The 271223-nt window shown below is 35.7% G+C and overlaps 6 protein-coding genes across 10 annotated transcripts; 3 read left to right on the forward strand and 3 right to left on the reverse strand.

The window, feature by feature from the left end:
• The first annotated feature begins 3519 nt into the window (after positions 1-3519).
• On the forward strand, positions 3520-24825 carry zgc:194930 (uncharacterized protein LOC557813 homolog). The gene is made up of 3 exons (XM_051114657.1): positions 3520-3908; positions 14749-14801; positions 22550-24825. The coding sequence occupies exons 2-3, from the start codon at positions 14770-14772 to the stop codon at positions 23280-23282; spliced, it is 765 nt and encodes a 254-aa protein (XP_050970614.1). The 5' UTR covers positions 3520-3908; positions 14749-14769; the 3' UTR covers positions 23283-24825.
• A 2799-nt stretch (positions 24826-27624) lies between these two features.
• On the reverse strand, positions 27625-52372 carry rell1 (RELT like 1). 4 transcript variants are annotated; one of them, XM_051114655.1, is made up of 8 exons: positions 52007-52372; positions 43095-43286; positions 39774-39848; positions 38449-38500; positions 31332-31577; positions 29194-29329; positions 29028-29074; positions 27625-27924 (listed from the first exon to the last, which is right to left on the reverse strand). In XM_051114655.1, the coding sequence occupies exons 1-7, from the start codon at positions 52038-52040 to the stop codon at positions 29051-29053; spliced, it is 759 nt and encodes a 252-aa protein (XP_050970612.1). In that variant the 5' UTR covers positions 52041-52372; the 3' UTR covers positions 27625-27924; positions 29028-29050. The 4 variants fall into 4 exon arrangements, with proteins under 4 accessions (XP_050970612.1, XP_050970610.1, XP_050970611.1 ...); XM_051114653.1 differs by having other exon boundaries at positions 29188-29329; XM_051114654.1 differs by having other exon boundaries at positions 27625-29074.
• Positions 52373-54906: 2534 nt separating this feature from the next.
• On the reverse strand, positions 54907-57961 carry rwdd (RWD domain containing 4). The gene is made up of 7 exons (XM_051115842.1): positions 57758-57961; positions 57331-57411; positions 56720-56829; positions 56016-56166; positions 55666-55777; positions 55523-55572; positions 54907-54939 (listed from the first exon to the last, which is right to left on the reverse strand). Exons 1-7 carry the CDS (start codon positions 57779-57781, stop codon positions 54907-54909), a joined length of 561 nt encoding a protein of 186 aa, XP_050971799.1. The 5' UTR covers positions 57782-57961.
• Positions 57962-63180: 5219 nt separating this feature from the next.
• On the forward strand, positions 63181-171981 carry adam19a (ADAM metallopeptidase domain 19a). Its single transcript, XM_051114651.1, has 24 exons — positions 63181-63541; positions 66512-66568; positions 74870-74949; positions 95935-96011; positions 126374-126449; positions 131848-131924; positions 138161-138344; positions 139918-139983; positions 140634-140705; positions 140870-141036; positions 142721-142805; positions 145967-146109; positions 148187-148364; positions 149691-149780; positions 150312-150507; positions 154873-154981; positions 155441-155645; positions 157095-157172; positions 158594-158702; positions 161463-161604; positions 166706-166802; positions 167928-168179; positions 168387-168568; positions 171877-171981. Exons 1-24 carry the CDS (start codon positions 63418-63420, stop codon positions 171926-171928), a joined length of 2898 nt encoding a protein of 965 aa, XP_050970608.1. The 5' UTR covers positions 63181-63417; the 3' UTR covers positions 171929-171981.
• A 17296-nt stretch (positions 171982-189277) lies between these two features.
• Positions 189278-239657, reverse strand: lrch4 (leucine-rich repeats and calponin homology (CH) domain containing 4). Of its 2 annotated transcripts, none has more exons than XM_051114377.1 (18): positions 239267-239656; positions 219494-219638; positions 217957-218086; positions 216217-216322; positions 214947-215193; positions 214745-214838; positions 214526-214634; positions 213706-213800; positions 211296-211354; positions 207860-207994; positions 207357-207443; positions 206989-207040; positions 206793-206856; positions 202018-202113; positions 201824-201921; positions 201271-201408; positions 200994-201071; positions 189278-189624 (listed from the first exon to the last, which is right to left on the reverse strand). In XM_051114377.1, the coding sequence occupies exons 1-18, from the start codon at positions 239436-239438 to the stop codon at positions 189457-189459; spliced, it is 2073 nt and encodes a 690-aa protein (XP_050970334.1). In that variant the 5' UTR covers positions 239439-239656; the 3' UTR covers positions 189278-189456. The 2 variants fall into 2 exon arrangements, with proteins under 2 accessions (XP_050970334.1, XP_050970333.1); XM_051114376.1 differs by lacking the exon at positions 189278-189624 and adding an exon at positions 195557-197735 and having other exon boundaries at positions 239267-239657.
• Positions 239658-242195: 2538 nt separating this feature from the next.
• On the forward strand, positions 242196-263808 carry acox3 (acyl-CoA oxidase 3, pristanoyl). Its single transcript, XM_051115458.1, has 18 exons — positions 242196-242252; positions 242849-243042; positions 244534-244767; positions 245035-245109; positions 245592-245681; positions 246187-246330; positions 246420-246508; positions 246736-246832; positions 249006-249188; positions 250426-250548; positions 250678-250798; positions 250925-251047; positions 252750-252863; positions 255574-255689; positions 258539-258713; positions 259681-259748; positions 259853-259939; positions 262995-263808. The coding sequence occupies exons 2-18, from the start codon at positions 242875-242877 to the stop codon at positions 263112-263114; spliced, it is 2127 nt and encodes a 708-aa protein (XP_050971415.1). The 5' UTR covers positions 242196-242252; positions 242849-242874; the 3' UTR covers positions 263115-263808.
• The last annotated feature ends 7415 nt before the right edge of the window (positions 263809-271223 follow it).

The raw sequence follows: 271223 nt of genomic DNA on the forward strand, positions 1-271223 counted from the left end.
CCTGTGCAGTGTGCAAACAAGTGTGTTAAATATTTTCCAAACAGTGGGCAGGTGCTATACCATATCAATATTTCAATTACTGCTTGCACACACCTGGATTCTTTCACACACAGTCTGCAGCAGTGCAGGTACCAACACACAAACACCACGGTAAACAAATAGTAGCTCAGGGCAGAAATGCTGGTGTGTGGTCTCTATGGAAACTGAACCCTCAGTGGAATCAGCCCCCTGTTGTGATGACTATGGAACTGGCATATCAACATTATGTATTGGGGAAAAACAAATTTATTTATTTTTTTTTTTTTTTACATAAATTCATCACTGCATAGACGCTCTTAGTCATCTCTCCCTGGGAAGTCACTGTGTCGTAACTGAACAATTGTCATCAAACAGTCAATATTTGTACTGCTAAATATATCACATTTATTCTAATCTTCCTCCAGTTTCTAATTTCATTTCCTGGTGCGAGGAGCTTTCCTACTACAAGTGCAAACAGCAGTGAAGTCTTTTTTGTACCATGAGTCATTTTCTACCATGAAGTACAATATAGTCTGATATACACACTGCTATTCAAAAGCTTAGGGTGAGTCATTTTTTTTAAAGTCTTTTATATGCTCACCAAGGCTAGGATATATACATTTTTTTTAATTAATTTATTAATTAAATTATGATTTATTTAATTTTCATTTTATTAATTCTTGTAATGGAAAAGCTGAATTTTAAGCAGCCACTCCAGTCACATGATCATTTTTAATTTTATAATTCTTCATGAAGTCATGACCAATTGACATTTTAATGAGAAAAAAAATATCTAATAACATTGCCATGAACTCTTTTATTAATTAGAATGCCTCAACTGAGATCATATCACAACTTTCCAGTATTTTCAGGATTGGGATCAGGATGTGACACAAACTTAGCAGTTCTAAAATACACCATTCATATCACATCAAACAGATGGCCACTATATTGCACTTATTTTTACATTTTACAGTTACACTTTTAAAAATAAAGGTGCTTCACAACGCCATAGAAGCCTTTTTTGTCTGAATGGTCCCATAAATAACCTGTGATGTCTAAAGAACCTTTCTGTTTCACAAAATGTTCTTTGTGACAAAAGAAGGTTCTTCAGATTATAAAAAGGTAAGAGATGGTTCTTTAAAGAACTTTTGACTGAATGGTTCTTTGTGGAACCAAAAATGGTTCTTCTATGGCATCGCTGTAAGAACCTTTCAAAGCACCTTTATTTTTAAAAGTGTTTGCAAACTTTATTTTTCTAAATTATGACTTGTCTCAGTGTGGATTGGAATATAACTCAAAAACCATTGCAAAATCTATCATAAGAGCATTTAAACAGAAAGCTTGAAAAAGGTGTGGAGCATTTACTTACGGCGTACACCAATTGCTTTCATGTTGTATTACTGTAAAAGTTATTCTACAGTACAGTTCATTATCAAAGGATATCTTGCAGCTGAGATCATCTGTGAAAGGTCATGACCTTATAAATAAAAAATATGTAACTCGATCTAGTAAGTAAATAAATGGAAAAACTAACAGACCATTAGGTAGAGGAGACAAAACAATAAACACACCCATGTAAGAAAGTGAAAACGTGTGTCCTGTTGTCATCCTCACTAAGCAACATGGTCACATGGACATTATTTTGAATGATAATCAAACCTGTGTTTTGATTTATTATTTTAAGTACACCCAGAAGTGTTCAGTTGTATACTGAAATTAAAACTGCTGAATAAATTCTGACATATTAAATTTCCCACAAATGGAAAACAAGGCCTTCAGATATTATTTGTAATTTGTAATATGTGACCCTGGACCACAAAACCAATCATAAGAATCTTTTTTTTAAATTGAGATTTATATATCATATATCATCATCTGAAAGCTGAATAAATAAGCTTTCTATTGACTCCACTGATGTATGGTTTGTTGCGATGGAACAACAGTTGGTCGAGATACAACTATTTGAAAATCTGGAATTTGAGGGTGCAAAAAAATCTGAGAAAATCTGAGAAAATATTGAGAAAATCGCCTTTAAAGTGGTCCAAAACAAGTTCTTAGCAATGCATATTACTAATCAAAAATTAAGTTTTGATATATTTACAAAATATCTTCATGGAACATGACCATTACTTAATATCCTAGTAATATATGATCATTTTGACACATACAATGTATTGTTGGCTATTGCTACAAATCTACCCGTGCTACTTATGACTGCTTTTGTGGTCCATGTTCACATATGTATCTTTTTTTAAAAAACAATACCTTACAAGCTAATAAAGACACTACTAGTCTAAGCCAGAACATTATAACATAGTAAATACATATAAAGACAGAAAGAAAGAAAGAAAGACAGAAAGGGGGCACCAAGAATACATATACACATGTACATATAGTTTGTTTTCTACCAAAGTGAGGACTTGCCATTGACTTTTGTTGTTTTTATACTGAGCAGGTAATATTTTCTATCTCCTAAACCTGAAATGAACCCTCAGAAAAACCGTTTGAGAACACTAGATGTAATGTAAAAATAATTTTGCTGATTTATATGAACTCAAATAGTGAGCACCATTTAAATATTCTCACAAGTTATTTGTTTTACATATTTCACTATATTTGTGAGGACAAACTTTGGCCCTCACAAGTATAACCTGTTAGCGTTCCACTGTATTGCTTGCGGTACCCTGCGTGTTTAGTTAAATTTGACAGGAATGCTAAGGATATACCTAAACCTGCACATTGGCATACACAAACACATTTACTAATCTGACTAATTCCATAACCCACAGCCTAAAAATAATAAAAATGTATATTAAAAAATGACTTTATTTTATGCTATTTTTTATATATATACTATTTTTACAAACAAGGATGTCCAAAAAGGAGCCTTGTCAGATTCAGTTCAGTTTAAATACAAACACAACCACCTGAGAAGAAACAGGAAGGATGTTTTGACTTGACATAGATACTCAGAAATGAACTTGTCACTACTTTACATGAAGCTTACATTGACAGTTACAAAGGCACAAAGGCATCCTACTCTTACCTTCAGCTGCCATTTAAAGTCGAGAAGGACACTTATCACAACAATTAAAACTGTAGTCGATCAGATTATTGCTTACCCCATGGCTTCACACACTTCCTGACTACTGATTAATTTTAAACAAACACTGTGAGCAAAAGTATCCAATAATGAAGTGAATGCTGCGATAAAGCCAGTGGTATCTTGCTGTTCAAGTGATCATAACATGGTGGCCCCCATGAGGTGACCAGCTCCATAAAATAAAACTTTTAGCAGGTCATATTGATATGACATACAGTGATAACTCTTTAAATACGTTGCAATAAACTATTACGTGCATAGTAGTTTTGTTTTTGTTGATTTACTTTGTTCACATGCACTTGAATGCACCTGCCCAGTCTGTCTAACACCTGCTTAGACTGCATGACGGTCATTTGTGCTGCTGTAATTATTTGCCTGCGTGTCAAACTGTGTTTCCCAGTCCGCTGAGTTTTCCTGATCCCTCGTCACATGGTTTGTCATTACCGTGCCGAGCACAGGCCCTTCCTTGGACTGCCATCTGAAATTCAAATGGACGTGTGGAGGAGGCACGGCAGAGCGGAGTCACGGGGGACCTTCCTTTACTCGGAAGCAGTAGCACAAGAGGGAAAATAAACATAAGGAAGGAGGAGGAAGCGGCTGCGATGTACGCGCGACGTCTTCTGGTCATGGAAGAAGTTTTTTGGGACACTTCGCTTCTTGGGATCGCTTTTGTTTTAACACAATAGGAGATACGAATTGGGAAAATAAATGAACGCCGGAGTTATCCGTGAAATTGTAGCCCCTCCGGCAAAGAACTGCCACACCTTCATCATCAGTCTAACAGGTAAAGGTTTTCTCTTAAGGCGATACATCATATAAGAGCTAAAGTTTTTCCGCGCACCTGTTGCGCAGAGCTCAGTGTAGTCGGCTTGAATATTTGTACAATATGAGGACAGATCTTTAAAAGACAAACAGTAAATAAAGTCTATTTTATTGTCACTAAAACTACTCTTTTGGCAATTTGAGGGAGTTAAACAACAATAACTGAGTCGGAACGATTACCTGGAGTTTAGTTATTATTTGTTGTTATGGTTGAATCCTGTACTTCTACTGTGACGGCAGAAGAAACACGTTTTTACCTTGTCAGATGAAGGTGTTGCAGTGAACAGGGTGTAGTTTTTCTGCGCTTTCATAGTTAAAAAGAAAGCTCACCTTAAAATAAAAATTATGTCGTTTTCTCACCCTCATGTCAAACCCACATGACTTTTTCTTCCGTGGAACACAAGTGGAAGAGGTTACTTAACGTTTCCCATGCAATTACAGTGAAGGGTGACTAAAGATGTAAGCTTAAAAAGAAGCAGAAGCATGATTTAAGTTGTCCATGAGATTTGTCTGCTGTATTTTAGGTCTTCTATAGCCGTGTGATAGCTTTGTGTGAAGAACAGATTGGAATTTAATGTTATTTACTGAAAATATTACTGTTCAGTGAGCTATTAATGACTGTAACAAATTAAGTCATCGGTATGGCTTCTTTTTTGAATTACCATTTATTCATTTAACAAACAACATATAATTTCTCTTTTAAAGGTTCAAGGAAAGAAAGAAAAACCAACATGAGATTTTGCTTAAGTCTTTCCTTCTGGTAATATCTCTGCTTAGTTTTAGGAAGTTGAACAACACAAGTGATTCAGACGAGCTGGAGTTTGGTTATTATTTGTATAATTTTAAATGCGGTCAAAAGCCATTACTTTTACTTTGAAGCAATGAATCAACTGGTACGTGACTTTCACCTTGTATGTGAAGGTGTGTAGTTTGCAAAAGGTGTAGTTTTTCTGCCCTTGGACAGTTAAGGTTTGAACTAATTAAAAATATATGAGCTCTAGACATGCTGCTTCTATGTAGTGTTTTCTGAAGAAAGCAGCTGTTGAGATGAGGAAGAAGGAACCTAAAATGTTTGGAAATTTGATGCTTTTTGCAATTTCAGAAAGATTTTAAAGAATGTTTTGTCAGGTAACTTAAGTGCTTCATTTGCTAACACCTACTGTATATTAGCTGTTTTTTAATTAAACCATGATAACACATGGTATACACTACAGTTTAAAAGTGTGGGGTCAGTAGGATTTTTTTTTATATACTTGTATTTAACATTGATCAAAAGTGAAAGTACAAAATTTGACATGCTGTTGTTTTGAACTTTCTGTCAATCAGGTAATTATAAATTCTTCTAATTATAAATTTCATAATATTACTGATTTTACTGTGTTTTTGATCAAATAAATGCAGCCTTGGTGAGCGTAGGACAATTTCAAAAACATAAAAATATTGAATAACATCATATGAAACACGTTTAATGTTAAAGTAAAAGCTCCTAAGCGTGTTTTGTTATTTTTATGTAGTTTTCACATTGTAAAGTCCAAACTAGACTTAGACTATAGGCTAGGTAAGCTTGTATTACTGTTTACAGTAGCTGTGAGGGGGGGCTGAGCAGGTTTATGCAGTTTGTCTAGGTGTTTACAGTCAAACACATTGTTTACTTTTGAGCAAGGTCTGCTGTGCTGAGTAAGGTGTGGTTTGAAGTGCCCTACAAAGGGCCACTAGGCCTCTTGCTCTGTCAGGCTCCGGGATTTTACCTTGATATTTACTCTACTAGTGTGTACACAGACTAGCCTATATTGTACATCTGAGTGTGACGTTATGTAGCACAAAGCAGTACCTTTTTCTGTGGTTCACTGTTCACTGTGTTTTAATCTCTCTATCTCTTTCCCTTTAGCCATTTCCCACTTTGTAAGCATGACTCTGTTTGAAGGGCAGTGCATTTAACAGCGATAAGAGTTTTTTTAGTTAACAAAACATGTCGTGATACACCGTGGGCCTGTGTCGTCCATCTTATGTGATCTTATGACTGTTGATCTCAGATTGTGATCGCCAGTGTTGCATAGACTTCATTTGTAGTCCATGTAATGATGCATTAACTGATTAATGTCACTATATGACATGTTTGTAGCTTTAATATTAACTGTAATTGTAATCAAGCGGAACTGTATGTTACGTTTCTATGTAGAAACACTTACAGCAACTTATTTTTTGTAGCAAACTGTCTTTTATACTCAATTTAAAGCATCCTTGCTGAATAAAAGTAATACATACGCACACACACATATATATAATTTTTAATCAATCAGTCTTACTAACTCCAAACCATTTAACTTTAGTGTATGTATTAGCTAATTATTCATCAGACGTGCCATATTATATATAATCTGAAAGAAGGAATCCTTTGGGTGAAGCTATTTACATATATTTGTATTCCTGTATCACAGTATAACTATGTAGTAGCTCATTTACTTATTCAAACTTGTTTTTCTTAGTGCGTATAAAGTGCACATTTTATGTGGATATATAAAATTTCAGGTTTGAAGTGTGCAAGCAATCAAAAACATGCTCAGTATAGCCTATAATTTATTCATTACGCTCTAACCATAACCTCTCTTTTTTAATATGATCAAAAAAAAAAAAAAAAAAAAAAAAACCGCACTGTCAGAGAAATTTACTATATTGTTCTCTCACTGTAGAAATTGCTTTATGTGGTAACATATAAATGAACTTGTTTTATTCAAATCAGAAATATTATTTATTATGCATCAACCTAACTACAATAACAAAAGTAATTTTCAAGGTTCAGATAAGGTAGAAATTACTCCTTAAGGTAATGACTACACAGTTTCTATTCTTACAGCTCTTGGTAGTTAACTAGATTTATGTAGCAGCATGATTGCGATGATCAGATATTTTTTATCAGATATATATTCAAGACGATAGGCATTTGTGTAAAAGAAAGTGCCATTTAAGGGCTAGTTGTGAGAATTTTAGCCCTGCAAACAACTAAATACTCCACAAAGAATGACTCTCTTGTCAGTGTGACTCGCAGCTTTTATAAACAAACACTACAACCTGCATCATAAAATGAAACTGAATAATTGCTGCCAGCGACTCTTGAGTGTTCAGAAGTGCCTCACACAGGATGTAAGGTGGATCCTTGTTTTGTATATTTAGCGCTGTATTAAGTGATGATATGGGCATTCTCAAGAGGGCTGATACTGTACGCACTGGTCTTCTGGTAATGAGGCCATGGCAACAGTGTCCAGGGCAACACGCCCATATTTGGCCACATTTCAAGTCATATTTAAAAGGAGCTTTGAATGCATTTATATTTTATGGATGTGATGTTTACCTGGTCCAAAAATATGGAGAAGAGAAAAGAGTTTGTCATTAGATAGTCAGCTTTAAAAAGCTAAAAAAAAGATACAGACATGCAAATATTAACTCACATTGCACTTTTAAATGTTTCCAGCATGGATTTGTGATGGATTTTTCATGTTTCTTCTTTTTAATGACCCTTGTCGATTTCAAGCCATCTGGCTGTTTCCATATGGCATAAATAAAAATGAAGAGGAGCATAACACATGCTGAGAGAATGAGAAATGCTAAACCAGTTTTCCCACTTGTTTAAACCACACCTTCATGAATCTGATCCCTCTGTGTAGTAACCCTCCACCTGTACAAGACCTACACATCATCCAATACTCATTTACACACACGCACAGTATACTGGTAGATAACCTAATATCCTTTACCATCTCTTTCTCTCTCTTTCCCTCTGTGTATTAGTCAATGCACTCTGTAAAACATTGACACTATCATTAAGGTAAAAAATAGTGTTTAAGAGTAAGCCATTACCCTAGAGGAGTATATCTAAATTTAAGTCCTTGTAAATGACCCAGAACAGTGTGTGCTTTTGATTTGTTGAAGTATAAGTTCATCTCTTTCCTGTCTTTGCATATAGAGGGTTGTGTAATGTTTGGACTCATAACATAAACCTGGATTTTGGACTAATAAACGTAACTGATTTGCTGCCACAACAGAGATCCACTTCCTGGTACAGTGGTACATTAAATATATCTACACTTTAACTAAAACTAATTACTTTTGTGTAAAACTATGATGATCTAAATGAAACGAGTGAAAATGTTGTATGAAAATGGTTTTATTTAATTTGTTTGGTCACATTTCAAGGTTCGATCCCAAATGCGGTTGTAAATGATCCCAGCTGAGGAAGAAGGGTCTTATCTAGTGGTTATCTTGGTTATTTTCATAAAAATAATTCCAATTTTATTCTCAAATGCTCGTCTTGCCTTGCAGTCCTTGAACTCTGTGTATTCTGGCTCAAGACAGTTAGGGGATGTCGAAAAACTCTGAACGTATTTTCTCCCTCAACTTCAAAAATCATTTCAAAATCATCCTACGTTGCTGCAGAAGTACCGACACAGTCTTTGCAAAGTGAACATGCAAAGAAGATCAAACACCCTTAACAAAAAAGGTAAAACAGCGATATAGGGCGATTTTGAAGTTGAGGGAGAACATGAGATGGGAGTTTTTCGACATACCCTAACTGTCATGAACAGGAACAAAAAAAGTCCAGGCAGAGTAAGACGAGACGAGCGTTTGGCATTAAAAAGTATATGAATTGTATTATTTTGATTAAAATAACCGATCATTATGCTAGATAAGACCCTTCCTTCTAGACTGTTATCGTTTGAAGCCGCATTTAAACTGCATTTTGGAAATTCAAAATCGGGCACCATATCAGTCCATTATATCAGGAAAAATGCTGAAATGTTTTCCTCAAAAAACATAGTTTCTGTACGACTGAAGAAAGAAAGACATGAACATTGTGGGTGACAAGGGGGTGAGTAAATTATTTGTAAATTGTTGTTCTGGAAGGGGAGTTCTCCTTTAAAATAAAGTGTTACCATTTTTTTATACATTATGTTTCCTGACTGTCATTTCCATCAGGACCAACAATTTTGCTCCAATAATGCTTTGTCATAGTGTGCTTGGTTATCGAGGAGTCAACAGTGACAGTAAAATATGAGATGTGAATAAAAATAAAAATCAGTCATGCATCATTTACAATCAAGCTGTCAAATTATGCAAACAATGTGGAAATATTTTTTCATTATGTTCATGCAGAAATCATGAAATGTTAGCTATTAACTTAACCTTAGCAAGACAGAGGAGTTGGTCATTTTATTCCAAAAATGTTTGAAATGTCATTTCCACCACAGAATACCATTAAACAATATATAATTTAATATGGAAATGCACTAGATAGAAAATTATTGATTTTGGTTTTGCGTATGTACACATTTTTTTTTATTATTTGCTGATTTTTATGAAGCAGCAATAAAAAGAAAAGTGGAAGTATCTTAAAAAGATTTGAAAAGATTTCAGTGTGTCAGAGCAGTGTGTAAGTGAAATCAGCTGGTCATTGATAGCTCTAATTATCTCTTGACACTGGTCTATCTGGCTGTTTGTTTCACTTTGTTCTCAACAAATTGAAAGGAAATGAACCGTTAGTTGCTTGTGCGTTTGTTTATCTTGGCTGTAGAAGGCCAGTGCATGTGTGTAGGTTTGTGTTGGCACACACACCGCAGCTGAACCAGTTAAGGGGATTTAAACGTTGGAGTAATGCTCAGAGCGGAGCACCATCTAAAAAGTGTGTGTGTGTGTGTTGATCAGTAATACTGTGTGACTGCCTTTGAGCTTAAATACGTAAGTCTGTGATTTAATGCTGTTGCCTTGTGTGTGTGGATGCCTACCTGTTTGTGTGTGTGTGTGGGTCTTGAGTAGGTTAAGGGCTGAGGAATGGAAAAGCCCCCTCATTTTGTTGCAGGAGATTAAGCATTTGTCACTTTCAAAGCGCAGGCCAGAAAGCTGAGCTGGAGGGCATGCATTCTACAGTGATGAGAAATTCCCTTCTCCAATTTATTCCAATGGCGAAATGTCTGCCAATGGCATATAGCTCAGATTTCAATCTGCCTTGGTTTCAGCCCGCAATCTCCAGTAATCTCTCCAGGAATCACCTTTCTCCAAATGGAACATTTCATTTCTTTGGATATAGAGTCTTGGATATGCCATTCATCTTAGCTTCGTATCAAATTCTCTTGCAGTCTGTTAATCTTCAGGTCATCTTTGCTGAGACTGTTTAGTAAAAAAAACTGTAATGTGTTTCATAAAGAGCATAATTAGGGATGGAATTCATGATGGATTACAAGAATAGGCCTAAGTTCAGCACTTTTCATCCAGCTTTTGTTACAAATGTCAAATTTTGTTGCAAATTGCCTTTGTGTCTAAGCTGACCTGAAAAAAGTTTAATTTGAAATACTAGTATATAACTAAAACTGAAATAAAAATAAATTAAAACCTAAAACTAAAAACATAAAAAATTAAATAAACAATAAGTAATGTAAAAGTTAATAAGAATGACAAAAACATAAGCAAAATACTAAGTGCAAATTAAAATGAAAAAGTATTATTATTGACTGTTTTTTTACCCAAAATGTTAGAACAAAATTTTCCAGTGAAAACAACCGACTTTTCCAATCATTTAGTCTGGGGTTTAAGTGGACAAAATTAGTGGTTCTCAATATTCCTGTAGCCTGATTTAGGTCATCAGGTTATTAGTAGAGAGTCTAAGACCTGAAATGGGTGTGTCAGATAAAAGAGACATGCAAAAAATATGCGCTTTTAAGTACATTCTTGTATTCTCATACCGCATTATCATCATCAACCATCAAAGCTTAATTCCAGCACTCAAGAACGCAAGTACAGCAGATGCGTGGAAGTGCCCAGATGTGTTCTTGATGTCGAGGATGCATCGAATGCAGACTTAAGAGAATCAAACCATTAGAAATTCCCAAACACAATAGGCGGCCGTTGGTACAGAAGCCTTTAAAGATTTCGTTCTCGCTCAAGGGATTCCCCTTGCAAAATTGGAAATACAGTTGAGATCATACAAAATGCATGTTATTTTTTATTTAGTAAGATAAGATATTTCACATAAAGGACATTTACATATAGTCCACAAGAGAAAATAATAGTTGAATTTATAAAAATGACCTTGTTCAAAAGTTTGCATACCCTTGATTCTTAATACTGTGTCGTTACCTGAATGATCCACAGCTGTTTTTTTAGTTGTTTGTTTGTTTTAGTGATAGTTGTTTATAAATCCCTTGTTTGTCCTGAACAGTTAAACTGCCTGCTCTTCTTCAAAAAAATCCTTCAGGTCCCTCAGATTTTTTTTTTGGTTTTTGAGCATTTTTCTGTAGTTAAATCCTTTCCAACAGTGACAGTATGATTTTGAGATCCATCTTTTCACATTGAGGACAACTGAGAGACTCATATTCAACTATTACAGAAGGTTCAAACGTTCACTGATGCTCCGGAAGGAAAAACAATGCATTAAGAGCCACGGGTGTACATTTTTTTTTTATATTGCTTATATATCATATGCCCTTCAGAAGTTACAGAAGAAACGTATGTGTTTCCCAAAAGACAAAATAAGTTAAATTTACCTTAATCTTCAAATTCAAAAAGTTTTCACCCCCCCAGCTCCTGGGGGTCTGGAGCATCAGTGAGCATTTGAACCTTCTGTAATAGTTACATATGAGTCCCTCAGTTGTACTCAGTATGAAAAGATGGATCTAAAAATCATACAGTCATTGCTGGAAATGGTTCAATTAATTAATTAAGTAACAACACAGTATTAAGAAGTGTATGTATCATTTTTATGAATTCAACCATTATTTCTCTTGTGGAAAATATGTAAATGCCTTTTATGTAAAATATCTTATTCAGGTCAGTACTAAATAAAAAATAACATCTCTTATTTTTGTAAAATATTTAACATTTTGCAGATTCTGCAAGGTGTATGTAAACTTTTGACCTTAACTGTACAATATGTAATCGATTGTTAAAGTAAACATAAAGTAAACAGTTCTTACTGTATGAAGTAAACATAATTTCTTTTATTCTGATAATAATTGTGTTTTTATTCTGATAGTAACTGTTACAATATAGAATAGCCACACAAGAAACTGCTTTGTCATTGTATTTGGAAAGGAAGACTGTCTGCTATGTTGACTGCTGTAAGATGCAATAATCTCTAGCAGCTGACAAAGAGGTTGCCAGGTGCCCGTGTCATACTCCTGCTGTCAAACAGGTGTCTGCTGCGTACCACATCTGGCTGCTAATCACCTAGCAAAACTCAATCCGTTTTCTTGTGTCCATGGCAATGCCCTGAAAGCTGTTTTATGATCGTTTTTGTATAAACATATTCCAAATTTTGTAAATAGGACAGCTTGGTAATACAGTAAATACAATAACAGTCCATTTTAAATTGAATTCATGTCACATATACATCAAACCAGCATGTAAGTTAGTGGTAGAAGGCTTCTGTTCTCAATCTTTTTTTTTTCTTTTTTTTTTTTACTCACAATACAGACATCATATATAGACAGAAAAAAAACAAAACAACTCTGTTCACAGTGAAGTGTTGTATGTCAACGTCTAGTCTACGTGCAGTGTTTTGAATTTTTCCACTTGTTAAACCATTTGCCTTTCTGTCACAGTGACTGGCTCATCTGTAAACCTGTACAACAAATATTGCCCAACTTGATATACCTGTTAAATTTTTCTTATTTGTTTTGGTTTCTGTGTGATGCCACGACTGAATGACGTGGGTCTTGCTTTAATACAAAACTATAAACATTTAATTGCATTCAATTCTGGTTCAGACTATTGCTGTTACCCTTTATTGTAACTTAATTAAATGGAAATGTTGCGTAAATCAGTGTTGTTACCAAAACTTATACAAAAACTTTACAAAACATGGCTAATTGAAATTAAATAAAATATAAATATTACATAAAAAACTAAACAAAAATGAGAAATGTTGCCTTGGCAAATAACTGAAACAAGTTTAAATACTGAAATTTCTAAAACTAAAATAAAAGTAAATTCACACTGAATACACTACCAGTCAAACGTTTTTGAACAGTAAGATGTTTAATGTTTTTTAAAGAAGTCTCTTCTGCTCACTAAGCCTACATTTATTTGATCCAAAGTACAACAAAAACAGTACAATTTTGATTTTTTTTTATTATTTTTTTTATTATTTAAAATAATGTTTTTCTATTTGAATATATTTTAAAATGTAATTTATGCCTGTGATTTCAAAAGTGATTTTTTTTACATCATTACTCCAGTCACATTGAAAGAAAATCATTCAGAAATCATTCTAATATTCTGATTTGCTGCTAATAAATAAATAAATAAATAAATAAATAAAACATTTATTGTTATGTTAAAAATAGCATTTATCAGAAATAGAAATACAGTATACTGACTGACTTTTGAATGGTATAGTGTATAATGTTATAAAAGCTTTTCATTTCACATCTTTCTATTCATCAAAGAATCCTCAAAAAAATGTACTCAGCTGTTAATAAAAATGTTTCTTGAACAGCAAATAAGCATATTAGAATGATTTCTGAAGGATCATGTGACACACTGAAGACCGGAGTATAATGATACTGAAAATTTAGCTTTGATCACAGGAATAAATTACATTTTAAAATATATTCAAACACAAAGCAGTTATTTTAAATAGTAAAAACATTTAATAAAATTACTGCTTTTGCTGTATTTTGGATTAACTAAATGCAGGCTTGGTGAGCAGAAGAGAATTCTTTAAAAAACATTAAAAATCTTACTGTTTAAAAACTTTTGAATGATAGTGTATTAAAAAAAAAATAATAATAATAATAAATCGCCAAAAACACAAAATCACACATAAAACCTTCATGAAATAATATCAAAACACTAATGTACATGATCTTCACAATATGATTATATTGGTCTCTTCTGCATTACTCTCTAACTTTAAATGTTTGTTGGTCTCTAACACATTGGGACACGTGAGGTGACTGTTTTCCATGCTGGTTTCCGTCTCAGGAGAAAGAGAGGGAGTCTGGGAGTGTCTTTGTCCTAATAGACGGATCTTTTCCCAGACTGAACTATCAATTATTTACAAGGTTACTTGCTCATATAAAGAGCACAAGAAATGCCAAAGCCTGAAGTGGTGCGACAGGCCGTGGAAAGGTCAATCCATCTTTGTTGCTTTTCACAAAATGAGGATGTATTAATAACATTTTATTTGACCAGCCACTGTGAGTAGTAATCCAGAATGTCACGAACACATGTGTGACTGTCCTTGTGTCCTGAAGCCACATACCTGACAATACCATATGTCAGGTTGACTCCATATGTCACGTCAATATGAAACCATAAAATGTCTCTATGGCCTGGCAGATATCACTGATATAGCTGTTCTGATAGAACTGTGTAAACAGCACAACAGTATCTGAACACATTAGCCAATCTGTTTAACACTGGATGGTGAAACGTATCTGGGTCCGCTTGTAAGAATGGTCTGCAGTGGTTCGCAGTTGTTGGCAAACAGGGTTTATCCTTAAGTGTAAGATTTCTTTGAGTTTCTCAGTTCCCGTGTCAGCAGATCTATTTACACAAATAAAACCGTGATCACGTCCTTATGTTCCAACAGCCGAGGTGAAGAATTAGCACAGTTACTGAATGGCCCTTTGTTGAAATCATGTTCACTCTCCTAAGCACTGATTCAGCAGCCCAGCTCTGGATTCTTCAGATACCTTTTTAACAAATGTAACCTGCGTATTTCAATTCACACAATAGTGGTATATCTAATTCACTTTATTCAATTACATTTATACATAAACACACACTAAAACTGTTTTGCCTTTCCACAGGTTGTCTACACAACTGTCCAGATGGGTTGCAGTTGCTGTAGGATGATAAAAAGGTAAGATGGATGGTATAAATACAGTAGCAGAGATCCTTTACTCTCAAGCATTCTGTCTTGAAGTGCCTAGATATTTCTCACATAACTGCTGCTCAGTCAGACTGTAGTCTCTCTAAAGTTGACCTTGGATCAGTTTTTGGTTAAAGCTGTGATTCAGTCTGCCAGCACTGCTCTGTCCTCTGTCAATAGACATATTATTTTAGTTTGTATCTTTCACTTCAACATTTGTGTGGGTTGTTTTGATGCAGGAAGTTTATTTCACGGTAAATACACACAGATATTCACACTCTTTCAAACCGCCCTTTAATTGCTCAGAATGTCACATTTCTGGGCTTAGTTTGAGCTGCAAGAATTGCCTCATAACAGAAATACATGCTTTCTGTTGGCATTTAACATTAGTGTGTAGTCTGATTGGCTTTGTGTCAAATCTGTTGAGCAACACCCACACATTTTAACTTGATTTATGTGCACAAAGTACATCAATCTAAGTATTTAGTAAGATAGCCCCCCTTTTACCTACTGCGAGTGTGTCCAGTCCTGTTCTCAACCATAATCAAACACACCTGAACCAGATAATCAAAGTTTACACAATCACAAGAAACATTTTTAGGCCGATTTTTGGACTAGAGTAGATATAGAAAGGTGGCCCTCCAGGAGCAGAAATAGAAACCCTTGACGTAATGTTCACACATCACAAAACCTCAGTTTTACATTGCGCAAATAGTTGTGGGAAATATTCGCTGATTTTTGAACACATTTCCCCGGGGAAAGTATATAATCCGGGCAACTGTTTAGGGTGAATAGAATGTGAGTTCCCAGGCTTTTCTTGGATTATGTCAGATCCTGCTTCTGATAAACATTATTCTATTCTGTTGCAACTTTTACCTGGCAAAAATGCTTTGCATTGCAAGGCAGTGTGTGATGTTTAAATGGGGGTAATGTTTACTAAGGGTAAAATTTCTCATCCTGCCAGGTAGAGTGGAAAATTCCACTTTATCCACCTTGAAACTGTTAAGGATACTGAAATGGATTGCAACTGAGGTGCTTAAACGTGGAGAATGTATAATGAAGCTGTATAGGCCTATTAAAAATCATCTCATGTAGTACATTGTATGAAATACACTAAATGTATGGAATATGATAGAGGAGATGTACAAAGGACGGACAGATAAAAACATGAACACCTGAGGTTGACATTGGCCGGATAACCTGCCTATCTCTTTCCATGTGGATTTTCGGCGGACAAGGGAAGTGAAAAACAGAAGGATCTCAGCAGGAAGTGTCTGACACAAACACACCAGGCTCACTTGGCACACACACAAGTTGGGATTCGTGCCTTTCATTCTTATGCTGGATTCACACTTTTTCCTCTTTCCCTATTTAATACCTGTTTGTTACGTAATGTGGTGTAAATATAGAAATGTAAATATTGTTATGTAATAGTTAAATTAAAAAAAAAAAAGAGGAAAGAGGAAACAATATGATGACATCACTCATAAACTTGTCTTTTCAAATGTTTCGCTTCACTGGCTGTGCTTTTGTCAGTAAGGCCCTTTGCCTGTACTATGCAAATTATGAGTGCATTCAAATGTCCTGCACATATCAGGTTGCAGAACATCCCAAAAGAGGAACAGCATTTTGTATATTATGATAAAAGTGACAACAAGAGGGAATTCATATAGATAAACATTTGGAAGGATGGTCAAGATTGGGGGCTGGATAAATAGAAACAACTGGGTTTGTTTGTCAACAAACTTTTGATTATTATACAGAAGACTTTTGTCAAAAAAAGTCCAACCACATTTTGTTTTTACATGTTATTTAGAGGTGACTGTATCTGAAGTAAATCATACTACAAAAATATGCTGTCAGAAAAACGTATTATTCAAAATAATGTACATTTAAAAAAAAATAATAATGTAGCCAAAAGACCACCAACAAAATGTGTCAAGACTGTCATTGGAATCTAACTGAATTACTTATTATTTCACAGTCAGAAAATAAAGTGAATATGAATGGGTAGAATTGTAGCATAATTTCAAATAAATAGATTATGATCCACAAATAAATCTTAAAGTCCCCATGAAATCAAAATTAAAGTTTTTTTTGGCTTTTAGTATGAATGCGTGCTCCAAAACAACGGCAAAATTCACGTTTACAAGATATAAGCATTCAAAACTTACAGTATCTCGCTTCCACCAAAATGAATCAATGTCTTTGATGACATCACGCTGCACTTCAGCTTTTAATCACAACTTTCTGTCCAATCAAATGCTCTCTAGAAAGTGTCCCACCCCCCTACACCAGGGGTCAACAAACTTGTTCCTGGAGGGCCAGTGTCCTGCACAGTTTACCTCCAACTTTTCTCAACACACCTGCCTGGAAGTTTCAAGTATACCTAGTAAGACCTTGATTAGCTGGTTCAGGTATGTTTGATTAGGGTGGAGCTAAACTCTGCAGGGACACCGGCTGTCCAGGACCGAGTCTGGTGACCCCTGCCCTACACTATAAATAGATGCTAAAGCTGTGGCTAAGATCGGTCACTTGTTCACAGTGTTAGTATTTTCTGTTCGGTGAATAGCATGTAGTGCACAATGGAGGTGATAAGAAACAAGCAGATATAAATGAAACACTATTTGCTGTTTTAAAAAGGGGGTGGGGCTGCTCGATATGTCCCACCCTGTTTTCCTGTTTCAGTTGAAATTACATCACATAGAATAACGCTGGGTGTTTCAAGACACTTCAGTGGACCTTTGAGGTGTGCGCACACCGGAACGATTATCGTGTGCGATTATCGTCGACGTTTAATGCCTCGTGATGAAACAAAGGGTGCTAATGGCTCATTTTTTTTGGTTTGACGCACCGTGTAAAAACCGACCAATGAGATTGGCACTTTTGTTCATGTGCCTGGAGCTGCTGAAGTCACAGTAAATGACGACTTGGTGGCGCTCAAGCACAAGCCCAAGCTTGGTGTTGCCAAGCACACACTGATACCTAACGACGAAGAGTTAGTAAGCAGACAAAGATGATGCATCGAGGCAAGATGAATGTAGAGCTTTATGACAAACGTGACAGCCACTTAAAAAATCTTGATAAGAGGGAGTTGTTATGGAGAGGAATTTTAGATCGAATAGGATTTGATGGTGAGTTTCATTTCACTCCATTTCACCTTGTGCACCGGGGTATTTCTGTTTTTCATTAAGCACCATCTAATGTCAGGGAGTGAATTTGCGTTGAAAAATGTCTTGAAAGACATCCCGGTGTCCATGAGGCTTTAGAGCAGGGGTGCCCAACCCTGTTCCTGGAGATTGGCTTTCCTGCAGAGTTTAGTTCCGACCCTAATCAAACCCACCTGTCTGTAATTATCAAGCGCTCCTTGAGATCCTAATTAGCTAGTTCAGGTGTGTTTGGTCAGGGTTGGAGCTGAACTCTGCAGGAAAGTCGATCTCCAGGACCAGGATTGAGCACCCCTGCTTTAGAGTTTCACAAACATGAATTGAATTCATGAAGGTGCTGTTATTGGTCAGCGAAGTGAGGCTGTTATCTGATTGGCTTGAGTAGACAGTGGGTGGAGTCCACGCATTTGTGGATCATCAGAATGCACAAATGTTTCAAAATGCACAAATGCACAGCGACCAATCCACAAATACTTGCAGCAATGTTCAGATGCACAGGATGCGATTCACAAATGAATGCCAGGCAAAGTTGTGTTTGCCACATAAAAAGATATTTGTGAATGTTTTTTTTTTTTTTATTTGCAAATCTCATTTTATTTTTATTTTTTTGTGAATTTAATTCATTTTTGTGAACTCCCAGATTTATTTGTGGATCTCATTCTATTTATTTGTCAGTATGTTTATTTTTTGTTAATCGCTTAACATTTATTTGAGGATCATAATCTATTTAGTAATGCATTTAAAATAATAGATAATACCATCACTTAAGTGTGTTTTCTGCTGATTTGATTTGAAGTTTATCGTGAAGCTCTTTAATGAGTTATATATCAAAGAGTTTCCTACAAAAAAAAAAAAAAAAGATATACTATAAATAAATATGTAAAATAAATAAATGAGTCACTGTATTTATTTACTTTGATCAATTACATCTGGCCAGAGAATTTCATCTACATCACATAATATATATTCTCACAAGTTTGTTGAATCCATCTATGACAAGATTCTGCCACGACATTTCCACTGGCCTCTTTCATTGCTTAAAGAACACTTACTTAGTTGTTACTTAGTTGTGATGATAAACTTTCCATTTTCACAAGGAAAAGAACTCCTTAGCTAGCATGAAGAGAGAATATGGTGGAAGGAACATCAACCTGAAATGTGAATGATGTTTAAACCACTCTCGTACCAGCGCTGAATGATGAAATTGTGGGACAGTGTGGGTCATTGTCCCAAAAAACTACAAAATTTTGCTCCATTTGCTCCTGATTTTGCTGGCCTGTGGTAAGAGGAGTTTAAAAAATGTAGGAGCCTTTTAGTGTTGTATGGGCTCAAGACAACATTGTGTGCCACAACATCAGTGGTTGAAAATGTGGCACACATAGTGATGTAACCTCCTTGTTGTCCAGGGACATTGACTGTGGCATGATGGTCAATCACATTCCTTCCTCATCTCCTTTTTTGTTGAGATAAAAGCCAGCTTCATTAACGTACAGCTACTTATGATAGGTTGCAATGCTGTCCAGCTCCAAACCCCTTTTTAGAACAGAAGGTACAGTATTGTAGTGGTTTGACAGCAGTGGTATTGATTGTAAACTTGACACTGTAACTGTTGCCGAACTTTGAGTTCCCACTTTGACACAGCCACTAGGCTTAGAGACGCCTGTGTTTTTCCAGAGTGTAATAGTATATGGGTACATAATGCCTATGAAATGCATATCTTTGTATTTACAGTAAAAGTGCAGTAATTGTGTAGCATGCATTTACCTGAACAAACTGGAATCACAGCTAATTTAGTCTATCAGAGTTCTTCACTTTGTTTACTTGCTTCATCCAGATTGAATTTCTTCTTAGAGCTTGATCAGTTGTGATAAGACTACATTAATAAATATTATGAAATAGTTGATTGTCCTGTATTATTCTTCAATTAATTTGTTTGAGGCATTGTTGGTGTTGTTCTGGACCACTGTGTTAACACTGGCAAGTTCTGTTCAATTCAGAATAGTTTTGTTTGTCCACCTGAATGTTCTCGAACTTCAGTTCTGAAAAAAATTTGGACAAGTAGCAAAATTACATTTCCTTTGTTGTTTATTACTCACTCAGCAGATTTGGGGCTAACTGAAAACATACCAAGTGCAACTGAGAATTTTAACAAATAAGAGAATTTCTGCCGGTCCAGAAGCACCTCCTACTGGCAGGGAATGAATTGGCATGTTCAAGTAGTACGTCTGATGTTTCCTTTCAGACCAATGCAAAAACCGACCCATATTTTTATGCAGCAAACAAGTAGAGTTGCAAATGTGAAACACTAGATCAACAAGAAGCTAATGTGGCTTTAAAAATCTGAACAGTTAAGACATAATTCTATTTATATGTTTGACCCGAGGAGGCAGACCACATTCACAAGAAGCAAGGCTTTAAATTTGGCATACAGCACCCACCCCAGCTTAAAACTGGGACAACAATCATTTTAACCGACTTTCCATTAACATTCCAAAACCTGCATCCCAGTTGCAAATGTGAAACACTAGATCAACAAGAAGCTAATGTGGCTTTAAAAATCTGAACAGTTAAGACATAATTCTATTTATATGTTTGACTCTTTTTTTTTTTTTCTTAAAAAAGGTTTAAAGACTTAAATGGGACGTTTATCATTTTATTAGACTTTCTGTTTTTGTGAAAACCTGCATCTGAACTGTAAATCGTGTCACTTTAATATTTTAATATGTTACCATAGACATTGCCCTACCTTGCTCATATGGTATTAATTTTTTTTTATCATTAAATCATAAAAAGCCTTGATTGTAAAAATTGATTGCCTAAATAGCGAAATAAAATTTCTTCCTTGAAATATAGTTTTTAAAATGTTTTTTATTGATGTTTCAACTCATATCTATTTTTTTTTATCATTAAATAATAGTCTTTTTTACTTTGATTGCCTGCCCAAAGGGCTACTACTTAAAACACTACTTGTGATTTTTAAGAAAAAGGTGATTGCTAACAAATGGTTAAACGAGACTACAGAGGTTGTCATCATGCCACACAGGAAAACTCGTCTACTCAAACTCTATTCCACTATTGCTACTACTCTTTGTGTTTATAATCATACTAAAAATATTCCAACTATAAATAAATTTAAAAGATTAAAATAAGTTGTCATTCATTTATAGCCTATCTTTTTCATCTGACTACTGTATTTAGACTTAAAAATTCATAATTATTCATTTGATTTTTTACAGAATGTGTAATAATCATATGTTGGTCATAGAGCTTATTTCTGCAGTAACCCAAAAGCCAGTGGAAAAAGGAAACCGGGGTAATACTAACGTGGGTTGGCCTACAAAATTATGTTAGTGTGTTTAGTGATTGAATGATTAGTGGTTGAAGTATATGCATTTTTTAATGGCCAATGCTGGTATCATTAGAGAGCAGGGTGGCCAATGGACAATATAATATCCATCCATTCTCTTCTGCAAGCTTGTGGGATACTGGATGTATGATGATATCACACATATGAGACACTAATTTAAAGGGATAGTTCATCTAATAGTGAAAATTCTGTCATTAATTATTCACCCTCATGTTGTTCCAAACCCATAAGACCTTTGTTCATCTTCGGAACACATTAAGATATTTTTTTGAAGAAATCAGAGAGCTTTCTGACCCTGACTGAGGAGATCAAGGCTCAGGTAGTAAGGTAGTAAGGACAATAAATAGTCCATGTGACATCAGTGTTTCAACCATAAGCTTTTGAAGCTACAAAAATATTTGTGTGCACAGAAAACAAAAATAACTTTATTCAAAAATTCCTCTTGTTCATATCAGTCTTCAACACTGGCGTTCCAATGTAGAATGTCCATCTCTATTAGTTCATAGTCTGTATATTCTGGTTTAAATAAGCAAGCGTGGAAAAAAATTGCAAGTCATCCTCCCTGTTGAAATCTTCATACATTATGGTTTAATTACGGTTAAACCGTTGATGTCACATGAGCTATTTTAACAATGTCCTTACTACCTTTCTGGGCCTTGAACGTTGTAGTTGTGTTGCTGTCTATACAAGGTCAGAAAGCTCTCAGATTTGTATCAAAAATACCTTAATTTGTGTTCGAAAGATGAAAGAAGAGCTTACGGCTTTGGAACAACATAAGAGTGAGTAATTAATCACAGAATTTTAATTCTTGGGTGAAGTATTTCTTTAATGATGGATACATTCGAAAATGAAAAAAAAAAAAAAAGTACTTGTTAAAAATATGCTAAATAAACCCAGTAATATTTTACAGTGCAACTTTTTGATTCTGTAATCCTATTATAGTATTTTTCACAGTAAATTAATGAAGAATGGGAGCTCCTGTGCATCTGCGCTAAGGAACAGGCATTCTTAGTCCTGTTCTGAGACTCATCAGCCAAAACCTTGTGATAATTAAAAAATGCAAATATAGTTATGACCAATGTATTGGTCGACCACAAGGTCATTTGACTTTATTTGGGGTGTTTGACCTTTATTTTAATCTTTCTCAACCAAAAAGGCCATCAAAAGTTAATTTCATTAAACCCTTAACCCCTTCTCTGTTTCAGTTACATCTATGACCCCTCAGTCCCTGTGGAAGTTCCTGGTCGGAAGCGGGACCCCACCAGCAGCTCTCTGTATCAATCTCACAGATTCCCCGAGGAGGCAGACCACATTCACAAGAAGCAAGGCTTCCACAATTTGGCATACAGCACCCACCCCAGCTCGACCAAACTCGACATAGACAACAACCACATCAACCGGCTCCATGCTAACATTCCAGGCGAGCAGATCCGATCGAACCCAGCGGACGGCGACCCGAGTCGTTACATCCTCCAGCCCGAGGGTCAGGGGTCACCCATAAAATCAGCCCCTGCCTTACACCCCAACCCACCCATACAGAACGAGTCATTGTTGGGAACGGAAGCGGGCAAGCGAGAGGAGAGATTCCGAGACTCTGGACTGGGCGGCGGAGGGATAACAGATGGGACAGAAGGATTGGATGGATATCCCTATGGACAGGAAGATGAAGACGAGGACAGGAAGAGCAGGCTGGCCGGTACTCCGGACACGGCCGATGAGGAGAGTGTGCTGTCTGTGGACATACACACCAGCAGTACGAGCCTCTCTTCAGCAGACACAAAGCTCATATTAGAGAATGGAGAAAAGGAAGAGCCCTCGATTGTGAGAGAAGAGAAAGAGAGAGTGAAAGAGGTGGACTGTGTGAGCGTCACAGACTCAATGGTGGCAGAGGCCTTGGCCGCTCTGGATGCGGCGACTGCGGGAGAGGATTCTGAGTGACGCACTAGTTAATGGTGATTTCCATACTCACTCTCTCGCTCACCCTACATATTTGAATACAGCCAAATATTAGCGCTCCTTAGATGACGCTTTCCTGCAGCCTGCCTGTAGGTACTTTTATTTTGAATGGAAAAAAATCAAATGAAGACTTGATAACAGGAACTGCTGCTTGTTTACACAACAAAAACTGACCATTTATGAGACTTGCTTTAGCAAATGAAGGTCGCCTGTGCAATTCAGAGGCATGGACAAACTCAATTCTCAGACCAAACAGCAAAGACTGTTGCATGATTTTTCTCAGTGCTGTTGTGTACACAATCGTACATCATAATGAAATAAGCTGTTTATCGTTAACTATTATTTTTTCTGCACCATAACATAATGCAAGTACTCTTCTTCTGTAGCGACTGTTTGGAGGTGGGGCTAAATTAATCTAAGCACTACATAACAATTATTTTCATACATTTTCTATACAAAGAGGTGGTGAAAAACAAATAAGCCAGTGTCCTGGTGTGGGCTTATTTCTGTGCTTATTGCACTTTTAGAGATGTTTTATGATATATATGATCAAACTGCTTAATACAGTAAAATCAAGCTCGTTCAGTCTCAACAGATCGATATGCTATTTCTTGCTTGTTACACTGTGAATACATCAGTACCCTCATAGAGCTGTAGGATGACGCTTTATTTTTACACATAAATGTACAGCAAGAATTGTGTTGAATCTCATGAGAACAAATTTCAACCTAAAACAAAAAGGGAAATAATATTTTGCATAAAATGCATGTTTATTCTGTATTTTTTATTATGTTTTAAATACATTATATAATATATCTTATAAATATATATAAATAAATAATATATCTTTTTTACATTACAGGAAACACAATGGTACAGTGGTGGCTTTATGCAAAATATAATTTCTTTTTTTTCTTTAGATTTTGAAATGTGATCCAATCATAGTAGATTTCATGAGACTTGTATATTTATGTTACGTACTGTTTAAAAACAGTAGCATGTCGAGGAATCAGGCCAGTGATGGTAGTTGATGCTGTACACTCAGACTCTTAACTAGTCCTGGTTAACTATCAGAGGCCTGATTAAAAGAGCCCTACTAATTTAACTGTATCATATGACTCTCATGTCTCATGCAGACATTTCTATACATTAGTTTATAAATGTTTTTATGAAAAGATCTTTTAAAAAAATATATGTAACCCCCGTATACAAGATATACAAGAAATTATTTTATTTTATTTTATTTTATTTTATTTTTTTAATCTTTATGAAGGTCATTGAGTATTTCCAAATATTTTACGAAGTATGCATTGGTTGAACTTTATGTGTTGGTCAGAATCATTTCTTTTAAACCTGTTAATGAGTAAATGTTATTGACAGGAACTGATTTTCCAATGATATGACATTATGACTGCATTGAATAATTTGAATCCAGTGCACATTCACAGTGAATATGCTGTTTCTGTCTTTACCAGAGGACAGAATTGTCACATGAACCAGGGCAAAATAAAAACAATGTGCTTGATCATAAGACTTACGATGTAATCTCTTGACATTACTGTTTTGTGGATAACGATGCCATAGGGCCTTTTATATAACTTAATGATATCTCCCTCCAGCCCTCACTGGCCAGTACGACGTGTCCTAAAGTGTGTATGACTACTATACTGTGCTGAAATCACAGTTTGTACAATTCTGCGAATGTCTCATGACAAAGTACGATGATTAAGATGCAAATGTTATGTGGCACTTTTTATGACGATGATACTTCTGGAGTGTGAGGGTGAAAATAAGCCAACTTTGACTGGGTATAATGTCATATACAACTATTAAATGATTTGTATTATGAACGGTTTCAAAAGATTTTAGTCCTGTAGTTCTGTTTCAGACTCCATCAGTTTGTCTTCTTCATTGTCAGTGGTTTTGATACAGCAAAAAACATTTTTTTTTAATGATTTGCTTTTCAAATTCAACATGAAACAGTACAAGAAGGCATATACTGACACTAGTATTTAGGATAAAAGAGATTCGTATCTGGTTTGATGAGTAGGAGCAAGTCATATCATTTGTATCTGCCGTTTACAGAGCCCTGACTGTTTCACACCCATAGACAACAGAAGCCAAAAAGATCAAACAAATGAAAGGAAGACAGACTTTTATGCCAATGCAAATATGGTTATTAAAATTCAAAATAATGAAGATTTTTACTTTTTTACAAGAGGTTTTACAAGTGTCTTTTATAAATTACACACTGCTAGAGTTAAGATGTATTATTATTATTTTTTAATTCTTTTCAAATAAGTCTCTAATCCACAAGGCTGCAATTATTTGGTCAAATACAGTAAAACAGTAATATTGTGAAATTGTTTATTTAAAATAATTATTTTATATTTTAATGTACTAAAATGTATAATTAAAATTTTATTTTACTCATAATTATTTATTATGTAATGACAGCTTTTTCAGAAGCCATTACTCCAGTCTTTAGTGTCACACGGTCCTTCAGAAATCATTTGTATAATCCTGAGTTGGTGCTCAAGAAACATTTCTTTTCAACAACAAACCATTTGTGTTGAAATTATGATACACTGCTTTTTTTAATGAACAGAAAGTTCAAGAAAACAGAATTTACTTGAAATTAATTCAATTCACTTGCGACTGCAATTATATTTAGTGTCACTTTTGATCAATTCAATGCATCCTTACAGAATAAAAGTATTAATTTCTTATAAATTATAGAAAAAATAGAAATGATACCAAGTATTTTAAGCTACACTACCAGCCAAAAGTTTTTGAACAGTACTGGGTTCGATTTAATGTTTTTTTTTAGAAGTCTCTTCTGCTCACCAAGCCTGCATTTATTTGATCCAAAGTACAGCAAAAACAGTAAATTGTAGTTTATTCCTGTGATTTCAAAGCTGAATTTAAAGCATCATTACTCCAGTCACATGATCCTTAAGAAATCATTCTAATATTCTGATTTGCTATTCAAAAAAAACGTTTTTATGTTGAAAACAGCAGAGTAGAATTTTTTCAGGGTTTTTTTTTTTTTTTTGATGAATAGAAAGTTCAGACGAACAGCATTTATTTGAAATAGAAATCTTTTGTGACATTATAAATGTCTTAATCATCAATTTAAAGTTTTGATCAGTTTAAAGCATCCTTGCTAAATAAAAGTATTAATTACTATTATTTTTTATTTTTATATTCATCAAAGAATCCTGACAAAAATGTACTTAGCTGTTTCAAATATTGATAATAATAATAAAAAAATGGTTCTTGAACAGCAAATCAGCATATTAATGATTTCTGAAAGATCATGTGACATCGTAGACTGGAGTAATAATGCTGAAAATTCTGCTTTCAAAACATTAATACATTTTAAAATATATTCAAATAGAAAGCTTATTTAAAAGCTATTTTAAATAGTACAAATATTTCACATTACTGCTTCATTGCATTGCTTGGTGAGTAGAAAAGATTCTCCCCCCCCAAAAAAAACTTAAAAATATTACTGTTCAAAAACGTTTGACTGATAAATGTAAATACACCATTTGTCCAATAACTAAAAACTTGAATTCAGTTTCATTTATAGCTAAACAAGTGATCAATACCAAAGGTCCAGTTGTTTCTACATACAGCACAGGCAACATGAAACTACCTGAATAAATCTGCTGCTGCATGGCTGAACATTCACATCTCTTTAAAGTCTGTGTGGGCTTGAGTTAATGATTCACAAATCCCAAAACATATCCAGACTAATAATACTCTACAGCAAGTTAACCATTTATATGCTCCAGACTCATACTGCACATTTTTTGTTTAATGATTCTTCCTTCCTAGAAAAATCCTGATGCATAAAGTACAAAAATAGTCCTCAACTCACAAAAACAATGTATATAATACACAAGGTCACATACTTTCCAGTAGGTCATGGATAAGTAGGCAGCAGTCACAGAGAGATGAGAAAGATAGGCCTTAAGGCAAGCGTTTGAGTTTTGGAAAAGCTACAGACCTGAAGGTCTTTAGTGCTGCACCAGTCACCTATTAACAGACTCTTACTGATCTTTAACCTCAGTCCGGCTCTAGAAAACGTACTACAGATTTAAGGGCCTCTCACGCCTCACTACGGATGAAGGTTCTCAGAGTTTGTTGTGCTGAGAACGTTGGAAGGACATACAGAAGTTAAAGTTTCGTAAAGCCATTACCTTTGAGCTACACTGACCTCAGAGCATTCAGTGTAGCAAAAAGTACAAAGTGTGTGGGAAAAGCTGTCCTGATGGTGGCTTGTGGATAAAGCAGAATCAAAACAACCAGTCCAATGTCTGTTTAATCTTTTTAATGTATAAATTCTGGGTACAAAACTTTCAGTAAAATAAAACAGCACATTCTGCCATTCTTCTGTTTACACATCTTCTACATGTCTTTAATTCTTGTCAATTTCAGAAATAACGGTACTTGAGGTGACCATTTCTGTACACGTTAAGACATAAGGTTCATATTATTTCAGTATGAATACCTTTAACTAAAATTTGAAGAGGAAGGCTATGAGCAACTAACTCGTTCCAGCACTTTGAGCTCATGTGCAATGAGCTAGAAAGCCTATAGGTATCTTAAGGTCCACCTGCATGGTGTTTGAGCAAAATAAAAAAACAAAAAACAAAAACAAAAAAAAACACATCAATGGCACAATAATGACAATATTAATAAAAGGCAAAATGCATAAAAAAACAACAACTGTATATTTATTGAAAGTCTGTTTTGGTTAAAATACTCAGGAATTCTTAAAAGTTCTATATTTCGGTCCTTTTTGCCTAAGCTTGGCACTAAAGCAAGGACACTTTAACTTTTTTTGAGGTACCATACATTGCTTTTTTGTTTTTTTTTCAGATAACAATAATATTAAATATAGTGAAGGATACAGTCTTATCTATTGTATACGCCAGACATTGTATTAATATATAAGCTATAGACTAGACAGAGTTTCTGACCTTTGTGGACACATGCAAGCTATACCAAATCATGAAACTAAGAATGTTTAACATTTCTAAACCGTTGAGACTGGTGAATTGATCGCAGTGCTCTGTTCCAGACCAATCCAGAGTAAACTTCTAGTCGGTTGAGGTGTGCTAGGTTGATAAATTAATCTATTAAACATGCAATTTCACTGCTTTCCAGTTAAGTCTTTAAAAAAACCTAAGGTGAAAAGGTGTATTTAGTGAAGAGATCAAGCCCAGTCCATTTTAAGATGAAAACAGGTTAAGAAAAACATTTAGTCTGGATTGTAACCAGAAATTTCATGGCTCTGTTTTTCCATGTTTATCACAGCTTGCAATAAAAAAAGAAAAAAGAAAATTAACCAAACTTCCCACTTCCTGGAAGTAGCCCCAAGAGGCACATGGCGAAGATCTCAGACCACGACGCCAGGTCGGATTAAACATTGACACGCTCATAGACATTAACGAACACAAATGAAGCCATCCGCCACTGATAATGACGCAAGGATGTTTGAAAAAGGTGGGTTGGCATGGTGACAGGTTAATGTATGTAAAATGGCTTCTGCTGCTTTTCCACAACTGACGTGTCATGTGAAAAGAGGGTTCGCACCCATCATCCTCTTTTCTTCCTCCATTATCACATCTCTCATCATATTTTAAAGTGTTTTCCCTCTCTTAAGTCCTATTTGGAAGTGTGACTTCCAGATTAAAATCTTTTTTAAAATGTCACCTGAGAAGCTGCTGAAACAGATGTCACTTTGCAACGTCTCCTTTCTCCTAAACACAAACAACACAAAACAAGGATTAAAATACTGCTTGATAAACTCTTTGGAGAGTTTGCTTAACCTGCATTGGGAATGAGAGTTTTCTTGCACACTAAAGCCACTCACCTGCACCTGTGACTTTGGGCCTGGGCTGCGTTCAGTTGGGCCAGCGGTAGCAGGTGAAGGGGGGACACTACCATTGGGCTCAGTGATCAACAACGTCCGCCTATCCCGGGCCGTTTTGGGGTCACACTTTGTCACCCGGAATCTAGAGAAAGAAAAAGAGCGCAAAGCTCAGAACTCTTATCATAATAATAATAATAATAATACTAATAGTAATAGTAATATTTGTATCATTCAATACCAATATTAATCTCAACATTCATTTCTCTGTTTGGGAATAAAATGCATTTTACATGTTTGTTAGGCCTCAAAAATGAATGTAAAATTTACACTGACCAAAATTATAAATGCAACACTTTGTTTTTGCCCCCATTTTTCATGAGCTGAACTCAAAGATCCAAGACTTTTTCTAATGAAACAAAAGGCCTATTTCTTTCAAATATTGTTCATTCTTAGTTCATGTTAACTAATGTAGTTAGCTAATGTCAATTAATGAACCTTATTGTAAAGTGTTACCATTATTTGAAAGGTACATTTTACTGTGCAAAATAAAACTGTAGTAGTAATATTTCATATTCACAATTTCTACAAGTTACACCAAGCTTTTATTTTAGAGGTTTGTTGCGAAGAGCTTCTGAATTTCAATGAAATGGGTTTTATCAAATAAAACCATGAAATGCTTAAAACATGAAGCTGTGGATAAAGTTCATGTGAAGTTTCTTTATATAATGAGACACCAGACACTGAAAGCACCATGAGCTTGAGTATGTGTAGTACATCCAGATGTTTTTGCAACATGTCTAATCATGTAAATATAAGCTTTATTTCTTCTATTTTTTCGGATAAATATCAATATCAATTTACGCTACCTGATCTCATGACGAAAACATACCTATGGGAACTTTTTCGCAAGAAGCTAAAATATGTACCAATAAGTACATATCACTGCAGTTTCCAACAGAATTAACACTAGAGATGGTAAAACAGCGAGCACTTGTAATCGTTTTTGTACACAGTTATGATTACGGCTTCATATGTTTCACTTTCCAGACGTAACAAGCTTGCTCGGTAGCTCAGCTGGCACAGAATTGGACTTAGGATGTGGAATCCTTGAGAAGGAATCCCGTGAAAAGCATGACTCAGGATGAAAAAGCTTAAACCGTTGATTTCCGTAAGAAGAACTCTGTACCTTTGCAGCCTGTTGCCATTAAGGGACATCAGATAGAAGTGGTTAAGGAGTACAAAAATTTAGGCACCGTGTTGGATGATAAATTACAAATTGAGGCAAACACTGATATGATTAGAGGGAAAGCTCTTAAACGTATGTATTTTTTGAGGAAACTTTTCATTCGGGACTGATTTAAGGACTAGCACACAAATTTATGAACACAAGGTGACTAAGAACGGCCAGTTAGTCCTTTCTGATGTCACCCATCCATTATGTAATGAATTTCAATTGATTCCGTCTGGCCGGAGATTTAAACTCCCTTTGTGTAAATCAAATAGATACAAGAACTCCTCTGTACCTGGTGTTGTGTTGTGCTGCTGCATGTGTATGTATACTGCTGTCTACATGAAGAATTGCCTTTTTAAGGACAATAAAGATAAGTAAGTAAAGATGAGAGATCGAAAAACAAGCTAAAACAGCATGCTTGCAATTGCGCTTTTACATCACATTCGCTTTTGTTCATACTATCGGGTAGGTTTAGGTGTAATGCAGATGGTACGTTATTTTAAAACGTCACAGAGCATTAGAGCTATAGTGCCACTCAACGGACATTTCAAGTTAGAACTGTGGTGACACGTACAAAACCAACATAACAAAAAAAAATGCACCATATGTACGTTCATCTGTTCCGGTGAAAAAAAAACAAAACAAACAAACTCTCTTTTAGTGCCACTCAGAGGGCATTTCACATTGATTATGTCACTAAACGAACATGGCGGTACGTATTACATGTCTTGTGAAAAAGTTCCTGAAGTACATTTTGTCATGAGAGCTCTAACCTCATTGACAGCTTAGGGCCAAATACCATAAGCTGTAGCCAGCCCAGTTCTTTTCCACCAGGTTTGTCTCCTTCACCTTGATCCTGACTGATCCTTCACATGTAATTCTGCATATGTAAAGTACTGTATGTTATACATACCTGCCTACAGACAGCACTGTGACCTCTCCTATGTGACTGCGTCGGTCCAGTTTCTTGCTGGATGAGCGTCTCATTAGAGGCCATTTTTTCTGGTTGCAGCGGTTGCAGATGTTCTTATGTCCTCCGACCCCTCCGATGGTGTGCAGGTGGTTGCAGGTGTGTTTGGCTTCGCTGGGTGGCAACCCTGGCAGCACAGGGCTCTCTGGGCTGGTGGGTGTGTTTGGAGAGGTGGGCGTCATAGGGCCACTGTAGGACATTGAACAGAAATATCATCTTAACTGCATGAAATACCCAGACGACCTAGTTGCATTTGCCAAAATTTGGTATATGGGCCATTCTACAGAATGGGGAAAAAAAAAAAAAAAAAAAAAGTTAAAAAAAAAATATTTTATATATTATTTTTTTGTAAATTATGGAACCTCCGGTAAAAATGTATCCCGCATTTTCATGTCACTACCGAAACAGTGTTTTAGTCCACTGGCTGAGACTGATTTTAACTACACCCCTACATTTATGATCAGTAAATATTTATGCTTCACTCTCTCTCTCATAGCTACAAGGTGTGAGTAGATAGGCCCCATCATTTTGAGGTAAATGTGTTTGAAAGCATAAAAAATCTGTGCGTAACTTCAAAGAATGTCACTACCAACCACTATTTTTCTATAATTAAACACTTTCTTGGGAATTATACCACAACATTTAGTTTTTAGATGTACAACTTTTCAGAACTGTGCTAGCTACCCATGTGCTAACAGTCAAGACCAAAACATGTCATCATTGTTTTAGTAGTGACAATAGGGAACACATAATCCTTTATTCAGGGGAAATTTTTGTAATTATGCAAATTTTTTGTATTTTACTATGTTTTAGTAGTGTTTAAGTATGTGGGTTAAAATTCTGTAATGTGCTGTGTGGTCATGGCTGAAACATGGGATGTTGTATCAAAAATAAAGTAAAGTATACTAAATTATTAGCGAAGATGTTATGATAGTTTTTGGTTCAGTGTATATTCAAATTACTGAATCCTTAACTTTAAAATCAGTATGATCAACCTTTTGCCTTTTACAAATAAAAATTGGATTGAAATCCACCGAATATTGAAATATTGTTAAAATAGTAACTGTTATTGATTTACCTCTGAAACCTTTTTAATGAAATAGAAAAAAAATATTTACAAGATGCAAGCAAAATCTTAATGGGTCAATATATCCCATCTTATTAATTATATATTTTTCGGTAGTGACAAATTTAGGGAAAGGACAAATATTCTGAAAACACAGTATGGGAATTAGCTGGACAATTACTAGAAATGTGTACTATGTATATTATACAATTTACATACATACAAATTTGTGCAAATGTCTGCATTTCAGACATATATAAGTTCTATACACTGAAAAAAGCTTCACCTTTCACATGTACTATATTTTAGCTGAAATACAGCACAATTGGAGCAGTTACTTTAAAAGACAGACCAGCTCTCTCCCCTGCTGCTTTATCTGTCTTCTCCTCTCTCCTTCTCCCTCTATTTATTTTGTCCTTCCACTCTGCCAACTTAAAAAAAAAAAAAAAAAAAAAAAAAAAAAGAGGGAAATGCAGTGGTCCTTCTCTTATCTGTCTTCATTACACTGCGGGATGTTGTTCTGCTCTGTGTGCATATGCATGTGTGCCTCACTTGAGAGGCAGAGGAAAAGCAGGACAGAAATACTTAAATTGCTACCTGGAAGAGGGACTATGAGGAACAAAAAGGAGCAGGAGACACATGCAAACACACGCAATAGACAAGGAGTGTATTCAGGGTGTTCTGTAATGGAAAGCCACAACTAAAATCAGTTATTGAAATTAGTTAGTTTGACCATTTACTGTATAAACACTGTATTAAAAATATATTGACACTTTAATGCAGTCATTAGGGGATCAAGGTTCTGCTGGTTGCCATGGTCTCATTAGCCCCTAGTGGTAGATGTTGCAACTACACCTTTTAGCTGCCAGTGTTGAGTTGAGTTGAGTACTACATGGTGTTAGCTGAACTACATTTTTCAGTCGCTTGACAGTAACGAGTCTACTTCTAAAACAGTGCAGCATTTTTAGTAGCAAGCTATTTTTTAACCAAGTAGCAGTGTAGCAACATAAAACATGATGTCACTATGCTTAAAATATGAAATGAAATGGCCAGCTGGCAAAAGATTATTCTTCTGAGTCAGTTCTTTTCAAGGAATGCGTCAAACTGATGATTTGAGATTCAGTCTGATTCATTCAGCCTATTTGGGGTAAAACAGTACAGCGTTGTATTTATAATGCATAAAACTAAAAGAACGCTGGTCTTTTTTTAATAAAATGTTCAAACGTCAAATAACTTGCACGCCCCCAATATTAAACATGTTAAATGAATGAAATTTAAATTAAATGAATTAATTTTTTCCAAACTAATACTAAATATCTGATATATATCACACGTCAAATACAGGTACGTTGATGAACTGAAAAATAAAATTATGATAATATTATAATAAATTATAGTAACGCTGCATTTTATTGTCAGCAACAGTAAAAGGCGTTGTAATGGGGGAACCAGAAATTCGTTTGATTACTCCTTACTGAAAAAAATAACGCCGTTAGTAACGCTGTTTATTTATAATGCCGTTATTCCCATTAGGGTTGGGTATCGTTAGAATATTATCAATTCCAATTCTGCTTATCTAATCCGAATCATTTTTTCAATTCCCAGTTTCGATTCCAATGTGAATAAAAGATGACATCAAGCGTATTTATTCTGTTTCTTTTTTTTTTTTGCCAAACATTTAGTTGCAGCTAAATACCATGAACAAAAGCAACAGGCTACATAAAAACATGATTCACTTAAGAGCTGTTTGCAAAATAGAGCTGTGTGATTCTGGATAATTTGGGCTGTTGTTGTTTTAAATGGAAGTTGTGGTTCTCTTGCGATTCTGAAGAAAAAAACATTAGACAGCTAAACAAAAATCACATGTAGGCCCAATTTATAAGTAAATGATTTAGTGATTCTCTCAAGATTTACTTGGTTCATTACTGGTTGAATCAGTGTTTTTGAATGAAAGACAAATACATTATTAACAGCCCCCTTTCGCCACCTACTGGCATAATAACATAATCGATAATTAACTTTCAAAAGGATGATTTACTCTGTTTTGATCTCTACCGTACATATCAGAGTTTATATCCAGACTGTGAACTTTTATCCCAGTACTTCTCTGACTATTTGAATGTTTGTAACAGAAATAATGAACTGTGTGGCTGAAAAGACTCTGAAACTTCATCCATAAACATGACAATGGCTCTCTTTAGGTCAGCGGCAGCACAAACGCAGATTTGAATGTTCAAATCACACTGGTCGTATTCTGCACGGAAGAAAGGTTGAGGAATCAAACAGATGAATCATTGTAATTTAGAAACAGAATCGCATTGGTTTTTGAATCGTGTTTGTGATCTTTAATGATCCGTTCAATTAAAATGCATTGTCATATTGGTGGTTACACATCTATCGCAACATGTTTAGCTTATCACATTTATTATAGGCTACTTTGCTTTATCAACTTCTGTTCGTATTAGCAAACAAGGTCCTGGCAGATCGCTAGGTCGGGCCCTCACATATGAAAAAAAAAAGAACCGCTTATAGGAATCCATAGGCGGAATCTAAATTTTAATTTGACAAGTAGTATCCGATTCCTGACCTTAAGTATGCGATTCTAGAATCGATTTTCGATACCCAACCCTAATTCCCCTCACTGTAAGCTCCACCGCCAAGCTCATTTCCCCATAGATTCTCTGTGTGCTCAGTAAGTGTCTGGAGAATGGACAGCACAACATGTCCTCTGCAGAACACCCAATCACCCTTCATTCTGAGCACCACTCCTAATTTTCTTCTTCATCCCTCGAGTTCCTAATCACTCCATCCTGAGCTCCTTTCGTCACAGCATCTGATTGCTCTAAACCTTTCACCTTCCCTATGCTCTGCTCTTCTTCTCAGCCTCTCTATTTTGGTCTCGTTCTTGTGCTCAAGACAGTAGGAATCAGATTCACTCTGCTGCTTATACAGTGTGTCAAGCTGAGTGACCTCATTGTTCAACCCAAATCTGTTATTCACATGAATGCTCAGACCAACTGAAAAACATACACAACACACACACAACGTCAGAGGAGGACATTTGGGGAAAGGAAGGATTAAAGGAATTCCCTGAACTGAAACGAGAATTCTTGTAATTGTTTACTCACATTCCTGTTGTACCAAACCCATGACTTTTTTTCTTCCGTGGAACACAAAGGGAAACATTTTGAATTCTTCTGTATCCTTCATTAAAAGTCACCATAAAGGCATCACAAAATATTTTATTTCTATATATTTTTAATATTTTAATATTAGGCATTATACTTTTTTTTTTATTTAAAATATGGAATATTCAAAAAAAACATACATATAGCTGCAAGCAGCGATTCCTTGGGTTCAAGCATTTAAGGCATTTAAATCACATATGAAAAATGACAATACATATTATTTATCAAGACTTTAATCAATGATTTAAAAAGCATTTTTGGCAAATCCAGGTCATTTACCATAGAAATATGATGTTTTTTAACGTTTATGACTGTTGCACCAGCTGTGGTCCGATCTCCCTAAAACTTTGCATGCTTGTTTAGAATGACCCGTCACATGTGCACACAAGGTTTCGTGAAGTTTTGATTTTTCCTTTAGACTTTATAGGCTTTTGGGTATATTTGGACAGGCCAATTTTCTAAACGACCCAGTTATAGCTTCCCAAATGGTAAATTTCATCATTTTTGTGATAATTATTGACCTAGAGAGTTTAGAGAATTGTACTGCTGTGATTTTTTTTTCCAGATTGAGTGAAAACTTTGAACTTGTTCGCAAAAGTAGGGATTTTATTTTTTTTATTTTCTCAATCATTTAACAAATGGTTTGTTTGACAGCAGTGGATCTAGAGGCAAAGTTGATTGGAATGAGTAGTTCTATCATACGATATGAATATCATGCGTATGTGTGCATATACAAGCGTTTACACCCTTGAAAAATCAACGCCCAGTGGCCAATTTATTTAAAATTTATTTATTTAAATTAATTTACCTTTAGGGCCGTGAGTCAAACAGGCCCACTGAGTGTCGTTCTGATCGACCTTCATGAAGCTTGTCTAATAGGCGCTCAAATTTCATTGGCCTGTGGCAGCCATGTTTTTGAGATATTTAGAAGTTATGTGCGATTTCGTACTTTTGATCGCTGTAGCACCCCCGTCAGGCCGGTTGGGGGACATCACGCCTACAGACCGCTGGCTGAACGTCTGATGCACAGCACACTTAGCTGGAAACACTTCAGGAGTTTTGTTTGGTTAGATTAATCAAGATTTCCAGGAGACGTGTGTGTCACATTCTTTAATGTTCTGCCTAGAAACGAAAATTCCGTGGCGCTAAACCCCCTCACGAAAGAAGAAAGCCGTCATGTTTACAACTGTGACAGCGAGTGCTTATCATGACCAATTAAACGCTAGACTTTTAAAAGTTTGCGGCATAGAATCTTTAAAATATGTGTGAGAGTTTTACACACCGGCCTTTCCAACATTTCCGCACCCCTAAAGGAAATGTGACTGTTTGCTTTACCTGTCAATCATATGGCCTCTTGGGCGGACCTTGGCCATTCAAAGCGGACAAGGCTCCCAGACCTTCTGCCATCAGCCTGAAGGTCTGGCTACGCAAGTACTACTAGTATTACCATTCCTCCAAGTTTCAATTTTGGTTTGTTCAGCCTGATCAGTTTTACGTGGAGTTTGCTGATCCTTGGCCATTCTAACAATCACAATCGGGTTTTAGCACCACACGCTTGAACCCCTAAAAATCATTATTTCAAGGGTAACGTTTTTAGTGAATTCATTTATTGGTGATGATTTATTCAGGTTCTCTCACTGATTTGATCTGATCCCAACAGTTTTCTTGAGTTAAAACCTCACTGGAGGGGAAGATAATCAGTGAATAATGGTTATCATAAGAATTTAGAAGAATTTAGCCTTTTTGAATTCTAGTTGAAGCTTGAAAGCAACCAGTACATTTATCTCCTTTTTGTTCCACTGCAGAAATAAAACAACACAGATCTGGAATGACATGAGAGTGAGTAAATGATGACAGAACGTTCATTTTTTCCAAGTGAACTATCCCTTTCATCTAGTGACTGATGTGTAAGACTGCGAATTACATAAGCTGAATAAAACAGAGATAATATATAACATTACAGGACGAATAGTCATTCAAAGTCATTCACAGTATTTCAAAATGTTTTAGGAAGTGAAGATTCCCTGATAAAATTAAAAAGAATTATAACATCAGTACCAGGTATTGAACAATGAACTGTCACCACCTAGAAACTGATATCATAAAGCTGATAAAATAGAGCACGATAACATTTGTATATATATATCTTAAGGTGAGACCAATGCTCCACCCAAACTCATATTCTGTGACTTCTCTGTATATGTGGTTTCGAAAGTCTTCCTGGATCTAATTCTGGCTTGCAGCAGTGTCAGTGATTGATGCTTTTGTGCTTCATGGTGATTTCCCCCACGATGTGTCATATGAGACAGACAGAACCACCTCTATACCTCAACAATACCCTGCCCTCTTGTGCTGCTTATTTGAGAACAGCGCCGTCTTGTGGAGGGATAAGGCACTGTTATACAAAACAACTATTGTTACATAAGCTAACAATACATTCATGTCTAGTGAAATATTCATGCTTGTTTTTACGGTGTTACAATTCCTGGAGGGACGCAGCTCTGCAGAGTTTAGCTCCAACCAGCTCCAACTCACCTTCTTGGAAGTTTCTACTAATCCTGAAGATCTTGATTAGCTGGATCAGGTGTGTTTGATTAGGGTTGGAGCTAAACTGTGCAGAGCTGTGGCCCTCCAGGAATTGAGTTTGAGACCAACTGAAAACTTACTGAATTACCACCATAACAAAACTAATTTAAATGAATGATGAAAATGAATTTGTTAGGTTTTTTAATAAATATGCCAGTTCGGGACACCATTACAGATAGCGCAAAAAACAAATATAGCAAAGACATAAACAAGGTCTTACCCCTCCGATTCTATACTGTCCTGAACCATGGCTTTGAGTGCATCGGAGTTGGCTGGTGATAAAGAATGAAAGAGAGAGAGAGAGAGAGAGAGAGAGAGAGAGAGAGCGAGTTCATTAAATGTCGTCTTAAAATTGCACAGAAAAGAGTCTGCAGCCTCAGATGCAGAACCATTAAGCAAACTAAAGTCTTCTGACTAATGAAAGCAGCTGACTGCCTTCTGATGCGACTACTACTGCAGCACATATCTGCAATTACAGTGGACAGAGGGTAGTTTCAGGCCATCATTTAGTGTCATTTTGAAATGACATCAGGGTAGTTTCAATTTAAAATGCCTTCAAAAAGCCAGTCAACTTTAAAATGTTAATATTTTTACACAGTGACACACACATTGTGCAACCACTGCCAAGGAAAGTGACAAGCAATTCAGAAAACTTTCAGTTCCTTCCGTTTACACAGAAGAACATCTCACCCATTTTAAGAAGTTGACTGCTATATACCTTATTAAACACATCCACTAGATATGCATGCTGTTTCTGAAACCATAATGGTTAAGTAGTGGAAAGATGCACACACAAATATATAAGACATACGCAGCAGTAATATGACTTCCCGCCCACAGCTCATGTAATACTAATAGGGAAGAAACAGTTTAAATGCTGTTGATCAGATGGTGTCACCATGGAGTGACTATGGATGTTTTTCTAAACAGTGTCTAACAGAACAAAACCATAGTTCTGCTTTTTTTTATATCTTTATTTTTCCTTCTCAGATCAGTTTTCCCTTTTCATGTACAGTTATACTTTTCTTGGACACTTTGAAGTTGTTAAGATGCAGTTTTACACATTCACCTGAAGTGAACCAAGCAACACCATCTACAGGTGCCAACAAGAAATGAAGAAAAACACATTCATGACTCGTTCACAAACTCTTTTTAACAAGCTTGATCAGCATTGCAAGTGTCAGTTATAATAAAATGAATAGAATATAATCATTGGAGATGTTCGAATCAAACTGGGGAAACACTTTGTAACTGAGGGAACATGTTGTCTGGTGTGACCTCATGATGATTCACTGCTCTGAGGTCAGCTGAGGATGATGCTGTCACAATCAATTTGCATTACAATCAATGTGACTGACTGGTCACCACACCTCATATTTCCCTCAGTAAATAAAAAACCCACAAAGACGTCATCAGCTCTGAGAGGCCTTATGTCCTGGACTAATCTTACCCAGGGTCTGTCAAACTGGTAATATGACCCTTAAATGCAATAATTATTTAATGCAGTGACAAACTCATCTTCATCCACACATTCATTTAGCTTACCTTCATTTTTCATGATGTAGTGAACAATTTGGCCCACTGTGTCAGTGTTGCCTTCACTGAAGGTGTCATTCAGATCTGAGACAGAGAGAAAAAGATTGACTGAGTAAAAAAATGAAAAATATAATACTATGAGCTACTAAACACTAGTCAACAGACAAATAAAATTATTAAGTGACATCTGTTTTTGAAAAACAAAAAGCCCCACTCTGTTTGTTTAGTGTTTTATGTCATACAAGCAGAACCAAAGCAGAAACGCAACACAAAACATCCAAAAACGACTGCGGGTTTAACAACCTTTGTCTTAAACTGTCATCACAAACCAGCTGTTATTAGGGTTTGTTATTTCATGACACTCAATACGCAGGTGGTACGAAATATTATATTTGCTGACACAGTAGTACTAAAAGGACTTGCTTATGATAGCAGAAAACACTAACATTTACAATACTAACAATAAATATGGACTGTTAACTTCAGTGAAAGGTTTCATAAAGGCATGTGGAGATGGAAGGGCATTTCTGAAAATCTTCAGCTCAGAGGGAGCCGCTTAGAGAAAACACACACACCACCCATGTCCTTCCTGAAGCCATGGACCCCTGTTGGAAAGGCCAGACTTCCTGTGTTGGATTTGTTCTCACAGCTGGGGATCAGACAAAGAAATGTGTAGTTCTGGAGTCATATAAAGTTTATGATCCTGTTTTTGTTATTTTTTTATTGCATGTATTAATCTTCAGCTAAATAGTCTTCATACACAACATCATTATCGGTACAGTCTTTTAACAACAACAACAAAAAAGACAAATTACACCCACAATTACCACCCTGAATCCACATTTCAATTTCTCTCTAATCAGAGCCACATTCATTGTAAATCCATCCACTGAGCTTTTTTTCCTCATAATTCTATGATACGAACTCACAATTCTGACTTTTTTCTCAGAATTGTGAGATATAAACTTGCAACTGCAAGTTATAAAGTCAGAATTGCAAAATATAAACCCACAATTTTGACTTTTATTCTCACAATTATGATATAAACTCTCAACTGCAAGAAAGTTTTTTTCCCCTCACAAATGCGAGTTTCTATCTTGAAATTCTGGCTTTTTTCATGCAATTCTGACTTTTTTCTCAAAATTGTGAGATATAAACTCGCAAGAGTGAGAAAAAAGACATTTTTTCATTGAAATGCAACTTTATTTTTTTTCACAATTTCAAATGTATATCTTGCAATTCTGACTTTAGAACTCGCAATTGCAAGTGTATATCACGCAATTCAGAGGAAAAAAAGTCAGAATTGCGAAATATAAACTCAGAATTCTGAGAAAAGTCAGAATTGTGAGTTTATATGTTAATTTTGACTTTATTTCTCAGAATTTAAAAGTATATCTCACAATTCAAAACTCGCAATTGCGAGTTTATATCACAGTTCTGAGAAAAAAATTGTCATAAGTGTGAGATATCAACTCACAATTCTGAGAAAAAGTCAGAATTATGACATTATATCACAATTCTGACTTTATTTCTCAGAATTGCGACTTTATTTTTCAGAATTCCAGAATGTCTCACAATTCTGACTTTACAACTCGCAATTGCGAGTTTATATCATGCAATCCTGAGAGGAAAAAAAAAATCTCACAACTGTGAAATGTAAACTCGCAATTGCAAGAAAAAAAAAGTCAGAATTGTGAGATAAAGTCGCAATTACCTTTATTAATTTTTTATTCAGTGCCTGGAAATGGCTTCCATAGACTATACATTTAGAGCATTGTTAACAGCACTTGACTGGGGCACTGTTGTTATTGTTAACTACAGTTAAAACTACTAAAATCACTTTTGTTAACTGTAATAAAGCCAATATAAAATAAAAGATAGATATTGGATGAAAAAAATTGCTGAAAAGTTTTAAATAAATGTTGCCTTGTCTATATAGAGCTATAGAGAAATTAAAAAAAATAAAATAAAAAAAGCAGAGACAAAAGCAGATAAAATTACTCATTAAAATTTCATGTAAAATAATACTAATATAGCACTGCTCATCCAGATGGCTTTGTATAAATAAATAAATTTGATTCATGGGGAAAAATATAAATAACTAGTGCTGAATCATGTGCAACAAGATATGGGTGGGTCCAAAGATTTGAAAACAAACAAAAAGAGGTGTAGAGAGAGCGCAAGAAAGAAAGAGGGATGTGTCAGGTTAAACAAGTCCACACACACACACACACACACACACACACACGTTTAAGGTTCCTAGAACTCAGACAATGCCACGTGAACATTCCTAGAAAAACATGCTAACTACCATATAGACTTGCATTTGAAAAAAACCAAACAAATATAATGTGAAAAAAAATGACATAGTAGATCCTTTAGCTTAAATGAAGATGGTAAGATGATAAGAACGTGGGACATTTTCCTGGAGCTCAAATGCCTCCTAGACACAACATAGCAGCAGCACACATAAACAAATACAGAGTTTTAAATGACGCAAAGACAAATACGGCTAGAAAAAAAGAATGCGTAAGCAAGGTGAACACTGAAAAAAAATTACAATACAATATGCACTGCTGTGGCCAGCTCAGTTCTTAACCACAAGGTGTGTCAAGTTGAACTTCTCTTCCTATAGCTGTTAAAACTGTAACCTTGTATCTTAAGCATATGTGATGCGTCTTTGGCAGGGCCATATATGCTATAACCAACACCCAAAACATCCCTAAAACAGCGATAGGACGGATAATGAAGAAACACGACTCACCAGCGGAGTATAATGTACTGTCTGTTATCCAATCTAAAAATGATAATACTACAACTGAATACTTGAGATACAAATCACAGACATGTCAAAGTAACCAGAAGATGAGCAACTTTAATGAGATAAAAAGAGTATGATAGCGAGCATGTCAGAAGAGACAGTCAGAACAGAAGTGGCTTCCTTTTCCATGACATTTCTTCACCTCTCTTCCTTGAAAACAAGGAAAAACTAAACTGCTTCCAAGTGGTCTGAATATAAATCTCAGCTTAAATCCGCCATCCCACAAGCACTTGAAACACCATTGAATGAGGTCACGCATCCACTTTTAACCTTCAGTGGCCCTTCAACTGATTGCTAAGAGGAAAGGGGTTGAAAAATATTCTTTGCTTTCATTTTAATCCCCTGCCTTTATACCACACAGCTTTAAGAGCATTTCCATATACAAACCATCAAACTCCGGAAAGCAATGAAGAGGAATCACAGGAACTCCAAGGTGAAGTTTGTGTTTGTCTGGAAGGAAGTTCAATCTAAAAATCTAATGTTACCTAATTTCAACTAAACACACTCACCTCCTTTTTCTGGATCTTTCTCCTCTTCATCCTCCTCTTTCTGCAGCTCCGCATCCTCCTCTGCCTCGGTTGTACAGCGGTAGCCCTTCCTCTTCAGGATGTGGCAGATAAGGACTCCCAGAAGCCCCAGCAAGAAGAAGACAGGCACCAGAACAAAGGCAATATACTCTGGGTTCCCATCACCCTTGTTAGCTGAAGAGAAGAGACATCAATCAATTAAAAATAGCTCTATATGGACAGTACAAAATGATAGGTCAATTAGATGGATTTTATAGCTTGAGATCCAAGACAGTTTGACCCACTGCAACACAAAACTCAAACAGTTCTGAGTTCTGTTGGCTTTTACATATACTCATCTTGCACTCTGGAGTGTATACAAATGTTTGTCCAATAAAATCCTGCCAAGAATTAAAACATCCACCCCTCCTCTTTCTCTGGCTACATCTGAAATCTCATACTTCCCTACTATAAAAGTAAGTAATGTGTCCAAATTTACAGCATTTATAAAAGAATTGACAGCATTTATAAAACAGTAAGCAAAAAGTACTCGGATGACTTAGTTCTTCTGGCGAGATTCTGAAATGTGTATACGACGGACACTTACTATCCCATGAGGCCACGGAAGAGGATTTGTGAATGACAGTGAATCAATGCAACTGACGCTGGTAGGTCAAGCCAAAGACAACTTGATGGAACTAGCATGTCTGGATAACATTTATACCATATAGAACATTCTTTTTTTAAACAGTTGTGAAGTATTTACACTGTAAAAATAAATAAATAAATAGCGAAAAGTTTTTCTAACAAAAGTAAAAAAAAAAAAAAAAAAAAAAGCAGCCTGAGGAAACCATTTTTAGTAGGACCAGTCAGTTTATTATTTTGTGTTAACTGTATGAGAATACTCTAAACATATTACTAGTAAAAAGTACTAGTTAATTTGTTTACCTTACTTAAGTATTTGTTCACAACAGGTCCAAATGTTTTTCTAACTTTCCATATTGAGTCACCTGAACAACCAATTTTAGGTTCCCACTTCCCAGCATACATTGCAGCTTGAAAACATTTTGTGTGGAAATTATTGTTAAAATATTATCATTGTTTTACATTTTGCTGCTGCTGCTGTTGCTGTCAGTTAGCTGTTATATAGATCACAGTTCATATTTTTACCAAATTAACATTTGCTGATCATTTTTGAGAATTATGTATTGAGGTATATGTGCATCTTATTGCAACTTCTGGATTTAATACATTTGTCTGTCCACATAAATGTTTACCTTTTATTTTAAGAGGAAGATTCTGCCTATATTATGTAATGGGTTAATAAAATTAAACAAAGATAAAAAAATAATAATAATAATGGGTTGCTAAATAATCTTTAGTTGATGTGACAGATGTTTTAAAATTCAGTAGACTGCTTTTTATTCATTAGATGAACTAAAGTTATTAAGTTGTCAGTTGCAAGTTGAGTTAGCAAGTTGACTGCGATAGATTGCCTTATTTTTGGGTGGTTAGGTCAACTTTTGGAGTGTACTTACTCAAAAGAAGTGCCAACTCAGAGAGCATGCGATTTAGGACGCAGCTTCTGACTAGCAATAGCAAGCTAACGGCCTTGCTTCGAGACATACTTTTCCAACAGTTTTCCAATAGCCATAAAAGGTACAACACTCAAAAACAAAAAAAAAAAATTTTTTTAATGATTATGATTATGTATATAAAACCAAAGGTCTTGAGGGAAACTGAGATCCCCATGGGTAAACAAGCAAATAAATCATACAGAATGTACTTTGAGAACGTAAAAATGCAGAAACTTTTCTGTGAGAGGTAGGTTTAGGTGTAGGGAAATATAATATGCCGTTTGAACAGTAGAAAATCCATTACGCCTATGCAGAGTCTACACAATGTGTGTGTGTATAAGCAGTTTGAGCATGTAGGGAGACTGACTATACCTCATTTGCAGTGCTTCATGGGTGTGGGTTAGCGCTAAAGTATTCTGATGGTGCGATCTGATTGCTTGTTGGAAATTTCTTTCCACAATCATATGTAATGTAGTTTTTCTTCAAGAATTCCACTGTTAAACAATTATTTTACAAAAATAGTTCAAATAATGCTGGTTTATGTGTAACTAATGAAGATACGATCAATTAACAACTTTGTAGTTCACAGTAGGTCTGTCTTTAAAGGTTTATTTATGAGTTATTGTTAAAAATCAATTCTTCTACACAGAAAATGAACAGAATGTTTACTGTTGTTGAAAGGGGAAAATCCATTTGATAAGGAACAAGGAAAGCAACTGAGTTTGTCAAGTTATTGGAATGTTTAAGCAAATGTTATGCGCCATTGCTAAACTTTGATGAACTAGCCGACTTTACTAATAGACAATTTAGTTCGTGTATCTTTGGATTAAACCATAACTTCATTGAATTACTATACTTTGCTGTTAGCTCTCTTCTGTGGCTAAAGTTTCAGAGTTAGCAGAGCTTATTCAATAAGTGCTGAGAGCTAGTGTCTGCACAGACAGAGAAACACATTACACAGCCCAAAATGTGACAGGCCAAGTGTTTGGTCAGTCAGATACATACGGAATGACAGAAAGGGCAAGACTGAGTGAAAGCAAGGGCTGCGGATGGAAAGAGTGACCTCGGAGAACAGCACAGAGGACAAACACTGGCATGGTACCCTGCAGTGAATGACTCAGGGGATACAATAATCCCTGCAAATTTCCACTGTACAGTAGCTCTCTCTCATTTCATCACTCTCTACATCTTTCACTCTTAACCCTTCATGTGTGAGGTACTAAAATGATTCCACAATACTAAATCATTTTCATGCACCATGGAATTTACTTGTTTCTCGTGGGTACTTTAAGATAACAAACAAACTATCAAACCATGTGGTAAAACCACTCAGAACGCTCACATAAACACTTCGGCCACCACCAATGCCATCACACTACTGCATCATATCATTTAAAATTTCTTCCCAGATTTCCTGTTATTCCTTCCATCCTAAAAGATCACATCAGTTTCTGAAACTAGTATGTTTTAAATCACAAGCGTCTGGGAAAAAGTGTTTGTTTCTCTCGGTATGACGTTCTTGAGTGGAGTATCAATAGTGATAGCTGAAATGTATTCATTGATTCCATTCAAAATTCATCCATCTCAAAAGATTTCCCTCAGTTTCTGAGGATCCATGAACATGTTCTCTCTCTTTCTCACCAACACCTGTCTTTCACCCAACAATCTCTCTAAATCAAATGTCTATTGGAGAATTCTAAAAATGTCTTGAGAACGCCACAGGTCAAAGGGTTGTTCAGACTGTGAATAAAATGTATATTGGGCATTCCTGCTCAGTCTTTGAGCTCTGGGATTGAACTTTGACCCCCAATAAGTTATGAGCCAAGCACACATGCAGACAAAGAGCCAATTGTGATGTCTGTTACGGCATGTCTGTATATCACATGCACTGATGCTTGGACTAGTTGCATTTACAGAACACAAAAGAAAACACCAGAATACAGTGTACTAAGAAAGGGACGTACACTAATAATTGACCAAATGACTGGAGCCTTTGTCTGCTGAGGATGTCAATGAAATATACTCATCCAAATCCCACCATTACAACTGAATAGACTGGGTGGACCTGTGAATATGTCACATCATATCTACAGGTAATGAGAGGTGTGCCTCAAGGTACAAGTGTGGCAATATTTTGATTCTTATTGATACATTTGGTTCTTATTACAGTTATGCAACCCAACGAATGATAATCCATGTTAAAAGTAAAGAGAAAATTCAAAATGCTATAACAAACTCTGTTCCTTATTAGACTCAAATGTGTGTCCTTGTATCACAGAGTACATTTTCTCCACAGCAGGGCCTTTTTTTTTAACAGGCTAAAGGCCTGTTTACACCAGTGATGATAACTATGATGATAACTATGAAATTTGAATAATTGTTCTAATTATTTGAGAATAGAGACGACAACTAAAGATAATAACACCACAACTATGAAGATAATAACACAGAACGCTTTTGTTGGAATCACGTTTTAAGGTAATACGAAAGTATTACCTTAAACCCTCGACTGAAAGTCCATTCTGACAAAACTTTGATGCTTCAGGAAGTTCATAAACACATCATAAAAGCAATCCATATAAACCAAACATGTCAAGCAAGCATTTGAGCTTCTGTTGACCATATTTGAGCTCTATGTACTCACATTGATCAGTGTTTACTATATACAGTGGTATGCGAAAGTTTAGGAACCCCATGCAGAATCTGTGAAAACGTGAATAATTTTAACAAAATAAGAGAGATCATACAAAATGCTTGTTATGTTTTATTTAGTTCTGTCCTGAGTAAGACATTTTACATGAAAGGGACTCAAACACAGCTATTGAAAAAGGTTCAAACATTCACTGATGCTCCAGAAGGAAAAACAATGCATTAAAAGCCGATGGGTGAAAACCTTTTGAATTTGAAGATCAAAGTAAACTGTACTTAATTTGTCTTCCGGGAAACATGCAGGTATCTTCTGTTGCTTCCGAAGGATAGTACTAAATGGAAAAAAAATTATATTTTTAAACAAAATAATAAAAATTTGGACATCTTCATTCTGCTCAAAAGTTTTCACCCCCAGCTCTTACTGCATTATATTTCCTTCTGGAGCATCAGTGAACGTTTGAACCTTTTTTAATAGTTGTGTTTGAGTCCCTCAGTTGTCCTCAGTGTGAAAAGATGGATCTCAAAATCATACAGTCACTGCTGGAAAGGGTTCAAATGTGCAAGACACTGGAAAACTAAAGAATCTGCAGGATTTTTTTGAAGAAGTGCTCAGTTAAACTGTTTAAGACAAACAAGGGACTCATGAACAACAATCACAAAACAAAAAAACAGGCGCAGATTTTCCACGTAACCACACACAGTATTAAGAACCAAGGTTTCACAAACTTTTGAAGGGGGTTATTTTATAATTTTATAATTTCATATATATATATTTTTTTTTTTTTTAACATTTTTTAAACATATTTTACGTAACATATCTACATATCTTACTCAGGACAGTACTAAATAAAAAAATAACATGCATTTTGTATGACCTCTCTTATTTTGTTCAAATTATTCACATTTTCACAGATTCTGCAAGGTGTTCCCAAACTTTCGCAGACCACTGTATATGCATAAACATCTGTTGATCATATAAAGGAATTTTGTCTCTTGTGTAGACTCAGATTAAACCACTTAATTCAAAAGGATTTTACAATTTTACAATTTCTTGATGAACTTTAAGCATCAAAGTTTCGATTTTGTGGAACAGAAGAACAGAAGTCTCTCAAGAGTCCATAAAAATATCTTCATTTGAGTTTCAAAGCGGAACAAAAGTCTTACAGGTTTGGAATGACATGAGGATGAGTAACCGATGACAACTTTCATTTTTGTTTAAACTAACCCTTTAACTTGCATTTTCATCTTCAAATATTTGAAAATTACTTTGTTATACAAATATAGTCATTTTGACTTGAGATGACCATCTCTATACTTAGGTCTAGTAAGTCTACACACATAATAATATAGTGAGTTTGGGTGCGTAGGAAATGACCATTCATCTTGATGAACTTGATGAGCAGTTCCGAACAGACAGGATAACTAGCAAGACAGGGATCTAACATATACATGAACAATAAACACTTCAAGCTACGTACTACAGTTACCGCCCACTTCTGCAACCAAGCCTAACAACCAAATGGAATATAATCTCAGTTATCTTAGTTTACAACAAGTGCAGTCATAAAAATGAACTTGACTCACGCGGGGGAACAAAATGACAGCGTTAGCTAAATGGATGTTGTTCAGTTTAAATACGAGTAATCTGTGCAATGTGTAGGACAGCGTTCCAGTTAAACAATTCTCCTTTTCCATTCCGCTTGCTTAACTAAACGCAAAAACAGCACAGAAGACATTATGACATGTGAGCACACAGCAAATGACATTCGGGCAGAATACAGTTTAAATGAAAGATTTCAGACTGGTAGTTTCCCATTAGACATCCAAAGAGTTTCTTTCTAGCCATGTGACTTGTTTATCCATAATATCATAATCCAGGGATGTTGTCCTTTTAGACAACAGCTGCTGCTTGTGGCACCCAGAAATAGGTGTGAAGAGAAATTTATATAGCTTCTATTGTATTTGATCCAAACAGATCTTTGCTTAATAAAATCTAAAGGAAAAAACTGCATACCACACTCCTGGCTCTGGTATTATTTAACTTAGATTAGCAATCAGAATGCAAGTTAGAACAATGTTGACAACACATGCTTTAGGATACTTAAGACTCATGTTTTATAATCTGAAAGACTTCCTTAATCTCACAATTGTATTACCACATTACGTTTTTCTGGTGAAAAACAACTCTACAGATCATATGACGTGACAGTCTCCCTTATGCTCGCTTACTTTATTTGTAACACAATCAACATTTTTAAATCAGCAATATTGTATGTAACTGTAATTTTGGAATTTACCTTTTTCAAATGTAACTTTTAAGCTATTAAGGCCAGGACACACCAAGCCGACAGTCGGCCGACACTCAGCGTCTGTCTGGCTAATTTGTCTGGTGTGTTCTACATGTTGGCTCTCGTCTGGCTCATGTCGGTGGGAGTTTGTCTGATCCAACATATTTAAATTAAAGATTTTAATGCTGTGATTCACCTAGTAAGGGACTGGTTCGAGTCTTTGACACTCAAGATGTGTTCACATTTGACACGCAGTGAAAAAAGCAACAGTCCCATTCATTTCAATAGAGAGCTGGCGATTTCCGGCAACACAAGCGACAGTGACCACTGGCAACAGGACAAACCTTTTGAGTTTCCAACATTATTTGGATTAGTTATGTTGACATAGCAATGTTGATCATTACATCAACTTAACATCATGTGTAAAGTAAACTCAAATTTCTGCATAACTTTAATTTTTTTAAAAAATAAGTTGTAGCAACTCAATAAAATTGTCTTGTTAACTTTGGTAACGGATTCATAGATCCCAGCATGCTTTGCATAGGACTGGACAAGGAGTGTTAATTAGGATTGGGTATCGAAAATCGATTCCGATTCCCGAATCGGATACTTAAGGTCAGGAATCAGATACTTCTTGTGAAATTACAATTTCGATTCCACCTATTGATTCCTACGTGCAGTTTTTTTTTTTTTCTCACCTGTGAGGACCCGACCTAGTGATCTGCCAGGACCTTGCTTGCTAATCTAAATACAAAGGGCTCCAAAGAATGGGTACACTTGCGATCAGAAGTCGAAAAAGCAAAGTATAATATTTGTGATAAAACATGTTGCTAAACATGTTGCAATAGATGCATCACCACCAATATGACAAAGCATTTTAATTGAACAGATCATTAAAGGTCACAAACACGATTCAAATACCAACGTGATTCTAATCCTAAATTACAATGATTCATCTGTTTGATTTCTCAACCTGGGGCTGTTAATATTGTATTTGTCCGTGATCATTCATTCAAAATCACTGATTCATACAGTAATGAACCAAGTAAATCTTACGTGAATCACTGAATCATTTACCTATAAAAAAAGAATAAAAAAGAAACAGAATAAATATGCTTGATATCATCTTTTATTCACATTGGAATCGAAACTGGGAATCGAAAAGAATCGGAATCGATAATCAGAAATGGAATTGATAAAATTCTAACGACACCCAACCCTGGCATTAATGTTAAAATTAAGTGTTATTTTAGTAAAGGTAAGTTTTAGTAAGGTAAAGACCTGTTAGTGTTTAATGTGTAATGTTACGTTCGATATTTTAATAAGTTTCTGTTATGTTGAGGTTTTTGTGGTTACTACTGTGCTGGAGAGTACACCACATTTATCAAGTGCTATTATAGCTGTGGATTTGAACTGAAAAAATTGAAGAAACTTTTTTTTTGGGTAATCAAATTATTCAGTTCTTCTAACTAGTTTGTTGGTTAAACATAATTTCATTGTAATTTGTCATAACTGCAACCTGATTGATGCAAACTGTTGCTTTTTTGTTTGTTTGGTTGTTGGTTGGTTAAGCCAACACACTATTTTTAGAGTGTAGGTGAACTAGCCACTGGCAACGTGCACCAACAGCCAAAGGTAGTGTGAACACAGCTGCACAAGGAAAAAATTACTATGGAAAAAAATTACTTTGGACTGGAGCAGAGTGATAATGAACCCTTAAATCACTATCACTCCACTCATATACTGTGTTCCAGTCCAGGCAAAAAGTTTGATGTTTTGGCCTCTTTTGGAACTATTTTCACTGGCAAAGAAGAAATACTGTAGATGTGCTAACTGGAAAAATTCAAGTTACTCCATATTAACAACTTTACATAAATATAGAGTTTATAGAACCAATGTATTAAAGCAGCATCAAGACTTGCTTGTGTGATACTATGCGTGAATAATTGTCTGAGTCCATATTCCTTAAAACGAATTTAAGGTGTTGACACTTAAATGATACATAATTAAGAACTCATTTAAGTCTCCTGAGGAATTAGCAAGCTAAGCAATGCTATCTCTGAGTAATCATAAATCAATGTTGTGAGCTTTATAACTGATGAGTTCCAGATTAATGGTAATGTAGGAGTAAACACATCTGTTTGCACGACCATTAACTAATAAAATCACAAATATCGGACATATGGCAGCATCAGGGCATGCTGGGTCCCAGGTCATCCACAAATAACTTTATGATTGACAACCGCATCTTGCGCAAAAGACCCCCTGTATTCACCCAAGTGCGCCACGAACAGTAATAAGATACAGGCGAGTATGGATCCGAGAATCTCGTTTTGCCAGAGAAGGTCTTCATCAATCGAGCTGCCCTTGCACATGTCTTAATACGCGGGTATGTACTTACCTGGCGTGGGGTTTGCTGCTACGGAATCTGCCATCGGCCCACCCGTGTGACCGGCTATCGTCGACCACGGATGAACTCGGACACGGACTGGAGTGTCCAGAGACTTTAGAGCTTTGAGCTGTGCTTACATTCACAGCTACTAGTGTTTCCTCATTCTTATCTCTGCTACGAGGAACATCCCACTCTTAAAGTTGTAACCTACTTTACAGCATCGCAACGCACGGTCAAGTGCGACTCGGATTCAAAAAGCAGCAGAAAAATACTCAGGACAAAAAGCGTTTGTAAAGAGACACGTACATAGAAAATTGTCCTGAATTTGCAATGGGTGTCAGTTTTCATGCATGCAGCTAGAGCGTCTCCAGTCCTGCTGGGGGCCCCACCCTTCTACATGTGTACAAGCAGCAAAAAAACAGAGGAAGAGGGAACCCGGAAAAAAATCTAGACGGTGGCATTTGCGCATTTAGTCACACAGCAAAATAGCACACAGAAGATGATGGAGAATGGTGCGCTATTCCGTGTTTTGTGTGGCGAATACTGCATTTACAAACAAACATTTTCAAACTGTAGTTATATAAATAAATAGGTGAAACGTCTGACATTCCCTAAAGAGATCATTGCTTTAGATGTGTTGTATGTTTATAAACAACACATATGATTTTTTTTCACGGAGGGATCATACAAACTGCATGTTATATTTTGAGTACTGACCTGAACAAGATATTTCACATAAAGGACGTTTACATGTAGTCCACAAGAGAGAATAATAGTTGAATTTATAGAAATTACCCTGTTCAAAAGTTTACATACACTTGATTATTAATAATGTGTTCTTACCTGAATAATCCACAGCTGTTTTTATTTATGTATTTTTGTTTGTTTGTTTTTAATGAGAGTTGTTTATGAGTCCTTTGTTTGTCCTGAACAGTTAAACTGCCCGCTGTTCTTCAGAAAAATCCTTCAGGTCCCACAAATTCTTTGGTTTTTCAGCATATTTGTGTATTTGAACCCTTTCCAACAATGACTGTATGATTTTGAGATCCATAGTTTCACACTGAGGACAACTGAGGGAATCATATGCAACTATTACAGAAGGTTCAAATGCTCACTGATGCTTCAGAAGGAAACACAATGCAAAGAACCAGGGGTGTAAACTTTTGAACAGAATGAAGATGTGTACATTTTTCTTATTTTGTCTAAATATCATGTTTTGTTTTTCATGTAGTACTGCCCTTCAAAAGCTACAGAAGATACATGTTTCCCAGAAGACAAAATAAGTTAAATTTACCTTGATCTTCAAATTCAAAAAGTTTTCACCCTCTGGCTCTTAATGCATTGTTTTTCCTTCTGGAGCATCAGCGAGCATTTGAACCTTCTGTAATAGTTGCATATGAGTCTCTCTCTTGTCATCAAAAGATGGATCTCAAAATCATAAAGTCATTGTTGGAAAGGGTTCAAATACTTGAGAATGCTGAAAAACCTAGTTCAGAGCATTTAGAACCTCAGACTGGCCAGAAAGTTCACCTTCCAACGGGACAATGGCCCTAAACACACAGAAAGAGTTGCTTATAGACAGCTTTGGAATGTCCTCAAATGGCCCAGCCACAGCCTAGGCTTGAACACAATTTCTGGTGAAACCTGAAAATGTCTGCCAGCCCCCATCCAATCTCACAGAGCTTCAACGGTGAAGAAGTGCGGAGAAGAATGGCAGATAATTGGCAAATGCTGGTGCATAAAGCTTGTCGCATCATACTAAAAAAAAAGACCAGACTGTAGGTGCTTCAAAGCACAGCATTAAGGGTATGAATACTTATGCAATGTACTTATTTCAGTGTTTTATATTTAAAAAAATTTGCAAAGTTGTCACAAATCTGGTTTTTGCTTTGTTATTATGGTGTATGGAGTGTAGACTGATGTGGGAAAAAGTTATTTAAAGCAGTTTAACATAAGGCTGTAAACTAAAACGTGAAAAAAGTAAATGGTATGAAGGCACTGTATTTCACTGATAACTCACTAATAACACTGTAACTCAGATATTTTTGTAATTACGTAATTAAAAAATAATGTGATTACGTAACTCGCATTCCTTGTAATGTGTCACCCCCGACAGTGAAGGTGACTAATGCTAGTCAAAACCTGAACCTTCAACAACCTTATTACACTATGTTGACCTTATTACACTATCTCTAAAGTCCTTACACACAATGTTTTTACATTCAACAAGAGTGGCACTGTTTTATCTACAAAGCACTGTGGTTTAAAACACTTTATTTCTTTAAAAACAGCCATAAAATATCTTTCACGTATAATATCAAAATGTAAAACTTGAAAGTACACCTTTTCCCCTATTTATTTATTTAATATGCCTAAAAAGATGGTTAGTATTTATTTAGCTGTTTCAATTTGACATGGAGCGGGAGGCCTAATGAGGGTTGCCATGCTGAAATCACATGACCATACGCATTTTATTTCAGTAACCCCTGACAGCAATTAGCTAACTGCACTTTTAAACTACCTATGATCCAATTTTTAAAAGGAAATTACACTAGATGAAACATCACACTGATGTTATGTTTATTAAGTCATGCCCAACTGTTCTACCAGATCCAAAAATACAAGCATTTAAACCTGTGTTTGTTTTCTTATTACACACCTCATGATGTTCATGCGTGGCTCGGCTAATTTAGCACACGCTAGTGTGGCTCTGAGGACGCACGTCTTTGTGACAGCAGAGCTCCCTGCACTCAGTGTCAAATCGGCTCTGTGGCAGCTCCAGGTGAATTGAAATCATGGCTGGAGAGAATTCATGTTCAGCTTTCATTAAAAAAAACAAGTGCACAGAGACACATTTCATCCATTTCATTCACACTACATCAATCCATCGTTTCTTCTCAAGCATCTCTTTAATCTTCATCTTTTCCTCCAGTTTTGCTCAGCTATAAAAAAAAAAAAAGAAAGAAAGAAAGAAAGAAAACAAGAAATATGTAAAAAGATTATAAGGGTGCACTACCAAGGTTTGGGGTTTGTAAGAACTTTTATGTTGCTTATGCTCACCAAGGGTGCATTTGTTTAATTAAAAATACAGTTAATGTAATATTGTGAAGAATCATTACAATTTAAAACAACTGTATATTTATTCCAATTTAATGCATCCATGCTTAATAACAGTATTCATTTCTTTAAAAAAATATTCAAATTTCTGTAAAATGCTTGTGCTGTTTTCTTTAAAATAATCACTACTTGTTTTCTTTTAATTAATATAACAATTTTGTTTAAATATGTCCTTAGACTGCAAATACTTCTTGGGGCCACTGTATATTATATCTTGTATATGACGTGTAAATTATATACATATAAACTGCTTACATGCTGTTTGTTGGTCAGAAAAGGTGGCAATGTATGGATGAGATCCCCATGTGGAAGAGGAAAAAAGACAGACATTATAAATTAAGCCTCAGAATGAACGCTTTTATTTTATGTCAAATGGCATTTGTAGTAAATCTTTTCATTTTAACTTACCTTAATAACATCTACCCAGTTCCAACCTCTTGGCAGTTCACCTTTATTATCTGTTCAGTGCAAAGAGCAGTTTCACATCAATGTGCATTCATACAACAAAGCCAAACTTATTTCATTTTTTTTTTTTTGCCAACAATACAAACCTGTTCTTCCAATCAGTTTCCTCTTCTGTGCTTTGGTTAGTTGCTCTTTCTTCTCCTTCTTCTTACTAACAGAGGTGGAATTATTCACGACATCGCTGTTGGATATCAGGGTCTGAGAAACAACAGAGTCGTTACATTATTTACAGGAGCCGTGACAAAGTCATTCTGAACAATCTGAATGCAGCAAAGCAGTTTCCATAGCTAGCAAAGACCTTCAGCTGTTACAATGGTATGCTGCTGTATTCTTTGAGGTGAAGTAATTGTGTAAATACAAGTCAAATACATCAGAAAGCACTAGTTTAGTGACTGCACAATACATTTAGAGAGCCCAACACTTCAAGAATACAGACCACAGCGGACGTCACAGGCTGGTGGTTTTCCATGAGTGTTTCCTGGTTCTCTTTGGCCCACTCAAAGAGTGTGTACATCATGGCAGTACCCAGGTTAGCCTCTACCTGTTCACTCAACTTTGAGAGAATGTACTGTTTTGTCTCCAGGGATCTAAAAATAGATTGATTTTTAAACCTGTTAAACTTAATGATATATTACATTGAGTATAAATCTAATACAATGGGCACTACTATTCAAAAGTTTGGGGTTAGTAATTTAGGTTTTTTCCTTAAAAAAAATGAATACTTTTATTGAGCAAAGGGTGCATTAAATTGATAAAAAGTGACAGTAAAAAAATTGTCAGTGTTACAAAAAAATCTATTTCAGATAAATGCTGTTCTTTTCTGAACATTCTATTCATCAAAGTTTATCACAATATTTTTTTTATTAATTAATTGGCGCACCAGACCAACATATCAAAATGATTTCTGAAGGATCACGTGGCAGTGAAGACTGGAGTAATGGCTGTTAATTCCAACAGTATTTAACAATATTTTGGTTTACTGTATTACTGATACACTAAACAAGAGCATAAGAGATGTCTCCAAAAACATAGAATAACTGTATATATTAAAAATATAACAATCTATGAACTTAGGTTACAACATTTCAGCCAAGAAAGCCACAATTAAAAGCTAACATAATCACACTGAGAACAACTTACATTCTGTTGTTGAAAAAAGCATCTAATGATATGTGTGGGGCAGTTTCAGGATAGTTCTCTGGCCATGACACTTCTAGAAGGAAGGATTTGGAGTCCTCAAGATCTCCTATCTACAAATAAAAAAGGAAAAACAGCATTCAGACACGAGCCATGGCATTACCACAAGCTTTTGGAGATGGCGCAACATTAGCACTAAAGGGTTTTAGAATTGTATTAACACAGAATCATTGTATTATGCAATAAAGGACCATAATATTACCACATCATACCATCACCATTGCTTTTTAGATATTCTTACACTAAAGTATGGAAATAAACCATAGTACTCCTATTTATTTATCTAAAAGAATTATATCCTTTTCTGCATTTAATGTCTGCTCTAACTTTTTTTTACTAAACCAGTTGTCTTACTATGCAACCAGTGGAATCTATGACAAATCACTTCCTATTTGTAATTCGCTTAGAATAGGAGTGCCTGTTAATGAATAAATTTAAATAATCCTAGTTATCTGTATGCCAGAAAACATCTGCTCTGTAAGACAAAGTAAACAATGTTTGGTGTTTTACTACATTATATCACTTAAGTATTTGTGCTGAAAAGCAGTTCTTACCCTGAACTGAAAGGAAACAGGGCTGAGCTCTTTAAAGCAGTCATCTCCTTCATAGATGGAGCGCAGAGCCTCCAACTCCATCTGCACATAAACAGATTGTCAGAACACTACCATGCTTGTCAGATGGTCAGAATATTACCATGTTTTGGACATGTACCGTGGTATTTTTCCAGTATAATAAAAATTGGTACACATACAGTAATAACATCACTGTACCATGGTAAAACCACTGGAATTTTTGTATAGTGTTAAATATTACATTTCAGACCCAAATATAAAAACATGACATGGGTGAAACAAGGGTAAAACATGACGTTCATTAACTTTGTGATTAGGTTAGAATACACAGCCTTCAAAACCCTCCACACTGTATCTAAATGAGCATCTTTTAGCTCATGTGCGTTAGCTTTAGCTCTATCTCTCTCACCTCCTGGTCTTCATTGGCAGTCATGTTTTTCGCTAATCAAACACTTTGAACCAGTCATAAACAACGCTGCTGTACCAGCGGACTGAGGCCAAAATAACGTTTAGACATTTAAGAATATCAACATGCTTTAAAAATCCCTAGTACAACTCTGCTGTGTTTCTACAGAGTCACCAGTCTACACAACACAGAATAATGTCATTTTACAGGTTACAGTCACATTACTGCCGCCTGCAGGACTGGAGAATAGAAAGAAATACATTTGAAACTGCAACGACGCTTAATATACCCCAGATGGAGGCAAAACACTGTATGTCTTCGTATGGCATTAAGTATTGTGGCATATTACAAGTATCAAAACATGGTGGATAACGGCGAATGAGTGTACACAACGAAAAGAAAAGGGGGGGAAATTTTAAATTTCTAAGAAAAATATACATCTATTCTTTAAAGGAAAAGTCCACTTCCAGAACAAAGATTCACATATAATGTACTCACCCCCTTGTCATCCAAGATGTTCATGTCTTTCTTTCTTCAGTCGTAAAGAGATTATGTTTCTTGAGGAAAAAAATTCTGCATTTTCCTCCATATAATGGGCTGGTATGGTGCCCCAATTTTGAACTTCCAAAATGTAGTTTAAATGCGGCTTCAAACGATCCCAGACAAGGAAGAAGGGTCTTATCTAGCGAAACGATCGGTTATTTTAATTAAAAAAAAAATACAATTTAAATACTTTTTAATCTCAAACGCTGGTCTTGCCTTTCCCGCCCTAAACTCTGTGTATTCTGGCTCAAGACACTTAGGGGATGTCGAAAAACTCCAATTGTATTTTCTCCCTCAACTTCAAAAATCATTTTAAAATCATCCTACATCGCAGAAGTACTTACACAGTCTTAGCAAAGTGAACATGCAAAGAAGATCAAACACCATTAACAAAAAAAGGTAAAACAGCGATATAGGGCGATTTTGAAGTTGACGGAGAACATGAGATCTGAATTTTTTGACATACCCTAACTGTCATGAACAAAAACAGTCCCGGTGGAGTAAGACAAGACCAGCATTTGGCATTAACAAGTATATAAATTGTATTATTTTTATTAAAATAACGACCCTTCTTTCTCGGCTGGGATCGTTTACAACAGCATTTGGGATCGTTTGAAGCCGCATTTAAACTGCATTTTGGAAGTTAAAAATCGGGGCACCATAGCAGTCCATTATATGGAGAAAAGACCTTTCACTAGACAGATAAATAGCATTACATTGCCAAATTTAATAAGCCTTACATACCCATATAGCCTATAACTATTACGTTTTTGAGGCCAAATGCTTGTTTTGTGTTACAATTTTCCAGTAGTCCTTTTGTATGTTGATTCAAAACCCATTTAAATAACTGTACTGTTGTGAATTTAATCATCCTAGATTTTATTTTCCTATCTAATATATATATATATATATATATATATATATATGAAGAGTTCAGATGCAAAACCAGCTAAAAGCCATCTCCGTCAAAAATGAGATAATGATACTGAGTGAATGCTTTCAACACATATTATACGTTCATCAAATACTTTTTCTTCAAACTTGCTAAAATACCAGCTTCAGCCCAATCAGAGGTACCGGCACTTACATAGAAATCTATACTTCTGAGCCTGATAAAAATGTGTTTTTTAAAGAAAGACATCAGATGGATTTAGCTGGTTTTGCATCTGAACTCTTCATATATATATATATATATGTGTGTGTGTATATATATATGTATGTATATATAAATATATATATATATATATATATATATAATCATATTTAGGCTACTCCAAAAATTGGACTGCTTAAGAATATTTCATGAATGTCAGACTGGACAAGTCAGCATAAATGTTTAAAATGTTATGCCTTTATTTATTAATAACAATATTTGTTGGCCGATGTTGACATTTTTCTTCTACATTCTTTTTTGTTTTTCATGACTTTGTGTGTGTGTGTGTGTGTGTGTGTGTGTGTGTGTGTGTGTGAGAGAGAGAGAGAGAGAGAGAGAGAGGCTATGATAGGCTGTTTAAAGAAACATCAATATTTTGTGATCATTCACTTAACCTCTATCCAAAACCTGTATGATTTTTTGTTCTTCTGTGAAACATAAAAGAAAATATTATGAAAAATGTCTCAGTCTGTTGTTGTTGTTTTGTCCATACAATGGAAGTCGACTGTAAACAAAACTGTATAATTACAAACATTTTTCAAAATATTTTCTTTTGTGTTCTGCATTAGACAGAACAGGTTTGGGACAACATGAAGGTGAGTAAATGATGACTTTTTTTCTTTTTCTGCCTTTTTTTTGTTTGTTTTTTGAGACAACATTATGACATCTTAAAATTGAAGTAATCTGCTAAGTATCTACTTGGAAGACTCAGATCATGTTTTATTCAAAATTTTACATTATGCATTATTTGAAGCTCATCATTTCCCATTTGCATTCTAATTAATGTGGCTTCGCTACTCACATAATCTAATCAGAACAAAACAAAATAATTTAACACCTTTTACTTAATAGTTGACATTTACATAGTAATCACGAAACAGCACGACGCACTTGCACGACTTTCTGTGCAAGCACCTTCACGGCGACATGAATGTTGATTATTTGCACTCATTTACATGTGGAACTCCTCTGGTTTACGGGTCAACAAGATGCCCTCATTGAGTCCTGATTAAAGCCCTCTCTGATCATTGAGAAAACCCACCTGCCTTTTAAGACTGAGCTGAGGTGCAGCAGAGAGTCAGGGGCAGAAGATTATATCCTAGCTCACATCTGACAGCCCGATAGCCAAATTACCTGTTGGGAAGATTTACTGTTCTAATTTCAGATCTATTTCACCAGACCTCTACAAGCTCTTCCATTAAATAAGCCATCCAAAAACGAGTTTATGAAAGACACAATTCAGGGTCAAAAATAAATCATTTATCATCTGTCTGCAAATGCAATATTTATCATAGCTTAATTTGGCTAAAATATCTTGTGTACAGTGGCATGACCCAAGAAGATGGGATATTGCTCAAAGCTGATCTGTGTCCACTGAACCAGCTTATATATAATATAATATAAAAAACAATTTTCTTCCAAAATTATAACAAGTCTTGTTTACTGACAGATGGGGCAAGAAAAATATGATATATCGAATATTATTATTTTATTTTTATATAATGTAATACAGTGTATATATATAGCACTATGATCAAAAGAAAGGTCTTTTTGATGGGGAAGCAACAAGCCATTTCATGGCACACCACCCTCCACAAGCGTTCTGTTATGTGCATTAACTTGTGAGCACTCTGAACGCTTGCTTCAGTTCTGTGGCTTGTTTTGTATTCCCAAAGCTTACGTGGCAGAGCATATGGCACCGCAGAGCCAAAAGTATATATTACACTATTGTATGTTTCTTTAGGCAAAGAACTGCAGGCAGCTGGCCAAAGCTTTAACTCCCACAATTTGAATTACATGACTGGTTGGCTCCACACAATCTCTTTTATGGCTTGGATGTACAAAGTTGCAGGAGGCCTATTGTGTGTGTGTTGTAAACCGTGTGTATGCTTTGTTTTAATGGTATTGCAGTGTTTCAAATCTGAATGGATATAACATTTCCTGACGACTGAGTAATTATAAAGTCACAGAAACCACACCATTGTTTCATTGTGGGGCTTTTTCTTCCCAGGCCCACAGACGTTCTGCCAGCATTACATCTTGGATCACAGTGCTGTTTATGCGCCTGCTGGAACGAAAGAAAAAAATTGTTTATGCAGAATAGTGGAAACATTTTCAACAGAATGAATTTATTTTATTTATATGTTATGTTATGTTATGTTATGTTATATTGAGTTACATATATACAGTTTTATGCAAAAGTTTGGGAACCCCTTGTAGAATCTGTGAAAATGTGAATAATTTTATCAAAATAAGAGAGATCATACAAAAAGCATGCTATTTTTTATTTAGTGCTGTCCTGAGTAAGATATTTTACATAAAAGATGTTTACATATAGTCCACAAGACAAAAAAATAGCTGAAACTATTAAAATAACCCCCTGCAAAAGTTTGGGAACCTTTGGTTCTTAATACTGTGTGTGGTTACCTGGATGATCTATGACTGTTTTTTTTGTTGTTGTTTGTTTTTTTGTTTGTTTGTTTGTTTGTTTTTTGTGATGGTTGTTCATGAGTCCCCTGTTTGTTCTGAACAGTTAAACTAAGCACTGTTCTTCAGAAAAATCCTCCAAGTCCTGCAGATTCTTCAGTTTGGTATGATCTCTCTTATTTTGTTAAAATTATTCACATTTTCACAGATTCTGCAAGGTTACCAAACTTCTGCATATAACTGTATATTAAGATGTTATATTTAATACTATAGTACAAAATATAGTAAAATATAATATATAATTTTTAAACAAAGCATTACTTTTAAGGTAAAATGTTGTTGGAAAATATGTTTTAAAAAGAGATTCTGAATCATTCCCAGAATTTAAGAACAGTCAGCTTAGTTTGGAAGCCTGTTTTACTATGGAAGCCTAACAAAAATGTCATCTGGGTCAAAACAGGCATTCTAAATCATAATTATGACATAACATTATGACATGTTAAGTCATAATTCTGACATTTAACAGTCAAAAGAGCAACTCATAAATTTGACTTTTTATCTCAAATATGACATATTCTCCCCCCACTCCCCACCCCCCAAAAAAATAAATAATAATAAATAAAGTTTTGGAAATGTCAAATGTCATGTCACTACAACGTTTAGAGCATAAGAAGAAAATAGAAAATAACAAAAATGATATTTAATTTATTTGCTATGCGATGTCCTCTGTAGAGGACACCGGGACTCGATTTAAATAAATAAATAAATAGGCAAAAGCCTAAGGAGTAATAACTGGCAAGATTTTAATAATAATATCTAATATTTTATAGGAATATTGAAATGTATCTTTTTCCCCCCTATTTATTTGTCTGAGACCCAAAACCAAAAAATCACTCAAATATAATGTCCACTACAGAGGAGAAAGGTCTAGGGCTATTCCTGCGTCAGAATCGGACTTTTTTTTTTTAACTTATAATTATGACTTTTCTCTCACAATTTTTATTTTTTAATATCACAGACTTTTTATCTTGTTTTTACTAGGACTTACTATCTCATAATTGATGTCATAATTATGACTTTTTATGTCATAATTGTGATTTACCAAAGCCTTTTTCTTCTTATGTGGTGAAAATGGGCTTCGATATCAGTCATATAAACCAAGCGTCTAAAACGAGCCTATCTTGACTGAGAGACCGTTTCAGAGCAGCTTAGGTTGTTTTAAGCTGTTTTACTCAGCAGGGGGTCTGCTGAATACAGTGATCAATGAGTCATAAATTCACTATGCCCGGAGGAAAGCTTGGCGCTTGCTTTCAAGTGCCCGCAAGGCTTCACAGTTCTTACCCTTCCTTTCCTTGGTTGTGTTCTCCGTCTGCTCTTACTAGGACAGTTTAACGAACGCATAATGGTTCGTGTAGCTCACGCAAATCGAGAGGGCAGAGCTTAGCTGACTCAATTACATCTATTTCTTCTTGTTTCCTCTCACGCTGGCGAGTGAATACAGCGAGAGGCGAGACGGAGAACAGCACCGACCGCCACAGGGATGTATACCAAACACAGACAGAAAAACGGACACATTTCATCGACACGATATGTGCTTGTAATGCTATCGTTTTTTCTCTTTAACGGTTTACTGGAAATTGTAGGCGGAAATCCTCGGGAGGAAGGTAAGGCACAGCTTTGTTACCCAGAACCTACTTGGAAAGTTGTTCTCCTTTATCAACCAGTTGCGCGTATCCGTGAAGAAGTTTTCTTGGGGGCAAAACGCATTTAAATAACTTTGGAAAGTGTCGATTTGATGCATAAATACATTGTTTGCTAAGATTATTGTGTAAACAAATTCTTCTGAGCAATAATTCATCAGTGATTTTCTTTCCATATAAGGATGGCGATGTTGCCCACGTTGACTAATGCAAGACCACTACATTCTCAGCTGATTGTTTAGTGTTGCTGATACGCGCTTCAGGACATAATCCAATGTGAAAGCAGCTGTATATTGATCTCAACTGAAATTGCAAAGCGAGGGAGAAAATGTGACATATAGCTAAGCTTGCAGCATAATGATTCTATCTAACAGTTAAAGCTGAACGACTGTTACTGAGACATTTAAGAACGGGAACTGGTTCTTTTTCACAACCGACTGCATTTTTTTAAAGCACAGGAACCGAATGATTTGCATTCTGTTAAGGGTTCTGAAACATGCATCCGAAGTTCGGAAATAAAATATTCTGCGAGTATATTCACTAACTGTTACTATTATCCACATCGTGAAACAGCAGCGCAGCGCGCCGCCCAGTGTAGTAAGATTCCCAAACGAATGACTCTTATCAGTCGATTCTTTTTGGTGAATCAGAAACAATCAAGTGAGACCAGTGTAATCAGATTCCCAAATGAGTGAGTCCGAGCCGGTTCGTTTTATTGAATCAAATCATACGGCGCGACCGGCAGTCTGACTTCCAAATCACTGACTTACATAGTCGGTTATTTTTATTGAATCAAAAACATACATGGTGAATCAAAGCGATTTTTAGTGGATAAAAGAAATACATCTCGTACGACAAAAATAGCGTGACGATTCCCGATCGAATGAGTCTTATGAGCCGATTCTTCTGGAGTGGTTACTTATTTAATTTAGAAACACTTTCTGGGATATGTCGCAGCAATAACAACAAAACAAAGTAGACTTAAGTCACAGTATAGCCTACTGAAGCAGTTTACTACAAGGATTAGTTGATGATATTTTTTGTTGTTGTTGTAATCAGATTTATTATTTTTTCTTTTAATTAGTGAATGCATTAAATGTGTTGCCATGTTCTTTGACTGTTGTAATTTTTTATCTAATATCTTATTTATTTAATTATTTTTAAGATACACTTTTAAGAGAACTGGATGAAATATATTTCAGATTTTTTAATGGCCTATATGTTACACTGGACCGCAAACAAGTCATAAGGTAAATTTTTTGAAATTGAGATTTATACATCAGCTGAAAGGTGAATAAATAAGCTTTCCACTGATGTATGGTTTGTTAGGATAGACAAATATTTGGCAACTATTTGAAAATCTGCAATCTGAGGCTGCCAAAAAATCTAAATATTGAGAAAATCGCCTTTAAAGTTATCTAAATGAAGTTCTTAGCAATACATATTACTAATCAGAAGTTTTTATATATTTACAGGAGGAAATTTACAAAATATCTTCATGGAATATGATCTTTACTAAATGATTTTTGGTATAAAAGAAAAATCAATAATTTTGACCCGTACAACGTATTTTTGGCTATTGCTACAAATATGCTCGTGTTACTTAAGACTGGTTTTGTGCTCCAGGGTCACATATGTTCTTTTTGTCCTTAGCTATTTCTTGTTCAAAAGTACTTAAAGAATCGTTAAAGCATAAGTGGTAAATAACAGGAACGTTTAGAGGACCACAACCAGAATCCATATTTAAAAGTTACACATTTCTGCCAAACCACTAAAAACACAAAACAAATGGTTTATTTTGATACAGATTATTAGACGTTAGACATTCTTTCAGTTGTGTATGACACAATGATGTGATGTCAGTCTTAATGACAGAGGTCAATTAAAACCAAACTTTTACTGATGCTGCAAATCCATTACTGTCAATATTAGAAACCACAACATGATCAGGTTACTTTACCCAGCTTTCAAAAAATTTACATTATCAACACCCCAGATTCTCACTGAGCAACCAATGAAAAAGAAAAAGGAAGACCACTGACCATTTTTTCTTCCATCAGAATATTTAATCACTATGGTGTCATTTAAACAATGTGTGGTTTAAAGAAGCTCAAACAAGCTGTTGGTCTCAGGATAACAGGTTCAGTCCTGTTCCAATAGAAACTACACAAGCTCTCAGTGTGTTCTGCGTGTTTGGAGAAGTTGCTACATCTCTCTGAGATTTGACCGGGGACTCTGGGACCTGCGCTGAGCTTCGGTCTCCATATTGCGTGACAGACTTTTAATGCATTTATAACAAGGCTAGTGATATTATCTACGACAGGCAAGAGCTATTAGCAAGAGCAAATATTCTGCTGAGCTGAGAAGTTGATGCTAAAATATACTTATGGCTTGTTATACCTACATGTGGATTTTAAATGATGCACAAAGCTAGCCTTTTGTTACTTCTATTTAAACTGGAAGAAAGCCATGTGACATAATAATAATAATTATACACACACACACACACACACACACACATATACATATGCAGGTTCTGTGCTTCATTTGCATATGTAATGAGGAAAAGACCAATAGCAATTCTGGATGCAAATAAATCCAAGAAATTAAATCCTATTTAGAATGCAGATGTTAAAATGACTTCACTGTCTTTTCAGTTTTCAGTAGCGAAAAACATTCTTATGCTGGGACAAAAAAAAGAGAACAAAAAATAATTTTAGTGTCAATTTTAGATTATTACACACAGCTTCCTAAAATACTTGAAGTCAAAAATTTTTGTGCAATGACTGTTATCTGTGATAAGTGACCGCTCATCTGGACAATCGATTTCCTACGTAATAGTGTCTATTGTATCTTTGCAGTTTCTCTTTCTCTCTCTCTTTCTCTTTTCATACAATGCAAGTTGTTAATTGATGCCATCTTTCATCAAAACAGATATCGACCACAGCAAAGCTGGCTTTGGAGGACTTCAGGATTACTTTTATGCTGAACGTAAGACTTTATTCATCTATGTTTAAGTGCAATCTCTGGGTTATTCAGTTTGTTCACAAAATGTGCTTTTCCTTATCTGTCATTCAGATACACATGGTGTGTAAGCACTGACCAGTCTAGCATTCACACAGATGAATGAATTTACTTTCAATTATGTACAGTTATTAAAAAATAAATAAATAAATAAATAAATAAAATGTTTACTCAGATTGCAAGCAATTTTCACAAATAATTACAAAAACTGGCAAGTAACACAAGGAATTAAATGTGAATTTTTGAAATCGAAAGACTTTCTTATATAACACTTCGATAATCTGTTTAATTTACTTCAAGTTTTTTTTACAACTTTTTTACGGTGTAGTTTGAAAGGAGCCTGTACTTTAAGCAGTTCATGCTGAATTAATTGCAGAAAATTGTAGAGAAAGAGAATATGAAGAGGAATATCAATAGTGTTGTAATTAAATAGTAAATAGTCTGCAAACAGTCCTATTGTGGGATTTTCGACTGGGGACCAGTCTGTGTTTTCTATATACTCTGCTATTTGTTGCAAAATGATTTGAAAGTTTGAAAAACTGAAAAAAGACAAATGCTGGAAGATAATAATGCTCACATCAGAATTAAGTACAAACCACCCTACAGTACAAAATTTGAAAGAGCTCTTCTCTTCAAGGAAGGCCCGGGTTCATGCGTTGTAGACTTATTTGAAATATGCACATAATAGCACAGGAGGTATAAATAAGGCAGGCTTTTTGCAGTGGTCTACTCACAGCGCTTTGTGCTTGCCACAGCTGCATGGGTTAGTTATATCACCATTATTCATTTATACGCCTTATGTTTATGCGATGAGAAGAAAGATGGATGACTTTGGGTTTCATCAGTATGTCTAAAAAGCCCCTTGTTCCTGGAATGTTCCATTAGTCCCTGGACTACAGTTTTTCTATCAAGATAATGACTTTCATAAATTGGCTCACACAATAGATAATGGTTGTTTTTCCTTGTGAAAGCGACTTTTGTGGCAAGGAATCTTATTATAACACCATCTTTTCTCAAGCTGTAGTCCCACTGTACGTCATTATAAATCCTCCCTGTATTTTTAATGCAGCATATATGTGACCCTGGACCACAACACCAGTCATAAGTAGCACGGGTGTTTTTGTAGCAATAGCCAAAAATACATTGCATGGGTCAAAATTATCGATTTTTCTTTTATGCCAAAATCATTAGGATATTAAGTAAAGAAATCATGTTCCATGAAGATATTTTGTAAATTTCCTACTGTAAATATATCAAAACTTAACTTTTGATTAGTAATATGCATGAGAACTTCATTTGGACAACTTTTCTCAGTATTTAGATTTTTTTTCAACCACTTTGATTCCAGATTTTCAAACAGTTGTATCTTGGCCAAATATTGTTCTATCCTAACAAACCATACATCTGTGGAAAGCTTACTTATACAGTTTTCTTAAATGTATAGATGTATAAATCTATTCAAATAATTTTATGTATTCTTGTGAAAAAGAAGTCCACTTAATTGTATTGAATGCGCCCTTGTAGTGTACTTCAGATTTTTAAAAAGTATGTTTAAAAACAGCACTTGCAGATAATAGTGTAGTTAAATTACAGTTTCATGACTGTTTCTTAAACTGCTCCTTAATTTGACATTCAAAGTAATAGAAGTAATTCTGAAATTACATGTAAAGATGCATGTAAGTGCTTAAGTGGGTCAAATAATATAAATTTAAACTATAATACATTTTTATTTAGTTGTAAATAGCATGCAATGGTATATTTTGTGTCTGAAAACATAAATTTTAGTTCGCACTTATTGTAAAGTATAATATTTCTGAAAAACTACCCTTTTTAAAAGGTTTGGTGCTTTGTGTGTCCATTGTGCATCAACTAGAGCAGCATAAACTTTCTTTGATAAAGACTTAATATAAATCAGTGTATCTCAGAACAGTTTGAAGTGCGAGGATACTTTAGTGCACTCCTACACAAGCAACGCTCATGGCATTTGAACAAAAAAAATATTGAAGGCTGTATGAGTCAGATTGCATTATAAATTGACATTCTTAGGTGCTATATAATGAGCGAGAGAGACAAAGTGTGTGTTAGAGAGAAAGAAAGAGAGATACAGAGAGACGAAGGTAATCAGAGAGTGAATCAGAGAGACAAAAAGCTGAAGAGAGAAATGGGGAGCGTGGCGGAGCTGTTAGTTGGAAGGTATGGGAGGAGTTTGCCTGTGTTGTTTAGAGCTGTCACTGAAGACGCCCGGTCCCTGCAGCGCTTTGTGATTGCATTTGGTTTAAAACGGCACCCTGGAAACAGTGATAGAAACAGTTCCATTCAAACCACTCTATCTCTCTTTCTTTCTGTCTCCTCTCTCACACACGCACCAGGCACAATTCAGAGAAGAGATCCCCCACACAGAAGCAACATTCAATCTTGTGCCAGCTTATCTCACGCGCACACACACACAATCGTAGTCTGTCATCTGCAGCATGCAGCATCTTTTAGAGTGTTTTGGACTTACTAAATTGCAGATGCTTCCTGTCAATCTCATATTGACATGTTTTTTTTTCCCTGTCTCTCAGCAATGGTCTATAGATTGGTCAATCACACAGCTGATGTGTGGAATTCCTCACACAGTCCGGCAGTTGCCGTGATAGACTGATTTATTGGCCAGGCCAGTTAATCATTTGATTTTAGACCATTTTAAACGTTAAGTTTTTTACTTTCCAGATTTTACACAGTTTTACACTGTCTTTATGCACACATTCTCAAATGTCTGTATCGTAGGATGCAGACACTATTTAATGGTTAAATAATCTTCTCTTGTGCGCATCCCTGCCAATAAACAATTTTCACAATTTATTGCAATTAAAGTTGAAGCACATAATTTATAGCAGTATCATTTCTGAAGTCACCGAATGGAACCGATAGTCACGTCCCAAACGCATGTCATTAGTTGCGCTAACGTTTCTCTGTAAAGCTGACTTTTTTGCACCACAATACTGCAGTGTTTACACTTTTCTGAGGAGTCAACTTACAAGTGACATATTTATAAAACATTAAGCTGATAGCTGGGATAGGAAAAATTGCAACAATAAAAAAAGAAATAGCTTAAGTAATTATTTTGATTTAAAATCAATTTTTCAGCAAATGGTGTATTATGCACAATACATTGGCATTGCATTCCAACACTTTATTTCATTTGTGTTTCGTTTACAGTCATTAAATTGCATATACAGTGCACAGCATAAATGAGTACACCCCCTCTAAAACTTAAAGGGGTCATCGGATGCAAAGTTCACTTTTTCATGTTGTTTGAACATTAATGTGTGTTGGCAGTGTATGTACAAATCTACCCTATAATGATAAAAATCCATGCAGTGGTTTTTAATTAATATGTAAAAATGATATATCCCCTTTTTTAAATCAAGACATTCTCAGATGCCTGTTGGTGTGGCGTCACACCGACAAAGGCCGCTCCCACGATAGTTGATTGACATGAGCGTCTTACCTCAGATCAGCTGTGACAGTCCAACCTCCATTGTTTCGATGCTGAAGCAGGGATGTAAGTTAGACAAGAATATTTCAGATTGAACGATTGAGGTGTTGTGTTGCTGGATGTAATAATGAACATAGTGGTCATCATTTACCCCCGACATCTGAGCCCGTGAAGATGCAGTGGATTAAGTTTGTTTGGGAAGGGAATGCGCCTTCCGATCTACATATATCCGTCTATGTTCACGCAAATCATTTGTGATCCAGCTTCACCTACAGCAGAAGTGAGTAAATGGGGTTTTTTTAATGAATCTCTGCAATCACCTTTCCTAATAACGTGCTAGTTAGCAAGTTTAGCGGCTAAACACGGCTAAATGTGGCTAAAGTAAACAGGCTCGTCACTCCACAGAGAGAAGAGAGGGGCGGGGCGAGCAGAGCTCATTAACATTTAAAGCAGCCTCTACCAGCACAGGATGGTTTTTGCAGAGCTGATTTTGACAAGATAAAAAGTGTGTTGTTTTACACAACCATTGAGAATTTTTAACCAAAGTATATTATAGACTTTTAATTAAAACCCTAAAGAATCATATCAACTTGTGGAAAATGGGCATCCGATGACCCCTTTAACAAATTCAGCAAATACTCTTTACTTGGAAGACATGTTAGGGTTTTTTTGGAGATATAATGTTCCAACAAACCTGCTTGATCAGTTGCCAAAGAAGAATGTCAAAATTACTCAGCAAAATAAGATTTTCTCATCAAAGTGATAAAATGTTGCAAAAATGAGTACATCCTCCCAATAGTTACTAAATAAAACTAAAAAAAAAAAAAAAGTGTAGGTTTAAGGCTATTTTTTGATCAACAGGTAAGTGAACCAAAACTTTTAAAGCCAGTAATTACCTGACAGTTAAATGTGTTTTATAGCCTACTGAATCATACTTACACTTAATGCTGTCAACAATGAGACCAGAGAACTTGGGAGAGAACTGCCAGGTGGCTTATTCATAAAAGAGGACAATGGTACAAGAGGAATACCAAATTATTGTTTTAAGTGTGAAAATAGCTGAAGTAGCACCGACATTCAAAAACAATGGACTTGTGACAAGACTATTTTGCCATCTTTCCATGAATTATATTAGTGATCATTAAGAAAATACATAAGCATACTGTCCATTTAGCCACTCTCTTGAAGGTCGCAAATTTTAAATAGCCTTTTCGTCTCTCTTTCCCCTTGTAACTCCCTCAGTAGTGACAGGAAATCATAATCATCTTGTCTGTTTTTCTCTCTATTTGTATTCTGTCCTCACTGGGTGATCGATATGTAATCCTAACAGCGATGTTGCTTTATGGATCTCATGTGCTTTCTTACATCTGTGCTGGATGTCTGGATAAACTCATTGGGCCTCATACTGTCTGGGTGTAACCTGCTTTTGTAACATCTGGTGCAATATTTCATTTGTGACATTTGAAAGCTGACATTAGGTCAGATCTGTCAGTTATACTCAACCTATCCCATCCTCAGGTCTGACCCCAATATTGTTCATCCCCGTAATGAGGCATGAGATTCAGGAAATCAAAGATTTTACACACATTCCTGTGTGGAGGTGTTAAAACATGAGGAAATCACAGTTTTTTTTAACATTCCTTTCTTTTTTAAGGTGTACATAAATTGAGAAAAAATATGTAAGTACATTTTTGTTGTAATTATAAACATAAAATGCTACATTTCATTTTTTTTCTTTGTGTTAATGAGACTCCAAGGGAAGACATGACGTGAGCAGATAGCAAAAAGAGGAAGAATGCTAATCCTCTTCTCCTTCAGACTTCTACTTTTCTCCTGAGGTCTGTTCCTAAAACGCCTGGTAAGAGAGGAAGTGAAAAAGTAAGGCTCTTTGGGACCCCCATGGCAGTTGAGTGACTTGACGGGCAGATAATTGTCAACCAGAGGAAGGTCAATTTCGCTGTGTTTGAAGAGCAAGTGCCCTCAAGCCAGCTCTGGCCTTCTTAGATCATTCTTTGGGAACAATGTCTTAGGCTGGCTTGCAGCTAATGCCTTCTCTAAACCTATTAGTTTTGGAAAATGGTTTTCTCTAGAGGGCCATAGTCTGTGTTGATGGATTCTCTGGATTTATGTTGTGCAGGCGACAGGCTGATTATTTTACGTCCCCAGAACTCAAACTTGGCCTTTGATGATGTTTATTGTGGAAAAGAAGTGCGGTTACGACCAGAATAGACTTTACGAAACATTGCGTTGTGATTGACAAGCCCTAGTGATTTAGATTGTGCTGATTTTGGGCGAGTTAGATATTTTAGCATTAGAAGAGATGAGACCATTACAATTTGGAAATAGAAAAGCAAATTGGAAAAAGGATGGCCTTGTGAGGAGCATGCCGACACACTCCCCTCCCGATCAATTCTATTGCTTCCTTTTACCGCGTGTCATATTTTATAAACTCAAGCCATAAATGGATATGGCGAGGTCAGTAATGATCTTATTTTTTCACATTTGTGTGCATGACAGCTCTGTGTGAGACCCCAAATGTCTGGGATCAAGCTGAGAGGGGATGCTTATTTGTTTCTCTCCACAAAGAAAAGTGCTATCGTTGAGCAAAAGAGAGGGAGGTAAGAGAAAAATCCACAACTCTCATTACCTCTCCCCTCTTGTCTCCTCTTTATCAGGGAGAATGAATAGCCAGTTTTGCTGTGCTGATAATCAACTTGTAAAAGCTTGTAATTTTGGTGTCTAATTTTGGATCCCTCGAGAGGTTTAAATCAAGTGCATGAAAGCTGAGACGTAGAAAATGATTTATGAGGATGATTATTCCTCTTAATCATGAGTGATTGAGGGAGATTAATAGTCTGACCTACTGCCCACTTTCTGCTGCCTCTCTAGAGTTGATTAACTTAATACCAGGCCCAGATTGCCAAACTATATTGTACTCTCATAAGTAACACATCCATGTTCAACTTTTACAAGGTTTCAGGCTTGATGAAAGCACAAACATTAGTAGTCTGGGGCGCCTGCAAGATTTCAACTCAGGGTACACTGAAACCAGACCATGCCCCTAATTCATTTTAAGTCTCAGATCATTTGGCTTTTTTATTGTGAGACAACACAAGGTCAGGAAAAATGTCATATGATGTAACCACTCAAAAGGTTATCGGAATAAATTAATTCAAGATATTTGCTAAACTTTCTATTAAAAAACACACTACCGTTCAAATGGTTGGGATCAGTAATAATGTTTTATTGTTTTTAAGTCTGTTATGCTTTCCAAGGCTTCATTTATTTTGTGTAATATTGTGGATTATTATTGAAACAACTCTTTTCTATGTATTTTTGCCAACTAAATACTAATTTATTCCTGCTAAAGTTTTACTACAGTATAAACCCTCAGAAGTATGTAAACCTGCTTCCGCCACTGAATAAAAAACGTTTAAAATGTTATTGCGATTACTTATCTCACAATTCTGCCTTTTTTCTCAAAACTGCGTGATATAATCTCGCCACTACAAGTCATAAAGTCAGAATTGCATGATATAAACTCGCAATTGCAAGTTGTAAAGTTAGAATTGCGAGATATAGTCACAATTTTGACTTTTTTTAGAACTGTGTGATATAAAATCACAAATGCGAGAAATAGTCAGAATTGTGAGATAAAAACTTTTTTCTCACAAATGTGAGTTTGTATCTAGCAGTTCAAATTTTTTTCTCATAATTGCAAGTTTATATCTCGCAATTATGACTTTTTTTTCTGTGAGATATAAAGTCCAAATGAGGACAACTGCAAAAAATTATTCATTAAAAAAAAAAAAAGGCAATTCTGACTTATTTATCAGAATTGTGACTTTTTTCTCGCAATTCTGACTTTATAACTCACAATTGTGATTTTATATCACGCAATTCTGAGAAAAAAAGTCCGAATAGTGAGAAATAAATTAGCAATTCTGGTAAAAAAAAGTCAGAATTTGTGAGTTTATATCACAATTCTGACTCTATTTCTCAGAATTTTTAGTTTATTTCTCAGAATTTAAAGTTAATTTCTTTTGCAAGTTTATATCAAGCAATTCTGAGTTCATTTCTCAGAATTGCAATTTTATATCTCACAGTTCTGACTTTATAACTCGCAATTGCAAGTTTATATCTCACAATTCTTAGGGGAAAAAGTCAGAATTGCGAGATGTAAACTCGCAATTACCTTTTGTATTTTTTATTCAGTGGCGGAAACAGGCTTCCAGACAGAAGTGATTCTGATTAGATATGATATTAGATATTAGATATTTCTTATTAATTTCAATGTCAAAACAGTTGACATATTTCACAATATTTAATGATTTTATGCAAACTGCTTTACATATTTTATTCAGGATTTTTTGATGGGTAAAATTTCAAATGTCTAAATGACTTTTGAAAACAGCAGTGTAAACAAAAACTTTAGCGTAAATTTCAAACTTTTTGAAAGTAATGATCACATGTAGGCTCACATGTATTCAAGATGTAAGGAAAATGTTTTCCTTGTACTTTTTTCTTGATGGTTATACCACATTTTAGAGTCATTCAAATTTAACTTTTATTGAAAGCAAGATGAAATCAAGATGAATACAAAAAGTACATTTCTAACAACTTCTAAAAACAAAAAAAATCAGATGTGTGTTATACTAGATTTTGAAAAGATTTTTCCTTTTCTTTATCATGGACACTCTTATATGTCATTGATCCTAAAAGTGAGGCTTAAATGTCAGTAAACATTTATTCCCTCCCATCATCTCAGTGTATCTCTCTCTTTTTAGTGGAAGACAGAGGACAGAGAGTGACAGCACACTGGATCTCTCACAAAACAGCACAGCAAGAAACTGAAACAGCATTTAAGGTAAGACTAGGTAGCAATAATAAAAAATGAAATATTCACCACATACATATTTTGATATAGAACATTAAATATTCATCAGTTTTATTCATGCAAACTGTCAGGACATTCCACACTAGGGTGACGTTTAGTTCAATGGTGTAATGAAAACACATTGTACATTGTTGTCTTGGACTCGGCAGTAAGTTTCCAAACAATGTGGTATGTTGTGCAATAATGGATGTTCGTGGAATTCAGCACTGTGGCAAAGGTTTCTCGTGATCAGTAATCTGATGGACAACACAGTGATTTTTTCTTCATGAAGATGGTCAAGCCAGTGTCTTACAAGCCAGTCCATTGGGTACTTAGAAGGTAGTTGTTGCCTCCTGCAGCTGGCGGTGGCAGCGTGACTGCCAGAAAGCAGCTCCTGATAAGCACCCTAGGGTTCTGGTTCTTGTTATCTGAGTTACGAAAGCCTGTAGAGAAACTCTGCTGGTGTATATTATAGACTCTTCCATTATGAGGAAGGCCTGGAATCCAGACAGACCCTTGCGGTTGGTCGCTGCAGGTGTTCTAACATTCAGAGTTTCTAACAAGCAACTAAAAAGGTTTTCCCTTTATGTTCTTTTGGTAGAGCTTGATGATTTTGTGCAGTCTAGGAGACCGCCTGCCTTCTAAAGCATCTAAAAGAGGCTCCTCTTTAGTTTAAATCAATGACAACAATGTAGTAAGGTTTCAGGCAGCTGCTCTAATCACAGCTCCTGGTTCTGTGTCCAGTTGTCGCATGACGAGCATTCAGTGGTGACAGTTCTGGAATATAGCTTGGAGTAATATTCCTCACATTTCTCCAATTTACCCATCTATTCACCATTTGGATAGTTTTTAAAAAACATATGAATATTATATACCATATATATCAGCCACCCACTCTCCAGTTGTCTGTGTTAGCCACTGAAAACCTCATATAAATATTGCATAGCATATAAATAATCTATAAAGTTCACTAGTGAATGAGTTTGACCTGACCAAAAGAATCAATTCCCAGTGGCTGATTTAAAGTCCCAGCTCTCTACTAAAGTTTTCCACTCTAATAGATCTTTCCTACCCTTGAATAGTGTAGCTGCATTTCATGTGCTGTAATACAGGGCCACACACATCTGATGCGCACACATCCTTCTGGAGCATCCACTCTCTGTTATATTGACATCTGTGCTCCGTCTGCCCTTCGGATGCATCTAACCTTCTTGGCTTGTTGTGAAACCCTGAGACAGCCTGGAAATGTCAAGCTAAATGCCCCAAAACAAGTCCATTTGAACCTACATGAGAACAATAATAAACATACAGAAATAAACATTAACGTGACTATGCACAGAGATCCTGTAATAAGGTTTGTGATATTCTTTGCTCATAATATATTTCGTAATACTAAATGGTCAATCTATGGACATCTGGTCCTGTGTGTGTGGTTCGTCATGGGAAGTTTGTCAGTCTTGTCAGTATTTCTGTTTGGTTTAGCATGGAGGTAGTATCTGTCTTACAGGCCTTAGACGTGGCATGGCTCAGTAGAGGCATCATGAACCTATTTTTTTTGAGGGGGCATTAGTGCCAGTCCTGGCTCACTTGATGCCCTAGGCTAGATAAGACATAACCAAAACATTTTAACTATTTATAAGTTCTTTGTAGATGTAAGACAGGATATTCTAGTAGTAAGGTTCGTTCAACACTTTGATCCATGAGGTAGATGTCATACAAGCAAATGTTTGAAGTTCATCTGATTGGTTGATTCCTGATTTATTATGCATATATATATATATATATATATATATATATATATATATATATATATATTACAATTAGATCATCTGTGCATATATATATATATATATATATACTCTTTACTTAGAAGACATTTTGAGGTTATTTGGAGATATAATGCTCCAACAAGCCTGCTTGATCAATTACCAAAGAAGAATGTCAAAATTTTTCAGGAAAACAAAATGTTGTGTTGCAAAAATGAACCAAAAAAAAACATTTTTTTAAAAAATCTAGTGTAGGTTTAAGGTAATTTTTTATCAATATGTAAGTATATTAAACCAAAACTTTTAAAGACAAGTACTTTCCTGACAATTAAAAGCGTTATATAGCCTACTGAATCATACTCAAACTTATTGCTGACAACAGTGGAGCCACCTGGGAGAGAACTGCCAGGTGACTTGTTTCTTAGCACAAAAGAGGACAATGGTACAAGAGGAATACCAAATTGTTGTTTTGTGTGAAAACATAGCAGGAAGTAACACTGACATTCGAAAACAATGGACTTGTGACAAGGCTTCTGAAATGATCAGAGCTTCACTTTAAGTTTTCATCTAGTGATGAATGAATTTTTGCTAGAACAAGAGCAGGAAAAATACCATGCAAGTGTCTCAGAGCGGGCAAAAGCTATGAAAAGAGTGACTGTTTATCTCACAGAGAAATATGCAGCCTGCAGAAGTGACATGCATGGTTGTTGTCACCACTGGAATTACCTACTGTACCCAAACCACAATAAACTATATTAACCTCTTCCAAGGCCCATGTTAAAAAAATATAGACTTCTGGGAATCCATACTCTGGTCTGAAGAGACCAAGTCAATCATTTTGGATCCAAAAGCATCCAAAATGTTATGGTGTTGCTAGAGGAGGAGTACAGTGAGAAGCACCTGGTTCCCACAGTGATGTTCAGTGGTAGTAAAGTTCTTATTTAGGGATGTATAAGGTGTGAGGGAGTTGTGCTTTATCAATGCTGTCATCAATTCACACACTACTATGTGATGTAATACAAAAACTTGAAACAGAAGATGCTACCCTCTCCTCATTACCTGAGTTTCTGGCCATTTTTTTCAAAATGACATTGAAGATATTCATTCTCCCAAGGTGAAATCCTTCAGTGGATCAGTGGACATGTATTTCATTTAGTGTTACCACTCTTGAGCAGCTGTGGGGGATTCTGTAGAGACAAGCTGAGCAACACTCCCCATTAAAGACCAGGGCATTTAAGGAGGCCGTTCTCCAGGAGTTAAAACAGGACAGATGTGACAATTTGTCATGCACTTGTACACTCAGTGCCAAGAAGGGTCAGAGCAGTATACTTAAAGTTATGGAGGAGATACTAAGCATATTATACATTTGTTGAATTAAATCCAGGGTGTATTCATTTCTGCAATCCTTAATTTAAACAAAATTGGCTAATTTACGTATTTCACAGAAAATATTGGCATATATGTATTTTTTTGTTTTTATTAAGTATATGTTTAAAGGGGTCATCAGATGCCCATTTTCCACACATTGATATGATTCTGTAGGGTCTTAATGAAAAGTCTATAATATACTTTGGTTAAAAATTCTCAATGGTTGTGTAAAGCAACACCCTTTTTACCTTGACAAAATCAGCTCTGCAAAAATCATCTCATTCTGGTCGAGCCTGCTTTAAATGCAAATGAGCCCTGCTTGCCCCGCCCCTCTCTTCTCTCTGTGGAGGGACGAGCCTGTTTACTTTTACTTACTGATCGGGAGGCACATTCCCTTCACAAACAAACTTAATCTACTACATCTTCAGCGGCTCAGATGTCAGGAGTAAATGACGACCACTATGTTCATTATTACATCCAGCAACACAACCTGCTCTGGCATCGAAACAAAGAGGGCGGACTGTTACAACTGATCTGAGGTAAAGCGCTCATGTCAATCAACTATCGTGGGAGCGGCCTCTGTCGGTGTGACGCCACAACGACAGGCATCTGAGAATGGCTCGATTTGAAAAAGGGAATATTATTTTTACAGATTAATTAAAAACCACTGCATGTATTTTTATCATTATAGGGTAGATTTGTACATACACTGCCAACACACATTAATGTTCAAACAACATGTAAAAGTGAACTTAGCATCCGATGACCCCTTTAATACATTTAAATTAAACATTTAAATATAATTAATCTTTCCATGAATTATGTTAGTGATCATTAAGAAAATACATCTTTATTTATTCAGGGGATGTACTCATTTAAGCTGTACTGCACTGTATATATATATATATAATGTATATTTATAATATGTAATGTAATATGGAATATTTTATTCCTGATTTAAATTTAATGAATTTTCATTTCATTTCATTTCATTTCATTTTACATTCACTATATAAAATCCACAGATTTAAAAATCCAGTAGCTGAAATCCACAAAAATTTGAGGGAAGCATTTCAGTTTGACTACACATAGCGCTTTTGACTCCAGTATCTGGGAGCCCAACACATTCTGTCAGCTGTTGTTTTGCCACTGGTGCTGACTATTGATGTGGTGGCAACTTCTTGACATTTAGGTCCAGCCTGTGAATATGTCACCATCTGTAGAGAGGAATAACCAATCACATTGCCATCTTTCATGGACATGGTAAGATTAGTCATTTTACTGGAACATGAATTATTTCATACGGTGCAACAAAACAATCAGATGTTCATTTTCTGTAAGAGTTGGTGATTTCCTGCAACACTGGCTACAGCGACTGTTGCCAGTGCAGCAAGAACAGAGCTCAGCTTTATGCAGATGAGGACCAAAGCGACAACTACCAGTGTGAGCGAGGAGATTCCTACTAGAAACCAACAGCTCCTAGCCTCTGTGATCTCAAGCGATTTAATAGCTGTCAGTGTGAATGCAACTTTGTCACTTCACCATCACTGCTGGTGTCTCTCACAGGCTCTCATGTTCACTTAATAGTTGACTTCACAATTTGACAGAAAAACACATGTTTGTGCAGTCACTCACAGGCCATGAGAATCAGGACGTTTGATTGAACTTCTGGCTCTTCTGGTGATGATGTAATGAGTCACTGTGTTGTTTGGAGCTTGGCTGAATGCATGTCAGGCGGATGTAATTTTATACGCTGAAACAAAGACACACACACAGACACTCTTCCCTAAGGATGGGGGCAGGGGAACAGGCCGCCTGCCAGAACACTGAGTGTATGAAGGAAAAATGTTAGCTACTTATAGCAAAAGAAAATCTCTCTCTGGCTCTTTGTGTGTCACCAAGCATTGAGCATATGGTTTAGTTTTTCCATTTAGTTTTCCAAATTCCCCACACAGATATGTGTCTGTCACAGGTTATCCTTTTGCTGATAAGAAGACAGCTGTAACGCAGTGGCAGTTTAGTATGTAGCAGACATTTGATATGTATCAGGTATAAATGTAGTATAGCAAAAACAGTAAAATTTAGGTGTTTTTTTTACTATTTAAAGTAACTTTTCTTTTTGAAAATATTTTAAAATGTAATTTATTCCTGTGATTTCAATGCTGAATTTTTTATCATCATTACTGCAGTCACATGATTCTTCAGAAATGATTGTAAATATTCTGATTTTCTGCTCAAAAAACATTTATTATTATGTTAAAAACAGCTGAGTAGATTTTTTTCAGGTTTCTTTAATGAATAGAAAGGTCAGAAGAACAGCACTGACTTTTGTAACATTATAAATGTGTTTATCATAACTTTTGATCAATTTAAAGTATCCTTGCTAAATAAAAGTATTGATTTCTATAATGTATTTTTTCTTTTTTCTTTTTTTTGTAATTTCTATAATAAATAAATAAATAACAACAAATTCTGCATAAGATATACAGTATGTTGTACATATGCACACACATAACTGATAAAGGCATAAACAAACAAACAATATAATAAATAAATATTATAGAAACTGTTACATTACAACCATGCTGAGCATATAGAGTTTAAAAGTTTATATTTAAAAACATATTTATAAAAACATTCATTAAAAAAAAAGTTTCACAGAAAGAGGTTTGTTGAATTTGAGGGGAAATGATTTACATACATCCACAAAAATCTTTGCAACACCAGATGGTTAAAAGTAATTGCAGAAAATGGCTCAGATTGTTTTTTTTTTTTTGAAAATTTGTTTGCAGATGGCACTTGGTATCATATTTTATATCAGATGTAATGACATTCAGAAATTTTAGTGTGGCTTAAGTGTCCAAAAGGGTCTTTCAGTGTCCCGATACTTTTTCTGCTATTCCTGTAAGTCATAATTTTTTTAAAAAAAACTAAGATGTTTAAAATATTTTTCAGGCACTATGTTGAGCTATTTATAATGAGCATACCAACATGAGCCAAGGCTAATGAGTTATGTTTGATATCTGAGATAATTGCAAGGTTTGTTTTGGCTAACACTTAGCATTTACCACATTCATGATGAGTGTAATATATATAACAGCTTTGGTTTTGACTCATACAGAAATGATTTCAGAATACTAACCATTTTATTAAATTCCTCACGGTTTATGTTTTTTGCTTTGTGAGAAAATATTCCCATGGAACTGCCAGTTAGGCTTCAGCCATGCTGCCCTTGATGACAACAAAATTTTCCACTCCCTCCTGCTGAAAGCAACACAGAGCATGATGGTGCCACCAGCATGCGTGACAGTAGGAATGATGTCCCTGGGTGTTGAGCTGTCTGATTTTTGACTAACTTTCCCAGTGGCCGCTCCAAATAGAGAAAAAAATATGAAGATTTCTTGAAAATCATGTGATTTGAGTTATTAAAACCCATATATAAAGCTCAAATATAACTTTTGCAGCACAGCAGAATGAGAAATAATCAATGTGTTTGAATACCTGCTGAAGCCACTGAAGTTTATGCCATTTTAGCTTAAGTTTAATGTTTCATTTTAGGATTTGCGTATACCTGAAAATAAAGCTCTGAATAAGGCAGAATTTATTGGAATAGCTAGAAATTACAGCAAATGTGCTTTTACAGATTATAACAATCAATGATAATATAATATGTATACATATCTGTGAGTTTCGTAATAAGAAATGCACAAGTCGGTATTATTTTTTCCTCCTCCCAGAAACCTTGAAAATGCAATGTGCTAATAGTGTCACAACTCCTTAGATCTTTCTAGATATCTGATCTGAAAAATAAACATTATCCCCTGAAAACTGGAATACGGATGAGCAAAGGAAGGAATGAGAGACTAAAGGAGGACTTTGAAAAGACTGACCTACCCTAAACCATTGCACCTTGCAAATTATGATAAATTATGCAAATTTATGTATAAATTAATTGTATGCCTAAATTAATTACATTTTATCATTCATTTTTATGATTTAATTTTATTAAAGTATGATTGTTATGCCTAATGTTTGGTGTTTTACATCCTACAGAAGGAAAAGAAGTCCACTTTCAGAACAACAATTTACAGATAATGTGCTCACCCCCTTGTCATTCACGATGTTCATGTCTTTCTTTCTTCAGTCGTAAAGAAATTATGTTTTTTGAGGAAAACATTTCAGCATTTTTCCCCATACACTGTGTGCAGAATTATTAGGCATGTTGATATTCTGGTCATATTTTTTTTCCAAACACATTTTACCAATTCCAAACCACATCAGTCTTAGTAACTACTGTTAATTTTGTATTTAATCATTTATATGTGATGTATAATTGTCCGTGAAGGCTGGAAGTGAAAAACTCCTTATATTCAGATGTGCAGGATTATTAGGCATGTTTTCGTTTACAGCTAAAATGAGCCAAAAAAGATATTTAACCCAGACTGAAAAGTCCAAATTATTAAATGCCCATGAGAAGAATGCAATACTAATGCATTACAAGAATTTGCAAAGTTAAGGCTTGACCATTGGACAGAGAAATGCTTGTTGAGTCTGCATGGTCAGAAAAAACAGGTGGAGAAGAAAAGATGCATGTTAACTGCAAAAGAATTAGGAATTAAGGTGAAGAATTAGGTGTGACACCATCAGGAACCGTTTAGTCTCCAGTGCCACCATTTTCCAGAACTGCAACCTACCTGGAGTCTTCAGAAGTGCAATGTGTCAGGTTCTCAGAGACTTTGCTTGGTAAAAAATCTAAAAAATGCCCCTTACTTAATAAGAATAACAAGCTGACGTGTTGTGAAATACATGAAGACAGTTTTTTTATGCTTTAGAGACAGATAAGTTGAGAGTGACTCTTGAAGGACAAGCATCACATCCTCTTGTGCCTCTGATTCAAGAATTTATCTTCCAAAATCTGGCAGTAAGTTTTGGGAGTTCATGTTTAGTCTCTTATCCTGAAAAGTCTGACTTGCAGAGATGGACTAAAATGAACTCCCAAAACTTACTGCCAGATTTTGGAAGATAAATTCTTGAATCAGAGGTACAAGAGGATGTGATGCTTGTCCTTCAAGAGTCACTCTCAACTTATCTGTCTCTAAAGCATATAAAAAAACTGTCTTCATGTATTTCACAAGACGTCAGCTTGTTATTCTTATTAAGTCAGGGGCATTTTTTAGGATTTTTTACCAAGCAAAGTCTCTGAGAACCTGACACATTGTACTTCTGAAGACTCCAGGTAGGTTGCAGTTCTGGAAAATGGTGGCGCTGGAGAACTGGAAACGGTTCCTGATGGTGTCACACCTAATTCTTCACCTTAATTCCTAATTCTTTTGCAGTTAACATGCATCTTTTCTTCTCCACCTGTTTTTTCTGACCATGCAGACTCAACAAGCATTTCTCTGTCCAATGGTCAAGCCTTAACTTTGCAAATTCTTGTAATGCATTAGTATTGCATTCTTCTCATGGGCATTTAATAATTTGGACTTTTCAGTCTGGGTTAAATCTCTTTTTTGGCTCATTTTAGCTGTAAACGAAAACATGCCTAATAATTCTGCACACCTGAATATAAGGAGTTTTTCACTTCCAGCCTTCACGGACAATTATATATCACATATAAATGATTAAACACAAAATTAACAGTAGTTATTAAGACTGATGTGGTTTGGAATTGGTAAAATGTGTTTGGAAAAAAAATATGACCAGAACATCAACATGCCTAATAATTTTGCACACAGTGTATAATGGTGCCCCCGATTTTGAACTTCCAAAATGCAGTTTAAAAGTGGCTTCAAACGATCCCAAATGCGGTTGTAAACAATCCCAGTCGAGGAAGAAGGGTCTTCTTATCTAACGAAACGATCGGTTATTTTAAATTTAAAAAATACAATTTAAATACTTTTTAATCTCAAATGCTCGTCTTTCCTTTCTCACCCTGAACTCTGTGTATTCTGGCTCAAGACAGTTAGGGTGTCGAAAAACTCCAATTGTATTTTCTCCCTCAACTTCAATAATCATTTCAAAATCATCCTACATCGCTGCAGAAGTTCCAACCCAGTCTTTGTAAAGTGAACATGCAAAAAATATCAAACACCCTTAACAAAAGGTAAAACAGTGATATAGGACGATTTTGAAGTTGAGGGAGAACATGAGATGGGAGTTTTTCGACATACCCTAACTGTCATGAACCAGAACAAAAACAGTTCAGGCAGAGTCAGACAAGATGAGCATTTGGCATTAAAAAGTATATAAATTGTATTATTCGATCGTTTTGCTAGATAAGACCCTTCTTCCTCGGCTGGGATCATTTACAACCGCATTTGGGATCGTTTGAAGCCGCATTTAAACTACATTTTGGAAGTTCAAAATCGGGGCACCATAGCAGTCCGTTATATGGGGAAAAATGCTGAAATGTTTTCCTCAAAAAACACAATTTCTTTACGACTGAAGAAAGAAAGACATGAATGTCGTAGATGTCAAGGGGGTGAGTAAATTATTTCTAAATTGTTGTTCTGGAAGTGGGCTTCTCCTTTAAGAGCCAGGGGATAAAAACTTTGTGAATTTGAAGATCAGGGTAAATTTAACTTATTTTGTCTTCTGGGAAACATGTAAGTATCTTCCATTGCTTCTAAAGGGCAGTACTAAATAAAAAAAATATGATATTTAGGCAAAATAAGAAAAATGTAGTAGTTGCATATGAGTCCCTCTATTATCTTCAGTGTGAACAGATGGATCTCAGAATCATACAGTCATTGTTGGAAAGAGTTCAAATTCACAAAACTGCTGGAAACCCAAAGAATTTGTGGGACCTAAAGGATTTTTCTGAAGAACAGCAGGCAGTTTATCTGGACAAACAAGGGACTCATGAACAACTATCACTAACAAAAAAAAAAAAAAAAAAAAAACATACAGCTGTGGATCATTCAGGTAACAACAGTTTTAAGAATATGTAAAATTTTGAACTGGGTCATTTTTTTAACCAATTCAACTATTATTTTCTCTTGTGGACTATATGTAAACATCTATGTAAAAATGCCTTATTCAGGTCAGTACTAAATAAACAATAACATGCATTTTGTATGATCCCTCTTATTTTGGTAAAATAATTAACATTTTGCAGATTCTGCAAGGTGTATGTAAACTTCTGACTTTAATTGTATGTAGAATAGAATTTAGTAGAAATACAACATTTGACAGAGAGAATATTTTCAGAGTTCAGTCAGAGAGCAATAGCCAAAAGAGCGAGAGTGGAAAGTTACATGGGAGGACGCCCATGAAACAAAAATAAGCACGTTTGACACCAGCAATCCTTCGAGGAATTAGATTTGTTTTCCTCCACCTTACGTTCCTCTTTCTTCTCTCCTCTATCTCTCTCTGGCTTTCACTCTCAATCATTCTCTCCTCCCTTTCATTCGCCGCTCCATCACAGTCACTCTCCGTATAGCTCTATATTTTTTATTCTATCCTTCTTACTCACTCACCCCCTGTCCTTTCTCTGCCTCCAAAGGCATTTTTCTGTTTTTTTCCTCTCTTGTTTCCAGTTTTGCACTGAAAGTGTTGTACTTTTTGACCTCCAGAAGTAAAACCAACATTTGAATGGAACTGAATTGAGTCTGAAGTTCCAATTTAAGTGAAGTAGGTGAAGTTGCTGCTGAAGTTGCAGCTCAATGCTCGTTTGTCTTAGGACGTGGGTCCCCAAGATGAACCTGCCTGGCATTTGGGTCATGCTCACAAGTAGGTGAATACGTGTTCCTCGTATAAAGAACATGTGATTACGAACTTCTATTAACTGGTTGAATAGGATTTTTATGTGAGTGTTTGTTTGTGGGTGTATTCTAGTCCGAAGGTAGGTCGATGTGTTAAAGAATTGATAAGCCACATAATAAGACAGCCTGGCACAGTCCTCATACTCCAACTGAAAGTCGCCTTTTGTACGGTTCAGCAGTTCCTATAAAAAATGATGTAGGGAGTTTAGAAAAGCAGCACTGAATGCTCAGACATCCACACACCCAAACACTGGCACACAAAGCAGCATACAAAAACTAGCTCAGACATGGCAATTTTTATTATTTAATAGTGTTTCTTTATTCAGTGCTGTTTTGCTGGACAGATGAGTCACTTTTGGTGAGAGGTGGATGTGCGTGAGGACGCCTGGCCAAAAATATATTCATTTTAATGATTCTTTTGGAGGACATCAGAGTTGTTATTCAAGTAATGGCAGGTTATTATGTTGTGACTCATGTTTTCATTCCAAAATGGTCTGGACATATGCTTAAAAAGATGGACATTCAGAGATTTTGTAGGTCTTTGTGAGGGGAATGTGAAAAATGTGTGTAATTAAGTCGTAGTACGCATTTTGTGCCAATGTTAAATTTAAGTAAGTGTATGTGCATGATTGTGTGTGTTTGTTTGTGTGTCCTCCCTACTGAGAACTGTTTTGGGCTGAATTATAAGTCTTTGAATGTATTTCCAGCAGGTACTTCAGCGCCATTATTTTCAATGACATTGAAATGGGTAAAAACAGCTGTAAAGAACTATCTCCATGTCCAAGAAGATGATTTTATTGTATGCGCAGCATAAAGGCCACTGAACACTAGAAATATAATGAAGATTGAAGGCCATTTTATTTTCTAACTAAAGAATACATTTAAGAATGTTTTGTATTGCCAGAAACATTTCTTAAGAATGTACTTTTTTTTTCATCTTTTTTCTTAAAGGGGTCATCGGATGCCCATTTTCCACAAGTTGATATGATTCTTTAGGGTCTTAATGAAAAGTCTCTAATATACTTTGATTAAAAATTCTCAATGGTTTTGTAAAACAACACCCTTTTTACCTTGCCAAAATGAGCTCTGCAAAAATCATCTCATTCTAAGGGGTTGTTCCTTTAAATGCAAATGAGCTCTTCTCACCCCACCCCTCTCTTCTCTCTGTGGAATGACGATTTTGTTTACTTTAGCTGCATTTAGCCGCGTTTAACCGCTAAACTTCCTAACTACCACGTTATTAGGAAAGGCGATCGCAGAGATTCATAAAAAAACCGCTTATACACACTTCTGCTGTAAGTGAAGCTGGATCATGAATGATTTGCACGAACATAGATGGATATATGTAGATCGGGAGGTGCATTCCCTTCACAAACAAACGTAATCTACTACATCTTCAGTGCCTCAGATGTCGGGAGTAAATGATGACCACTATGTTCATTATTACATCCAGCAACAGAACACCTCAATCGCTCAATCGGAGATATCTTGTCTAACTTACATACATGCTTCGTTACTGTTACTGGACTGTGACAGCTGGTCTGAGGTAAGAGCTCATGTCAATCAACTATCGTGGGAGTGGCCTCTGTCGGTGTGATGCCACATTACAACAGAACACTAGTTAATACATATTTCTATTACTAGGGATGTGCACGAGGACTCTGAATTGACATCAATGACTAGTCATGATTATGCCTGACATGACTTTTTTGCCAAATTCAAAAAACAACTTTACATATATTTGAGAACTTCACTGGACATGCTTACAAACTTTCATTGTTAGAAATGTCTGATTATGTGCATTATGTGAATGCACATAATGATTTTGTAAATCTTCATTATTTTTATTGGAAAAACATAACCTTTTACAGTTTTACACACAGTGATGGGAATAAAGGCGTTGTAAATAAACGGCGTTGCTAACGGCGTTATTTTTTCAGTAATGAGTAATCAAACAAATTACTGTTTCCCTGTTACAACGCCGTTACCGTTACTGACAATAAAATGCGGCGTTAGTATAACTTATTATAATATTATTATCATTTTATTTTCAGTTCATCTAGATACCTGTATTTGACGAACCGTAAATGCTAGTGTGAAGGGACATGACTAGCCGTCACTTTGTTTCACACACACGCAAAGAAAGATACAGAGCGAGAGAGTATTATATATCACGCAAAATTGACGCGCTACATGTAAACTACGTTCTTCGCTGTATTTTCCTGTCAAAATAACGGAGTTCCTTTGGAATTCTTCCGCTTTTAAGAACTGCCGGTTTCTCCGGTAGTAGGCTGAACTAATGTGCAAACGGCAATCTCATTGGCTGGTGCTCACCTATTATCGGCCCTGTTCTGATTTTAGCAAATCAGTTTGAGTGAACAAAGCCAATGTGATTAATATTCATGAACTCAGCAGCTCATTAATCTTTAGTGAGTTTTATATTGTTATTAGTAGTAGAATTCCCCCCTCTTTTTTATAAAAACAATAATTTTTATACAAACAATATCTTAAGCACCACCACCATGCATTCATGCATGGTTATTTTAAAGTTGTAATTACTAAAGTTTTAATGCTTAATTATCATATGTCATCAATTTTCATAAATGTCATATTAAAATGACATTGTATATGACTGATGCCAAGTACATTCAGATATTTAAAACTGTGCCATTAAGCTTTATTATTTAATATTGGGGGCATCCAAGTTATTTGAACTTTTTTTTTTTTTTTTTTTTTTTTTTTTAAGCAAAACAATAGTTATTTTCCCTGGTAATAAGTTACTTTTATAATGATGTATCTCAGTTACTATTTGTGTGAAGTAACTAGTAACTATTGCTAATTACTTGTTTAAAGTATCATGCCCAACACTGATTACGCATTTGAAATTCACTCTGGATGAAAGCATCTGCTAAATAAGAAAGTCTAAATGTAATCTCAGAATCCAAAATATAGAAAGCACTTTCTCGATCTGGCAAACTCTAATCTGATTGGCTAGTTTTACATCATTTCTGGGAGTTAGGATGCTTGAGTCTATCTCAAAATCAAGTGGTGTTTACAACATACAAAGTTAAAAAAAAGAACTAATTACGGATTTGCCATGGCATCAAATTAGTTAGATATTCATGAGTAGTAAACAACTTGCTTGTATGTCTGTTTAATTACCAGCACATATTACTTTAGATGGAAAAAAAAATGATTGCAAATTCTAATTTACACAGGCTTTTTTCTTTAAAGGCTTTTTTATACAGACCTTCAGACATTTCCGATAAACCTTCCTCAGAATGTAAAACCAAACAAATTGTGAGTCGCTGAAATGTTAGTCAGACAGTCTCTTCCTGTCTAAGCAGACAGTTCTTGGCCAGAACAAACTAAGCAAGATCTGAGAGTCTGAGACTGAGGTCTTAGATAAATATAGAAGAGTAACCTCGATCAAACTCCCATATTTGATGACCAGGAGGCGTTGGTTTGAACCATCGGGATGTGGCTAGCTGTCTTTAGCCCCAGTTAATTTCCCCCAAATCATCTTTTCTGCGTCTCTTGTGTGACTCCTCTTCGACATAGTCACATGTGAAGAATGAGCGATGATGAGTCCGCCAGGATGGAATGTCATGAGGAGACTGTGGTAAATTTGATCTGGTGCACACAACTCCCTTAATGGCAGACAGGTTATATTAAAAAGATTGTCCTCATAGCTGATTCCACATCTCTAAAAGCTGTCTGTCTACAAAAGCTGATAACTGCACTATAAAAGGTCTCATATGTGTAGTGGCTGGAAGCTCAATAATTTCTTACCCCCATTAGTCAAAATGTGTCCAGCCAGTTCAAAGGAAAATGTATGCACAAAGAAATACAGTTACCGAAAATTAGCTTCCTTACCGAGTGAATATGAAACTAGGACAATTTGTCACATAGAGAAGTGAGTGGATTTATTATGAAATCATATTTCCTTTGATTCCCTCGGCTGATGTAAACACACTTTCATGAGGTTCCTCTGTGGTCCCAGTCTACTATTATGTGCTATCATGGACTCATCTCTGCAAAAGGATGTCATGTTTCTAAACCTATCTGAATACTTACCGAAGCAAAGCACAAGTTGCTGTTCTGTGAAAAAGAGAGTGTGAAAGTGTTTAAAATCTGAATGCATCTCTATACTTTGTGTTTTCAAACCAGCTCACATGGCAATACATTATTTTTTAGTCCCTCCAGCTCTCGTTGCAGGCATCCAGAATTTATTATATCATTGTGGGATTGCCTAGCCTAAAATGCATTGATACAAATCATTACATCATTTGGGTGAGTAGTAGCAAACACAAGGAGAGTTTGAAAGTCAACACTGTTTAATTTTTAAAGGGATACAGTATTTCACACTTAGTTTACCCATTTGACTGACTTTCTTCCATGAAACACAAAAGAAAAGTTTAGCAAAATATCACAGGTGCTCTTTTCCGTACAATGAAAGTGAATGAGAATGGATTCTTTCAAGCTCCGAAAGTGACAATATACAGCTATAAATGACACATATCGACGCGCTATTTTTCTGTTAATACTGTAAAGCTGCTTTGACACAATCTGTAAAAAAATAAGTAGCAGTAAATAGCAGTAAACAAATAAAGGTGACAAAAGAATAATAAAAGTGAACTATATGAACTATATTCAAAGCCATCTGAAGCCATTTGATATCACTGTGATAAACAAGCTGAAATGTATTTATGTTTTTATTCCCTGAAAATCTTCTGTGCTACAGCCTTCACATTTTATTTAGATTTATTTACACATTAGGCCACGTAATGAACACATTAGGCCAAATGTTTTTAATTGAAAACTTCAGAAGTTATGACTGGGGAAGAATATATAGAGTTGAAGTCAAAAGTTCACATACACCTTGCAGAATCTGCAAAATGTTAATTATTTTACCAAAATAAGAGGGATCCTACAAAAATGCATGTTATTTTTTATTTAGTACTGACCTGGATAAGATATTTCACATAAAAGATGTTTACATATAGTCCATAAGAGAAAATAATGGTTGAATTTATAAAATTACTTATAAAAAAATTACTCCGTTCAAAAGTTCTTAATACAGTGTTGTTACCGGAATGATCCACAACTGTTATTATTGTTATTATTATTGTTATTATTAATATTATTATTTAAAAATCTTTCAGGTCCCACAAATTCTTTGGTTTCTCAGCATTTTTGTGTATTTGAAACCTTTCCAACAATGTCTGTATGATTTTGAGATCCATTTTTTTTTACACAGAGGACAACTGAGGGACTCATATGCAACTATTACAGAAGGTTCAAACGCTCACTGATGCTCCAGAAGGAAAAACCATGAATTAAGAACCGGGGGGTATAAACTTTTGAACAGAATTAAGATGTGTACATTTTTCTTATTTTGCCGAAATATGGTATATTTTTTTATGTAGTATTTCCCTTCGGAAGCTATAGAAGATACTTACATGTTTCCCAGAAGACAAAATAAGTTAAATTTACCCTGATCTTCAAATTCTAAAAGTTTTCACCCCTCAGCTCTGAGCATTTGCGCCTTCTGTAATAGTTGCATATGAGTCCCTCGCTTGTCCTCAGTGTGAAATGATGGATCTCAAAATCATAGATTGTTGGAAAGGGTTAAAATACACAAAAATGCTGAAAAACCAAATAATTTGTGGGACCTGAAGGATTTTTCTGAAGAACAGCGAGCAGTTTAACTGTTCAGGACAAACATGGGACTCATGAACAACTATCACTAAAAAAACAAACAAAAAAAAACACAGCTGTGGATCATTCAGGTAACAACACGGTATTAAGAATCAACTGTTTTTAAACTTTTGAACAGGGTCATTTTTATAAATTCAACTATTATTTTCTCTTGTGGACTATATGTAAACATCTTTTATGTGAAATATCTTATTCAGGTCAGTACTAAATAAAAACTAACATGCAGTTTGTATAAACCGTACTATGTTGGTAAAATAATTAACATTTTTCAGATTCTGCAAGGTGTATGTAAACTTTTGACCTCGACTGTATATATATGTTTCATGAAAATGGTTAGGCTATTATGCTAAATTACTCCTTTTGTATTCCACAAAAAGAAAAAAAAGGTTTGAAAGCATGAAGATGAACAGCTATTCCTTTACATTTTTCTTTTCAATACGTTGTATTATGTATGAAAGTGTTCACCTGATATGCATGCTTGGGCACAAATGCAAAGTCCCAGTATAGTGCAGTCTTTCACAAGACTACAAGCTTGCAGCCCAGCTTGAGCTCTGGGATTGCAGATACCACGCGCCTGAGTGCCCACCTCCCTGGCTTTGTGTTGCTCCTTCATTTATCATTCAGATGTAATCATGTCAACAGAGGAACAACTGATTCCCCTCATATAAATATTTAAACTGAGGTGACGAAGAGCCTGGAGAGGTGTCCGAAAGGGTTTGCTTAATCTAAACTTTTTTTAAAGGTAAGAGATTGTCATTAGAGGATGGTGTCTGGGGAAATAAGTTAATTTTATTTCTAGCAACTATTCAGGAGATTTTTTTTTGTTTTTGTCCAGAGTGACCTAAACTAAATTGGCTGTGCCTGTGACACAGAGTGCAAATAAAATCAACACAAATCAAGCATTTGACAAGAATGAAATGTTAAACGATAACAGATTTAGGGTGTGCCGACATGTTTTGACTGCTAAATCTGAGGATCTGAATTCCAACAGCATTACTTACGAGACTTAACGCTAAACATTACGACAACATGTGTCATCTCCACTTCTAAACCGTCTGTCTTTGTGTCTCCATCTTTCATCTTTCTATCTCCCCTTTTATACCATCCATTTCTCCCATTGTCCTTTGACATCTTCTCTCGTCCCTTCACCTGTCATTTTGACAGCAGCATGAAACTCTTGGGGTTGGTAAGTGATTGCATGTTCAAGAAAAGTGACCCCCACCGCAACTCCTCATTTCTTCCATCTCAACCTTTCCCCATTTGATTTGTGAGATGTGAACTTGTCTCAAACCTCCTCATCTCCTCCTGCTTTATCCCATGGAGCGAAACTCCCCCTCAACCTAGAGCATTCTGACAGATGTCTGTATGTGTAGTCCTGCGGTTTCTAATGCATTTCCTTTCTTCACATAGAAAATACGTCTTTATGTTCCAATAATTTCTTCACAGTTGCATCAGAAACTATCTTTTTACTTGTGAAGAAAATGTGAGTGGTTCTTGCCCATGCAAAAGTTGCAGGGGTCTTAGACAGGGTTGCCAGGGTGTTTCTCTGGGTGCTGTGTGATTCCTACATTTCTGGGGGAAAATACAGTGTAAGTGGCACTTGCTTGTTGTGTTGTGGTCTCCATAGTCATTGTTATGCAGGCGGTCTGGTCTCTTAATACATACTCCTGTCCCTGAAATATCTTGAATCCGTTTTTTACCGGTTTTATCATCTGCCCAGTGAAAAATGTATGATTACCAAAAAAGTAAGCACACATCTCTCCATCAAGCCGCTTAATTTTAGGTATCATGTTTGTCCGTAGCATTAATACTGTTTGGAAAAAAACCTCAAACCTTAAGTATGAGTAATAGCAAGCAGGGTAATAATAATTCACAAACGCTGCCACCTTTGAATTACTTTCTCAGAATGTGCTAGCAGCAAGATGTTTCACATTTGGAATCATTCTTTTTCACTGCTGCTCCAGTCATTTCATGTGTGGTCCCTATAGGGTACTGTTTATACAACATTCTCCCCAAGGTCTGTAGAACATCTTACTGACTTTAGTTGCCGCTGGACTAAGAGATTTTCCATTTGTATCACAGGACTTTTGATGGCTGGAGGGAGGAGTTTGTGTCTACTGATGTCTGACTTCTTGGAAAGGGCTTACATGGAGGATCAAAGTCCTCAGCCTCCTACCCGTTTTATCTGCTAGCACAGCTAACCACAAGCAATGCATGCAGAGCAAACACATGCTAGATGCAAACTCTGGCCTGTTGGCTTCAACACTGTTTTTTTTTTTTTCTTTCTCTTAATGGCAGGGTTTATGTGTGCAGCTGAATTTTTTGTAGAGAGTTCTTTACTGAGGATTTGACTTCTATATTTTTGAAGTTAAAAAAAACAAACAACAATCAATAACACTTCAGCTTAGAGGGTTTGAAGTCAACATTAGATCAAAATTTAATATATTTATTTAAATATACTGTACTGTTCGAAAGTTTGGGGTCTGTGAGATTTTTTTTTTTCTCTTTAAAAAAACACTAATGTTGCATTAATTTAATCAAAAATACAGCAAAAATATTAATATTGTGAAATGTTATTACATAAATGGAATTACACAATTATTGTTACTGAATTTTCAGCAGCCGTTACTCCAAACAAATCACTCTAATCTGCTGATTTGGTGTTCAAAGAAATACTTATTATTATTACTGTTGAAAACAGTTGTGCTGCTTCATATTTTTGTGAAAACCATGTAAAAATCTTACTAAATCTTTGAATTGTTGACTGTCTTGTTGTGCAGGATTCATCAGTGCACATTATTCCAGAGACAAATTGTCTCCTGAATCTTTTATTAAATTGCTTAATCTATGAAAATGTTTTTCTGTTGATCATCAAATTTATTAGACAATATTAGGTCTTTTTAAAGAACAGGTCACATGGTATTTTAAAGTGCCTTGTGTTGGAATCTACAACAGGTTTAAATGCATTAGAAGGTTAGAAAACATTGTAATCTTTTCAGAATACCATTTATGCATAGAGTCAGAGTCAATGATTTTGAAATGGTTAGTTTAAATCAGTTTAAGCATGTCTGTAAATCCCTCCCTTCCATAAGCCTACTCTGCTCTGATTGGTCAGCTGGCCAAGCATGTTATGATTTGGTACAGGGAAAAGTACTTGAGCAAGTTAGCAAGCGTTACCATCTGTGTTGCCAAGTCTGTGGGTAATGTCTGATTTAGCCCCTGGGATGCGAATTGACCAGGGGAACCCGACAAAAAAAGGAACCCTGGAATGTGATTTTTAATGGGGAACCCCCCTCAAAACGCAATTGAGCTAGTTATGAGTAGCAATTGGATGGGTTTTTTTAATGAAAACCTGGCAACCCTGCACATTTACTTAAAACAAGAATATAGCGCTTCAATCCAGTCTTAAAATAATGACATAAAAACATTTTGTTTAACACTCTGTTAAGCAAATCATGCCCACAGCTTAAATTAAGCTGCTAAACTGTAAACACAAACGATAATGGTGAATACGTTAGCCAATGTGCTAACGTGACTAAGTGATGAAAAAGTACAGTTTGTAAACCAAAATATGTCTAAGTTATATTCTTTACTATTAAACGGAGTAATTAGAACAACAACAGTCTACATTAATCAACACATTCTTAGGAAAGAGTGGTTTCACAGTGAAATATCAGAATTATTTCAGTAAGACAGTAATACCTGGAAACCTAAAGCTGCACTAGGTATACATCACATATTAGCGCAAAAAAAAAAAAAAGATATTTTGAGCACTTGAAAATGTACACATAACGTATCAATCGTACTTACGGGTTGTGGTTCGGAGATGCTTGTTGGTCCAAATAATGAAGATTACAAGCCAAAGAACATAAAAGGCAATATTAGAGAAGAAACCCTCTGTAAAATGACGAGCACACAACAAAGGGATCTAATTGAATTGCTGTGGAATCGTGGAAAAAAAGGTCATCTTTCGGCAATGAAAACAAAACAAACTTGCTTTCACAGTACAGAACACAGCATCTTTTCGACATGATGTAAACAAACTAACTAGCAAAAGTGTTTTGGGGCAGGTCAGACTGTTCGTATTTCACGGGCAGGCAGGGATTTTGCTAAAATGTTACCTAGTGACATATATCAGTAACAGGCAGAAGATTCAAAAATAGGACAACTCGTTAAGGCGATTCTGTTTTGTCACTTTACAGAGGTAGAATTGGTTGTGTTGTCATTTCTTAATGATTTCAAAGTAATAATGTCAACTTACCTAATTGTCTTATGCCACCAGTTCTTTTGAGAGAAATGAAATGGACAGCTCTGGTTTTTAAATTGAACAGTTATATTTCAATTTTCTCTTTCATCAGGAGCAGTTCCCAGAGAGAGGAGAGATTCTAGTCTCAGCCCAAGACTTGAAATTGGTTCTTCAAGTTGAAAGAAATCAGTAAGTAACCTCTTTAAATGACTAACTCGTACACATAATTGAAGAAAAATGTATCTGATTACAAGGCACTGCCGGACTGACATTTGTAAAACACCCTCACGCAATCTTTGAAAATGACTCTTATTTTGTTTCTTTCACACTTCTGACTGAGTAACTGGAGGGTTTTATAATTCCTGTTTCAGCAATCAAGAGTGGACTACTCTGAGTAAATAAAAGGCCGTTATTAAAGATTTTAGCATAAGTGCATACTATGCAAGAGAAACATTCTTAAACAAATCTTAATGTACTGCTGACAGTTTTTTTTATTGCAAACTGTTTTTTCAAATTGCTGTGCAATTAGTTGTGGAATACATATCCATTGAAATATATAAAAAAGCTGAATCTAGATCCAGCTAATAAGGTGGAGATTTGGGAGTGGTGCTGAATTTATCTGTGACTGGTAAAGCTGTCCAGGAAGTGTGCTGGAGTTCAGACAGTTGAATAATGACTTGAGCCGCAGATCTTCTGAGAAAAGGGAGCAGGTATCTTCATCACCTTCTGATTGTTCTGCCAAAAGCTGAGATGAACCAGTGCAACGGATTCGCAGTCTGAGTCTGACTGTACTGGAAGCCTTTGGGGACAGATTGCCTTTTCCTCCTCAGAAATTGCAGGACCACATTAATGTTACTTGGCAGACTTAATGTTTATTTTAACCATATATGAACCTTGCATTCCCTTGCAGTCTTGGCCAGTCTGGTTTTCCAAATGTAGGTCAGAAGAAAGGACACACACGCCGACACACATAAACACCGAGCAGCCTGACTTCCTGAGTATTGCCGAGGCTCGAAGGAACCCTCAAAGCAGTCCGGCAGTCTTTTTTCGAGTTTTTACAAGACAAAGTACTCTCCAAGCAGGTCGAAGTGAAGAAAATGAGGAGAGTTGGGGCACTGAGGACTGGCATAGAATCTAGATCACAGCCGCATTGTAATGGGCCCAGGAAATGGAGGAGAGCTTGAGGACTTTTTAATGAAAACACTCAATCTATAGACTAAGCTTTTCTTGAAATAGATAAAAGAAGGTGCATTACTTGAGTGTATATGCCATTTGTCTAATTGCTTCTTTACATTACAGTAAAGTGCTTTCAACACACAACAGGAAGCAGAGCGTACAGAAGCTGAAAGGTTATTCTCATAAGGAAGGGCAGAAGGTGTTTGGTTTGTGAAAAAGGGCCATTTCTAAAGAAGCACACCTGTTTTTCAGTGCACCATAGGGCAGAATAATAATTATAGAATTTCTGTATTATAAAGCACTTATTTTGTATGTAGAAACTAAATGTCAAAGCAAGCAGAGATCTGTGCTTCTCTGAATCATTTTATTGCCGTTTATGCTTCAGCAATCAAGACAACCTTTCATTGGCTCTTTCAGTAGTATGAAAAACAACACTAAGCTCACTGACCCATCAAGCTCACCATGTTATGAATTCTCACAAAGGTTGCCATTATAATCAGTGTAATGTAAATAGTGCAATGAATCCCCTGTTTACATAAGCGGTCACATTAGCAAATCTTTGCTGAAATTTTGCAGAAAAAAGGTCAATTGCATTGCCAATAGTATGAAGCACTACAGCTTTATATTGGTCAGCGCAGCAACGTCACTTACTACTAATAAGAGAACTGATAATACTGTAGACTAATTTAAATGCCTACATTCATGAATTCAGCAGAAAAAAAGAAAGAAAACACACTACAACAGTGAATTTGAATGAAATTCTGTAACAACACTTTTTCATCATAGATGCAATTATGTATTGTGCAGCTCTAATATACTATCCATTTCAATAAAATGTTGAGGAAACAGAACGAAAGTATTGGCATAGGCAATTTTGATGGTTTAACCCTGAACTCATTTTAAAACATCAGTAAAGGCCAACTTTAGACTGCCATTCTGACCTCTGTGAGCTGGGGTTAAAGTTCACCAGTCTTATGGCTGTTTGGCATTACATGTGCTCCATAACATGGCCATAAAAACCTCTAGAAAACCTCCAGGCATATTTTTCCCTTATATGGGAGTGCTTAGAAATGTTTTTCTAAGTGAATATGTAGGCATATTTTAAATTGTTCTTGAATAGCTCCATTGTGAATTGCATACAGCAAACTCCTCTATCCCACATTTTTTGTCTCCATGAGCATTAAGTAAGAGCCTCTCATTCTGCAAATGACAATAACACACAACACACACACACAGTTTCTGACAAGTGCAAGGTTTTGGCATTTTATTCGTAGCCAAGCTGTTTGTGATGTAAATGAGCATGTTTGTGTGTGTTTGCATCTGAGCTGGTATTTAATTGAAAGGCTGAGAGACAGTTTATAAAGAGAGTGAATGAGCAGATACAGGCGGATGACAGGCATGCTTCAGGCAGTGTTTATAACCTGGAGTAATGAGTTTTAATCTCTTCGGGGGAGGATCTTACCACATATTTTAATTAAATTTTACACTGAATTATGCAGAAGTTTGTCCTTTAACATTTGATATTTTAAGGTACTGCAGTGATTATGTCAGTCATCTCATTTTTAGCCATGGCATTGTGGAGTGGTCTGTGGGTTTCTTTTAAGGTCAAGTGGTTCGTGAAAAGGTTGCTTTACGTCACCTAAAGAGCATTTTAGAGGGAGACTAGAGGAGATCATGGTGTATCGGGGGTGAAAGAGATTAATAGAGTTTATATTGCTTAATATGAGAGAGAGAAACTGGAAGGAAAGAATGATTGGAGAGAGTGTGAGCAGAAATGTATTTGAGGAGTATAAACTGATGGTCTGAAGGAGAAAGGATAAAGAAGCATGGAGGACGAGAGGGGTTTAGGGCATGGAGAGCGGTGATAAGGAGACAGAGGATAGAGAGCTGAAAAGAACATGAAAAGGGAGATGAGGAGTCCAAACAGGTGGTTGTGGTTCAGATCCAGCGGTAGTTGAACTCCCAAGAGCCGATCCTCATATCCCATCAGAGCTGAAGTGATTGACCTACATATTTTATTATGAATATTTTAATGTATTCATCCCAGAGGATATGATATTTAAAATATTTTTTTCTAGAATTGCAGCACATGTTCGGGATTAAGCCAACAGCTGTCTGTATAATTCAACGCAGTCATATCTAATGAACTTTTAAAACCTTGCCAGAGGTATCATGGTATCTCTAATAATTAGGGTGGTCAATCAAATGAAATTTTTAATCAAATGAATCACATGTATGACTAATTGTGAAAAGTTTCCAAATTAATCAAGTTTTTAACATTGTTTACATGTCTGTCTGGTGTTTTTAATATGCTCAAAGCCAAACCATGTGCAAATTCCTCTGTCAACACAGTTGCTGAGCATTTTCTCCCTAAAGGATTAGCTCACTTCCAGAATAACAATTTCCTCGTGATATACTCACCCCATGTCCTCCAAGATGTTCATGTCATTCTTTCTTCAGTTGAAAAGAAATGAAAGTTTTTGAGGAAAACATTCCAGGATTTTTCTCCATATGGTGGACTTCATAATGGCCAACGGGTTAAAGGTCCAAATTGCAGTTTCAATGCAGCTCTGCACAATCCCAGCCAAGGAATAAGGGTCTTATCTAATGAAACAAATGTCATTTTCTAAAAAAAAAACATTGTATACTTTTTAACCACAAATGCTCGTCTTTCATCTTGCACTAGCTCTGCAATGCGCATACGCGTCACATTGGAAAAATCACACGCAGGCAGTTCTTCATCTGTGTACTTCGGATCCAAAAGTTAGGGTAGGGTGAAAAACTTCATCTCATTGTCTCCCCCAACTGCAAAATCGTCCAACAACATTATTTTGCCTTTTTTTTGTAAATGGGCGTTTGACTTTCTTTGGACGTTCACTTTATAAACACTGGGTCGGTATTTCCGCCTGGAATGTTTTCCTCAAAAACCTTAACTTTTTTTTTCAACTGGAGAAAGAAAGACGTGAACATCTTGAATGATATGGGGTGAGTAAATTATCAGGAAATTTTTATTCTGGAAGTGAACTAAACCCTTTAAAATCAGCCCTTGTGTCTTACGGTCACAGCCGTGTAACCAATCCCATTGACTTGCGGGATGGGGCTTTTCATATCATTAGCTGTCTGAGAAGATGAACGGGAACATTATTAGCTGTTTGATAATGTAGTAAAGCCAAAGGCTAATGATATCAGTTATCGTCACGTGTCTGATTTTGTAGAGAGCGATACATAAAATGCAATACCATTCTGATACATTGACTTGCAGATGATCCTGCATAATTCGCTCTTCCTCTTCTTTGGAATCAGTCTCTGGTGCAAACATATATAACTGAATTAATCCACCATTCCCATTTGGCGTTGTGTAGCATTAAAACTGCTTAACTGAGTGAAAATGGAGGGAGTTCGAGTTGGTGTGATTAAGTAAAGGCAAGGACAGATTTGCATATTCATGGCTCTGCGTATACCAAATGAAGGAAGGGGGTTGAGATATATTCATGCCATTTCAATGCATGAAGAAATCATTTTCATGGGAAATGTTTAAATATGTCATTTTGATTATCAAAGATGAGTTTCAAGCTATAAAATTAGTGACTTCAGGGGACTTTAAGACTATATTTTATTAAGACGATATATTGTTTGTTTTATATTCACATCATTGAACATAAACCCATCACTAGCCCACAGTCCACAGCAATATATTCAATTTGTCAATTTGTCAGAGGCAGATTATGGTCCATTAACACAGGACACTTTCTTGCGCTCAGTCTGTGCTGTTTTTTGTTTTATTATTATTTTTATTTTTATTATTGTTTGTCTTTGTATTTTAGTGTTTTCACAGCCCCACACCATAAGTGCTACACTTTTAAGATGGAAAAAATAACATAAAACAGCTCAAATATAAAAAAAATTCCTGAAGAAAATATTAGTGCTTGTAATGCAGCAGAAGAAGAGTGTTAAGGTTCAGGTAATTTTCTTTTTCCATTTCCCTTTAATAATCAGGGTTTTACAGCAAACCCAAAAGGAAAATTTGAGGAATATTAATAAAGCGCTGTCCAAACTTTAATAATCAATGTACAAAGGCACTTTATTGTCTTCCTGCTTCATACACTCATCATATGAAATAAAATAAAAACATTAAAAGTTAATAGTGCCACTTACTGTACGTGCTTTATTCATTTATGTATTTATTTTGTAGAGATCCATTTTGATTAACCTATCATGAAGCCCCTCCCTTCACTGTAAAAAAAAAATAAAAAATCCGTAAAATGTACGGTAAAAAAACAGCAGCGGTGTAGGTTTTTAGGGTTTTAAGGTTTCATCTTAAATTTACATTTAAATACCATAATTTCAATAACTGATATAATGTTAATATACCAACCTACTAAAGTACTGAAATCTGTTTTGAACCTTTGTAATACACTGATAACCACCAAAAGAAGGTGGTGATGAGAAAGTCACATGATGAACCAAAGCTAGGGCTGTGAATCTTTGGGTTAACAGCAAATTGATTCGATTCACGATTCATAGAGTTTCGATTTGATGCTAGAACGATTTTTTCTAATTCAGAACGATTCGATCTGAGACGATTCACCAAAAAATTCGATGCGATTTGATTAATGATTCGATTCTGCATTCTTTAAGTGTATACACAGGATTGTTTAAATGCTTCCTCTAAATTCTTTATATGCATCGTCAGGTTTTGTAATCGTTACACCGCTAACTAAAGCCCATCACAAGCACAAGCTTTAACATATATAGATCAGTGTCATTCACACAAACACTAAACACCATCATGGATCTAACACAAATGAAACTGAAAGAATGCAATAAACATTCATTTAAAAACATTAGATGTAACATACAACCCTAATGTACAAAAATGATAAGAAAGACTAAAGACTAAACATAGTTATTTTAACAATAACAGCAACAACAACAACAAAAAATACATCAAATTTGAAATGTAACACAGAGAATTCTGTGAATGTCGAATTACAGTTACTCACTGTAAATTTTATGTTCTTTTTCATTTCCGAAAATGGTATAATATAATAAATTTATATAGTAGGGGAACTTACCTTTAACCAATTAACAGGTTTTTACTGTAGCATTTTTACAGTCTTTTACCATTAAATTCACGGTCATTTTTTAATGCAGATGAGCCAATGGTAGTTGTATCAGTTGCACGAGGACCGTAACTCGGGCATCTTTAGTTTTCAGCACCATAGAGAAATATTGGAAGATGTAAAGTTCTCATCGGTTTGACAGTGTTGATGTTATACGGGGGCTGGGTGTCATGTCATGTAGCTACAGTGTCAAAAACACATAAACGAAGGTCTACATTTCAGTGCCTCTCCATATTAAACTAGTTAAATGTAAATTAATTTAATCTTACACTGTGGTATACATGAACAGTGTTGATATATAAACTCTTGCTTCTAAATGAATCTAGTTAACCACCATATTTATTTTTTAAATCTTTTATATACCCCCCCCAGCATATTTAAGTCCCACTTGAATGTTCCTCGACAAGAAATGGACCTTCTGTGTCCAATTTTGTATTATTTTTTAAGACATCTTGGGACAAGGTTTTCACTCTGACAGCTGTCATTGTAAGACGGTTGGCAGCTCTGTTTGTTTGTCCAAAGGAGCAACAGTAACTAAGGGGGAAGGGGCTTACCACTAGGTCAGTTGTTTATATTGACAGCAATGTAAACATTTAATGTAAATGCTCTGCTATCAATGTGCCAGGTTTCTTGAATTGGGGTGTAAATTGGGCCCCAAGAGTTAGTAACAAGTTTAACCCTCTGGTTGTGTTCGGATTCCTGTCACACTTGTGGTGTTCCCGGTCAAAAATGACTGGACTCCAAACAATTGCTTATAAATCTCTCATTATGCTATATTTTCACCAAATAATGGATTCATTCTTTTTATCAACTTGTTTTCTTTTATTTAGGACTGGTTTTGTGTTTCTATTTGCATCTGATTAATCGTAGGCCTCTACGATTTATCTGAGAGTAGGAATCTCGTTTGGAGTCCGGTCATATTTGACCGGGAACACAACAAGTGTGACTTTGTGCAATTTTGTACTTTCAGAAAAATGAGGCCTACAATTAATCAGATGCAAATAGAAACACAAAACCAGTCCTAAATGAAAGAAAACAAGTTGACAAAAAGATTGAATCCAATATTTGTTGATAATATAGCATAATGACAGATTTATAAGCAATTGTTTGGAGTCCGGTCATTTTTGACCGGGAACACTACAAGTGTGACTAGGTGAAATAAAACCCACTAGAAATTACGAACATTCCAAAAAAATTTCAGAGAAGTATTTATACCCAGTGTGAACAAAGTCAGTAAGTTTGAGTCCAATGTGATAACATTAACTAGTATTTTCGGGAAAAAGAAAATCTTTTCCGGGTCATTTTGACCCGAACACAACCGGAGAGTTAACACCATACAGCAAGTCTAACCTTTACCAGATAAGCTATGCATCGAAAGAAGGATGTCACAGCTTTTGCTTGCATAGGTGCTAACCAGAACTGCATATAGCAGCTGACTTCTTGGAAAAACAACTTCTCGCAAGAACATTCTTTCACAATTAGACACAGAGCTAAATTGTGCATGATGTTATTATGCATTTATGAACGCCATCTGCAGCCGTGAGAATAGTCGCATGCTGCCTAACACAACTGTGATTCACCCTGATGCATTTCTCGGACTCTCTGCCCTGCAGTCCCATCTGCAGAAGGCTTGTTTTGTTCTCTTCCTGACAAGCAGCCAGTGTTTGTGTAATCTGCTCTCTCATGCATCCCCAAGATTAAGTAAGCCTTCCCTCTTCAGTCTGCTCTGAAAATATCACTGAGAGTGATGATTCCATATTTGCGTTTAGTTCAGAGATGAGCGCCCGTAATGCTCACTGATTACAGTGGAAATATTGCTGTTCTTGCCGTATTTAATGTGACTGTGATATGTAGCAGGAACAAGCTGGAGGAAATAGCAGTTTGATATTGAGAGCAACTCAGATGTTAAAACGGAATGAGATGGAGGGATGACAACTGTAAACATCTGCATTGCATTAAAGGCTTTTTCCTGCCAATATTTAGACATGATATAGTGTCAGAATGTAGTGATTCCAAACTCATAGTGGTCTTGCTGTTGAACTTTCCAGTCAAATTATTGCTTTTTGTTGAAATGTTTTTGATGCAAAACACTTATATTAGATGGCCTTAACTATTATGTACCTACATTTAAATTAATCATTTAATACAATGCACTTATTGTGTACATACATTGTACTTATATTTAAAAAATATACATATATATATATATATACCTGCATGTAATTACATTTATAATTACACTGTTGACCCATCCCTTACACCTTAACCCACCCTTAAACCTACCCATGCCACTAAACCTGTCCCTAACCTTACCCTTATCCCACCTCAATAACAGCAAAAGTGTTTTGCAATACAATATGAACACAATAAGTACACTATACTTATTTTTTTTATGCAAGTACAGTAGTTAAGGCCACCTAATATAAAGTTGGACCTGTTTATCTTTATATTTTCTTTTATTTTTATTTTTATTTTATTTTTTATAAATGTTTGTATTTTGCTTTATTTTTATTTCAGTTTTAGTTTTAGTTTAAGTAACTTAAACTCTTAGTTAGTTGCAAGTATGACATTTTTAATTTTCATGTAACTTTTTTTAAGTTATTCATATGTCATTTATATTTCATTTAATTTAAGTTTTAATTAAGTTACAAAAAGTAATAACTACTAAGAGTTAACAATAAACACACTGCTGTAATGTCAGAAAACAATCTTGTTCCAAGCTTTCATGACATTCTTTCATCTGAATTTTTATTAGTTTTCAATATTATTGTGCTAAATCTTTTTCGTATGTAATAAAAGTGAATATGAGCTGAAGATATCATGCTTCAAACTGACTATAAAGCATTTTATATACCAACTCTCTGACACCATACAATGAGAAAAAGACCAGAATTTAAGTGATAATTTTGAGTGAGTGATGAGAGTAATTTTGAGAGTGAACTGTCTCTTTAATTATGTACAGTGGGGTTGTGCATTGAAGAATTTCCATTTGCAGTTCTATACATTTAAATGAGTGTGTTTCTGACCTAAATGCCATCAGTGCGAGCGCTACTGAAGCTTAATTTCCTGAAACTTTGGCAAATATTTTTAGAGTGTAAGCTGTGCAGTGTTGAAGTACAGTCCTTTTAGGGGAACACTGAGTAAGTTTGTATTAGCAAGAAGCCAACAGGCATACAGTTGAATGTCTGTCGTTTATTGTTAGCACTGAAATATTTAGAACCCCCGATTTCCCCCAAAATATCTTGCCACGCCTTGAGTCACTTAGCCCCAGACAAATGTACACAGTGGAGGATATATTCTTTCTTTCACTTCCCTCACTGCATCTTGTCTTCTGTCTCTCTCTCTCTCTCTCCCTCTCGCTTACACATTCTCAGATCATCTTTGTTGCCTCCCCTCTGCACCCATCCCCCCCATTTCCTTTGTTTTCCTTCTCTCTCAGCCTAGTGTACAGTACTGCTGGTTTAGATGAGGTGATTGGTAACAGATGGTGCCGCTTTAAAAGGGCAAGGAATTTAGTGCCCTTAGTAGGTCACTGGGCCACAGTCTCTCTCTCTCTGGCTCTCATCCACACACACAGCTGACTTTTGTGTACACCGTCCCTAAAAACCTTCAATCGAGAGTAATATTTTAACAAGTAAGGACCGTCACAGCCTAGGTATGAGTGTGCATGTCAGGGATACTTGTACATTTTCAAGCTGGGCAACAACAATACTTTGTAAGAAATGCTTAGTCAAAAGAGACTGTAAAACATTGCAATTGTTATCTTAGAAAGTTATTTCAGTTACCATTAGTTATTGCATTTTCTGATAATTTTAGTTTATACGAAATACAACTGGTAGTCTGTGTTAGCTCAGTCCCATTAAATAATATTAAAGGTATCCATCTTTTTTTTTAGGGGTTTAAGCGCGTAACCCTGTTGTAACTGTCAGAATGGTCACGGATCAGCAATCTCCACGTAAAACTGTGCAGACCAAAACTTGACCAAGACTTGAAACTTTGAGGGATGGTAGTACTCAAACCACCCACAATGTGACCAAGGCCGCCCCAATCAGCCTGACGGGGGTGCTACAGTGGTCAAAATTATGAAATCGCTCATAACTCCTAAACCGTAAGTCGCAGGCTCAAGTGTCGTACAAATTCCACGCTTCAGAATAGATCGTGAAAAACATACTTTTGTGAAGTAGTCCTAGGTTTTTCACCCGATCGGAACCAAACTGGTGCAGAAACATTCTCTGGACAGTGAATATCAATAATTATAAAAAAAAATAAAAATAAAAATTTGAACTTTTGATCGCAAAGGGGCACCAGAACAGGCCCACTTTTAGTAAAATGCCTATAACTCCTGAACGCAATGAGATATCTCTTGCAGAGCTTGGCCACTTGGTGGTGCCATAAGAGGGAAAAAAACATAAAAAATGGTTACAACTGTGCAACAATTTGTCCTATCAACATCAGTCTGCTCCGTCTTGGTCTGAACTGCTACAAGCATCTACAAGGACATTTGCGTATCTCAAAAAACAACGATTGTACATTGCGCAGGTTTTCGCACATATGCGCGATATTCATATACAATAGAACTCCTCGTTCTGGACAACTTTGCCTCTAGAACCACTGCTGTCAGTTAAATAGTTTGTTAAATGATTGAGATGTGGGGAAAAAAAAAAACTACTTTTGGGAACTAGTCTGGAAAAAAACACTGAAGTACAACTCTCTGGACTCTCTAGGCCAATAATTATCAATAAAATGTTGAAATTTACCTTTTGGGAAGCTATAACTGGGTCGTTTAGAAAAGGGGCCTGTCCAAATTTACCCAAAATCCTATAAAGCTTAAAGGAAAACTCAAAACTTCACAAAACCAACTGAGCACATGCGACAGGTGATTTTAAACAAGCATGCAATGTTTTAAGGGGATCAGACCACAGTTGGTGCTATAACAGTCATAAATTACCTGAATTTGCCAAAAATGCTTTCTTAATCATCAATTTAGGTGGGTACAGCCTTGCTAAATAATATGTAATCTCATTTTCCTAATATGCTTAAATGCCTTAAGCACTTGAACCCTGGTAATAAACTGCACAACTTTGTCCCAAATTACAGTCTGGGTAAGTTGACTCTAGTTTCTAAAAGTCAAAGCCAGTTGAAGACAGATTTTACAAAATATCTTGTAAATTGATGGCACAAGCGCCAATATTTTAGCGGAGGATATCAAGCATGTTGAATATTTTGAGGCGATTTTTAAAACACACACCTGTTAACCAGTGTAGGGAGCTCATGTTAACAAACAGAACCTTATTGTAAAGTGTTAGTATTATTTCTAATGGGTAACTTTGTACTTCATAGGAAATCCATTAGTATTAAAGTTTTATCTTCATGGAGCAAAGCACACAAAGCAAAACACATTTTAAAATATGAAAATCTAATACTTTTATACACCTAAAACAAATTTATTCAAGTCAGATGGAAGAAAAAGAAGTGGCTTAGCAGGCAAGTCTATTCATTATAATTGGACTGATCTAGTTTTGTCGAGTCGCAACACGGTGCTTACTTCCAGTATAGACATTGTGCCAGAGGTGGCTCTCTGTTGTCATGACAATCAGCGAGTCTCTTGTTTTCTGTCTGCAGTATATGTTTATTTTTAATTATACTAATTTATGAGAAATGTTTTGAACCGCAGTCTGCTAATTTTTAACCCCTGCTCTAGACTGTTCACTACCTGATTACCTTTGCATTGTTTGTAAAGTCTCATTCCCCTCAGATGAACAATAAAACACAAAGCGGTCATCTCCCCTGTGTTGTGACCTTAGCTGTTCTTACTGCTGCACTTTCACTCCAGGATTTTCAAAACTGTAAACACCTTCGGGTTTTTCAGACAGGGAGAAAATAGAAGCAGTTGCAGACTGCAGAATACATACAGCTGAAATCCGGTATGTCGCACCGTCTTGACCTTGAGCGCAATTATGGCATGCTTTGATAGTCTGGCGCTATCAGATGGTAGTTGTGAATCTCTTTGACAATTTATAGTCTTTTGGATCAATAAGAACCAGAAGGAAATGTGATTCTGTGATACAGCAGAACAGCTGTTATGAGAGATGCTGGTGGTTAATCTTCTGCGCTCAGAATGAAAAAAATGTTATTTATGAGCAGCTCTTTGAGTGTTTAAAATGTTAAACAGAAGCTTGTCGCATGTTCCTGTCTTAAAGTCTTACTGTAAAAGCCCATACTTGTTATGAAAGTAAAATCAGCTCAGTGATAGCTGCTTTGTCAGTGAACTTTATTGAAAATAAACTAGATTTTTTTTGTTTTTTAAATCCATCACCATTTAGTGGGTGTTGCTCTGTGGTTCCAGTGATGTTCTAACTGTTACTGTTTGTTAATTTGTGGCTATTAGGGTGTTCTGGGGTGTTAGGCGTTTGTCAGGTGGTTAATAGGGTGTTCTAGCCAAACCAGCCCACTCCCATTCTTTAGTATATTCTGCTTTCTAGATATGACTCAAATCCAACCTTCAGTGTAAATGTATTTTTTTCTCCCTGTGAAAATTGTCATAACAGTAGTAAACACCCTTATTCAACAAAACACAATTTGAGGTATCATTCATGTCAAATTGTATGGGATGAGTTATATGTTTAACACTTATGTCTAGCAGTTTGTTTGTACAGTAAATATGCTACATTTAAGGGAATAATAGTGATGCTGCTTGAAGATTTTACACTTTACTGACTGAGAGTCACACTTTAAACTGCATAAACCGCTCAGAGTCGGTTACACATCCTGGGTTGTGGTAAATCTTTAGTGGCAGATAAGGTTTCATGTTCTTCTAACCAAGTTTCACACGTACTCACATTCAAACAAACATCCTGCAAGCACCTGTTACTACCCACCAAAACCAAGCAAATCTATAATACGTGATTCGAACAAAGGCAGGAAATGAACAAATAAGTGTTATAAACACATATCTGTCTATCTATCTGTTTGTACATTAAGCTGGTAGTTATCGCCACCCAAACAGGTGGATTGAATCAGAGCTTATTACACTGTAAAAAATAATAAACACAATTTGTTGAGTCAGCTTAAAATAATTTGTTACCCTGCTGCCTTAAATCAAATATCTAAGTTGTCACTTAGTATAATTTAACATTTCAAGTTGAATAAACTTTTTTTGAGCTAACTGAACTGACAGGTTACAAATTAATTTTAGTTGACTCAACAAATTGTTTTTTTACGGTGTAGACAGATAATTGCTGATAGTCAGTAAATAATTACACATGAAATATTGATTTGAGTTAAAATATTTTATTAGCTCTTTAAACACAAAGCTTCCGCAAAGAAAAGCACTACATAAATAAAGACGCTTTTCACTATATAAATAAAGTCAACAACATAAATTGTTACTTGAGGAGAAAGTGTTTGAAATCTTATCTGTTTATTACTTTAAACCCATTGAGTACACAGCGTACAAAACATTTTTTTTTCTGGCAAGAAGACAAACATTCAGAAATATTACTGCAGCAGGGTCAGAAATTAACGAGGGCTTGTAGCAAAAATGCCACCAAAATAAACAAAAATGCCCCATAAATTCAAGACAAAAAAACGAAAATTGCCCTGCACAATTAAACAACGTATTACGCCTGTCACGATTAAAATGAAATGTGAATATGAATGAAAATTGTCAATTCATAGAATTACATTTAGATTTGCTCACACTGCATCAGATTGCTTTTTATGCACTTATAACCAATCAAACACGTTTCTGTTGACCGTAAGTATGCATTGGCCAGTAAGAAAATGCTGAAAACGCTGGAATTGTTGTTGAGTAATACAATATGATGTAAATAAAAGATTAAATTCAAAGCTTCACTGATTATAGCATCACGTTTTGCACTTGTGCTAGACTTGGCTAACGTCATGGACAGACATGTTTGACCCTTTACCGCAGGCCTACTAAAGTCCTCAGTTTTTGTTTTACAGTAAATAGTCGATAACTAAGGTGCAAGAAGATAATAGTTGCATTTAAATTAAATGAGAGAGAGCATTGGGGAATAACACACCTCAGAATGTCACAACTGACCAATCAGAATCAAGTATTCCAAAGAGCTGTGTAATAATTTTTAATTATTTATATATATATATTTTTTTTTGTTAATAGAATAGTTTTTAATAGTTAATATATACTTGTTAATAGAAATGTGATATTGTAAACATTGGCTAAACCCATTTCTGTTCATGAAGTGTGATGCATATGTGTGAACAGATAAAGAAGTGAATGGTTGTGCGCTTGTGTGGTTATAATTTGGTTTTTGCCCCCTGCGATGGCCTCTTTTTTTCAGGTAAGCCTTTCAACTAAGAGCTATGAGTAATTTCTTTCTACTGCTGATTGCTGATTTGCGCCTGTTTTTCCTCAGAGAAAAATACACACACATACACACAGTAAGACAAGTCCAATTCTTTTTGTTCCTCCAACCCAGCTGTGCATAAAACAAGCACATTAATCTAAGGCGAAGTCTGCTGGACAGTTAACCCAGACTCTGGTGGTTGAAAATAGAAGTGTAATGAGACACAACACTCACACTCACTTATCTCCGCCTGTGCTCAGTGCCCTCTCCATCGCAAACCCTCACAGTTGTTTCTTTATAAGCTGTACTGTGTGGTTTTTCTCTATCTAATGTCCAGAAGAAGAATTGGAACAGATCAGCTTCCTTTGACTTTTTTCTCTTTAATTTGTCTGCTATTATTTGGGATTGAGCATTTTCATTAAAGGCAGGAAAGGACAGGAGAACACATGCACTAGAATACTGACAATCATCACGCTTTGATGCTTGAAGAAAAATACTAGATTGAAGTGAAAATCAACAATGCTCTTTTTATATACAGTATATTTATATTTACATTTTACACAATACTGACAATTGCTTTGTCTATTTTCACCCTGCTAAAAAAAATAATCACAGCAGCAATAGTCAACCATCCTGCATTCCCATGCAATAAAAAGCAGTGTTTTGTTTATGAATGATTAAGTGTTTGAATGAATCAGTTGAGTAAATGATTCACTCATTTAAGCAGTCACTTTTTTATTCCTGAATGAATCAGTGTTTTGAACAAATTCATTGAGTGATTAATTCAATGATTCACTCATTTCAAGAGCTGTACCCTCCAGAAATTGCATTTGCCTGCTGCATGTATCACAAAGCCTTTCTCATATTAGAAAAGCAACTATTACATTCCAAAGAAAGAAAGAAATTACAGTGCTTACACACAACGAATAATAGTCTGTTTTATAGGGGTTGCTTTCTAAAATGTGACAGCCTCGACTGCATATGTGGCTGATAAATGCCACCAATGAGACTGCAATATAGACCAGGGGTGTTCAATTAAAGTCTGTATTTTTCATCCCAGAAAAGGTCCAGCAAATGTTTTTTTCTTTTTTTTTTTTTTTTTTTTGTTTTTTTGTTTTAATAATAGTTTTAAATTTTCATGTGGACAACATACTTTGTACAAGAAAAGAAATCCTCAATATAGTCACCAAGGATGAAGGTAATGGGACCAAAGCAGTGGTCTTTTGTTTTATTTATTTATTTATTTTTGATCAGTTGAGCCAAAGGTATAATCAGCTAGGTACAATAGCCTTGTTTGTTTTTTACAATTACATACCAGTCAAAAGTTTTTGAACAGCAAGATTTGTAATGTTTTTAAAGAAGTCTCTTCTGCTTACCAAGCCTGCATTTATTTGATCCAAAGTACAACAAAACTACAATTTTAAAATATTTGTACTATTTAAAATAACTGTTTTCTATTTTAATGTATTTTAAAATGTAATTTATTCCTGTGATTTCAAAGCTGAATTTTTAGCATCATTACTCCAGTCACATGATCCTTCAGAAATAATTCTAATATTCTGATTTGCTGTTCAAAAAACATTTATAATTATTATTACTACGTTGAAAACAGCTGAGTACAATTTTTTCAGGTTTCTTTGATGAATAGAACGTTCAGAAGAACAGCATTTATCTGAAATAGAAATCTTTTGTAACATTAAAAATGACTTTATCATCACTTTTGATCAATTTTAAGCATGCTCGCTCAATAAGAGTATTAATTTTTATCATTTCTTTGGCGTAGTGCAGGGGTAGAGAGCCACAGCCCTGGAGAGTTTTGCTTCAACCTAAATCAAACGCATCTGAACAACCTAATCATGGTCTGAAGGGTTACTTGAAAGCTACAGGTAGGTGAGTTTTAATTTAGGGTTGGAGCTGAACTCTGCAGGGCTGTGGCTCTCCAGGACCGGAGTTCGCCACCCCTGGTATAGTGTATAATGTTACAAAAGCTTTTTATTTCATGATTGATCTTTCTAATCATCAAAGAATCCTGAAAAAATGTACTCAGCTGTTTCAAATAATAGTAATAATAATAATAAATGTTTCTTGAGCAGCGAATCAGCATATTAGAATGATTTCTGAAGGATCATGTGAAACTGAAGACTGGAGTAATGATGCTGAAAATATAGATCTGATCACAGGAATAAATTACATTTTAAAATATATTCAAATAAAAAGCAGTTTTGACTGGCAGTGTACCTACAGTATGTATAGCTTACCAAAAAAAAGATATATGGGTTCAGGGTTGTCCTCTTAATACTGAAAATGTAAATGTGAGATGACCATTTTAATGTTGTTAATATTGTTTAAAAATGAAAATCTACTAACAGTAATCTAACAATCAAAACAATTTCATCACATGCACAATACAAAGTTACTAGAATGACTAGTAATTTCATAGTGTCTTTTCTTGCCCATCCATGCCAGAAATTATGACAAATCTAAATAATTTTTCCCAATTAGAACACTGTTTATTATGAAATGCTCTTAACATGCTAAAATAATCATTGTAAATGTAGGTGAAAAGGAAAAAATTAGTCACAAACTTTGTTTAGTCAACCCTGAGCATTTATGGTGTGTATGTTGTTTTGATGCGCTGCTCACTTAAACTGTAGAAAAAGTAAAAATGTGTAACTGTTGTCTCATATATCATCCCTGATATAGACAGTCTGTGATATTGAAAAAATCAGTTGAGTGAATGATTCAGTGACTCACACATAAAAATGGCTAATTCTGAACCGCATACTACCACACTACTCTTTTTTTTTATTTTATGGGTGAAATAGTAAGAGTAGTATACTAGCATGTGGTTATTACATAACAGTCTCTTAATTAATTCCTGTTTGAATCTGTTTGAAGGAAATAGTTAAGAGGTTGATTTTGTAGTTGACTCATATAAGCAGTCACTTATTTCATTTTGTAAGAAATCTGTGTTTTTTGAACACCTCAGCTGAGTGAATGATCACTCGCTTATTATAGACAGTTATTTGTTTAGGTCAAGAATAAAAAGAACAAACTGGCTGAGTGAATGATTCGATGATTCACTCAAATAGACAGCCATTTGTTTTGTAGGACTTTTGGAATGTTACAAATACATGTCCCTCCCTAATCTAATATACTATTGGCAAAGCCAGAAATTGATAGTGTTTACACTCTTCTGAAGGTTAACTGACTTCACGCTTATGTTGTTAATTCTGCATGGTAAGCTAGTATAGTGATGGTAAAGTGTCGTAACAAAAAAAAGACACACTTTATCTTCAAAAGGAATTGCATAATCTTAGCGACACTTGATTCCTAAACAGTTTCATCAGTGGGAGCAAAAGGATGGATGTGCTACATTAGTTGGAGGAAGCAGATGGATGTGCCCTTGCTTACATTTGGCAGCCAACCTTTGCACAATATAATGTAGAAGCTGGAACTCAGATTGCATGTGCACCACATAAATATGCAGTGAATTTAACATTTAAGCACATTTTTGCACTTTCACTGATTTTGAGCATATCAGTTATAGCAGATGTATGCATTGTTTACTGGGAGGAAGGTTAAAACGGGCTCTTTTTTCTGTCTTTTGTGTAAATAGAGAACTCATGCTGGTGAATGACTGTTTTCTGCAACGCTTGAGACGCCAGAATCTCTAGCCTGTGTACCTCCTATAGCTCCTGCCAGGAGCCCGTCTGTCTCAAATCATGCTCCCGTCCTCTCCCCTATCTTTTGCCTACTGGGGCTCCACCTTAGAAATGAATCGCCGGTCAGCCTTCGCTTGATTGAACTGCACAGACCACTGTGTACGCTGCTGCTCGAGTTTACCTGCTCAAAACTGCTAACGGTTGATTTAGCTTCCATTCGGAGAAAAAGAATAAGTGTTTTTAGTTCAGTGGTTCTGTGACCACGGGGACCTTGTGAAATTAATTAAAAGAAACTTATAATTTTCATATTATTGTGCCCAATTGTAAAGGTGGTTCTTCAGGATGGATTAATTTCATTTCTCTTCTCTCCTTTTTAAATGTTTTCGGCCTTGGTTAAACAAGTAGAATAAATTTGCCACCAAAAATGCCTGTTTGCTGAGACCATTTCACTGCTTTATAAATCACCAAAATACATCTGTTCATGTGTGTATTGATTTGTACAAATCAAACAGCAAAAGAAAGTTGGTCTTTTTTATAAACTGTACATTTCAGAACTCAAACCTTTATACCCAGCCCACAAAGACTGTTTATTGAAACTAAGCTGCAATAACCGCTTTTTAAATAATGACTTTTTTTGCTGCAAAATACTTGACTTTCATTTTAAGTGGACCTTTGGGGGTGAGGGAAATTAAATGGTCAAAAAATATGACCCCTTAACAGTTTCTTCTCACTGTAGGAGTAAATTAACTGAATCCCACTGGTTTTGTCCCTTTCTTAGCCATTACCAAGATTTTTTGGCAGTGTCTGCTTGCTTTGTTTTTGCTCATTTAGGCAGAGTACACATTTTTGTGAGATTTCAGAGAGCTATGGATACACATTGCCCACAGTGCTCCTTATCAATATTAGGAGTATACAAAAACTGAAGTTTGTAGGTCTGAAATGCTTATAGAGTAGGTCATATGGTATTTTAAAGTGTCCTAATAATGTGTTGGAGACCCCTCCAACAGTTTTAAATGCGTTTAAGGTCAGAAAACTAATTTTCTCAGAATATACATTTAATATTAGAGTCATTTCTCAATGATTTCATAAGCCTACTCTGCTTCAGTTGGTCAGCTGGTCAAGTCTGTTGTGATTGGTCTTTCTGTATACAGTGCAGGCAAATCGTGCCCACAGCTAAAATTTAGCTGCTAAACTGTAAACACTTCACAAAACAATAACGGTGGATATACGTTAGCCGAGTGCTAACGTGACTAACTGATGAAACAATACAGTTTGTAAACCAAAATATGTCTACTGTAATGTCTGAAGAACGACAGACAAAAGACTCCATGTCGTAACTTTTAATTAGAACACAGAACAGCTGTATCACAGGCACACCAGCGTAACTAACTGACTCGTCTCTCTCTCCAGGGTCTTTAACTCCCTGCATTAACCCTGTAACTGCCGGTGCAGCAAAACAAACAGCAATTTCACAATGATTATAAAGTCTGTGCACTACACTACAGTCTTTATTATGAAATGAAGTAATTAGAACACCGAAAGTCTACATTCTACAGTCCACAAATTCTTTGGAAATTGTGGGTTCACATCGAATTATCAGAGCTGTTTCAGTAAAACAGTAATATTGTGCTTTACCTGGAAAGCTGCACTCTTTATATAACGTATCAATCGTACTTACAGGTTGTGGTTCGGAGATGCTTGTTGGTCCAAACCCTTACGAAAATTAACCTTGGTTTTATTTTAGTAAAAGTGTAGGAACCACGTTTTTTTTGGTGTATTGATTACTACAAATACCATGGTTAAACTATGGTTAGAATACCAAAACCATGGTTAATTTGTAGTTACCATGGTTTAAGTAGGGTAACCATGTTTTTTGTTTTTATTTGTAGTAAAACCAAGGTTAATTTTCGTAAGGGAATAAAGAAGGTACAGACTTATCTTTCATGGACAAACGTTTAGTGAATCCAGCATTGAACTTGCTTTCACAGCACAGAACTCAGCATATTCTCGACATGATGAAAACACACTAACTAGCGGAAGTATTTGTGGGTCAGACTGTTCGTATTTCGCGGGCAGGCAGGGATTATGCAAATATGTTATAAAACACATTTTTTGTATATTAATTAAGATGGCGCCAGTGTACATGGTATGCTGTCTCTCTGCCCTATCTTCTTTGCTTTTTATGGCTGCTTTATTAGCAACATTGTTTATACATGATGCTGCCTCCGCACTGATTTATGATCGTCATACACTTTTAAATATTCAAAATATTTTAAAAAAGGAAGAGACAAGCTTCAGTTCCCAATTACTAAGCCGCCGCTGATTATTCCCATCTGGCTGAATTGTGAGCCCTGGTTGCCTCTGGAAAAAAAACTGGGCTGTCGTGGAAAGCAGGGAGGAAATTTGGTGAAACTAAAAGCTTGCCTGGTTTCTCTTTCGAGAACACCTCATCCAGTGGATGCACTGCTATAGGAATGGTGTGGCAGTCAAGAGTTGTATTGGCGTTCGGAGAGCGCGATGCCATGGTGGGTTCAGCCGGTTGAACCGGCAGGACCTGTGATGACCTGTCTTCGATGTACCCTGCATCTCTTGGCCCGCAGTGGTCTCATGATCAGGTTGGTGCTGATAAATGTCTGTTCAGTGAGAAACAAGACCTTCATTTTGAACGAGTTCATTAAAACTCGAAATTTATATTTAAAAAAGTTTGTGCCACAAAGACATTGGTTCGTTTGATAAAGCCAACTACACATGTAGACTTGAATGAATGAAACTTTTATGGACTCTTTGCAGAACATATGTGTACATATGTGCCTTTGAATGCACCAGAAACCTCTGCTATGCTATCTGAATTTGATCTCTATATAAACTTTTAACGAAACATTGTTTCTAAGCTAAAGCTTACATCTGCTCCTCAAGACATTGTTCCGACACCTCTGTTAAGACAAATCATCGAATCGGTCGGTCCATATATAGTTTCTATAATAAGTAAAATTTTACTTTTATAAATCGTTCCTGAGTATTGTAAGCATGTTGAAGTTCAGCCCTTGTTGAAAAAAGAAAATCTGGATAAGAGCATTCTTTGCAACTATAGACCAATCTCAAAACTTCCATTTCTAGCCAAGATTTTACAGAAAAGTGTTCTTATTCAACTGGAGTCATTTACTGATGAAAATGATGTTGGTGAGGTATTTCAGTCAGGTTTTAAGAAGCACCATAGCAGAGAAACAGTATTATTAAAGGTTTTCAATGACATCTTTTTGAAAACCAGTCAAGGGAATGTGACTGTACTTTTGCTTTTAGATCTCACGGCAGCATTTGACACAATTGACCATCATATTTTCATTTCCTGATTTGAAACGTTTTCCGGCATTTCTGGAAATGCCTTAAATTGATTTAAGTCCTATAGAAGTTTCTCTGTTTGTATGGGTGAGTGCACATCAGTTTCATCACCTTTATCATGTGGTATTCCTCAAGGGTCTGTTTTAGCACCGCTTCTCTTTTCTCTTTGTGTCATTTCACCGCAACGCAGGCGATACACAATCGTATGTACCATTTAAGTCAAATGACTCCATTGCCATGGAAAGATTGCTGGCCTGTCTTATTGAAGTCAAGGCATAGATATCTAAAAAAAAATTTGAGCCTAAATTAATCGAAAATGGAATTGATTCTCTTCGGTCCCTCTGAACTTGATAACACAGTTCAAATTAAGCTGGGTCCCCTGAGCACCTTTAAGAAACATTATGTAAAAATGTGGGGATGATTTGCAATAGCGCACTTAAATTTGACAAGGAGATAAATGAAATTGTCAGAAAGAGCTTTTTCAAACTGAGCGTGGTATTTTGAGTTATTTTTTTAAAGGTTTCTTTTATATTTCTTATTTAGATATACGAATATGATTTCCTTTTTAAATGTTTGATTTTCTTTTTGAATGTCTTCTTCTGTTCATTGTTATACTATTTACAGCACTATGGTTAACATTGTTTTATTCAGTGATTTAGAAATAATTTTGAACTTTGATGTTACCTAGTGACGTAGATCAGTAACAGGCAGAAGATTCGACAATATGATGACTCGTTGAGGTGATATCGAATCGACTTTTTATCATGCACATTTTTGATTAACAACTTTGCAGACTGTTTACATTTAAGAATAGCTATGTTACAAACTGCAAAACGTATATTTTTTGAAAACCCATATGACCTGCTCTTTAAGGAATTAGGGCTACTTTAGGTTCTACAAGCACAGCAATTAGATGTGTGTAATGGAAATATGGATGCTAAGTGCAGCATTTCAGCTGACTCATATAAATAAATACATTGATTTTGAATAGTCATGGGATCAGATGACTTGAATACCATTACAATCAGATTAGCCTGGAGTCACTGTTTGTACAGAGTGATGATTGCTTTTTAAGACGGGTCAACATCGCTGACATTTAAGCATGTCATCACTGTGTAATCTTGCAAGTATTTTATTCAGCAAGGCCCTTTGCAACTTTGTTGAAATTCAAAGCAACACAAATGTCATTGTTCATCCCTACTTCTCTGGAAAATAAATAAATAAAAAATTATTATGCATTATTATGCACATCAGTTCTCACATCCTGATGGGATCTCTGAGGACAAATCTACTGAAACGTATTGTCTAATAATACTTAAGTGTTTGAACTTCAACGTTATATATAACCTGCAATATTGTAATGCGCATTTATGTAAAAGCTAAAATTGCCAAATATGTTGAAGCATTATTTGAGCTATCAAAATTTTATTTTTTGCAACGCTCTTAGGAATGTTTTGGGTTCAGTGGAGGACAGCATCTGTGGCTTAACCCTCTGGTTGTGTTCGGATTGTCACACTTGTGGTGTTCCCGGTCAAAAATGACAGGACTCCAAACAATTGCTTATAAATCTGTCATTATGCTATATTATCACCAAATATTGGATTCATTCTTTTTGTCAACTTGTTTTCTTTCATTTAGGATTGGTTTTGTGTTTCTATTTGCATCTGATTAATCGTAGGCCTCATTTATCTGAGAGTAGGTACCTTGTTTGGAGTCCGGTCACAAGTGTGACTTTGTGCAATTTTGTACAGTTTTGCCTACTTTCAGATAAATGAGGCCTACGATTAATCAGATTCAAACAGAAACACAAAACCAGTCCTAAATGAAAAAAAAAAACAAGTTGACAAAAACATTGAATCCAAGATTTGGTGATAATATAGCATAATAACAGATTTATGAGCAGTTGTTTTCGAGTGTGACTTTTTTTTTTTTTTTGCAATTTTGTACAAAATAAAAGCATTTAAAAGCAAACTTCCTTATTAAACATTAAAACACTCTAGTGTGATACACAGTGCAAATTTTCATAATTTTTTTATCTCATATTGTGACAATTATTCGTAAAAAATGATTACTTAAAAAACGGGGTACATTCTCTCAGAAAAAGGAGGATTAATCAGATGCAAATAGAAACACAAAACCAGTCCTAAATTAAAGAAAACAAGTTGACAAAAAGAATAAATCTAGTCTTTAGTGATAATATAGCATAATAAGAGATTTCTAAGCAGTTGTTTGGAGTCTGGTCATTTTTGACCGGGAACACCACAAGTGTGACTAAAAAACAATTTGTTGAGTCAACTTAAAATAATTTGTAACCTGGCTGCCTTAAAATTTTAAGTTCATTCAAAAAAAGTTTATTCAACCTGAAATGTTAAATTATACTAAGTGACAACTTAGATATTTGAGTTTAATCAACTTATTTTAAGGCAGCTGGGTTACTTACCCATCTGTTAAGTTTAGCAAACACAAATATCTAAGTTGTTACTTAGTACAACTTAACATTTCAAGTTGACTAAACTTATTTTAGTTGCCTGAACTTAAAATTTTAAGGCAGCAGGGTAACAAATTATTTTAAGCTGACTCAACAAATTGTGTTTTTTATTTTTTACAGTGTAGGTGAAATAAAATCCACGAAGAATTATGAAAATTCGAAAAGAAAATTCAGAGAAGTACTTATACCCTGTGTGAACAAAGTCAGTAAGTTTGAGTCCAATGTGATAAAATTAACTAGTATTTTCGGGGAGAAAAAATGTTTTCCGGATCAATTTGACCCAAACACAACCAGAGGGTTAATGTAAATTATCACAGAAAAAAGCCACAAAACATTATGACATTATGTTGAGACAAGTTAAAAAAAGATTTGCCTACTGACTTTGTGTAAAATGATATCTAATCTTTCAATTTTGTGACGTACTGTGACTAATTGTAAAGCAATTAGTCAGTTTACACAGAGCAAACTTCACTGACAGGATTTATGTTGGAAATGCGTGACAAGAAAAGTATTCCCAGTTTAAGAAATCATGATGTAAACACTATTACATTTGATCACCTCCAGTGCTTAAGTTGTTTTAAACCCAGAACATTCCTTGAACTCAGATATACAAACATTACTGACTATTGACTTTCATGCTAAACTGATTACACGTCTGGCAAACACAGATATTGGTGCTTATTGGCCATAATGCTCAGAGTAACAAAGCTTACCTATCTAAGAGGAGCAACATAATTTTATTCTGGGGATGTAAGACATCAAAGTAAGTAAATCTGACCATGAAAGTTATTTGGACGCAACTGCACAAAAAACACGGACGTATTGACTTACAAGGCCTAAGTGAGCTATAAATGTCACAGGGTTTTAGCCTGCAGGTTCTTTTAACAGTTAAGATCAGCATTTGGCCAGTTAAAATAGGTGGTAGATCAAAACATATGTTGTAATTCCCAGCATAAACTAAAACAATGACTCATGCCTTGTTGATCACATTAACTTTGTGTTTTTTCTCCCCCCACAACCCACAAATGTTTGCCACTGTGTCAGTGAGGCTGAGCGTGGAAGAGGTAATGAGTGTGTAGCTCAGAGGAGTGATTTGCTCGAGTGGTTAGTGTTTATGTGTGGATGTGAGTTTTGCTAATAGGAAGGCTTGTTTTGTTTGTTGATTGTAATACAGAAAGAGAGTGCATTTCTCACTATGCTGTAAAAAGTGTTTACCTTTTAAATGGTGGTAATTCTCACTACAGGGTGATGGACTTAAGGAGAAGTTCAGTACAGTGATGGTTTGTGGCATTTTTGAAGCACTTTTCAATCCTTGTAGAGTTATTATGGCTGGAGTTTGGGGAATTGGGGGCTCATAAACTGCGAAAATCATAGAGGTAATTTATGAATGCGCAGATAATGGTGTTCTCTCAGTAATAATACACAAATCAAACTGCCAGCTGTGTTCTCTCATTGAAATGTTATGGACGCACACACCGGTTTCCTCCATCTCAGCAGCGGTCTCCACACCAACTTTAGATTGAAAATGTGCCATCATTTCATTCTTGTCGGATGCGAAAGGTCATAACTCTGATTCGCTGCATGTTTTGAGATTTTTTTCATTTCCTAGCCTATTCCTCGCTCCTCAGCAGCTCTTTCCAAAATGGTGGTCCTTATGACTCACCTCTTATGTTTTGCTGCTATTGCAATGTTAGAGCTTCACTTATTTTAAAAGCACCAAACCCAAAAAGCAATATCATTCACAAGGAAATGGAATTCAGATCAGCTGAGAAAAAAAGAATGTCCTTCTCACAGATTTTTCTCCAAGATCAGTCAGTGTGCTCTCGCTACAGCTTCTATAGGTGCCATTTAAGTGGCCTGAAATGTATCACTTACTTCTATTAGAACAGTAATTCAAAAGGGGAAAAAGGGAGGACATTAAACACTGGAATTGTTTAGTCTCTGAAGTGAGTTGTTTGTCAGTGTTTTTCATTTCAGCATCCAGGGACTTTCTTCGTTTATGCAGTGATAATTTACTGCAAGCTGTACATGCCATTTAACTCATTCAAGTGTAAATACATTGCACTGTGGTGCTTTCAAAATGTTGTTCAGTTTGAGCAGTTTGACATGTCTATTTATGGCTCAGTGAAGTGGGACAATATAGCTATTTCTCGAAAGGATAGTTCGCCAAATGTGGTGTCAATACCAGCATAGATCCACGAGTTGTTTCCTGAATCTATAGTTCTAATAAACATTGCAAACAGCATTGAAAACTGTGATTGGAATTACAGCTCTCGACCATAGTTTCTTGTTAGTATGGCATATGGCTGGGCAGCTTTGGCCCTCGAGGGCCACTGTCCTGCAGAGTTTAACTCCAACACTAATCAGACACTTCAAGATCAAGTCTTTAAGATCACTAGAAAGCTACAGACAGGTGTGTTTGATTAGGGTTGGAGCTAAATTCTGCAGGACAGTGGGTCTCCAGGACCGAAACAGATCATGCACTGGAGCAACATAAGCAGGCTAACACATACTACAATCTACAGTGGAGATTAAAATTAGAGAACAATCAGTCACACTTTATTTTAAGGTCCAATTCTCATATTAACAAACCATTAACTACGATTTTTGCCTCAATAAACTTCTAATTTGTTGCTTATTAATAGTTAGCTGTTAAACTTAAGTATTGGGTAGGATTAGGGATGCAGAATATGGTCATGCAGAATATGTGCTTTATAAATACTAATAAACAATATGTTAATAATAGGCATGCTAATAAGTAATTAGTTAACAGTGAGAATTGGTCCCTATGCTAATGTATTACCAAACCATCTATAAATACTTGATTTTTTCTAAAATTATTGTTAATCTTCATCACTCAGAATTTGAAGGAATATTAGCTGTAGGTACAACACTGTTCTACTAACATGTTTGACAAAATATCCGAGGCATTTCAACAAAAAAACTTTAGTTTGTGTAAAACACAGTGATCAAAATTAGAAAACAGTAACCACTGTAGCAAGAAAGAAGATTACAACTAAAATTTTTGGGGGTGAGAGCTGTCAGAAATTAGTAGGAAGTATAGAGTCCCTTGTTTTGAATGACTTCAGCACATCTGCAGCCACAGGACATCACTGGTTTCTCACACTCGGTGTGATCTTTGTCCAATTTTTGTTTTTAATCTCTTCCATAGTTCGGTAACTGTAGTGGGTTTCTTAGTAACTTTGTCACCAAGGATTTTCCAGTCAGGCTTAGATCAGGACTTTGGCCTGGCCATTTCATTATTTCACTGTTCTTAGCTTCAAGGTTTTGCTTTACCCATTTTGCAGTGTGACGGGGCATTGTCTCGCATGAAAATTGCAAGCTGATTGGGAGATGCTTGCAGGGAAGGAACTGCATGTTGCTAAAGGAGGTTCTGATAAGCATTTGCATTCACCCTGCCTTATATCTGTATAAGAGAACCTGCTGCAAAAAAAAAAAAAAAAAATTTGGGCCAGTTCTTCTCTTTCTGCACAACATGCTTCTCAGTAAAGGTGAGCTTAACCTTTTGATTCTTTCTGCTGATGACAGCTTGGTCAGTGCAGAGTGTGCTTCCAGTCTAAACCGAGATCTTACCCTGCACAGCACTGAACTGGCAAGCAATTCCAGCTGCAGGGCTGAACCCATTCCCTATTAAGAGTCTCTGCATTATTCTGTCTCCTAGTACACTTGTCTTATGTGGATGACTTTTGTGGGGACTTGAATGAATTAGTGTCATTGTAAATCTTCAGTATTCGAGAAATCACAGATTTGGAATGACCAACTTCTCTTGCAATGGCTGAAAGGGTCATGCCTTCATCTGGACAACCTTCTGTCGCAGGATTTAAGTCACCTTAGAGCAGCCCGCCATCTTGCAAAAATTGGAGGAATGCTCCCAGTTAAATAGGGTTTGTCAATGTTAAATGCATTACTGTTTCACCAATCATTATTACATATTCAGGCGACCCGGACCTATATATTCAGCACGGATGGATCTCTAACTGCTGCGATAGCATTAACTCTCTTGATATTTTAAGAACAATTACAGAAGAATAAAATAATGCATATTTCGTTACCTTTTGAAACTTAGAAGGGTTCAATTTGAGCAGATGATTTTGGCATCGCCATCATCGTCAGAGTGCACTTCCACAGTACATTCAGCATCTGGCTCATATTTGCTACCTCAACCATATTCGCGAAACTATCGTTTTCAGTGACTTAAAAATCATTATTTTGATCGCTGGCAGCTTATTCACCACATCCACCATCAAATGACAGTGACATGTATGTTTTACTGCATATAGTAATTGCTCTGCAGTTAAGCCATTCAAACCAATTCAAATTTTGCTGATGATATTCTTTTGTTTTATGTCTGCAATAATTAGGAGTGAAACATCACGTCATTATTGTCTATCAAACAGTGCCACCTCGAGGACTAAAGGTGAATTGCTTTGTGAAAGCTTAACCCTTGTGCAACCTTTTGGACATTTTTGTCATTTTCAGTCTTGTTTTTTGTGATCATTTCGCCCGTGTAATTGCCAGCTGCATACATTTTGGCACAGGTTCGTATTTTTATAGGAATTTTACTATTTCACACTTTTTTGGAGATATCAACCTCAAACTTGGAACACAGCTTGTTTAGATTTATGGCTTTGTCCACTATGGACCAAAGTTTTTTTTTTACTGATGCACAAGTGTTAAAAAAATGAAGGAGGGAGAGGATAGTAAATAATGTCCTGGGTCACTAATGACCCGAGGTATGCATTTAAAGGTTAAGGAAATTAGCCCTTAAGATTATGCTATATTAACACCAATAACTTCAAGGTATCTGTAAGTGATCTCTAATTTTGGTCAGAGTTCTTAAGTTTTTATACCGTTCTTTAGAATACAATTAATTTATGAAATGTGCTTTAAAAACTGACTTTCTACTCCTGTAAGTATAACTTCAAATTAAACAGCAGTGACCTTAAAAAATAGGGAATTGTTCTCTAATTTTGATCTCCGTCTTTCATTCCAAAAATATACACATTTCATTCTATTTCTTTTAGGTAAGATAAAATAATCTTTTAGTTAGTTAAGGGATCGTGTTATAGAAAGTATGCTTTAAAAAGGTCATTATTTCTGCCATTCTGTTTCAGTAACTCTACTGGCTCTGAAATTACACACTTCACCTTTAAGTATCATATCTCATCGTTCGATTGAGGAAATGCAGCATGTGCTGTGGACTGCAGTCATGCTCCATAATCACAGAGCCAGTGGCACACAAAATGTAACAACTTGACTTCATGGTTATAAATGTGGTAGTGTCTCTCTGCATGTGTGTTTGTGTGAGTGTTGTTATGTGTGCATGCCTTGATGGATAGACTAGATTGCAGAGTCGGTCCTCACATCCTGCACGCCCCTCGCTCTAATCATAGCCTCCCTCTCTGACAAAATCGCAGCTCTGACCATCAGCCCTTTGCAAAGCCACACAATAACACTCCAGCTAAAGCCTGGCCTCTTATCAACCTGGTATTTTCCGATAGAGGACAGCGTGATGAAGAAAGATTCACTTCTTGAAGGAATGATGGGATAGAGCAGGATTGATGGCTGGCTGAGATCACATGTTTTTATTTTCTCTCATTGAGCCAGTGCATTGAAGCATGTGAGGCTTTTACAGGAAAATGACATTTGCTGTCTGAATGGGAGCATCAGAGGGTCTGTGATTAAAATGATGTTTATGTGAACACACGTATGTAATATAGGTTTATGATTTATCAATACCATATTGGCTACTGTAGACACCAAAACTTATTGGTGTGTATACTGTATATATTGCTGATTTGGTGCTCAACAAAAACAAAAACAAATCTTGAGCTGCTTCATAATTAAATTTCAGTTGTGCTGCTTCATGTTTTTGTTGAAACCATGTTTCAGGATTTTTTGTTAAAACCATTTTTCTTTTAGAAAGAACAGCATTGATTTTAAACAGAAACCCAACAACATAAAAGCACTGTCACTTTTGATTAATTTAATTTTGTCCTTGCTTGAATAAAAGTATTCATTTCTTTCAGAAAAAAAATCCCACTGAACTTAAACTTTTGAACAGTAGTGCATCATCCAGTATTGAATATTACATTTTGCATTTTTCTATTTAGATTACCTTTTTTGTTTTTTAATGCTCACTTACAGTAAAAACTTATTTGAAACACAGTTAAATAAATTATTTATCAAATTCAAAATTAAAATCCATTTTTCATCCTGTGTATTATAATTGTGCATTTGCTCAACTGCATAATATGTATGCAAACATCTTTTCTCTGTCTCAGTGTGCAAAGCATTGCTTGAAAAGACAAAGAAATTGCTGTTGAAATGGCATAAACCTCCACCAAATGTGTATATGTGTGCAGCGATATCACACTGACAGCTTGTTTTTTCATTTTGTCTCTCTTAGGGAGCTCCTGGGTCACGACTTCACTGAAACTCACTATGAGAATGGCCTCCCTGTCACCCAAACCAGCAATCACACTGTAAGCAGGACTGAGCCCTCTGTGTGTGTGTGTGTGTGTGTGTGTGTGTGTGTGTGTCCATGTTCCTCTCTATCTCTGCTTTTCTCAGTTGTTGTATTTCAGATTCAGTGTGTTTTATTTACTTGACATGTAAAGTTTGATTTATATTTTAATGTTAAAAATCGAAATGTTACATTAGCGGTGTCAATTAAACATAGTGTTAATTGTGATTAATTATATTTAAAAAGCAGTACAAAAATTACCTCAGGCAAACATGATTGTAAAATAGATTGCTGTCAACTGTGGGCCAGTAATGGGCTCAATGATATTGATATAAAAATAACATTGTAATGTCCATTCAGTGTGTTCTTCTGCCGCAATAATTTAATATCTTAGAATTAGCACTTTTTTCAAGTATTGGTGTGTTTATGGTCACACTTTATTTTACGGTCTAATTCTCACCATTAACAAACCATTAACTACCAATTTTGTCCCAATAAACTGCTGCTTGTTAATAGTTAGTAAGGTAGTTGTTAAGTTCAGGTATTGGGCAGGATTAGGGATACAGAATATAGTCATTCAGAATATGTGCTTTATAAGTACTAATAAACAGCCAATATGTTAATAATATGCATGCTAATAAGCAACTAGTTAATAGTGAGGATTGGTGTTACCGTAATTATTTGCAGTTTTAATCAGTACAGTATATCATGTAAATAGACATGTGCGTGTAATGAGCGGTGTATCTCACAAAACAAATCTCAGACATATTTTATCCCAAAATAAAAAGGTAAATTAACAATTAGTCTCCGCACACCTGACAGCAATCTGTAGGTGTGTAGGAATCACAGACCAAAAAAAAAGGTCAAAACTAAACAACAAAAACAAATCCCACACACTACAGAAATATGCATATTTTGGATTTTTATTCTTCAAATGTTATCATCTATGGGTATGAACAATGAAGCTTTATTTAATGTGAAGCTGTAATGCATTTGAGTTGGTATGTATATTATATATGTTATATGTTGTGTATCTATTTTTCCTGATGATGTAGTGTTGTTACTAATCTATGTTCCTCTGTAGCGATTGGTTATGATGTATTTTTAAAATGTGGTTAGTAATAAGAAGTCTAAAAATTCCTGATGAAGGTCATGCGACCAAAACGTTGGAAATAAATTTTTTTTGATACGTTTTGCATATTTCTGTAGTGTGCGGGATTTGTTTTTGTTATCCCAAAATAAAAAAAAAAGAAATTTTACATACCATAAATCAATGATGACTGATTCAACACATCAGTGACTGTGATTCGACACATTTCCCCTCATACGTTTTACTACTGTAATGCATTTTATTTTTCTAATGTAAAACATTATTCTCCTTGGACTCTTATACTTTTAGTATATTCTACTTACTGTAACTGTTATTTCTATTGCATAAAATACTCTAATATAACTGCAATTTTTTTGTTTAGTAAGCCATTGCTGTTGTGCTATAGTAAATGTCATAAGTCAAACTGTCTCTGTCTTTCATGAGCATGAGCAGGTCTATTAATGTACTTGAACCCTCAAATCACAAATAAACAGCCTTGTACAGTGTAGCCAGCAAACAGTCTAATGTTGCTGGCAGGGAATATTTCTTGTTATGAATAATTCTTTCCTTATTTTCCATTCCTGCAAAACATCCAGTTAACAGGCAAAGAAGACTCTGGAGGTTCCATTATGATATATTTTAGCTGCAGAAGGCAGATTTTACACAGATAATTTATTGCTAACTCTTGCAGAAAGTTGTGAAAACTTGTCACTTATGTGCTTCCGTTGAATGTGGTTGAGGTGTGAAGTGCCAGGTTCAATCAAGGACGAGAGCGACTTGATATCAAAAAGTGTGACTCGGAATATAAGACAAAATTGCTCGATTTTTCACGCTGTCTGTTCGTTGCAAAACAGTCTTGTTTTGCTCCACGCATCCCCAAAATCCGACTTATTGATCAGCCAGAAAAGGATACAAAACCACAAGCGAATTTCTTCAGCCGTAAACTGCCTTTCCTGACTGTTATGAAGGATCCCAAATCCACTTGCAGTCCCTGCGCAAGCTCTGAGCTTTGTAATTGCGTTTCCATCACTTGACAAGGGTTGATGGGAGTGAAGTCACACCCCTGATTATTTTTGAGCCCTTTTAACAGCTTCCAGCTGCCCTCTTGAGTGAGCAGCACAGGATGGGCGTACAGCTCACCATTGGGCGCTAACACACAAAGAGCTTTTGAAGGGAATGAGCAGTTCGCTTTAGTTACCGCAGAGATCACAGCACCCCTCTCTGCTCCCTGTTGTGATGGACAGGGTAATTCAATCTAGGGAAAATCACAGAGGATTTTTCCCTCTTTCTGTCTTTCTTTTGACTACCAGCATCTGAAAAGGAAAATATAACAGAGGGGACTGATCCCTGAGCCTGCCGGTTAACCGCACATTACGATCAGGTTGGAATCTTTCCCCTTTAGCAGCCACACACACACTCACAGAGGTTTAATTAGTGTTGTATTTATAACTTCATAAAAAAAGTCATTAAGCAAACCTTAGTCCTATCAAATCAAAGAAAATCAAATATTCATGAGTCGTACAGCGGGAAGATTAAACTGTCAGTGTGCCGGCTTCACATTATAGCAAATCAGTTTTATGTCTTAGTTCCAGTTATTAGAAATGAAAATATTCCCTGTGATGGCATGAAATGATGGCATGGAATGGACGTGGAATAAATGGTGCGCAATTTTGATCTACTGACAACAACAGAGACAAATGGGAAGCGCTGACAGGAAGAAGAGGAAGTATAGCTGCAGATTTCAATAATAACACCCACACACATTTAATTTTGTTTTATCTAAAATTATTAAAATAAAACTAATATATACTGTATATGTATAGGTATAGAGAATGCCTTGCAAAAAAACCCATACCCCTTCATTTTTGTCACGTATTGTAATGTTGCTGCCTTATGTTAAACTGCTTTAAATGACCATTTTTTTCAACATTGAATATTTTCGAACACTTTTACAAGGCACTGTATTTAGCATATACATATATATATATATAGAGTTCTTTATGCAATACAGATTGTGTTAAAGCAGCTTTATAGCTTTATATATTTATAAAAGCTGCAGTGTTATTCGATTTTTTTCTTTATTTTTGAGCCAAATGTCAAAATTGTTCTATAGTGTGAGTGTCTCAAGCATGGTTCAATAATTTTTTTTTAAACAAAAAAAGCATAAAAAGGTTAATAAATACCTCCGGCATAATTGTATAAGTGTCTATTTTAGAAAAATGGCAATCATTTTTTTCATCCATATATTTCTGCAAGTGTAGGAACATGATACATTTTGTCTCTGAAAACCATGTCCTATGGTGTGACACCATATCCTGATTTTAAATTGGCCAGTTCCAGAAAAAAACATTTATTAGTTGAAGGACCTCATTCGTGGTCATGTTACTGAAGCTCTTTGTCAAGCCCATGACACGTGCACATGGTCAATTTTTGTCTCCGAATTGTTCAAATATTTAACTTTTTTGGAACCACTACAAAAGTTAAGTTTTGTTGTCCTTTAGTGTGACAGCCCTAAATTATATTTTTTATTAAAAACTGTATGTTAAAACTACATATTCATGGAAAATTATGCAAATGTGTCTTGACAGGTTATCTTAGAATAGCAAGGTCATTAACTGACACAAAAGGCTGAAACGTCCTATGGTGTGACAGAAAATGTCCTACGGTGTGACATTTTGTTTGTATCTAAATTCAACTTTCTTTCTCATTTGACATGTTTACAATTAAATAGAAATACTGTAATAACTCTCATTTCTGCCCTTTAGTGTGACAAAATGTCCTATGGTGTGACACACATAAAAGAACCACAGATTTGTTTTTTATCTCAAAATATCTTAAAAACAGTTTGCAATAGGAGAGGCAGAAATATCACTCATATTAAAATGGTTTGATTTTCAGCAGTTTTGAACAGCAACGTTTGTCTTGTTGTCAAAGTTTGTCTTGAAATTGCCCAACGAGTCATGAAGAAAAAATTGTTAATTATAATTTTAAATTAAATAAATAACACTATATGAAAATAAGTGTCTAACACTGAGAATAAATCTCTCTCATATTTATATATTATTAAGAGTTTTTTTTCTTTCTTAATTTTTGCTATGTCACACCATAGAACAAATTTATAGTATTGATGAAGTTATGGGATCAGACTTCACACTACATAAATATATGCATTTCTTTTTCTAAATTGGTCTTTTACAAAAAAATAAATAAATAAAATATTTATTTAAATAATTTTGTAAATTTTGGTGGAAATACATTAATAAATATATAATATCGTATCAGAGGACTGCATTGTGGGATAATTGTGGGCAGTCCATGATGACAATAGTAGTTTTAGATAAAACAAAATTAAACACATTTAGAAAAAGAAAATAAAATGATGAAATTACAACAATATTATCTAAAATCATCTAAGAATCAGCTAAAAAAAAAAAAAACAGAAATAGTAAAAACTGCATAATTAATTGCAAAAATCATGCAACTCCTACTGTGTAAATCACAGTGAATGTACAACATCTGTTAGCCAATAATATGCTATAATATACAATAAAATATTACACTGAAGTGTGGTCCTGGAAAGATTAGATTTGGTACATTTGAAATCACATACTGTCTGAGTAGGTCCTACATAGGAATGTGTGTAATATGAATGAAAACTGGATGAAATCATTCACAAGTCATCTCCCATGGCATCACTGGATATATGCACACTTTGGAAGTACTAGGTAATCTACCGTACTAGGTACTTTTTACCTACTGTTTGATAAATACTGTGAGTTTGCACATACCTCTCATTTCACACACTGTTTTTCACCTACTTTATAGCAAGGAAGTAGGTATATTTTGAAGCAGGGATTGTCAAGCGTTGTCTTCAGAGACTGTTGATTTGTGACCATCCCTCGTTTGCTTCCTGTCTGTTCAAATAAATGAACTAATTTCACGGTCTGACCGTTCATACAGGCCTTTTGAATAGCTGAAAGAATATCAGTTATACGTAGTTTGGATCTGTTTCAGTAGAGTTAAATGGAGCGATTATTTTCCAAATGTTAGCGGTAAACTCCTGAGGGAAGTTTTTCGGTGCGGCAATCAAAAAGAGGCAGACTAATTAAGTCCAATAAACCTGAAAGCCAAAAATGTAACAAATGTAATTGTGATTTACAGATGTAGTCTCTTTACTACTAATTAGATAGATGTTCCATTAACTCGGTTTTGCCCACTTTATGAACAACATTAACTCCGCAGCCTGTCTCTTGAGCAAACTGCTCTCTCTTATCTCGTTTTTCTCTGCCTTGCCTCCAGTAATCTCTTTCTCTCCTTCCATCTCCAGGATCATTGCTTCTATCACGGGAGGGTCAGAGGTCACGCTGACTCTTGGGTCGCTCTGAGCACATGTTTGGGAATGAGGTATGTCATGTCTTGCATAATTGGATTCTCTTCAGACACAATGCGCTCAATTCATTCGGTCACATGTCTTAGAAAGGCTAAAATGCCACACAGCGTAGTGTGATAAGGATGTACACTGCTTGATTGTACGAGCATCCTGTGAGTGTTATATTGTTGACTGTTTTTGCTTTTTCCACTTAGTTGTGTAAATAAGACTTTGTGAGCAAGTATTTGCATTTATGGGTTTGCAAGGAAGTATACAAAATGTTCCATAGAGAGAAAAAAATCTAGATGATGCTCTTCATTCGTGCTTGCAAAAAGTCGGCCATCTTTAATTTAGCATATGCAGCACAATTCTGTGTGCTTAATTTTGTGAAGAGGCTAAATGTTTTGGCCAGGTTAGTGAATATAGGCACTGATGACTAATGCTGTGGCCCTACCAGAATGTTAATAGTTTGTTGTGCTTAGTCCTCATTCTGCACTGAAAGCTTCCTCTCTGCATATAAACAATATCCACAAACAGCCTTCAAACTGCATCTGCCCCTGTTCTGACTGTCTGATCCTGTTGAATTTAAACCTTATGCCTAAAGATACAAACCAAACGTTTGTGTCTTTGAAACAAAATATTTTACTAAATAATAACTAATTACTAAATAAAGGACTATTAAAATTTTAAAGGTCATGGTTAACATAAATAGGCTTAATAGATTTTCGCAACACACTCTCACTCCCAACTCGTCACACATTGACACTTGGTCAGGACCCTTTGGTGCCACTTTCTGACGCACAGGGTACCCCTTTAGTGCCATTTTTTAACATGCAGGGTCCTTCATTGCTTTAAATGAGAAACCTTTGGTGACAATATGAAGGCACGAAAGACATTAGGAATTTTATTGACATGATTAAATTATATATATATTGCATAATAGTTTTGCCATTATTGCACTCCTACCCCTAAACCTAATCATTTGTCAATATGAAACACAGGATAACAGGCAGAAACAACTGTAGCAAATTATTTCAAAAGGGAAATGTATATAAATAATTACAATTAATTATGATTAATTACAATTATTTGTATCAGCTGCCAGTAGTAACTGTAGCAGAACTGAATTTCCGTCAACTAATCTGTTCATCCAGCAAACATTCTGTATAATTTCATATCAACTCTAAGAAATGACATTTTCTTGGCCACAGAAAATATCTTTCCTATACAGTACTATAACATTAGCGCATGTAGCTTGAATCGGAATCATAAAAGAGATATTAAATTTACAAGCTGTGACAGAATCAAAATTAATGTAATCTGTGCACCAAAAGTTTTATTAACTAAGCTCTAACACGTAACTAATCTAAACAAACAAACATACAATCACTCATACATGGCGGAAGGGCAAGTAAGAATGGATAAACGAAGCCATTAGAGAAATAGGGAATGAGGCTATGAAAAGAGTCAGTTATCCACCTGAGTGAAACCATCAGTGCCGTTTTACAGCGGGGTCTACAGCTTATACTAAAGCTCTGTTTTGTTTAGTTAAATGTACGGTAGAGTTGCCTTGGTCGGTGACGAGTGTCCAGATGCAGTCTCGGCTGAAAGTCTGGACGGTTTTAAGGTTTGGACTTGCGATCACGTTCTTCCGAGTTCTTCCAAGAGTGATGAACTCCAAAGCTGTTCTGACTCAGTGGTGATTGGGAGTTTCTTCCCAGGTGGAAAGTAAAGAAGAGCAAAGAGCTGAGAGAGAGATGCTCACCTGAAATCCAAAAGTCTTGCCTGGCGCAAACCTAGGAGTCCCAAAGAGTTCTAGCTCATCCTCCTCATCTTCTTAGGATCTAAAAGGACCGCAGACTAGCTTCTGAGGCCTGCCAGACGTGGCTGCGCTGGCTCTGGGACTTAGCAACCAGCAAACGGGAAAGTTATGAGAGACGAGTGAAGAGATTAAAAAAAAGCGTATTGCGGGTTACTGGTGTGAGGCCTTTATCTCCTATTGAGGACACACTTCTGGGAGGTCACAGAGCCAGTGGTGTCTTCAACTTTTGGAGGGAAAGTTTACCATGCTCTGAGACTCTTTGTTGTTGGTGCAAAAACTACTAAAGATTCTTAAAACACTAATATGTTGCATAGGTATCAACATATAATATACACCATCTTTTAGATCATCAAAATACAAATTCAAACAGACCAAACATGGTATATGTGGGGTTATACTAACTAGTGATCTATCTTAACGCATGCATAAAACAGTATACAATACAAAAGACAATATACAAGAAAAGTAATAATATACGCAATGACCTGAGGATATGTGTGTTCGTTCACAGAAAGGTTTGTCTAAGAATTATTAAAGAAGTCATTTCCTATAGCAGTATGTGTCTGTTTTAGACAGAATTAAGTAGGGAGAGATTCTCTCTACGTACTTTTAGGTCATAAAAGGTCGTAAAGTCTGGCAGAGGTGTCCTGGTTGCCATTGTAACCAGGGGTCTGGTGGGCCATCGGAGATGTCCTGGCACTTAAAATCTACTCTGTTCTTCTCATAAAGATATCAAATGGCTTCATAAAACTTAGAATGCAACATGACTTGTTTGTAATACTTTTATACTGCTTTTTTACGGTCAGTTTTTGTAATATATACTTGTGACTGTACTTTTATTTGTTTGTTACATGGTAGGGGTGGAGTTAGGTGCTCCAAAATATTTATTAAATTTAAATTTATACAAAATGATTTCTGTTTTTACAAATGCATGCAAACCATCAAATATGTCTTGATCTGATGCATAAGGCAAACAACAAGCACATCGAAAATATGTGATGAGTTGTGAGTGAGAGCATGTTGATATTCTTTATTATGGTTATGTCATGAATAGTCATTACTACATTATGTAACCATTCGTTTTTGCACATTCCATTAATCAAAAAATCATGAAACAAAAATATGAAGCAGCACATATCTTTTCACCTTTTGAAAAAATATAGAGTGAAGACTGGAGGCTGTTGAAAACTGAGCTTTGCTATCTCAGGAGTACAAAAATACAATAAATTGTTACAATATTACTGTTTTCACTGTATTTTTGATGAAATGCAGCATTGGTGAGCAAAAAAAACTTTTTTGAAATCATTAAAAAATCTTACAGAGTTCAAACAACTGAACAGTAGTGTATATTCATTTTTAATTGTACATGAACTACTGATCATCAGATAATATTTTTAGTGACTTGATAATGAAAGTTATTATGAAGTAGTATCAGGGCAAAAAAATAAAGAAATAACAACAGTCTAAATCATTTCTAACACCAAAGATGTGTTGCCTACAAAATTGGTTAAATGTGGCTAGATGAAACTGCCATTTACTCTGGAAAACTGTGTAATCAGAGAGCAGCAGTCAAGATAGTTGTGGGATGAATCAGCATTCCCTTCACACAGACTCTCTGGAAGCAGTCACTCTTTTGACATACAGAGTCTGTTGTAATATATATATATATTGAGTCCACGAGCCAGTTACTATATGAAAATAACAGCGTTTTTAAGAACAAAGCCCTGGAGAGTCTGTCTCTAGATATTGCCAAAGGTCTTGAATTTCTTATGAAGACAGATCAAGTCATTGAACAGCTGTTGCAAGATTTTGCAAGAGCAAATGTAATTAGCACTGTATGTTTTCATATGGTTTTTCTCAAGGCGACTGTTGCGTTTCTTTACCCTCAGATCATTGGAGGTCACACGCTGACGTGTGCCATAGCCAGTTTGACAGTAATGTAGTTGATTGTTATATATTTATTATGAAATGTTTATTTTATTATTTATTATTTCATGAATATCATTACGTTCATGCCAAGACAAATCAAATCATGGCCAATTTTGCCTACAGTTTTAGTGTCAGGAACCATTATAAAGCCATACCCTGAGTCATTTCTGCATGCCTGTTGTCAACTTGGGGAAAATGACAATCCTCATTTTGAAGATAATAGTTGGACGCCCTGGGGCGTAAACAAATGGTTTTGTGACTAAATGGATTTGGACCAGTTGTGAAAAAAATTGAAGACAAAACACATTTCCAATAACCATAAATCTCTTTTGTAAACAAGAATAAAACATATTTATAATGAAACAAATTAAAACAAATTCAACACTGGAATTACTGTGGAATGGTAGTTTATTTTATCTCTACATTTAGTAAAAAGTTTGGTTGAAACATTTTGTTTATATTAGCATATGTACTTCTGCCTTGCTGTAGATGAAAGCTTGTGTTTTTAAATTGATAAATACACTGCCACTCAATGTTTTTGAACGTCTCTTACGCTCACTAAGACTGCATTGCTTTGATCACATCGTTGCGCTTCACAATAAATGTTTTCTATTTTATTATATTTGAAATGTATTCTTGTAATGGCAAAGTTTTCAGCAGCCATTACTCCAGTCTTCAGTGTCACATGAATCTAATCATTCTAATATGCTGATTTGGTGCTCAAGAAACATTTCTTATTGTATCAATGTTTTTGTAGAAGCCAAGATATGCTTTTTTCAGGATTATCTGATAAATAAAAAGTTCAAAAGAACAGAATTTATTCGAATAGAAACATCTGTAACATTATAAAAGTCTTTACTGTCATAAAACAAACAAACAAACAAACAAATAAATAAAACCTTATTGACCCCAAACCTTCAAACGATAGTGTATGGATGTAAATCAAACTCTAAGGACCTTAACCCAAATTCAACTTGCCATACTGCAATAGACTGTTGAAAAGTGCTTCACTGTGAAACCCACACTATTGCAGATTCAACAAAAATGCATATTGAGGACACATTGTAGGCACAAAGGGGGCGACTCGAGAACACCAGTCTGAAATCTGAAATGGCAAATGGGTCACCCTGCAGTTTCATCGACTTTATTTTTAACATATTTTTCAAACATACTGTTTGAAAACTTTTTACTGAGGTCAAATTTAGAGTGGTTCTGTAGAGGTGCTCTGGGAGACCTCAAATCCAGCAGCGTTTCAGCGGCCCCTCTGATCTCTGATTAGTTAATGCGTAACTATTTTATGCCGTTAACTATACTGAGGCTAAAAGCAGGATCAAGAGGCATTAAAAATTCCACTCCATGTGGCTATATATGTTTGTAAAAGAAAGATCAAATGAAAATGACTCATAGACATGCACATCTCTTTTAATGGCATTCTTAAATAGTACTAGTAAGGGCAAAACCTTAAAGCGGTCATCGGATGCAAACTTCATTTTTACATGTTGTTTGAACATTAATGTGTGTTGGCAGTGTATGTACAAATCTACCCTATAATGATACAAATCCATGCAGTGGTTTTTAATTAATCTGTAAAAATAATATCCCCTTTTTCAAATTGAGCCGCTCCCATGATAGTTGATTGACATGAGCGTCTTACCTCAGATGAGCTGTAACAGTCCGACCTCCATTGTTTCGATGCCGGAGCAGGGATGTAAGTTAGACAAGAATATCTCCGATTGAGCGATTAAGGTGTTCTGTTGCTGGATGTAATAGTGAACATAGTGGTCGTCATTTACTACCGACATCTGAGCCGCTGAAGATGCAGTAGATTACGTTTGTTTGTGAAAGGAATGCGCCTCCTGATCTACATAAATGCGTCTATATTCGAGCAAAATCATTTGTGATCCAGCTTCACCTACAGCAGAAGTGAGTATAAGGTTTTTTTTATCTCTGCAATCACCCTTCCTAATAACTTGCCAGTTGGCAAGTTTCGCGGCTAAACGCGCTAAATGCGGCTACAGTAAACAATCTCTTAGAGCAGCTTGTCACTCCACAGAGAGAAGAGAGGGGCGGGGTGAGCAGAGCTCATTTGCATTTAAAGGAACAATCCCTTAGAATGAGATGATTTTTGCAGAGCTCATTTTGACAAGGTAAAAAGGGTGTTGTTTTACACAACCATTGAGAATTTTTAACCAAAGTATATTATAGACTTTTCTTTAAAACCCTAAAGAGTCATATCAACTTGTGGAATATGGGCTTCCGATGACTCCTTTACAAAAAAACTTCATTAGTTCACAAAAAATTCTGCCATCATTTACTAACCCTTATGTTGTTCCAAACCTGTATGCCTTTTTGCATTTTTTTTTTTTTGAAAGAATATCTTCCAGAATATTTGTCCAGAATATCTTTATTTATTAAGAAATAACTGGTTTGAAACCACATAAGGGTGAGTAAATGATTGACAATTAAGGGATTTTGACAAGAGAGTATTTGAACTGACGTAACTCCTCTTTCTTTTTGCAGAGGTTTGATTATCTTGAATTCAAATGATACATACTACCTGGAGCCAGTCGGAGGCCAGGAGGTTCTCCACCACACCTTCTATCGCACTGAAGACCTGCCAATCAAAACCGGCACCTGTGGACACAGCCATCAGACTGGACACATCAGCCTGTTCAGTAGTCACCTTAAACCTTTGCATCAAAGGGTCAGTCAGAAATGACATCATTTTGATCTATGGTGTCTTCCATATCATATCTGATAAAATGAAGAGACCTGGTAATATACAGTATGTTGATCTTTACAGTATATTTCACTGAAGAAGAAAAAGAGTATTTAATCTATCCTTTCCACAGGTAACAAAAAGTCTCATTTTATAAAGTAGCTCTCGCTAGTTTGTAAGCATAATACTCATTAGGGAAATAACAGTGAGTCATTACCATCATTATTCAGCATGTAAAGTCTCTATTTCTGATCTCATGAGTGGATTGTGTGTGACGTCAGAGAAAAAATTTCACTCTCACAATAGCAAAGATGTTCTGTTCCCTCCAATCTATAATGACTAGATAGTCCACTCACGGAAGAGAGCATTTCAGTCTGACGCAAAGCTGTTGTGTTGCATTTTGCGTCAGTAATTTCATTTGTACCCGTAATGCGCTGCAGAAAGAAAAATGTGTTTTGGCTCATTACAGTACAGAAATAAAGCCATCTTAAGCCCAGGTTAAGTGTTCAGACTGATGAAGTGCATAATGTGGGCTTATTATAAAACTCTTGAGGATCATTAGCAGGAGTTGGGAGCCCTCCTACTGCTATTGTTCTGCTTGCACTTGCTTTCTCATTAAAGCCTAGCAGTAGAGACTTCTAACTGGCCTGCTGTTTACAAATGAGTATGAGGGTCCATAAATTAATAAACAGTGTGGACTAATGTGCTCCCTCTTCAGTTATGATGTATTCCTGGTACAATTGGATTACAACATTCCTGAATCTTGAGATTCATATATGCTGTAGTACAGAATGTCCCTGTTTTAGTCTTCAAATATCACAGATCCCATCTGTGTACAGAATCATATCAGCACTATTTTGGAATTTGACTTCTCAAATGACTCAACTTTGAAAAATGGCATTTCGTACATAGAAAAAAAAAGAGTCTCTTTCCAACAGAATAATTAAATTTCCAATGATTTCTATGCCTATAGCTAATAGGCATACAAACGAGTTCCTGACGAGGCTCATTTTGGAATGCAGAGCTCTGGTTTTTATTGCTTATGAACATTTATCAACTAGCACTTTTATTTTCCTCTGGTTGCCAAGGAAGATGACTTATATGCACATTCTGTTCTTCCGGTTATTTTACTGTTTCACTCACATTTTATTTACTGCTTGGTTACTGTAAAGTGCTAGCTGACACTTTGCGGCGACTGAACACTTTTGTGCCAGAGCAGTCTGTCAAGTGAATTAGACGCATCAATTAAAATGCAAATAAATCAGAACACGAAGAACAGCAGTGATAGCAAGCAGTGAAAAATAAAACATTTCTACAATATTGTTGCATACAGTTTTTTTAAACTTTTGCAGTTCTTTCTGTGCACAAGTTAGCAGTTAGCATTTTCATGTTTGATTTAATACAACTGTCACTTTGTTATTTGTGAAGTTTTGCAGACATTTATTGCATCTATGTAAAAGCAAGCACCTAGAGAAACAAATCCATAAATCCTGCCCTCCAGCAATTAACGTTTTATTTTGCCTGCCATTTGTTTATCTGTATTTATTCCCACCCCTAGGTTAGACGAAATGCCTGGGGTACTACAAAGTACATGGAACTGTATATAGTAGCTGACAACACACTGGTAAGCTGATGATGTCTGTGTTACGCTCACTTCCACTAATTAGACACTTCCACACAGTAAAGTTCACCATAGGAATTAAGGCTTTAAAGCTTCAAATACAGGCAGAGTTATATAAACTGTACTTTAGAACCGGTACTTTGAGCCTAGTGTTACTTTTTCATTCAAATGTGGCCACTGAGCAATTCCTACCTAAATATAGAGCTTCGGAAGTGGCTTTTTGCAATCTCCCTCTCTTTTCTATCACTCCCATTGCTGATGTCTTACATGTATGAGGAGTTATCGAGAAGTTATCAGTGAATTTAATAGTTTAATTTTTAGTCCTCGGGTATGAGGGATGCATTTCGTGAGGGGCATGCAGACAATCTCTCAGTGTTACATTCTGTTGAGTTTTCTGATTGAGTTCTTTCATACATTTACATCAAATCTGTATAATATCCACCAAAAGCCAAAAGAGGCAGGAGGTTATGCAAGATTTCATTATGGGTGGATTTAGTTAATCAAATTTCTCAGTAACGGGGGTTTTGCAATTTCTCAAGCAGAGTCTATGCATTTGTATGTTCGTCTTGATCGGTTTGCCTCTTGGCGTTTCTTTGCATTTGTATGTTCGTCTTGATCAGTTTGCCTCTTGGCATTTCTTTGTGTCTCTACAGTACAGAAAGCAAAACAAGGACCTTGACAAAACTAAAATGAGGATAATGGAAATTGCTAATTATGTAGATAAGGTATGTCAAGCCTGGGTGCATTTCTTTGGTTCAAAGGTTTTGTTGACTGTTTAGACTGCATATTTATTCTGTGAGTGCAAAATTCCTAGATGTCTGTATTGTAATTATATTTAACAAAATAATCACTTTGCCATGTCCTTAATTGTTTGTTTTGGTCTGATCAGTTCTACAGAGACTTGAACATCCGTGTACCTCTGATTGGTCTAGAGGTTTGGACTGAACACGATCAGTGCATTATCAATGAGGAGCCAAATTCAACTCTTTGGTCCTTCCTTCAGTGGAGACAGAAACTCAAATCCCGCAAGAAACATGACAATGCCCAGCTACTCACGTTAGTCACACCACCAATATGTACATATTGACAACCCAGGCTCATTGGAAATACGTGCCTCTACATACATTTCTGCAACACTCTAATTACGTACCTTACTGCGTGTTTCGTGGCAGTTTGAAAGTGAAATGTCCAGGGAGTGACGCTAAAACACACGTTCAATACGTGACTGTGGCACGTTTCTATTACATTGGTACAAGCACATATTGCAGCATTTTTATTATGCTGCTTGAGGCATTTATTACAGCTGCTCAGAATTCAAATATCCAGGTAGTGTCGCTAAAAGATAATGCTTTATCGTGTTGGAAATATCCCTTACACCAAACCCAACCCTAAACCTAACCAACAGTTTTGCAACAAATGCAAAAGTGATATTAAAATGCATCTGTTGAGGCAGCCATGCCATTTTAACTTCCTTATACAGATTTGAGCTGTTTTGTCGAACTGTAGTTTCACGGGGTTAGTACCAGAACTTTTCATCACTCAAGTGCAACGCCATATCGTGTGAGTTAGCGAGCAAACCTACTGAATTAGAAAAATCATACATATGAAGCTGTATATGTGACGACAACGTTCAGAAGTTTCAGTTTTCAAATCACGTAGGATTGTTTTGAAGCCACCCTCATGTCGTCCCAAACCTGTAAGACTTTTGTTCATCTTCGGAATACGAATCAAGATATTTTTGATGAATTCTGAGAGCTTTCTGACCCTCCATAGACAGCAGCGCAACTACCACGTTCGAGGCCCAGAAAGGTAGTAAAAATATCGATAAAATAGTCTATGTGAGATCTGTGGTTCAACCTGAATTTCATGAAGCTACAAGAATACTTTTTGTGCGCAAAGAAAAAAAAAGTAATGACTTTGTTCAACAATTTATTCTCTTCCGTATCAGTCTCCGCCGCACGTTCATGAGAGTATCACAACACATGCATGTGATGCAGGAGCCCAGATGTGCCGCACCTTGTTTACATGCAGAAGAAGACGCAAGCTGTACATAAGACAGTCTTCGGAAATGTGTCTGAAGATTTCAACCGACAATGACTTGCGATTTTTTTTTTTTCCCAGTCTTACTTAGTTCTCGGATTTCATCAAAAATATCTTGATTTGTGTTCCGAAGATGAACAAAGGGCTTGCGGGTTAAGAATAACATAAGGGGGGGTATTTTTTGACAGAATTTTCATTTTTGGGTGGACTAAGCCTATCCCTAATATTTCACCTGAAATCTGAAATTGTTTCATCATTTACTCAACTTTTAGCTCAGGGATTTTCAGCTCTGGCCCGCGAGATCCATTTTCTTGCTTCAACCCTAATCAAACTCACCTGAACAAGTTAACCAAGGTCTTTAGGGTCACTAGAAAGTTACAGACAGATGAGTTTGATCAAGGTTGGAGCTAAAGTCTGCATAAACATGGATCTCGTTGAGAATCCCTGTTCTGGTTGTTCCAAACCTGTATGAAAAAACATGTATATAAAGAGAAATTGAAGTCAGTGGTCAGCAAAACAGTTTGGTTACTAACATATCTTATTTTGTGTTTTGCAGTAGAAGAGAAAATGACATAAACATGTCTAAGATGATTAAATTATGGCAGAAATTTCACTATCCACTATCCACTACATGGCATAAAGAATGGCTCATACATTTAACTGATTTCATAGCTGAAAATATGTATTGTTTTCTCCGCAGTGGTGTGATTTTCAAGGGCACCACCATTGGGATGGCTCCGCTGGAGGGCATGTGCAGTCACGAGAATTCGGGCGGCATCAACGTGGTAAGAAAGCACACAGGCTTGCATCTGGAGCAGGCTGTAAACACTGTGTATATAGAGTGTGTGTTTGTGTACAGCTCATGTGGGGATTTGATAAATTGATCAATAGCTCCCACACACCTGATTAGCCTCTTATTGGTTCTATTACTTTGTGTGGTGGAAGAGGAGCACTTTGCAGAATACTAATGTGTGGTAAAGCATTTCTTCTGAATATTACACATGGGGTTCATTCTACATCACATCAATATATCCTACTTAGTCCTACTGAGATGAGTGTGGTACATGGAAAACATTCCTCTTTGATGGCTGACCCACCAGACGCAGATCAAGTCTAGTTGAGTATTCAGTTCAGTGTTGTACTTTTACACCACATCATAGTTTCTACAATCGTATTCTATAATGTAGTTTATTTAGAGGGATGGTTCACCCAAAAATGAAAATTACCCATTGATTTATTCACCCTCAAGCCATCCCAGGTGTATATGACTTTCTTCTTTCAGACAAATACAATCGGAGTAATATTAAAAAATGTCCTGCCTTCTAAGCCTTGTAATAGCAGTAAATGAGGTTTAAGATTTTGAAGTCCAATAAATGTGCATCCATCCATCATAAAAGTGCTCCACACGGCTCCGGGGGCTTAATAAAGGCCTACTAAAGTGAATCAATGCGTTTTTGTTAGTAAAATATCCATATTTAAAACTTTATAAATTCTCTTTATAAGAGGAGACTGGGTTTTCTTTGCTGTAAACAAAACTTGTTTCTTGTCATACTAGACACCGAAGCTTATGCTACACCTACATCCTACGTCATCCGTTGGAACGCCACTCTCTCGTGAATGCATGTACGACAGTAAGTCGAAGCTAGAGATTACGGTTTATAACATTTTAAATGTGGATAGTCTTACAAACACGCATCGATTCACTTCAGAAGGCCTATATTAACCCGCCTGGAGCTGTGTGGAACACTTGGATGAACACTTGGATCATGGATGGATGCACTTTTATTGGACTTCAAAATCTTAAACCCCATTCACTGCCATTATAAAGCTTGGGAAAGCCAGGACATTGTTTAATATAACTCAGATTGTATCCATCTGAAAGAAGAAAGTCATATACACCTACAGTGGGATGGCTTGAGGGTAATTTTCATTTTTGGGTGAACTATCCCTGTGGGCTTTTCAGAAGTCACAATCAAATTTGGAGAGTGAATTTGTTTGATATGTGCTATGTTGTTGTAACACGTTCTCACTCCCAACTCGTCACATATTGACGCTTGGTCAGGACCCTTTGGCTTTTTGACGCTCAAGATACCCTTTTAGCGTCACTTTTGAACATGCAGGTTCCTCCATTGATTTCAGTTGTTTGCCTTAATTTAATGGTTTGCATGAATTTGTAAAAAATCTAAATAATTTAATATACATTTATAGTTTCATTGGAGCACATAAACTCACCCTTACTCTAAACTTACCCACTTCTGAACAATATATGTGCAGTCACAGGTATTTATTGCAGAAACTGACCAAAAACAAGCAGTATAAGAGCATTACAAACGAGTCGTGTTAAAGCCATACAATATTTTTTTGCAAAGAAGAGAGTACAACATAAGGTTTTAATCGCTGAAAATGATCCTGCTCTGTTAACACGCTCACATCTCATTCAAAAAGATACTCCCAAACATTAGCATGACGCAATCGCTCACGAGACACACAAGAGCCAATGGCATTTCACAACCAAGGCTGACGTAATGTGTAATGTTTATTTACACACAGACTGAGCTTTACAGCGGACGGAGACGGATCGCGTCTATTCCTCTCACAAATTAATCCATTTTGCCTTGGAAGACTTGGAATATTAATACTTTTTTCGAATAAATTATGACTATAGCTGTATCTGCCAGTTGCATATTGTGTTTTATTGACAAATGGTAGGTTTAGGGGCAGGGGTTGGGTTACGTGCTCGTAAATGTGTAAATAATGAAATGTAAATAAATCTTGTGACTGTTTACACTGAAAAATCACACCCCAACATATATGCAATAATGGCAATATTATTACCCAATATATAATTTAATAATGACGATAAAATTCCCAGTGCCTTTTGCGTCAGCATTATGACGCCAAGAGTTTCTTAGTTAAAGCAGTGAAAGATCCTGCATGTCGAAAGATGATGCTAAAGGGGTACCCTGTGCATTAAAAAAATGACACCAAAGGGTCCTGACAAAGCATCAATATGTGATGAGATATATTCTGAGTTTTTTAATATATAAATCCTCTCATGTTAGGGTTGATAGTAGCAATATTGTGTGCTCATAAAGTGATTTTTGTAAGTAGGAAAAATTTGATTTCAGTATTTTCACCGTATATGGTAAAATAATAGCTTTTTTCTGTAAAGATTACAAACATTTTTACAGTGAGTCAGTATAGGCTCACTATTGGACGTGTGCAGTCTTGTCCTGGACTGTGGTTTGAGAAAGCTTTCCTTATCATAAATGGGCTCCAACACATTCCTCAAATGTTTTAGAACCAGTTTTTGACAAGGACAATGTGGTTCCTAGGGAGAAATGTAAGAGATAGAAAATCCATAAAGAGAAATCATTTGTAATACAATTGCATGTCATATTTCAACATTGTTGTTATGGTGGAGATATTATCAGTGGCTTCTGTAAAAATCAACACTGCGTGCCCTTTGCAGAGATATTCGTTTGCGCTCCTTTCTCTGGAAATAAGTGTGAGCATGTGCGCCTTTATGTTTGTGTCACGGTATGAAGATAAAAGAAAGGCTGTTCTGTTTGCCCCAGCCAAGGTACTTGAATTACCACCTTCGGGTCAAAAAAACAACATCCTTTACAATTTATGGCATCATTGTAACATAACAAAGATGCCTTTGGAGATCAGAGGTGTCCTCTGGGCTTCTATTGCCATTTACCTGCTGTGGCAATGTGGCATAGCAACGACAGAAGCCTGTGGGCTACAAATAGCCTTTATGTCCAATCTAAAGCATAAAATACAATTAATTTATTGCATGGCAGTGAGAGAGCAGCAAATACTATAATCCTGTATATTGAATTCATCATTTTAGACAGAGTCTTAAAGCAGTGCTTGAGGTTCTGTTTTATTTATTGTGATGTTTGTTATGGCTGGTAGATTAAATGATCTTTTCTTTCAGGACCATTCTGAATTGCCCATTGGGGCGGCTGCCACCATGGCACATGAGATCGGCCATAACATTGGCATGAGCCATGACCATGAGGGCTGTTGTGTGGAGGCCACTGCGGAGCAGGGTGGATGTGTCATGGCGGCCGCTACAGGGTAAACACTTCTACATTTGCACTGCATTGATGCCTTTAGCAGACGCTTCCTTTTATAAATAACCAACAATGCAGAACATAAATCACGGTAATTACAAAAGCATGCTAATTATACAAAAAACCCTGGAGCACTTCCAAATAATTTTAACTTCTAATTGTGTCACTACTATAATACATAGGCAGGATGCTACTGTACAAGCACACACTTGCTAATGATATGTCCCTAAGGACGAGTCAAGTACTATTGGTCTCCTCGCCTACAGACCATTCACTGTCTGGTGTAGACTATCATTCAAATGTTTGGGGTCAGTAAGATTGATATATTTTTTCTTGAATGAAATAAATACTTCTATTCATCAAAGACACATTAAAATTGATCTAAAGTGACATATTTAAATGTTTCAAAAATATTTCTATTTCAGTTAAATGCTGTTCTTTTCACCTCAAAGAATACGTAAAAATATTAAGCACCACAACTGTTTTCAACACTGATAATAAGAAATGTTTGTTTGGCACCAAATCAGCATATTAAAATGATTTCCAAATGATCATGTGACATTAAAGACTAGAGTAACGGCTGCTGGTTCATCTTTTAAAAAAAAAAAATTTTGGTTAACTTTTAAAAAAATTATTAAAATAGAAAACTTTAAAACTTAAAATATAAATTGTTTTGTTGTAAAAATGTTTTAAAAGTGAATTTTTATTGTATTTTTTATCAAATGCACACTATTATACACTACCAGTCAAAAGTTTTTGAACTGTGAGATTTTTAATATTTTTTAAAAGTCTCTTCTGCTCACCAAGCCTGCAGTTTTTTTATCTGAAGTACAGCAAAACAGTAACATTTTGAAATATTTTTACTGTCCTATCCAGTATATATATATATATATATATATGAACCTCTGTCTTTAACATAATAATAATAATAATAATAATAAAATAATAATAATAAATGTTTTTGAACAGCAAATCAGAATATTAGAATGATTTTTGAAGGATCATGTTGATGCAAAAAAATAAAAATTATATTTGAAATCACAGGAATAAATGACTTTGTATTAAATAAATGTTGACTTGGTGAGCAGATTAAAATTATTAAAAATGTTAAACACTTTTGACTGGTAGTGTATATTGCACACAAAACGGCCCTAAAGGAGAAGTCCACTTCTAAAACAATGATTCATATGGAAGTGGAAGTGGACTTGTCCTTTAAGCTGTCTGAAAACATCAGTTGCAATCTGGTTTCTAGACAGTTGTTTGTGTGATACCTGAGAAGGTAGCATGTAAACAAAATACCATGAACATCCTGTACATACACTTTGATAAGGCACCATCTATGATGGTATTGCATGATAGTCTCAGGAGCAAATTGCACCCGTATATACATACATTTTCTCTAGAAAAGAGATACATTTCACAGAAGCATGTTCAGATCCATTCTTAGAACACTGATTTACAGAAAGAAGGAGGGAACATGATGTGTCAGGAGTTGTCAGCACGCCAGTGGAGTTGTGCAATTGGAGAAATATTCTGAGAGATCTGGTATAAATGGAGAACAGCAGGGTGCCCAGCACTGAGCCCTGTGGAACCCCAGTGTTACGGGTGCAGCAGTTTTTCAGCTAACTGAGTAAGAACTAAGAAAGACATAAACCATAAAAGCCAAAAAGAACTTTTTCTGGATAAAAAAAAAAAAACAGCTGCTAGCATGAGATCAAAAGTGGCTGACATAAGCATGACATTTATGGCAAGGATAGTTTTAGTAGAGTGAATTGGTTTGAAGCTTGATTGAGATGAAGTGGGCTATGTGACCCCTTGGTTTTGGTGCCCCTGCTGTAGAGAAAAGGTAAGACAGAAGATCAGAGGAGATCACTTGGCATTGAGAGGAGAAAAGTGTTTTTTACTTGTCCAAGGTATGAAACGGTGAAAAAAATTACAGTTTGGGAAACTTCACTATTTCTCTTTTCAGTGTTCAGTGTTTAAGTGCATCTGCCGTTTCAGAGTTATTTCTATTAGTGCACCTTTTGTTTTCAATCATTTTCATGCATAAAAATGACATGCCTTTCTAAAATGGTCTACAGGCACCCCTTTCCAAAAGTTTTCAGCCGCTGCAGCAAAAAAGACTTGGACAACTACTTCCAGAAGGGAGGAGGAATGTGCCTGTTCAACATGCCCAACATGAAGGATCTGGTCGGTGGCAAGAGGTGTGGAAACGGCTTTGTAGAGGAAGGGGAGGAGTGTGACTGTGGAGAACCAGAGGTGATTTGTGCCTAAATGAATTATTGAATGGAATTACTTATTGATTTAGAGAATATTGAATCAGACCAATCATGAATTAGTCATTTTTCAGAGAACAGCAGAGGGTGTGAAATACATGTAATAAATCAAAATTTGATAGTTAATATGGATTACCATTGATTATGCCAGATTTTTATGCGTTTATTATTTATTCAAGGAACACTTGATATATTTATGCAATGTATTGTATGTTTTATTGTGAATAGCTTTGCCTAACCAGCAAAAAGTTTTGTTTTTTATCACAAACACAAAAGTCAGAACATACATAGTTGAACTACAGCAAAGGCTGCCGTAACAAAGTGTGACAGATGAAAGAGTACGCATTTTTATGTTTGCTTGCATGCTTGTATGTGTGTAGAAAGAGAGAAAGAGGAGCGTCCCACCTTGCCGCAAAGCCATGTTTGACAGGCTGTCAGTGCGCATATAATGGCTGGGTGATTTGCCATCTGGTGCAGGTAGACTGAGGTAGCGTTTGTAACTCCTAGTCAATACATAAACACCTGGACTACTGTTCTGGATTTTACCTGCTGCCAATATCATATTCAATGAAACAATACCTCAGCGATCACCTGACAGCAAAAGCTAGATTGTGGCGCTGAACTGAGAAGTGTTATCATACACTTTTGTTCTAACCTTTTAATCCAAACCATCATCTGCCGGCCCTCTCTACTTCTGTGAATACACAAAAATAGATTTGACAGTGCAAGGCTGTCATGTACGCATGTCTTTTTTCATTATAGTCACTGAATCACACCATTCATTTATTTCTAGTGTGATAATCACAGCTGTCAGTCGCACTTGATGCTCTGAAACCGTATCAAGCAGAATAGAGGTCGCTGTGTGTGTTTATATGAGGCAGAGAGGCGCTGTATGTGTGTCTGTGAGTGTGACAGAGCGTATATGTGTGGTGTGACCGTTTCCTCCTCATTAAACACCCTAAAAACACCACACACACACACTTCCTCCCCTTCCCCTATTCATTTTCAGCTGTACGGTATAATTATTGGCCGTCAGACGCCTCCACGCTGTATATATCAGTGTCATACGTGTCAAACATTTTTATATGCATCTAACATCCTGTGCAATTTCTCTTCTCAATTTATTTTCCGCCATTTAATCGTAGCATGCAAGCAGACACTGTGTGTGTACAGTACATACATTATGCATATAATTTCACAACTTGCCCTAAGTGACTGACCATGTAAGTTGAGGGCCATATGTTGATTTGCTTTGGTAGCCTTTATCAGAAGTGCCTTATGTGTGTGTGTGTGTTTCTGTCTCCCGCAGGAGTGCACCAATGATTGCTGCCACCCCAGCAATTGCACTTTGAAGGTGGATGCACAGTGTGCCCACGGGGTCTGCTGTGAGAACTGCAAGGTGCATAACTATTTATCTGTCTATTTATCTATCTATTTATTTATTTATTTCTCTCCCACCGCTTCCCTCTCTCACTCTGTTCCGACTCTCACTTAGTATGTTTCAGACAAATGGTCGAGGCTTAGCAAGTTAGCCTGGCCCTGTTAACCCCTGCTGGTAGATGTCAAAACTACACCACCTGGCCACAAAAACCATCCTTCCTCATTGACACCATTTCACATTTTTAATGATATTAACAACGATGAATAAATACCATAACAAATATATTGTTCATTGTTTATTAATGTTAGTTAATGTATTGACTACTGCTATCCAACAGGACTTTATTGTGAAGTGTTACCATTTATTTATTTATTTGATGTGTTGCTCAAAATAGTTGCTAGAGTAGGCCTCATCTGTGTTTCTGCATTCTAGAGAAGCAGCAGACGCCACAATTTCATATCCACATTTTCTCTGTAGTTTGCCCACCACCTGCTTTCTTTTTCTTTCATCAAAGTCCTCCAGTCTCCTTACCGTGCCCTCTGCCCACAGCTGAAGCAGGCCGGCACCATGTGCCGCGGACCAGCCGGTGCCTGTGATCTGCCGGAATACTGCACGGGAGGTTCTCCCTACTGCCCCTCTAACGTTTACCTCCAGGACGGGTCATCGTGTCAACATGGCCGTGCCTACTGCTATAATGGCATGTGTCTGACCCATGAACAACAGTGCCTGCAGCTGTGGGGTTACGGTAAGATACGTGCTGTCTGGCTGTTATTTTTTTTTAGTTTGCAGGGAAATTAGATTTGTAGGATCCAGCTCAGAAGTTGTTACTTTGTTATTTTTTTAGCAAGAATGCATTACAGTTTTTTTTCAAATGCTAACAAGCATTTTTCAATACGGAAGCCACATTTTCAAAACTGCTCACACATTCAGCAATACAGAAGTCTGTGCTAAACGATCTGTGAATCATTTTTCATTGCTTTCAGACAAAATGTATTCAGTGATCACATTTCTCAATATCCATGAAAACTTTTGTCATTTATACTCCACAACCTGCAAAACACATTTTCAGCAAAACAAATTTTTGATAAAAGCACATTCAAAACAGAATGATAGCAGACTCATCAATTTCTGCATGTATTATATTGAAATTTTAAAATACTATGAAATTGGATAATAATTATTCCCAAACACAACTAACTGCAATTTCAGCTGAAAGCCAGGACAGATGTCCTGTTTTTGGCCAGTCCATCACAGGGATGACAAACATGCACACATTTATATTCACACTGACAGTCTTCATTTCACCTGTTCTGTATGTCTTTGGTCTGTGTGAGAAACACAGAAAACTCCAGACAGAAAGGTCTCCTGGAGCAAGTGGGACTCCAGTACTGAACAAATACAGTACCTCTTTGCTGCTTCTCTCTTTTTTTTTTCAATTATTGCTTCAGGAATTTGTTGTTATTATTTTTAAAATATTTTTTCTCAACTTTATTTTTATATATTTTTTTTATTTTTCACAAGTAAATTTTGTAAATCTTAATGTTTTTTTTGTTTTGTTTTGTTTTTGTTTTTGTTTTTTTGTTTTTGGTATATAAAGACAGGAGGGAAGAAATGCTGCTTCTCTCTTTTTTTTTGTAATTATTGCTTCAGGAATTTGTTATTGTTTTTTTTTTATTATTATTATTATTTTATATTTTTCAAATCAGAATGATAGGAAACTGTCAATTTCTGCAGGAATTATACTGAAATATAAAATCTTAGTAGAATATTTACTATGAAATTGAATAATAATTATTCCAAACACAACTAACTGCAATTTCAACTGAAAGCCAAGACAAATGTCCTGTTTTTAGTCTTTTTTTTTTCTTTTTTTCTTCTTCTTCTTCTTCTTCTTCTTCTCAGTAATTTTTTGATAAACAAATGGGATGGATGGCTTCAGAATGATTTTGTTTGGAAACATAGATGGGGATAAAAGAGTGGCAAAGAGGGAGGACTAGAACCCTCATAGCACAGAACCCTCATGAACATCCATCCATCTGTTCCATACATCTTCCTTAGCACTTGTCCTTTGTAGCATCATGGGGAGGCTGGAGCCTTTCCTTGCTCATAGGCAGGAAAACCCCCTGTATAGATGGCAATCCATCACAGGGATGACAAACACACACATTCATATTCACACTCACTTACGGTCTCCAGTTCACATGTCCTGCATGTCTTTGGATTGTTGAAGAAACCCAGAGGAAACCAACATCAACATGGAGAGATCGTACAAACTTCACACAAAAAGCCTGTAGCAGCTGGGACTCCAATACTGCATATACAGTACCTCATTATACTAGACATGCTGTTGATGTTTTGTATTTTTTATTATTATTATTGCTTCAGAAATGTATCCACGTTTTTATTTTATTTTATTTTAATTATTATTATTTATTTATAGATCAGTGTGTTATGAATGAAATGTATGTTTTCTGAATAAGAATTGTTGCCAGTGTTATGGTAAAACAAGCTTATTTTGAAACATATATGAAGTGTTTTGTTGGTCTTAATGAGTTTTGGAGGTGAGATAAATAGTTTGGTCAGTAATGCAGTCTGTATGAACAGATTTGAAAATGTGGCATCAGTATTGAACAATGCTTGTTAGCAATTGAAGTAAACACTGAAATGAAATGTGAAAATAAATAAAAGTTTCAGTTTGTGAAATCAGCCTACATTTAGATTTGTTCATCGCTGCATTAGATTTACGTGCTGTTTTGTTCAACGCTGAGCCTTATAACCAATCAAACGCATTTCGGTTGAATTTAGGACTGCGTTGGCCAATCAGAGGCTAGATTTAGTGCTTAAAACATGCCAATCAGATGATATAGAAAACAACATAGAAATAGAAAACAATATTAAAATGTTTTTATTTTGTGTCTGAAATTTGGTCAGGTCACATTCTGACTTTATAGACAAACATGTTGGTCTATGTCGTTATCAGTGCAAGTTATGCAAAAACCCCGCTATAATCACTAAAGCTACAAAATGAATCTTTTATTTAAATCGTATCTGCACTGTGTTGTTTATGATAAGAGAATTCGCGAGAGTGCGTGCTCAACACAGTTTGCCATCGCTCTGATTTGAATGTGCTTTTATCAGTTTTGAAAGCAGCGTGTCAGCATTTGAAAAATGTATAGTGTTTTGCAGGGTGTGGAGTATAAATGACAAAAAGTGTTCATGGATATTGAGAAATGTTGTCATTGAATGCATTTTGTCTGAAAGCAATGAAAAATTATTCACAGTTTGTTTACTTTTTGAAAATGAATAAACGTGTGCTATTTGTGTTCATTTTGTGATTCTTGAGGTAATTATATTGTGTGTTTGTGTTTTCCAAATGAAAACATGGTTAAACCTGTGCAAAATTATGTCATTTGGTCACACTTCCAATTCTCTGTATTAACAAACCATTACAGTTTTTCTCATTTGTTAACAAAGTCATGTTTCTCAAAACTTTTAACCCATTTCACCTGCTTTCACACGTTTCAGTGTTTTCTGCAAAACTCTACACAAGAACAACATAACCCATTTTATAGCTTTAACCATGTTCTCATTTGGAAAACACAAACACATATAAATACCTCAACATGAAAAAAATGAACACAAATAGCACACATTTATCCATGTGTAAACATTAAGTAGCAAATCTGATGACACACCAGAATCTCAGGATGACATGAACAAGAACACAGGCGATTATGTGTTTTAAAAAATGAATCCTTTTCATTCAAAAGGAAGAGGAGGAAAAAAGAAAAATGAAGGGGACAAGGTCAACGGTCATTTGTTCCTGATGAAATACAGAGCATTATAGTTGACAATGTTCTTGTGCATGGAATGACCATAAGCTGCAGGCTCATCTATAGGGTTTTTACACTACTTACACATTACAATTACAGTACATAATTTATTTAATTTATTTAGTTAGTTATTGCTGTACAGTAACTGACAGTATATTTCAATGTGTGTTTACTGTATATTCTGTTGTTTGGTCCTTGAACTTTTCTCTTCTAGTGCTTTTCATCTACTGTAAGATCACTTTACAGTAGTGTAATGAAAGTAATTTTTCTTAGTTTATTGTTAAAATTTACTATTTATGCTGTATACTGTAAGAGACACTGACCAGCAAAAGGACTCCTGATTCACACAAGGAGGTTTTTGTAACAGTGTTTTGAACTGATCTCACTAGTGTTCTCTAGGCAAGAAAATATTATGTTTTCGTCAGGCTTGTGTTATCTGAGGCCAAAGTTTGAGTCTGACAAAAGAGAATGTGTTTCTGACTAAAATGTTTGACTATGACCTGGAAGTTTGAAGTTTGCACAAGCTGGTGTGTAATTTTGAGATGCGTATGTGCTTATAGTTGTGAGAAAATGGTAAATTGTTTCATGAATTGTGTATTAGTGATCGACAAAAACTGTAAATGGTACTACCATGGTACCATGTTAAAAAAAACATGGTAATATTATGGTACTTCACTGCCAAATGTCGCTAAACCAACCTTCCAGAACAAAGTTTTTGAATCCTAATTGACCATTTCAGTGTTTAGTCAGCACTAATGATCAAATACTGCTTGATGTTGATTATGTAGTGAGAGCTCATGGCATTTGGCTGTACACCGCCAGTGCGTTCTGGGCTCATGTCCAGTCAGGCTCTTTGGCTATCAAACAAACACAGATCACAGCAGATGTACTTTGTCATTTGTGGGGTGAGGGGGTTTTGACATGTTTGATGTTCACTGTGTGTAACTGATATGATCGTATTCACAAATTTTTAGTTGCGCAGTTAATGTTTTACTGGATTGGATTTTTTTTTCAATGTATGGATTGTTAGTAACTTGGCATGGTAGAAAAAAGAATAATTTTGGCATTATGTGTTATAAATACATTTTTATAAAATGTTTTAGTCACTTAAAACCTAAAACTGAAGCTTGAGGTTAATTTAATCTCTAACCAAATATCAGCTGGTGGCATGAAGCCAGCACATCCATGTTTGCACTATGGGTCTATTTGAGTCTCTGACTGTAATTGACATTTCTCAGAAGTAACGTAGGTTTAACTCAATAACTAAATATGTCCAGGTGCGCAGCCGGCACCTGACGCCTGCTTTCAGGATGTGAACGCAGCGGGGAATGCCTTTGGAAACTGTGGCAAAGACAGTCATGGCAACTATGTGAAGTGTGAGAAAAGGTGAGGTGGTATTTTAGTATTTTAATAAGCCGTATAAGCAATATGTGGTTTCTGTCAAAGAACTTGCTGACCTGAAGTGAAGCAAAATCTGCAATTTCTGCAAACAGCAATTTGGTCTTGGACTTCTTTGATATTGTTACAGCACACTTAATTCTCTTGTGACTCCACCGATATATTAAAAAGAACAAACCAATACATAAAAAAGAACAAACCAATACATAAAAAAAAAAAAAAAATAGTTCAGATAGTTTACGAGATCAGCACTGCAAACTTGCTACTTTTAAAACAGTTTTTTCTGCATATTCATCATTCTCAAAACATGTTTTAGTTGATTAGACTCTTTTATCATACTGTTATCTAATTTGTATTCCGTATAGATGAATTTATGCTAAATGGCTCTGAGCAAAGATGACTAGTGATCCCTCATGACTTTCCATCTCTCATATCAAATCCTAACAGTGATGCCAAATGCGGTAAAATACAGTGCCACAGTGCTGCCAAGAAACCAAAGGGCACCAATGCTGTTTCCATAGACACCACTATCCGTACAGACGGCATTGAGGTGAAGTGCCGAGGCACATATGTTTACAGCACCCAAGATGGGCAGGGTGATCTTCCAGACCCTGGACTGGTCATGACGGGAACCAAGTGTGGAGAGGGGAAGGCAAGTGTTTTTTTTTTTTCTCTCTTTTCTTTTTTCTTTCCAAGATGTATATTCATCTGATATATTTATGAAAGTAGAAGTTCACTTCCATAATTTACTCACCCACATGTCATCCAAGATGTTCATGTCTGTGTTTCTTCAGTGTAAAAAAGAGATTTTTGAGGAAAATGATTTTTCTCCATATAGTGGACTTCATTGTTGGCCAATGGTTTGAAGGTCCAAATTGCAGTTTCAAGCTTCAAAGGGCTCTGCATGATCCCAGCCGAGGAATGAGTGCATTGTCTAGTGAGACGATCGGTCATTTTCTTAAAACAATAAAAATGTATATACTTTTTAACCACAAATGCTAGTCTTGCATCAGCCCAACCGTGCGCATTATGTAATGATGTTGGAAAGGTCATGCGTGATGTAGGCCGAAGTACCACTAACAAGTGTTTACAAAGTGAACGCGCAAAAAAAAGTAAGACGCCCTTTACAAAAAAAACAAAAAAACAACGATGTCGAACAATTTTGAAGTTGGAGGAGAAAATGAGATGGAGTTTTTCAGCCTTGAACTGGAGTACACAGACGAAGAACTAACCATGCATGACCTTTCCAACATGATTATGTAATGCCAAAGGTGTGCATCACAGAGCTAGTGCAAGACAAGCATTTGTGGTTAAAATGTATATAAATATTTTACTTTTTTTTAAGAAATTGAACAATTGTATCACTAGAGAAGACCCTTATTCCTGTAAGCTGCATTGAAACTGCAATTTGGACCTTCAAACCACTGAAGTGCACTATATGGAGAAAAATCCTGGAATGTTTTCCTCAAAAACCTTAATTTTTTGGTGACTGAAGAGAGAAAGAGACGAACATCTTGGATGACATGGGGGTAAATTGTCAGAAAATCTTTATTCTGGAAGTGAGCTTCTCATTTAAACAGCATCTGTACTATTAGGTGGAGATGTTTCTCCAAAATAAGTATATCAGTAAACATGTAAACCTCGACCACAATACCAGTCATAAGTAGCACGGGTATTTTTAAAGCAATAGCCAATAATACGTTGTATGGATCAAAATGATCAATTTTTCTTTTATGCCAAAAATCATTAGGATATTACGTAAAGATCATGTTCTATGAAGATATTTTGTAAATTTCCTACCGTTAATATATAAACATGTAATTTTTGATTAGTAATATGCATTCATGAGAAATTCATTTAAACAAATTTAAAGGTGATTTTTTTTATGCACCCTCAGATTCCAGATTTTCAAAGAGTTGTATCTCGACCAAACATTGTCCTATCCTAACAAACCATACATCAAAGCTTATTTATTCAGCTTTCAGATGATGTATAAATTTCAATTAAAAAAACCTATGACAGGTTTTGTGGTCCTGGGTCCCATATGTATTTTATGTTTCGCATTGAAGAGTTGATTTATTCTGTTTTTAATTGCCTTCAGGTGTGCAAAGACCGACGATGTCAAAATGCCTCTTTTACTGAGTTACAAACCTGCATCAGCCATTGCCATGGGCATGGGGTAAGTGGTCATGTAAAAAAAAAAAAAAAAAAAAAAAAAAGATAAACATTAACACTAATAATACCTTTACTATATATAAGAAAACAACAAAAATGCTGAACATTTTATGTTAAAATTGAAAATTTACTAACATTTAAATTTACTAAAAATTTCAGTGTTGTGAAATTTATGATTAAAAAGCAAAAGTGTTAAACTCAAAATTATTATATTTTTATATTTAAAAAAAGTTCATATTTTATGCAGTTTAGCTTCATTTGCTTTATTTAATTTTGTTTTAAGGGGGCTTAGATATTGTACTGCAAAAAAGAGAAAAAAGTACATTATTATTATTAGCGTATTATTTGGTTATAAGAATATGTTTTGTTTTGTTTTTTTAATTTGTCAGTGCTGCAGCTACTGGAAGACACTATTGGTGCAAAAAGGGGTTTTTTTTTATGAACCATGCAAGCGCTTCTTCTAAATTATGGCTAAATAAAGGCTAAGACATAGTATTGCTTCTCCCTTTGAGTTCCTCTTTAACCCAGACTGACTCATTGTGGATTTCACACCTCCAAATCCTTTAAAACCGCCCTCTGGGTCGCTCATTTCCCGACACATACTGCCTCTAATAAAAAAACGCTGCTTTTCTTATATTAGCAGAGCTATAGCATTTGATTTGTGTATTTTCTGGTCAAATAGTCGTAAACAGCCTCCAAGCCGTATGAACTCAAATTCTGTCTTTCCTAATCCCTTTGCCCTCCCTCTGTCTGTCTCTTTTGTCAGCTTTTCTTTTATTTCTTTATTTCTTGCTTATTTACCCAGTCGCTTTTCAAAAGGGCAGCCAAATACGACAGGTCTTTGAGGGGAGATTAGAGATTCAGAAACTGCTTTTTTATTATTCATTGGCATTATCATTTGATTCCTATTGATTGTATGGTTTAGACAAGTGTGGATGAAGCATAAAGTAAGCGATCACCGTATTTGCGCACAGCACATTTTCTCTCCTTTCCACTGTTCCTGTCTTGCCTCTGGGTTAGACTGAAGCGTGTAAAATATTCTGTGTTAAAAGAAATTCCATTAAGATGAAAGGCGGTATATTCTGTATTTGCCCTATACTCTAAAAGACGTGACGGAAAATGTTCCCTGCAGTTGCAGCAATGAAAGTGAGGATAGGTAAATAGCTGAATGTGATTAAAAAAGCTAAAACTTACTCAAACAAACATATATTAAAACCAAAGAATTGTAAGCAGTTGTTTGAGGTGTAGTTCATAAGGTTTGGACATGAAGTGAATAATGACAGGATTTCCGTTTATGTAGGATGAACTATCCTTTTAAGGTCAAACAGTTGCAGTGCAAAAGGCGTGTGAAAGTTACACCCAAACCTTCCAGATGAAAATTCTCATCCACCCTAATTCCTATGTGTCGTGCTGTTTTGCATGCAGGTGTGTAACAGTAATAGGAACTGCCACTGTAACCGGGGGTGGGCTCCCCCCTTCTGTGAGAAACCAGGACTCGGGGGAAGTGTGGACAGTGGACCTGTGCAGTACGACAGTGAGTTCACCTTCAACTTTCAGTGCACATGTGCCTCTGCTCTCACTTATTTCTCCCCTATTCTTTAATCCATCTTATAGATAGATTTATCTAAGATTTTATCACTTGTGGGCTCTCGCTCTCTCTCTTTCTCACTTTCCCTTTCTTCCTCACACCTCTTATCAGATGTCACCTTGACCATTAATCTCTACCGTCCAGCTTTTCTTTCCAGGACTCAGGCCAATGATATCTTTGCTTGTTGAAACATTTCAAGAGCAAATCTAAGATTGTTTAAGATACGGGAGCACTATTCACTATTAACTAGTCACTTATTAGTGTGCATACTAGCATATTGGCTGTTTATTGGTACTTATAAAGCACATATTAATGCTTTATTCTGCATACCCATATTTTAGATCCCTTAAAGGCATAGTTCACCAAAAAATTAAAATTCTGTCATTATTACTCATTTTCATGTTGTTCCAAACCCGTAAGACCTTCGTTCGTCTTCGGAATGCTAATTAAGATTTTTGATGAAATCCAAGAGCTTCCTTGCATAGACAGCAAGGCAACTACCACGTTCCATGCCCAGAAAGGTTGTAAAAACATTGTTAAAATAGTCCATTATAGCTTTAATATGTCCTTTATAAGTACCACTAAACAACCAATACGCTAGTATGCATGCTAATAAGCAACTAGTTCCCAGTTTGAAATGACATGAGGGTGAGTAAATAATGCCAGAATTTTTATTTTTGGGTGAGCTAACCCTTTAACCCTACTCCATAACTAATCTTAACTACTATAGTACAACAACTAGTTTATTGAGGAAAAACTCTTAGTTAATAGTGAATATGTGTTCCCTGATCAATGTCACATGACTTTACTACCTACACTAGAATTCAAAAATAGTCAGTAAGATTTCTTTTTGAAAGAAATTATACAAGTACCTATTAAATTGATTCAAAGGACACATAATGACTTTTACATTCCTACAAATAAAAAAATATATATATGTTCTTTCTATTCAACTTTATTTATGTTTGAAGTAGGGCTGCCTGCGACTAAAGATTTTTCTGGTTGACTAGTAGTCGTTTATTTAAAGCATTTGTCAACTATTAGTCGCACATTTATTAATAAACCACATAAATCATAATAATGCCTAATAAGCACTCAAGTGCATGCAAAAAAGCTTGCCACAGTGCACCGGCAGATATAATAATTATGAATGTGTCTGAAAAACAGCAAGGAGACTGAATTAATGTTTTAATAACATATTGATAAACTAGTGCTTTTTTTGTTTTTGGCTTAAGGGATGAAGTCGGCGACACTGACTCGTCATCTCCGCAGTAATGATAAGTCTGCATACACATTTCATACAGATTACATAATCTGTATATATGTGTTTTCTATTTGAACTGGTTCATTTGAAAGTAGACATTTCGCTCTATATAGATATGTTGTTCATGTCTGTAAGGCAAGTATATACAGAGTTTCGAAGTTTTGTACTTACAGAGGTCAGAAAGCGCATACTGTTTGCTTTAATATTTTACAAAAGCACAACGTTTCGTTGTTATTGTGAGTGCACACAAATAAATGTAGAATCTTTACAGATTCAAAAGATGTATTTCTTTTATCTGTATGACCAAAAATGAGTATTTTAAGAGCAAGTGACCGCACCAGTGCCTCCATCTGTCATGCAGTGAGCACTATTCAGCTTCCACACTCCGCAAAGATACTTGAATAGTGTACATTTTTCTAGGTTAACATTAGATTGAGCGGCCATGTAAAGTTGCTACTACATACATCTTTCTGATGAAAAGCCATATTTGAAGTCGATGAATGATAGGTGATTGTTCGGATGTCTTGCCCAGTGTATTACTACATAGACCTGCCATTATCGATCTGTCCATCACAGACTGTGTGACTTCACCACTTCGTGTGGAATTTTTTTCTCCGACTAAGCGGCTAATAAAATTTTGAATTTTGATCGCCAAATCTTCTTCTCGTCGACTAATGGTTAGTCAACTATTAGGGGGCAGCCCTAGTTTAAAGAATCCTGAAGGAAAAGAAAAATAAATTAGGAGCACAACCATTTTCAGTACTGATAGTAATAAGAAATGTGTAATGAGCACCAAATCAGAATGTTAGAATGATTTATAAAGTATGCCATTACAGGAATAAATTATATTTTAAATTAGATACAAAACAATTATTTTGGATTTGAATTATATTTTACAGTCTTACTGTTTTAAATGTATTTTTGCTCAAACAAATGTAGCCTTGGTGAGCATAAAATACTTATCTCAAAAACATTTAAAAATGAGCTCATTATCTCAAACGTTTAACTAGTAGCATGAGAGTTAGACAGTTTTGTATAAAAATGGCTTAGTCTCTGATCACATAATGAGTGGTGTTAAAATTAAAAGCTACAGTTGATATTCATTTCTCTTCATGAGTCATGCTGAAAATAGAAGGTCAAGTTGCATTGCATTGCGGAACAGAGTATCCTCTGGTTTTGTGCTGCACATTTTAGAAATGCAGTAGGTCATTTGGGTGTTCTATTCATTTGCTAGATGCTACTTTATACCAGTATACTAGAGAAAAAAAAAGTATGGTAGTTTGCTATTCTGAACATAGCCATAGACATTATTATAGTACAGAGTGAATGCAGCGCACACAAGATCTATTATTTAGAGTGGCAGATATTTGGCAAGCACTTCTCTTTGTGTTTGCTGTTGACCCTTGTCTAACAGTCGCTGTATGTTCTATATCTGTCCTCAGGTCAGGTGGGATTGGTTGTTGGGCTGCTCTTTGCTTTTCTAGTGCTTCTCCCCGCTGTACTTACTGCCTTCTACTGCATCAAGATAAAAAGCTCCTTCTACCACAAGTGGAGAACACAGAGAGAGAAAAGCAAAGCCAGCAGGTATTACTGTAGCAACACACACACAGACACACTTACGCAGCGCCTTTACAAAGTGTTCAGACCCTTTCGCTGTTCTGTTAAAAATTTTATGCATATCCATTTACACAAACCACCACAGTTACAATGGGAAAATGGGTTTGTAGTAGTTTGAAAATGCATATCAAAAAGCTAAAGCATCTCAGATGGTGCATTGAGCTCAGATGTGTTCTTTTGATCATCTGTAGAATTTATTTTTAGTCCCATTATGCAAATTCACTTGATTGGATGTGATTTTAGAAAGGTACACCTGTTTGTATTTGTACACACTGCACGGCAGGGCAAAGCCTTAAAAGTCTTTGAAGTTATGAAAGAACTTTATTAGTTCTTTGAGATTCTATCCATAAACAACATGTCTGGCAGTCAAGGCTGCAAGAGGTGCAGTGGCCTTCGGTGTTGTCAGATGGAAGATGTTTTGAGCTATTCATCTTAAAGCTGGCTGTTTAGGTAAATTGGCTATTTGGTTCCAAGAGGGACTCGCTGAATTCATGCCGTGAGTGAGAGCATAACTGAAGTGAAGCGAGCAATTTCGAGTGCATTGACTAGTACCACCTGTGGCATGCTGAGTGATTCAGCACAGTATTATCTTCTTCATGCAAATTTGTGGTGTGACAGATTCCTAGAGTTTTGATTTCTTAGATTCCTAGAAGTAAAAGGCACAACAGCACATTCTTTGTTTCCTCAAGCTCATCTGTCTCACTCAAGGATATTTCTCCAGGATAACAAACCATTTGTTAATGCCATTGCTGGTGCCCTGTGATAGATCTAATATCAAAATGCCTTTTTGCAGATTTATAAATGAGTTTAGGTGAGGAGGCACACATCTTGGCACATATTTAAATCCTGTTTGGGCTTGTTTGAAGCAGGACTTGAATTGCTTTTTTAATGGCTATCGATGTTAAGACCAAAAAAGGGAAAAATCATACGGGCGTACAGGGATATCTGCCTAACATCATTTTGTTGACAGAAACAGACTTTTAAAGAATATTTATAGAATACAGACAATGATTTTAACTACAAAAATAGAAAATAGTGGAAAATAATACATAATGGCCTTATTCTTGCTGAGAACTGGGTTCAAAACTCTTTCCGTCCTATCACAACTGGCTGATAGAAGTCATACTTTTAGGAATCTTCTTTTTAAGCAATATAGATGTTATGGCTTTTGTGCTTTTATGGAACTGCAGTACAAAATTCCGTTGGAAAACCATCCATTCCCGAGGCTTTGCCACTTTTCAGCTGATTAATGCTATTATAATAGAAGTCATATTTCTTCAGCAGATATTGGTTTCTCAAAGAATGCCTTCATCATTCCTATATTCAATATCTGAATTTCTTTGCTCAAGGAGCTGCTCACACCACTGACTTGCTAGATTATACATTTTCAAAAAAGTGAATTGGTCAATCCTTCTTTGATCCGTAATGTTTTTCTGCTGGATTTGAAATGAAGATACCAGATCTACTTTGAAGAGACTTCCTTTCCTTATGTGTTTTATCAAATGTATGGGTCACATATTCTTATCTCTTAAAGACAAGAATCCCTTCTGTACATTTACACAATTACAAATATGATCTGGCCCTTTAGATAATATTCAGTGATCCCTCCTGCCCTTACCTATAGCTTTTCAGTTCTTTTTTTTATTTCAAACGCTATCAGTCTGTATTTGAAATTTAATCAAGCTATTTCAGGACGTTTTGCTTTGCCAAATACTTTTAAAACAATTATTTTGTGACCTCCTTTACAGGGACTTTTATAAGAAATAATAGTAGCTGTTCTTCAGAGTGCAAGAGCCCCGTCTTTCATCTCAGGCCCTCTAAAAATATGCGATTAGTTCAGCTGTCAGTATCCTTTGAAATCTAATTATGTGATCTCTCTTCACATTTGCTGAAAACAGCAGCTGCAGTGAGATAACTGAGGTTACTTCACTGTGAATCTTCCCCAGTCATTAAAAACATTAAAAGTTAGTCAGATTAGGTACAGTATTATCCTTTTTTCTAGTCAGTGGCAGACCAGGTCATGTTTGGCACAGAGCAATTCCCCGCACGTACAGTCTCACTTCTGAACTCTTTCGGTTCCAGGAAAATTGCAAAATTAAATGCGACCTAATGCACCACAATTACCGATACACATCTACTGACTAACACTAACAGATGTCATTTTTTTGTAATTTTTTTTTTTAAGTTGTCCATTGAGCAAGATTTTAACTTACCAACTCTTGCACTTAAAGCAGTGATTCACCCAAAAATGTCATGATTTTCTAACCTTTGTGTCATTCCAAACATGCACGACTTTCTTTACTTCTGTGTAACATAAAAGAAGATATTTTAAAAGTGACATATCATGAAAATCTGACTTTTTCTGTGTTTAAGTGCTAGAATCGAGTTCTTGGTACATCTGCCAAACCAGAAAACATGAAGAACAACCCAGTAAATGTTTTCTGGGGGAATAACGAGTCGCTCAATGTTCTAACGCCATGGCGAAAGTTCAAGTTGTTGGCTGCGCTGATGAGCACAGAACACTGTTTAGAGCCCCAGCCTCAGAATAGACAAGAGAGCAATGGATTTATTGATTTATTTACTGTATATCACACTGCTGCCGCACAGATCTAATATAAACATTCAATTTCTTTCCCAGCTGTTTACCTTCACAGACATAACCAACTGTTTTTTAACTCAAGTGTGTTTTTAACATAAACTTGTGTGTATTTGACCGTTTAAGCGCAATAAGACATGAAAGAGAACTTAGTTTAGTACTCACATGCCATGTGGCTCAGAAAACCTTGTATTAGAAGTTTAAACTGATATGGCTTTAAAACGCATGATTTCAGTGCAATAAACATGATCATCAAAACCAAACAGATGTTTTTTGGCAGAATATCTGAGAAGCAGCAGCTCATTTGCATTTAAAGAGACATGCAACATGAAAACAACGTGTTTCTCCTTCCACTCAATTAGGCAGTTTCAAAATGATATAATAAATGATCTGTGGGGTATTTTGAGCTGAAACTTCACAGACACATTCTGGGGACACCTGAGACTTATATTACATATTGTAAAATGGAGCATAATAGGTCTCCTTTAAGAAGTGCCTTTGTTTTTGTTTATACAAAGAAAACGGTCTCCAAAACTATTTAAATAACCAACATTCCATAAAATATCTTCTTTTATGTTACACAGAAGAATGAAAAAAATCATACAGGTTTGTAAGCGTGAGGGTGAATAAATGATGTACTGTAAGAATTTTCATTTTGGGGTCAACGATCCCCTAAGGCAATTCATGTACGACTTAAAATCCCAGAATATCTTCTGCAGCTTCAAATGGACATATTAAATATGTTTCACTTCAGTGTCAGTTAGGACAAATCTGTGTAGTATAAAAAGCCAAAAAATCAGAGGTCTAAAGCTTCCAAACTGAGTAGCAATATAGATGATGATTAGCTGAGAATGACAGGCACGGTTGCAATTCAGAAATTATTTTGGGAAAACTCATATTGTCTAACAACTAATCTAAATCTAGAAAATAATCTTTATGCACGATCAATGTTAGACAAAAAATGAACAGTGTTGGAGAAAGTTACTTTTAAAAGCAATGCATTACAATACTGCGTTACTCCCTAAAAAAGTAACTAGCTGCTTAGTGTTGCGTTACTTTTTAAATCTGGGCTGGCTTGCTTGTTTGTTTTTGATATAAAAAGTTCTATTTTTGGCAAACATAAAAGCCCTTTTACACCTAAAGTGAAATGAATAAGCCTCAGGCTGAAGGAAATGTGAATTCACATCTGTACAGTAGAAAGCAGGAGAAGAAAGTTCAAAACTCTTCAACACTCTAAAGTGTAATTTTTGCTCATTAGCATGGTTGAATTGGATCATTGAAGGTCAGCAGCAAAAACATTAGTTAATACATTGGGATTAAATACATAAAGGATATGTGTGTTATTTAATAATTGCAGGTGTGCGGCATATTCTGAGCTTGTGTTTGCACTTACTCCTGATTTCCCCCAACATGGGGACAGGAGAGCGGTCAATCAGTCAGTGGTAAAACAAAGTAACTGGTGTTACTTATTTGAAAAAGTAACTCTGATATTTTCTTGTGAATTAAAAAGTAATGCGTTACTTTACTAGCTATTTGAAAAAAAGTAATCTGATTACATAACTTGAGTTACTTGTAATGTGTTACCCCCAATACTCTTTTTTATTCAAATATTTGCATGTGATAAAGATCTGCTTGTAAGAATTAAATAAAGCATAACAGCACAAGGCATGTTAAGTGTATTTAACTACTACCAGGAGCTAAGCGCAGCTGCAGTGAAGTATAATACTGAGGGCTGTTATTCTCAGCAACAGGCTTTAGGATTGGCAGGCGACATGACGGAGGTTGAATAGAGCCAAATATAGAGTGATCTTTGAAGAAAACCTGCACACAACCTCTGTCAAGAGAAAAGATTTTTCATTCAGTGTCAAAATGACCTGCAGCACAAAGCCGAGATGATCCTGGTTTGGCTTTGGGACAAATAATGTCCTTGAGTGTTCCAGCTAAAATGACCCCATAGAAATACTGTGGACAAACTATTCACAATCAAGCTGACAAAGTTTGAAGGGATCTGCAAGGACGAACGGGGAAAAAAGATTCCAGGTGTGCAAATCACACCCAAGAAGACCTCCTGCTGTCATCACTGCCACACAGCATGCACAGCTACACGGGGTGTGAATACTAATGCAAATAATAGATTTCAGATTTTTTCATACATACATAATATATCACATGTTCACTTTGTCCTTTTGCTATATTGTGTCAAATACAATACATAATTCAGTCTATTCTGAACTATGAATACTCTCCAAGGGGTCTGAATGCTTTCTGATGTCACTGTATGAACAGTATACAGCATACACACATGCCTTTAAAATGTTCATTATTCAGTCTACTAATAAAATGCTTAGAAAATTATGGTATTATTATGCTGTATACTGAAAGTCTGAAGTCTTGTGCTTTTACAAACTGACAAAAAAAACACAATGTTTGTATATTTCCTTCAACTATTTGTATGTGTTTTCATGTTTTCAGAAATGGGGGCTCTGTTGAAAAGGGGAAAAATGGACACCTAAACCATGCTTTCCATCTAAAGGTGGTGGGACCCTCCAACAGAGGTGGTAATCTTAAGGTATAGATGCTTTAGTCATATTTGAGGTCAAAATAAACAGAGCACTTTCATATCTTTAATGAGAATTATACAAAACATTGCATTACATTACACTGTACATATTTTTCGGTTGGTAAGACATTAATTTTTTTTAAGTCTCTTTTGCTCACCAAGTGTACAATTAATTAATCAAAAATGCTGTAAAATACTAACAGTACTGTGAAATATTATTACAATTTGAAATAAATACAAGTCTTTATATTTTAATATCTACATTCATATCTGAAATTTATTTCTGTGATGGCAAAGCTGTATTTTCAGCAGGCATATTTTCAGGCTTCAGTGTCACATGAGTCCTCAGAAATTATTCTAACAGGCTGATTTGATGCTCAGAAAAAAAAAATTAATCAATGTTGATTCCTTAATGAACAGAAAGGGCAGCTTGTCTACATGTCTTGACTTTTGATCAGTTTAATGCATCCTTAAGTGCTCAGTAAAAGTACTCATTTCTATATACACTACCAATCAAAAGAAGATCCTTCAGAAATTATTCTAATATTCTGATTTGAGGCTCAAAAAACATTTAATGTTATTATGTTGAAACAGCGGAGTAGATTTTTCAGGTTACTTTGATCAACAAAAAGTTCAGAAGAACAGCATTTATCTGAAATAGAAATCTTTTGTAACATTATAAATGTCTGTATCATCACTTTTGACCAATTTTAAGCGTCCTTGCTAAATAAAAGTACTAATTTCTATAAATTACATTTAAAATATATTCAAACAGAAAAGAGTTATTTTAAATAGTACAAATATTTTACAATTTTACTGTTTTTGCTGTTCTTTGGATAAATGCAGGCTTGGTGAGCAGAAGAGACTTCTTTAAAAAACATTAAAAATCTTACTGTTCAAAAACTTTTGACTGGTAATGTATATTTACTGTAGATAGATTTGGTACAAATAGATTTTTCAACTGCATTTATCAGTTTTATGACCACTAACACATCTGTCAAGACATGAGTCCTTTGAAGTGGAATAATGGGGATTGTTTAGTATGGGTTTAGTTTGACTCGATATGTGTACTTAAATTTTCAAATCATGTAGCATCACCAATATCTCATCCCTTTCCTTTTTTTTCTTCTCAAGCTACCTCACACCAGCAAAGAGGTGCTTCCTCTAAGGCCAAACCCAGCCTCCAATGGTACTCAGCCTGTCAATATTGTCCGTCCCCTCCGGCCGGCTCCGTCGCCTTCCCTGAGCAACATCAAAGGACATCGACCTCCTCCGCCTATCAGCAAGCCGCCCAACTCACCCAGCACACCCAAATCTGTAGCATCGCCTCAGAAACTCAGTCCTCCTAAGAAGCCTCTACCCCTCAACCCTTCACGCTCACCACTGGTAACCATTCAGTGTACTCATATTCTTTTGGTTTAATCAAAATCACTGTGGGAGCCAAAGTAGGCCACAATCTCATCAAATAAAATGCTGCTTAAAACACCTGTTCTAATCTGCATTGAAAAAAAAAAACAGTGAATACGCTGTCAGAAATCCTGAATAAAGTTCATCTCAAATTCTGTTACGCTTCTTTTTCCTGTCCCCATGCAGACGGTATCAGAACAACAGCCTAGACCCCCATCCACACCCCCACAGAGGCCTCTTCCTCTCAGCCCTGCTCGTGGAGCACAGCCCAAACCTTCTGGTGGAGGGCTAATGGTGATGATGCCCCCTTCAGTTGGTTCTAAGCCTGTGGGAAAGGTGACCGCTGTTCCCCCTTTAAAGGCATTCCGGTGAGTAAACACAGATGAGGAAAAGAAACATTTGAAGAGCTTAAAACTAAAATATAGCTGCAGGCAGTGACTTTAAAAATTAATTCACAGTGGCAACATGCTGGGGATAGTTCACCCGAAAATGAAAATTCTGTCATTAATTACTCACCATCATGTCGGTCCAAACCCGTAAGACCTTCATGCATCTTCGGAACACAAATTAAGACATTTTAGATGAAATCCAAAAGCTCTCTGAGCATCCATAGACAGCCAGGGTCCTACCATGGTCAGAGCAAAGAAACGTATTAAGGACATTGTTAAAGTGACATCAGTGACATCAGTGGTTCGACTGTAATTTTGCGAAGCTACGAGAATACTTTTTATGCGCAAAGAAAACAAAAATAATGAATTTTCGATAGGATCGAAAAGCCTTCATTGAAACACCGGTCCAATTGAGCTTAATCCGAATGAAATTGTGATGCATAGATCTGGCATTTTCAAAATAATAGGAAAAAGCATGTAAATGCATGAAGGCATGAATATGACTATTTTTCTCAATCAGATTAAAAAATACCTAGCGCACATGTTTACACTTCATGTAAACAGAATTTCAAAATCCAAAATCAGATTAGATTCATTTGGATGAACAAAAATGAGTGCATGTAAACATACCTATTGTCTTCATCATGTTGATCAAGTTTGGTGACAATCACATGAATCCCCTAGGAGGAGTATTTAAAAAATTCTCCACATGACCTTTTCACAAAATCCAAAACTTGTTAAAGGGAGAGTTCACCCAAAAAGAAGATTCTATCATTAATTGCTTACCCTCATTTTGTTCCAAACCCATAAGACCTTCGTTCATCTTCTGAACACAAATTAAGATATTTTAGATGAAATCTAAGAGCACTATGACCATCCACAGACAACAAGGGTCCTACCACAGTCAGGGCACAGAAACGTAGAAAGCACATTGTTAAAATGGTCCATGTGACATCAGTGGTTCAACTGTAATTTTGAGATGAGAATACTTTTTGTGCACAAAGAAAACAAAAATAATGACTTTATTCAATAATTCCTCTCTTCCATTATGGTACTCTCCAAAGTACTCCATGGTAAGACCTAGATTTGAGAAATCCAAAATTTGTTATCAGTTTAGCATCCTCAATAGCTATGTTTACATGAATCCAAATAATCTCTTATTAATTGAGTGATGGCTCAGTTGGATTGAAAAGCCTTCATGGAAACGCCGGTCCAATTGATCTCAATCCAAATTAAATTGTGTTGCGTAGATCTGGCATTTTCCGATAGGGAAAAACTAAGCATGTAGATGCATGAAAACATATGATTTTCTTCTCAGTTAGATTCAAAAATACCTTGCGCACATGCACAGCACCATCGTGCTGTGTATGTTTACAGTTCATATAAAGAGAATTTCAAAATTTAAAATCAGATTGGATCCATTTCGAATAAAAATTAAACATACCTATTGTCTTGGCATACTGATCAAAGTTTGGTGAAAATCACATGAATCCCCTAGGAGGAGTATTTAAAAGTTCGCCACATGCCCTTTTCACAAAAACAAAAATAGCTGACTTCCTGTTGGGTGAAGCTAATGAACATCACTGTGAAAGTTTTTGAAGGGATATTTTACCCAAAAATTAAAGCACATCCAGGTTCTACTCCAGAACACCGACTCCTGTGCCAGTAAACATGCATCGTAGACTGACAGGGAAGAGAAGAAATTGTTGAATAAAGTCGTTATTTTTGTTTAATTTGCCCCCCACAAGTATTCTCGTAACTTCATAACATTACAGTTGAACCTCTGATGGAAACGTAGACATGGACTATTTTATTGATGTCCTTACTACCTTTCTGGGCCTTGAATGTGATAGTTGCGTCATTGTCGGAGTCAGAAAGCTCTCAGATTTCATCAAAAATATCTTAGTTTGTGTTCTGAGGATGAACAAAGGTTTCATTTTTGGTTGAACTACCTCTTTAGGGTTGATAACAACAGTACACAGTATGTATTGAGTTCTGTAAGTGGTGCTGCAGACTTATCTGCAACATATCTTCTCCACTCACCATTTGTGACTTATTCTCATACCAAAATATGTGACGCTATTAGCTGATTAGCATACTAACTGTATCAGTTGACTGAACAGTTACTCTCCAATAAGAAAGGCAGTCCTAATGAGTGAGAGTCTGTCTGCTCTAATTATGCAATGCTTTGTTTTTCTTTGCCAAACCAAACGATCAGAGGCAATGTTAGATAAAAATAAGTGTGACCATAAGTGGGTGGTGAGCCATGCGGTTTGGATATTACGTGGGACTCTTTTTACTTCTCTACCTATTCTTGAGTGCAGTAAATATAGGACTGAATTTTCACAACAGATCAAACATTTGGACGGGGTTTTACTCATTTATATACAGTAGTAGGTTTTATGGGGAATTACACATGCCCCAGTGGAATCTTGTAAGAAGTGAATTTTTCCCGTTTAAATCGTCTTTTCTCTCCTTGAGTCTTCACATCAATGCTAGTCCACTATCAGTTCTCAAAAGCAGCTGTCTAGCACTTATTTTTAGAAATAACTGCACATACATACATTTCTGCTTGTCTCCAGCACTACATGCTCCTCCAGTCTAAGAACAACCGAATCTCACAGAGTTTGCAGCTTGTGAAGATAAATCTGTTCGTAGCTTCCGAGTGGTGGCGGCAGCTTAGTATTATGTTGTGATAAAAAGACACATTCATTTTCAACACGTAACAGTGTATATACTGAAAAATTTCATTTTGACAGACTCAGCAGGGTATCATGTTTATATTGTGGTTTTTCACACAAAAAGAAAGACATAAGCAGCTCATTTGAAATGATGGTCAACCTTGGAAAAACATTTATTTAACGCTCTTTAAACTGAAGGGCCTTGTGAGAAATATGAGGTAAACTGAGATAAGCACACACTATCGTTTCTGTTTTTACAAAAATTTTAATCCTGCAAAGCCTGACATATAAAAAAATAGTCTTTTTTTAATGAATTGAATCTATTGAACCTTTAGAGAACATATAAAAGAATTACATTAAAGAAGTGTTTATTTTTTTGTATTCAGGCTTTTATGACTCTTATAATATGAATGTAGAGAGAATATGGAGTTAACACACTCAAGGAGGAACTCAAGGTTGTTATTTTATATGACCAGAAAGTAAGAAGAATTTCTGATATTTCTGCTTGCAGTGTAAATCAGTGAGATTGTTATAACAGTACAGCAGACGACTTACATAAAAGTTTTAGTATATATCTAACCAATGTTTTTTTGATTTTTCTTTCAGACCTGCTTCAGGGCCCAAACCACTCATAGTTCCATCTGCTTTCCGAAAATGACGCTTGCAGGATTCATTTTTAAAGACTGCAGCCAGCCTATTTGCACTAAATAAGGACCCTTGGCGATTGGTACTATTGAGCTGTCTCACAAGGGATGGAAGAGCATGGTGCTAGGGCCATGAATGAGGCCTCGCAATCCGGCGCAGAAATACAGCCGGGCACAGCAGAGATGACGCGGTTTTGCATGAGAACATGCAGACTGAGAGAGTTTTGGATAGACCATCACATTGCCAAAACCTTGACTTTTTATCACCTTGCAATTTTTTTGTACTTATTTGTTGTTGCGTTTTAATGTTATGCCTCTGTCTTGTTTACATTTTTTGTTTGACTATCATCTATTTGTAAAGTGCCAAAGACGTTGTTTTGTTTAATGCCTTGAAATGTTTAATTTGTTGTACTGTGCTATATGTGATTTTGTGTTTGGTACATAAAATGTTATACCTTTTTATTAAGACGCCATGTTGCTGTTTACGACAGACTTTACATCAGGTCTAACCCTTTACATCAGGTGAAAATCAAGAGATTTGCAGTGAACAGTAAGTTCAATATGAGAATAATGGAAATGTTGTAATTAAAAAACGAAGAAAAAACTGAAGATTAAGCGTGTAATTTCTGTGCGAAACTGATGCAAAACAAAAAACAAGATATTTAAATATTACTAAGTATATCTAAATGGTAGGGGTATTTTTGTTTGCCAATGATGCATAAATGAGGAGTAAGAATATTTTAAAATAAATTAAATCTGGTTTCCTGAGCAAAGACTAAAGTTTAGTTACAGATTAGACTACTATGGAAACTATGGAAGCTCATTTCCACCACTGAATGAAAAATGTAAAGGCCATTACGACTTTTTATTTCACAATTCTGACTTTTTTCTCCCAACTGCGAGTTTACATTTTGCAGTTCTTACTATTTTTCTCAGAGTTGCTGATACAAACTCACAATTCTGACTTTTTTCTCAGAATTGTGATATAAATTTGCAATTGCGAGTTATAATGTCAGAATTGTGAGATATAAACAATTTTGACATATTTTCTAAGAACTGCACTGTATAAACTCGTAATTGCGTGTTACAAAGTCAGAATTAAGAGATATAAACGCACCATTCTGAGAAATAATATCAGAAATGAGAGATATAAACTCACAACTGTGTAGGGGATCTACAGAAGTCAATTTAGCTCAAAGGGAATCATTTAAGATTGAACAGAGTCTCCGTTTTACAGCGGATCAATGAATCGGCCAGTGACTCATTGAGCGAGCCGTATAACATCAACTATGTACTGGATACTAATATCCAAAATATAGTGAAAACACTATTTATTAGCACGGTAACAAGGTCGGCAGTTTAAGACATTAATTTATAAGCACAAAAAACAAGATACTTCTAATTTAAATATGAATAGGAATTTATTGGAAAAACCTAAGACATGTAAACTAATCTAACACATAGACGCGCATTCACACATTCATACAAGTTGCAGAAAGAGAGAGATGAGGAAAGAATGAGTTTAGAAGAGTGAAAATATGAATCCCAAGTTTATAGCATACGTATATGCAATTGCTTAGACCTGAACAACCATCAATCATTTAATTAACCCTCGCGTTGAGTTTCTCAATGAGGTTATTAAACTTTATATTAAATGCACCAGTTCAGCCAGAATCTGGAGGTTGTACTTGCGTTGCCTTTGTGTTAAGGGGTTTCCTTTGATGACGTCGTTGCAGAAAGGGGTTCCCCAAGGTTGCTGATTGGTCGGAAGTCCGTGGTCGTTGGAAGTGATGTCTTGGGCGCCGGCTGGAGGATGGAGTCGTGTACGCTGGTTGAAGTTTGAGGCGGGCACGAAGTCTGAGACACGGCTTAGGGGCAAAACTTAACTTAGAACACGAAACTCTCAACGGAAAGAAAAGGATTAAAGTAAAAGAAAGAAATGTGACGATCTCCTCATGTTTTGGTTTAGAGGAGTGGCTGGCGTGCAAGCCAGGAAGCGTTCAAAGAACGCAAAAAGCAGCGGCAAAAATGATGGCTAAGGGCATGGCTAGGAGCGATGGCACAAGGCACAAACTAAAAGCAAAATTTTATGGTGTCCTGTGGTTTTAAACTCAGCTTTGGACACATCCCAAAATGGTGTCTTGACCAATTAGATGTTGTCTTAACTCGGGATATTGCTATGTTTCTCCTCCCAAAACATAAATCCGCATGTTATCTTATCAGTCATATGGTCAGAATTTTCCCGCTCTTGCAGAGTATAATTTGGCCATGATTCCTATAACATGAATACAATGCATTTGACAATGAATTGATCGGTGGAAACGTTCAAAGCATGAATTTTCAAACTCATACATACCAAACATGAATATAAACCCTTAAGCTATTCAATAGTTATTAAAAGGACATACACAACGAGTGATTAGAACATAATAGACAAATGTGTGGGGAACATACATAGTAGGAAGTTATGCAATGGTCTGATGTTCATTCATAAGTCCTTTTAAGCATCATTTTGGAGCATATATAGGTAAAAGGGACAGTCTCTCTGTCATTTGGTGAACTAAGGGCATGTTCCGAGGAACAAAGGAATTTAGAAGGAACTCGGTCGGGTTCTTGTCTTAGGTGGGGGAGCACCACCCAACAAAGTTTCCTCATGTGATGGTCCTGATGTGCTGTATCTTTGACCATTAAACTTGGGTTTCTTGCCCCAATATTGACAATCTCCTTTCTGAGTTGGGATTATCAATAATTGTGTTCTTTTGCTTTAATGTTGCAAGTTGTTCAAAGCTGTGAAAGTTGGTTGGTTAGGCTTACTTCAGGCTGGCTGGCACCAGGGTATCCTGGACAGATTTATGACGTGGTCCTGGCCCCTTTGTGGAATTTGGCTCTTTGGTTTCAACCAAATGTTCTGATCGAATCTTCAATTTGTCTGATTCGCTCTGATACCCTACAACTGTGACTTTTTTCTCAGAATTGCGAGTTATTGTGAGTTAAGTGAGTTTCTATCTCACAATTCTGAGAACACATCAGTCTTTTTTCCCCTCACAATTGGACTGAATAATTCGCAAATGTGAATTGTTCATATCTGACAATTCTAAGAAAACTGCAAGGTTGTCAGAATTGCGAGAAAAAAAGTAGGTATTGCGAGATTTAAACTCGCATTTGTGAGAAAAAAGTCAGAATTGTTTTTCTTGCAATTCTGTTTCTCACAATTGAGTTTTTATTGCACAATTCTGAGGAAAAAAATGCGAGATTGTCAGAATTGAGAAAAAAGTCAGTATTGGTAGATACAAACTCGCATTTGCGAGAAAAAAAGTTGTTGTTTTTTTTTGCAATTCTGACTTCCAGAATTTTGATTTCTTATCTCACAATTCTATAAAAAAAACTGAGAGATTGTCAAAATTGTGAGAAAAAGTCAGAATTGTGAGATATAAGCGAGAAAAAGGTCAAAATGTTTTATCTCGCAATTCTGACTTTATTTCTTGTAATTGTTTATATCACGCAATTATGAGAAAAAATTGCGAGATTGTCAGAATTGCGAGAAAAAAGTAAATATTGCAACATAGAAACTCGTATTTGTGAGAAAAAGTCAGAATTGTTTTTATCTCGCAATTCAGACTTTCTTTATTATTTTAAGTCTTTATCTCTAGTTTATATCATGCAATTCTGAGAAAAAAATCTGAATTGTGAGTTATCTTGCATTTCTAACTTTATAGGTCGCAGTTGTTTATATAAAAGTTTATATCTCAGAATTCTGAGAAAAAAATAAGAATTGCAAGTTTGTATCATGCAATTCTGAGAAATAAAAGTCATATTGGTGAGATTAAAAATCGCAATAACATTTTTTATTATTATTATTTTATTTTTTATTTTTTTATCCAGTGGTGGAAACAAACTTCCATAGAAAACAGGGACCTGTCACTACACAGGAGCTTAAGATTTTGTTCAAATTTCTAAACAGGATTATTAAAAAAAAAAAAAAAAAAAAAAAAAGGTGCTGTTCCTGTGAAAAGTGATGTTTCTGACAAACTGCTGGCATATACCTTAGCAATGCATTCTCCTAAACTCAACGTAACTTTTACTAAATCATTGTCAGTACAGAAATGTTTTTGTGAATCATGAAGTCAATGTTGCTCTTTCTTGCTCAAGTGCAGCAAGTTTTGTAGTCATCACAATTAGATGATTTGGAATGCATATTTTCGTATATTTATAACAAAAATGAATGTTAAATCTATGATTTGAATGAAAGAGGAAACCATTTATAATGTTCCACTACTGGCTGAAACATGTTTTCGGACCTTCAGCAGAGAGTTTCTTATCTGCATGTGATTAGAAGGTTTCAGCACACTAACCTGTGTAGTTTCGAGCTCTATATTAAGATGTTCAAGTGAAGCGCTGCTGTATTGTAGTACCACATGATCCCACCTACATGAAACGAAGGCTCTCTGCAACTGAGTCTCAAACCCTAGAGAGGCTTCCGTTTGATTTGCAGCTCATTACACACAGTCAGACCTGCCTCACCCCCTCATATGGACCGATAAAGCTCCAGTGACAGCTGCGCCTGGTACATTTTAGGGCAGGGAAGATCTGAAACTCTGCTGTCAGCAGAAACCCTCATCGTTCTAAATTGACGAGCAGCCTTTCCGTTCAATTTTTGTTTTTACTTGAAATGAATCCTGCACAGTGTCGTGGCCATATTCAGTCTGCTGAGCAGGCACTTCTCACGGTGTGCTCGTGTACATTGCATTGTACTGGTTTTAATTAAATTTAGTTTCTCACTCTTCTACATGCCCCGAGTCCATCCCTCTCATGTCTATGGGAGATGGTGTGTGATTAATTATGTAGGAAAAGGTAAAGGAGCTGTTAAGTCAGGAGAGGAAATCAAGCAGCGTAGTAGAAAATAGCACTGAATCATCCACTTTCAATATCAGCACCTATTTCCTCTTTAATATAAGAGGACACTAAAAATGCTTCTGCAGCAGTGTAAATTTAACATGTTACAAAGCTAAAAATACAGAGATATTTACATTCTGTGACACTTACGATGAATAGGTCACATAATGCAATGTTTAAAACCTAATTTGTATTACTGGGTCATTCTATAATTAGGGGTACATTTAGAATTTGACAATGTGAATGGTTTTTGTGACAATGGTTTTTCCCAAAAACCCAAATGTGACCTTACATAGCTGCTTTGAAACTATCTATTTTGTATAAAGTGCTATATAAATAAAGGTGATCTGTAGTAATAGGTGCATAAAATACCATCTGTGTTTGCTACTGTCCACCATGTTATCTTTACTGGGTAACACAGCTGACAGGTAACTTAGTTGACATTTTTACTGTTTTGGGCCTATACTCAACATGGAAGCCTAGAACTACTGAGCATATGATATGTTTAGAAATATGTTTTCATAAACAAAACGTATGTTTTAGTTAAATTGTCTTGTTAAAATTTGCAGCAATAATACTTGTGTAACACTGTTGACAGTTGGGAAAAATATAATTGTGTACTAGAAAATTAAGCATCTGGGCTTTATATTGATGAAAATACATTAAAAAATATACGGACATGAGATTTACCCACAATTATTTTATTTTTCTAGCTATATATATATATATATATATATATATATATATATGTATATATATTATAAAATATTTTTTAAAAGAAATTACATTTTAATTATGAGTTTTTCTCAATCAATTTGAGACATTTCTCCAAACTCAGGTCATTGTTCTCAAAACCGTTAACACAGTGAGCTGAACACTTTGTAACAGACTGAACGTTTTCATTAATTTCATTCAAATTACAAATCATGCAAATAATTTTCTTAAAACAATGTGCACAAAACTCTCAAATGTTTCCAATAGTTGATGCAACCACAAATCACAAACGTTTATGTACCATTTGTCCAAACACAACAAACAAAATTCTGTCATTTGTCATTCTATCAAATAAACACACTATATTTTTGACTGGCCCTAAACTGACAACTATTCGGTTAATCAGACACTCAACACAGGAAATGCAGTTTTCCTAATCGTTTACACATTTATCAAAATTGCTTTAGAGTAATAATAAAAGGGAAAGTATACAAAGAGCAGGAATGAATATGCAAAAAAAATATATATAATAATAATAGAAAAATATAAATACAAACAAATACATAAATACATAAATAAATACATGGTGGTCCAGAACAACACCACCAACACCACAAGGAAGAGGCCTGTGGAGATGTTGAGCTTACCAAGCATGGATCCTATGATGCAAGCGCAGCAAAATATTTAGTGTAGATCAAATGGAATGAAATGCTCTTCCAGATGTAAACAAAAGGCAAGATCAATCATTCAGAAAGATTCATGTATACAGACACGTGTGTATAGTGTTTAAAATTACGCTATTAGAACACTTGATTTTCACCAGCTAAAAAAGTATATATATATATATATGTATATATATATATGGAATGAAAGTCAGAATATATATATAGCATCAAAGTCTGATTATATGGAAGGAAACTCTGAATATATGGAATGAAGGTCAGAATATATATGGAATCAAAGTCTGAATATATAGAATAAATGTCTAAATATATAAAATGAATGTCTGAATTTATGGAACAAAACTTGTAGCTACTGAAGGAAATCTGATGCACTATGAATGTTGCAATAATGGAAATATGATCCTCAAGATGTATGTAAAAAAAATCTTTCAAAAAGTTGTTTCAGCTTAACATAATTTGTTACCCCGCTGCCTTAAAAAATGTTTGTTTAGTCAACTTGAAATTTTAAGTTACTTAATGTTAATTTAAGTGACAACTGGAATATTTTAGTTGACTTAGGTTTTTAGCTTTTTTTTTAGTTTAGTTGTTTTTTTTTTTACAGTGTGTTTGTGTTGTTTGGAGTATGACTGGCTGCTGCTGCAAAAAAGTCTTTTCAGGGAATCACAATTCAAAAGCAAGCTATACATTATTCAGTGAGAATTGTTTATTTGCACTTTCTTTCCATACATTCAGAATTTCATTCGATATATTCGGAGTTTCATTCCATATATTCAGACTATATACATACATATATATATATATTGTTTGCAGTTCATGCTGCTAAAGTTGGCACAAAAGTGTTGGATAACAATTTTTATTTCATTTAGATTTGCACAATACATTTAGATTTTTTTTATTTTATTTATATATATTTTATTTATATTTTATTATATATATATATGTGTATGTGTATATATATATATATATATATATATATAACAAAATACAATAAAACAATAATTTCAATAAACATGTATTTTCGTTAGCATATTTGTGCATCTACAGTATGGGATTATTTTTGTGCCAATAAGAATGAACGTAACTTTATAAAACTGAACGTAACTTTCCAAGAAACGATCAAAAATATGCCATTGCAAAAGAAGAAAAACACAATGAAAATGAAAAAATGAACTCAGTCGCACAAATTTAACATGCTCTTCAAATATGCTTCATTCTTTGTTAATGATTTTCAAAGAATCGTTTTCGCGAATCATGGATTCTGAATGCGTTGCCACAGCTTTCGATTACGCTTCGCAAATTTTCGTTTGCTGTTTTGGCACAAACCTCTCGTGGGGGCGGGCTTAACAGCGATCTACTCTGATTGGCTAATGAGCTTTTGATGGACAGTTGCTCTCTGACCTGGTAGCACGGACGGTGACGTCAGTGGCGCACATATTGGAAAGTTGTTGCGGTGTGCAATACGTCGTGCTTTGTTTATATTAAGTATTAATGTTATTAGTATTTCACCTAGGGTCCTCTCTTAGTTTCTAAAGATGAGCTCCCAGGAGAGACACGGAGCGGCATCATCTTCCACCTCAGCTTGTCCCTCAGGGCAGCTTGAAGTAAGTTCGTGTTGCTAAAGTAACGTTAATCAATAACATCGATAAAAGTTTTATTCATGTACAGTGTGCAACAGTTCTGATAGGTGACTGACGTCACCGTCCGTGCTTCCAGGTCAGAGAGCAACTGTCCATCAAAAGCTCATTAGCCAATCAGAGTAGATCGCTGTTAAGCCCGCCCCCACGAGAGGTTTGTGCTAGTGATGGGAAGTTCGGATCATTTTACCGACTCGGTCCTTTGAGTCTCGTTCAGCAAAATGAACGAATCTTTTTTCGAGTCATTTCGTTCATTTCGTTCATTTTAGCAAAATATAATTAAAATGTTACGTTTTACCTCCCTAACACATCTACTGCTTACACAAACGTTGATCACACTACAAACAAAACAAAACTATAATGCTATAAGAAACAGAAAAGATTCATTCATTGTTTACCTGGGTCTTTAGTCTATGATTCGCTCACCTCGCCTCTTATCTGACAAGTTTTCGGGTTTGAGTTGTTCGTTCATCACGTGACAGCCCAATTAGCTAACCAACGCAGTCTGAGCCGGAAAGAGAATTGATTAGTTCATCTCTCGAGTCCTCGGGTTTGAGTCGTTCGTTCATCACGTGACAGCCCTGTAATGTTAACCTATGCAGCCTGAGCCGGAAGGAGAATTGATTAGTTCATCTTATGAGTCTTCGGGTTTGAGTCGTTCGTTCATCACGTGACAGCCCTGTAATGTTAACCTATGCAGCCTGAGCCGGAAAGAGAATTGATTAGTTCATCTTATGAGTCTTCGGGTTTGAGTCGTTCGTTCATCACGTGACAGCCCTGTAATGTTAACCTATGCAGCCTGAGCCGGAAAGAGAATTGATTAGTTCATCTTATGAGTCTTCGGGTTTGAGTCGTTCGTTCATCACGTGACAGCCCTGTAATGTTAACCTATGCAGCCTGAGCCGGAAGGAGAATTGATTAGTTCATCTTTTGAGTCTTCGGGTTTGAATCGTTCGTTCATCACGTGACAGCCCCATAGAGTGAACGAACGACTCTAAAACAGGTGAACTAATTCCAGTACAGAACCTAATAGGATGTTGCGCATGCGCGACTGAACGAATCACTCCCCGAGGCGACTCGTTCGTCCCGAGTCACATTAAAGATTCGTTCAAAATGAACGAATCGTTCAAGAACGACCCATCACTAGTTTGTGCCAAAACAGCAAACGAAAATTTGCGAAGCGTAATCGAAAGCTGTGGCAACGCATTTAGAATCCATGATTCGCGAAAACGATTCTTTGAAAATCATTAACAAAGAATGAAGCATATTTGAAGAGCATGTTAAATTCGTGCGACTGAGTTCATTTTTTCATTTTCATTGTGTTTTTCTTCTTTTGCAGTGGCATATTTTTGATCGTTTCTTGGAAAGTTACGATTAGTTTTATAAAGTTACGTTCATTCTTATTGGCACCAAAATAATCCCATACTACAGCTGAAAGTGTTTAATAATCAATAGAGAACACACCTATAGATTTGATGTCAAAATTAACTTTTACAATTTTGTATTTGGATGGCTGTGCTAACTGTTTTGAGAACAAGTACATTGCATTGGATCTTGGTTCTTATTTATTTATTATTATTTTTTTGTATTACAGTCTTTCTCAATCGATTGCATCCTGTCACGAATCTGGTCGGTGTCCCGCTGTCCGCCCGCCACCAGATGTCACTCTCAACCCATCATTACACGCTGACTCTTGTACCACTCCCCGGACTACATCTCCCGCCATGCATCACGCTGATTGCGTCTATTCATGTGACCAATCAGCAGCTCTATAAAAACCCCGGACTTTCCCCATGCAAACCACGGAGTATTGTGAGTTGTTATTGTGTTCTTTTGTTTAGCGTTTCCTAGTTCCCGTGTTCCTAGTTCCCGTGTTCCTAGTTCCCGTGTTCCTAGTTCCCAGTGTTTATTCCCCTCGCCTGGCTCCCCGTTCTCGACTGTACTGCCGCCTGCCTTTTCGGACTATCGCTCTTGTTTTTTGGTTTATTCTCCTAGCCCAGCCCCTTACGGATTACGTTTGCCACGGATCGACCCTCGCCTGTTTCACGGACTTCTATTGTGCATCGCCTACGTTAAACCTGTCTGCTATTGTTGTTTGACCCTGCCTGTACGACCATGTCTTTGTCTCGTCCCAATAAAAGCTCGCAAGTGGATCCGCTCGCCTCTCGCCTCTCTCTCCCCGTAACACATCCATTATATATATATATATATGTATATATAATGTTTATATATATGAAGAGATGCAAAACCAGCTAAAAGCGAGTGAATGCTCCTGACACGTATTATGTCCATCAAATACTTTTACTTCAAACTCGCTAAATTCCAGCCTCAGCCCAATCAGAAGTGCCAGTACTTACATAGAAACCTATACAAAGTAGCCAGAAAGAAAAGCTCATTTTAAAGAAATACGTCAGATGGATTTAGAGGCTTTTGCATCTGAACTCTCTCTCTCTCTGTTTCTCTCTATATATATATTATAGTTATGTTAGTTAAAAATATATATGAGTAGTATACACATATTACATACATTATATTAATTAATTATATAAAATCATTAATTCTTATTAATAATTACACTCAAGTTAACTAATGTTAATACATAGAACCTTATTGTAAAGTTCTATTTATGACAATTCTTTTTTTTTTTTTTTTTTTTTTTTTTTTCTAATTTTAATTGTTAAATGTAGTCAAGAAGGTCAAGACCTCTGATGTGAAACGGGCCGAAATCAATATCTTTGTAGAGGGAAAGAGACATTTGATGTTTAAAACAAACTTTTTCGTTGCATTTTAATTTGACCTTAGTTAATCGTTTATCAAACACATTTTCTTCCCACAACACAAAAAGTGGACTGTTTTTGCTGACTATTATTCTCAAGATCCTAAAAACTTTGATGACCGAACAGATGCAGCTGTCCAGCACAGATAAGCACCTGCCTGAGGAAATTAAACAGTGCTATATTTGATTATTCTCTTTATTATAGACTTTATAGCATATTCCACAAAGCCAACCGCACAAATGGATGAACAAGAAGAGAAAGACCCCGTTAAATTAGTTCTTGGAGAGGTTACAGCGTCTTACATGGAGCCATATGCTCTGAAACATGTCCATGATAATGTGACTAGATCATTGGTGAGTCGATAGCACTGGAGGCCACAGTCTGTTCTTTAACTTCATAAGACAAGGGCAGAATGAAACACAACTGACTAAGAGGTAATTCAATAGAGCGTAATCCAATTGTGCCAAGCACAGAACAATGGGACAACGCGTAATTGAAACGTAATGTAATGCAGTAGCATTCAATTCAACAGAACAGAACATGATACAAGAATGTAGAACAAATTACAACCTAGGACAAGTAGAAATGTCACTGCATATTGGATGGGAGTTGTGCACGTCGCTGCTTATAAACTGAAGCACGACGATATTCACGCAGGAGATTTTACAGCACCCGCTTCTCAGCGGCCAGCAAACAGGGCACTTAACTCTGATTTTAATTACATTTGTTGGGGGGAAACCATCAACGGTATTGAGGCATCAAAGCCGTGCTACAATTTATGCTTAAATATTGATCCCATGTGACTGCTGTTCTCTAATTCTGCCGATTGCACGCAAGAACGAACCATCCCATTACAACATCATCAAGGTCACGTCTGGCAACACGCCTGCGAAAGCGAGCTGAGTCTGAGCTGATGTTGGTCAGGTGAGTCTAGCAGGGGTGCGCTCGATATTAAAGATGCACTTTGAAGAAAGCGCTTACATTAATAATTGATGCAGGCCGCCTGTAATCAATTTGGTATGTCTACCACAGTACAGCTCAGCTTTTGGACTCAGCAGAGCTCCATTTGAGGCTGAATGTAAAATAGCATGTGATGACTATAAAGTCTGTCAGCCTTTCACTCACGGCTGCATTATATCCAATGGCATAGATTGTGAAATTTCCAACCATTTTTCCATTGTTGTTACTGCTATTGCTTTGGTGCCAAATGTGAATTTGTGTGCTTTTGAAAGTCGAAGCGGAACATAAGTGACAGTTTGCCATTTTAGAAACGTGAAATCTCTCGCTCAAAAGCTCAAGAGTGGCAGAGCTAAACTGAACGCAATAGCTGCTGTTTTCTCACCCAACCTCTGAATCAGACCTTTAATCCTTTGGATAGCAGCTCAGATACGTCACTTCTCAGATTCATCTTCCCCCCCTGAGTGTCACAAAAAAGGTACTTACTAAGATTCCTCTTCCAGTCTGCCTGGGAACTCTTTCCTCTTCTTTTTTTATGATTTCAAGAGGTAAGGAGAACGTTATCAACTTTGTGGCTTCATACTGGTGCGCTGAAAGTATGTTTAGGTTCAAATAAGATACAATGGAGCAAGGGCAGACTGGGACAAAATTTCAGGCCAGGAAATCTCACACTCATCCAGGCTATCCCATACACCCACACCAAATTTTGAAACCACGGATAACAGTATTTTTTTGTATGGTCATCATCATAATCACATAAAAACGTTTAAATCAACTGGGGCCGTGCAAACTAATTAAAGGTCATCTCTTGAACTTCCAATTCCTTTTTAATCTATTTTAATCTCTCTGTCTCTCATGTGTGTATTTACTTTTTTCACTGATTTTCTTGTATCTGTCACTTTGTTCCATCAACACATCTCCACCTTGTTGCAAAACAACCACCTCATTGTAATTTGTTTGCACATAGTATAGGCCTACATTTATTTTATAAAAAATGTCAGTATTACATTAGGACCATGTGTTTTAGCTTGCCTAAGTGTCAAAATTAGTACAATAATAGCTAAATCTTGAATATATCTTTATAGAAAAATCTTAAAACTAAACATGTCTTGCATTATCATGGGTCATGTTGTTTATGGGCCTATGGTAAGCGTATAGTAACCACGTTTTTTTGGCAGATTGATTCCCATTTGTATAATTCTACTACAAATACCATAGTGAAAGTATATAGTGTAGCAAAATTTGTGGATTACATGGTTTAAGTATAGTAACAATGGTTTTTGGTTTTATTTTTAGTAAAAGCATGGTTAATTTTCATAAGGGTTGTGTTGTTGTCTGCCTTAGCTCCCTCTAAACCTGATTTAAAACAATGTGAATATTTGTCAGCAAAATTCCTATGCTTTTCGATTGTAATTATGTCCTTTTGTTAAAGGAGAAGTCCACTTCCAGAACAACAATTTACAGATAATGTACTTGTCATCCAAGATGTTCATGTCTTTCTTCAGTCGTAAAGAAATTGTGTTTTTTGAGGAAAACATTTCAGCATTTTTCTCCATATAATGGACTGCTATGGTGCCCCAAGTTTGAACTACCAAAATGCAGTTTAAATGCGGCTTCAAACGATCCCAAATTCTGTTGTAAATGATCCCAGCCGAGGAAGAAGGGTCTTATCTAGTGAAACGATCGGTTATTTGCATTACAAAAATACAATTTAAATAGTTTTTAATCTCAAACGCTCGTCTTGTCTTGCTCTCCCTGAACTCTGTGTATTGTGGCTCAAGACATTTAGGGTATATCGAAAAACTTCGTATTTTCTCCTTCAACATCAAAGATAAGTTGCTGCAGAAGTACCGACCCAGTCTTTGCAAAGTGAACATATAAAGAAGATCAAACACCCTTAACAAGTAAGGTAAAACAGCGATATAGGACGATTTTAAAGCTGAGGGAGAAAATACAATCAGAGTTTTTCGACATACCCTAACTGTCTTGAGCCAGAATATATTGTATTATTATTATGAAAATAACCGATCATTTCGCTATAAGACCTTTCTTCCTCAGCTGAGATCATTTACAACTGCATTTGGGATCGTTTGAAGCCACATTTAAAGTGCATTTTGGAAGTTCTAACTCAGGGCACCATATTAGTCCATTATATGGAGAAAAATCCTGAAATGTTTTCCTCAAAAAACAATTTCTTATCGACTGAAGAAAGATAGACATGAACATCTTGGATGACAAAGGGGTGAGTACATTATCTGTAAATTGTTGTTCTGGAAGTGGACTTCTCCTTTAATTTTGCAGTAATTGACTGCTACTTCTAACATTTGCTAGCAGTTTAATGCTTGACTAAGTAAACGAAGACAAAACTTCAATAGCCTATTTACAGATGTAACTGACCTGCACCTGAAGTCCTAAACAGGACAGTTTTTTTTTTTTTTTTCTCTCTGCTCCACCTGGGCACTTCCACTCAACTCTCGAGTCTTGTATCCTTTTGGCGGACGCGCGGAGTGTGGACGAGGTGAAACGCATTGCCAGTCAAGACTAACTTATTCATGATTTATTAGGGTTTTATTATTGAATGCTGAATTCTGAAATAATCACTTTAGTGCATTCGACAGGCAACAAAAACAAAAACAACAAAAAAAAAAAAATGGAGGGCAGCAGGCCAAATGTGCTGCCAGGCCACCGGGAATTCTCCCGGTGCTCCTGATGCCCAGTCCACCCCACTGAATGGGGATAAAAGCTATCCTTTAAAATGGTAACCTTTTCTATTTTTTTAATATACTGAATGGTAATGGAGCTAATTTGTGTGAACAGGCAAAATATGTTTTCGATTAAAGCTGATGTGAGAATAAAAAAAAACAAGAGTATTTAACCCCACAGATCTAGTTCGCAAATTTTCATATGCAAATATGTTTGATATTTGAAAGATATATTTTTTGAGTGCATTTAAGTACATACTTGTTCCAAATAGCCACTTATACAGTGTATTAGTTGTCAGTTCATATAATCATCTCTATCATTTCAGAACCTCTTAACTGATTTATAAAGACTTTTTGCACATTCAGAAAATGTACACCTGGAAGCTGTCATGTTTCACATATCAATCACAGTCAGGTGAACAGTGAACAAGAAGAACTGTTGAATAACGCTTTTTTTTGTTTTTTTTCTTTGCACACAAAAAGTATTTTCACAGCTTCGTAAAATTACGGTTGAATGTCTGATGTCACATGGACTATTTTAACAATGTCCTAACTACATTTCTGGGTCTGGGAACATTTTAGTTACATTGCTGTCTATGCAGGGTCAGAAAGCTCTCAGATTCCATCAAAAGTATCTTAATTTGTGTTCCGAAAATGAACGAAGGTCTTACAAGTTTGAACTGACATGACGTCAGTAATTAAAGAAGCTGTTCACTTCCAGAACAAAAATTTACAGATAATTTACTTTCCCCTTTGTCATCCAAGATGTTCGTGTCTTTCTTTCTTTTGTAAAATAAACTATGTTTCTTGAGGAAAACATTCCAGAATTTTTATCATTATAGTTGACTTTTATGGTGCCTGTGAGTTTGAACTTTCAAAATGCAGTTTCAATGCAGCTTTAAATGGCTCTAAACGATCCCAGCTGAGAAAGAAGGGACTTATCTAGCAAAACAATCGGTTATTTACTTTTAAAAAATTACAATTTATATACTTTCTAACCTCAAATGCTCATCTTGTCCATTCTCTGCGATGCGCATGCGAACTCTGAGTAATAAAGGTCAATACAGTTAGGTTATGTCGAAAAACTTCCGTCTCATTTTCGCCTCCAACTCCAAAATTGTCCTACAGTGTCAAAAGACATATAAATAAACACTTTTAAGCACCTATTTTCATATAAGTCAACATATATCAAAATTTATTACAGCTCATCAAGAGAAATACCACCCACAAGAGAAACAGACTGTAAACACTGTTAATGTTTGGTTGTCAAATGAGTTTTGAATGTAATTTTTTAGAATTTATTACAGTAACCAATCTGCCTAAACAGCAGCTTGATTTTTTTTTAAAATCTATTTTTACTATTTAAATTTTGAGGAAAGCTATTGAAAAGCCAAATATTTACAGTACAGTAAAAAAAAAAAAAAAAAAAAAAAAAAAAAAAAACTATATTCTCCATCCAGTCAGTAAGAATATCAATAAACAGCAGCTTTATATGTTCACTGAACCACTTTTTCTCTGAGCAACAGCAGTAGAAACATTCAACAGCTTTTTCTAGATGTTTTTCTGTCTATACAGAAAATGACCTTCAAAAAAACCTACCCTGAGAAATATTCACTTAAGTAAAAAAAAAAAAAAAAAACTGTGACATCTAGGCCCGGTAGTCATTCCGATTTAGTGAAAGAAAAATTCTCCTGCAGAGTAAATTATCAGCTGCCTACCACAGTTTGATTATCATTTTAAAAATAGCAAAGGAAATCAAGTATCAGTAGGTTGGTATTAATGCTCTTACTCAGTCTCTTCAAGATAGTTAATAGGCATAATGTTCATTTAGGTCACTGCATCTCAACTAGTGGACTGCGGGTCTGACAGGGCTGAGGACAGCAGGGAAAAACAAGGCTACGTGCAAATAATATAATGTACCTCATTTTATAATTAGGCATAGGATGACAAATGCATCTTTTAAAGGAGATGAGGAAGTCCATACTTTTGTAGTTGATGTCAAAGCTTGTCATCTAAATAAAAACCTATGTGTTATTTTGGATCAAATTCAACTGCAAAGTTAGTCAGAGCCTTTTTGGTGAATGTAAACAGGATCTTCATTGAAAACAGAACATTGTGTACTAAAAGGTAAACCTCATTCCAGCTGTGATGTTATGCTCATGGAGAAGTATAACGCTGTGGGTTGTTTTGCTGTTTCAGTCCCTGAATACTTGCAGTTACTGAGAGACCAATCAATTACAAACTATACCAAGAAATTCAACATCAGAACATCTCACTGTGATCCAGAAACATGAGAGAGACTGAATGAGTCATGAAACAAGGTCGTTACACAAATGCATAATGATTCAAACACGGGAAATTCAGTGCTTTAGAGTCACGCCAGAATCCAGACTGAAGTCCCGTGGATTGAGCTGCTGAATCACGCAATTTAAGCAATTTAGGTTTTTAGGCTTTGCATAATATAATCAGCTAGATAATCAACTCACTTTATTCCCAACTGTGTAAGGTGGAGATTCATTTTCTCAATTTTTTATTCCAGTCTCTGCTTTAAAATAAAACAAAGAGGTTAAAAGGTTGCTTCAGCTTTTTAGCTGCACTCTTAACAAACTATTTTTTTTTAATTTACAACAAATTAAACAGATCATTTCACATACAGCTATTGCTAAATAAGGGTGTCGTGGCAGAGCTATAGGGAGCCACAGTGTTTGTCCAACACTCCAAATCTGCACAAAATGTCACAATCGGAGCCCAAGAGCTGTTGTTAGCTTATCACAGGATTACTGCCACCTTTGCCGCTCCGCAAGAGTAATTACCTGTGAAAAACCAATTAATTTTGCATTGTAATAAAGCTGAGATTACAAACGTAATTAATTTTCAATTATGAGGAAGCACCAACAAAATGATTACACAAAACCGGCCAGCTACCTCAGTAACGAGGCTCATTGAGGTAACGGCTTGCATCACGTATCATATATTCTGCACAAATATGCAACAGACAAGTGGTTTTAAGTTAAAATTGGTTTATTGTGCTTCATTTTGTCCGTTTTAATAGCCACAATGCATTTGTAATTTACATAAAATTCTCTGTACATGCATTGTAACAAGCAACAAATCATTTAAGCTGTGACATTATGTCTTCTAATCAAAAAATCTTAAATGTGCTGGAAAGAATCACTTGATCACTAGGCGTCTTGATTTTGAGTCGTGGATTGAAGTGGAAGTCCTGAGGGGTCCTGACGGGATGAGCGACGGGCACCTGACGGAGGCAACTCCAAAAGAGCCTGAACGGTCTGAGCGACGCGTGTGAGTCCCTCTTCCTCCAAAATCAGCTGCGCCGGACACAGTGTGTCCTGGTGGGTTTTGATGGTGAAAAAAAGAATACCAATATAAGTTTATGTGCATATACATAAAAGTTCATAATATAAGCAATAAAACATCTCAGCATACTCAGATGGCTCTGGGAACATTGCTTCTTGCATTGCAGACCCTAAAATCTGCAAATATATGCTTCTGACGGATGAAGTGCACTCTGGGTGAACAAGCAAGATCCTACACCTCAATATGAAAAGCTTGCCATGCACCTAAGGATGGTTGAGGCATGCAACTCCCATCTGTCATCTCAAGGACCCACAACATGCGAGATACTCCTCAGGAGCAGACAGGTTCACATACACAAAGAGGCAACAAGAGGCACTTGTGACACTCTGAAACACGTGACACTGGAAGGGCAGGCGATGCATGCAGCACAACACTTGATCGCAAAAATCATTTCTTTGAATTGCCGGCTATCAAACAGCAGCAGCGTTTAAGACGCCGTCTCTCAAAGACGCAGCCATGCAGTTATAGCTCTTCACAGAGGGGATGCTATTTCATCCCAGGGTGAAGTACACACTGAGTGGAGCATAACAAGCCAGCACTTCACCATCTTGAAAATCCATCATGCATTCCAATTATTAAGTCCAGTCAACCCTAACGGTATACATTAAGTATAGATTATGGATGAGTTGCATTTGATAAAAGGCTCTTATTGCCATATTCAGGCTGTATATCACACATGCAGTATATATCTGATTCTGCAGTAATTGCTTTAACGCAATAAAAATGCAGCATTATTACAGCGTGACCGTATTATTTTTTTTAACCCTCTATTGTGCCGCATCGCCATATGGAAACAATTTACTTTCTTACTTTTCAGGAGAAAAAAAAAAGACATCAGTCTTTAAAGAAGCCAATAATGTTTTCAAGACACGTATTTTGTTTTTCCTGAGGGTCAACACATGCTCAAGAGCTCTTCATATTGCCCTATTAAAAAAATAGCTTCAACATCTGGATTTTTGCAGCATATTTTTACAGTAAACTGAGAAAATATGAATTGAGCCATATGGCAGGGATTCGTTTCTATATTGGTAGGGGAATCAATTATTACTGTGATTATTTATTTGGAAGTTCTTATTGTAATTATAATTATGTAGAACTCAATTATGATTCATGGTTCAGTTATATTCTACTGAAATTCCACAAAGAACAGTGCATGATTGACTCTGTTTCAGAATATTATTATAAACAAAGAGTTTGTAGAAGTTCCAAATTCACAAATACATTAATTCATAAAAAAACGCATATCTAATTATAGGAGAAAATGAGGAGAATTCTGTATTAAAATTGATTTTCTTTAATGGGAGAGAGACATTTTTTTCTATGTAGACAAAAATGTTCCATCATTAGAAGACAAAGCGACTCCATAGAGGGTTAACTGGGAATTGTTCTCCCCCATGAACACAAAGCACTTTATAATGTCAAATTGAAAAATGAGCTGACCAGTTAATTAATAAATAATTAAAAAGAATAAACAGAAAACAAACGAGCGCATAAGTATTCACTCTCTTGCTCTGACACACTTTAATGAGTTCAGAAGTAACCAGAATAATTGCTTGATGAAAGTACACCTGCACGCAGATAAGGTGCTTCCTGTGTTTTCAGTGTAACTGCACCTGCGTCTGATAGCGTCCTAATTAGTGCAGTTACACCACAGCACTGGGAAGTGTCATAGGAAGAAAGCCTTTGATGATTTAAAAACTCATTTTTCTCAGTGCAATGATAGTTAATAGTACAAATGCTTGGAGTAGCTGTATGTGAGATACCCAAAGATGATGACTTTTTGGCAGTGTTCTTTCTCACAGTTCCCACAGAGTGAATGTCTACAGTTTGATGAGACCAAAACTGAACTGTTGTGTCTAAATGCCAAGCAATGTGTTTGAAAAGAAGAATGAACAAAAAAATCCATTGCCACTATGTGTGAAAAAGCTCTGTGACTTATGACCAGTAATAGCTGTAGAGGCTGGTAAAGTAGTGTTTACCTAGTGGGTGAACACTTACACGCTCAGTTATTTTCTGTGTGTAATTGATTTGTTCTAGGGTTTGTAAAGTTGTTTGTGCTGATGGATGGCAGTGTGTTTTCATCTAAAGAACAGTTCTATCACACTGTAATATAAGTATAGTGTACTCAGTACACTATAGTACATTTAGTACATAGTACATTTTATATGAATACAGTTGTCAAAATTTAATTATTTTACCAAAATAAGAGGGATCATTTACATGTCTACAAGAGAAAATAAAATGTTATAAAAACTACCCCATTCAAAAGTTTGCATACGCTCGATTCTTAAAATGCTACTGTGTTGTTATCTGGATGATTTACAGGGTTTTTTTTTTTTTTTTTTTGATAGTTGTTCATGAGTCTCATTTGTCCTGAAAAATTGTCACTCATATGCTCCAGAAGGAAACAATGCATTAAAAAGGGACATCGAATGCAAGATTCATTTTTACATGATGTTTGAACTTAAAGCAGAAGTCCACTTCCAAAACAAAGATTCACATATAATGTACTCACCCCCTTGTCATCCAAGATGTTCATGTCTTTCTTTCTTCAGTTGTAAAGAAATGATGTTTACTGAGGAAAACATTTCTGCATTTTTCACCATATAATGGACTTGTATGGTGCCCCCGATATTGAACTTCCAAAATGCAGTTTAAATGCGGCTTCAAACGATCCCAAATGCAGTTGTAAATGATCCCAGCTGAGGAAGAAGGGTCTTCTCTAGTGAACGATTTAAACTGCTTTTTGGAAGTTCAAAATCGGGGCACCATAGCAGTCCATTATATGAAGAAAAATGCTGAAATGTTTTCCTCAAAAAACAGTGGACTTCTCCTTTAAATGTGTCTGGGCAGTGTGTGTATACAACCACCCTATAATGATAAAAATCTACTCAGTGCTTTCCCGACAAATCATAAGCACTTTCTCAGAGCAAGCCATTCACTGATTCTGGGCAAAGTGACATCCCTTGGCATAGTCCCCTCCTACAACTGTTCTCGGACACTGCCGTTTTAGCATTGACCCACCCTGAGTGAGCTGCAAACAGTCCACCATTGTTTTGACCCCGGAGCAGGTCTCCTAAGCGACTGAGGTGTTTTGTTGTTGGGGATTTTGCTAAAAAGTGGTTCCTGAAGGATGGATCGGTACCAACTGTTTGTGATCCAGCTTTACCACCAGAAGAAGTGAGTATATATATATATATATATATATATATATAATCTTTGCAAATCACCTTTCTTGATAATGTTTCACAACGAATGCGAAAGTTAACAGTCTCACAGGACGCACCGTGGCAAAATACTGTAGTATTCATTATTATCAGTGATGCTGTCTACACCAGATGAGACGCGGCACCACAAATCCCCCAGTAAAATGCTGACTCATTCTACTCATAATGTACTAACACAAAGTTCAAATGATTTGCAACAGTTGCTTTGTCACATCTACTAGTCTACAGTAAGGTTGCCTTTGTAGAGGTTTCATTAAAGGGTTCGTTAATGACTAATAAGTAATTTACAAATGTATTTTAAATCATTTTTGAGCACTTATAACTGCATGAATATGAATGGTGACTTTAATGCAAGTTAAATGCAAGCTGTAGCTCATTATCATTTAAAAGGGACATGCAATGAAAAAGGTCGCTGTAAACAGAGCTGTTTTGACAAGGTAAAAAGGGTGTTGTTTTACACTACCATTGAGAAATTTTAACCAAAGTATGTTATAGACTTTTCGTGTATACCCTAAAGAATCATATCAATGTGGAAAATGGGCATCCATAAACTTCTGAAAAGAATGAAGATGTGTACTTGTAAATGTGTATTTTTATTTTGCCTAAATATCATTTTTTCATTTAGTACTGCTCTTCAGAATGTTTCCCAAAAGACAAAATAATTTCAGTTTACCCTGATCTTTAAATTCAAGAAGGTTTCACCTCCAGGCTCTTAATGCATTTTGTTTCTTTCTGGAGCTTCAGTGAGTGTTTGAACGTTTTGTAACAATTGCGTCCGAGTCCCTCAGTTGTCCTCAGTGTGAAAAGATGGATCTCAGTCATACAGTCATTGTGTTCAAATACACAAAAGATGCTGGAAAACTTAAGAATTTGTGGGACCTGAAATTTTTTTCAGGCAGTTTAATTGTTTAGGACAAACAAGGGACTCATTAACAACTATCAACAGCTGTGGATCATTCTGGTAACAACACAGTATTAAGAATCAAGCATATGCAAACTTTTGAACGGGGTAGTTTTTAAATTTAACTATTATTATCTCTTGTGGACTACATGTAAATATTTTATGTGAAATATCTTATTCAGGTCTGTATGATTCCTCTTATTTTGATAAAATAATTAACATTTTGTAGATACTGCAAAGAGTATGTAAAATTTTGACCACAACTGTATGTACTGTATTCATACACTCCCATTCTTAGAGAAATGAATACTTATATTTAGCAGAGATGCATTCAGTTGATCAAAAGTGGCAGTAAAAACATCATTAAAGATTTCCGTCAAATAAATTTGTTTTTTGAACTTTCTATTCATGAAAAAAATCCTGAAAAATGTATCACTGTTTCCATAAAAATATGTAACAGTACAACAGTTTTCAAAATTAATCATAACAACAAATTCCTGAGCACCAAATCAGCATAAAAGAATGATTTCTGAAGGCTGAAGTAATGATCCTGAAAACGTAAAACTTCTTTTAAATTGTAATATTTCAAAACTGAATGCAGCCTTGGTAAACACAAAAGACGTCTTTCAAAAACATTAAGAAATCTTACCAACCCCAAACTTTTGAACAGTAGTAAAACAAACATACAGTGGGGTCCATAAGTCTCAAAAAAGCAGTTTTCTGATTTAAAAAGTTTTTACCACAAATTGTGTTATCAAGCAAATATTCTTTATAGCAATCAGTAAAAAGCTAAATTGAAATTTTATTTGTTTTTTGTCATTCTTTTTCTTTTAATGACAGCAGCACTTTGCTGTCCACAATTTTGTGGGAGAAGATTTACTTTGGACCCCACTGTGAAGTATACATACATATATATATATATATATATATATATATATACACACACACACTGCCCTTCAAAAGTTTGGAAACACCCCTGGCAAATTGTGGTTTTGGACAATATCAGCATAAATCCTTATCCTTTTCTGGTGCAAATACATTAAAGTAACTTGACATTATCATTGAAGACCAGTGATAAGAAGTGATAAGAAATGATTATGTAATCATTTTGATTACATAATAATGGTAACATATACATGTCAGCTGCCAGCTGTGATGCCTGGTTACTGGTTTAAACTTGGCCCAGGTTTTTATAAGATTTTTGGGTCAGCACACCTTAATAGCTTCACCAATTGACTGCCAATTAAGTTTAGAATACAATGAATTTAGGCCCAGATTATACAGAGCTGTAATAGCTGCTAATGGTGGATATTTTGATGAATCGAAAATTTAAGTTTTTTCTATTTATAAACTGTTTATGTAATAAAATATGTTTTCGTAGTTTGCGTTTTCCCTTATCAGTGCAAAATTATCACAAATTAAAAAGGATTCATGCCAATATTGTCCAAAACCCCACTTTTCTAGGGCGTTTCCAAACTCTTGGAGGGCAGTGTGTATATATATATATATATATACACACATACACACACACAGAGAGTATATATAGTATATGCTTCTCTTTTTAATCCATTTTCTACTACCCACACAATAGATCAACACTTACCTTTGGTAAAGGGCACAGAATATCTGGACACATTAGCTACAGAGATGAGCTGAGGAGAGGATTTCATCCTCAGCAGAGAGACAAACTGAAGCAGAATTAATCATAAGCCAGAGCAACAGTCAGTCATGAACATTTGACAAAGCACATGTAAAGCAGCAGACAAAACATAAAAATCAGTGTTTCAGTTTTTTAATAATTTCTTTACAGACAAAAAAAAAATCTTTATATCAATATAGACTTATTAACTTCTTAAATACACAGTATTTTATAAATATTACAAAATACATTTCATGTGTTGCAACAGTTTCCACTAGGTAACATTTGGACGGAAACATTCATGTAGATCTACTGTAGTGCCTTCTAAACGGAGTCTAGCGTATGTACGAGAAAGACGTAGAATTAGCACTCATCCTCTGTAAAAGCCTTTAACATGAACTGTAGCACATCACAATCCTTATTTCATATGGCTGAAGCCTCTCGAGCAACTATGAGAAAGTCCATCTATGCTAAATGTGAAGTCTGAGTTGGACATTTTAAATCAAATGTCTGTTATGATTAGCTTTAGCATTGACAACAACGTACAATATTATAAAACCTCATCAACTTACATTTGAACAAACTCCCTTAAAATATGTTTAAGACATCGTAGGGTGAGGGATGACGCGTTAGTAACTAGTTAGCACATCCCTTCACCTAACGTTAACCTTGTTTCCAAGTCTCTCTCTCTCTCGCTGTCTCACCCTCTCTCTCTCTCCTCTTATCGTTCTCTCCAGATGAGAGGCTGCTCGTTAGTAAACTGTCGGCAAAGCTCCTAAATCACATTAAGTAGGCACGGAATACAAAAGCAACATCAGCATACAGCACCGGGGAAGATGGGTGCTCATGGCACATTACAGGACTACAAAAACCACTACGGCCACATTTAGAATCAGGAAACGGCAGATGAAGGCGGCTGTGGAGCAGCACGGCTCACAACCATTTCATCTTTAATTAGGAAAAATGGTGTAATTTGTAATTTGCAAATGTCTGCTTATCCACATTGTGCATCCATAAGCAGTAACACACATGCATATTTAAAAAAAAAAACACAATTACTGTCCACAAATTTTGTCCAGCTTAATCAAATTTGTGTTTCTCAATCAGTCTGTTCAATTTAATTAGTCAAATTTACGTAATGTGCTCACCAAATGCAGCTTCAGCAGAACATAGAAAACATAAATAAACTGAAACAATAACTTAATCTTGAACTCTTTGCATATAAGAATTATATTAAGATGCTCTCAAGAAAACCAAAACGAACATTCCAAAAAAAGTAACAAGTTAACACAGCTTCGAATCATATTAGTACCGTCAAAAAGTGTTGAAGGAGCAGTTTAGTAACAGCTCTGCCCTCTGATGGTCACAGTCAACAAAACAAGAAAGGAAAGTGAAATAGTCCACTCAGCCCTGACCCTAACAGATTTCTACAACTTGTGAATTAAACCAAATTCAGCTGAGAAGTACCATCACCACACTGTTAGCCACTGCTAAACAGATTGTTTACCAGATGCTACAACTAATTTGCACTGAACAGAAGGAACAGGCACTTCGATGAGCAAATACAAGCCATTTTAAAGCCCTTCAAGAGAAAAACAAGGGGTGGGGAATTTGTGTCAGTGCTTTAAAAACTCTTACGATAACAAGATCCTTTACAAAGACCGCTAGAGGGTGTATAAACTATCCTGGGATCAACAGCGATGCTAAGGCAATCAGGTGGAAAAGCCCTTCATTAGTGGAAATCATGTCTATGTACAGATAAATTCCACATCCTCTTAATAAAAAACGAATATGTGGCTATCGATGAGCTATTCATGAGCATTTCTGGCATAGCAAAGATGTGGATTTTTGATAATCTGCAATATATTTGAATATTTCACTATTTAGACCTACAACTACCCTCATTTTTTGTTTCCAAACCTTTTAAGATATTTGTATGGATAACGTGTAAGCTGAAAGGCATTATGGGTAAGGAATTTGCTCTGATATTTATATCTCAGATGGCATCAACGGTGTGTGTGACAGTGTACACAGTACAGAGATGATGGACTTTAAAATCCATTACATTTATACACATACTCGCTCACACTATGCTGTAAGGTGGCAGTATAAGAGATAGAGCAAAGCCATGAGGAGAGAGTAGAAGAGCAGGAAGCCGGTGGAAAAAGGCGAGGAAGGAGAGACAGAGGGAGAGGTGCCGCTGTTGTCCTCGTTCACCTCCTCCTCTCCTCCTCCTATTGCCAGGAGCGCCGTCACACAGCGGTGCACTGCAGGTAGCTTACTGCACAGGATATCAGACGCTAAACACAACTCCATCTGAGAAAGAGAGAGAGAGACAGACAAAAGGACAGGAAGAACAATGCAGAGGGGACAAGATGTTTGGACACAGTGTTGAACAAAGACAAAAACACTAAAGCAGGATTATTTAAAGAGGTAGTTCACCCAAAAATGAAAAATGTTTGTATTTAGTCAAATTTAGTAAAAAATAAATGGCCAAAAAAAAAAAAAAATAATAATTTTTTTCATTTGAGGTTTATGTATCACATTCTCACTGTTTTCACTATTTCTATATGATAATAATTAAATAATAATAATCATCTGGGTGGGACTCTTTTGGTACAAATTGATTTTTGGGGTCATGATTCGATTTTCATTCATGATTCACAATTTTTAAACGAATTTTTTTTGTGCACACTGGACATTAAACGCACCAGTATTTTAATACAATAAAACAAGAAATCAGTGTTTCCTATTAACTATTAACTTCCTAATAAATCAAAAATATTTTACACTTCCCATTAGGGATGCGTCCAAATCATACCATATTCATGAACATGTTTCGTTCTGCCAAAAGGAAATGACATGTAGGGTACAACGGGCTAAAGGCACCCCCTAAGAAAAAATGTGCTTTTCACTGTGCCCAAAGTGGATGACTGCAGAAAATTACATATGTTTGTATTGAACTTTATGGAGCAACAGATTTTGTGTGAAAATAAATCATACAAGTTTAAAAATCTCATTAATGTATGAGATGGCAAGGGGAGCCTTTTACCCCACTCACCAGCATGGGTTAAAAGGCACACAGTATTTTTTGTTTGTTTGTTTGTTTTTAAATAATGTACAAGTTAATACGTTTAAAACAATCACTTTAGCAAAGTTTGTACTATTTTCAGCTTATTTTGATAAATAAAATAATTATTTTTGTTCAATAAATATACTGTCATTAAACTACAGTATTATAAAACATATATTATAAAATATAAAAACAAAATCATTTTAAAATGTAAAAATTCTGAAAGCACTGAAGGAGATCACATAGTAATTTAATATAGATTTACAGCAGTAACAACAAATTATTTATTTTATTACATGTTATGATTACTAGCATGTTTTTTTTTAAAAAAATGATGGTTTCATTTTAAACATGGTGATTATCTCTAAGATGGACACCCAACATAATTTATGATATTTACCATCTGAATCTAACAATGTCATGCCAACAAATGGAAAAGTCAGCCTACTATTAATTATCATGTTACATATTGTGCCTTTTAGCCCCAACAGCAGCGGCACTTTTTACCCCAAATACCATACTTTTACATTTTTTTCGTTATTTTAAAAACTGCTGTTTTAATTATCTTAAAACTGAAAATCATTAAGACGACCTTTGCCTCAAGATATATTGAATAATTTTAGTGATTCTCATTTGCTACTCAAATCTACAACATTTTTAAAAACATCAAATATTAGATCAAGTAAGCACAGAATCAACTTCAATCGCATCAAAGATCAGCCAATTTTGCATGTGTATGTTGAAAAGCAGATGTTTAGGAAAGTGCTACGCCATGTTTTTTTGCCATCTAGTGGTTTAGAGGAAAATAACATCTAAGGCGTCCTTTAACACGCTATACCCTACTATGAAACCCCCTAAATACGAGATGGGAGAAAAAAAATATATTTCAATGTTTTCTCCTACAATTACATCACTGGGTAATTATACTATATATAAATTGCAGGTATCAGGGAGCCGTTATTAATATGCGGGGCATTGAAACACTTTTGAATGCGTGCTTGCATTTCACGTTTTACTTTCACTTTCAAGATTCGCGATCATACTGAGCGGCAGTAGGCCTACTTACACATTTTACAAGATTAGATGTTTGTCAGTGGTGTTCAGGATCTGCAAATCATTCGCCATCATCCTATTAGTCATCGCTACTTACTCTGTTTATATGGTAAGTGAAATATATATTTTGTAATGTAATGTAATGTAAGCCTATCACTAGCAAGCGGCTAACCATGTCCATCTAGTGGCTCCATAGAAAGCGTTGTTCATTTTCCATGCCTTTTCAAATACAGATTTACTATTTGGGCACATCCCTACTTCCCATAATAACAAAAGATCAATAATTAATATATTATTTTTCCAAACACTTGCCCTCGCTAAAAAATGGGGCAGGATGTATTTGTTTTTCCTCCTCCATCCTCCATTGCTGTTGCTGTGTTTTTCCAATAATTCCATTATTATTATAATTAAATTAACTAGAAAATTAAGGCCTTATTTTTTTCTCAAATTCAGTTTTTTTTTTGTTTTTTTTTTTACCAAATTCTGTTTTCTATTAATTTTCTGGATTAAATTTTAATGGTTTCATTACATTAATCACTTAATTTATTGACTTCGTAAAAAAAAACAAACAAACAAAAAAAAATTTATTTATTTATTTTCAGAAATACTGTGTTGTGTATTTTTCTGGTAAAAATATTCTGTTAATTGTTTTTTCCTGGTAAAGGATGTTTGTATATGATACAAGGATCATTTTGCTCAAAAGAAATGTGCATTAAGAGACTCTCAGAGCAGTTCTACATATTACCTTCATGTACTTGCATATTAAGGCGGCAGAGGCTGAAAACATAGTGTATGTCCCACGTGCTTCAGTATGTGTGTTGTAAACGAAATCGCACATCTGTGCCATTCATTCACACAGAGAAACACAGAACATGCTGGATTCATATTTAATGTATTTTTGCGGCTTAACATTCACAACCATGTGTCTTGATTTAAGTGTACTGTCCTAGTTTTGATTTATTCATCCAAAAAAACACAGGCAAATCTCGTAACATTTCATGTTATATAGTAAATTCCATTTTTATAAATGTAACTATTGGATTCTGTGATTCCATCCGTGTTTTTTTGTTACCTTACTAACATTTAAGTCTGAAGTTCTTCATTTTCAAACATTAAACCATCATATACGCACTGCGGGTTTCAGAACAAAGGTCAGCACTTTGCTCATTTACACACTAGCAATTTATGATACAGTATTGAGGTACTACCCCTTTAAGATAAACAAAATAAAAAATAAAATGGCAAAGAGAGCACACAAAAAGGAGCAAATCGAGCTTGAAGCAATTGAAAGACAACATAAAAAAGCTTTAACATTGTTGCAGTCACATGTCAATGGGCGAAGTGAATTTTTCTCATTTACAAACAGCTCAGACAACACATCTCAGAAAGACAAATAATATAGCGGATAATAAAAGAAGCAAACAATAGAAGATGAAATTTATGTTTACCTCAGGGACTCCCAGTCTTCGACACGCAGCAATGAAGTTTTCAACATTGAGGCGGCACTTGGCAGCACTCAGCTTTGGCTGAACAGATAGAAGGATTGCACATACATTCATTAGAAAGTGATTCAAGAACAGAAGTAATCTAGCTGATCCGGGATCAGCCTTATTCAAATATGGATAAATAAGGATTACACATAAAGACCCGGACATAGTGCTTGTTTTATGAGATACTAGATTATGTTTTGGCCATAATGAAAATAAGATCTAAGCATTAGCTCACCACTGCCGGTGAGGGGATGTGGATGATTGACACAGAACGAGGTCGCACGTGATTGGCCAACTGGCAGAGCAGTGTGCCATTGGACAATGCCTCTCCCAGATCCTCAGGCAGAGAGATCTTCAGACGCGCCTCCAGAGTCTAGCAGAAAGACATGGAAAAAGTGAGACTACTGGGAAGAAATACAAAAAAAAAAAAAAAATACTTTTTAAACTAATCAAACAGATTTCTGGAGGGAATTCTCTTGGAAGATACATCACTTTTTCAAGACCCTGGAGATCAAATCAGAACACATCACTTATACAACAGCTGAACATTGTTGGAGAAAAGCAGGCAAATCATACACGTTAAACTCCTGTCCAACACTTTAACAATAATGGACTACAATAAAATTACTGAAAGTATTATGGGACAACGTTATTAATAGAATGTATTTGTTTAGGTACTTATTTATTATTTACAGACAGCCTTTACTTGAAATAATAAATATTTTCAAAGTGAGATGTGTCAAAACAGCTAGAGATGGTGAGATGAATAATACGGGATGCCCATTTACTTTACGCAGTTGCAAGACGTCTGTTCTCTCCTCGCGTGGGGATCTGAGTGTGGAACGGGATTCACTGCGGCCAGACTCCGCCAAACTTGTTCCTGATCCTAAGAGAAAGAGACAACATGAATTATTGACCAAATCAAGAAAATAGCTCCTATATTCCTAGATTTAATTCTCTATGTGTACGACTGTGTGTGTACCGGTTCTGACGTTGCAGCGTGAGGATGTGCGGAATAAGAAGCTGTTAGGTTTGGGAGCAGAACCTGTAGGAGAACAGGGCTTCACAGAGGATGCATCTGCAACGTGATACAAACATGATTCATTAAATGCTGAAGTTAGATTAGTTACGACTGGGTACTTATTAACAGAGCCTCAGGCGAACAAAGAGACACTGATGTTATTCAAACAAAAATTTAATCATATATTGTTTCTATATTATATTATAATTAGGCCAGAGAAGAACTGGTACCCCAACTGAGTTTGGTTTCCCGCAAGGATTTTTTCTCTATTTTCTGCTTCCTGATGGCTTTTGGTTTCCTTGCCACTTGCTTATTTGGGGATTAAAAAGACCCTTAACATTCAGTAATATTAATCACTGCCTTGAGCAGAGCTGCTCTTAGTTGAATTTAAAGGGATAGTTCACCCAAAAATGAAAATTCTGTCATTAATGACTCACCATTATGTCGTTCCAAATCCGTAAGACCTTCGTGCATCTTCAGAACACAAATTAAGAAACCTTGATGAAATTTCGCGAGCTTTCTGACCCTGCATAGACAGCAACGCAACTACTACATTCAAGGCCCAGAAAGGTAGTAAGGACAAAATAGTCCAGTTAATTTTCAGGTTGAAGCACTGATGTTACATTAACTATTTTATTGATGTCCTTACTACCTTTCTAGGCCTTAAATGTGGTAGCTGCATTGCTGTCTAGGGTCAGAAAGCTGTCGAATTTCATCAAAATTTCTTCACTTGCGCTCAGAAGATGAACGAAGGTCTTACAAGTTTGGAACAACATGAGGGTGAGTAATTTTCATTTTTGGGTAAACTATCCCTTTAACTTGTTTTATAATCGCTAAATTTTAGTTACTAAACTGAACCAGCACTGAACTGAGGTGAGCTGAATAATTACACCAGGGTTCATACAGATACTGTAGAATGAAATTCCTAGACTTTCAAGGACTTTTCAAGCACTACTTTTTGGATTTTTAAGGACTTCAAACACTGCTCTCATTTATCAAACAATATCTTCTCTTTAAAATTAAAACCATTGTCATTTTTCTTTTCTTTTTTTATTTTAAGGGATTTGTATTTGCATAAACTTTTTTTTTTTATAACTGCACTGCCTTAAAACCATTACCATGACTTTTCTGCACCGAAGTCTCGATCTGAATCAAATGATTCGCGAACCCACTCCAAAGTTCCAATCAGAATCAAATGATTCGCAATCCACGCTCCAATCTAAATCAAATGATTCACAATACTTGCTCCAAAGTCCTGATTTGATTCGAATGATTTGCGATATTCAATCTAAAGTTGTGATCTGAGTCAAATGATTCGCAATACGTGATGGAGCGCCTCAAAACCATTAAAAATCATTTTGCGACACAATGGTTTAATTGATTTGGAATTTCGAAAAACTCAGTTTTAACCATCGCTACATGCTTTTTAAAATCGTTACAAAATTCAAAAATAATTGGATCTTTTAATTTGATCTGTTTTGTTTTGTTTTGCTAGTGAATCGCTTAAAATAAATGATCAAAGTCACAAATTTGAATCAATCGGAGCGGTTCCAGCGTAAGTTACTTTCAGTTCAAAATTAAATTGATTCAGTTCATCTGTTCCTCTTTTTGCGTCTTCAGCCACGTTTACACAACATTATCAGTACTACTACTGGCTTAGCTCACTAGTTTTATGTTTTATTAGGGTTTTTTTTTATTAGTTTTACTAACTGAAATAAGTGGAAAAAGTATTTTGTTTTTTGAATTGTGTGAATTTTGCATGAAAAGATATTAAAGATACATAAAAATTAAACATATTTTGTAGATACATTGTCTTTCAATAATTCAAGCACTTTTCAAGTACCTCTTAAGGAATATTTTCAAGGGTTTTCCAGGCTATACATTTCTAAAAGTCAAATTCAAGTTCTTCAAGCACTTTAAGCACCTTGTACGAGCTCTATACACTATAGTCTTGTTAGAGCTGCTTTAAAGCAGAATTTGGATTTGTTTTATATTTGATGAAGTTTGCAGCATTGACTTTCTTATTACTGTGACGCTGCTTTAAAACTATCTGCAATCTATAAAGCACTGTATAAAAAAAATGATTAGACTTGACTTATTTACAAACTATATTAAATTACTCTTAACAACAACAAACACCCAACAACCACAATAAACCCTGTCAAAAAGTGTTAAAGCACTTTTCAAACAGCACTGCCCTCTGGTGGTCACAGTGCTTTCACTGGGTTCATTTCTAAAAAAAAAAAAAAAATAAATAAAAAAAAAATAGAATTAAGAATAGACTAGAATAGAATAGAATAGAATAGAATTTGAGGGACTGCTGAGGTTGGTCTTTCACAGATCACGTTTTCTGCCACAGTCTCTTCAAGACTAGTGGTTCTCAAACAGGGGGCCAGGGCCCATTAGGATGCCTTATCAATCTTCTAGTCGGGCATCTCTTAAATGTTTTAAAACAAGACAAAAAGCACTAAAATAAGCTAAAGGAATGACTGAAAAGTGTTTCCTGATCCATTTAGATTACTTTTGTTTTTTCATTGTTTAAAAAAAGTGGGATCCCTGAAGAACATTCAACTCGTAAAACTTCTATGCAATCCTTTTAATTTTAATTAAAACTATTTTAGTGATTTAATTTACAGGAACTAGGAGCAGCTGCAAATTAAATTATAATACCAGTCAAAACTTTCTGAACTGTAAGATTTTGAATGTATTTATTGATCCAAAATATTGTGAATATATTGTGAAATATTTTTACCATTTAAAATAACTGCTTTATGTTTAAAATGCAATATATTCCTGAGATCAAAGTGATGCTTTTCAGCATCATTACAGTACAACATTACAGTGTCACGTGATCCTTCATAGATCATTCTAATATGCTGAATAGAAAGATCCAAAGATCAGAATTTATCTGAAATAAAAAGCTTTTGTGACATTATACACTATACCGTCAGAGTCAGTGTAGTTTTTTTTTTCTTTTTTTGGAAAGAAATTAGAAAAATAAATACTTGTATTTAGCAATCAAAAGTGATGATAAAGACATTTGTAATGTTACAAAAAATTTCTATTTCAGATAAATGCTGTTCTTCTGAACTTTCTATTCATCAGAGAAACCTGAATAGTTTACTCAGCTGTTTTCAACATAATAATAATAATAATAATAATAATAATAATAATAATAATAATAATAATGTTTTTTAAGCAGCAAATCAAAATATTAGAATGATTTCTATGGGATTATTTTTGTGCCAATAAGAATGAACGTAACTTTATAAAACTGAACGTAACTTTCCAAGAAACGATCAAAAATATGCCACTGCAAAAGAAGAAAAACACAATGAAAATGAAAAAATAAACTCAGTCGGACGAATTTAACATGCTCTTCAAATATGCTTCATTCTTTGTTAATGATTTTCAAAGAATCGTTTTCGCGAATCATGGATTCTGAATGCGTTGCCACAGCTTTCGCTTACGCTTTGCAAATTTGCGTTTGCTGTTTTGGCACAAACCTCTCGTGGGGGCGGGCTTAACAACGATCTACTCTGATTGGCTAATGAGCTTTTGATGGACAGTTGCTCTCTGACCTGGAAGCACGGACGGTGACGTCAGTGGCGCACATATTGGAAAGTTGTTGCGGTGTGCAATAAATATTAAGTATTAATGTTATTAGTATTTCACCTACGGTCGTCTCTTAGTTTCTAAAGATGAGCTCCCAGCAGAGACACGGAGCAGCATCATCTTCCACCTCAGCTTGTCCCTCAGGGCAGCTTGAAGTAAGTTCGTGTTGCTAAAGTAACGTTAATCAATAACATCGATAAAAGTTTTATTCATGTACAGTGTGCAACAGTTCTGATATTTTCTATAAACAAAGCACGACGTATTGCACCACTGACGTCACCGTCCGTGCTTCCAGGTCAGAGAGCAACTGTCCATCAAAAGCTCATTAGCCAGTTAGAGTAGATCGTTGTTAAGCCCGCCCCCACGAGAGGTTTGTGCCAAAACAGCAAACGAAAATTTGCGAAGCGTAAGCGAAAGCTGTGGCAACGCATTCAGAATCCATGATTCGCGAAAACGATTCTTTGAAAATCATTAACAAAGAATGAAGCATATTTGAAGAGCATGTTAAATTCGTGCGACTGAGTTCATTTTTTCATTTTCATTGTGTTTTTCTTCTTTTGCAGTGGCATATTTTTGATCGTTTCTTGGAAAGTTACGTTCAGTTTTATAAAGTTACGTTCATTCTTATTGGCACAAAAATAATCCCATAGATTTCTGATTAATCACGTCACACCGAAGACTGGAGTAATAATCAAAGGAATAAAAGACATTTTAAAATATATTTAAATAGAAAACTACTTATAAATTACTTTAAATAGTACAAATATTTCAAAATGTTAACGTTTTTGCTGTGCTTTGGATCAAATACATGCTGGCTTGGTGAGCAAAACAGAATTCTTTAAAAAAAAACATTAAAAATCATAGATAGTGTACATTTTTATATGAATGTGAAATATTTCCCCAAGCATATTCCACAACAGTTTCAAGTGGGTCATGTGGATTTGCAGCACTGACCAACAGAAAGCTGTCTGATAAAAAATACATAATATATTTCAATTTTACATTTACAATTATATACAATTATATATATTAAATGTTATTTTTCATTTGTACTGTCTATTAAAAACACTATGCATTATGCTTAAAAACATTAAGCTAAAACATCTTGGTATGGAGGGTACCTGTGCGACTGATGGAGCGCTGTAAAGACCCAGTTTGAGAGGATGGAGAAGCCTGATCTACACTCTGACAGGAAGAGAGAGAAATACATTTAAGGAAGAAGTATTAGACTCCCATGTATAATTAAACACTCCAGTAAAATATTATGCATTTCTAACAGAATGAGATGGAGGTAGAGAGTAAATGCAAAGTACTCACTGCACATCTCTGTTTCGGGCCATTGGGTGGAGAGTTGCTGTCAGAATCACCACTAGAGGGACACAGAGACCAACAATCAATTTGTTTGCTAAACTACAAAAGCATGTTAACTGCTTTGTAAACTTCACTACAAAGTGTAACTGTAATACTACAACCACATCATGCCTGTTTTACAAACGTAAGTTAATTTTAAATAAGGTACAGGATGTTTGATTTGGCTGTTCATTATGCTTAAATTGTGTCTCAAATTCAAATTCTTGTCTTTTCTTTGTTGATGAGACTCAGATTGCCACAACAAAATGTTAACACAAGCACGCATGCAAATGCAGAACGCAAACGCATATGCAGGCCATTTGCTTCACTCTTACCCTGAAACGCTTCCTGTTCCTCCGTGCTTTGTCGTCGTCGTCGTCGCCGCCAAGTTACTTCCTGTTTTTACAGTTATCTTCTGCAAACTGTAAGACATCAAACGTGTATTAGTCAATAGCCTCCTGATACAGAAGAAAAGCACACAAGGCTTTGTTCTTACAAATACTGGCATTCTGGGAGAGCCCCTCTGATGTTCTCCTGCTGGCTATGCTTTCAATGATTCAAGACTCTAAATGTGCTTTAAGATACTAATGAAGTAAAGACACGCGACAGCAGATAACAGTGGTTTCCTTTACAACCACAATGTCTTTGATGACGAAGCATCAGAAAGGAAATAAAACAGGCCATTTTATGCACTTTATAGCCATTATGTGCATTTATTGCTCGCTGTGCATTAGCAAACAGGCTTGTTAGTTTTATCGCTTTTAAGGCCTAACAGAATTTTTGATGCTATTGTCTCATATTTCACTTCCACAATTATTCAATCCCATCAGGCACTCACGTGCTAGCTCGGTCTCTCTGCTGTTGGGCTCTCTCTCTCTCCTGCCAGATGAGCAGGTTTCCAGGTCTCCTTCTCTCCTCTAAAGTAGGGCTGGATGGTGAGCCGGAGTCTGAACCATCTCCAATTACAAATATCCTGAAAGAAAGAGAGAGATTTACATTTTTATTTATTTAGGTCTTGAATCATTTTCTTAAGAACGTTCATCAAAACTTAATACAACTTTTTTTTTTTAAGTTACAACTTATAACTTTTTAGTGAAGAAATTGCAGCACTTGTCTTTAAGTCACCACCACAATGCCAGAGTGTTGTGGGTGGTTGCTAAAGCGTTTTGTGTACTTTTTAGTCACTGCTCTGCAGTTTCTAGGGTGTTGTGGGTGATTACTTACTGGCTCAAGTCAAAACAGTCTCTATCATTTTCTAGCCCCTAAATACGGTTTATGTTAATTTAAGTCTAAGGGATTTTTGTCTATCGCCCACCATATGTCTGATTGCTTAAAAACTTAATAACACACCTTTCCACAACAAGCCACATGATTTAAGGTATCACTTACAGCAACAGTAGGAGCTCAAAAATACAAACACATCAGGTATCATACACTTGCTGACTTTGTGAATCATTACAGAGTAACCTGGTCAGCATACATCCAGTTACTGAGGATCACACACTACATTACCAGACTTTCAAGATGTTCTAAAAAAAAAAAAAAACCTCATACAGAAATGTGACAATATGTTAATAAAAATTCTAATTTTGTGCTATGTGGCAACTTTTGGCAACTGGAGTCAACTCTCCAGATAGCAAATTGTACAAAATATGGACAGAAGTCATGTAGTGTATTCCAGCCTTTTGGAAGCAGCACTAATTTATGTCTACGAACTCAAATAACAGTGAGAATATTTGCAGAATATTTTTATTTTATTTTTTATTTTATTTTTTATTTAAGAAATCCTCTTCTTCTCACCAAGCCTGCATTTATTTTAACCCAGTACAGCAACAAAAAACTTTTTTTTTTTTTTACAATAACTGTTTTCTATTTGAATATATTTTAAAATGTAATTTATTCTGTGATTTCAAAGCTGAATTTTTAGCAGCATTACTCCAGTCACATGACCCTTCAGAACTCATTCTAATATTCTGATTTATTGCACAAAAACATTTTTATTATTATTATCATTATTGTTGTTGTTGAAAACAGCAAGAATTATTCAGGTTTCTTTAATTAATAGAAAGTTCAGAAGAACAGCATTTATCTAAAATAGAAATATTTTGTAACATTAAAAAACGTTTTTATCATCACTTGATTCATTTATTTCAGGTAAATGCTGTTATTTGAATCTTTCTATTAATCAAAGTGTCCTAAAAAGTACTCAACTGTTTTAAATATTGATAACAATAATAATAAAAATAATACAGATAATTAAAATGTTCCTTGAACAGCAAATCAGCATGTTAGAATGATTTCTGAAGCATCATGTGACACTGAAGACTGGAGTAATTATGCTAAAATTTAGGTTTGATCACAGGAATACATTTTAAAAGATATTCAAATAGAAAGTAGTTATTTTAAATAGTAAAAATATTTCACAATATTACTGCTTTTGCTGAATTTTGGATCAAATAATTGTAGGCTTCGTGAGCAGAAGAGACGTCTTTAAAAAACAAAAAATCTTACTGTTCAAAAACTTTTGACTGGAAGTGTATATATTGTTTTTTGTTTGTTTTACTTAAATAGAATATTTGAATAACTCTGTTTGGAAAGAATGAAAATAGGGGTGATTTTTAATATATAGTGTACAGTATTACAGTTTATTTATAATTTTATATTGTACTTTTAGTGCAAACCATCCTTTTAGGGTTGAACGATTTGGCACACATTTCCACCGTTTTTGACCCATTTAACATGACTTTTAAATAATAATAATGATTTCTGTGATTTTTAATATAAAATATTAACCACAACCATTGTAATAGGGTGGTGCTACCACATGTAACATTTCCAAAATGCATGTTTCCTGTGACTCAGACTCACAGCACAGATGGAGTTTTTGTGGAGCAGCATTTACTGCGAACCAAGGCACTCCAAGACACTGAAAACACTGAATCATGAGCTCCTTGCATAAACATGCTTTAGTGCTGAGCTTCATTCTGAAACATGCAGTGCACATATTTAACTAAGATGCAGCCTTTGCAATGTGAAAATCGCAATTTAAAATGTAATTATGTTATATCGTGCAGGCCTAGAAGGAAGAAAGCAACTATTATTTTTTAGTATTTAATACTTTTTTGGACAGTAAAAACATCCTTCATTTGGCTGCTGTTTTAACACAGAATAAAGCAGATAAGTTTACTGAGTAACTGGCTGTAAGATACTCAGTTACACTGAAACTGTGGGAGGAAATTCACTATTGACTTTTCCCAGCACTGCCTCACAGATTGACCTTGCGCAATCAAAGTGGAGGAGTGATCGAGCACACTTTAATTAAGAGACTATGTTTTTCACAGTAACTGTTTGAGCACGTATTATAATCAACCGAAGGACATTATCGTGGCCATCAAATCACACAGGAACAGGAGAAACAGGTAATTGTAATTCTGACTGTCTGCTGCTTTTTTCTACCTCTATTTTTCTCTACAATGAACAGCTCTGCACATCTCTGTCTTTGGAGCACCTTGGGTCGTTGGCTTCATCCACACTCTAAGAAGAGCTACTGGAAATTTTCCGGCCTGCTGCTATGAGACGGTACAACGTCTTCCTCTCCTCCATTTATCATGCCCGTCCACACATTATGTAGCACGAGAACTGATCCTTACCAGCTGTATTCAAATGCATTCAAATTTGGACGCTCTTTGTGATGTCCTCATACTCTCAGTTTATCCTGCATTGTCTGGTTTGAATGCAGTATGTCTACATGACTGATGTTTCTTCATGGTCAACACTGAGAGCAGATCTATGATGAAAAATGTTTGCACCAAAATTTCACTCTGCGCCTTGGATTGAAAATATGCCATCTGTCTGACAGACTGTTAAAATATCTGATCCAGATCAAGCTGAAATTGTCTGCAATGCCTGTAAAATAAACCTGTCTGGAATATCTGATCCAGACCAAGCAGAAACAATTTGCAATGTTTGTAAAATAAATGTGTCTAACACAAGGCGCTGTGCTAACTTGATACCACCCTCAAGCACAGATCAGTTAGAGTATCTAGTGTCTGTAGGTCTAAAAGTTTCACTAACAGTCATCAAATGGGCTGGTCAGATCAGCTAGCATACTGCTGGATTGACATTCTATGTGGATTAAATGCAAACAAACTCCTATTTCAGAGAGTTTTGGGGGCTCTTCTGTTTGTATGGACCCTTCAGAGATTCTCCATTTTAATAATAATAAGCAAAGTGTGAATTTGCAAACAGATGTGAAGATGTGCATAAGCCCTCACCTGCTGCCTGTAGATTCAGGGCTCTGGGAGGGTGTGCTGCTGCTACTTTCACTCTTTTCCTGTCATGGGCAGAGGAAATATCATTTTATTTGACATTCATATCAATATACGTTTTTTTGTTTGTTTGTTTTTAGTATTACTTTAACACAACAACAATACATCACTGTCTTACCTGATCTAATCAATTTAAAGACACTTACAATGTTACATAAGATTTATGTTTCAGAGGAATGCTGTTCTTATACATTACAGTTTCCACAAAAATATTAAGAAGCACAACTGTTTTTAACATTTATAATAATCATGTGTCACTGAAGGCTGCTGAAAATTCAGCTTTGCCTTTACTGAAATCATTTGCATTTTAACATACAGTTGAAGTAAAAAATTTACATGCACCTTGCACAATCTGCTAAATGTTACCAAAATAAGAGGGATCATACAAAATGCATGTTATTTAATACTGACCTGAAAAAGATATTTTACATAAAAGATGTTTAAATATATATCACAGGAGAAAATAATAGTTAAATTTATAAAAATGACCCCGTTCAAAAGTTTACATACTGTACGCTTGATTATTAATACTGTTTTGTTACCTGAATGATCCACAGCTGTGTTTTTTCTTTTTTGTTTAGTGATAGTTGTTCATGAGTCCCTTGTTTGTCCTGAACAGTTAAACTGCCTGCTGTTCTTTAGAAAAATCCTTTAGGTCCCACAAATTCTTTGGTTTTTCAGCATTTTTGTGCATTTGAACCCTTTCCAACAATGACTGTATAATTTTGAGATCCATCTTTTCACACTAAGGACAACTGAGGGACTCGTATGCACCTATCACAGAAGGTTCAAACACTCACTGATGCTCCAGAAGGAAACACGATACATTAAGAGCCGGGGTGTGAACTTTTGAACAGAATGAAGATGTGTATGTTTTTCTTATTTTGCCTAAACATCATATTTTTTTCATTTAGTACTGCCCTTCAGAAACTATAGAAGATACTTACATGTTTCCCAAAAGACAAATAAGTTAAAGTCCGGCTCTTAATGCTCTCTGTAATAATTGCATATGTGTCCTTCAGTTTTTCTCAAATTCAAAAAGAATTTGTGGGACCTGAAGGATTTTTCAAGGACTGTTCAGGACAAACAAGGGACTCATGAACAACTCTCACTAAACAAAATAAATAAATAACTAAATAAATAAAAACAGATGTGGATCATTTAGGTAACAACACAGTATTGAGAATCAAGTGTATGTAAACTTTTGAACGGGGTCATTTTTATTAATTCAATCTGTTTTCTCTTTTAGACTATACGTAAACATATTTTATGTGAAATATCTTATTGAGGTCAGTACAAAATAAAAAAATAACATGCATTTTGTATGATCCCTCTTATTTTGGTAAAAGAATTAACATTTTACAGATTCAGCAAGGTGTATGTAAACTTTTGACTTCAACTGTACATACACAAGTTATTTTAAATTATAAATATATGTAACAATATTGCTGTTTTACTGTATTTTTTTATCAAATAAACGCAGCCTTGGAGAGTAAAAGAGACTTTAAAACACTCTAATTCAAACATTCTAAATCTTACAGAACTTTAAAAAAGGTACTGTATATGTCTGAAAATGTATTGGGATTAAAGGAGTGGAGGGTTGGTTAACTTAAAGGTGTTTAAAAAGTTATTTTTCCCCCATGTAAAACAGTTTTAACCCTAAAGAAATGAAAAGAGCTATTGACTGCATAGCGCCTGCCATGTTGAGATCACATGACCATAAATATTTCTCACTTCATCAGGGTTACCCCCTAAGATCACACACTTTCAGTTGTGTACTTAAATCACAGATGACAAATATGCTATCACAAAAATGTGGTATCTCTACAAAAGCTACAGATGATTTTCACCTGAATTCAATGTTTATATGTACTCTAAAATACAATCTATAAATATCTAAGAATAAAAAGCTAAAAATATCTCTGTAGCTCTGAGCATGTAAACGGGTAGATTTAGTGTCACTGTTACCACAGCAATGGCAACCTGTCTAAAAGACTTTCATTTCCTCCAAAACTGATTTGAATAAGCCATTGCTTCTAACTTTTCATCCTCTCAACAATCAATTTTATTCATTAAAATGATAAGTCGTCAGGTAGCCTAATCCACCAACCAGCTCTTCACACTGACCGGCATGTTTATTACCATGCTTGAAATGGTTTTTGTTCTGATTCAGTGAAGTCAGATCACTAACAGATTATTTGGCTGCAGGTAAATGTGGCTAATGGTAATTTTTTGTTGCCAATATTTGTCAGTATAGATCAATGTCCGATTTGGAACAGGGCCAAAACACAAAAATAGAGAGTGCACCTTTAATTTTCAGTGTACTGCTTGTGTCACTGCAGTAAATCCTCCTCACCTGTTGGGGCTCTGTAAGCCGTGGGTGACACCTCTCCTCTTCTTCCTCCGTTACACTGTTGTCTATAAAATCCACTTGCTCCAGGTCTCCATTCACTACAGAAAAGACCAAGAGTTTTAGAAGCATTTCATCACAGATAATCTAGATCTAGAGCAGCCATTTTGGCTCTATTGTCCACAACAATCTTCATATGTGACCCTGGACCACAAAACCAGTCATAGGGGTAAATTTGTTGAAACTGAGATCCATACATTATCAAAATAAATAAGCTTTCCATTAATGTATGGTTTGTCAGGATAGGACAATATTTGGCCGAGATACAACTATTTGAAAGTCTAGAATCTGAGGGTGCAAAAAATGTTAAATATTGAGAAAAATCACATTTAAAGTTGTCCAAATGAAGTTCTTAGCAATGCATATTACTAATCAAAAATTAAGTTTTGATATATTTACGGTTGGAAATTTACAAAACATCTTCATGAAACATGATCTTTACGTAATATCCTTAATAATAATTTTGACGCGTACAATGTATTTTTAGCTATTGCTACAAATACACCCGTGCTACTTAAGACTGGTTTTGTGGTCCAGGGTCACATATATCAAGATTTTCCAAGACCATAGTAATTCTGTCTCTTTAAAGACAAATAAGTTGTTAAAGGAGTGAATTAAAATAAGAATTTTTTTTAGTTGTGCTTGTTTTGTCTTATTTTAAATTCTGTAAGTCATCCTGAGGCCCCCCTGGAAGTTTGCTTAGGTCCCCTAAGGGGCCCCGGCCCCTAGCTGAGAACCACTGGTCTACAGAGTTCATTAACATTACCTTTGGGTGTATCTAGCAATGTATTTCTCTCCTCTTCCTCCTGAAAATTTGTGTGCTCACGGCAAATGTCCGTCAACCGCAGCGACCGTTCTGAGAAATCATCAGCAGACTAAAAAAAAGCAACACAGGAACACAGCTATTTACATCATCCAATAAAAACACGCAATAAGCTTTTAGCAACCAGTGAATTAGTGCCTAAATTTGCAGCTCTCTTTATACCTCATTTCCTGACCATCTTTTGCTACCACTGTCCACACTGTTAAAGCCAGAATCCAAGCCACCATATTGACCGGGGAACAGGTCCTGATCCAGACTGCAGAGACCACACACATGAAGAGAAGCGTGAGTAGAGTTTTAAATGATACAGGCAATTAAAACTTTTCAACACCCTAAGACCTCTCGTCCTTGACGTTTCCCTCACCAGCTGTTGAAGGCGGTGGGCCGCAGAGCTTTCTCAAACTGGTCCTGAGTCCTTTTGCAGGCCTCCATGTTCAGATATTTAAAGATGTGGAACTTTCCTTTGGAGCAGATCTGGGCGGGGGGCATTTGGAGGGGGTTGTTGTCAAGGATGATGTTTTGGAGATGACGGAGATGACGGTAGCACACAGGCACCTGGGATATGCGGTTGCACGACACATCCAAACGGACAAGGGGCAACTCTGACAATTCTGAGATGAGAGAAAAATAAATTAAACGAGTCAATTTACAATGTACACAAATCATGTGCCATCTGTAAACAAGTGTACATCACAACTCATTACAAAAACATTACTTTTTTGAGTCATATTTGTAAAATGACTTTAAGTGGAGTACATTGTTTTCAATTTCATTAATGTGTCCTATCCTATTTTGGGGCCTTTGTATTAAAGAAGTTCACTTCCAGAACAAAAATTTACAGATAATGTACTATCCCATTTGTCATCCAAGATGTTCATGTCTTTCTTTGTTCAGTCATTACAAAATTATGTTTTTTGAGGAAAACATTTCAGGATTTTTCTCCATATAATGGACTTCTATGGTGCCCCCGAGTTTGAACTTCCAAAATGTAGTTTAAATGCAGCTTCTAAGGGCTCTAAACGATTCCAGCTGTGGAAGAAGGGTCTTATTTAGCAAAATGAGAAAATGAGATGGAAGTTTTTCGACCTACCCTAACTGTCTTGAACCGGAAAAAACAAAGTTCAGGCAGACCTAGACAAGACGAGCGTTTGAGGTTAAAAAGTATGTAAATTGTTTCGCTAGATAAGACCTTTCTTCCTCGGCTGGGATCGTTTAGAGCCATCTGAAGGTGCATTAAAACAGTGTTTTGGAAGTTCAAACACAGGGGCACCACTGAAGTCCACATTATGTTTTCCTGAAATGTTTTCCTCAAAAAAACAATATATGACTGACGAAAAAAAGACATGAACATCTTGGATGTCAAGGGAGTGAGTACATTATCTGTAATGCATTTTGCTCTGGAAGTGAACTTCTCCTTTAATCTAAAGGAGATGTTAGTTTGTAATAAAAGCCTTCTCCACTGAAATCCACATAAAACATTGGCTTTTGGGATGTTCAGAGAGGTCACCACTGGCATTATGATTTGAGTCAGAGTGTTGTGATATTTATAACCACTATTTTGATCTCTGCAAGTTAACACACACTATTATTTTATGTGATAATGCTTTGAAAGTGTTTGTGTTTGGGATACTGACCTTCTGGTAAAGTTGTGAGCTGGTTTCTTCTTAGATTTAAATCCCTTAAACATTCTAACTGGCCGAGCTCAACAGGAAGTGACTGCAGCTCATTACAGCTCACATCCTGATAGAGTAAAAGAAAGTGAGAGGAAGATGCAGAGAAAGTTAAAATTGTGTATACACTCCTGTTCAAAAATTAATACTTTTATTTAGCAAAGTGCATTTAATTAATCAAAAGTAATAGTAAAGACATTTTAATGTTACACAAATGTGTATTTCAAATAAAGGCTTTTCTTTTAAACATTCTTAATTAAAGCATTCTGAAAAATAATGTATCACAGTTTTTTAATCTTTTTTTTTAAAAAAGTCACTTCTGCTTCTGCATTTGATTTAAAGTACAGCAAAAACAGTAACATTTTGAAATATTTGTACTATTTAAAATAACTGTTTTATATTTTCTATTTGAATATATTTTAAAAAGTAATTTATTCATAGGATTTCAAAGCTGTATTTTATGCATCATTACTCCACTCTAAAATTCTGATTTGAAAAGAATAGAAATAGAAAGGTCAGAAGAACATAATTTATCTGAAATATAAATCTTTTGTAACATTATAAATGGCTTTATCATCCTTGCTAAAAAAAAAAAAAAAAAAAAAAATTAATTAAAAAAAAAAAATTTATTATTCCCTCCCCCCTAAAAAATGTTTTATGCATTTATAATAACATTAACTGAAATAAGTGAAAAAGGTATGATGTTTTTCGAATTGCATGAAAAGACATGTGCTTGTTGACTAAATTAGACACTTATTACATAGATACTTTGTCTTTTAATAATTCAAGCACTTTTCAGATACCTCCTCAGGCTTTCAGGGGTTTTCCAGGCCTTACTATCACAAAAATGAAATTCAAGTACTTTAAGCACCTTGTACGAACCCTGTAGAGTAATTGATGCTGAAAATTTAGCTTTGATCACAGGAATAAATTACATTTTAAAATATATATTTTTTTAAATAGCAAAAATATTCAAAGTTTTACTGTTTTGCTGTATTTTGGATAATTGAAGCAGAAGAGACTTATTTAAAAAAAAACATTAAAAATCTTACTATTCAAAAACTTTTGACTGGTAGAGTAGAAAACAATTTCAAATATTACAATATTTCACAATTTTCACTGTTTTAACTGCGTGTCTTTAATAACTGTTCACATGATTTGTCATGGTTTAGCTAAACTACAAATTTTGGAACATTTCTGAGCAAAATATGGTCTATGGGAAATTTCATTTCACTATACTTTTTGTTCTACAACATAAATCACACAAACCTATATTGAAAACTCAAATTGTTAAACAGCCATCTTTATTTTTAAAAACATATTTTTCTAGTAGGTAACTACATAATACATTTGAGATTTAAGTGTGTGCAGTTTATGTCGTGCAACAAAACTTCCAAGTATTGCCAAGTTATGTTTCCTACAGATCTTACATTACTCATGAACTGAAAACCCCATTTTAAAAACCCACAGCAAAATCTTAGGGAAACCCATGGCCAAATAGTCTTCCTGGTTTTGACATCACAGCTGCAACGCCCTATTTGAAAGGCTCATAAATCATGTGTTTTGTTTTTATAATCAACCACTATGCATGAGAGGGAGGGTTAGGGTTTAGCAAAAATCATCACCTCTGTAAAAACCCTTGTGTCTATGAGATGCCTTAACTAAAATAGTTAAAATGAATATGAGTCTTTGAGTTCTACATACCAGTTGTCGCAGGTGTATGAGTGTGTGTATGGAGGATGGTAAAACTGATAACTTGTTGTTGCTGACGATGAGCACCCGCAGGAGAGGGAGCTGGCATACTGACGGTGGTAGACTGGACAGCTGGTTACGACTACACCACACAGACAGAAAGAGAAAGAATTCAGCTGATGCAATTTAACACCAGTACAAAAGACGTAATGACAGATTTACTGTATATACAATCCTTCAAATATCTTTAACAACACAGAAGCTGAAATTTCTCTCACGGTGACCTGATTATTTTGTGTACATTACCATCCAAATGTTCGGGGTCAGTTTTATAACCAAGGTCATAATACAGTAAAAACAGTAATATTGTACAATTTAAAATAGCTGTTCTCTATTTGAATATAGGTTAAAAAATGAATACTGATGGTAAACTACATTTTCAAGCAATTTTGGGGAAACCTTTTGTATTTTTCAGAATTCTTTAAGAAAAACTTAAAAGAAGGTCAAAAATTATTTGATAACATTAGATGAAATACTGGAAATCTTACTAGATGAAAATCTTACCGACCCCGTATTCTGAGTGGTACTAATATACCTGAAATGAGCACCTTAAAGGAAAAGTCCAAAACAAAGATTCACATATAATGTACTCACCCCCTTGTCATCCAAGATGTTCATTTCTTTCTTTCTTCAGTCGTAAAGAAATTATGCTTTTTGAGAAAAACATTTCTGCATTTTTCTCCATATAATGGACTGATATGGTGAATTGATTATGAACTTCCAAAAAGCAGTTTAAATGCGGCTTCAAACAATCCTAAAATGCGGTTGTAAATGATCCCAGCCGAGAAAGAAGGGTCTTATCTAGCGAAACGATCAGGTTTTTTCAATAAAAAAATACAATTTACATACTTTTTAATCTCAAACACTTGTCTTGCATTTCTCTTCATGAACTCTATGTATTCTGGCTCAAGACAGTTAGGGGATGTCGAAAAACTCCAATCGTATTTTCTCCCTCAACTTAAAAAATCATTTCAAAATCATTCTACATCGCTGCAGAAGTTCTGACCCAGTCTTTGCAAAATGAACATGCAAAGAAGATCAAACACCCTTAACAAAAAAGGTAAAACAACAATATAGGATGATTTTGAAGTTGAGGGAGAACATGAGACAAACCGGAAAACAAAAACTGTCCAAGCAGAGTAAGACAAGACAAGCGTTTGGCATTAAAAAGTATATAAATTGTATTGTTTTAAATGAAAATAACCAATCGTTTCGCTAATGGACAATTCAGTCCATTATATGAAGAAAAATGCTGAAATGTTTTCCTCAAAAAACATAATTTCTTTACAGCTGAAGAAAGAAAGACATGAACATCTTGGATGACAAGGGGAGGAGTAAATTATTTGTAAATTGTTGTTCTGGAAGTGAACTTCTCCTTTAAGTGTCTTTCTCTGGTTCAGGTAAGCTGTGCATTGATGATGATGTAGATGTTTGTGTTTCTGTCTACATCTGAGACTGAGCCTGTATCTGGGGAAGGGTGTGTATGTACCTGAGGTTGAGGTAGGTGAGGGCTTGCAGCTGGCACAGGCTGGGCGTGAGGGATCGCACACAGTTGTGGTACAGGCTGAGCGTCTCCAGAGAGACAAACTGACACACCTCCTCTGGCACCTCACAGAGCCGGTTCTTTGACAAGTCTGAGAGAGAGAGAAAATCACCAATCACAGTTAAGCACAGAATAATGACCAATCACATGTTACATTAGACAGCCTTTAGACACATTCGCAGAACAGAAACAATACAAACAAATCAATCAAAAGAAAAAAAAAAAAATGTTGGAATTTTTATTTACTAAAATGTGAAATGACTTCTCACTGATATATTTTTTTTTAACCCTTCCGGACAACTTTGCCTCTAGAACCACTGCTGTCAATCAAATCATTTTTTAAATGATTGAGATGTAAAAACCTCATTCAATCTGAAAACAAAATACACTGCACTAATTCTCTGGACACTCTAGGCCAATAATTATATATAAAAAAAAAAAATAAAAAAATTACATTTACCCTTTGGGTAGCTGTTATGGGTGTTGTTAAAAAAGGGGCCTGTCCAAATTTACCCAAAATCCTATAAAGCCTAAAGGAAAACTCAAAACCTCATGAAACCTGCTAAGCACATGCGACAGGTGATTCTAAACAAGCAAGCAAAGTTTTAAGGGGATCAGACCATAGCTGGCACTATAACAGTCTTAAACGTTAAGGAACATCGTATTTCTATGGTATGATGACCAGACGTGCCACCTCCTGGGGACACGTTTAGCACAGGATTTCTAAATTGCCAAAAATGACCAGGTGTTGGCTGTTTGCGCTGTCCCCGGAAAGTGTCACGTCTGGTCACCCTACTCTACGGTAAATTACCTGGATTTGCCAAAAATGCTTTTTTAATCTTTGAGTTAGGTGGGTACAGCCTTGCTAAATAATATGTAATGCCTTTCTATATATGCTTAAATGCCTTAATCGCTTGAACCCTGGTAATCGTTGCTTGCAGCTATGTTTTCTTTTGATCTTGCTGTGAAATATAACGCAGACATGTACTTGACAGATCTCGTGAGACCAAAACCAAAATGGACAAGCTGGAGTGGAGCTGATCTTGCCGATTATGACACTTCCTTTGTGTTTACATTCTGTTAGAGTCACAATCAATGGCAACAGTCAGACAATAGATGCATCCTAAGCAACAGACACGCATCTATTGTCTAGCTAGCATATGCATTCAAACATGTTGTTTATGCTGTCCATAGTTTTTGTGAGCCAGGGACAGGAAACACGTAAACAGTCATGATGTTTTCCAAAGCGAACAAAGACTTTTTTATGGGATTTCAGATTTCGTCCAAGTCCATTTTTGACAGCAATTGAGGATGTGAGCTTTTTGTCTGAAAATAGCTAACACTTTTCCAATTCCCTTCCATATTTTCATTCCGGACAGAAGTTGCTCTCTCCAGATAATCGTGAAACACACACTCCCTCTGTGGCGCTGGTCGTAGGGTCAAGATGTATTTCTGGAGAGGGGAGGATTTTAATTACAGGGCCGAGGAAGCTTAGAACAGGGTGTGTGAATGTGAACGTAAGTCCATGTGACTACTGAGACAAACCAGACCAAAACATAGAGAATAGGGCTAAATGAAGGTTAGCGTGTAATGTTTTCAGTGTACATTAGTGTCATGCTCAGGCCTTTCAGATCCAATTCTCCACGCTTAGTTTTGACAAATAACCCCCTCGATGATCTTAAACCCAAATTTACTTTCACACTGCAAGAACAATAGCATGTGGAAGTGTGTGTGTGTGTGAGTGTGTGCGTTTTTTCTCTTCTTCCCTGCACTGTCCAATTGTCCAATCTGCTCTCCTTCTCCAGATCTTTTGTTCAGCTGTTTTATTTGGCAAGGAAGCATTTCCCGCCTCTCCGTTCCCAGTGGGAACTAAAGAGTCCCAGGGGCAGCCCACATTTCCCACAATCCCCTGCACTGCTTTTCACTCACATCAGCCTAACATGGTAGAAAACGAGAGAAATGCCAGTGTGCCCACATCATGGAGAAAGATGATATGTACAAGTCTGAATAATGCTGAGTCACTTTTAAAACTTTTATCAATAGCTCTTTGATAATCACTCCTAAAGAAGTTCACTTCCGGAACAAAAAAAATGACCCCCTTTATTCACCAAGATATTGATGTCTTTCTTTCTTTGGTCGTACAGAAATGTTTTTGGAGGAAGACATTTCAGGACTTTTCTTCATAAAGTCAACTTCAATGGTGCCCTGAGTTTGAACTTCCAAAATGCAGTTTAAATGCGGCTTCAAACGATCCCAAATGCAGTTGTAAATGACCCCAGACGAGGAAGAAGGGTCTTACCTAGTGAAACGATCAGTTATTTTCATAAAAAAATATATATATATACAATTTATATACTTTTAAATGTCAAACACTCGTCTTGTCTTGCTCTGCCTGAACTCTGTTTTTTTACGGTTCAATACAGTTAGGGTATGTCAAAAAACTCCCATCTCATGTTCTCTCTCAACTTCCAAATCGTCCTACATCGCTGTTTTACCTTTTCTGTTAAGAGCGTTCGATCTTCTTTGCATGTTTACTTTGCAAAGACTGGGTCGGTACTTCTGTAGCGATGATTTTGAAATGATTTTTTAAGTTGAGGGAGAAAATACGATGTTTTTCGACATAACCTAACTGTCTTGAACCAGAATACACAGAGTTCAGGCAGAGCAAGACAAGACGAGTGTTTGAGGTTAAAAAGTATTTAAATTGTATTTTTTTATGAAAATAACTGATTGTTTCGCTAGATAAGACCCTTCTTCCTCGGCTGGGATTGCTTGAAACCACATTTAAACTGCATTTTGGAAGTTCAAACTTGGGGAACCAAAGAAGTCCATTATATGGAGAAAAATCCTGAAATGTTTTCCTCAAAAACCATAACTTCTTTACGACTGAAGAAAGAAAGACATGAACATCTTGGATGACAAGGGGATGAGTACATTATCTGTAAATTTTTGTTCTGGAAGTGGACTTCTCCTTTAACACGATGCATAAAGAGCCAGGGGGTGAAAACGTTTTGAATTTAAAGATCAGTTTAATTGTTCTTAATTTGTCTTATAGGAAACATGCAAGAAAAAGATGATATTTCAACAAAATAAGAAAAATTTGGACAATTTCATCCCGTTCAAAAGGCTCTTAATGCATCGCGTTTACTTCTGGAGCATCAGTGAATGTTTGAACCTTTTTTTAATAGTTCTGTTCGAGTCCCTCAGTTGCCCCTTAGTGTGAAAAGATGTATCTCAAAATCATAAAGTCACTGCTGGAAATATAAGTAAGCCATTCAGAAGCTGATTCCTCAAGTGTCACTTCTTGTTAATTTCTACTAGATGCAATGAAATTACATGTAAGATAATCTCTTAGATCATTTCCATTTGAGTTGCAGTGCTTAATGCTTTCATTTCTGTTCTAGCCATGTTTACGTTGTGTTCCTGGAAATAGTCTCCAAGCCGTATCAGATTCTCCACAGGGGCTCACAAACACCTCCTGCGTGAGGTCTCCAGCTGTGCCGAGACTCAATCACACGTATGAATGATCATTATGGTATGACATAAGCTAATAAGCAGGACTGTATTTCAATTATGTCCTGAAGGTCTCACTCTAAATATCTTCCGTGTGTGTGTGATGAAGAGACTTAAGAGTGGCAGTTGGTCTACTGATCCCCTCCCTTCTCTCTGAGGAATCTGAACGTTCTTCTGCCTGCTAGCGTCTCTTTGGTGTAACTGAAGCTGGTTTTGCATCTGCTGTGTGTGAGAGAGTGTTAATCAACACACACACTCTCTCTCTTTCTCTCTCTCACACACACACACACACACACACACCACTCCACACCCTGTACTAATTCTTTAGCCCTAGAAGGAGATTACACAGATTAGCCTGCTTGATAACAACAGACTCCCTCACAGTTCATTTCAGACTAACATTCACATAAAACAATACATACAATCACTAATTATACTGTAAGCTTCACATAAGCTTTATGTAACATTTTATAACCAGATGACTACTTCAACAACAGGTGTTGAGGTGTGTTGCTTGAAGGGCTCTGTCCCAGCAAAGATTTTACTCACCGTACCTGCTGCCAGGAGCTGTAGTCATCCCTGAGATTACTTGAAACATGATGCTGTTTTTGTATCAACACAACACACTGACTAGACCTGATGTGTCAGGCACTGACTCACATTTATCTGAACAAAACATTTTTTTTATGCTGCATTTGTATTTATCATCAATGTCTGTCCTGTCTTAAAGGGGACGCACATTATTTCTACATCACTTTTCAAACAGGTTTCCCAATCACTCCACCTATTCATCTATTGGTTGGACAAATAAGTTGTCCCGTCCCAAACTCACACCAATTTAAATAGTTAAGCCAAGTCACCTCTGTTATAGTGCTTTATACAATACATATTGTGTAAAATTGGCTTTACAGTGTTAAAGGGGAATATAGAGTGTCAATAATGCGAACAAAATGCAACTCTGCTGTAAAGCAGCTCTAAAAAGAAGACAACAGTAAACAGTCAATTTTTCAGTTAAGGCAGTTGACTAAGCGATGTCACTGTCCAGCTCAGTTTAGCTTCCATCCAACTGCATCTGTGCAATCAAAACAGTATCATATGGTAGTATGCTTATATTTAAGAACATGTTTACACACAGTGGAAGGTCAACCTACTCTAGCAATCACATTCACTGGTGAAAACCAGTCATTAAAATAGAAATGTTTATGATTGGGAATTTCATGTGCAGATTTTGCAACGAGTTTAAGTTGGTCATGTGGATTTGCTGTATTAAGCAACAGTTGTTTGGCCTGAAAATTCTATGAGAGCTGTGCTTCATTTATTGCTTCACATTTATTGATAATAACCAATGGCTCAATGTCAGAGACATTTCGCTAATGTGACCACAATTTTACAGTTTTCTCTGTACTTTAAAGCAAAAGCTTACCCAAAATGTTATAATTTGTCAACACTTAATGTCCTTTATATAACTTTCTACCATTAAACACTGAGATGTGAAAATATTTAGACTGCTCTTTTTAATACAAAAAAACATGAATGCTCTGAATTTCTCAAAATTTTGAGTTTATTTTAGAATTGTGACTTTTCTCCCAGAACTTCAAATTTATATCTCGCAATTCTGACTCTATAACATCAAGCTGCAAGTTATTAAATCAGAATTGCTAGAAAAAGTCAGAATATACACATTTGCAATTGCTAAGTTTTTATAACTTGCTAAGAATTGCTTAGTTTTTATAACTCGCAATTGCGAGTTTATATCACACAATTCTGACTTTATAACTGCGTGTTTATATCACTGTGTTTATATCAGAATTACAAGATACAACCTCGCAATTTCAAGAAAAAAAGTCAGAATTGTGAGATACAAATTCGCAATTCCAAGAAAAAAATCAGAATTGCAAGAAAGTGTCACAATTACAAGATATAAACTCGCAATTGCAAGAAAAAAAGTCAGTCAGAATTGCAAGATATAAACTCGCAATTCAAGAAAACAAGTCAGAATTGCAAGATTTAAACTCTCAATTGCAAGACAAAAGTCAGAATTGCAAGATATAAACTCACAATTGCAAAAGTCAAGAAAAAAAGTAAAAATTGCGAAATACAAACTCGCAATTGCAACAAAAAAGTCTGAATTGTGAGTTATCTCATCTCACAATTCCAAAAAAAAAAAAAGTCCCATTAATTTCCCTTATATGGAAAATTATTTTTTTCCCATACAACTTTGGAACAACATAAGAGTGAATAAATAATTGCAATGTTAATTTCTGAGTAAATTAAGGAGGAGAACACACTGAAAAACCCAAAACATTCAAAAGTTTGCCCCAGAGCCACTAGAGAAACAACACTTTATTCCTTCTCTTCCTCTGAAGGAGAAACAACAATAAACCTTGCCATGACTTGACTTGAGATGGGGGCAGAGAAAAAAATGAGAGAAAGAAAGGGAGAGGGGGAGCTTGAGAGGGGAGCGGAGGGCAAATCTTGAAAGGGGGGCGAGTGAATGAGTAACAGCACCAAGACAATAGCTGTGAAAGCACGAATACTGGCCTGAGCTGAGGGGGTGACGGAACAAAAACACACGGGCCAGAATGACTCAACACATTCAACAGAAAACTACTGGAGGCAAAATGTAAGAATGTGTGTGTGTGCGGCCTGGCACACGAGTGCTATTCAAGTACATCAGTAAATTTACCACTAGAAAAAAGCTGATTTGTTTGACCTCACTAGCACTTTAGAGAGCACTTTAGAGTGCACTGACCAAATCGATCAAAACACTAGTGTGTGCCACATCCTTTTCATTAATTCTTGCTGCACTATAAAACAAGGTTTATTTTCAGACCCCAGTCTCCAAACAGGCTCTAACATATCAGTAATGCAATCATATACAGTTCAAACACCATAATCCGACAAGGCAGGCCTGATTTATACAAGCTTTTAGCAAATGTCAAGGACCAAAAGGCTTAATTTCATAACAAAGGCATAAAGGCCAGTCTGAGTTACTTCTGAAAGCCTACTTAGAGCATCAGCATGTTTCTGTTGTTGTCCTCTGAGACACTACTTTTTTAACTATATTTTCAGTTCGGAGGAAAATATGACTGGTGAGAATCAAGCAGTTCTGGTTTTTATCCCACAATTCTTTTAGCGCACCATGAATGAATCCTAACTATTCATCATAGCCTGTGATGTATACATGATACAGTGTAGGTTTCTAGTTTATTTTGAGATGTATTTTTGATTTTTTTGGCTGTTTCGTGGCAGCCAGTCTGTCTCTCTCACAACATTCAATTCAGTTCAATTAAATTATTTGATTATGTTCGTCAATTTTCTTTGTTTCCATTGTTTTTTGTCTTTATTTTTTGTTTTAAACAGAACCAGATCTGAATAAGAAAGAGGTTAATTTCCAACCGTAGTTTTAAAGGAGAAGTTCACTTTACAGATAATGTACTTACCCTGTTGTCATCCAAGATGTTTGTGTCTTTCTTTCTTCAGTCGATAAGAAATTATGTTTCTTAAGGAAAAAAAAATTCAGGAATTATCTCAATATAGTGGACTTCAATAGTTTGAACTTTCAAAATGCAGCTTAAATGCAGCTTCAAATGGCTCTGAGCGATCCCAGCTGAGAAAACGATCATTCATTTTCTAAACAAATTGACAATTTATATAATTTTTTTTAACCTCAAACGCTCGTCTTGTCTAAAATTGTCCTACTTTACTGCAGGAGTACAGACCCAGTGTTTAAGTGAACATGCAAAGAAGATCAAACACCCTTTTTCAAAAAAAAAAAGGTACAACAGCGATGTGATGATTTTGATGTTGAAAAAGAAAACGAAACAGGTGTTTTTCAACATACCCTCACTGTTAAAATGTATATAAATTGTCAAATTGTTTTGAAAATGACCACTAGATAAAACCCTTCTTCCTCACCTGGGATCATTTAGAGCCATTTGAAGCTGCATTTAAACTGCATTTTGAAAGTTCAAACTTGGGGGCACCATTGAACTCCACTATATGGAGAACATTCCTGAAATGTTTTCCTCAAGAAACATAATTTTGTATCGACTGAAGAAAGAAACAGTTTATAAACATCTTAGATCAGTGGTTCTTAACTCCTCAGGGCCCACTGCTCTGCACATTTTGTATGTCTCCCTCATTTAACACACCTGATTCAGATCATCAGCTCGTTAGGAGAAAGATCCATAAACTGAACTGAGTATGTCAGATTCAGAAACATACAAAATGTACAGAGCAGTGGGCCCTGAGGACTGGAGTTGAGAACCACTGTCTTAGATGATAAGGGGGTGAGTAAATTATCTGTACATTTTTGTTCTGGAAGTGAACTTCTTCTTTAAAGGGATAGTTTATTGTCTTTTTTTTTTCCACTCTCAAGTAGTTACAATATGGCTTATTTTTTGTGGAACAAAGATATTTGAAAAATCTATAGATTTTTTTTCACCCATGCAATTGTCTGCCAAGCAAAATGTCCAATCACTTAGAAAGGTAAAAGCACACTTCTGCTCAACAAGCCACTGAATTTGTCACACGTCACAAAACATGAAACCATGTTACTTGTTATCACAAGTTATTTGTATAAGCTTAATACTCTTTAGATATTTATTCAAATTAAAACTGTAAGAGCATTTATGATGGTTTTGCAGACTTATGGTTAGGGAGTATCCAATCTCGTCTGTGTGAAGTTTTGCCAATGACAACAGTAAAACCTGATGTTAATCATTCCGCTTATGGGTGTATGGGACAGTACAGTCAACAACGCTGTCTTCAAACGCTCTGAATGAACAGAGGGGTTTGTGTGCATCCTGTTTAATCTATGGTCAACGGCCAAGCATTTAGACTACACTGTTATCTTTGTCTTTAAGCATCGATGGAGGCCACAAAAGGTCAAGCTGATGGATTTAACCAACCAAACATTTAGGGGGCCCTCGAGTTATACCACACAATTCCACCAGCTCAGTGAGAGCCTTTTGTGTTTGCATACATAAACCTCAATTACCTTCAAACCTAATGATCTTTCTTGTCTCTCTCTAAACAGTTTTTTTAAAATCATAATTAAACAGCAAAATGTTTATTGCAGTTGACATCTTCTGACAGACAGTAAAACAACCACAAAGATGAGGTTATGTGTCTTACTTTAGAACTCAATGAGTAAATCAATAGTTATCAGGTTCTCTGACAAAGAAACCGCTTGAGTTACCAACCCGGAAGATACCATTTAAATTCATATAATCTGTCATGTCTAGATGCATGTACTTCACACAACAAAACAGAGGACATGAAGGTAACATCAACACTGATTATCCTTCTGAATTATTACTTTTTTTTTAACCAAAACAAATGAATTAAGAACAAACTGTGTGAAAACATTTTTTTTTTTTTTTTAAAGTATGACTGTTGTGCCATCAGTTTGTACCACAGGAAGCAATTTCGCCCATAATAAATAATTGGAATAATGCTGAAATAAAACAAATATTAAATAAAAAACTTAAAATGTAAAAATGTTAATATTTACTTATAATTACTTAATAGGTATAAACAATTAGTATTTCTGAAATTAAAGCTGAAATAAATTAAAGGCTAAATAAATATTTAATAACTAATAAAACTGACAAATACACATTACAAAACAAAAAATTTAAAATATTAATACATGCTATAATAGTAAATAAATAATACTAAAAAAACACTGCTAGCCTGAGATAAAATATAAGACGTGTAAAATAATGAAAATTATAAGGTGGCATTTTTGTAGAGCTTCTTTAGTCTATTTATGTAGAGAGAGGGAATAAATCAGTATTTTTCTTATTTAGTTTGCCTTTCTTCTTCCTTGAAGCCGTCCCTCATCTGTGGTTTAATAACAATAATAATACTGAGACAACCAGCATGTTACACTCTGATCATTCAGCGGGATTGTAAAAGTTGACTTTACATAAGCAACACTTAATGAAGTCAACTCAAATGGAGTATTTACTCATAGCACACATACCAGCGTGACACCATACGGGCTAAGGCTGCTAATGTGTGTGTATGAGTGAGTGTACCAGCATCTATGCAAACTTTCCAAGCTGGCAGGCAAAGCTGTGGTGGAAAAAATCTTTGTATCAACAGCAAACTCAAGGACCTGTTGCTATATCCCATAAACACAACTAACTTTTAACAGAGCTTTAAATGGGCAGATTTGTGAAGATGGAAGCATGTCTCATGGTCTAATCAGATTATGTTGTGTTGTTCTGAGCCCTTGATCTCATTGCAGTGGAGGTGGTTCAGCGGTGACTCAAGACGCTTGAAGCCTCAGCTCTATGCAGCAGGAGCTCATATCTGTTACACAACTAGAGAGCGCGGTGAAATCTATCTCACACAACCAAGACGAGGTTAGCGGATGTGTTCTGTTACCATAACAACCAAATCATCATGTGTCAAAACAAACGCACTCAGCCGATTAGTGGTCAAACCACACATATATTTATTGAATACATTACTAAATGTAATAATGCTTTGAAAAATGAATGTTTAATTTAGCAGTATGTTCAGAACACATGCCTATTTGTGCTGTTATTGTGAGAACTTGCACATTTTTTTTTTTTTAAATCTGAAATGCATGTTTGAGCTCTGTTGTTAGTTAAACAAATTTTCTGCTGTGAAGATGTGGTGTTTCACCAATGTCTAAATAACCCTTAAAAAAGCGGTAATTGTTGGAGGTATCTGCTAAGGCAAGTCACATTAGTGAAATTTCAGATAAATTTTACATTTAAAAAAAGTTTTATTGTCTATTGTCAACAGTGTAGCGATGTATAAAGCACAGCTCAAGCGAAAAAGTCACTTTCAAACCAAGATTACCTCTCAAATCCACAAAGCAGACTTGAACGCAAAATCGACGTGGGGAAATTTTTCACCCTCACATGAAATTTCAGATTGAGTGGATTCCTTTTGAAATGTCTGGATTTCACCAGCATAAATTCACTAAATGATGGTATATGTGACCTTACTTAAAGAGTTACTAAGGTTATTATGTGCATCTTGTCAGTAATGCCGGTTCTGTGATTAGCCATAAATCTTCATCATGTGCTGTCAGATCGAGTGCATGTGCATTGGACGAGATGTGCATGATAATCGCATCTGACTATCTGCACAGCCCTATTCACTACCCTACTATACCTTACCCTACCCTAGCATGCCCTAAAATTCCCCTACCCTACCCTACCCTACCATGCCCTACTATTCCCTACCTTACCTTACCATGCCATAGCATTCCCTAACCTATGCTACCATGCCCTATCATTCCCTACCTTACCTTACCATGCCATAGCATTCCCTACCCTACCCTAGCATGCCCTACCATTTTCTGCCCTACTATACATTACCCTACCCTACCATACCGTTCCCTACCAGTGTTTCCCAACCACTGTGCCGCAACAGGTTGCCTAGTGACCCTCATAACTCTAACCTCATAACTCCACCCTGCCTCTATTCAGAAAGAAGTGCCAGGAAGGCAATAAAGTTTAAAGGCAAGTTTGAAGACAATAAATAAAGAAAATAAATAAAGAACTGATTTCTAAATAAAGTACAGTGTTTTCTTTACTTAAGAAACTCTGTAGCCAATCTGCTTTTGTACGTTTTGTAAATCCACGTTTTACATGTGCATTGCAGTTCATCTTTTATATCATGGGATTTTGGCCAAATATAATAAACAAGAAGAAAAACTGAGTGCCATACAGTAAATTTTATAACCTTTACATTAACAAAAACATGCGATTCATTTACTGCCATTTTACTGCCAATTTACTGCGGCCATTCTGATGGAACAAAACACAGATCTACGTCATTCACTCGTCAAAAACCTTGTTAACTCCATTGAGCATGATTTTCAGAAAATGTTAAGTGCAAGAGTCTGATCATATATAAATCCAAATACCTGATGAAACTCTGATGACACTTTGTTTAATTATTAGGGGGAAAAAACCCTTTCCCCCTTTCTATCTTATTTTTTAGGCTTGGTGGTGTGCCGTGGACGTTTTAACTTATCAAAACTGTGCTGTGGCAGAAAAAAGGTTGGGAAAGACTGCCCTACCATACCATACCCTACCATGCCATTCCATCCCATACTATCCCGTCCAATCCCATACCACACCATACCTAACCACGTGACCTTTTTCCAGCGTGATTACTTAATGCGTGAAGTCGCGGACACGCATCACAAGAATGCTTTCCTCAAAAACATCTTGATTGACATAGGGGTAAATAAATTATCAGGAAATTTTTATTCTGGAAGTGTACTAATCCTTTAAAAGTGAGGCCCATGAGAACTACTCTATCCAAATTGTCAGGGCATAATTTCTCATAATTTTATACTCATAATCAATTCATAATCACAACATGCATTTGAAGGACTCAAAAACTGTGTGCATGTAGGCTACAAGTATTGATAGACATAGGCCATGTTTATGATTGTGTTTTTGTTTTAAGTTATATTTATGGGGCTTTTCGCCTTTATTTGACAAGACAGTTTAGAGCAAACAGGAAAGCATTGGGTGAAGAGAGGGGGTCGGGATCAGCAAAGGACCTCGAGACGGGAATCGAACTCGGGTCGCCGGCAGCACAGCTGTGCTATATGTCGACACACTAACCTCTGGGCTATTGGTGCTGACATGTTTATGAATTTTACCACTAATTTGTAAACAGTTACTATTAATAATGTGTTTTTGTGCTGAAATTGATTAAATTGATAAATCATGAACGTACCTCCTAGCAACCACCCAAAACACTGTAGCAGCCGCATAACAGCACTGCAAAATTCACTTAAAACACCTTAGCAACCAAAAGGCAACTCCCGGGCAAACAAACACCCTTGCATTGTGAAGTTCTGCACAGGCAAGCACAGCTTTGAACAAACTTACTAAAAACAATCAACTAACACTAACTGTCAGTGTGATAATCCTCAATGTTCTCTCTTCAGATAATCTACACCAGAGGTCTGGTGCAGTCTCACTCTCTCGCTCTCAACCAAACATTCACTGTGCTCTCAAACACACACACACACACACACACACACACACAAACACAGTAATCACCTCGAAGCTTGCCTAAAGCCTAATGGGAGATGGTGATTCTGCCATCTGGACATGGTTCGCATTACATAACTTATCAGGAGCTGGTGCTCATCAAACAGTTGAATCTCAATAAGATTTGAACTTTTACATCCTATTGAGTAGGATAATGTGGGAAAGAAGAGGAGGAGCTTTCAGATCAGATATACTGAGACACCATATGAACTGTGTGTTTATTAAACACGGCCATGTGTGCAGTGAGATATCACCCCATGTGTGCATGTAGGTGATGTTAGCTCAGAATGTGTGCATTTGAATGAACCATGGCATGGTTCAGAAAACATTCAGCAAACATTTGCATCTGGAGGTTCTTTCATTTTTCCCAACAGTTGTGTGTTCAGCAATACACAAAAGCACAAAGCAGCATCAATTCAGAATTAATTTTAGAAAATTAAACATATAACCAAGACTTCAATACTAATGCACTAATCCAACATACACAAATCTTTTTACAACTCCATACACAAAGCATACTTGTGCATACAAGTGCCAGGCTTTCCAACACAACTTAACAAAAAAAACAAATTAACAGACAATAAAAATAGCTCGGATGAATAAATCTGAGAAGACTTCCTGTGAGTCTGCAATGGTCTCTGCTGCAGAAAGAGTGATAATAATAAAGCATCTGTGTGACTTCAGTTTTAATCAGAGATCACAAAACATTTTTTTCATTTTGTTTTTCATTATGATGCACATCCGTTCAGTTACAAGTCGAGGGTTTCTAACTGTGCTCCTCTCTTGGGATTTGAGACCTTCTGACCATCTGTTGTGTTTTAAAAGCGTGAGTGAAAGGAGAGGAAGAGGAAGAGAGAGAAAAAGAGGGAGGGAGTAGAGCCGAGAGTTTGTCGCTGAGGAGAAGCAGAAGTTGAAGTCGAGGAGCCCACATCCGGTGGCTGTGTAGTGGAAATGCAACTGCAAGGGGAAACAGAACAACACTGTGCAACAGGGTGCGTGTTGACGATCACACAGCTGGTAGTGCAGTCACACTCCAATTCTCACTCATGGACAGTTATCTGCATTTTTCACATATATGCATTCCAGACCTAAACATGTTAAATGACCACGCACATACACACACTCCAACAGCTGGCACTTAAAGGAAGCACACAGCTGGCGAACACTCAAAACATAATGACACAAACCAGACAGCCAACACACACACAAACCTGAACTTTTGCCTAGCAGAGCTGAATTCATAATAAATCCTCTCTATCTCTGAATCTGAGGCTCATTTGCATAGGCAAAGTATGATCTCATGTTTAATATTCATTAGTAGTGTGCAAGGTCGACCACATCCTAACACAACAGGAAATGCTTTTATGAAAAAAGGATCTGAATGACCCATAAAAAACCAGGGATCATCTCAAAACTGAGTGAACTACCTACCTAGACAGCATTTTTAAACATTATATAACCAAAAAGATACTGCACACTAGGTTTTGAGATTTTTTGCTAACAAATGTGAGATTTTGTTGTATGTACGTACTCATTTGTTGCATAACCCACATGAATAAGTCACATGCATCAACTTTGTCATGAAATGGTCATTGTGTCACTGTGTACGCATATGAGATCTGGTGTTTGCCTGACTGGGAAAGGCAGTCAGTGTCATTTTTCCTTCCTTGTTGTCAGTTTATGACACGAACGTGTGGGTGTGGACTGAATCCTTCAAACTCTTTTAGTCCCAAAAAGAACCTCTGTGATGAATGATAACATTAAAAAGTACATAATAGCATGACAGCATTTTAAGTACATAAAAAAACAGGAAGAAAAAATGCCACCAAACCCTTAATCTGGAAACATTACGCATTTAAACCACCTATTCACCACCTAACTGACGCGGAAAGCACCCATACTGCCCCTCAAAAACTATTTAAAACATTATTTGTATCTTGGACAATAACACTGCAAAACCACTGTTCTATAAAAGATACTGCGTACTGTATATTGTACATCAGTTTGCAAGACTAAGATAAAAAAAAATGTGTTTGTCTAAAACGCTGTGGGAGAAATCATGCATTTCTGTCTAAATTTGTTCAGTCAAATCAAGTCACAGTTTCCACAGATCAGTTGCTCCCATTCTGTCATCATCTACCCACCCTCACATCTCTCTAAACCCGTATGACCCAAGAAACACAACAGGAGACGAAAAATAAAATAAAATTAAATTAAATTAAATTAAATAATAAAATAAAAAATAGGTCAGTGTTTACTGCATCCAGGTCTAAACAAAAGTGTACATCTGGACTAGTAGGTTTTAAATGATCTTAAACAGCTTGATTTATATGGATTATTTTACAATGTCTTTTTGAAGCATAAAAGTTTCCGTATAATGGACTTCCAACTGAGGGACAAATATTTTTATCAAAGGTTCTTTCAGGTTTGTAACAATAAGGGTGAGTCAGAATTTTTATTTCCTCAGTATTTTCCCTAGAACTCTCTCTTTAAATTCCCCCCATAGCAAGAACAATAACTATACTGATAACTATATTTTTAGTGTAGACGCCAGATAACAACATTCTGCTGCACACAAGCTGCTGCTTTAAATGCTCAAGCTTTTTAAAGTGGATTCTGACTGGCTGTCAATATTTTTATTGATATTCAGCCAAAACAAAACAAAACAAAAACATTATTAAAGCAAATCCAATGATACTGTTCTTTTGTATTGTTATTGCTATAGATGGTGTGGACTTCTATATTCTCAATGATTTAGAGTCATTATTAAAACTCTGTACTATTTCTGTCACTACTTCGCAATTTGAAAGACTGTTTACTTCTTTGGTCATGTTGTCTTGTTGTTATTGGTATATGAGGCCTGAATCATAAGCATCTACCTATAAAACACAAAAACAATATTATTTTTTTCAAATGTCTAGATGTTTCTAATGAATGCTGACTGCTTTAAAGGGTTTGTTCATTTGTTTGTTATCATTACTGAACAAACAGGCAACCGAATCACAGGCAAAACTGCAGCACAGATAGTCAAATGCAGCTCTGAATGTATGCCAAAAAACTAGACCGTTATTAGTCCAATACCCAGACAGTCCAGACTTTCACTGAAACAGACACAGCCATGCCTACAGGCTAATGTCGGACAGGAAACATTACTGATGGGGGATAACAGATCAATGAAAATAAGCCATGAGGAGAGAGACTTGCAGAATATAATCTAGGCCATCTCCAGAGAACCCTTTGAAAAACATCCAACCGACACCAAATTTAAGACCATCTTTGATGACCTGGATAAGTGGGACCAAGAAAGGAAAGAGATAAAAACCAAAAGAACAAAAATGGGGAGAGCAAAGGGGAAGAGAGAAAGCCTGCCTCAGACAATGGAGGAGGGGTCTTGTCGAATGGGACTCCAGTTGGGGGGGAAAGAGGAGGGTCCCTATTTCGGGAATATCACGACAATGGGAGCAGCCCACAAGCCCGTTTTATCAAAAAAAAAAAAAAAAGGTCTCTCTCCCTCCCCTCTTTCCTTCAGCTGCTGTGAGGCTTAGTTGTGGTATGGAGTGTGCGACTGTGCGTCCCTCTGAATGAAACACTGTGTTACGGGCTACATGACGTTCATGCCCCAGGCATGGTCACAAGTATGTGGGAGCTAGATGGAAACAAATATTTTCATCTAAAGCGCACACTAAAACACATTCACTGTGATTTTTTATTTGGAGGATCCTGTGAGCTGCTGCTGTGGTGGTCCTTTTGTTTTCATGCACTCTTATCTTAAGCTTTCTCTACATACATCTTTCAGCACGTCTTTCAAATAACAGGATTTATTTCACTCTCGGACGCTGAAAGCAAATGCAGTTTGGGAAGTCATCGCACCCTAAAATGCTGAGGCCCAGTCTAGCTTGTGTTATTGTTGTAGGGTGAAGTCAAAAGCAGCTATATTATTACTGTGGTTATGGGTGGATTGATGAGCCTGAGCTTTGTTCTCCATCACCAAACTGGACCTCCAGGAAGACTGAACCCTTGACCTTCCTGAGGGGAACTTAGTCCATATTGCAAAGCAAGCTCCAGGAGAGAACAGGACTATGAGTGTGGACTGAAGAGAGTGAAAAAACAAACCAAGACACATCAGTCTTAGCAAAAGAGACACTATCATCTTCCACCTACCTTCAAGCAAATTTAAAATACACACTGCAACTGCAACCAGCAATATGTGAGCAACACCTTGTAATCATTCTCCACCTGACGGTAGGTGTGTCTAGGCAACATGATTATTATGGAATGATTTTTTTACACTGGATCTATGCTTGGATTTCTAACATTATAAATGGCAGTTTCAGGCCTAGCTCTCTTATATTGATCCGCACCCTTGAAGGAATCCCAAATTGGCTCTTGGATTTTGGAGAGTCAGATGTACAGTACGGTTGTCAAGGCAACATGGTTATCCATGCAGAAAATTGATGTGAAAATCCTCCACAGACAAACAAAAGATTAGACTTACAGTTGAGGTCAAAAGTTTGCATCCCCCTTTCTGAATCATTAAAATAAAAAAAAAAATAAAAATTAATTAAAAATGAACTGGTTCAAAAGTTTACATCCCCTTGATTCTTAAAATTGTGTTGCTACCTGAATGATCCACAGCTGTGTTTTTTGTTATGTGATAGTTGTTCATGAGTCCCTTGTTTGTCCTGAACAGTTAAACTACCTGCTGTTCTTCAGAAAAATCTTTCAGGTCCCACAAATTCTTTGGTTTTCCAGCTTTTTTGTCTATTTGAACCCTTTCCAACAATGACTGTATGATCTTGAGATCCATCTTTTCACACTGTGGAAAACTGAGGGACTCACGTGCAACTATTACAGAAGGTTCAAACACTCACTGATGCACTAGAAGGAATAACCATGCATTAAGAGCCGGGGGTGAAAACTTTTGAACAGAATGGAAATGTGTACACTTTTCTTATTTTGCCTAAATATCATATTTTTTTCATTTAGTGCTGCCCTTCAGAGGCAGAAGATAGTTCCATGTTTCCCAGAAGAAAAAATAAGTTAAATTTACCCTGATCTTCAAATTCAAAAAGTTTTCACCCCCCGACTCTTAATGTATTGTGTTTCCTTCTAGAGCATCAGTGGGCGTTTGATGATGATTCTGAAAGAGAGGTTGCAAACTTTTGACCTACTGATGTCACCAAATATTTAAGATTATGAAGGGGAAAAAAAGAGAATTAATGTATTGCCTGACTTCTAATATGAACGCATTTCTCTCAGTTGCTCTTTTGCACATCATTTGATCTGAATAAAGTTTATTTATATATTTATATATTTATATATATATATATATATATACAGGGGTTGGACAGTGAAACTGAAACACCTGGGTTTAGACCACAATTAGTATGCCGTTTGGCCTCCTTTTGCAGCCAATACAGCATTATTTCATCTTGGGAATGACAAATACAAGTCCTGCACAGTAGCCAGAAGGATTTTGAGCCATTCTTTTCGCAGAACAGTGGCCAGGTCACTATGTGATGTTGGTGTATGAAAACATTTCCTGACTCGCTCCTCCAAAACACCCCAAAGTGGCTCAATAATATTCAGATCTGGTGACTGTGCAGGCCATGGGAGATGTTTAACTTTACTTTCATGTTCATCAAATCACTCTTGTCACCAGTCTTGCTGTGTGTATTGGTGCATTATCATCCTAATACACGGCACCACCTTCAGGGTACAATGTTTGAGCTATTGGGTGCACAAAGTCAACCTTCACACTCTGTTCTTATTGGTGGAATGTGCGATCAGTAAAGACTGGCCACCAGGCTGCATAAATATAGCCATGAAACCTCCAACACTATATTGGCCAGTGTTTCAGTTTCATTGTCCAACCCCTGTATATATAAAATGTACATGTAATCAGAATATTCTACTGGAGATGCTCATTCTTGCTGTTTATTACGCCGAATTTAATTTAATGAACTCTAAACAATTCTCATTCATGTCTTCAACAATGGCATACCAGAGCACAATGAATTAGAAAACGTAGGCCTCTTCCTCACTCCAAAAATGTGTTTTGTTCAGTAGCTGAACTGTCTTTTTCTATCATCACACAGAATGGCCATGGTTTGGACATGAGCAGATAAAAAGTGATGTTCAGTTACAGTGAATACTCTCAATTACACAAAAATCTAAATAATACAGCCATTTGCCAGCTAGAATCTTGAATATTGGCTTAACTGGGTTTAACAATTTTAATAATGCATTTAAATGACGATTACATAAAAAGTATGTGAATATTCTTCTGCACGGAAATTCAAGTGGTTTTAGCGCTGTTGTAAATGCATCTGGGTGACTATTACAGCATAGTCTATTTCTAAACTTCTTAATAACTCCAGCTGTATGTCAGAGAGAGGTAGAAAAAGAGGTACAAGAACTGAAATTACTGTAAATGGCATGAAATGCCACATGCAGATATTATCGGCGCTTAGCCCAAACTACATGCTAAATGCACTGCAAGATCTCTATTAGACTTCAGACCATGTGCGTGTGGGGGTTTCTGTGGCTCAAAGACAAACTGCTTTATACCCACTTTGTATGAGAGGAGCAGATGGTCATATTAGTGCTGCTGGCAAGATGGATCTGAACAAGCTCCCTACCAATGAGAGTGCACTCAAATGAGCTGACTACAACAATAACAGTCTATATCACCAGTTTTGCTGGGTTTTCACTGCACTCAGATCACATGTGAAGTGTTACAGTGGGTCTGTGTGGTAAGATGGCTCAGCCCGAGTGCAGTTTCCACCTCAACAACAGGAAGAGAAGCACAGCGCAGATGTCTTCAATTTCTAAAGCAAACACACCAGCCTCAAACTCAACAACCTGACTTTAAAAAGACAATAAGCTGATGTTTGGGCAGTGATGGAGTTCTTTAGAAACGAAAGCGAGGACTAAAATGAACTTATCAGATGATCTGCTTCCTACAAAGATCATGAAAGTAAAAGATCCGCTTTTTCTGGGTCGGGCGTGATGATGGTGGTGCTCGTGCACCCCTGCAGAAGGGGCGCAGGTGAAGAAGACACTCAAACAAAGGACATTAAATGTCCTGATACATTTCCTCCCCCTCTCTCATCCCGTGACCGCTTTATTTGCGTCTTACCTGCGTGTGTAATGTCGGACAGGTCATAGTTCTTGGCGGTGCGGGGGAACTCTTTTAGTTTACGGTTGGAGAGGATGAGCGCTCCGCTGGACGCAGCCTCTTCCAGCGCCTTCTCCACGCTCCTGCTGGCCGCTACGGTCGCCGGCAGCTGGGCTCCATCCCCAGCAGCCATCAAACACTAAATATGACCCAAATCTTACTCTTTACAACGACAATCAGCCCTCCTAAAGCTCCATCTCATCCCAGGCTGTTGCAGTAACGTTACACCCCCGAAAAGTAAGTTTTTGTACTCCAAAAGTGATGTAAAATCCAGTGATTGAGCAAAGTTGCGCGGTGAGTTGACAGTCCTTGTGCTGCAGGGTGCCTAGAACAGAAGGGGCGGAGCTTACGGATTGAGCAAGTCTTGATTGACAGAGCGGACACACCCAATTCGTACGAGCTCGGGAAATGAACACAAAAGCGCTGCTTTCATCTGAAGGGGGAAATGATAAAGTTTTTTGGACGCTCGGAGATTTTGTAATACAAACTGTAGAAGCTTTACTGCTGAAACCGAACAAGTTTTTTGCATTGTTTGCATAACGATAGCAAGGCTGACAAGATTTAACAGTAAGCGGAAGCTTCTAATGGATATCACAAAGCATTTCCCTGTTTCCAGGTCCATTAAAATGACGTGCACTTAGAGAGAGGAAATGAATGACATAAATATTGCATATACATAATACCATTAGTTCGCTCTTACTTTGCCTTATGGGTGTGACACCAAGCACACTTTATCTAATGTCTTTGGCGTCTAGTCTATTAAGCAAATCATAAAATATTTGCTCATAATCTACTTCCAAAATGTATAAATGTAAAAAAAAAAAAAAAAATAATATATATATATATATATATATGTGTGTGTGTGTGTGTGTACTTGTTTTTGCTACATTGTGGGGACCAAATGTCCCCACAAGGATAGTAAAACCTGAAATTTTTGACATTGTGGGGACTGGCCTGCGGTCCCCACAATGTTAAAAAATTATTAAAAATAGTAAATGATGTTTATCTTAAAGTGTAACTACGCAAACATGTTTTCTGTGAGGGCTAGGTTTAGGGTTAGGGTTGGGTTAGGGGACAGACAATATTGTTTGGTCAGTATAAAATCTATAGAAGTCTATGGAAAGTCTCCACAATTCACAAAAACAAACATGTGTGTGTGTTTGTTTAAATAATTCATATTAAAATCCATTTTTCAAATGGATGAACCCATATTGGTCCGTATATGACGCAAAGTTGCGTTGAAACAACCCTGCATAAACTTGAAAGTCATTAAAATCTACACATAAAGTCATTTGAAATTTAGTGAAAATAAACCTTATTATAATAAAAATAAATCTAAAAGTTAATCTTAATACAAAAATTGATGAAAAATCAACCCCGTAAAAGATGTCATAAACTGTAATTGAGAGGGAGTTTTTTTTTTTCATCTTCATCTTTTTCTTGTTTGGTCTTCTTGACAGACTGTATAGAAATGTCAAAGTAAGGCCATTATTCATTTCAGCCGTGTTGTATTATTAGGCTATTGTTGTAAGGGCACGTTTGCCAAGAAAGCTTTCGCAGAGTTATTGCTTACCCATGCATGCTTAATGTCTATCTGTTTTTTGTTCAGATAGTGCTTGTGAGTTCAGTGTTTTAGGCCTAACAGGGGCACAAAGTGGGTCACAAAATTGTCCACTGTGTCATTGCTCCCCATGGAACAAACAGAGAGGAAAAGAGGGATCAAGTGAGCCCAGAGGAAGAGAAGGGATGAGGGGCCGTGAGAAAGACTGAGGTCATGATCTGTGTGAAGCCCCTATCAGAATCTTTGTTGAAATATGACTTAAAATATATAATAAAATCAATAGTGTGTTAATTAAGAATTTAAACATTGAATAAATCTTTACTGTAGTCTTGAATGTAGTTGTGGAATTTTTGTGTTGTTTTCTTGGTGGCGCTGAACATAAATGACGGAGAAGCTCACAGTTTTTTTGTTTGTTTGTGAGAACTGCTGTATGTTTTAATCTACCTTACCTTGAAAAGAGAAATGATTACTCTATGCATGCATGTGGCATGAATGGAATGGAAATATAAATAAAAATTATATGCTACTTCTAATAATAAATAATTCAGAATAAAGATGTTCTTTGGAAAAGTATTTTTTGGCATCTCTATTCCCTTTACACGTAATGTGGTTATTACATTTCCTTCCAAAGTTCCCTTTCTAGTGTTGCCGATACTCAATAGCCATATCGCGGCAAAAATCCCCGTTAACAGAATGGAAATCCAAAACCCAAAAGAAGTAAATAAAGCAAGTGCAAGGCAAGAAATACACATAGCACTTGTGTCTTTCTGTAGAGCTGCATAACAGCGTCCCCTGGTGTACAAAATCATGTTAACAACTCAAAACAGAGCCTTTTGTGTGTGCCAAAATACTTTCATGTTTCAGAATATTTAACAGTATTTATTGCCCTGCGCGTCTTCTATAATCTTATTATATTCTGATAGTTTTTCTAAATGTTTGAAATACATTTATAATCTATATAATCAGTTTCATTTCTTGGTTTTTATTGTTATTTTATTAATTTAGTCAGTTAATTTTTATTTAGCTGTTATGTTTATTTTATGATTTTTTTAAAAGTAAGTTTATGTAAAACACTTTGATTTATCATTGAGTATTACAGAAGATGTATAAATAAAATACAAAGACCTTTTTTACAATATTGCCACTATCTGGGAACATAACCTGTTGGTTTATACCAAAAATCCCAAAGGTATCACGCTTTAGGTACACCTTTATGACGCTGGCTTTCACCCAGAGCACAGGTGTTTTTCAATAGTAAAAGGTTAGTTTCGTGCTGTGCAGTGGGCCTTTAAGCAGCAGCGTTTCTGTGATTGGTGTATGTGGTCACATGAGCACTTCCTCCTCCGAAGGGGCAGTGCTGAGTAGCTCTCGAGGTTACGGGACAAAGTAAGACAAATGTTATTTCAGCACTAATCAAACTAGTGATATGAAAGCAAATCCTTCTGCAAACAATGCACTTTTTAAAACATTTTCTTTACTGTCTGTGAGTGGTGAAGTGACGTTAGTTAGCGTGCTAGAGCAGTAATAAATGGCCGGTGGGGCTTGTTTATTTTAATGGTGTGACATGTATATCTATATGTATATGCAGAGTGAAATGGTGTGTGCCATATGACTTTTTAACCCATCGTAAACGACTTAAATTTCCCCCGAAACGTGGTGGTAACAGTGTTTGAGCTGTTTTGTGAAAGAGGGTTTTGTAACTGACATTGAACTTTGCATTGAGTTGGCCTGATAACTAGAACATAGGTGTTAACCCCACAGATCTAAGTCCTGCAAATGATAAATAAAGTTTGTGAAATGCAGGTGTAGCATAGAAATATGTTGACATATTGATTGTTAACTGGAAAACCCTAAATGGCAGATTCAGACATTTACTAAACATTCTGCAACTTCAGTAGATTACTGCAAAATCATAAGAGTTATCATTATCTGTGTTGTAAACATGACTGATTTTTGTCATGTTTGTCTGTTTCTTCCTGAAGGTTTTCAAGTGCCTTTGCATCAGAACATGAGTGCACCAGCCATCACAGATGCTAAATACATTTTGGGAGAGAAAATGGATGAAGGCATCCCAGACCTTCCCAGTGGTCCATTGGATATCTACAGGAAGAAAGCATCCTTCAGCTGGAAGGAAATGTTACAGTTTCTGGAGGGTGATGAAATCATATCGTTCAAGGTAAAATGTTTATGTTTTGCTCATCTTTTTACAAATAAAACCATATAATAAATATGAAAATCTTAATTTTAATAATATCTTTTAAATATTTTATTTTAAACAGCAATTACAGTTGAGGTCAAAAGTTTACAAAAATAAGAGAGATCATACAAAATGCATGTTATTTTTTTTATTTAGTACTTACCTGAATAAGATATTTCACGTAAAAGACGTTTACATGTAGTCCACACGAGAAAATAATAGTTGAGTTTATAAAAAATGACCCTGTTCAAAAGTTTACATATTCTTAATACTGTGTTAATACCTGAATCCACAACTGTTTTTTTTGTTGTTGTTGTTTAGTGATAGCTGTTCATGAGTCCCTTGTTTGTCCTGAACAGTTAAACTGCCTGCTGTTCTTCAGAAAAATCCTTCAGGTCCCACAAATTCTTTGGCTCTTCAGTATTTTGATGTATTTGAAACCTTTCCAACAATGACAGTATGATTTTGAGATCCATCTTTTCACACTGAGGACAACTGAGGGACTCATATGCAACTATTACAGAAGGTTCAAATGCTCACTGATGCCCCAGAAGGAAAAACAATGCGTTAAGAGCCAGGGTGTAAACTTTTAAACAGAATGAAGATGTGCAAAAATGTACAATGTACACATCTTCACTCTGTTCAATAGTTTACACCCCTGGCTTTTAATGCATTGTTTTTCCTTCTAAAGCATCACTAAGCTTACCTTACAATAACCTTATTATGTTACTATAACCTTATATACTAAACAAAACAAAACAAAAACACAGCTGTGGGTCATTCAGGTACAACACAGTATTAAGAATCAAGTGTATGTAAACTTTTGAACAGGTTTTTTTTTTTTTTTTTTATAAATTCAATTATTATTTTCTCTTGGACTATTATGTAAACGTCTTTTATGTGAAATATCTTATTCAGGTCAGAACTACACTTTATTTCGATAGTCCACTTTATACATTCTACTAACTATTAGTAACTTTGCAACTACATGTCAACTAATTCTCATTAATTTGCAACTACATGTCTACTAACTCTCAGAGCAGACTGTTAGGTTAGGTTTAGGGTTAATAGAATAAGTTGACATATAATTGCAGAGTTTAGAAGAGTGTTAGAAGATATTACGCAGACAGTTTACTAATACTCTGAAAGAAACACAAATGTTACAGAACATTTATATTTAATGGTATTTAATTATTTGTAGATAGCATATAATTAATTACACATTTATGAAAACATTTATAATTGGAATGTGTAAAGCCGTAATTATACATGCCTGTGCTTAGCTTTCATTGCATTTATATCGCTTTGACCAGCAGGTGCTGCCAACCTGTGGTGTTTTGAGTGGTCTGTTTTGCAACGCAGTTGGTTCAGTTGATACAAAGTTTCGAAAAGCTTAGTTTCTCTAATCACAAGTCCACAGTCATTCATATATATTTTATCTCAGCTCTCTCTGTTTTTCTCTCTGAGCAGCAGCACGTGTTCAGAACACTGGAGAGTGACCCGCTCTTTGCCCGGCAACCTGGGGAGGACATCCCAGTGGAGCAGAAGCGAGAGCTCACCTTCCGCCGCTGTAAACAGTTATTTAAATATGACTTTGTAACACGAGATGACGCCATGCAGAACCCATGGAAGCTGACAATCCTCAATGACTGCCTGGGAATGTATGACTGGTCCTTGGGAGCCAAGTACTTCCTTAACAAAGGGGTACGCCTATTTCACATGCCCTTTAGAGACCCCGAATTGTGGGAGCTCAATACACTATCCTCTCAAGAATAGCTTGTAATCCTTTACATATTATGGATAAGGAATGAAGCCATACTGAAATCGGTAAAGTAATTGTTTTAAGTGATATTTATTTTTTTCTGGGTTATTCGTAAAATTACCAGGCAATATTGTTTAATACATTAATATTTGTGATGATTATTTATTTAAAAACCTTTTAAATCTGCATTTTGTCTTCATCTTTTTTAGATGTTTGGAGCCACAGTGTCAAACACAGGATCTCAGAGACACTTGATGTTTGTGAAAGACATTGAGCAAATGATGGTAAATTATCTGTTTTTTATGGCATGCAACAAATATAAAACCATATCAGCCATAAAAATTAAACCAAATGCTTCTCAAGTTCAGTGTACTGAGCAAACGTGCATCTTGAATGTATGAACTAACGACAAACAGGAGTACTTTAACTAATTTTAAAAACATTTATAAATACTATAACAAATCTATTGTGTATTGTTAGTTAATGCTAGTTAATGCATTAAAAAGGTTACCTGAAGAAGGTTATATAAAGTGTTACCAGAATATGCAGTTTTATCATTTGAATTTAGTCATTATTCACCTTCCATACAACTAGGACATTATGACGCGCAAACTCAGTATTAGGCCATAAACAGGAAGTTCCAGGGTGCTGCGTATTTGCGTATGTTTGTGTGTGTGTGTGTGTGTATACAAACCAGCAAGTTGCCTTTGACGTTAGTCATGGCAAACCACATGACAGCATATTAATATTGTGTCTGTCTGTTTAGACATTTGGATGCTTTGCGTTGACAGAGCTGAGCCATGGCAGCAACACGAGAGCTCTGAGGACAACAGCCAGATATGACCCCAGCACTCAGGTACTCCAGTATACTCCAGTACCCGATGCAACAACATGTTCTCTACGTTTGCCCAAAGATATAATGCAAGTCTAAAAACACTGCAGGCATATCATAGAGATTTGGGATATTGATTTATTCATGTAGGTTAATGTTAAGGTAATAATATTAAAATGTTAAAATTAAAGGAAAACAATAAGTTAACATTCGCAGAGTAATAAATACTATTGTTTATTGTTTATTCATGATAGCTGAAGTATTAGAAACTATACTAAATATATCATAGTGTTTATATGTTATCTGTATAATTCAAATAACAATCTGACAAAATGGAACATTTTAGAGACAGAAAATATCTCAAACTATCCCTCGCTTGTTGCTGAATCCTCTTTGTAGCACACAAAGCAATCTGTCGTTAAAAAAGCTTTCTTATTATTCTTTTACCTGGTTTTTGTTATTCCTTTGTTATTCCTGCTTAATTATTTTAGATGGCCCTAGCTCATTTATGTTGTTTTAAAATCCACAGGAGTTTGTTTTAAACTCTCCAGACTTTGAAGCAGCAAAGTTCTGGGTGGGGAACTTGGGAAAGACGGCCACTCATTCAGTTGTATTTGCACAGCTTTACACCCCTGACGGGCAATGCCACGGCCTTCACTCTTTTGTAGTTCAAGTATGTGTGAAAATACATTTTTCAGTTCATTTGCTTGTCTTGTTAGAGCAGCTGTGAATAATTTGGTTTTAATGTAATTACATTTTTAGGTCAGGGATCCAAAGACCTTGCTGGCAATGCCAGGAGTGATGGTTGGGGATATGGGAAAGAAACTGGGTCAGAACGGTCTGGATAATGGGTGAGTTTACTGCTGGATTGTTGTGATTACAGTATTTGGTCATTAGATGGCGGTAACAGAAAACCATGGATATATCCATCTGATATCGGTCTCGCTTCATCTCCATAGTATATCCTTCTGTTTTTATAAATGAAGATGTTATTTTTCCGTATACTTTTCATTGTAGTCATTTAACAAAACAAATTTTTGTTATGTCTAAAATAAATTAGTGATTTTGTTTTTGTCAGTTTTGCAATGTTCCACAATGTGAGAGTACCTCGGGAAAACTTGCTAAACAGAACAGGAGATGTTACGCCTGACGGGCGCTACGTTTCACCTTTTAAAGTAAGCAATATTGTATAACTCCCTAATAAACATTACATTCACAACCAGTCAAAAGTTTTTGAACAGTAAGTTTTTAATGTTTTTAAAGAAGTCTCTTTTGCTTACCAAGCCTGCATTTATTTGATCCAAAGTACAGCAAAAACAGTACAATTTTGAAATATTTTTACAATTTAAAATAAGTGTTTTTTATTTGAATATATTTTAAAATGTAATTTATTCCTGTGATTTCAAAGCTGAATTTTTAGCATCATTACTCCAGTACATGATCCTTCAGAAATCATTCTAATATTCTGATTTGCTGCTCAAAAAACATTTATTATTATTTAGTTGAAAACAGCTGAGCTGATTTTTTAAAAAAAATATTAAAATTCTTACTGTTCAAAAACTTTTGACTCGTTGTGTATACTGCCTGTTTTTATTGTAATGAAAATTAGCCGTTTTCAAGGTCATATACATTTACATTGGTAATAGCTATTCTATATTTATTAACAGATTTTCAACATCAGTGCATTAAGAACTAAAATGAACACTGAACACTGTAAAAGGCGCCTTTGATATTATGTTCCTCTAAACCACTATATGGCAAAAAACGTGGCGTAGCACTTTCCAGAACTCCTGCTTTTCAACATACATGTGCATTATTGGTTGATCCTTGCCGCGATCGCGGGCAGCAAAAGTTCTGTGCTTGCTTGATCTAATATTTGATGTTTTTACAAAAGTTGTAGATTTAAGTAGCAAATGAGAATCGCTAAAATTATTCAATATATCTTAAATATATTGTATATAAAATGTCTTCTTAATGATTTTTAGTTTTGTTTAAGATAATTAAAACAGCAGTTTTTAAATAACAAAAGAATATGTAAAAGTATGGTATTTGGGGTAAAAAGCGCCCCTGCTGTTGGGGCTAAAAGGCACAATATTAACATGGTAATTAATAGAAGACTGACTTTTCCATTTGTTGACATGACATTGTTAGATTCAGATAGCAAATATCATATATTATGTTGGGTGTCCATCTTAGAAATAATCACCATGTTTAGAATGAAACGATCATATTTAAAAACATGCTATTAATCTTATCATATAATAAAATATCATTTGTTGTTACTACTGTAAATCTATATTAAATTATTATGGGATCTCCTTCAATGCTTTCAGAATCTTTACATTTTGAAATGATTTTGTTTCTGTAAAATATATGTTTTATGTTAACATATTTTAATGACATTATATTTATTGAACAAAAAATAATTATTTTATTTATCAAAATAAGCAGAAAATAATACAGACTTATTGTTTTGAACAAGTGTTAACTTAAACATTGTTAAAAAAACAACAACATTATTTTAGTTAAAGTATTTGTATCAATACTGTGTGTCTCTTACCCCATGCTGGTGGGCCTTTTACCCCGTGTGTGGGGTAAAAGGCCTCCCTTGGCACCTCATACGTTTATGAGATTTTTTAGACTAAATAAACAACTTTTATGATTTAATTTCACACACAATATGTTCCTCCATAAATGTTCAATACAGATGTATGTATTTTTCTGCAATCATATTCTTCGGGCACAGTGAAAATCACATTTTTTTCTTAGGGGGTGCTTTTAGCCCCGTTGTACCCTGTATTTATGAATTCATATTAACCTAGGTTAACACAAATAAAAAAAGGATTGTTTATTGTTAGTTTAATGCATTAGCTATATTAAAGTATTGAAGCTTATTGTAACACCTTTCATTTTTCAAAAATAGGATATTTGCAAAGCAACAGTATTTTCTTTGTTATTAGGAATGTAGGACAAAATAGAGCTATTTTGGTGTGTATCTATTGCAGTAAGAAAAGTAAGAAATCTTGCAGTAAGACAAAGCAGTTGTGCAGCAGCTGTTTTTCCAGCTGCTGTGCTGTGCTATGCAAGATGTACGAGAAGGAATCCCTGTGCTTTCATTTCAAACAAACAGGGAGTTTTTAATCACAGGGAAAGCCAGGACACCAGCCAATATTACTGACAGAAAGACATAAAGGGCTTTTTCTGAAAACAAACAGAGGCAAGAGGTTAAAGATGAATGAATCAAGTATCATTTGCCCTTCTTTTTCCTCACATTCTTTGTCTTTTTCCTCGCATTCTTTATCATGGTTCTTTCCGTCCTGTCTTTTTTCTGACCATACACCATTATAGGACCTCAATAAGCGATTTGGGGCATCTTTAGGGGCTCTGTCAGGCGGCAGGGTGGGCATTACAAGGATGGCACTGGTCAATCTGAAGCTTGCAGTGACTGTGGCGGTGCGATTCTCTGCCACACGCAGACAGTTTGGGCCCAGAGAGGATGAGGAGATTCCAGTGCTGGAATATCAGCTACAGGTATAGAATACTGACACTCTCCAGAGGAAACATTTCATGACAGAAGAAAACAGTCTTTCACTACAGTCTTTCACAGAGTCAGAGAGAAATTGTCTTCTTTTATTAGTCATGGTCTTCCTTCAATTCCTACTTTTCTTCCTTAATTTGCTTAAATTAAAAGCAAAAAATAAAAATGAATAAAAAATCATTTAAAATGTAATTCAAAAATAATTAAATGTAAAAAAAATTAAAAATGAAATGTGAACATATTTAGTTTTAGTCACCTACAACAGATAATGGTAACACTTTAAAGTCCCATTTTATATGTATTACTTACTGTAAAAACAAGGTACTGACCCTGAATCTCACCTAGAACCCTAACCATGCATATTAGTAAACTGAAAGTGCATATACTAAGGTGCATCCAAAATAACTATAAATCATGAAAAAAGATATAGATAAAAATGTCAACGCTAAATTTTCAGCATCATTACTCCAATCTTCCGTGTCACATTATCCTTCAGAAATCATTCTAATATGCTTATTTGCTGTTCAAAAAGCATTCTTCTTCTTAATATTATTATTATCAATATTTAAAACAGTTGAGTAAAATTTTTTTTCAGGATTCTTTCATGAATAGAAAGATCCAAAGATTCTTCTGAACTTCTGTTCATCAAAGAAATCAGAAAGAATTCTACTCGGCTGTTTCCAACATAGTAATAATAACAAATGTTTTTTGAGCAGCAAATCAAAATATTAGAATGATTTTTGAAGGATCATGTGACTGGAGTAATGATGCTAAAAAATCAGCTGAGAAATCACAGGAATAAATTACATTTTAAAATATATTCAATTTGAAAGCAGTTATTTTAAATAGTAAAAATAATTCAGAATTGTACCGTTTTTGCTGTACTTTGGATCAAATAAATGCAGGCTTGATGAGCAGAAGATACCTTTTTAAAAAACTTTAAAAATCTTACTGTTCAAAAACTTTTGACTGGTAGTGTATTTTATACACTGTATGACCAAACGTGTAACTGCCAGATTGGCACCATTTAACATTGCACTGAACATTCAATAGCACATTTTTTGGAGAGTATTTTCTTCCACTTCTCAGTGTTCTTGTTCAGGCTATCACCGAAGGTTACTTACTGTATACCTCATACTAGTTCATAGATCAGACTAAGGGTATGTGCACATTTTTTGAGCTACTTGTCTTTTGACCCGTACTGTTCACATGCTCCATCCTCTGTTGCAGCAGTGGCGTCTTATTCCATTCCTGGCAGCAGTGTACGCACTGGAGCACTTCACCAGATCCTTCTGCATGAACTTTGTGGAATTTCAATTTGGATTGTTAATGAAGGACAAAAGCGACAGACAGGTAAACACCATACTAAACATTCTTAAACTTCTTTTTTAATGAAAGCATCTTGAATCACTTATTTCTGAAAGTCTATGGAAAGTCTTCTAGTCTTTGAGCACATATACATGTGTGTATGTCACTCCTCAGGCTGAACTGGGAAGAGAGATCCATGCCATGTCGTGCGCTAGTAAACCTCTGGGATCGTGGACAGCCCAGCGAGGCATTCAGGAATGTCGAGAGGCTTGTGGAGGACACGGTTACCTTGCCAGTAAGGAATTTTTAAAGTCCTTGTAAACTAAATGTTTAATAGACGCATAAACACCAAGTGTAATATCAAAAGAACTTTTAGTCAGCTTCTGTTTATCTGCTAATCTGTTTATGTTTTCTTGTTAAGTGAACCGGCTGGGAGACATGCGCGATGATAACGATCCCAACTGCACATATGAGGGAGATAACAATGTTCTCCTGCAGCAGACCAGCAACTACCTACTCAGCTGGCTTGAACACAAACAACAAGGTCTCTACACACCTTCCTTTCAATTTGACCCACTTTCAGTTTTCTTCTTGAAATTTTGTCTATATGTTTTTCATTTTGGGTCATAAATATACTTGCTACACTTCAACACATAGATGTGTCATTGACACCAGTGGTTTCCATGCAATTTTCCAATAAAACAACACTTTGAAAAACAGCAAACAAAACAGAAAACCTTTATTGTAGCTCATTCAGACTGTAAAGTATGAAATAGAGAATTCAAAAAATAAGGCTCAAAGTTTACCTGAATCAAAAGACTCATTAATTTCACAGTCAAATGGCAATCACAATCTGTCTGGCACAGGTTGTTTTTCGCTTGTTAGTTCTTTGGATCTCAGTTACTGGACTGTTGCAGCACTAAAAGGAAGTGTGAGAAATTAATTTTACCCTCACAAGGGTTTGAGAACCAGACATAATAAACCAAAAAGGAAGTACAAATAGCAATAAAAATGACTTACGCGAAGTATAAATAATGTTAGATGCTATTTATACTGAGATAGTTATTTGCACCTCAGTGTGCAAATAGTCACTGCAATAGTCATGACAAAATAAATGCAAAAAATATATATATATTTTATGTCTGTGCAGCTAATTTTGAACATAAAAAAATGAGGATCTAAAACATAACACAAAAATAGATAAGAATTATTACATTTCTCACATAATTTATATTTATATTCTCACAAATATTTTTAGTTTCTGACTAGTCTTGTGTAGCCAGATCTTCAGACTGATGGCAGAAAGTCACAATGGTCACTTTGAATGGCTGTTAGTTGTAGCTTAATGGTTAGAGAGATAGACTTGTAACCCTAAGGCCACAGGTTCGAATCTCAGTACCAGCAGGGATTCAGTATGTTTAGTACCCACCAAGGCAAAGAAACCCCCAACTTCTTGCCACTCACTGCAGCAAAAACAGCTGCCCACTGCTCCGGGTGTGTGTTCACTACTCACTGCTGTGTGTGTGCACTTGGATGGGTGATTTTTTTTATTTTTATTTTTTTTATTATAGAAGCCAGGCAATTTGTGCCGCATCATGTTTAGGGACATGGAAATGTCCCCACAATAACAGACCGGTGTGTAAATCTCCTGGACATATTTGAAAGAGTCTATGCTGCAAACTTCTGAACATATTCTACATATTTCTGAAAATCTAGCATTTAGTTGATCCTGGAAACTAAAGTGCTAATTGTCACAGATGTAAACACAGCTTTATTCTTCCGTGAGGGGGTTCGGCGTCACAATATCTTTGTTTCCAGGCGTAACATTAATGAACGTGACACGCACGTCTCCCAGAAATCCTGTAGAATTCAACCAATCAGATAATGAGTTTGAAACTGTTTCCAATGTTGTGTGCCATGTTTCCATGGGCGTAACATTTGAGGCTGAGACTAGCCTCTTACAAGCTAGGCAATTAAGGTTTTCTGTTTTTACTTGAATACTCAGTGTTTTTCATATTGTTGATTTTGGGCAAATTACAGTGTGGTTCAACTTGACAAACAACACAAACGTTGTACCCAGTTTTTGAGTACAACAGGAGAGTTTTAACTTTTATTCCCCATTTTAGTTTTGTAATGACAGTTGTTTTGTGTTTGTTAATTGACATTGTTTTAGTGGTATGCAGAATATGAAGAACGATAGTGAATTTGAAATGTCTTGCTTTTTATGTTTTTCTCTCTTAATCAAGATAAAGGAAGGATTGAATCCCCTCTTGAGACTGTGAACTTTTTGGAGGACATGAACAGCATTCTGCAGACCAAGTTCACAGTTGGCTCAGTGGAAGAGTGCATGAACTCAGCCGGTATGCAACATTAACTCTACATTCTCCATAACAGGGACACATATATGCACATTCTTCGCAACCGCACACCCCAGCCACATTACTCATTTAGCATTCGCTTCACCTCAGTTACCTCTGTTCCCCTGGTGCTCTTTTTCATCTGCTAAACTCCAGACTCCTTTCAAACTTTGTTACGTGAGTAATTTCAGCCTTGAAATGAATTTTACATTGTTTTTTAGTAGAAAAAAACAGTTAAAATTTGTATTCAAATATATTTTCACATTCTCCAAATTAATGTAGAACCTCAAAGATATTTTAAATATTAAATGTATTTAATTTTTATGTATATATTTATACACACACATGCGCACACACACACACATATATATATATATATATATATATATATATATATAGTAACTGTTAATAAATGCAAAATAGAAACATCAGATAAATGTATGTATATAATTTGGCATTGATTAACAGTTACAAATAAATATTAACACAATTATAACAGCTTTTTAATGTGCAGTAAGTGAACTTACATTAATGGTAGCCAAGACATTAACAATAATGGCAATTAAAATAATAATAAAAAAAATTCACACATTATTTTTCCCAGATTTATTTGAAAGAAATTTAAGATGAAATCATTAAAATTAATGACACCATTATTATTATTATTATTATTATTATACTATTTGTATGCTGTGTTAAGGTTAATCTTTCTCGTGATTAATTGCATACCAAATTGGTATTGGTCTTTTCTTTTGTCCGTTTAACCATATTAAAAAATGAAAGAGTAGTTTTGCGTTTATGTGTTAATTCATCAAATTTTATAGATCTAATGCAGAATTTAATTTGCACAGAACCCAAAACTTTAATCATTTTCTTTTGGTATTTTCTTCAAGAAATACAAGTCTAGTTTAGTTCTGTTATTCAGCTAGTGAAACTGCAGTTTAGTTTTATTGAGTCATTATTCATTCATGCTCTGAATAAGGCAAATAAACAAACTGAGCCTTGTGTCAATTTGATATCCCATTTTCATGGTGCTGGTTTTGTGTAATCCACAATGTTAGTGTGTACAATGCTTTTTTTCTTGAACACATTATCTAATACATAAACTTTCGCACCCCCACCGCACGCTGAGCGAATGTGAGAATCTGCGTCACGCTGTGTTTTTGTGTGGTTTACTGTTAAAAGTGCTCCTTGATGCTGCAGACTGCTCCAGTGGGAGAGTTTTACATCCTGAACCGAGCTGCACATCTGCTACACATCTGCTCTCGTTATTGACATCATTCCTCAGCTGGTGACTCAACTCGTTGTTGCCTGGTTACAGGGGTCAGAGGATCATCGTTTTAATTGGACGAGGATAGGGAGTGGACTACTTGAGTTTTTACTGACTTTTGTCACCTATCGCATCATGTGACAAGTCCCCAGGGAGTTTTGAAATGCTAGACCAGTTTTAATATTGTTATTCATCCCAGCTGTTTTGCATCAACATTTTGAATGCTCTCATTCTTCACCTATAACAGTTCATGGCTTGAATCAGTCCATTTCAGGCCAACCAAATCATGACACACTAAAGGGATAGTTTAACCAAACATTTTGTCATCATTTGCTCACCCTCAAGTCATCCCAAACCTGTAAGATTTTAAATGAACCCTTTATATCCCTAATATATTATGAAAGTTTTTTTAAGAAAAAAATATGACTTGTAATGAGGTTTAGGTGAACGTCCAAGAAGTTTATTATTTTATTTTATTTTATTTTATTTATATTAAATGGCAATATTGCACAACTATATTTATTTTGAAGTATTATTTTACTTCATAAATTATGAATAATTTTTTGTCCCCACCTTTTAAATATCTTTGTGGCATTTTTACCCAAAAAGTCTGTGACAATCTACAAATATGAAAAAAAAGCAAGAAAAATCAAGAACGAATCCATGTCACTTTATACATCAATACCAACATAAACATCGACCTTTAAATATTTATCATACTCACTCATTTCTTCAGAACTAATTTGCTTGATTGAGTGAGTTGAAGATATTTAAATAGAGTTTCACTCTGCGTGGCCTTGTTTCACAACCTTCTTTCATAACAATCTTATTTTCTTATTCAGAAACGATTGAGGGTTGTTTTCTGATTTATTAGTTCCTTTATAAGATGGGAGAGCAGTTTTGTTGTTTATAAATCTCAAAGTAATAAGTCAAAGCTTTGTACTCTCGGTCAGTAGATTTTGATTTTGCATAGTTCATCTGTTTATTCTGTTATTATAGAATGAATCCACTGAAGTTCATCTCTCTGTGGATTTAGAGTTCGGGTTACTTCTGCGTCATGAGTTAAAGAAATGCGTCCAAACCTCAGCCATCCAAAACACGAGACCTCTTGTTCTTTAGTCACAGTCCCCACCCAGATACCTAATCCATGATTACCATCTGTGTGCACCAAACCTCTGTAAAACAGACCTATTCCAACAATACATCCAATATCTGTTCAATATTTGTTTAATTATCTTATTTAGTGGCCTTTTTCTCTTGCCCTTTCCACATAATTCCAATTCCAGTCCAATACACTTTGTTCAGTTTTAACAGTCACTTTTCAACTAAATATACAGTTATTGTGAAGTTGTTATGTTGTTATTTTTTTCAGATATATTTAATTTCTTCCATAATCTATTCATCTTTGTAATATTATTATATCATGTGACGTCATGTCCTCAGTGCCTCTGGCAGCATATAAGTGGCTGGTGTGTTTCTTACTGGGTGAGAGCCGAAGGAAGCTGTTTCATGAGAAATCCTCTGGACTGGGAGACTTCGAGGCACGAAACAACAGCCAAGTATGTTTTAATCCTGACTTTATTAGCATGAGACTTTAAAATGTCATGTATCTGTGTTTACTGGCAGCTCAGAGAGAGGTGAGGTATGCTATAGGTTTGTAAAACACATTACCCAGCTACCTTAAACCTCACACGGAGTGTGTTTACATGCATCATCTTATATTGATTATGGTTAACAGCCTCATAAAAACTTAGAATCTCTTTACATGCCATAAATTGTTTAAGCAAAACTTACAATTTAAGGATTAGTTCACTTCCAGAATAAAAATCTCCTAGTAATTCACTCACCTCCATGTCATCCAAGATGTTCATGTCTTCATTTTTTTTAGCCGCAAAGAAAGTTTTTTTGAGGAAATCATTCCAGGATTTTTCCCTGTATAGTGGGCTTCAACGGTGACCAATAGGTTGAAGGTCCAAACTGCAGTTTCAGTGCAGCTTCAAATGGCTCTACACAATCCCAGCTGAGGAATAAGGGTCTTATTTAGTGAAACAATAAGTCATTTTCTAAAAAAAAAAAAAAATAAATAAAAGGTGTTTTTTTTTTTTTTTGGTAACAAGTATTCAAACAAATTACTTTTTCCCCCATTACGACGCCTTTACCATTACTGACAATAAAATGTGGCATTATTTTTTTATAATATTGTTATAATTTAATTTTCAGTTCATCTGAATGGATGCGCAGCTTACCTGTATTTGACGAACCGTAAACTCTAGTGTGAAGGCACACGACTAGCTGTCATTTTGTATCACACACGCAAAGAAAGATACAGAAAAAGAGTTCCTCTGGAATTCTTCAGCTTTTAAAAACTGTCGGTTTCTTCGGTAGTAGGTGGAACTAATGCGCAAACGGCAATCTCATTGGCTAGCGCTCACCTGTTATCATCCCTCATTTTGATTTCAGCAAATCAATTCGAGCGAACGCAGACAATGTGATTAATATTCATGAACCCAGCAGCTCATTTATCCTTAGTGTGTTTTATATTGTTATTAGCAGTATAATTCATAGTAGTTTTGTTATCTAAATTATTATCATGTCATATTATAATGCTTGACTGACTGACTCAAGTGTACTTTTAGATATTTAAAAAAACTTTGCCATCTGTCTTATGCTAATAAAGGCAAAAAATATATCTTAAAAAAAAATCATTGTAAAGCTGATTTTTCTGCTCAAAAAAACACTTATTATCAGTGTTGAAAATGGTTGCTTAATGTTTTAGGATTTTTTTTATGAATAGCAAGTTCAGTAGAACAGAACAATATATTTTTTGTTAAAAAAAATAATGAAATTTAATTTATTTTATTTTATTTTATTTTATTTTACTAGCCCCAAACATTTGAACGGTATACAGATATCACTCTGTGTATAAACACCTTTACTGGCCTTTTCCCTATTAATTCAGTGTACATCTGTTAATGTTTTTAACATCAAAACCACACAGTGTTTATCTACTGTATATAGGCCATTCGTCTCATGTCAAGAGCTGGACTAATTTACCTGAATTCACCCTAGACAACCATACACACATCTGCTGTTAATGCTCAGTGTTTTAGTGTTGTCTTAAAGTCCTTAACTAAGGCTTATCTGAACTAAGACTTTTGACTGAAAGTTATAGTTATGGTAGACATCCATTCAAGAATCATGTTTCACCATGTAGATGTTACTGTTGTTATTCATGGGTGCATGGAATGTTGTTTTTGTTAATATTTCAGCATCAGGCTGAATTGTGGGGATAGTGCACCCTAGGTTTCCCATTAATACCTTCTGTACAGTGTCGTCCCGTTTATGACTTATATCTAATATAAAACAGACCTCTGGTTCCACAGACATGTCTTTAACAATGAACAGACACTTGGCTCAGACATATCCCTTACTTAATATCTATTCCACCGAGCTACAAATCTACATCACACTGGGCATTTCAAAGGGCCGCTGTAGGACCTCCACATCTTGAAGGATTTACAGTCTTTTTGCCATATCAGGTTCATTTAGACCCATATAGGTGCTCTGTAGGGTGAAAGGTACTCGCATCATGTTTCGGATGATATGAACGGATCACGGTTGGACCACATCTGACGTCGGCACAGTAATGAAACACAGCAGTTAGATCACATGCACACCCAAAAAAATGATTTGGACACAAACATTTACCATTTAAAAAAAAAAAAAAACTTGTTAATTTTATTTTCAAAAGTGTTCATTCCTATAAGATAAATTCCATTTGGCTTGATATTTTGTTTTGTCTAAAGCCATGACGTACTTTTTAAAAATGTGGCTTAAATGTTCAAATACTCTTTGGGGTCACTATGGGTGTGTATGTGTGTGTTATGAGGGTCTATTCTAGCCAAAAACAAGCAGTCACTTAAATGTCATATGATATAATGAGTGGAGTTTGGACACCGTCCAATGCGTGTCTCCACCTTGAGACGTGCGAGCGAGTTTAACTAGAGCATTTTGGAGACACAAACAAGAATAGATGTGTCGAAATCAAGAAGGTTACCGTATGTGACATAGATTGTCTTAAAATCTGCAGTGAGGACAGAAATCAATAAAACAGACCTTCACACATAATACTGACCCAGCAACCACCAAACACAGAGGGTCACTGACTAGCAACCAGACACAAACACAAGCACATTGCTAAGGTCGTGAAGCTTTTTTTGTTTAATTTTTTCCCCTCTGTAAACATCCTAATTGGTGTCTCGTCTGTGTGTCATGACTGTCATTCTGCTGTCATGACCTAGCTTGTGATTATGTGGGTCAAATTGTTTTCATTTAGTCCATGTTTGAGTTTGTGTTCTTGGATTCACTTTTTTCTGTAAATTATCTTTCTCTTTCTGTTTCTCTGTAGGTGTATTATTGTCGCTCTTTGGCTATTGCCTATATTGAGCACACAGTGCTGCAGCGATTCCATGATCTGATTCAGGATGAACAGACTCCAGCTGCTCTCAGATCAGTGCTGGGGCGACTCTGTGCCCTCTATGGCCTGTGGATACTCACCAACCACATGGCCATCCTGTATCAAGGTAAACCACTGTTCTCTGCAATTGGTTCTTAGTTTTTCCATCAATGTCTGTTGGTACTTGTTATGTAACACAAATTATATTCTAAGGCTTGAATAGACTACACGACTTTTGCTTAGATTTTTGTTCAGTCTGTTACACGTCACATACACACTAGTGATGGAAGGTTTGGATCATTTTACCGACTCTGACCTTTGAGTCTCGTTCAGCAAAATGAACGAATCTTTTTTCCGAGTCATTTTGTTCATTTTAGCAAATACAATTAAAATGTTACGTGTTACCTCCCTAACACATCTACTGCTTACACAAACACTGATCACACTACAAACAAGACAAAGCTATAATGCTATAAGAAACAGAAAAGATTAATTCATTGTTTACCTGGGTCTTTAGTCTATGATTAGCTCACCTCGCGTCTTAGGTTTTCGGGTTTGAGTCGTTTGTTCATCACGTGACAGCCCCATAAGCTTAACCAATGCAGTCTTTGCCAGAAAGAGAATTGATTAGTTCATCTCTCGAGTCTTGGGGTTCGAGTCGTTCGTTCATCACGTGACGGCCCCATAAGATGAACGTACTACTCCAAAAACCCAAAGACTCGAAACAGGTGAACTAATTCTAGTACAGAGCCAATTCAAGAATGACCCATCACTAATACACGGTACAGCTTGCTTGGAACCTTAACCAAGGTGGTGCTAAAAAAAGTACCAGGTACTAGGTACTGTACAGAGTGAAAAACCCCCCAAAAGAGAGCTGTACCGAGCTGTCCCGAGGCGTCCCGAGCCATACCATGCAGTGGAAAGGCGCCATAAAAATCTAATGACTGGTAGTTGACTTATAGTCAGCAGAATGGCTAAAGTGGACTGTCAAAATAAAGTGTTAACAAAATATTTTACCGAACCCGAACACTGAAACACTAGTATAGCTTTTTGTAGTTTTTTGGAGTGTCATTGTGGTCTCTTTGTGTTTTTAGGAGGTTATTTTTCTGGTCGACAGCCGGTTGACCTCATCCATACGGCCATTCTCACTCTGTGCGGGCAGGTTAGTGTTGTTTTAGCTGTAATTTAGTTCCAGACACAAATGCATGATTATGCAAACATCAGGAAGGCTTTAACATTACAGGTGCCTTCTTGTTCCATGTCTAGCTGAAGGATGATGCTGTGGCGCTGGTTGATGTAATTGCTCCTCCTGACTTCATCCTGAACTCGCCCATTGGCAAAGCAGATGGTGAGGTAAGAGAACGCATACAAAGGCACACATGTGCAATTGAGAAAGAGGACTCGCCAGTCCTCCACTGTGACTGTGGAATCGCTTAATGTAGACAAAATGTTTCTGAAAGCTGCAGAAGTGATCATCTAATTTACAGTGACTCCAAAAAAGTATCTTCTTACCCATTTTTTCAGTGACTTTTAATTAACTGGTCGCAAGGGTTTAGTGGATAATCTGTATGAAGTCAGTTCCTTTAAGTTCATACAGGTGTCCTAGCAAAGTAATATTTGTAATACTTGTATTTTACTAAATAAGTACAGAGTTGGAGAGCATAAAATACTTTTAAAGATTAAAAAGATTTAAAAAATCTTAATTATTCCAAAATTTTGTGTATTCATGTAAGTGTACATCATTTTATATTTTTTTTAAGTACTGTTCACATATTTAGTTTTTATGGGGAAAATACATAATTATACTATAAAATTATACATGCTGTTTACAGATTTGGAAATATAAAAAGGTGTTTTCTAAACGGAATTATTTTCATGCAAGTCTGTTAAATATGTTGGCCTCTGAGACTGACAGCTAGTGAAGATGCAGTATTTACTGTAAAATATTACAGCTTAATGTATCATATAAGAGGGGTTAAGTCAACATCACCTAATAAAGTAAACAATTATTAGAACTTTAGGTGGTGCATTTATTTCATCTTTTCACAAAACAAGAAACAAGTAGACAAGTTAATTAAAACAAACTAATTCCCAGCAATTGGAAAATCTGGGTGGGGGGGGGGTTCCATTGTACTGCCCTAAATCCCTTTAGAAACATATTTTGACTAGACATTATGGTCACTGACTCATTCCTCCAGTCATATTCTTTCAGCACTTGTTTGGCAGGCCATACATTTCTAAGTTTAAGAAAAAACAGAGCTTTTCTGAAACACTAGACAGAGTAGAGTAGTCACACACACAGACCCCACTGACACAGAGACCTTTATACTGATTTCCCTGCTGAGTGAGACACTTTATGTTTACAGTTGAGGAGATGTTTACTGGAAACTCGGCATTGAGTTCATTTTCTGACTCATCTGAGGTTCTGATAAAAAGGAGGCCTTATTTATTAAAGCCTTCCATATGCTTGTTTTTTGACTGTTAGGGTTTTTTGCGGGTCTTAAAAGTCTGAATTCACCCTTCCACAAATTAATAACTTGAAAAGCCTTAAATCTGAGCAGAAAGTATTAAATTCATAAAGTCATGATGACATTAAATGTGGCATACATTCCAAAACATTAATGTCTTCCTCAGTATTTTTGTTTTTTCAGTACAAATATCTAAATGCCAAGAGAGCTCAACGCGCAGCAACTTAAGAAAACACATGCAAATGGAAAAAGCTTAAGCAAATTAAAGGGGTCATCAGATGCAAAGTTTACTTTTACATGTTGTTGCACATAATTGTGTGTTGGCAGTGTGTGTACACATCTACCCTATGACAAAAATCCACCCAGTGGTTTTTAATTAATCTGTAAAAATATTTTCCCCTTTCCCCAAGTCATTCTCAGCTTCTTGTCTGTGTGATATCACACCAACAGAGGCCGCTTCCACGATAGTTTGATTGACAATGGCGTCTTACCTTAGACCTGGCCTGAATGAGCTGTAACCAAAGACTACAGTCCGATCGCCATTGTTTCGATGGCGGAGCAGGGACATAGACAAGAATGGCTCCTAAGCGATTGAGGTGTTCTGTTGTTGGATGTAATTACTCCCGACATCTGAGCCGCTGAAGATGCAGTGGATTATGTTTGTTTGTGAAGGGAATGCGCCTTCCAATCTACATATATCCATCGATGTTTGTGCGAATCATTCGTGATCCACTTTCACCTACAGCAGAAGTGAGAATAATGTTTTTTTTTTATAAATCTTTGCAATCGCCTTTCCTTATAATGAGCTAGTTAGCAAGTTTAGCGGATAAAGTAAACAGAGCACGGCTTGTCACTCCACAGAAGAGAGGGGCGGGGTGAGCAGAGCTTATTTGCATTTAAAGGAACATGCAACAGAATGGGCTGATTTCTGCGGAGCTGATTTTGATATGGTAAAAAGGGTGTTTTTTACACTACCACTTAAATTTGAACCAAAGTATGTTATAGACTTTTTATTAAGAATCAGCTCAACTTATCAACTTGTGGAAAATGGGCATCCATTTCTGTGTTTCAAAAACAGAAACACGCTGCAAATGCTCACAACACAACCAAATACAAAATGTGCTGCAAAAACAGAAATGCAGTGCAAATACTCACAACACAACCCAATACAGAAATGTGCTGCAAGAATAGAAACACGTTGCAAATACTAACAACACAACCTAATACAGAATCAAGCTTCAAAAACAGAAACACACTGCAAATACTCATAACACAACCAAATATAAAATGCACTGCTAATACTCACAACACAACCAAATACAGAAATGCACTTCAAATACTCAACCAAATACAGAAACGTCCTACAAAAACAGAAATGCGCTACAAATACTCACAACACAACCAAATACAGAAATGTGCTGCAAATACTCACAACACAACCAAATACAAAAACATGCAGCAAATACTCACAACACAATCAAATACAGAAACGTGCAACAAAAACAGAAATGCGCTACAAATGCTCAACACAACCAAATACAAAAACATGCAGCAAATACTCAACACAAAAACAGAAATCAAAATACAACACAACCAAATACAAAAACGTGCGGCAAATACTCAACACAATCAAATACAGAAACGTGCAACAAAAACGGAAATGCGCTACAAATACTCAACACAACCAAATACAAAAACGCGCTGCAAATACTCAACACAACCTAATACAAAAACATGCTGCAAATACTCACAACACAACCAAATACAGAAATGCACTTAAAAAAAAGGAACGCACTGCAAATACAGCAGAAACCATGGTTTCAGTAGAATTAAAGAGGTGTTACTGATAGTTAGTCACATGGCCTGACCATACATTGTGCAAGTGTTTTGTAATTAAGGACTTTGTGATTCAGATTCTCTCTGTTTCTTGTGTGTTTCAGCTCTACAAAAACCTGTGGTCTACAGTCATGCAGGGCAAGAACGTCCTAGAACGGCCTTCTTGGTGGGCCGAGTTTTGTTCTGACAAACCTGCTGTTGGATCTCTCCGAGCCAAACTGTAATTCTTCACGCTGGAAAACTCTTAGGAAACAGTATTGTTGCGGACATTAATCTGTTTGTCCTGAAAGCCATGCAGTTGCCAAGCATTGATAAATGAATATTATAATACAGTCATACGGTTGTCATTGATAAATTGATATTATAATACAGTCATATGATTGTTATTACTAAATTAACGAAAGATATTAACAGCTTATGGAATATGACACAGAGGGTAGAAAAGTCCAAGAAGAATCTCAAACATGTTGATCTCGGTGTAGAATTATAACCCAATCTTGTTAATATCAGCATGAAGCAAGATTTCTAATGTAGTGTAAACAATAACAAAAGCTCTCATTATAGCACTTACTAATTCATTGTGCCATGATAAACTCTTGTTTAGTTTGACTGATAAATGTTGCTGTGTTGAAAGATTTGAGTTCTAGATGATCAGATGTTTGTTTGAATGCACAAACTAACAAAACTTTGAACAAAAACAGAGTTCATATGCTAAATAATTGTACAAATAATGTGCATGTTGATAACTGCTTTCATATAAATCTACTTTGGAGTGAACATGTATGATTAATTTTTTTGCATAATAGTTTGATTATGGATGTTGAATGATTTTGAGCACAAATATGTGTAAGTTTGATACATAATATGTAAAATGTAAGAATGTAATTACAATAAACCTTGACTTTTTATCAAAATAAATATTTTTAAATACTTTGTACTGACGTCGTTTGATTTAGACATGAACGCTGTGCAGCTGTATGATATATTGTCCCATTGTATTATCCCCATATCCCATGAGACAGTCAAATGACACAGACATCTTGATATTAGATTAAATTGCACTAAACTATGGAAACTCTTAATAACAGAGATGAATGATTCAGAGATGATTTTTCCCATTTAAAGATGGCTGTGCAGTGCATCAGCACACTCAAAACAGGTGTTATTGTCATTTCATGCTTTTGTAAGAAGTTGGAAATGGTGTGAGCAGGTGCAGGTGGGAATGCTCAACGCTATGTGACCTGATGTAGAACAAAGCTGTCTACACCACAAAGGAGCGATACTTTCGGATGAGGACCTTCAGTGCCATGATTCAACTCTGCCACTGACTGTGAAGTTTAACAATAAATTGACCCAGACAATCTAATGGTTTATTCTGAATTGTGACCTCTTTTACATTATTAGATTTAAAAAAAAAAAAAAAAGTTCAATAGCAAAGATAAGATTTCCAATGCATTGTGAAATTCCTAAATTGCCAAAATTGCCTTTTTAAAATACCATTCAAAATTTGGGGTCAGTAAGATTTTATTTAATAAATTAATACATTTACTCAGCAAGTATGCATTCAAATTAATTTTAAAATCTGTTTTAAATAAATGCTGTTATTTTGAACTTTCTTTTCATTTAAGAATCCTGAAAAAATATTAGTTTTCACGAAAAATATTATGTAGCCTTTCTGATAATAATACATGTTTTCTGAGCAGCAAATCAGCATATTACAATGATTTCTGAAGGAACATGCGACACTGACGACTGAGTAATGGCTGCTGAACATGTGAAAACATATTGTAATAATATTTCACAATATTAGGGTAGAGTGGGGGAAAATGTGTAATTTTTTTTCTGTGAAACAAAATTTAAATCTGTTAAGAAAACTTATCATAGTTTTAGTGGTAATGATATAAATTATAAACCAAAATGTCCAGTTGTCATGAGTTTTCATGTTTCATGTTAACAAAAACTAAATTTATACCAAGGGGGTGTTTTGTCCCACAGGTGGGGTAAAATGCCCCCCAGTCTGACAAAGCAATTTGCTTTAAACATTTACAGTAAAATACAGGTAGTTAGCTTAAAATTAAAAAGAATATAATCAATTATTATGAATTACAAAATTATAACAGCCTATTTGAAAAACTTTTTTAGCTGATGCTAACTGGCTACACTCTTAGAAATAAAGGTGCTTCATGATGCCATACAACAACCTTTTTTGTCCAAATAGTTCCATAAAGACCCTTATCAATCTAAAGAACCTTCCTGTTTCACAAAAGGTTCTTTATGGTGAAAGAAGGTTCTTCAGATCATAAAAAGTTAAGAAAAGAGATGGTTCTTTAAAGAACCTTTGACTGAATGGCTTTGTGGAACCAAAAATGGTTCTTCTATGGCATCACTGAGGAACCTTTTAAAGCAGTTTTTTTTTCATCTGCACCAGTAGCCTTGTGGTTAGTGTGCCGACATAAAGCGCTGGGAGCGTCCCCAGTTCGAATCCCAGCTTGTGGACCTTTCCTGATCCCACCCCCTTCTCTCTCTCCCACACTGTAAAAAATAAAAAACACAATTTGTTGAGTCAGCTTAAAATAATTTGTTACCCTGCTGCCTTAAAATTTTAAGTCCAGTCAACTAAAATAAGTTTATTCAACTTGAAATGTTAAGTTGTACATGTTAAGTAACAACTTAGATATTTGTGTTTGCTAAACTTAATAGATGGGTAAGTAACACGGCTGCCTTAAAATTTTAAGTTGATTCAACTCAAATATCTAAGTTGTCACTTAGTATAATTTAACATTTCAAGTTGAATAAACTTTTTTTGAGTTGACTGAACAAATTATTTTAAGCTGACTCAACAAATTGTTTTTTACAGTGCACTTTGCTTCCTGTCCACCTACACTGTCCTATCTAAATAAAGGCATAAAAATGCCAAAAATAAATAAAAAAAAAAAACACTTTTATTATTAAGAGTGTAGCTAAATAGCTACCTGATGCTAATTTGAGGTAATTTTTAAATATAAACTCCAAAAAATTTTATTCAGCCAACTAGTTAGAATACATTTGATGGAAAAACAAAGGATTTGATGTTCAGAACATAATAACTACAGTAATTGTCCACTGACAATGCTTGAGAAAAAATGAAAATATAATTATATTTTTATTAAATAACACATACTCCCTATCTACAGGCCCTATACTGTTCACATACTGTGATGTTTTACAAAACAACAAGCTTTAAAACACTTTTTTTTCTTACTACTGAAAATGAGATAATTTACTGTTAAATCTGTTTTCTCTCTGGTACATCACCAGTGTAAGTTTCACAGTGAATACTTTGACATCACTCTTGTCAACGCAGTTCATAGTAACAATAAAAATTTATCTTGACTTTATCTTGTGGATACTTTGGAAAAAACGGTTGGGGGCGTTTTCTCCCACTCTGCCTACTATGTATTTTTGATCAAATTACTTCAGCCACCACGGCATAAAAGACCTCTCTCAAAAATATTTAAACATCTAACAACCCCAAACTTTGTACAGTATACACAGCTGAAAATTTATCTGTTTTACAGTGGAATAGTCTGCTCTTTATCTTTCAGTTGGCCTACTCTTTCATCTTTTTCTCAGCGCTTGTTGCTTTGTTGCTCTTCCTTTATGTCCATATCTACATCTATGTGTGTGATTGACAGAGAATGTGTCTGCATTCCACACAGTGGCGTGAGGTCTCTGCCGATGACCCTGGACAACTGTGTGCACTTCAGTGTCAAGTCTGTGTTTGCATTTCTGCGAGAGCGTGTCTCATTGAATTAACATTCTTACACACACACGCAAATCTAACAGCTTGTGGCTTCTTTGCGACACTCCACCAAGTTTGTTTTTTATTGATGTGGTCCGGTTTAGAGACCAAAGCATGCAGGAAGTTGTAGCAGCCTTCACAGCTTATGTGAATCAATTGATTTTATTTTATAATCAGCTAGTATTTCATTTACTTCATTTCATTTTCATTTGATTTTTCAAAATATATCATGGTAATACCATTATATTTTCTAAAGTATACCTTATATAAATACCATGTGATATGAATATATTCATTCAGTACATATAAATATAGCATTACTTTATAGAAAACATATTGGTTTAAAGGTGATGATCCCTTATATAGAGAAGAACTTGTTTTGGTCTCAAACCAACATGTTTAGAAGTGATTTTTGTGTGAAACCAATGGGTACATTTAATGGAGAAGTCCACTTCCAAAACAAAGATTCACATATAATGTACTCACCCCCTTGTCATCCAAGATGTTAATGTCTTTCTTTCTTCAGTCGTAAAGAAATTATGTTTTTTGAGGAAAACATTTCAGCATTTTTCTCCATATAATGGACTGATATGGTGCCCCGAGTTTGAACTTCCAAAATGCAGTTTAAATGCAGCTTCAAACGATCCCAAATGTGGTTGTAAACGATCCCAGACGAGGAAGAAGGGTCTTATCTAGCGTAACGATCGGTTATTTTAATAAAAATAATACAATTTATATACTTTTTAATGCCAAACGCTCAGCTTGTCTTACTCTCCCTGGACAGTTTTTGTTCCGGTTCAAGACAGTGTCGAAAAACTCCCATCTCTCAACTTCAAAATCGTCCTATATCGCTGTTTTACCTTTTTTGTTAAGGGTGTCTGATCATCTTTGCATGTTTACTTTGCAAAGACTGGGTCGGAACTTCTGCAGCGATGTAGGATGATTTTGAAATGATTTTTGAAATTGAGGGAGAAAATACGAGGAGTTTTTCAACATACCCTAACTGTCTTGCGCCAGAATACACAGAGCTCAGGGAGAGAAAGGCAAGATGAGCGTTTGAGATTAAAAAGTATTTTTTTTTTTTTTAATGAAAATAACCGATCATTATTTAAACTGCAACTGCCTTTTGGAAGTTCAAAATCGGGGCACCATAGCAGTCCATTATATGGAGAAAAATGCAGAAATGTTTTCCTCAAAAAACATAATTTCTTTACGACTGGAGAAAGTAAGACATGAACATCTTGGATGACAAGGGGGTTAGTACATTATATGTGAATCTTTGTTTTGGAAGTGGACTTCTCCTTTAATGAACTGTAATTAGCGATTAACTGCATGAATGATTATTATTATTACAGAACACGCCCAGTGTAACACATCTTTGTTTAATTTATTTTTTTTTTATGCCAAGTCGTTGTTTACCCAGCTTGTAGACAGTAAGATCCGTTCTGAGTTGAACCACTTGGGTGTGTTGGCATAGCACTTCATCCACAACAGCCTGCTAATATGCTAAATCCAAACAGAGCCAGTCATGTGTTCACCCAACGTTTCTATTTATCTTAACTCTTGAAAGGCTCAGTTCTGATTTCCTCCATGGTCACATGTGGTTTGGCTTAAATGCTGTGCTTCAGCACAATACAACTTACATTGCTTCATATGTTACATACTGTATGTTTTTTGTGGGGTTTTAGTCAAATTTAAAGGGAAATTAAATTAGCATGTTTTAAATCTGTGGGAAGACAAATCCAAAAAGATGGGGAAAAAATGTTAAGGGAAACAACATGGATTTTTCATTATTACTTTATTACTTAAGTTCTTTGAGGCTTGTCAGTAAACAGCCACTTTTATTATTGAGTAATGCAACTGCATGCAGGAAAAGAACCAGTGTCACCTTGCTGTTGGACATGAGTAAGTGTTTTAAAATTATTCTCTATAGAAAACCTTAATTTACAATCCTTCTGAAGGCTGTACAGATGCAAAGATGCTGCTTAAACTGGACTCGTCAAAATTAATATTCCTTTACTCTCCCATTTGTCCTGTTGTCAGGAGTAGCTCTGGTGTGTGTATCTATGGTGTAATTTTGTAAAACAATTTGTTGATGTTATCCCTGGTGAAAAAAAACAGCATATGCTGGTAGGTATGTTTTGATGCTGGGATGCTGGTTAGGTATGTTTTGATGTTTAAGCTGGTCCTTTGCTGGTTTATGCTGGTCCTTGACCAGCAACATGACCAGCATAAACCAGCGAAGGGCCAGCTTAAACCAGCATCAAAACATACCTACCAGAATATGCTGTTTTTTTCACCAGGGTTGCTACAGAGAAAGTCATATGTAAATATATTTTTGTGATATCCATCTCATCCAAATGGGCTATTTTTGAAGCTTGGTTACCTAAATACTCTTTTTGGTACTAAGGAGAATGTTATAACTTGTAGAACTTGTAGAATATTTTAATGATACAAAGACCTCTCATTTATCAAAAGATCAAGGAAAATTCTACTTCTCACGTCATGACCCATTTAAATTAAATGGGACCTTCTGGAAAAAATGCCGGATGTGCAGCAAGCAGCTTCTCAGACAGACTGCACATCTGCAACATGACTAGCTTTCCATTTATAGAGCCATTTTCTAAAGCCCCTCATCTCAGAAAACACAAAATTGTAGGTTATTCCTAAAAAATTACAGCGGACAGGGATGGCAGCCATCTTGCAACTTAGCCAAGTCAATATGTTTTTTCAAAATACAAGTTTAATGCAAATGTGCTTCTGGCTTTTAGGTCGATTTACATATGATGCAGTTTGAATCATAAACTTTGTGTCTTCCTGTAACTTAAATGTTAGAGCATGATGCTACCAACAGGTAACGGGTGTGATTCTCAGGGAAAGCAAGAATTGATTAAATGTAAATGTGTACTTCGAATGCAATGTGCCCCAAATGGTACTATGTACTGTACTGTAGAAATGTAGGTCATTTTGTTCTCATCCAAGCCTTTCGCTGCATTCGAAAAGCTGTGGCAGTTGATTGCATAAAGTGTCCAACATTCCACATTTATTTTCGGCTAAATAAGTGCGTCATCTGAGTATTTGAAGTGCACTTTTTTGTTGGAATTTTTAGTGAACGATTACAAAATGGCATACAATTGTGCATACAGTTGAGGTCAAAAGTTTACATACACCTTGTAGAATCTGCAAAATATAAATTATTTTAGCAAAATAAGAGGGATCATACAAAATACATGTTATTTTTTATTTAGTACTGATCTGAATAAGATATTTCACATAAAATACATTTACATATAGTCCACAAGAGGAAATAATAGTTGAATTTATAAAAATGACCCTGTTCAAAAGTTACATCCCATTGATTCATAATACTGTGTTCTTACTTGAATGATCCACAGCTGTAGATCATTGTTTTGTTCATGAGTCCCTTGTTTTTCCTGAACTGTTAAACTGCCCACTGTTCTTCAGAAAAATCCTTCAGGTCCCACAAATTCTTTGGTTTTCCAGCATTTTTGAGCATTTGAACCCTTTCCAACACTGTTGGACTGTATGATTTTGAGATCCATATTTTGACACTGAGGACAACTGAGGGACTCATATGCAACTATTACAGAAGGTTCAAACGCTCACTGATGCTTCAGAAGGAAAAATTATGCATTAAAAATGAACCAGGGGTGTAAACTTTTGAACAGAATGAAGATGTGTACATGTTCTTATTTTGCCTAAATATCATTTTTTTTTTTATTTAGTACTGCCCTTCAAAAGCTAGAGAAGATACTTACAGGTTTCCCAGTAGACAAAATAAGTTCAATCTACCCTGATCTTTAAATGCAATAAGTTTTCACCCCCCAATTCTTAATGCATCATGTTTCCATTTGGAGCATTAGTGAGCGTTTGAACCTTCTGTAATAGTTGCATATGAGTCCCTCAGTTGTCCTCAGTGTAAAAAGATGGATCTCAAAATCATACAGTCATTGTTGGAAAAGGTTCAAATATGCAAAAATGCTGAAAAACCAAAGAGTTTGTGGGACCTGAAGGATTTTTCTGAAGAACAGCAGACAAGGGACTATCACTAAACCAAACAAACAAACAAACAAAAACAAACAAACAAACAGTTGTAGATCATTCAGGTAACAACACAGTAGTAGGAATCAAGTGTATGTAAACTTTTAAATGGGGTCATTTTTATAAATTAATTTCCTGTTAAACTATATGTAAATGTGTTTTATGTAAAATCACTTACTCAGGTCAGTACTAAATAAAAAATAACATGAATTTTGTGTGATCCCTCTTATTTTGGTAAAATAATTAACAGATTCTGCAGGTGTGTGTAAACTTTTGACCTCAACTGTATGTACACAAAACTGTATGCACTGTGTATCTTAATAAGGTACATTAAAGATTTTAAGGTAATAACATAAGATTTTTTGTATATGTAGATCTTGATGGTGTATTTAGAGCTAAAGCTGTAAAATCATCCAACGCTCCTTTAAATGTGTAGCCGTGTGTCATGTCTGGATTTTGTCATCCACAGGTCCTGTCCAGACAGAGAACT

Source organism: Labeo rohita, chromosome 7, assembly GCF_022985175.1.
Source record: "Labeo rohita strain BAU-BD-2019 chromosome 7, IGBB_LRoh.1.0, whole genome shotgun sequence".
NCBI lineage: Eukaryota > Metazoa > Chordata > Actinopteri > Cypriniformes > Cyprinidae > Labeo > Labeo rohita.

Coding starts and splice junctions, on each gene's coding strand:
- rwdd (XM_051115842.1), bottom strand. CDS start 57,781: ATGACTGCCAATGAAGACCAGGAG. Junction 55,573..55,665: donor GAAACTGATTGGAAGAACAG/GTTTGTATTGTT, acceptor TGCACTGAACAG/ATAATAAAGGTGAACTGCCA. Junction 54,940..55,522: donor ACTGGGTAGATGTTATTAAG/GTAAGTTAAAAT, acceptor TTTTTTTTATAG/CTGAGCAAAACTGGAGGAAA.
- acox3 (XM_051115458.1), top strand. CDS start 242,875: ATGAGTGCACCAGCCATCACAGATGCTAAATACATTTTGGGAGAGAAA. Junction 250,799..250,924: donor AGGACACGGTTACCTTGCCA/GTAAGGAATTTT, acceptor TTTCTTGTTAAG/TGAACCGGCTGGGAGACATG. Junction 259,749..259,852: donor TTCTCACTCTGTGCGGGCAG/GTTAGTGTTGTT, acceptor TTCCATGTCTAG/CTGAAGGATGATGCTGTGGC.
- lrch4 (XM_051114376.1), bottom strand. CDS start 239,438: ATGGCTGCTGGGGATGGAGCCCAGCTGCCGGCGACCGTAGCGGCCAGC. Junction 214,635..214,744: donor AAAGATGGTCAGGAAATGAG/GTATAAAGAGAG, acceptor GCTTTTTTTTAG/TCTGCTGATGATTTCTCAGA. Junction 201,409..201,823: donor ACGTCTTGCAACTGCGTAAA/GTAAATGGGCAT, acceptor TCTTTCTGCTAG/ACTCTGGAGGCGCGTCTGAA.
- adam19a (XM_051114651.1), top strand. CDS start 63,418: ATGTATACCAAACACAGACAGAAAAACGGACACATTTCATCGACACGA. Junction 146,110..148,186: donor GTCATGGCGGCCGCTACAGG/GTAAACACTTCT, acceptor AATGGTCTACAG/GCACCCCTTTCCAAAAGTTT. Junction 148,365..149,690: donor GTGACTGTGGAGAACCAGAG/GTGATTTGTGCC, acceptor TGTCTCCCGCAG/GAGTGCACCAATGATTGCTG.
- rell1 (XM_051114653.1), bottom strand. CDS start 52,040: ATGGCAGATTCCGTAGCAGCAAACCCCACGCCAG. Junction 39,849..43,094: donor GAAAGATCCAGAAAAAGGAG/GTGAGTGTGTTT, acceptor TCTCTGTCTCAG/ATCTGAATGACACCTTCAGT. Junction 31,578..38,448: donor GACAGTATAGAATCGGAGGG/GTAAGACCTTGT, acceptor AATGTCCTACAG/TGGCCCTATGACGCCCACCT.
- zgc:194930 (XM_051114657.1), top strand. CDS start 14,770: ATGGGTTGCAGTTGCTGTAGGATGATAAAAAG. Junction 14,802..22,549: donor TGCTGTAGGATGATAAAAAG/GTAAGATGGATG, acceptor TCTCTGTTTCAG/TTACATCTATGACCCCTCAG.